General features: G+C 46.4%; 1 protein-coding gene across 2 annotated transcripts; it reads right to left on the reverse strand.

Annotated features, from left to right (window-relative positions):
- Positions 1-4,062: 4,062 nt before the first annotated feature.
- Positions 4,063-190,766, reverse strand: ZDHHC17 (zinc finger DHHC-type palmitoyltransferase 17). 2 transcript variants are annotated; one of them, XM_063927413.1, is made up of 17 exons: positions 190,546-190,765; positions 148,019-148,125; positions 133,817-133,939; positions 117,425-117,502; positions 80,328-80,472; positions 69,208-69,272; positions 68,298-68,460; positions 57,596-57,721; positions 48,145-48,287; positions 30,625-30,727; positions 17,717-17,839; positions 16,441-16,503; positions 15,217-15,310; positions 11,264-11,347; positions 10,475-10,632; positions 9,906-10,000; positions 4,063-9,171 (listed from the first exon to the last, which is right to left on the reverse strand). In XM_063927413.1, exons 1-17 carry the CDS (start codon positions 190,672-190,674, stop codon positions 9,033-9,035), a joined length of 1,938 nt encoding a protein of 645 aa, XP_063783483.1. In that variant the 5' UTR covers positions 190,675-190,765; the 3' UTR covers positions 4,063-9,032. The 2 variants fall into 2 exon arrangements, with proteins under 2 accessions (XP_063783483.1, XP_063783484.1); XM_063927414.1 differs by lacking the exon at positions 11,264-11,347 and having other exon boundaries at positions 190,546-190,766.
- Between the last annotated feature and the right edge of the window lie 97,592 nt (positions 190,767-288,358).

The following is a 288,358-nucleotide window of genomic DNA, read 5'->3' on the forward strand; positions in this document are numbered from 1 at the left end:
ACCATCTTTCCCAACAGGCGAATGCATTGATGAACCTACACCCGGGCTGGTTTCAGGACATCCCGGACCAAAGCTTGTAACACCAACGCCTTTTCCTGCGGAAGAAACACTCTCTGCACTTCTGTGTCTAGGATCATTCCCAGAAAGGACAACCTCTGGGTTGGTTCCAAATGTGACTTTGGAAGATTCAGAATCCAACCGTGAATTTTGAGGCGGCGGGTTGTGAGAACAATGGACTGCAGCAGCTTCTCCTTGGACGATGCCTTTATCAGCAGATCGTGGAATGATGTTCACCCCTTGTTTGCTGCGGAGAACAATCATCTCTGCCATCACCTTGGTAAACACCCTCGTTGCTGTTGAGAGGCCAAATGGCAGGGCCTGGAAATGGAAATGACAGTCATGTAATGCGAAACGGAGATAAGCCTGATGCGGCAGCTAGATCAGAATGTGGAAGTACGCATCCTTGATATCCAGGAATACCAGGAAGTCCCCCTCTTCCAGACCTGATATCACCGCCCTGAGAGACTCCATCTTGCATTTAAACTCCTTTAGAAAGGGATTCAATGATTTTAGGTTCAGAATGGGCCTGACCGAACCAACTGGTTTCGGTACCACGAAAAAGGTTTGAATAGTAAACTGTGGTTTGCGAATGAGGAGGAACTGGCACAATGACTTGTGCCTCCACCAACTTCTGGACAGCTTCTTGTAGGGCAGTGCTGTCTGCCAGCAGAGCTGGCAAGCCTGATTTGAAAAAACGATAAGGGAGACTTTGAAATTCCAGCCTGTATCCCTGGGATACAATATCTATCACCCAAGGATCCAGGCCGGACGATACCCAGACGTGACTGAATTGTCTGAGTCTCGCTCCCACTAGCCCCACCTCCAGGCCGCGTGGTCCACCGTTACGCGGAGGACTTTGGCGTACCCGAAGCAGGCTTTTGTTCCTGGGAACCTGCAGCGGCAGGTTTCTTGGACTTAACTCGACCTCCCCTAAAGAAGGTATTGGACGGTCTGGCCTTTCTAGGCTTGTTAGGCCGAAAGGACTGTGTTGCTGATGAAGAGAAGGATTTCTTCGGAGCCGATGCAGCGGAGGGAAAAAACGGAGACTTACCCGCTGTAGCCGTGGATAACCACGCGTCTAAAGCTTCCCCAAAGAGAGCCTGACCTGTATATGGTAGGGACTCCACACTCTTTCTGGATTCCGCGTCGGCCGACCACTGGCGCAGCCACAGTGCCCGACGAGCTGAAACAGACATGGAAGAGATTCCCGCAGCCACGGAACCCACGTCTGTCATGGATTCTACCATAAAATCTGCTGAATCGGGAATGTTGCGTAAAAATAATTCAACATCACCCTTATCCATCATATCCAAATCCTCAAGGTAGCCAACCACTTTACTATAGCCTTTGCAATCCATGCAATAGCAATAGCGGGACGTAATATGGCCCCTGAAACAGTGTACATTGATTTAAGTGTGTTATCAATCTTTCGATCAGCCGGCTCCTTTAAGGCAGTAAATCCTGGAACAGGTAAAACCACCTCCTTTGAGAGTCTGGACACCGATGCATCAACAATCGGTGGGTTTTCACATTTTTTCCTATCCTCCTGAGGGAAAGGAAATGCCACCTGTACCCTTTTAGGGATCTGGAATTTTTTCTCCGTGTTTTCCCATGCTTTCTCAAATATAGCATTCAGTTCCTTTGACGCAGGGAAGGTTAGCGAGGCTTTTTATTTTCAGTGAAAAAAGCCTCCTCAACCTGCTCAGGTGTGGTATCATTAATATTCAACACATCCCTGATAGCCTCTATCATCAATTGCACCACCTTTGCAAGAGATGCAGACCCCCGCAACACATCCCCATCACCGTCTGTGGTGTCAGAATCGGTATCCGTGTCATCCTGTGTGACATGCACAAGCGCACGTTTGTGGGGGTATATAGCGGAGCGTCCAGAGGTACCCGAAACAGGCCATACTGCCATAGAGTTCTGTAATACCTGGGTTGCAGATACATTACTTGCAACCCTGTCAGAAATCTGAGAAATCCAAGATTTGATAGAGGAAAACCACTCAGGTTCCCTTGCTGGTATCTGTGCTAAACCAGTGCTATCCTGATTACATGGAATGGGATCATCCTGGGAGGACAAATCCTCCGCAGCATATGACAGTGTCCCTGGACATAGCTAAAGGAGACCACCAAACACTCCACACACCCACACCCACACACACAGGGGAGGGCAGACAGAGTTCCCACCGCCAAGAATGGCAAGAGAGACACAGAGATTGGAGCCAACCCACATACAGCGCTTTTTTACCAAAGGAAGACCCCCTTTTCAGCGCTGTGTACCTTAATAGGGTACACAGTCGTATTGCAGCCCACCCCCCTTTCTACAACCCCCTGGTACCATTTACAGATAGCTGGAGTTGCTGTGGAGGGACCCGATTTTCCTCGTCGGCGCTGTGCAGGCAGGAAAATGGCACAGAGCGCTGCTGGGTCCACTCTGAGAAGCTCCGCCCCCAAAATGGCGCCGTCTTCCCGCTCTTCATCAGATTATACTGGCCTGAGGATTTAGTGCTGGCCGAGATCCGGGGACCCCGACAGGCTGCTGGATCAGTGTAGGGTGTCGCGCTGGCTCAGGTCGCCCCTCATAGCGCCACGCGATGTATCGCTGAGCCATTTCCGGAGCGCAGTTAATACTGCGTTCCTACTCTGATGCCGCCATCTTCACACCAACCCCCCGCTTGCTAGGGGGGTCGGTGTCTCACTCGCCACCGATTCTTCAGCTCTGCAAGAGGGTGGCGGCATGTTGCTGTGCTGGGGCGAGTGGTCCCCTATGGCGGAGAACGATCAGACCCCTCTGGAGCTCAGTGTCCAGTCAGCGGAGACAGTGGCTCAGACTCCGCAGGGCGGACACTGCTCCCCCCCCCCTCAGTCCCTCACTGCAGGGAGGCTGTTGCCAGCAGCCTCCCTGTAAAATAAACTCTAAAAAAAACATTTACCAGGAAAGCTCAGGAGAGCTTCCCTAGCTTTGACCGGCTCCTCCGGGCACATTTTCTAAACTGAGTCTGGTAGGAGTGGCATAGAGGGAGGAGCCAGCCCACACTCTCAAACTCTTAAAATGCCAATGGCTCCTGGTGGACCCATCTATACCCCATGGTACTAATGTAGACTCCAGCATCCTCTAGGACGTAAGAGAAACATCTGAGATGTACGTAAACATCGGTTTTATGTACATCTCTGTATTAAGCCCACTAACTGTAATGTGTTCCCATTACATACTCAATTTTTAGCAATTTCAGAACTCACAGTGATTCTACGCCACCAGTCTTACTCCAACCGCATCAGACGGAGGTACATCAAGGGTAGGGAACGCAGCTGTATGAGACTGTCACAAAGATATAAATTTATTGTATATGCATTTTGGGATTACATTTACTTTCAACTCTGCACAAGGGGCCTTATTCAGATGTGGTTGGAGTGTGTCCTGTGCTGCAAAGAGCCGATTATCTGGACCTGTTCTGCACGAGCAAGTCCTGCGACACTGGACGCAGGTCACAGCAGACTATCAGTGATTGACAGTCTGCTCCATTTTTTAAAACAGAGGTGTGTCGCTGTTTAGATCTCTGTTGTAGGAGCTGCCCGATGGTGACCGAGTGATCCAATGCTGCGTCCTAGGATGCAGGGCGGATCACTACTGCAGCAGGAGTCTGCTTGTAATAGATGCCGCCTGCTGCATCCCCATACAGCGCTATCACTGCTGCTTCCAAGAAAGCTGGAGTGATAGCAACTCCAACATCATCTGAATTAGGACCAAGGACATGGAGGAGTTGGTACAGAAGGAATCTCATACAAAACAAGAGGTCTATGTTCCAAAGTAAAGATGTCTTGTCCAAGTTCCTAATTGTGGACCTACAGTATATATCCAGAACCGTTTATAAAAATAATTTTTGGGATATGTCCTGATTTTAGGAAAACCTTTTATAATCAAGCATGGTAATATCAACAAACGCCACCCATTATAAAGAAAACACAACAATCCCAAATTATTACAAAAACACTAACAGAATTGTCAATATTTATTTGATTAATAACTTACAAAAAATGATTAAATTAACTTATGTAAGGAGAGCTAAATTATGAAATGTACAATTTCTGTTGCTCACAATGTAGTACGTCAAGACAGACAGTAGTAAAATAATACTTGGCACAGTTAAATAAATACAAAATGAAATATACATACAATTCAATAGCTTAAAAAATGTTGTATTGCAGAATTCTTGCAGTTGGCTCGCAAATATGAAATAAAACCAAAAAGCATGTAGGGAACAAAGGACACAGTTCTTCAACTAGGTTAGATTAACTATACAAAACTTCATAACTTCTAGATATGATTTTCCAGATACCATTGCCCCTTTTCCAATCATGCTTTTTTTGTACTAAGTACTGCTTGTAGATAGGCAGCCAATCAGTGTAACTGTAGATTATCAGTGCATATAATTATACAGCATCAACTGTATAATTTATTTAAAAAAATAAAAAAAAGTGTGTATTAACAAAAGACTAAAATAGCATTTATGTGCAAATAGATTGACATATTAAAAAAAATACATCTATTCAGTTAGAGAAAAACAAAATACAAATAAACAAAAATATAGTGCAGACAGGTGTGAAAAAAAGGACACTGCCGAGTTTCTAGACACACACGTAAATCTAAAAGTTATATTTCCATATCAGCCAAATTCCTTCACTGTAATCTGAATATCTGTTCATACAAATGTCACTGAAGAAGAAATTCCAAGAAAAAAGTTGTCCCAACCAAAATAACCCCTGAAAGATAACGGAGTACAGGTAGTCTAGCTGTGCAATGTGAATGTAGGACTATTTGAATTGCTCCCTCTCTTCACCTCCGTTTCACCAGAGCCTGCAGGGTTCTCAAAATATAGCAGTCCCTATAGAGCTCATGAGGTAACAACAGTCCCGATATGGACTGCTGCCTGGATCTCTTCAGAGGTAAAGGGAACACTTCATGAGCGGAGCTCTCCCTTATTGGACATTGGTTTTAATCTATTGCCCATCCATAGGATAAGGTATTATTTATTATAACTAATGGTTTAACAAACCTTTATATACATAATGACTGACAGGTCAAATATTGTTGTTGTTTTTTTTTATACAACGGATACATTTTCATTAATTTTAAGACCTAACGTACAGTTAATGGAAATAAAAATTGTGGAAAGGTTCATTTTTAGTGATGACCAGCTGGAATAAAACAGGTCAAATAAAAAACAGGGCTATCTAACAAGTACAGGTGCAAATTATATTAATAATCTCATCACAGCAACATAGACTTCAGAAATAACAGCAGCCCAGCATGGTTGCTGTTATACTCCTCATCTGAAAATAACTATAGGTGTGTTGGAAATTTGTTTTCTTTTCTTCCCAGCAATATATTCAAGTGAATGGCAAGGCATTTGAGGAGCACATGTGAAGCAACTGAATAATGCTTCAGATATTAACAAAACAGATAAGGGGGAGACAGAAAGACATAAAATGCAATGATACATTGTATACAGTATCTTTAAAAGAATACATTTCTCCAACAGCTATCATTCAAGTACTACACATAGAATGAGAAAGTGTGCAGAAATGGAACTTGCAAATGATGTGTCTGTTGTGTTAACATGCATTATAACAAACTGAAATACTGGCAAACACCTGCTTGGTCTATAAAAAGAAGGCAAGGATCAGAAATACAAATAAAATGCTTTAGGTGTCTATTCATGAAGCAGTGAAAACAGTGAAGTTGCCCATGGCAACCAATCAGCATCTCCCTTACATTTTATAGAATGTACTCGATAAAGGCTTTCTTCAAAGCTGATTGGTTGCTGTGGGCAACTTCACCACTGGTCCGTTTCTCCATTCTTTTCACTGCTTCATGAATAGACCCCTTAGTGTTTGTAATGTAATTATTTGACAAAGATCTGCCAGTTGTGAGTTTACAGATGGGAGAACATTAAAAGCTCATCATTTACCACTAAGTTTTTGGTTTAATAAAATGAAATAAAAAAAGAGCAGCATTATACTAGCACATAGTAAAGTGAAACGGACGTCAAAAGAAGGTAACTATATACAGATACAACATTCTTTACACTCAAATCTGCCTCTTGTGCATAGCTGCAACTGACAATGTTTCTGCTTCCCACTGCTTCAGCTTTCTAGTTATAGGATACCGAGGAAATAAATTATTATACAAGGAAACTGCATGCTAGTCAGTGTCATGGGAATATGCTGGACACACCCGTGCTTTTATTGGCCAGAATATCCTAATCAAAATTACTTCTAAAACGTATACTGAGCCAAGCAGAACCATTTTTTTTTAAACTTAACAGTGTCTCTCATAGGAGGTAATATTTCCCTTTCATTTACTAATAAACGTATATAGTTGGGTTATTTACACATACATTAGTGTGGGATCACTGCTAGTTTGTACAGCACAGTATTTTTTCTCATTTGTTTCTCCCTATAATTGTACCGCATTCCGTAAAGCATTCTGCTCAATAGTTCTCATTTGAAGAGTCAATGAGAAGGAGAAATGAAGAGTCACATAAATAGGGAGTTATTTAGCAACATGTGCAAAAGGCAATGCTGCATTACGAAGCATAGATTGCTAAGTGATACAGCAAACTGCCTTATACACCATATGAAATGATAATGTCTAGATAAATGTCAATCTAGCGTGATAAAACATACTTCGTAATCTTGTAAAGAAACATAACAATCCCTGTATTGATAATATATAGATCTACTCCATTCAGACCTTATTATAAAAGGTGGTGCAAATTGGTTCACAATATTCCTAACTTCAATTTGCTGCGTAAATGCCACAGTGTTACTTACCTGAAAAATGCTATTTGATTACTAGCAAAAACAAAACAGATTATTTTGATGCCTCTGGGACCACACAAATTGTGTTTCCATTTAATTTTATAAGCACTTATTAGTGCTGCTTACATATATTCAAAGAGTAAGCAAATTCAGTGTTATTCCTGTTATGCAAGGAATAGATTTTTTGCACAATACATTTATAGATTAGGTTTAAAAACTTTTTTACAAAAATGTTTTTTGCAAAAAAAAAAAAAAAAAAGTGTAGTCTTAAAGTGAGTACTTTTTGCCTTTTTTATAACTAGATAGAAAAGGCATTATTTGGCAACCCAGCGTACTGAGAACATATGTGGCATTAATAGTGTTTTGTTCGTATGACCGAGTCTTGAGAAAAAAAACCAAGATGAAACTGAACAAAAGGATACAACTAGAAAGGACCTGTTCACTACAGATAAAGGGTATCCAGAAGCTCAATTTATGAGCATATGAAAATAACCATGGGAGTGTTGTTAGCTGGATATTGCAATCAAATGTACTCACCAAATAAAGAGAAAAAATATCAGCCTTTAACCCAAGGATGTTTAGTCCCACAACTGGAGAGCTGATTACAGCAATTTGTAAATGGTAGCCATTATATGCTTACACTTTTACTTTAATTTACCAAAAATGTAGTGTGAAATTGTGAAAGCAATTATATGGTATCACTGTCGGAACATAGTAACGTTATAGCACAAATTGTGATTTTCCTTGTTTAATGCCTACTCTAACTATAGGTACAGGACAATGGTTATCATATGCAAGGTTCTCGCAAATATTTTTCTTTTTATGTATTATTGTGCAATTCACAAAACTTATACTGAGGTGATTTTATAGACCGCAAACAATCTCCAGAGTTATGTATCAGAAAATTAAGAGAACTAGTTTGTGATTGACGTTTTTTTAAGACTCAACAGAGATTATTACACCACAGTTTGTTTTTTATCTTCCCACACTATAAAAGTGTGACTGCTCATGTGATGACGCCCTGTAAGAATTTTTAGCTAAACACTTATTTTTTTTTGTTTTTAGTTTGTTTTTCAGTGCACAACCACTATAACATGTTATCATTATAAAGTATCTTATAATATATTTATATATATGTGCCTTAGTTTACATCCCCCATACTAGCATAGAGAGACAGATTCTAATTGCACATGTGAAACAAAATGGAAGAAAATAGGCTACTGTATTTCTTTTCAATCTATATCTGTATCCAGTGCTGTCTTGCCAATATGAGACTGCTTTATTCAGGATGTGAGCCGCATAGCCAGTCATCAAAAATGCAGAGCAAGCTCTCAATGACTTGTTCTTCTGATTTACTATGGTGTTTCCTCATGATCCTACAGAACACTACTTGCCTGAAAATGCAGAGCACTGCTCGACTGCAGAAAGGCAAAACATTTCCACGATCCAGAAACAGATGGTAAGAACAGCTGACAGTAATAAAATGTAGGGATACGGATATTCAGTTTTTAGACATTATCTTCATGTGCCCGTCTCACCAAGTTAGCCCAACAGGCTAAATGGCCAATAGAAACTCAGATTCTGCAGCCCAACATCAAGACTCACATTTGCAATGATACTATAATAGAAGTACAACTGTGGGAGATCACATTACAGGAATAAAATGCCACAGTATCTTAGATCAAGCTAGCTCACATTGGGAGATTATGATGGTGTATTACACAGCCTTACTTCACACTGGGCGTATGCAGAAGGAAAAAAAGGAAAAATATGGATTTTGTTCAAGCAGAATAAGACAAGCATGTAGAGAGAACAATGTCATGCTTTTTTTTGTTTGAATGGTGCAAATAAATAATATAAAAAAAACAAAAACAACAAAAACACAGATTTCAAATTCACGGTTGTTCAAAATAATCCCAATACAAGGATCTGTTAAAATCCTCCTCCTTATCTTCTTCCTCTACATCAGTGCGGGCAGAAGGACCTGTCCATGGTCACTGTGGCTGATAAAATGCTGACAGAGAAGGTACTGTAATCAATAGCCCTACAAACAGCATGCTATAGTTCAAGGGGCAAGTTTTCGCAAGAGACAAACAGACATATTCAGGCACCACCCGTATAGGATCATGTCAGAATGGTGGTTGACTACACCAGCTGGTAGCCTGAGCCTGATGTTTGTTCATACTCTATTGTGTATTGCCGTGTCCAGTCCACAGTTACAGGGCGGAAGAGGCCACAGCATCGGAATTCAAAGAAGTCTATGATATTTCTGATACATCCATGGCTGCAACATTAAAAATTATAATAAAAAACAGTTAAAACAATATATATATGAGCGACCACTGAAGCATCTAAAATTTGTTTCTATTTAATGGGACAATATATAAACAAATAGAAATAGATAATGAGATGAACAACAAAGTATTAGCAACTGAATAATGTAAAAGATAAATCTACACATTAAGGCGGAGAAAACTAGCGTAGCACCTCATGAAATCCTCATGAAGTACAGTGCTAGTGTTCAGCGCATACTATGTACATGGAATATACTCAAAAAGTAAAATATGAGACACCTAGCCAATAAATCCAGCAAAACATCTCAATACTTTGCTCCAGTTAGTGACTGTATTGGGTATCTTTTGTAGTCCTGGTCAGCAGTAAGTATGTAGTGCCCAGAGCAATAACAATTGCCTGTCTAAATCAGACCTCAGCTTATATACAGGTTACAACTGAAGTGGCTGGGGACCGCCAACATTTCTGAGAATACATCACTCAGACTTATGTTTCCTTGGCCGACAAATTGGTTTATGTCTCAGATTTTTGCAGTTTAGCGTTGTACATAAACAGCAACAGATAAAAAAAAATATATATATGAACTGTTCATGTAACACTGTAGAGCACATATCATTTATGCTACTTGTCTCCAGTATGACAAAGTAGTAAAGAACACAATACTACCAAAACCAAATCATTTCCCCTCTTCCCAAGGATCTAATAAAAATATAAATATCTACTTACTTGAAAGGGCTTTCAATTGATGTGGTTGTAACTTTGAAATGCTTGTATCGCCTTGCATTCATCCGTTCATTTGTAGTAATTCCCAAACAAGATATCTGTAAAAGAATGTCATAATAATATGAACTGCGGTTATGCTAACACAAGCTAAAGAGATACAGCAAACAATAGAATGTCTGCAGTTGGCTATATTGCTAGATCTTACACATAGGGCTATATGCCCACACAGGGAGGTGCCTGGGCCCAATATACAGGGGACAAGGAGCAAACGTTAGTATGTTTATATCCAATCATGGTTATCTACATTTTCCTGTAAATGATATCAGACAGATCCAGGTAATAAGGTTGCTAACAAGAATGTATGTGCATCTTTACATAAAGGATTTGCAAGGCTTTTTTGTTTTTAAATCGCACAGCTCACTAAAATGTGCTCTTGCGCGACTAGTGGCCTAACATGGAAGTTAAAGATATATCTGTGAATGTCACAAGGTGACTTCATACTGGATCAAGTTTTATGTTCAATTTAAGTAACCACATATTTACAGTTAGGCACAACTGAACATCTACCTTACCTGGTACATCTGACACATCAGTAACACAGCCACCCACATTAAGTGAAACACACTATTGAGGAACATCCAGAACATCCATGGTGAACAGGTGGCAATTTGTGTCACATATGTCCAAAATCCATCCTTGTTGTATGTTGTGTCACAGTGAATTCCCCAATCTAAGAAAGCAAGTAACTAATGTTAGTCTACTAAAGCAATTCTACATAACTAAATCAGAAGCAAGCTTGTGGTCACCTAACATGTGTTTTTGTAGATGTTGCATCTCCTAATAATCCGCAATACACTAGCATAAATAAAAGTCCTAAACCAAGTATAACGGTTCTGTCTAATTGCAGTTAAAGACACTGCATTCTTAAATTTATTTGTTAATTAATGCTAATGAATTGCTCTGGGTTGTAATAATGATAATAATAATAATAATTGTATTTATATAGCACTCTTTCTCCAAAAGAACTCAAGGCACTAAACAGATAAAGTGAACATAATACAGTACAGAAACAATGAAGGTACTAGGTACTGCTAAAAGTATGCATTTGATTTAAACTAAATCAACTGAGTAATGCACAATAAATAACTTGCTAATGGAAACAAGTCAGAGATGGATAAAACTGCATCATGATGCCAAATAAGAGGACTAATTTCCTATATACATTTTGTCACTGAGGTCTGGTAAATAAATTGATCTGTACCATATACAGCTTCACTTAATTGGAGAGTACACATATGTATCAAATTCTAATCATCCCAGTGGAAAAATGTCAACCTGAGAGATAGCAAAGTCATACTCACAGGAAATACAGCCGTATATCATCCAACAAATCATGCAAAGCAGGAAAAAAAGGTAACCCATGAAATAACGATGGTTTCCTGCACCTATATAAATGTGGAAAGAATTAGCAGCCCAATATTTAGGTTTCATTAACTAGTGCATACAATGATATACCATGTATAAATAATCAGTGAGATAGAGGCATCAGCCTAGGCCAGACTGAGTCATCAAGCTGCCAGTGTAATCAGGAATGCAGTTCCAGAGCTCAGGAAGAACCTGCTGCCGAAACAGCTGTAACCACAGTTTGCTCACTCACAATTTTAAATCAGCATTTTTTTTTTTCCAATTTAAAATGATCTATTTAATGAGTTTGGTATATTAGATCGGCATTCAATATGTCAACATGGTCACAATGTCAATGATGTGGCTAACCCTAACGTCAACACTTTGATAATGTCAACATTTTTCAAAAAAGGTGTAGACATGTAGGATATCAGTATTATGACTACAAACAGTACATAATACTTTATTTATTCTGTTAAATTGAATCAGTAACACAATCTTTAAAGGTTATATAATTTTGAATAATGCAATAGAAGTAGAAGCTTTTAGGTGTCTATTCATGTAGCAGTGAAAATCCCTTTATCAGTGATTACTTGACTTTTCATTGCTTCCTCCCATTCACAGAAATCTTAGATATCTCCAACAGTGCCCCTGATTAGTGCAGAGGAGACATTGCTTCCCCATACAGTAGTATGGAGAGAGCAATTCAAAGCAGCACGGAAAGCTCAGCTGTCAGTTGCTAAAAAATAGAATCTGCCTTCTCAGAATGGCAAAAAGAGGCTTCTGTCTGGAGAACCGCTGTCTCCCTGCCTTGTCCCTATTCTCTCCACTCCCTTCTCTGTCACCAGCTAACCACTTGGTGTTCCAGGGGAAAAAAAAAAATTCTGCCCCTTACTTCCCTACCACCACAGTTCTGAACTCTATGTGCCGGGCTACCTCAGTCTGCTGCTGACTGCCCGCTGCTGCTTGATCTGCCTCCAAGCCCCCTATACATTAGTGAGGTGACCCGATATATGCTGGTTCACTGCTGTCTGCTCACCACCCACATGGCAGTTGCTCTGGGTGACCCCCTACTGCCGAAGCACTGATATGTTAAGGTGACCTGGCGCATGCGCAGAAAAGACCTCCTTTCCGCAGCAAAAGACAGGATCGCTGGATCTCTCTGTTTCGGAACACTTTGCCGTAAAGTGAAGTATACATAAATTGATAAAGATATATATATATATATATATATATATATATATATATAAATAAATAATCAAACTGATACAATGTATAGTGAATAGTACCAATACTCTTTTCACATTATTTATAAATAAAGCTCTTACCATTGTGTTCAACAATACATACTATAAGACAGGGATTCTGGATCAAAGAAGTTTATCAAATTAAGGCAAATGTAATTGGTTTATACATAACACAGAGGTTCCCAAACGCAGTTCTCAAGGCACCCCAACGGTCTTGATTTTAAATGTATCCATGCTTGGCCACAGGTGACTTAACACCTTAATAAATTTGATTTAACCATCTGTGCTTTGCCATGGATATACCTAAATCCTGGACTGTTGGGGTGCCTTGAGGACCGCATTTGGGAACCTCTGACATAACCCAAAACCTTTACTAGATACATTGATTTGCCTATCTGGCATCCCCCTCTGTTTTCCATTAAAGCCTTTGTATAAACTATATAAAGCTGTTTATTGTGTTGCCCTTAGAAATGTCAAAAGCAGAGCAGTCAGTCTCATGCCATACCCTAGGGTGACAAACATTCACCATGCTTAATTAACATTCATTTACACACAAGCTGCTCCCGATGGCTCGTTATTTGCTTATAGGCACAGTTATAGGCTGATCTCTACTTACAGCAACATATACAGTGAGCAGAAATCAGCCAAACAACTGCTGGCAATTGCATGTAATTGAATCGCCCCCTAAGTCTTTGATGGAAGAGACAGCAAAAGTTGTCTGAAGGTGGAAACAGTACAGGTGAGCGTGGTATAATCTGCAGACCAGGCATTCCCAAACACGGTCCTCAAGGCACTCTAACAGTGCAGATTTTAGTGATATCCAGGCTTCAGCACAGGTGACTTAATTAGTACAGGTTGAGTATCCCATATCCAAATATTCCGAAATACGGAATATTCCGAAATACGGACTTTTTTGAGTGAGATAGTGAAACCTTTGTTTTTTGATGGCTCAATGTACACAAACTTTGTTTAATACACAAAGTTATTAAAAAAATATTGTATTGAATGACCCTCAGGCTGTGTGTATAAGGTGTATATGAAACAAATGAATTGTGTGAATGTAGACACACTTTGTTTAATGCACAAAGTTATAACAAATATTGGCTAAAATTACCTTCAGGCTGTGTGTATAAGGTGTATATGTAACATAAATGCATTCTGTGCTTAGATTTAGGTCCCATCACCATGATATCTCATTATGTTAGGCAATTATTCCAAAATACGTAAAAATCCGATATCCAAAATACCTCTGGTCCCAAGCATTTTGGATAAGGGAGACTCAACCTGTACATCAGTTATTATGATGTTACCATCAGTGCTGCAGCCTGGATATCACTAAAACCTGCACTGTTGGTGTGCCTTGAGGACCGTGGATGGGAATGCCTGCTGTAGACATTCACAATGTTGATGTTCATTAGGTTGCTCATATGAATGTCGGCATGGTCCTAATGTCATGTTCATAATGTTGATATAATGTCAACATTGTTGACATTTCGACAATGTTTTAAGTGTACTTCCAGCCCTAACCCAAATGGTACCTGACTCCAGTCATAACTCTCACACTGATAGATACACCTGCCGATCAATTGATCGGCAGATATATCTATCTATGGACGGATCGGCCAGTGTGTTGAGCATACACACTGCCTGATCCATCAGGGTCTGATGTCATTAACTAGGTGGGTATGTACACAAGCCCGCCCAGTTCAGCTGTCAATCACCGCCGGCTGCCGCAGCAGGTGTACGGGAGGTCGGCCTACAGCGGTATCGGTAGATATATTGGCCATCAGCTGTGCTGCGGGGCCGGCGCGATATGCCTGTGAACGATGGGAGTTCACAGACATGTCGGCCATCGGACCCGCGATATATCGGCCGTACAAGAGAACGGACGATATATCGGCCAGTGTGTACCCACCTTAACTCTAAGGCTATGCAAATATTTACATTATGACAAAGTCAACATTTCTCATGTTAACATCATAACCATGTCAGCATCATAAATGTTGACATCTTGATTGTATGTGTGACTGCATACTGTCTATGTAATACAGCATACAATATTATACAGAGAACCTAAATTTATCTTATATATTAATGCAAGTGTGATTTTCCTTAATTGTTTAATAGATTGAAATAAAATGGAATTAAACATGGCAACAAAAAAAGCGACACCTAGGCAAAATGTACATATTATAATACTGGGTGAGCATGGACATTGTAATGGTTAGCATTACTGCCTCACAGCACTGAGCTCATGGGTTCTATTCCCACCACGGTCCTAACTGTGTGGAGTTTGTACTTGTATGGGTTTCCTCCGGGTATTCCGGTTTCCTCCAACAATCCAAAAATATACTGGTAGGTTAATTGGCTCCCCAAAAAACAAACAAAAAAAAACTAACCCAAGCATGAATGTGTGTGCATGTACATGTGGTAGGGAAAATAGATTGTAAGCTCCACTGGGGCAGGGACTGATGCGGAATGTGTGTGTGCTATATAAATAACTGGTAATAACTAAATAATGATTGCTTGTAACTAGAAATATTTTCTCTGAATTCAATCATCCCCATTCAAAACAAGTCATTATTTAATGCACAGTTCATTTAACAAGATTACAATGTGCAAAAATGCAGGACATAAATGGAAGTATACTTTCTTGTACTTACCCACACAATTGCCGACCCAAGGACAATGATGGTCAAACTTTGCAATACAACGATTGCAAATGCCACAGTGCTTAGATCGCACAGGTTTTCTTATCTATAAACCATTGAATGAAAAGTTATTTAATACATTTGTTTTACGCAGTCAGATGAATGTCTTTTACTATTTGTGATGCAGCAGTGCTGCAACAAATCATTTGGCCAGGACAGTGTCATTGCAGCTTATAAAGGGAACCCCTTGCAGTCATCTTGTATTAAGTATTTCAATGTCTCATTTATAAGCTGTAAAATAAACTGCACTGAGTTTTCAAAATAAGACAATGACGATAACAGGATGCATCCTATTAACATTACTCTCTTATTTTGAAAACTTTCAATTCAGTTACCATTATGGGGTATATTCAATTAAAGTCGGATCCATTCCGACATGCATTTGTCGGAATGGATCCGACAAGGGCTACTCAATGAACGCCCAAATCAGGATTTGGCCGTTCCTGACCATCTCAATCTGACTTTAAAAAAAGTCGTATAGAGATGAGGGACCTGAGGAGGAGGAGACGGGGAGAGTAGCGGGGAGACGGGGGAGAGCAGCGGCTACAGCAACGTAGCACTGTAGCAGGATAATGTGGCACCACCGCCAGAGCTCAATGCAACGTCCACCCAGCTCCAGCATGCGGGACCTTGCTTGCTGGAGCCGGGTGAACGCTGCCGTAAGCAGCTGCGGTGCCCCATCCTCCTGCTGCGCTGTAGCCGCTGCTCTCCCTGTCTCCACCTCACAGGTCCCTCATCTCAATCCAACTTTTTTTTTTAAGTCGGATTGAGATGGTCAGAAAGGGGGCCAAAACCTGTCGGATTTGGTGCCTTTTCTGACAGGAGCATGCGGATCGGTGGCTATTCCGCCGATCCATGTGCTTTCCGACAAGTCGGAATTCCCAACTTGACAGATAATTTTGGGGTGTATTGAATAGGTCAGAACCCCTTCGACCTATAAAAGTCGAAAACTGCTGTCTTTCCGACAGACGACAGCTTTAGACTGCAATTGAATATATCCCTATGATTCACAAAGGCGTTTATGGTCCAACAAGGTGCTTTAATCCAGGTAGAAATCTGGCCTACACTTTCCCCTTCCCAATTAAAGTTTAATCTTAAATGGAACGTTGTTTTTCTGTTATTGTTGATGTCATAACTCATGATATATAAACTGAATAACTGTGTATTAAGACTCACCAAACAGGTGCTGCAGAATATACTCAGATCAAGACTACCAGTTTCAGCAAGCTCTACAATTGTCTAGTAAGGACGAAGCATAGAAAAATTACTTATCTGTGATATGCCATATTTCAGTACACCACCATACACCACAAGCACACATACTGTACATATACACACACACTAAACTTCTTTGTTAAATCTATAACACACTACAGCTACAAAAGAAACCAGTTGAGGTTTTGAGCAGTAAAGATGCATTCTAGTGACAGTGATACAACACAAACAGCATTCTAGTTACCTAAATATAATTAAGAGAAAGTTTCAATGATTATTATACAATGCAGAAAACATTTGAGTAACAAAAAATAAAGAGCATTTTAACAACCACTATGCAATATATAAAGCAATTTAGTTATGGATACACAAGTAAATAAACCTTTCTAGAGGCCAGTGGTCATCCAAGGGGCCGGTGTGTTTACAGGTAATTACAGTGGGCATGCTAAGGACCAATTTGTGCATAGGCAATACAGGGGACATTCTAACTGCCCCTTGTGTATACGCAATACAGTGTGCATCCTTGCAGCAGATATCTAGGCACAATACAGTGGGCATCTTAGCAGCTAATATAAAATACAGTGGAAATAATAGTGAGAGATCTACAGATAAGTCCTAGCGTTTAGCCATGATCAGTGTGACTGCAGATGTGTGCGTGCACTGCGCACAAACCCGCGATCCAAAGGATCACATGGGTGCATATGATCAAATGAACATGTCGCATGCGGGCGCTGCATGCCGCAATGACGATGTGGCCACCTGTGCAACCCGTTTACGGGATGGATGAGCAGGGACACATCTGTACAATACAGTGAGCATTCTAGCGTTCAATAAAAAACAAAGTGGGCTTCCATTCGGCCAACATATATCCATCCAGTGCCTCAACCAAATGTCTGCGGCTTTAACCTTGTGAAACCATTGGTCTTTTTCAATAGTACATAAACACATGAATATTGCTCACACGTTTATTATCGATATGATATGAAGTTGTATGCTGTATTTAGCACATTGAACACAGCTGTTATAACAGCTCATTGCTCAGGGTTTGGAGAAAAATCTTATCTTTTTCTTTCTTTTCATTACTTGGAATGTACAAGGAAAGAAAAACAGTCAGGCGAAGGCTATGCATGTACAAGACAAATACAATAGACAAATAATGTATTTGATGTTCTAAATGTAACAAGATAAAACAGTTCAAAAAAATATTCTTCCCAGGGACTCTCAGGATTACGTTTACCTTTTTCTTTTGTTCCTCTGTGGCCTTTATAATGCCAGGATCGGATTTCCAAGATTTGCCAAAGTTGTAAAACAGGGCAACACTATTAACCAAGAATGGAAGGTGGATGAACAGAAAGTTCAGATGTACTGTGAGTTAAGGAAATGTAATAAAGTAGGAGAGGAAAATTAAGAGTTCACGGGTCAAAGCCATTTGGTCTGTTTATACATGGAAAGTCACATACTAAGAAAATCTGGACCGCTGCCTTCACTACAGTGTAAAAGGGTTCATGTTATACAGTCAATACTGAAATTGGCAATGAATAGATTCTTACAATGAAAAAAGATTGCTTAAGTTAAAAAAAATTGCATTTTCAACATTTGTTTTAGTATCATGTGACATAAGGAGTACACAAAGTAAGAGACCGCTAACTCGAGACAAGTCTCTAATCATGAGACCATCATATGAGTAAATAAACATTTCTTTACATTTCTGTGACTCAACATATTTTTTTTTTTTTTTAACTGTATCATACCTAAAGATTACATTTCACATTTTATATCTTCCTACATGTGACCTGATGAGGATGTGTGGAATCACTGCCCTCCAGTGTTGAGCACTCCTGACACCCTATCCATCTACACAGACAGAGGGGCCCAGGCAAAGTCTATCATATTAGTGTGACAACATAAAAGAAAACATATTTTTCATATAATGTTAGCACATATGGCATGCTTTATGGTAAGCATATTTCTGTTTTTATTTTCAGTACGTATGTATTCTTACGTACAGGTTTATCACTACTTGTACTGAACCTTTATTATTTAAAATAAAGTCTACAAGATGTCTTAAATACTGTTTCAGTATTTTATTGGGTAATAGCAGCTCCTGCGGAAATTAGTGTACGTCTAACTGTGCTTCAATAACAGAAGTAAAAGGTCTAAAGCTTGGTACGCAGTGGCAGATATATTGGCCATTCGAGCAAACAGATTATACTGCATCGGCTGTGCAGCACACTTGCTGCAGGAACGTCCAGTGACTGCAATCTCAACTAGGCAGGCATATTTAAATGTCAGGCACGACAGATCTGGTGGATGATTAGTGTGTATTCACCTATCAATGGTTAGATTGGTCGGCGGGTCTGGCGTTGGCCAGGTATGAACACATTTTAAGAGTAAGTCAGGGGCCAAGGGAGTACAGATGAGTGCAAACTATTTTTTCTTCAACAGCTGTTTATCTTATGATCGTGCACTCACCAACTGCACTGCAGTGGCACCAGCATAATTTAGGGATGTAACAATAAAGAACAAAGAATAAGTGATGAAACAGTTTGAGCAGATGTAGTTTATGGAGAATATATGTGGATCAACATGGAGCAAAACTATACCATTCTTACACTGGCAGCAAGGTACACAATTCTTCCACTCACTTTTAAATCAGATTTGGTAGCTACATACTGTACAGTAGGAGATTCTGGGCTAGATGCATCATCGCTTGGAATTTGTAAAATGGAGAGTGAAAAAGTACCAGCCAATCAGCTCCTAACTGTCATTTTTCAAACATAGCCTGTGACATGGCACTTAGGAGCTGATTGGCTGGCACTTTTTCACTCTTCATTTTATCACTTTCCAAGCGATGATGCATCTAGCCCTCCGCCTTTAAGTTGAGACTTACAAAGTGAGGTAGTGGCACCTTGGCTAGAGGAAGCATACTGGCCCACAGGCGGTGGTCACAGCCAATGTTGAACTGTACATACTTGTAAAAGTCCTGTTTAATACACCACTAGTTCAAAATAGGAGGCAGAGGCATTTGGCAAATTAAAGGCGTGTTAAGCTCCAAAATATTTGTGAGGAAAAGCACCGTATACATGAAGATCTGACATAGGGGACATACGATTTGGTGCGATGAAACATTGGGAGCGAAAAACTGGAGTTTTTTGTGATGTTTTTGGATGTTTCACCAATATTTTTTTACGGTGTATCCAATTACAAAAAAATACTTTTTAGTGCGAAAACACACAAGTTCAGTGAAACGTTATCGCTGCCGCAGCGACGAATGCCTGCGCTTATGGGGAATTTTGTTTCATGGGTAACTGGATACTGCCTTAAATGTTCAATAAAGACAGTTTGGAAAAGTGTTCTAGACCACAGGTTCTCAAACTCAGTCCTCAGGACCCCAAACAATTCGTGTTTTCCAGGAATCCTCGCGAAACAACAAGTAAAATAATTAGCTCCACCTGTGGATCTTTTAAAATGTGTCAGTGAGTAATGAATGCACCTGCTGAGTGACATGTAAAATGTGAACTGTTTGGGGTCCTGAGGACAGAGTTTGAGAACTACTGTTCTAGACAGAAACCCAAATTGCTGTAAGATAAACATCTTCCTTAGGAAAACTTGTGAACTTGACACTAGTTTAATGCTTCCCGATTTAAGGGAGTTGTGGGGAGAGTTTGACTCAAATATCTGTCAAATTGTGGGGAGAGTTTGACTCAAATATCTGTCAAATTGTGGGGTATGTTTATCCCAAAATATGATGGTTTTAGATTTCAGAGCAAAAGAGAAACTTGTCTTGCCGAGCAGTTACTCATTAGCCCAGTAACCCATTCCCCAGACATTGACAGGAAGTTCGTAACCCATTCCCCAGACATAAACAGGAACTTATTTCCAAACAAACTGCCTACCTGGTATATACGATAGGTTATTCTGTGCCCTTTTGTCTATTTGAGCATCTCTCCTTACTTGCTTTCTAAAAAACAGAATTGGGGAGGGTAATCTAGTGTCTAAAAGAAACAGAATTATTGGCGAGTATAATCTGCTATTTTCTTCTTCACTCCTCCATGGCAGTTACTATTATGGCATATAACCAAACAGAATACAGGGAGGGCTAACAATCAGTCAAGGCTTCAAAATATGTGCTTACACAAGTGCAATTTATTTAACTGCCCCTTGAAGAACCTGTGGCTCCTCAAAACATTTAAAGCATAGTGACTTCTGAATGTATGGAACTTCTGCTCTGCAGACATACTGAAATGATGCCTGAGCCTTCTTATGCCCATGAGATCACAACTGCCCTTGTCAAGTGTGCCTTAAGAATTGCAGATAGATGAAGACAATTCATTCACTGATCCATCTTGAAATGGTCTGTTTAGTTGGTCCACAAACTTTTCTCACCCTAGCTGGATTGACAAGCAGATGTTTTGTCATCCGAAATTCTTTTACCTTTAATAGATAAATTGATACCACTCTTAAGGCTGATATACACGGGAGAAATGTGTGCTGAGCGAATCAGGATTCGACCTATTCAATAGTGCTGCCGTTTTCCGACTTTGTCGAATTACCGGCCAATTCCAACAGGTTTTTGGCCCGTTTTTCAACAATGCTGATCAGACTTAAAAAAATAAAAATTAAAAATAAAATTCTGATCAGCATTGTCGAAAACAGCCAAAACCTCGGAATTGCCCGCTAATTGAATACTGACCTGTCGGATCTTTTCCGTCGGAGAGGATCGGATAGGCATTGAATACATTCTTGTCGACAATACTAATCCTTTCATAAATCTATCATGGAAGAAATGTAGAACCTGGATAGTCTTCAGTTTCATGGTGTCAAACTTAGATCTTGTGCAGGAAATAAAGGTTTTCCAGATTCTGTAATATGCCTGTAAAGAGACTTCCTTTCTTGCCTGTAGTAGGACCTGAATTACTTTGTCAAAAAATCTTTTTTGTTTTATAAATGTCTGCTCAACCTCCATACCATCCCATCGAGACTTGTCAGATTTGGAAGAAGTGGACCCTGAATCAACAGAGCCCATCTGGTTGGTAACACCTAAGGTGGTTCTATCGCCATTACCAGAGCGGGTGAAAACCATGCTCTTCTAGGCTACTATTGCTACCACTACTACCTGTTCTTTCCTGATTTTATTCAATGTGCGAGTTATCAGGAGAAACAGAGAGAACACAAAACCCAGATGAAAAGTCCACGTTAGAGAGAGCAAATACACACTGTACACTGGGAAGACAATTACAAGAAGAAAAGCGAGACAGAGATTCGTATACAGGATTGTTGCCATTAGATCTATTTCTGGGCAACCAGAACCTCTTCCCTATGATTTGGACTATCTCGGTATTCAACTCCCACTCTCCTGGGAGAATAGCCTTTCAGCTGAGAAAGTCTACCATAACATTTTCTCTGCCTGACACATGGAGAGCTGAAAAAGAATTTAGGTACTTTTTTGCCTATAGCATAATTGTCATTACTTTACCCATCAGAGTCTGGCTCTTTATACCACAGTGATCGCAAAAACACGCTACAGCGCGTATTTTACCCCAAAATTGATGGTGGGGACACAAAAATAAAAAAATGCTGGGTCACTCAGGATGCGCTGTGACCCGCAGCGCTGTCCTGTGCTGTCAGTCAGGTCTCCACAACAACAGAGGGAGGAACTTGGAAGAGGCGGAGACCATGAAGAGTGTGATCTCCCACCCTCCGCTCATCCTCTGCTCCGCATGCCCCCCCTCCCCCACAAATAACGGCTACAGGTGCCATCCCTCCGCAAGTAGCGTGGCCGTGACTCAACTGCTGCTCCCTGGCATCCAACTGGACACCCGCCCGGCTGACTCCGCTGCTGTATAGGTGGGGGCAGTTCCGTCCCTGTGCCCCCGGCTGGATGGTGCTGCCGCTCTCCCCACTGATTCCCCTCTTCTCCCTCCCCACCCAGGCAACCGGCCCCTCCGCGTTATCCGCTCCCCCTGCCCGCAATCCTCTGACTCCAGGCTGGCGGCAGTGTAGGCCTCATGCTTGACTCCGCTGCTGCTGCTGTTAGTATCCACGGAAAAGCCTGAAGTGCTCTTTTACAGGTAAGCGGTGGGGACCTGGTCCCTGGAGGGTGTCCCTACTCCCTGGTGCCTCTCCCTGTCCCTACTCCCCCACTGCCTCTCGCTACCTCCCTCTGTCCCCACACCCCGCTGCCTCTCTCATTCCCCACTCCCAGCTGCCTCTCTCTGTCCCAACTCTCCGCTACCATATAAATAGTGTATAACATGCTCTACCTCTATGTGTATAGAACACTAACTGGCGCAATGTGTATAGAACACTAACTGGCGCAATGTGTACAACGTGCTCTACCCAGTGCAATGTGTATAGGGTGTTCTAATTAGTGATGAGCGGATTCGGTTTTACTCGGTTCTCAAAACCGAATCTTATTGGCTATCCAAAACACGTGACATCAGTGAGCCAATAAGATTCGGTTTTGAGAACCGAGTAAAACCGAGTAAAACCGAATCCGCTCATCACTAGTTCTAATTGGCGCAATGTGTATAACATGCTCTACCTGGTGCAATGTGTATAACGTGCTCTACCTGGTGCAATGTGTATAACGTGCTCTACCTGTGTGGTGTAATGTGAATTGGTACTATAATGTGGCCATGCTCTTTCCCGATGAAGTCACGCCCCTAAATTTTTTGTGTGCGCCTTCGGCGCATACCGTCCTTGATTTAAAATATGGGAGGGGGAGCACCAATTTACTTTCTGCCAAAGGGCACCAAAATGTTTAGTACAGCTCTGGTGCAGTGTCCTGCATGCTACACGGTCCAGCAGCATTGTCACCCCCTCCCTCCCCCTTGCACCACTTTTGTAGTGTGCAAGTCAATTCTGTTTTTATATTTGAATAATTAATAAGATTAATATGAACCTTCATTCTGATGGGACCCAGAAAAGGACAGTTAGGACCCCAATTTTTAAACGTGAGGTGTCCGTGGGACCCACTTTTTTTGGGGGCTCAGCACGATCACTGTACAATCTTGGTGAGTAAGATAGGCTACTACTGCCACGTTGTCTGAAAACATTTCAGGTGAGATCCTTTCAGATGGCTATAAAATGAATTATTGCTTTCTATACTGCTCTCATCTCTTGCTGATTCAAGAACAATCTTGTGGGTTCTACCATACTCGCGCTACATACGGCAGATGTTTTATGCCGTGCACGCATCTATTCACAGTGAGGGGGAATGCTTGGGGGCAGCCAGGAATGTCCTTAAGTGCTGGGCACGCCACCAAAAATGATGACAAAGGAACTGCACACCACTCCGTGGCCAGCTAATCATTATACCATCCGTACTGCCACAAATATTTCCCTCTATAACAGTGGTTCCCAAACTTTCTTGAATCACGGCGCCCTGGACATCAGCACCTAGGATAAAAGTTATGTATTGATAAATTTAAAAAACAAAACCTGAATTCAATTAAGTAACCTGTTCCTACCAGTCATCCTTAGAGTCAGTTATGTGGTGGTGGTGGTGTACAGTTGTGCTTCTGATTGCCCACGTTTTATGATTGGCAGCCACTAGCACTGGTTTTGCCTATCACTTTCACCATAAATAATTTGATTTGGTCCTGGACCACCAACCCAAGGCACCCCTACAAGAGCCTCAAGGCAAACCAGGAACACCGTTTTGGAACCCCTACACCAGGCTTTTTCAACCAGTGTGCCGTGGCACACTAGTGTGCCGCGACCAGTTGCAAGTTGTGCCACAGAGCCAGAGCACCTTCAGAGTAAACTGTTGGCCCGGGCTCTTCTTAGAGGATCAGTCATGATCCGGCCATGACCTATGCCTTGGTGACGCGGCGGTGTGATATCATAAGTCACGGCCGCTGCGTCTCACCACTCAGCCAGCCCACCTGCCTGCATACACAACTTACAGTTCCCGCCTGCATCCACACCTGCCCGACCGCCCGCTGCTCAGTATTCGCAGCACTCCACTATGAACAACCCCCGCCACTGAGGGACAGAGAGGACAGCTGACCAGTAGGGGCTAATATTTGTTATGTTATTCTCCTGTGGGGAACAATAGGATTTATGGGGGGAACAATGTGAATAATGCATGTGGGAAGTAATAGGATTTATGTAGGGAGCAACATGATTTATGTGGGGAGCAATGTGATTGTTTTTTCTGTGTAGGCCAATGTATGTGGATTTGTTTTTTACTGTGAGGGCCAATGTGTGTTTTTTGTTTTTTTTTTCTGTGGGTGAACTGATGGTGTGCCTTGGCATTTTGAAAATATTGTTTGGTGTGCCGCGAGTAAAAAAAAAGGTTGAAAATCACTGCCCTACACCATAAAAACTAAAATCTACAATGTCTGAAGAACACAACAAAACCACAGCCTAAATAAGACAGGTTTACTCATTACATGTTGCTGACCTTTTACTCCTAAACTGCTGAGAATGAAATGGGAAAAAGAAAAGTGAAGGATGTATCAGCAACACTTGGATTAGAAGCTGTTGGGAACATATTTTACATGACATAAAACGTTACAAGTTATAACTCGCCCATATATTGTGGGAATTAATTTTCACAATGTCACACACTAATTCACCACTCTGGGAAAGGGACTGTAAGAAATCTAACATGATACAGCTTGGCAAAAAAAGGAAATGGAATATTTTACAGGATGCAATTAAACAAGTTATTACAGCTCTCAATAAATATGACTCATCTGTCCTCCTCCTGCAGTTCCAAGCATGCAGAATGCAAACTGACTGCCGTACACAGATAAAGTACATCACGTCAGTCTAACCAGAGGAGGTACCTGCAACAGCTACATGTGATATGATTCAGAGGACAATATAACACAAGTCTAGATAGACATCATTTGACTATGCAAACCATCAATGGTCTTTTAGCTAGATGAGAACTGTATGCAATATGATAACAATTCTGAGTCAGCAGGAAGAAAGACATGAAATAAGAGAACGGCCAGTGAAGGAAGCAGTAAGGTCGACTTCTGGAACTAATACTTATTGTAACAGACAGTTATGCAGACATGGGGGTGAATTCAATCAGCGCAAAAACATATTAGTGGTAAAAAGACGTGAAATTACTATGAATTGCGGTAAATTCGCAAAAGTGTCTTCATTTGTCCGCAAAAAAGTATTTGCGGTAATTTTACAATAAATTTAAATTCCCTATTTTAAGTTAAAAATGTCAGAGTTTGGTTCTGAACCCTTGGGACACCCCCTGAATGACTGACTAATACCCCTTTTACACTCGCAGAAAAATCCCGGGATATTGCACGTGAACGCGCATCATCCCGGGATTCTTCTCAGTGTAAATGGGTACAGGGACAATTTCCCGGGACGAGCATCCCGGGATTTCATCCCAGGTCAAAAGCAGGGTTGAACCCGGGACCGTCCCGGGAAGCTGGGTAGTGTGAAAGGGCCCGTCCCGGGATTCACTACCCGGGACTGTTAAAAGGCCTCCGATTGGAGCTTTCATGGGCTCAGAAAAGATGATGTCATCATTCAGAGCCCTGGGGAGCGTCCTTGATGCGTGTGAGGAAGGCAGCATGGCGACCTGGACAGACCAGGAGGTGAGAGTTGCTGAGCATTAGGGGAGAGGAGGAAATTATGAGGCAGATCACAGGCACAGTCAAAGATGCAGTCATTTATAAAAACATCTCCAAGATGCTGCAAGCCAGGGGAATCATCCGCACACAGCAGCAAGTGTTAAACAAAATGAAAACTCTTAAAAAGCATTTCCTTAAGGTGCATGACAACAACAGGAAAAAGAGCGGTGTTGGCCGTATCGACTGGCAGTACTATGACATGTGCGCCAATATCTTTGGAAACACAGCTATATGCAGTCCGGTGAGTCTGTCTTCCAGTTCACAGTACACTGCTACAGAAGGCACTCCAGAAGAGACACAGACAAGCAGTGACGTCTGTCCATCATCACCGTTGTTAATTGACGACACACCTGAGGACAGCGACACATCATCCCAGCCGTCCATAAACACATCCAGAAACGACGACAGCATAACTGCAACCATTGAAGACGTCGTGGATGCTCAGACCAGTGACAGTGGGACTGTACAAAGTGCCGTCACCCCAACTTTACAGAAAAACAGTAAGTACATGTTTAGAAATTAACACTCATAGCACAAATCCACAATTGTTAATCATCCGGTTATGTGCGTAGTATGAGTGGCCAGTGTGGCGGCAGCGTGGCGAGCGCTAATGAGCCCCTTGCAGGATCACTGCGCTCAACACGCTGCTGGCACGGTGGCACACTTTGCATTTTCTGCCCCCACGCAGGGGGGCTTTGCATTTTTAAAAAAAGTTCAATGTTGCAGAGTAGCTAGTGTATAGGTGGATTAATGCCACAAACACATGTTTGCTAACGCTGCTATTTTTATATACGCTCATTTTGTATTTCTTCTCTTCACAGTTTACACCGTACCGCCTAGAAGGAAGAAATTGAACAGAGCGGAGCAAGTGGCTAAAGCCATGTCAAATGTCCTTGTCGACCAACTCCGAGAGATGGACGCTACAATGTCCGCACAGGAGGATGCAAGGCTCAACAGGTTTCAAGAGGCAGAACGCCAAATGCATGATGCATTCCTTTCCCAAGTCATGACAATGCAGGAACGCATGAGTAGAGAGCAGTATGACCGCCACAGGGAATTGCACCAAATGAACATGGCGTTCTATGAGCGTATGACCAATACCTCAAGAGCACCAAACCAACACCACAACTCACAATACCCCCCTGAGCAGGGTTTTTCATCATTTAATCCTGGTCCATACTATGCCCCAAATACTGCACCATCTAGTGCGCCAAGCCCAGAGTTTACTGTATTGCGCAATTTGCCGTGAAACACAGTGAATTGCTTTTTTTGGTTGTTATTTGTTGTTAAATAACCACAGTGTGGTCATTGTTTATGCACAACTGTTTGTGCCTTCCTTCATTTTTTTCTATGTTCTGTTTTGTATAGTGTCTACATTAAAGCACTTTTTATTTATTTTTTACACAGTGATAATATACTGCAGGGACACTGTGGTTTATGGTGTTGTATCTACAAACCTACCAGTGTTTTTTTTTTTTTTATGCCAATAAAAACTTGTTTGCAAATCTAGGCATAACATTCCCATTTGTGCGTAAAGTAGACCATGTTTACAGTGTTTTCTACATTGTTTATGCATATATACACAGTTGCTGGCAATGTGTTTTTTTTGGAAAAACATAAATAATGAACCCAAAGATCAAAGGTGGAATACAAAATAAAAACATTTTCATTCACCAAACATGTTGTGCTGATTCTTAAACACTATTGTACCAGTGCTGCAAGGTTGGACGTAATAGTGTGGCGTATTTGTTCTGCAGCGGAGTTTGAGGCAGTCCCAAACAAAGCACCTTCCACATGTGGGTTTATAACCTCAGGGTCCTGCACAGTCCACTCAGGAAGGAATAGCTCATTTTGCAGTTCACAGATGTTGTGCAGTATACAGCACGCAGCTACTACATTAGGCATATTCATAAGGTCCACATCATTGCGCTTCATCAAACAACGCCATCTTCCTTTTAACCTGCCAAAGGCGTTCTCAACCACCATCCTTGCTGAACTCAGGGTGTGAGTATAGGTTTGTTGCTCTGGGGTTAACTGGACCTGTTGGGTGTAGCCTTTCATAATCCAGGGGCGTAAAGGGTATGCAGCATCCCCGATGATGTGGACAGGGATCTCCACCCCATTCACAATCTTTGCACACTCTTTGGGGTACAGCCAGCCTCCCTGCTTCTCCTCTACGATGTTGTACAGGTCAGAATTGGCAAGAACTCGGGAGTCATGAGATCGGCCTGGCCAGCCAATAAACACATCTAGGAAACTAAAGAACAGTAAAATTGAAAACAATTAGAATGTAAAACTCACACATGCAACTCATCCCACCACCCCAAAAATAAACACTTACCAATATTTGTGGTCCACAACAGCCTGTAATATGATGGAGTGCCAGCCCTTCCTATTAAAATAGTCAGCATGGTTGTCACGTGGGGCAATAATGGGGATGTGTGTCCCATCAATCGCTCCTCCACACTGCGGATAGCCTCGCTTCACAAATCCAATGATGGTATCCTGTAAGCGCTGTCCTTGTGGTAGAGATATGAAGCGCTTGTATAAGGTAGATACAATTGCTTTAGTCACCTGGTGGACTATGACACAGCAGGTGGAGATTGCAACACCGAACAAGCATGAGACTGAGCGGTACTCTCCTGGGGTAGCATACCACCACAATGCAATAGCTAATCTCCTGCGTGCCTCGATGGGTCTCCTAAGCCTGGTGGTCTGCATGTCAAGTGCTGGGGTAAGTAATTCCAGGATGTAGTTAAAGGTTGCACGAGACACACGGAAGTTAGCCATCCACTCCTCATCCTGGTAAGCTTCCACGGTCCTCATAAAGGCTTCTCCGTGCCGGCGATCTCTGGACCAAAATGAGCGGTTAGGGCCCATACTCACGCTCAGTATGATACTCATCCTGGATGATATGAAGGCTCTCCTCCTGCGCAAATATTGGCGGCGACTAGCAGCCCTATCCAGCATAAATTGCGCCCTCCTCCTCCTCATAAAATATATGTGCAGTATACTGCACAGTGTGATAAGCTGCATCATGCTGTCAGTGGCTGTATGAAACATCTGCAAAGCAGAAAGAATCATGAGCTCAGGCATACACACTGGTACTCCGTCGGCCATGACTGCAGCAATGGTGTGAGCAGGCACCACCCCTCCCTTTGTTGACTAGTGTGACCTCATCAATGTGAGCCAGAAAAGGCCATTTCTAATGACACACATGTGCATTTGCAGGGATATCCCGGGATCAGTGTAAATGGGGCTGTCCCGGGTCGATCCCAGGTCTTAGTGCAGTGTGAAAGGGGTCAGTCCCGGGAAGGCATCCCGGGACGCATCCCGGGAAGCATCCCGGGAGTGACCCGGGAGTGCGAGTGTAAAAGTGGTATAATTAGGAAGCGTTTAATTATTTTTAATTGGCCAATAGTGACATGTAATTTTTGGGGTGAATGAGTGCAAAATGATGGAAATTGGTGTAAAGGGAATATACAAGGGCAGGTATATTGGGGTGCTTTATGAGTGGGAGTAATCTGTTTCCATTTTTTTTTTTAATTCCCCTAAAATGACCCAAATATATACTTATACCCATTTTTATGTACCCCAAGTTTAATTTTAGCACTTATTTTGTTGGAAAAAAAATGCTTTCTAGGATTTTATTAATAAAAAAAAAATCCATATAACAGCAGAAATATGTTTATTATAACCAATAATAAACTTTTATACTGTTATCTGATGTTAGATTTGGGGCATACAGACTGATTTACCGTTTTTGTTTTTACTTTCGACACCAATTTTCGTTACAATCCTGTTCTCGCTAATTTGCATTTAAATAGGATGAATCGTGGGAGCACACACACTTGCAAAAAGTAAATTTTCGCTGCAAAAAAGTATCGAAACTGGCAAAAACGGCAATAGAGGTAAATTGCTGCAATTTAGCCGCTAATTGAATACACCAAATGGACGGGATGCACATGATAATATCCCAGCTCGTCTAAAAACTACTGCACTAAGGAAGACTACTCTAACCAAAACACTTTGCACAAAGTCACGTCAGCTATGTAAATGCTTTCCATCTTCCACAGCCATAAATACAAGTACAGAAACCTTATTTTTGCAATATCCCATGTTAGTTTTCTGGAGGATACAGAGATGCTATCATTATTGAAATGTTCTTAAGCTACAGTGAAGAGCACAATAAAAACATAAAATGCTACACAAAAACAATAAATGCTAAGCTGCTTCCGTTTTATAACAGTGCATAAGTTTGTTGGATTCACAATACGTACTTTGGTCTAGGTGGACATAACAGGCATTTATATGCCTGAGCAGGGCACATGGCTAAGGTATTGCTAAACGGGCAGAACTATATCCCTCTATAGTACAGCCATAAGAAAATATGTATTATACTTCAAGGCAACATCATGGATTTATTGAAAGATATAATCACTTAACATTAGGAGTAAATGCAAAGACATAAAAGGTGGCGGAGATGAAGGGTATAAAAAAAAGGTAACATAAGTGTAGCAGTGTAAAGGATATCATTCCAAAACCAGAAGAACCAGGTGACATACATCCAAAACTTGGTTGCCAGGTATATCCCAAGTGGAAGTGCACTATGCATTGAGTGATCAAAGAAGGATCTGTAAGAGAAACACAATCAAACACATGATAGCAAAAGAAGCGGGTCCTCACTTCACAATTACCAAGTTGCCAGACACAGAAAAGTGCAAGATACTGCTAGTGTCATTATGAGGTCATATAATCAAAGTAAAAGTAAATGACGAAGCAGCGATGTTACAAACAGCAACATACTTATGTCTAGAACCTTGTGGCACATAAATACAAATAGTAACACACTGAATTTTGTTTTTGAGGAGAAACACTAACAGTTGTTTTGGTTGGCAAACAGTTTGAAATTCAAACATTAATTACAGCAATAAAGTACTAATTATTGAAGCCCAACTATTAATGTTATTGTTTCTATTACACAAACAGGACTGTCCAGTATTAACATTTGCAAGTTATATTTTTTTTAAATACATTTGAAAGCATTTAATTTACATTCATTAGTGTACACACGACACTAATACAAACACTATCAACGCAATAAATTTGTCCCATGAACAATGGTAGCCAGATACGATAATACTTAGCACAGTGTATAATATGGTCTTCAGACTCTTGCACAAGACCTTAGGAACAAGCATTTGTTTACTGAAGCCATGATCAACTGGCAAGCCTAAAGTAATTAATTTAACAATTTACAAATTCATTATGTATCTGAGACCACAGACTCCACTAACCAGTTGTCATAATTGTCTGGATAACATTTTACCATTGGCACTAATTTAACAGTAAGGTATGCAATCGCTACCCTCAATAAACAAGCCCCAGCCACCTGGGTCACATCGCTCATTTTACAAAGCTGGATGATGGAGCGACCACTAGCAATAACCATCTCTATGCAGACCAGTAGGGGGTCCAATTGCAGCTATGGGAAACTGCATCTGACTAAATATAAAGCAATGCAGTAATAACCATGATAAAGATTATGTTCATTATAGCTTAACCCCTTCACTGCTGAGGCCATTTTCAGACGTTAGAGCTTGTCACACTCTAACATCATTATCACTGATTAGGTTGGGTTGCGGTTAATATCCCAGCGGTCAGGATACAGACACTGGAATCCCGTCACCCGGAGAAATGCCAGCAGTCGGAATACCGACACAAGTCCGGTATTCACCCTTGGGTGGTGGTCCACGCCACGACCCAAGGTGTAATATAATGTCGCCACCCGGCCCGATGTGTGGCGAGCACGACAAGCCCAAGAGGGAGCATGCTGCGCTCACTGCCGGGATCCCATACAGATTCAATTAGGTTATGCAGTACTTTTTTTCAGAAGACTGTATTATAGAAATCATTCTAGAATTAAAAAAAAATAAATGTTTAATCCAAATGAACAAAAGTGTATTTTATTGACATTTTAAGAAAGGGAACAAAAAAGCAAACCTGATTTTTTTCTTCTTTTGTTTTAAACATACCACAAAGAAATACTTTGTTATTGTTTTGACAAAAACCCCTTTCCTAAACCGTAAAAAGCAGGATGCTATGTCTAGGTTTGACAAACCAATCTTCACTTGAAATAAAAAAAATTCTTTCAAATTGTTACTGTCTCGATTTAAATGTTTACTGTGAGTTGGAAAAATAAGGTAGCCAAACAAGGCCTACCACTATTTGTATACTTTGTGGTCACCAAATAAGAACTTCTAAGGGGGCACATCATTTGAAAGGACAACATTTCCCAGCATGCGGGAAAAGGAGCACATTGTGCCCTTCTCTCCTCTACAGAAAACTATGGGGTTTTTTTTATACAGCACTGGGAGATATTGGGGTATATGCAATTGCTGTCGAATTCCGGCTGGAATTCGACCGTTTTTAAATTCGACAGTCACATACCCTCCCGCCGGGACCCAAATTCGACATATTCAATAAAAAACGGATTCGACAGTCCCGCTGTCGAAAAAACGGACCAATTGACGGATATGTGCGTCCTGGATTCGACTTTTTGGACGGCACAAAAATGATTAAAAAACCCAGAAAAAAATTGCGTGGGGTCCCCCCTCCTAAGCATAACCAGCCTCGGGCTCTTTGAGCCGGTCCTGGTTGTAAAAATACGGGGGGGGGGGGGGGGGGGGGAATTGACAGGGGATCCCCCGTATTTTCACAACCAGCACCGGGCTCTGCGTCCGGTCCTGGTGCCAAAAAGCGTAAGGGTCCCCCGTATTTTTAACACCAGCACCGGGCTCCACTAGTCAGAGAGATAATGCCACAGCCGGGGGACACTTTTATATCGGTCCCTGCGGCCGTGGCATTAAATCACTAACTAGTCACCCCTGGCCGGGGTTTCCTGGAGGAGTGGGGACCCCTTAAATCAAGGGGTCCCCCCCCCTCCAGCCACCCAAGGGCCAGGGGTGAAGCCCGAGGCTGTCCCCCCCATCCAAGGGCTGCGGATGGGGGGCTGATAGCCAAGTGACAAAATAAAGAGTATTGTTTTTTTTGTAGCAGAACTACAAGTCCCAGCAAGCCTCCCCCGCAAGCTGGTACTTGGAGAACCAAAAGTACCAGCATGCGGGGGGGAAACGGGCCCGCTGGTACCTGTAGTTCTACTACAAAAAAAATACCCAAATAAAAACAGTACACGCACACCGTGAAAGTAAAAATAAGATTTTACTTACCGATAAATCTATTTCTCGGAGTCCGTAGTGGATGCTGGGGTTCCTGAAAGGACCATGGGGAATAGCGGCTCCGCAGGAGACAGGGCACAAAAAGTAAAGCTTTTCCGATCAGGTGGTGTGCACTGGCTCCTCCCCCTATGACCCTCCTCCAGACTCCAGTTAGGTACTGTGCCCGGACGAGCGTACACAATAAGGGAGGATTTTGAATCCCGGGTAAGACTCATACCAGCCACACCAATCACACCGTACAACTTGTGATCTAAACCCAGTTAACAGTATGATAACAGCGGAGCCTCTGAAAGATGGCTTCCTTTAACAATAACCCGAATTAGTTAACAATAACTATGTACAACTTATGCAGATAATCCGCACTTGGGATGGGCGCCCAGCATCCACTACGGACTCCGAGAAATAGATTTATCGGTAAGTAAAATCTTATTTTCTCTATCGTCCTAGTGGATGCTGGGGTTCCTGAAAGGACCATGGGGATTATACCAAAGCTCCCAAACGGGCGGGAGAGTGCGGATGACTCTGCAGCACCGAATGAGAGAACTCCAGGTCCTCCTTAGCCAGAGTATCAAATTTGTAAAATTTTACAAACGTGTTCTCCCCTGACCACGTAGCTGCTCGGCAAAGTTGTAATGCCGAGACCCCTCGGGCAGCCGCCCAAGATGAGCCCACCTTCCTTGTGGAGTGGGCCTTTACAGATTTAGGCTGTGGCAAGCCTGCCACAGAATGTGCAAGTTGGATTGTGCTACAGATCCAACGAGCAATCGTCTGCTTAGACGCAGGAGCACCCATCTTGTTGGGTGCATACAATATAAACAACGAGTCAGATTTTCTGACTCCAGCTGTCCTTGCAATATATATTTTTAATGCTCTGACAACGTCCAGTAACTTGGAGTCCTCCAAGTCACTTGTAGCCGCAGGCACTACAATAGGCTGGTTCAGATGAAATGCTGACACCACCTTAGGGAGAAAATGCGGACGAGTCCGCAGTTCTGCCCTGTCCGAATGGAAAATCAGATATGGGCTTTTGTAAGATAAAGCTGCCAATTCTGACACTCTCCTGGCAGAAGCCAGGGCTAGAAGCATGGTCACTTTCCATGTGAGATATTTCAAATCCACCTTTTTTAGTGGTTCAAACCAATGAGATTTTAGGAAGTCCAAAACCACATTTAGATCCCACGGTGCCACTGGAGGCACCACAGGAGGCTGAATATGCAGCACTCCCTTAACAAAGGTCTGGACTTCAGGGACTGAAGCCAATTCTTTTTGAAAGAAAATCGACAGGGCCGAAATTTGAACCTTAATAGATCCCAATTTGAGACCCATTGACAATCCTGATTGCAGGAAATGTAGGAATCGACCCAGTTGAAATTCCTCCGTCGGAGCACTCCGATCTTCGCACCACGCAACATATTTTCGCCAAATTCGGTGATAATGTTGCACGGTTACTTCCTTCCTTGCTTTAATCAAAGTAGGAATGACTTCTTCCGGCATGCCTCTTTCCTTTAGGATCCGGCGTTCAACCGCCATGCCGTCAAACGCAGCCGCGGTAAGTCTTGAAACAGACAGGGACCCTGCTGAAGCAAGTCCCTCCTTAGAGGTAGAGGCCACGGATCTTCCGTGATCATCTCTTGAAGTTCCGGGTACCAAGTCCTCCTTGGCCAATCCGGAACCACTAGTATCGTTCTTACGCCTCTTTGCCGTATAATTCTCAATACTTTTGGTATGAGAGGCAGAGGAGGAAACACATACACCGACTGGTACACCCAAGGCGTTACCAGCGCGTCCACAGCTATTGCCTGCGGATCTCTTGACCTGGCGCAATACCTGTCCAGTTTTTTGTTGAGGCGAGACGCCATCATGTCCACCATTGGTCTTTCCCAACGGGTTACCAGCATGTGGAAGACTTCTGGATGAAGTCCCCACTCTCCCGGGTGAAGATCGTGTCTGCTGAGGAAGTCTGCTTCCCAGTTGTCCACTCCCGGGATGAACACTGCTGACAGTGCTATCACATGATTCTCTGCCCAGCGAAGAATCCTTGCAGCTTCTGCCATTGCCCTCCTGCTTCTTGTGCCGCCCTGTCTGTTCACATGGGCGACTGCCGTGATGTTGTCCGACTGGATCAATACCGGTTTTCCCTGAAGCAGAGGTTCTGCCTGGTTTAGAGCATTGTATATTGCTCTTAGTTCCAGAATGTTTATGTGAAGAGACGTTTCCAGGCTCGTCCATACTCCCTGGAAGTTTCTTCCTTGTGTGACTGCTCCCCAGCCTCTCAGGCTGGCGTCCGTGGTCACCAGGATCCAATCCTGTATTCCGAATCTGCGGCCCTCCAATAGATGAGCACTCTGCAACCACCACAGAAGAGACACCCTTGTCCTTGGAGACAGGGTTATCCGTAGGTGCATCTGAAGATGCGACCCTGACCATTTGTCCAACAGATCCCTTTGGAAAATTCTTGCGTGGAATCTGCCGAATGGAATCGCTTCGTAAGAAGCCACCATTTTTCCCAGGACTCTTGTGCATTGATGTACAGACACCTTTCCTGGTTTTAGGAGGTTCCTGACAAGCTCGGATAACTCCTTGGCTTTTTCCTCCGGGAGAAAAACCTTTTTCTGAACCGTGTCCAGAATCATCCCTAGGAACAGCAGACGAGTTGTCGGCATTAACTGGGATTTTGGAATATTCAGAATCCACCCGTGCTGTTTTAGCACTTCTTGAGACAGTGCTAATCCCATCTCTAGCTGTTCTCTGGACCTCGCCCTTATTAGGAGATCGTCCAAGTATGGGATAATTAATACGCCTTTTCTTCGAAGAAGAATCATCATCTCGGCCATTACCTTTGTAAAGATCCGAGGTGCCGTGGACAATCCGAACGGCAGCGTCTGAAACTGATAGTGACAGTTTTGTACAACGAACCTGAGGTACCCCTGGTGTGAGGGGTAAATTGGAACGTGGAGATACGCATCCTTGATGTCCAAGGATACCATAAAGTCCCCCTCTTCCAGGTTCGCTATCACTGCTCTGAGTGACTCCATTTTGAACTTGAACTTCTTTATGTACAGGTTCAAGGACTTCAGATTTAGAATAGGCCTTACCGAGCCATCCGGCTTCGGTACCACAAAAAGAGTGGAATAATACCCCTTCCCTTGTTGCAGAAGAGGTACCTTGACTATCACCTGCTGAGAGTACAGCTTGTGAATGGCTTCCAACACCGTCTCCCTTTCGGAGGGGGACGTTGGTAAAGCAGACCTCAGGAAACGGCGAGGTGGATCTGTCTCTAATTCCAACCTGTATCCCTGAGATATTATCTGCAGGATCCAGGGATCTACTTGCGAGTGAGCCCACTGCGCGCTGTAATTTTTGAGACGACCGCCCACCGTCCCCGAGTCCGCTTGAGAAGCCCCAGCGTCATGCTGAGGCTTTTGTAGAAGCCGGGGAGGGCTTCTGATCCTGGGAAGGAGCTGCGTGTTGCTGTCTCTTCCCTCGACCTTTGCCTCGTGGCAAATATGAATAGCCCTTTGCTCTCTTATTTTTAAAGGAACGAAAGGGCTGCGGTTGAAAAGTCGGTGCCTTTTTCTGTTGGGGAGTGACTTGAGGTAGAAAGGTGGATTTCCCGGCTGTAGCCGTGGCCACCAAATCTGATAGACCGACTCCAAATAACTCCTCCCCCTTATACGGCAAAACTTCCATATGCCGTTTTGAATCCGCATCGCCTGTCCACTGTCGCGTCCATAAAGCTCTTCTGGCCGAAATGGACATAGCACTTACCCGTGATGCCAGTGTGCATATATCCCTCTGTGCATCACGCATATAAAGAAATGCATCCTTTATTTGTTCTAACGACAGTAAAATATTGTCCCTGTCCAGGGTATCAATATTTTCAATCAGGGATTCTGACCAAACTACCCCCGCACTGCCCATCCAGGCAGTTGCTACAGCTGGTCGTAGTATAACACCTGCATGTGTGTATATACTTTTTTGGATATTTTCCATCCTCCTATCTGATGGATCTTTAAGTGCGGCCGTCTCAGGAGAGGGTAACGCCACTTGTTTAGATAAGCGTGTTAGCGCCTTGTCCACCCTAGGAGGTGTTTCCCAGCGCTCCCTAACCTCTGGCGGGAAAGGGTATAATGCCAATAATTTCTTTGAAATTATCAGCTTTTTATCAGGGGCAACCCACGCTTCATTACACACGTCATTTAGTTCTTCTGATTCAGGAAAAACTATAGGTAGTTTTTTCATACCCCACATAATACCCTGTTTAGTGGTACCTGTAGTATCAGCTAAATGTAACGCCTCCTTCATTGCCAAAATCATATAACGTGTGGCCCTACTGGAAAATACGGTTGATTCGTCACCGTCACCACTGGAGTCATCGCCTGTGTCTGGGTCTGTGTCGACCGACTGAGGCAAAGGGCGTTTCACAGCCCCTGACGGTGTTTGAGTCGCCTGGACAGGCACTAATTGATTGTCCGGCCGTCTCATGTCGTCAAACGACTGCTTTAGCGTGTTGACACTATCCCGTAGTTCCATAAATAAAGGCATCCATTCTGGTGTCGACCCCCTAGGAGGTGACATCCCCATATTTGGCAATTGCTCCGCCTCCACACCAATATCGTCCTCATACATGTCGACACACACGTACAGACACACAGCAGACACACAGGGAATGCTCCTAATGAAGACAGGACCCACTAGCCCTTTGGGGAGACAGAGGGAGAGTTTGCCAGCACACACCAAAAGCGCTATATATATATATCAGGGATAGCCTTATAATAAGTGCTCCCCTATAGCTGCTTTGTTATATAAAAATATCGCCATAAATTTGCCCCCCCTCTCTGTTTTACCCTGTTTCTGTAGTGCAGTGCAGGGGAGAGACCTGGGAGCCGTCCTGACCAGCGGAGCTGTGAGAGGAAATGGCGCCGTGTGCTGAGGAGATAGGCCCCGCCCCTTTTCCGGCGGGCTCGTCTCCCGCTATTTTGAGAAATCAGGCAGGGGTTAAATATCTCCATATAGCCTCTAGGGCTATATGTGAGGTATTTTTAGCCTTTATAGGTACTATTTTGCCTCCCAGGGCGCCCCCCTCCCAGCGCCCTGCACCCTCAGTGACTGCCGTGTGAAGTGTGCTGAGAGGAAAATGGCGCACAGCTGCAGTGCTGTGCGCTACCTTTAGAAGACTGCAGGAGTCTTCAGCCGCCGATTCTGGACCTCTTCTGTCTTCAGCATCTGCAAGGGGGCCGGCGGCGCGGCTCCGGTGACCATCCAGGCTGTACCTGTGATCGTCCCTCTGGAGCTTGATGTCCAGTAGCCAAGAAGCCAATCCATCCTGCACGCAGGTGAGTTGACTCCTTCTCCCCTCAGTCCCTCGCTGCAGTGATCCTGTTGCCAGCAGGAATCACTGTAACATAAAAAACCTAGCTAAACTTTCTCTAAGCAGCTCTTTAGGAGAGCCACCTAGATTGCACCCTTCTCGGCCGGGCACAAAAATCTAACTGGAGTCTGGAGGAGGGTCATAGGGGGAGGAGCCAGTGCACACCACCTGATCGGAAAAGCTTTACTTTTTGTGCCCTGTCTCCTGCGGAGCCGCTATTCCCCATGGTCCTTTCAGGAACCCCAGCATCCACTAGGACGATAGAGAAACTTTATTACATACATGCCGACACACACATACTTACCTATGTTGACACGAGGTTCGGTCCACTTCTTCAAGTAGAATCCACGGTGTACCTGAAAATAAAATTATACTCACTAAAATCCAGTGTAGATCGGTCCTCTTCTGAGCTTGTAATCCACGTACTTGGCAAAAAAACAAACCGCATTACCCGGACCACGCACTGAAAGGGGTCCCATGTGACCCCACGTGACTCCTGTCACAGAGGGTCCCTTCAGCCAATCAGGGAGCGCCACGTCGTGGCACTCTCCTGATTGGCTGTGCGCGTCTGAGCTGCTAACCTCACCGCTGACCGCAAAGTTCCCACCATTGAAGATAATGGAGCGGCTGTGCGATGCGCCGTCTGACAGCTCAGACGCGCACAGCCAATCAGGAGAGTGCCACGATGTGGCGCTCCCTGATTGGCTGAAGGGACCCTCTGTGACAGGAGTCACGTGGGGTCCCGGCATTCGGGAAAAGGGGTCCCATGTGTAAACATGGGACCCCTTTCAGTGCGTGGTCCGGGTAAATGCGGTTTGTTTTTTTGCCAAGTACGTGGATTACAAAAAAGAAGAGGACCAATCTACACTGGATTTTGGGGAGTATAATTTTATTTTCAGGTACACCGTGGATTCTACTTGGAGAAGTAGACCGAACCTCGTGTGAACATAGGTAATATGTGTGTGTCGGCATGTATGTAATAAAGTTTTACTTTCACGGTGTGCGTGTACTGTTTTTATTTGGGTATTTTTTTTGCAGTAGAACTACAGGTACCAGCGAGACAGTTTCCCTCCCGCATGCTGGTACTTGTGGTTCTCCAAGTACCAGCTTGTGGGGGAGGCTTGCTGGGACTTGTAGCTCTGCTACAAAAAACAACTCTCTTTCTTTGTGTCACTTGGCTATCAGCCTCCCATCAGCAGCCCATGGATGGGAGGGGGGGGGGGGGGGGGACAGCCTCGGCTTCACCCCTGGCCCTTGGGTGGCTGGAGGGGGGGACCCCTTGATTTAAGGGGTCCCCACTGATCCAGGGTACCCGGGCCAGGGGTGACTAGTTAGTGATTTAATGCCAGGGCCGCAGGGACCGGTATAAACGTGTCCCCCGGCTGTGGCATTATCTCTCTGACTAGTGGAGCCCGATGCTGGTGTTAAAAATACGGGGGACCCCTACGTTTTTTGTCCCCCGTATTTTTGGCACCAGGACCGGACGCAGAGCCCGGTGCTGGTTGTGAAAATACGGGGGATCCCCTGTCATTTCCCCCCCCCCCCCCGTATTTTTACAACCAGGACCGGCTCAAAGAGCCCGAGGCTGGTTATGCTTAGGAGCCCACGCATTTTTTTTTCTAAATTTTAACCCATTCCCACCCCTTCCCACTGAAAACCATGCTCTGATCTCTCCATATTATTTTAGTCAGTTAAAAAAATATATATATTCTTTTAAAAAATATATAAATAATACTTGTGTCTCCAAATAGACAAACCAAGTACATAATCCCTTCTAATATAAATAGATATGCTATTAGCAATAAAAAAAAAACATGTTTTACATTTTTTATATTAGATTCTGCCAGCAAAGTGAGGCGGAATAAAATTGACGAAATGACTGTCGAAAAGCACTGTTGTCGAATCGACATTCTTCAATTGAATATACTTTTGTCGAAAAGCCGCATTTTTACCATTGCAGACATGTCGAATTTGACAACTGTCGAATTTCAAAAAGTCGAATCTGAAATGTCAGTTTTTGTGTCGAAAAGTACTGTATTGCATAGTCGAAAAAAATTTGTGTGTCAAAAATGCCCCGTTTTTCGACATTTGCGGCAATTCGACCGCAACTGCATATACCCCATGGTCTGGTGATCACCAAACAGCAGCTGCTAAGTGGTCACATTATTTTAAAGAGGGGACTCCCCTCTTTCAAACAAGGTTGTCCACATTTCTCTGGGCTTCAGGTTTGGGGATATAGAGGGACTTAAAATCACACCACCCCTTCTCTCACAATCCCCCCCCCCCCCCCTCCCCACACACACTGTAAACGGACATTGGCGTGCATCACTGCTCCAATATGGCCTCACTGATTCCGGAGACTCTCCTCCAGTGATTAGTGACTCTGGCGAGAAGGTAAATTTACTTTGTTGTGCATTATGAGTGGGTCTCATTATCCACAGTTTTACGGTAAAGGCGGATGACAATGGTCTATGCAGCGAAGGGCTTAAAGGTCTGCTACTTGCATAGAAACCAGAGACTAAAATCTCTTAGACATTCCATGTCATTTACACTTTTAGCAACCACATTTTTAAAATGCTGGGCCAAACATCCAAACTATCATAAACATATGTAATCTGGAAGCAAAAGCTATCTACTTAAACAATGTACACAAATGACAGATGTATCTTCCACATGAAGCGCACTAATTATGCAGATACAGGAACTATGTACTAAATTAATGAGGTATTTGCTGCCCATGCAAGGAATCACTGACTACCTAAAGCAAACATGAAGTTAATAGTCACCTTAATTGAACTTGCTGTACTAAAGCCTCTTTGGCAGACACAGATGGCATTACATGAACATCCCAATGTGCCCCCCTCTTATGGACTGTTCAAGTAACAATTGCTGCTCTGAAATACCTGACTGCGCCATATAAGAATTTTTCAAAAATGAGCCTTAAGTATCACTTTATCAGTACTAAATATCACAGTAATTATCTAAGAAAAGGGGAATGATGTTTAATTAATTTGACGCGCCTTCCTTGATTTCATTGATGTTCAGACACCTGTGAGGGGTTAAGCACAACACTGCTAAGCGCATGGTGACTGACATCACACACTATCCAATGTAGTGTTTGCATACCATACCATAGAATTTGTCAAGGATTTCATATACCTTACCATCATCATAGTTGAAGGTACTGAGATGACTGTTCATGTGTGATAATGGGGGGTATTCAATAGATGTCAGATGGATCAGACATCTCAGTAAAGTCAGACTGACATTGTCGGAAACGGGGCTAAAACCTGTCTGATTTGGCAGTGTTTCCGACAAAACACGTGGATCTGCTGCTATTCCGTCGAGCCACGTGTTTTCCGACTTGTGGGAGGATTGAATAGGTCCGACCTAAAAAAGTAGGACACTGCAGTCTTTCCGACAAGACCGCAGTTCCATACTGCAATTGAAGACACCCCGTAAAGCTGCTTATAGCAGAATACAACATGATCAATGTTTACAGAGTATTCAGTGACTTCTTACTATTACCTCTACTTGAGGCGTTCTACAGAAGGTTAGCACTGGGCAGCTCTGCTGCTCGCTGTTCCAAGCCAGGCTAATTTATTATGAGGGAACTGGGAGAATAAGGCCAGATTTATTTTTATGAAGAGCTGGATAATAATAATAAACATAGCTTTTTATTATCTTTTAATTATAAAAGGCACCAAGAAGTGTCTGCAGTGGATGTAGAAGGGGTAACAAAAACAATAACAAATACATAGCGTAAGTACAGTACACAATGGGTATCCAAAGCGCAAGAGCAAAGCAAAGCTCAGTACAGCATCATTATATGGAAGGTGAGACAAGAGGATAACATTATATTAATGACAATTACAAGTAGGCAAATAATAATGAATGGGATGAAAGCAATAAGAAAACGGCATGGCAGACAGTAGAATTCGGCATAAGACATGAGAGACAGGGAAGACAGACCAGAAGAAAACAGGCACGCAGAAAAGATGAACAGATGCAGTTTGAGGTAAAGCATAAACAACCAATTCAGCATAAATCCTGACAGCAGTACACGAGTAAGACAGACGTTAGACATACGGTGCTTAGGTGATCTTCATGGTAGCTGATGAATGGGCAGAGGTGGGAATACAGACATTATGGCAGGCCAGGGCCTTGGTGGAGGACTAAAGTGCGAGCTACAGGAATATGGTGTCCAGATGATTGTATGAGACACAGCTGGTGATGTAGCCATTTTGGGCACACACAATACGTAGGACCATATTGTTAAGAGCCGGGTGGAAGCTGTGCAGTGCAAGTTGCAGTGGAGGAGGATGTGACTATGTACAGCAGGAATGTCAAACTACACATCCCTGCATGCCTTGCCATACATTTCGTATTAGGGACTGCTGCAACTGTTGCAGGGCATGCTGTGATGTGTAGTTCCACAACAACTGGAAGGGCGTGGGTTTGACACCCCTAATGTACAGGGTAGTCCAAGTTGTAGGAGGATGCGTTAAAAGGATGGCTGTGGCCTTGATGGTATAAGGCCCAAATAGAGTGGTGATCCAAATGGAAGTGTTGCGCAGTACAAAAAAAAGGAAGAGACCCGTGCTTACTCTACAATACTCCAGATACAACCAGTCTGGTCCAGATGTAGCTTTAAATCCAAGTTCCAACAAAATAATAGCGCTGGAAAGTATTGAACCTCAATCCTATTCTTTTATCAACTTAAGTCAGAGAATTTGATGTGTGTTTGTAAAAAGTTTAAAAAACGGTATGTCCTTTACTAATATATTGTTTTGCAATGTTTTTGAAATATATACTGTACAACCGCTTTCTAAAATGACCTCTATTTCGTCATAAAAAATAAAATAAAAAAATAGGATCATATACTAAGTATAACAAAGTCCCACTATAAGAGTAAGAAACATAGGGCCTGATTCAGACCTGATCGCTGACGTCCATTTTTGCACAGCGGGTGATCAGGGCGTAACCACGCATACACCGCAATGCGCACCTGCGTCGGACAACAACAAAGGGCATCGTCGGTCAGCGACGGAACGGTGCGAAAAATCAGATCGCACAGGCTTTCGCAAGGTGATTGACAGGAAGCTGGCGTTTGTGGGTGGTAACTGACCATTTACAGGGAGTGTCCGGAAAAACGCAGGCGTTCCCAAGCATTTTCAGGGAGGGTGTGTGACGTCCGCTCCGGACCTGATCAGCCTGTTCTCATCGCACTGGAGGAGTAAGTCCTGGGCTGTGCAGAGACTGCACAAAGTGGATTTTTGCAGCCCGGCGTACACATGGGATCACACACTTGCACGGCAAATTTACACTCCACTTGGAGGCAGCGATCGCAGGGCAGCAAAGTTAGCAGCCCAGTGACCAGGTCTGAATCACCCCTATAGTATACTACTATGTTTGTGTAATAATGAGCATGGAATTACTTCACATTCCTTTATTGTCATTATTATTCTTAATCTTTATAAATATGGCACCATAAAGCAGTGTACACACGGCGCGGTGCGCTGTTTGCCCGACACTGACTATTCGTCAGGGCCGGAGGCCGGCCCTACCGATATAGTCAATGTTGGGCTGCCTGCGCAGTCTATTTTTTCTTGTGATGCTGATCCCGTGGGACCGCGCATCGGCGTCGCAAGCTGTGTACATACGGTGCAATATGCACTAACTTTCCTTACAATTTTGACTATATAGTCAAAATCGTAAAGAAAGTTAAGTGCATATCGCACCGTGTGTACACACCTTAAGGGATCCACATTGCCCAATTAAAGAGAATATAAACAAATAAGCAAAATAGTGACTTCTAGTTGAAGACAAGAAAACAACGGGATTTGGTAACGTCAAAGGGAGTATGGAATAAAAGATAATTTAAATGAGAAGAAAAAGCACATGAGGGAAGAGGGCCCTGCTTGTGAGAGCTTACATACACAACAACAAAATATCTCAGCACTAAAACATTTTGAACAGAAAACGAGATTGACATGATGTGTACATATGCAGTACAAATACAACCAGTATGTGCAAATTCCCTCTTCACTACTTGATATGCACAGCGGCAATTTCTCATTTGATTATCTAAATAGTTATTTAATGGTTCTAATGAATTTTCTATTTTTAAGAAGAAATTCCCTTCTTCAGGTAACTCCCTATCTTCTGCTACCTACAAAAGGACCCCATTATCTCCCTGCACATCCACAGCACATTCTTAGCACAGGACTGAGTGCAGAATGCAAAGAAGCTAACACACAGGTCCTCATATTTAGACTTGCTACACATGCATTAATAGTTGAATAAATATGGATCCCAAAGCTTTTTCCAATCCTAAGTGCGGAGTGTGTGGCTTATCCAGGGAGGTCATCACTGGAAGTACTTGGCAAGTACAACAAATACCTTTTGTCCCTTGAGTGCTCTGCATCAGAGGAGTTCTCAGCTGTCCAGGTTCACGTTTAGCTGTAGGCTCTGCATTACCCCCACTGGGCACCGTACCCAATTGCCATAACTGCAAGCTGATTACATGGCGGCTACCACATGTCCCACTTTGGTGACATTTGTCTCTGCTGGAGTGTCTCCCCAACAATGATACATACGGGTTTGTAATGCTGCTTTGTCTCAAGGGGAGCTGGAAGGTCAAGTGGGGTGTCAGAAGATACACTGGAAAGTGCAAGTGGGGTGTGGGGTGTGTGGTGAACATTTAATTGGCATGTGGGGTGGTATGATGATATTTGGAGAAGACTGAACAGCAATGATGGGGTTGAATGGGGAAGATTTAAATACAGGGTTGAGTATCCCTTATCCAAAATCACACATTTTTGGTTCCCCTACTGAGATAGTGACACATATACATATACTGCATTACACAAAATGTAAAAAAAAAATCCCACTGTGAACACTAGAATACAGATTGCAAGCCCCAATGGGACAGGGATGTAAATATTCTCAGTAAAGCGCTGTTTAACATGTGTGCACTATACAAATAGCTAAGAAATAAAATGCATAAAAGTGCTAATTATGTTTAAATAGAACATAAGTATTTTACAATTATATAATATATAGTAAGATTTAGATCAGGGCTTGACAATTTTTTAATAAACTTTAGGAGCCAGAATAAAAATGTAGGAGCCAGACCACCGTTTCCCACCCCCCTTTCCCCAGACAAGCTAAACCCCACACAACTAAGGGGAACTGCCAAGCAAACCAGCCCTCCGTGGCCACACTGCTGTGCAGCTGCCCCCAGGCATACAGCAACTCCCTCCTTCTCCCTGCAAACACATTAATGGAGAAGCTAATCCCCCCAACCCCCATGGCCACACAACTAATACCGCATTCAAACCGCAAATGCCGGATCCTACCCGGTAAGACAAACGTGTACTTACCGGGTGGGATCCGGCATTTGCGCTCCGCTGCTGGCTTTCCGACCCGGCAATATACCGGGTCGGTTGCCATAGCAGCGGAGGGAGCAGCAGCAGCAGGGGAGGGGGTGGAGGCGGCGCCGGGAGATGAGCTCATCTCCTGCGCCGCCTCTCGCTATGCTGTGAATGGGAACCGTGTCGCATCGACACGGCTCCCATTCACACCGCACCTGACCCGGTAATCAACCCGGGTAAAACCCTTCTTTTTTACCGGGTTGAATTACCGGGTCAGGCGACCCGCTAAATCGTCAAAGGACCTTTCACATCGCACACTGACCCGGTTCGACACGGCAATATGCCGTGTCGATACCGGGTTATTTGTGCGATGTGAAAGGGGTATCACCCCTGCGCAGTCAACCACCCCACACTGTGGCCACAGCATTTCCCCCTCAAGAGCCGCAATACCAGACCACACATAGACCCCCTTACCGGAGAGCTATATGCAGTAGTTTGGAGACGGCAGTCGGCGCAGGCCGGGAGGGACACTCATGTCAAAGTCGAAAAATATCATGATGCATATCCCTTGTACTAACCCCTCATGCACATGCATGCTGCTCGTGCACCTGGTCCCCCGTGCGTACACATACCCGCAAGTTGCGTAGGAGACGCTCCAGCGTCTCGTGCGCATGAGATGTGTATTTACGGCGGAGTTTGTGAGCGTGTAGCGTGCGACTCGATCGTAGCATATTTAACCCAAATAGTGCATTTTGTAGTTAATATTCCCCTAGACCATGTCAGCGAGTATGATTAGTTTAAACAGTTCCTGGACAGAGAGATTCCTCTTTGCATGATAGGAAGGGTCAGATAAAGGTTGAACGGTGGTGTCTAGTATCCAGCCGTAGGGTATTTTAAGGGTAACATTCCGGTGTTAGTTAGGAGAAGATTGCATGTTCCTGCGTATAGTTATGTACAGAAGTAGATTATGAACATTAACTGTATTTGCTGTAAATTACACATGCGGCGGGAATCCTGAGGATACCTCCCACCAGAGCAGTTGGGGAAAGACACAGCCCACCTGTTCAAATCCACCTATGACCTTTGCTGTAATGTAGAGACATATCCCTATGTCCAATGAACAAAGGGATTACAGTGACCATTGTATTGTTTTGGATGAAGTGAATAAATAGAGCTTGCAGCAGGCTTGGTCACACAAGACTCTGAAGGCTTTCTACCTGAACAGCTGAGGACTGGATTCCAGGTCGCGCATGCGAAAGATTCCCCACGTATGTATATTCTCTGTAGCCATTATTCTCCATTATTCTGTTTAGATTTACTTGTTAGTTTGTAGTCTATGACTTGTATTGTTTTACCTTTTATTAGAATCAATCCACGGCGGTGTTAGAGCTGCTGTGGTTGTAACCAAAACAAACGGTGTTGTGTTTCCTCTTTCCTGCCTGGGCTTTTAAAGTAGTTTAACCTGTTTAAAGTGTACAAGCATTGTTAAGGTGTATGCACTGCGGATACTTTGTATCACCAGCGCTAATTAAGGTTTTTAAGCGTTACATCATTACAGTGTTTGACTACTAAGGTTTAGAGTATAAGTATATTCTTACTGTATTTTTTTAACAAGGTTTAAACGTTATCAACTGTGTGTGCGCCCGCTATGTGTATTCCGTACACTCAGCGCAGCGTGTGTACGCCAAGTGCGTACCACGTGCGGGACTCTGTACGCAAATAGCGTATAAAGTGCGTAGCACGTGCACGTGGTCTAGCGGCTCCACGGTAATAGTATATAGCTTTATGTTTTAAGGTAATAATTGACATTATCACTCGGCACATAGACTCCTGTGCATGAAATTGCAGGCGCAATACACGATTCTCCGCTGGGGCTGAGTGGGATTTGTCACGCCCTGCTTTAGATTACGAGCCCATTAGAAAATCACCTTGGAGCTCTGTGACAAGAACAAAGCCATTGAGCAGATTTGCAATCCTCTGATTTACAAATACGTGTTATCTACCGTGCATGACATTTTATTCCAAATTGCTCATGTTAGATTTATTTTAACTCAAAGCCCACTTACTTTGATAGAAACTGTACCATTGCCCAAACTCCACCATACATAAGACCTTTTATTAACCAGGAATCAATGTCAAGGTCCGCAATAAAACCAACCAGCCAGATAACCAGGAATGGCGTTCCTAGCATCACTTTCTGACGGAAATCCTGGAAAGTAAGCACAACTGTAATAAGCTCCAACTCCTTTAACAATTATGCAGTACTGTAACAAGTCTAAGCTGAGAATAACGTGAAGGCTTACAGTTATTATAATACTCACAAGGACTCTGCTCAGTATTACCAATATGGTATACTGACCCGATAGTGGAGTCTTTAGGATTCATTTTATAAAATAAGCCTTTAATTCATTGGATTTATTCAGAATGAACAGTATATAACAGCTAAACAGAGTAATCGTGTGCTAGAAAAAGCAGGCAACTCCAGTAATGCACTGGTACTCTGACTCCATGTGATTTGAGCAACCATGATGCATTTACTACTTTTATTACTTTATTTTGTTGCTCAAGAGAGTCTAAGGGGGGTATCCAATTAAACACGATAAAACACCGGATGCGGAAAAACCTTTTTTTATTTTTACAGGCTATTTAATTAGATCGCCTGTAAAAAAAAAAAACCTTCTCACAAAAATACACAGGTTCAGTAAAACACTCGGGGTCAACTCAAACATCCCCACTGGTGTTCAATTTGACCACACATTTAAATGCCCAAGAAGAAAGGCCAGTTAGGCTGAACAACCCAGATTACATGGGATGCAATTAGTGCAGGTGACGATGACACGCATACACACTGTGGCCATCAGCCATCCTTTTTTCTACCCAGAACAATAAAGGATCTAATTTGGTATACATCAATCTGGCCGATTGCTCACGCTAGGTACAATCCTATACAAAGACAATTTTAGGTCAATTCAATCTAATCATGCAAAAAATAAATAAATTAAAATTAAAATAAATAAATATTGAAACTGAACCTATCCCACTTTTTTATTTATATAAGACCATGACAATGTTGATTATATGGTCACAATATCCGCTTGGTTGAAATTAAGTCAGCAGTTAGAGCTTTCGGTTATTCAATGTAACTGGTCTAAAGTTTAGATTAACAGAATTTTTTTTTTTTTTCAAAAACGTTTAGAAATTGTCTTTTTTAGGAGTGAATTCTGTGAAGCACATGTATTTAAAACTTCTCCAAAATTATTTTATTTACGAAAAAAAAACAAAAAACTATTTTTAAGATATTTATAAAAATAACAAAAAGCAGTGGAAAATCCAAAACATTGCAACTTTTATTTTAACAGCCCACATTGGGGTGGGGAGGGTTAATTTACATTTCCCCAGCAGCTGCTATTGTCTGCAGCCGCTGGGTGGGGATCCTGCGGTGCTGACCAATCAGCAGTGATCCACAGCACGGCAACCACTGGGGGAGGGCGCAGGGAGGCAGAGGGACCTTCCGGCCCCTCTGAGAGCTGCAGATGTGGGAAGTTTCCCTTCCCCGCAGCTGCACACACTTTATCTGACTGGTCGCATCCTCTGCGATCAGATAAGGCACTTGCTGGTGTGGTCGCATTTGAGGCAACCATACCAGACAAGTTAAAAAATGCAATACAGTTTGATGGGCGCAAATTAATATCCCAAATAAATAAATAAATAAATAAATATATATATATATATATATATATATATATATATATATATATATACATACATATACATACACACACACACACACAGACATATAGATATATAAATATACAATAACACGATTCTTTTGCACTTGATAAGAATATAAATTATAAACGCAGCTCTCAAAATTGGGTGAGCTGGGTTATCACCATAGTAAAGAACAATATAGCGAACAAGAATGAGAGCGCAGCAATAATTCATATGAAAAAAAATAAGAATTTACTTACCGATAATTCTATTTCTCGTAGTCCGTAGTGGATGCTGGGGACTCCGTCAGGACCATGGGGTTTAGCGGCTCCGCAGGAGACAGGGCACAATAATAAAAGCTTTAGGATCAGGTGGTGTGCACTGGCTCCTCCCCCTATGACCCTCCTCCAAGCCTCAGTTAGGATACTGTGCCCGGACGAGCGTGCATAATAAGGAAGGATATTGAATCCCGGGTAAGACTCATACCAGCCACACCAATCACACCGTACAACCTGTGATCTGAACCCAGTTAACAGTATGATCACAACGAAGGAGCCTCTGAAAAGATGGCTCACAACAAGAATAACCCGATTTTTGTAACAATAACTATGTACAAGTATTGCAGACAATCCGCACTTGGGATGGGCGCCCAGCATCCACTACGGACTACGAGAAATAGAATTATCGGTAAGTAAATTCTTATTTTCTCTAACGTCCTAAGTGGATGCTGGGGACTCCGTCAGGACCATGGGGATTATACCAAAGCTCCCAAACGGGCGGGAGAGTGCGGATGACTCTGCAGCACCGAATGAGAGAACTCCAGGTCCTCCTCAGTCAGGGTGTGCCCCTGACCAAGTAGCAGCTCGGCAAAGTTGTAAAGCCGAGACACCTCGGGCAGCCGCCCAAGATGAGCCCACTTCCTTGTGGAATGGGCTTTTACTGATTTTGGCTGTGGCAAGCCTGCCACAGAATGTGCAAGCTGAATTGTACCACAAATCCAGCGAGCAATCGTCTGCTTAGAAGCAGGAACACCCATCTTGTTGGGTGCATACAGGCTAAACAGCGAGTCAGATTTTCTGACTCCAGTCGTCCTGGAAACATATATTTTCAGGGCCCTGACAACGTCAAGTAACTTGGAGTCCTCCAAGTCCCTAGTAGCCGCAGGTACCACAATAGGTTGGTTCATGTGAAAAACAGAAAACACCTTAAGGAGAAATTGAGGACGAGTCCTCAATTCTGCCCTGTCAGAATGAAAAATTAAGTAAGGGCTTTTATATGATAAAGCCGCCCATTCTGACACACGCCTGGCTGAAGCCAGGGCTAATAGAATCTTCACCTTCCATGTGAAATATTTTAATTCCACAGTGGTGAGTGGATCACCAATGTGACTTTAGGAAACTCAAAACAACATTGAGATCCCAAGGTGCCACTGGGGGCACAAAAGGAGGCTGTATATGCAGTACCCCTTTTACAAACGTCTGAACTTCAGGCACTGAAGCCAGTTCTTTCTGGAAGAAATTTGACAGGGTCGAAATTTGAACCTTAATGGACCCTAATTTTAGGCCCATAGACAGTCCTGTTTTCAGGAAATGTAGGAAACGACCCAGTTGGAATTCCTCTGTAGGGACCTTTCTTGGCCTCACACCACGCAACATATTTTCGCCAAATGCGGTGAAAATGTTTTGCGGTTACATCCTTCCTGGCTTCGACCAGGGTAGGGATGACTTCATCTGGAATGCCCTTTCAGGATCCGGCGTTCAACTGCCATGCCGTCAAACGCAGCCGCGGTAAGTCTTGGAACAGACAAGGCCCCTGCTGGAGCAGGTCCTTTCTTAAAGGTAGAGGCCACGGTTATTCCGTGAGCATCTCTTGAAGTTCCGGGTACCAAGTCCTTCTTGACCCATCCGGAACCACGAGTATCGTTCTTACTCATCTCCTTCTTATGATTCTCAGTACTTTTGGTATGAGATGCATAGGAGGGAACACATACCCTGACTGGTACACCCACAGTGTTACCAGAGCGTCCACCGCTATTGCCTGAGGGTCCCTTGACCTGGCGCAATATTTGTCTAGTTTTTTGTTCAGGCGGGACGCCATCATGTCCACCTTTGGTTTTTCCCAACGGTTTACAATCATGTGCAAGACTTCCCGCTGAAGTCCCCACTCTCCCGGGTGGAGGTTATGCCTGCTGAGGAAGTTTGCTTCCCAGTTTTCCACTCCCGGAATTAACACTGCTGAGAGTGTTATCACATGATTTTTCGCCCAGCGAAGAATCCTTGCAGTTTCTGCCATTTCCCTCCTGCTTCATGTGCCGCCCTGTCTGTTTACGTGGGCGACTGCCGTGATGTTGTCCCACTGGATCAATACCGGCTGACCTTGAAGCAGAGGTCTTGCTAAGCTTAGAGCCTTGTAAATTGCCCTTAGCTCCAGTATATTTATGTGGAGAGAAGTCTCCAGACTTGATCACACTCCCTGGAAATTTTTTCCTTGTGTGACTGCTCCCCAGCCACTCAGGCTGGCATCCGTGGTCACCAGGACCCAGTCCTGAATGTCGAATCTGCGGCCCTTTCATAGATGAGCACTCTGCAGCCACCGCAGAAGAAAACACCCTTGTCCTTGGAGACAGGGTTGTCCGCTGATGCATCTGAAGATGCGATCCGGACCATTTTCCCAGCAGATTCCACTGAAAGGTTCTTGCGTGAAATCTACCGAATGGGATCGCTTTGTAAGAAACCACCATTTTTCACAGGACCCTTGTGCAATGATGCACTGATACTTTTCCTGGTTTTAGGAGGTTCCTGACTAGCTCGGATAACTCCCTGGTCTTCTTCTCCGGGAGAAAACATCCTTTTCTGGACTGTGTCCAGAATCATTCCTAGGAACATTAGACGTGTCGTCGGAAAAAGCTGCGATTTTGGAATATTTAGAATCCACTCGTGCTGTCGTAGAACTACTTGAGATAGTGCTACTCCGACCGCCAACTGTTCTCTGGACCTTGCCCTTATCAGGAAAGCGTCCATATTTCTTTTAGGAAGAATCATCATTTCGGCCATTACCATGGTAAAGACCCGGGGTGCCGTGGGCAATCCAAACGGCAGCGTCTGAACTGATAGTGACAGTTCTGTACCACGAACCTGAGATACCCTTGGTGAGAAGGGCAAAATTTGGACATGTAGGTAAGCGTCCCTGATATCCAGTGACACCATATCGTCCTGGTTCGCTATCACTGCTCTGAGTGACTCCATCTTGATTTGAACCCTTGTATGTAATTGTTCAAATCTTTTAGATCTCACCGAGCCGTTTGGCTTCAGTACCACAATATAGTGTGGAATAATACCCCTTTCCTTGTTGTAGGAGGGGTACTTTGATTATCACCTGCTGGGAATACAGCCTGTGAATTTTTTTCCAATACTGCCTCCCTGTCGGAGGGAGACGTTGGTAAAGCAGACTTCAGGAACTTGTGAGGGGAAGACGTCTCGAATTTCCAATGTACACCTGGGATACTACGTGTAGGATCCAGGAGTCCACTTGCGAGTGAGCCCACTGCGTGCTGAAACTCTTGAGATGACCCCCCACCGCACCTGAGTCCGCTTGTATGGCCCCAGCGTCATGCTGCGGACTTGGCAGAAGGACTTCTGTTCCTGGGAATGGGCTGCCTGCTGCAGTCTTCTTCCCTTTCCTCTAACCCTGGGCAGATATGACTGGCCTTTTGCCCGCCTGCCTTTATGGGTACGAAAGGACTGAGACTGAAAAGACTGTGTCCTTTTCTGCTGAGATGTGACTTGGGGTAACAAAAGTGGATTTTCCAGCTGTTGCCATGGCCACCAGGTCCGATGGACCGCCCCTTTAAACGGCAATACTTCCATGTGCCGTCTGGACTCTGCATCACCTGACCACTGTCGTGTCTATAAACATCGTCTGGCAGATATGGACATCACATCTACTCTTGATGCCAGAATGCAAATATCCCTCTGCGCATCTCGCATATATAGAAATGCATCCTTAAAATGCTCTATAGTCAATAAAATATTGTTCCTGTCAAGGGTATCAATATTTTCAGTCAGGAAATATGACCAAGCCCCCCCAGCGCTGCACATCCAGGCTGAGGCGATTGCTGGTCGTAGTATAACACCAGTATGTGTGTATATACTTTTTAGGATATTTTTCAGCTTCCCATCAGCTGGCTCTTTGAGGGCGGCCGTATCTGGAGACGGTAACGCCACTTGTTTTTATAAGCGTGTGAGCGCCTTATCCACCCTAAGGTGTGTTTCCCAACTCGCCCTCACTTCTGGCGGGAAAAGGTATACCTCCAATAATTTTCTATCGGAGGAAACCCACGTATCATCACACACTTTAATTTATCTGATTCAGGAAAAACTACAAGTAGATTATTCCCACCCTACATAATACCCTTATTTGTGGTACTTGTAGTATCAGAAATATGTAACACCTCCTTCATTGCCCTTAACATGTAACGTGTGGCCCTAAACGAAAATACGTTTGTTTCTTCACCGTCGACACTGAAGTCAGTGTCCGTGTCTGTGTCGACCAACTGAGGTAAATGGGCGTTTTTACAAGCCCCTGACGGTGTCTGAGACGCCTGGACAGGTACTAATTTGTTTGCCGGCCGTCTCATGTCGTCAACCGACCTTGCATCGTGTTGACATTATCACGTAATTCCTAAATAAGCCATCCATTCCGGTGTCGACTCCCTAGAGAGTGACATCACCAATACAGGCAATTTGCTCCGCCTCCTCACCAACATCGTCCTCCTACATGTCGACACACACGTACCGACACACAGCACACACACAGGGAATGCTCTGATAGAGGACAGGACCCCACTAGCCCTTTGGGGAGACAGAGGGAGAGTTTGCCAGCACACACCAAAAACGCTATAATTATACAGGGACAACCCCTTATACAAGTGTTTTCCCTTATAGCATTTTCACATATGTAATCATATCGCCAAATAAGTGCCCCCCCTCTCTGTTTTAACCCTGTTTCTGTAGTGCAGTGCAGGGGAGAGCCTGGGAGCCTTCCTCACAGCAGAGCTGAGCAGGAAAATGGCGCCGTGTGCTGAGGAGAATAGGCCCCGCCCCCTGAAACGGCGGGCTCTTCTCCCGGAGTTTGTGAGATCTGGCAGGGGTTAAATACATCCATATAGCCTCAAGGGCTATATGTGATGTATTTTAGCCATAAAAAAGGTATAATACATTGCTGCCCAGGGCGCCCCCCCCAGCGCCCTGCACCCTCAGTGACCGCTGGTATGAAGTGTGCTGACAACAATGGCGCACAGCTGCAGTGCTGTGCGCTACCTTATGAAGACTGAAAGTCTTCTGCCGCCTGTTTCCGGACCTCTGGACCTCTTCAACTTCGGCATCTGCAAGGGGGGTCGGCGGCACGGCTCCGGGACGAACCCCAGGGTGAGACCTGTGTTCCGACTCCCTCTGGAGCTAATGGTGTCCAGTAGCCTAAGAAGCAAATCCATCCTGCACGCAGGTGAGTTTACTTCTCTCCCCTAAGTCCCTCGTAGCAGTGAGCCTGTTGCCAGCAGGACTCACTGAAAATAAAAAACCTAACTTAAACTTTTATTCTAAGCAGCTCAGGAGAGCCACCTAGATTGCACCCTTCTCGGCCGGGCACAAAGATCTAACTGAGGCTTGGAGGAGGGTCATAGGGGGAGGAGCCAGTGCACACCACCTGATCCTAAAGCTTTTATTATTGTGCCCTGTCTCCTGCGGAGCCGCTAAACCCCATGGTCCTGACGGAGTCCCCAGCATCCACTTAGGACGTTAGAGAAGAAAAAAAAAAAGATACATTTAATTTGCACCCCTATTCTCTGCTATGCACTTGAAAAGAAGTATGCGGTTTAAAACCATAGCACTTATACTGATTGCAGTCACACTCCTGAAACCACTAATTACTGACCTCTGACGATTAGTTGCAAGATCAGTTACATACCTGGGGGTCTATTCATGAAGCAGTGAAAAGTGAGCAAGTGGTGAAGTTGCCCATGGCAACCAATCCGCTGCTCCGTACAATTGTATAGTATGCAAATTATTAAGGTTACTTCAATGCCGACTGGTTGCCATGGGCAACTAATCAACTGCCTCACTTCTCCACACTTTTCACTGCTTCATGAATAGACCCCATGGTCTGTTTCAAACCTACCTATGCCTTCTGAAGAAACCGCTAACTCAGTGGTTCTCAACCTCGGTCCTTAAGTATCCCTAACAGCTCATATTTCCAGGTCACAGAGCAGTTGAACAGGTGTATTCATTACTCACTGACACATTTTAAAAGACCCACAGGTGGAGCAAATGATTTCACTTGCAATCCTGTGAGGAGACCTGGAAAACATGAACTGTTGGAGGTACTTGAAGGCCGCAGTTGAGAACCATTGTGCTAACTTACGGACAGCGGAGAAACGCATAAAGGATTTTTATTTATCACCGTACGGACCGGTCTGGTCCGCTTCTACCAGCGCTACTCTACACTGCAGGTTCAAAGTTTACCAGTCCTTTTCTGGCAAGCACTGCTGTTTCTTCCCGTCCACAGCAACGGACGGCTGCTTGTCACTACCTGGCTTCCCCACTCTGGCTGTTGGAAAAATATGACAGCCTGCTCCTACTTCACCTGTGTGCACAGTTCAATACACAGCAGGTGTACATATGAGATCACCGCGGCTCAGCAATACTGGAAGTCCGTGCCAAGGTACCCCTACCAGCGGTGAGCAATACTCTATTTATGAGGGGATGACACCAGCTTCTTATATATTGACTGCTGCAATATTGCATCACACAATTACCTAAACATCTGTGGGCTCTGGCTAGTGGACCTTTTTCTTAATATCAGGCTGGAATTCATATATTGGACTTTTTAAAAGGGACTGCATTGTGTTCTTTCTACAGGAGTACACTGAATAATCTAGTTTTATAATGTGTTAATAATGTGTTTTATTGTTTTGTGTTTATATGCGCTAATTTCATTTTATTGATTTCTTTTCATAGGAATCATTACTGCGCACTCATTTCTGTTCGCTATATTATACCAGGCAAGTGGCTAATGAATTTGGTCTAAGTTTAGGAGAATGGTTCCTCACTCATAAGGTATTTGTAGAGAGCATTGGGGGAATGCAGGGTACCATACATCGCTCAGTAGGCAGCCTACAAGAGCACCACAAAAAAAAAAAAAAAAGAGAGCCTATAATAATTCACTTGGATCTCCTAGCACAGTGGTTCCCAAACTTTTCTGAATAACGGCGCCCTAGGTGAGGGACAGGAATTGCTTCTATCTGTCCACATATTTTATGATTGACAGCCACGAGCACTGGTTTTGCCTATTACATTGACCACAAATAATTTGAGCTGGTCCTGGACCACCAATCCAATGCACCCCAGCAAGAGTCCCGAGGCACCCCAGGGTGCCACAGCACACAGTTTGAGAACCACTGTCCTAGCAGTTTAAGTGAAAGTTTTTATTAGCAGGAAAAGCTTTAGAAAATGCGCTTCATTTTCACCCCAAAAAGAACCAGTGCAATCATTACGTGTCAGTTTGCCGCCATCATTAAAAATAAACAAAAATGCAGCAATATCTAAATTTTGTTTTTGTAAAAACAGAGGTCTCTGGTTAATGACTACAACTTCACAAATGTCCAGCTAAGAAATTTACACATGCAGAATATATAATACCTAAATCTGTAATACGCACAAGTCGGGCGAAAAAAAAAAAAAGGAAAAAAGCTTAAAACAAAAACCCTTTTTACCAAAGTATAGACTTTGCACATTCTAAGCCTCCTCTTACCTTGTCTGCCTTTAGCTTTTTGAGGAATGAGGGATTGTCATAGCCTTTGGCTTGTCTAGCCTCCTGCAAGTGGTTGATCATCCAAACATTTTTCCTCTGTTTTGCCAAATCAAGCGGCGACTCTCCCTGCAGAATACCATATAATGTGTTTAAAAAACAAACAAACATAAAATTCATATTTTGCATGATTACCAACACACATACACTTAGGCCTTTGCATTAGTTACATTTTAAGCCATGATCACTACAAATTTAATTGCTTATCATATACTACACTCCTAAGACATGCCCATGTATAGAACTCAGAACCTTGGAGATAAAGACTTAAATAAAATAAAAATAAAAAAGTAAAGAAACAGAATACCAAAAATGTACAGAGGTGTTTGAGAGAAACATTACAAGCTGTAACAAAGAGGTAATTCCGTATAAGTTATTGACATATTAATTCGTATAAAAAAACAAACAAACAAAAAACGACTTTTGCCGGCTGCTGTGCGTGCCCAAATTATGCAACATTTAAACTTGCTCCGTCAGACGCCATCTAGTGGCCGCCGGCATGGAAAACACTGGAATTCCCCTCATATAGGTGAGGAGCAGCATTAGCCTTTTATTATATAGGATACAATATCTATATACATACATTTACACACACATGGCAGTACGGAAGGTGTAATGGTTAGCAGTACTGCCTCATAGCTCTGAGGTCATGGGTTTAATACCCCTAATTGCATGTGGAGTTTGTATATTCTCCCCGTGCTTGCATAGGTTTCCTCCGGCTTCCTACCAGAATCCAAAAATAATAATAAGATTTTACTTACCGATAAATCTATTTCTCATAGTCCGTAGTGGATGCTGGGACTCCGTAAGGACCATGGGGAATAGCGGCTCCGCAGGAGACTGGGCACATCTAAAGAAAGCTTTAGGACTAACTGGTGTGCACTGGCTCCTCCCCCTATGACCCTCCTCCAAGCCTCAGTTAGGATACTGTGCCCGGACGAGCGTACATAATAAGGAAGGATATTGAATCCCGGGTAAGACTCATACCAGCCACACCAATCACACCGTACAACTCGTGATCTGAACCCAGTTAACAGTATGATAACAACGAAGGAGCCTCTGAAAAGATGGCTCACAACAATAATAACCCGATTTTGTTAACAATAACTATATACAAGTATTGCAGACAATCCGCACTTGGGATGGGCGCCCAGCATCCACTACGGACTATGAGAAATAGATTTATCGGTAAGTAAAATCTTATTTTCTCTGACGTCCTAGTGGATGCTGGGACTCCGTAAGGACCATGGGGATTATACCAAAGCTCCCAAACGGGCGGGAGAGTGCGGATGACTCTGCAGCACCGAATGAGAGAACTCCAGGTCCTCCTCAGCCAGGGTATCAAATTTGTAGAATTTAGCAAACGTGTTTGCCCCTGACCAAGTAGCTGCTCGGCAAAGTTGTAAAGCCGAGACCCCTCGGGCAGCCGCCCAAGATGAGACCACTTTCCTTGTGGAATGGGCTTTTACCGATTTAGGCTGTGGCAGGCCTGCCACAGAATGTGCAAGTTGAATTGTGCTACAAATCCAACGAGCAATAGTCTGCTTAGAAGCAGGAGCACCCAGCTTGTTGGGTGCATACAGGATAAACAGCGAGTCAGACTTTCTGACTCCAGCCGTCCTGGAAACATATATTTTCAGGGCCCTGACAACGTCAAGTAACTTGGAGTCCTCCAAGTCCCTAGTAGCCGCAGGCACCACAATAGGTTGGTTCATGTGAAAAGCAGAAACCACCTTAGGGAGAAATTGAGGACGAGTCCTCAATTCCGCCCTGTCAGAATGAAAAATTAAGTAAGGGCTTTTATATGATAAAGCCGCCAATTCTGACACACGCCTGGCTGAAGCCAGGGCTAACAGCATCGTCACCTTCCATGTGAGATATTTTAAGTCCACAGTGGTGAGTGGTTCAAACCAATGTGACTTAAGGAACCTCAAAACAACATTGAGATCCCAAGGTGCCACTGGAGGCACAAAAGGAGGTTGTATATGCAGTACCCCTTTTACAAATGTCTGAACTTCAGGTACTGAAGCCAGTTCTTTCTGGAAGAAAATCGACAGGGCCGAAATTTGAACCTTAATGGACCCTAATTTTAGGCCCATAGACAGTCCTGTTTGCAGGAAATGGAGGAAACGACCCAGTTGAAATTCCTCTGTAGGGGCCTTCTTGGCCTCACACCACGCAACATATTTTCGCCAAATGCGGTGATAATGTTTTGCGGTTACATCCTTCCTGGCTTTGACCAGGGTAGGGATGACTTCATCTGGAATGCCTTTTTCCTTCAGGATCCGGCGTTCAACCGCCATGCCGTCAAACGCAGCCGCGGTAAGTCTTGGAACAGACAAGGCCCCTGCTGGAGCAGGTCCTTTCTTAAAGGTAGAGGCCACGGGTCTTCCGTGAGCATCTCTTGAAGTTCCGGGTACCAAGTCCTTCTTGGCCAATCCGGAACCACGAGTATCGTTCTTACTCCTCTCCTTCTTATGATTCTCAGTACTTTTGGTATGAGAGGCAGAGGAGGGAACACATACACTGACTGGTACACCCACGGTGTCACCAGAGCGTCCACCGCTATTGCCTGAGGGTCCCTTGACCTTGCGCAATATCTGTCCAGTTTCTTGTTAAGACGGGACGCCATCATGTCCACCTTTGGTTTTTCCCAACGGTTTACAATCAGTTGGAAGACTTCTGGGTGAAGTCCCCACTCCCCCGGGTGGAGGTCGTGTCTGCTGAGGAAGTCTACTTCCCAGTTGTCCACTCCCGGAATGAACACTGCTAACAGTGCTATCACATGATTTTCCGCCCAGCGGAGAATCCTTGCAGCTTCTGCCATTGCCCTCCTGCTTCTTGTGCCGCCCTGTCTGTTTACGTGGGCGACAGCCGTGATGTTGTCCGACTGGATCAATACCGGTTGACCCTGAAGCAGAGGCTTTGCTTGACTTAGGGCATTGTAAATGGCCCTTAGTTCCAGGATATTATGTGAAGTGATGTCTCCAGGCTTGACCATAAGCCCTGGATATTTCTTCCCTGTGTGACTGCTCCCCAGCCTTGCAGGCTGGCATCCGTGGTCACCAGGACCCAGTCCTGAATGCCGAATCTGCGGCCCTCTAGAAGATGAGCACTCTGCAACCACCACAGGAGGGACACCCTTGTCCTTGGTGACAGGGTTATCCGCTGATGCATCTGAAGATGCGACCCGGACCATTTGTCCAGTAGGTTCCACTGGAAAGTTCTTGTGTGGAATCTGCCGAATGGGATTGCTTCGTAGGAAGCCACCATTTTTACCCAGAACCCTTGTGCATTGATGCACTGAGACTTGGTTCGGTTTTCGGAGGTTCCTGACTAGCTCGGATAACTCCCTGGCTTTCTCCTCCGGGAGAAACACCGTCTTTCTGGACTGTGTCCAGGATCATCCCTAGGAACAGAAGACAAGTCGTCGGAACCAGCTGCGATTTTTGCATATTGAGAATCCACTCGTGCTGCCGCAACACTACCTGAGATAGTGCTACACCGACCTCCAACTGTTCTCTGGATCTTACCCTTATCAGGGAATCGTCCAAGTAAGGGATAACTAAAATTCCCTTCCTTCGAAGGAATATCATCATTTCGGTCATTACTTCAGTAAAGACCCGGGGTGCCGTGGACCATCCCTACGGCAGCGTCTGAACTGATAGTGACAGTTCTGTACCATAACCTGAGATACCCTTGGTGAGAAGGGCAAATTTTGACATGAAGGTAAGCCTCCTTGATGTCCCGAGACATCATGTAGTCCCCTTCTTCCAGGTTTGCAATCACTGCTCTGAGTGACTCAATTTTGAATTTGAACCTCTGTATGTAAGTGTTCAAAGATTTTAGATTTTAAAATCGGTCTCACCGAGCCGTCTGGCTTCGGTACCACAATAGTGTGGAATAATACCCCGTTCCCTGTTGCAGGAGGGGTACCTTAATTATCACCTGCTGGGAATACAGCTTGTGAATGGCTTCCAAAACTGCCTCCCTGTCCGCGGGAGACGTCGGTAAAACAGACTTTTGGAAACGGCGAGGGGAATACGTCTCGAATTCCAATTTGTACCCCTGAAATATTACCTGAAGGATCCAGGGGTCTACTTGCGAGTGAGCCCACTGCGCACTGAAATTCACTGAGAACGGGCCCCCACCGTGCCTGAACTTGTAAAGCCCTAGCGTCATACTGAGGGCTTGGCAGAGGCGGAAAAGGGTTTCTGTTCCTGGGAACTGGCTGATCTCTGCAGCCATTTTTCTCTCCCTCTGTCACGAGCAGAAAAGAGGAACCCTTTTGTCCGCTTGCCAACCAGGACTGCGCCTGATAATACGGCGTCTTATTTTGAGAGGCGACCTAGGGTACATCCCCTTTTTTAAGGCAATACTTCCAAATGCCGTTTGGAATCCCTGACCACTTTACTGGTAGAATACAACGCACTTATACTTGATGCCAGTCGGCAAATATTCCGCTGTGCATCATGCATATATAGAAATGCATCTTTTAATTGCTCTATAGGCAATAATATACTGTCCTTATCTAGGATATCAATATTTCCAGTCAGGGAATCCGACCACGCCAACCCAGCACTGCACATCCAGGCTGAGGCGATTGCTGGTCGCAGTATAACACCAGTATGTGTGTAAATACATTTTAGGATACCCTCCTGCTTTTTATCAGCAGGATCCTTAAGGGCGGCCATCTCAAGAGAGGGTAGAGCCCTTGTTCTTACAAGCGTGTGAGCGCCTTATCCCCTGTAGGGGGTGTTTCCCAACGCACCCTAACCTCTGGCGGGAAAAGGTATACTGCCAATAACTTTTTAGAATTATCAATTGTCATCGGGGGGAAACCCACGCATCATCACACACCTCATTTTATTTTTCAGATTCAGGAAAACTACAGGAAGTTTTTCCTCACCAAACATAATACCCCTTTTTTGGTGGTATTCATATTATCAGAAAAGTGTAAACATTTTCCATTGCATCAATCATGCAATGTGTGGCCCTATTGGAAATCACGGTCGTCTCTTCACCGTCGACACAGGAGTCAGTATCCGTGTCGGCGTCTGTATCTGAGGTAACGGGCGCTTTAAAGCCCCTGTATGAGACGTCTGGACATGCACAAGCTGAGTAGCCGGCTGTCTCATGTCAACCACTGTCTTTTATACAAAGCTGACACTGTCACGCAATTTCAACAGTACATCCACTCAGGTGTCGACCCCCTAGGGGGTGACAACACTATTACAGACACTCTACTCCGTCTCCACATCATTTTTCTCCTCATACATGTCGACACCAACGTACCGACACACAGCACACACACAGGGAATGCTCTGATAGAGGACAGGACCCACTAGCCCTTTGGGGAGACAGAGGGAGAGTTTGCCAGCACACACCAGAGCGCTATATATATACAGGGATAACCTTATATAAGTGTTTTTCCCTTTATAGCTGCTGTATTGTTTATACTGCGCCTAATTTGTGACCCCCTCTCTTTTTTAACCCCTTTCTGTAGTGTAGTGACTGCAGGGGAGAGCCAGGGAGCTTCCCTCCAACTGAGCTGTGAGGGAAAATGGCGCCAGTGTGCTGAGGAGATAGGCTCCGCCCCTTTCTCGGCGTCCTTATCATCCGTTTTTTTATATGTTTTGGCAGGGGTTAAATGCATCCATATAGCCCAGGAGTTATATGTGATGCATTTATTTTAGCCATATAAGGTTTTAATCGATTTATTGCGTCTCAGGGCGCTGCTCCCCCAGCGCCCTGCACCCTCAGTGACCGGAGTGTGAAGTGTGCTGAGAGCAATGGCGCACAGCTGCGGTGCTGTGCGCTACCTTATCTGAAGACAGGATCGTCTTCTGCCGCCGATTTCACCGGACCTCTTCGCTCTTCTGGCTCTGTAAGGGGGCCGGCGGCGCGGCTCCGGGACCCATCCAGGCTGAACCTGTGATCGTCCCTCTGGAGCTAATGTCCAGTAGCCTAAGAAACCCGATCCACTCTGCACGCAGGGGAGTCCGTTTCTTCTCCCCTTAGTCCCACGATGCAGTGAGCCTGTTGCCAGCAGGTCTCACTGAAAATAATAAACCTAAACTAAAACTTTCACAAAGAGCTCAGGAGAGCCCCTAGTGTGCACCCTTCTCGTCGGGCACAGAAATCTAACTGGGGCTTGGAGGAGGGTCATAGGGGGAGGAGCCAGTGCACACCAGTTAGTCCTAAAGCTTTCTTTAGATGTGCCCAGTCTCCTGCGGAGCCGCTATTCCCCATGGTCCTTACGGAGTCCCAGCATCCACTAGGACGTCAGAGAAAGGATTTTAAATCCCTACCAGTAAATCCTTTTCTCTTAGACCGTAAGGGATATTGGGGAATCTAGTACGATGGGGTACAGACGGGGTCCAAAGGAGCCAGTGCACTTTAAATTTCTTCAAATGGGTGCTGGCTTCTCCCCTCTATGCCCCCTCCCACAGGCAGTTATAGGTAAAAACGTGCCCGAAGGAGAAAAGACATATATGAGAGAAGGAATATGACAACAAAGGATGGTGAGATTTACCTGCACACCACTAACATAAAACAACCAGCAACGGCTGGTAACAACAGCAGCTAAACAGGTAGCTATATAACAAGAACCTGCAGAAAAGTCAACGAACTGAGGCAGGAGCCCAATATCTCTTATGGACTACGAGAAAAGGACTTACCAGTAGATATTAAAATCCTATTTTCTCCCCTCTGGGGCCCCGCCGACAAGACGTTCCTATCAGGGGCCATATATTCAGTCCTTTCGGTCGAAGGCCAGAGTTACCTCCAATGTGGCTAGAGGCACCAGATGTAAGTCTAGAAAACCTGCAATAACCAGTTCTCAGGAACAGTCCACCGGTTCTGCTTCCACAAAGGCCGCAGCATGACTGTGCCCACTCACCCTGAGGGAATCTCGAGGTGGGAGCTCGACTGCGTCACTTCAGCAGCGTCTGGGAGACTTCCTGCAGGATACCTGGGTCAGAGAGCTAATTTCTCAGGGCTACAAGCTGGAGTTCGACAGTGCACCCCCTTCCCCAACGATTTTTCAAATCAAGCTTACCAGCTTTGGATGATATGCAAGTTACGTTGCAACGGGCTATCCGTAAGTTGGTCCAGTCCCACGTCATTGTTCCAGTCCCACTACTGCAACGTGGCAAGGGGTTTTACTCAAACCTGTTTGTCGTGCCAAAAAACTGGACGGTTTGGTCAGGCCCATTTTGAATCTGAAATCCTTGAATCCTTATTTGAGGGTGTTCAAGTTCAAAATGGAAGTTCTGTGAGCAGTGGTTGCGGGCCTGGAAGAACAGGAATTTATTGTCTCCTTGGATATCAAGGATGCCTATCTCCATATTTCGATTTGGCCGCCACTTCAGGTGTACCTGCGGTTTGCCCTGTTCGGACGATCACTTCCAATTCCAGGCTCTGCCCTTCGGCTTGTCTACAGTCCTGAGGGTATTCACAAAGGTGATGGTGGAGATGATGCTTCAATAAGGGTCCAGCGGGTCAATGTGGTCCCTTATCTGGACGATCTTCTGATAAAAGGCAAGACCCAGGGAGCTTTTGTTGCTCCATATCAACCGCACCATCCATCTTCTGTCAGACCATGGGTGGATCCACACCTTACAGACGTCCCACCTGGAGCCAACCCAGAGACTCCTGTTCCTGCGGATGTTGCTGGATACTGTGGCCCAGAAGGTGTTTCTACCAGAGGACAAGGTGAAAACACTTCAGGTCCGCATGGTGCTCCAACTTTCTCAAGTGTCCATCCATCTTTGCATAAGATTGTTGGGAAAGATGGTCGCCTCATACGAGGCGCTCCAGTATGGGAGGTGCCATGCTAGAGCTGTAACTTTGGAGATCCAGGTGTCCAATTCAACCCAAAAAAGCCATTCCCACCGAAAAGGGGAGAATTTCCACACTATGTTTGGATTCCGCGTCCACAATCCACGGACGCAACCACATGGACCTACGCGCCGACACCGCCAAAGCAGAAGTCCAACCATTAATGTTACCCATCTCCTTGAGGGAATCACAGAGGACACGGGTAGTGTCCTGAATGTGCTTCAGGAAGGTTACCATCGTAACTAAATGCGTATCCCCTGAGAGGCCCCCCTGAATTTGAGTGGCCGAAGAATGAATAGCATGGGTCATCCAGCAACATGCAATGACTGGTCTTTGTGATATACCAGCTGCTGTGTATATAGACTTTAGGGTAGTCTCTGTCTTCTTATCCCCATGATCCTTCATGGTAAAGGAGCCCGGGGCAGGCAGCACTGCCTTTTTAGACAAGCGAGAGACTGAGACATCCACCCCAGGGGGCTCCTCCCAAAATTTTCTACCTTCAGGAGCAAATGGGAAAGTGCGCAAAAACTTTTTGTACACTTAGAATTTTTGTCTTGATTTTTCCAGGCCTGTTTGAACAAGTCATCTAACTCTGGAGAATCAGGGAAAGTGACATTAGGCTTGTTTTGTACAAAGAAAAATGACCGCTGTGATGCAGCGTCCTCTAGAGGGAGCATTAATACATCCCTTATAGCCAAAATGAGGGGTTCAATACCCTGAGCAGCATCGGGATCCCCACTAACGGGATCAAGGTCATCCCCATCATCCTGTTTATCATCTTTATCAGATAGTATAGCAGGTAAACCACGCTTCTGAGGCCCTGCATGAGAGGAGGGAGAAGGTTGGGCTGTGCATCTACCCTTGCAGCTAAATCTGCAACAGCTTGTTGTAGTAGCTGAGTTTTCTGCACATTAGCAGTGAGCTGGGAAGACATTTCCGACATCATAGTCTTAAGAGACCCTAACCAGTAGGGCTCTGGACCCTCTCCCCCAGCTCCTTCACTGATTTGTGGCGATTGACTGCATTGTTCACAGGAAAGAGAATCATCAGACTATGGAGAGAATCTAGTGTTTACCCATATTTCACAATAAGCACAATAACATAGACATAAACAGTTATAATGCAAGCCTGCCCTACTGTGAGAGGAGACACAGAGAGAGGGAGGACACCAGCACACCCTGAGCGGCACAGCCCCAGTGAGGCTGTCAGCTCCCTAAAACACAGTAAACATTAACAATTTTAGTCCTAAATAGGATCAGGATAGTGTACACAAGCGGCTCTCCCCCTTTGCTACACCCTGTACCAGATATCCAGCGTGGCGGAGGAGTCAGGAAGCGCTGTGTGTGCTGTATATGGCTGCAGTAAGCAGAGGAAGGTGCCAAAACGCCTCAGGTCCCGCTCTGCCCCCTCCAATGGCGTCGGAGTTACATACAATATATATATATATATATATATATATATATATATATATATATCTTATACTGGCAAAAGTCTCCTTTTTATCTTAAAACATCACACAAGTGCTAGTCAAGCCCTTTTGTGCCAGTTTTACACGGGGGATCTTAGCGGGACACCCCCTAGGAGGGTCCTGTGTGCCGCACTTTGAACCGGGGGACCCCCCTTGCGGGTCCCCCGGTTTGTACTCATCACCAATGTCACCTTCAGGCAGCATTAGGGGTGTGTGGTGTGCTGCGGCTGTGACAGCCAAGGCGCAGTGCCCCGCTGAACAACAACCCCTCAGGACAGTGGTCCTGCAGCGGGGAAGCGGCTCTGCAACTCGTAAGGCCAGTGACCACCCCCTAACTCCCACGGTGCAGGTATGCTGTTGCCCAGACAGTATACCGAAAATAATAAAAGTTTAAAAGAAAATGAAGAAAACTCTCTGGAGCTGCAGACATGTGCATCCTCTCCTGAGGGCACTTTATTCTAAACTGTCTGTAGGAGGGGGCATAGAGGGGAGGAGACAGCACACCCAGTTGAAGAAATTTAAAGTGCACTGGCTCCTTTGGACCACGTCTACACCCCATCGTACTAGATTCCCCAATATCCCTTATGGATGCTAAAGAAAGCAAAGTGGGTTGTGGTTAACATGCCAGCTGTTGGGATCCCGGCGTTCAGGATACTGACGCCGAAATCCCGACAGCAGACAATACGGACAGCCAGAACACCAGCGCAACTGGTCTATTCCCACACGTGAGTGTCCACAACACCCATAGAGTGGAAATAGATCTTGTGGCGAGTGCAGAGAGCCACTGAGCCCACAGCGTGGCAAGTGCAGCAAGCCCGCAAGGGGACTAAGCGCTCGCACCGCTATCGGCATTCTGACGGACAGGATGCCACTGTCAGGATATTGACAGACGGCATCCTGTCCGTCGGCAAATTGTATGTATTCCAGCAAAGCAACCAACAAACAAGTGCAACACCTTTGCAAAAACTTCCTCAACACCTTCACGAACAAAATTAGAATTCTGCTGTAGAAAGAACACCAGAAGTGTGTTCGGTGGTTACATAGTTCGGCTACTTTGAGGAGTCAGAAATCTAAATTGCATTTTGATAAACATTAAGCCAGTGGTTCTCAAACTCAGTCCTCAGGACCTTACACAGTTCATGTTTTTCAGATCCCCTAGCAGGTGCACAGGTGTATTCATTGCACACTGACACATTTTAGAAGATCCATAGGTGTAAGGAGACCTAGAAAACATGAACTGTCTGGGGTCCTGAGGACAGAGTTCAATCACCTTTGCAAAAAGCTGTATAAAGTTAAACAAAAACTAGAAAACATCATTCACATAACTTTATTTACCTTAATATTCTGAGCATCAACATTGGCACCAGCATCTAGGAGCAAGCTAATAACTGTAGTGTTTCCGGCCAGAACAGCCCAATGTAACGCAGTGTTCTTGTGGTATTTATCTCCAAGACTTACAGACACGTTAAAGGTAAGAAGTAACCTAGTTGGATCCACACTATAAAAGCACAGAACATTAAAACAAAAAAACAAAAAAAAACAAAAAACAATTATTTTTCTTATAAGTGAATCCACTGTTCCCAGAAAACTAAAAAAAATTAAAAAAAATATTAATTGGGATATCAGAGGACCCTAAATTATCAAACCATGCCTATTACCATAATGTTTAGAGGTTAGCAACGATCTGTTTAAATTACCTGAATAAGAACAATTTTCATGAGGCTTCGTCAAATAAGTACTATATCTGTCAAGCAGCCCTAAGATCAAAAAAGGCGAGGCACTCTTGTGCTACAATATGTGTAATAATTAAAATCTAAACATACAAAAAAAAAAAAAAAGGAATTTGCTACAGTACCAACATAATGCATCACGGCATTGCAGGTAGCCAATAACAGCAATTTTAAACTGCGTAAGATTCCCTCGAAGTCAGCAATTTTCAACTGGTGTGCAGTGGCGTACACTGGTGTGCTGCAACTAGTGGACAAGTGTGTCATGACACAGTCTGCCTATAAGCCCAGACACGCATGCTTGCTCAGGGAAGGTGGCAAAGGAAAGGCATTGGCTCTGCTCTGGACACCAACGGCCAGGCACAGGCACGCAACCACTCACACACAGATGAAGAAGTCAGAGCCTGACTGAGGAGATCAGACCAGGTGAATGTGGCACTGACCTGGGGTCACTGTGTGATCTAAGGGACACTACAATGTGATAATCACACTTACGTAGAAAACATTTAAGTACCTACCTATGTGTCCTATAAGCTGCCCACATTAATGGAGTCATTCCGTTCTGATCCATCATATCGACATCCTGGAACAGAAATGTTGATTATCAGCGTACAACACAAAAGAAATAAATGATGAGTAAATATGTCCTGCATATATGGTATGGTATAAACACTGTTTTTAGTAATGCCAAAAACACAGAATTTGACTCACTTGGCCTATCTAGTCTGGCACTGCTCCCTCCTCTTCTTTTTTTTTTTTTAAACCATATTTTTACCTTAAACCTTTTTTGATCCGTATTCCTTTGTAAGGCTATCCTTATGTCTATCCCATGCATGTTTAAACTGCTCTACTGTCTTATCCTCAGCCATCTCTGATGGGAGGATATTCCACTTGTCCACTTCTCTTCCTGTGAAGTAATTTTTCCTCAAATCCCCCCCCCCTCTCCTCCTCCAGTCTCAGTGCGTGTCCTTGTGTCGGGTGGTATTCATGTGACCGCCGGTCAGCTGACAGACAGTCACATGACTTCCTCCACCAGCCCGAAGGGTCACTGTCCCGATGGTCGGCATGCCGACCAACAGGGACTATTTCCACTCGTGGGTGTCCACGACACCCATAGAGTGGGAATAGAACCCGTGGCGAGCGCAGCGAGCCCGCAAGGGGCTTGCTGCACTCGCCCCTCCCCGCCGGGATCCCGGCGTCGGTATGCTGCCGGGATCCCGGCGTCGGTAAGCTGACCGGCGGTCAGGAGACCGCCGGTCAGCCGTACTACACCCCTTGTGTCCTATTGCTTCTCTTCATTTGGAGAATGTTTCCCTCGTGGACTTTGTTAAATCCCTTGATATATTTGAAAGTTTCTATCATGTCCCCCCTTTCCCTTTTCTGCTCCAAACTATATATATTGAGATTTTTTTAGCCTTTCTGGGTATGTTTTGTGATGTAGGCCATGCACCATTTTAGGTACCCTTCTTTGTACAGTCTCTAATGTATTAATATCCTTTTGAAGATATGGCCTCCAGAATTGAACACAGTATTCTAGATAACGTTGTACCAATGGCCTACACAGTGGCATTATTACTTCTTTCTTTCTGCTGCGGATTCCTCTCCCTATGCAACCAAGCATCTGACTAGCCTTTGTTAGTTAAAAGGAAAAACTATTTTTTTTTCCATTTACACAAAGCATAAACTGCCCAGTAATAATTGCAACAGAACATTTGCTTAGAAGACCAAGAAAAAATAAATTTAAACCTACAGTATTACAAATGTGACAAATTGGAGATGTGAAAACACCTTACAACAAGTTGATAAAGAAAGCAGGTGGAATTCTGTATAATTGCTATTTCTCATATATTAAAGTATGGCTTCATTTACCACCACACAAGATGAAGTGCACTCTACAAAAGAACAGGTAACTGGTGAATACATTGGTTGTATCTCTCACTGAAGGAATCAAAATGGATTTATTAAGGCATAGTTTCCACTCATCAACATATAGTACTTAAGTTTAAAAAATAAATTTAAAAAAATCTAAAGCTTTTCCTTGATTACAAATGAAAAAGGAAACGCCTGATTGCATACAAATTCACCCACCTTTACTAAGATACCTAAATAAACCTTGTGGAAATCAGATGTCTTCAGAGATCACATAATTAATTGATTGGAGTCTACCTGTATACAATTACATTGTTTAAAAAACGAGATTTATGGTAAGAACTTACCGTTGTTAAAATAAGAATTTACTCACCGGTAATTCTATTTCTCGTAGTCCGTAGTGGATGCTGGGAACTCCGTAAGGACCAAGGGGAATAGCGGGCTCCGAAGGAGGCTGGGCACTCTAGAAAGATTTATGACTACCTGGTGTGCACTGGCTCCTCCCACTATGACCCTCCTCCAAGCCTCAGTTAGGACACTGTGCCCGGACGAGCTGACATAATAAGGAAGGATTTTGAATCCCGGGTAAGACTCTTACCAGCCACACCAATCACACTGTATAACTCGTGATACAATACCCAGTTTAACAGTATGAAAACAACTGAGCCTCTCAACAGATGGCTCAACAATAACCCTTTAGTTAGCAATAACTATTTACAAGTATTGCAGACAATCTGCACTTGGGATGGGCGCCCAGCATCCACTACGGACTACGAGAAATAGAATTACCGGTGAGTAAATTCTTATTTTCTCTGACGTCCTAGTGGATGCTGGGAACTCCGTAAGGACCATGGGGATTATACTAAAGCTCCCAAACGGGCGGGAGAGTGCGGATGACTCTGCAGCACCGAATGAGAGAACTCCAGGTCCTCCTCAGCCAGGGTATCAAATTTGTAGAATTTTGCAAACGTGTTTGCCCCTGACCAAGTAGCTGCTCGGCAAAGTTGTAAAGCCGAGACCCCTCGGGCAGCCGCCCAAGATGAGCCCACCTTCCTTGTGGAATGGGCATTTACAGATTTTGGCTGTGGCAGGCCTGCCACAGAATGTGCAAGCTGAATTGTACTACAAATCCAGCGAGCAATAGTCTGCTTAGAAGCAGGAGCACCCAGCTTGTTGGGTGCATACAGGATAAACAGCGAATCAGATTTTCTGACTCCAGCCGTCCTGGAAACATATATTTTCAGGGCCCTGACAACGTCTAGCAACTTGGAGTCCTCCAAATCCCTAGTAGCCGCAGGCACCACAATAGGCTGGTTCAGGTGAAACGCTGACACCACCTTAGGGAGAAACTGGGGACGAGTCCTCAATTCTGCCCTATCCATATGGAAAATCAGATAAGGGCTTTTACATGATAAAGCCGCCAATTCTAACACTCGCCTGGCTGAAGCCAAGGCCAATAACATGGCCACTTTCCACGTGAGATATTTTAGATCCACGGTTTTTAGTGGCTCAAACCAATGTGATTTTAAGAAACTCAACACCACGTTGAGATCCCAAGGTGCCACAGGAGGCACAAACGGGGGCTGAATATGCAGCACTCCTTTCACAAATGTCTGAACTTCAGGTACTGAAGCTAGTTCTTTTTGAAAGAAAATCGACAGAGCCGAGATCTGTACTTTAATGGAGCCTAGTTTTAGGCCCATATTCACTCCTGCTTGCAGGAAATGCAGAAATCGACCTAGTTGAAATTCCTCTGTTGGGGCCTTTTTGGCCTCGCACCATGCAACATATTTCCGCCATATGCGGTGATAATGCTTTGCCGTAACATCTTTCCTGGCTTTAATAAGCGTAGGAATGACTTCTTCCGGAATACCCTTTTCCTTCAGGATCCGGCGTTCAACCGCCATGCCGTCAAACGCAGCCGCGGTAAGTCTTGGAACAGACAGGGCCCCTGCTGTAGCAGGTCCTGTCTGAGCGGCAGAGGCCACGGGTCCTCTGAGATCATCTCTTGAAGTTCCGGGTACCACGCTAGTCTTGGCCAATCCGGAACCACGAGAATTGTGTTTACTCCTCGCTTTCTTATTATTCTCAATACCTTTGGTATGAGAGGCAGAGTAGGGAACACATAAACCGACTGGTACACCCACGGTGTCACTAGAGCGTCCACAGCTATCGCCTGAGGGTCCCTTGACCTGGCGCAATATCTTTTTAACTTTTTGTTGAGGCGGGACGCCATCATGTCCACCTGTGGTTTTTCCCAACGGTTTACCAGCATCTGGAAGACTTCTGGATGAAGTCCCCACTCTCCCGGGTGGAGGTCGTGTCTGCTGAGGAAGTCTGCTTCCCAGTTGTCCACTCCCGGAATGAACACTGCTGACAGTGCTAGTACATGATTCTCCGCCCATCTGAGAATTCTTGTGGCTTCTGCCATTGCCATCCTGCTTCTTGTGCCTCCCTGTCGATTTACATGGGCGACTGCCGTGATGTTGTCTGACTGGATCAGCACCGGCTGGTGTAGGAGCAGGGATTTTGCTTGACTTAGGGCATTGTAAATGGCCCTTAGTTCCAGAATATTTATGTGAAGGGAAGTCTCCTGACTCGACCATAGTCCTTGGAAGTTTCTTCCCCGTGTGACTGCCCCCCAGCCTCGAAGGCTGGCATCCGTGGTCACCAGGACCCAGTCCTGTATGCCGAACCTGCGGCCCTCCAGAAGATGGGCACTCTGCAGCCACCACAGTAGAGACACCCTGGTTCTTGGAGACAGGGTTATTAAGCGATGCATCTGAAGATGCGATCCGGACCATTTGTCCAATAGATCCCACTGAAAGATTCTGGCATGGTGAGATAGTGCTACTCCCACCAACAACTGTTCCTTGGACGTCGCCTTTATTAGGAGATCGTCCAAGTACGGGATAATTAAAACTCCCTTTCTTCGAAGGAGTATCATCATTTCCGCCATAACCTTGGTAAATACCCTCGGTGCCGTGGACAGTCCAAACGGCAGCGTCTGGAATTGGTAATGGCAATCCTGTACCACAAATCTGAGGTACTCCTGGTGAGGATGGTAAATGGGGACATGCAAGTAAGCATCCTTGATGTCCAGGGATACCATGTAATCCCCATCGTCCAGGGTTGCAATAACCGCCCTGAGCGATTCCATCTTGAACTTGAATTTTTTTATGTATGTGTTCAAGGATTTCAAATTTAAAATGGGTCTCACCGAACCGTCCGGTTTCGGCACCACAAATAGTGTGGAATAGTAACCCCGGCCTTGTTGAAGTAGGGGTACCTTGATTATCACCTGCTGGGAATACAGCTTGTGAATTGCCGCTAGCACCGCCTCCCTGTCTGAGGGAGCAATCGGCAAGGCAGATTTTAGGAACCGGTGGGGTGGAGACGCCTCGAATTCCAGTTTGTACCCCTGAGATACTATTTGAAGGATCCAGGGATCCACCTGTGAGCGAGCCCACTGATCGCTGAAATTCTTGAGGCGGCCCCCCACCGTACCTGGCTCCGCCTGTGGAGCCCCACCGTCATGCGGCGGACTTGGAAGAAGAAGCGGGGGAGGACTTTTGCTCCTGGGAACCTGCTGTTTGTTGCAGCCTTTTTTCCCCTACCTCTGCCTCTGGACAGAAAATACCCGCCTTTTCCACGCTTGTTTTTCTGGGTCCGAAAGGACTGAACCTGATAAAACGGCGCCTTCTTAGGCTGTGAGGGGACATGGGGTAAAAATGCTGACTTCCCAGACGTTGCTGTGGAAACTAGGTCCGAGAGACCATCCCCAAATAATTCCTCACCCATATAAGGCAAAACTTCCATGTGCCTTTTAGAATCTGCATCTCCTGTCCACTGGCGAGTCCATAAGCCTCTCCTAGCAGAAATGGACAATGCACTTACTTTAGATGCCAGCCGGCAGATTTCCCTCTGTGCATCTCTCATATATAAGACTGAGTCTTTGATATGGTCTATGGTTAGCAGGATCGTGTCTCTGTCTAGTGTGTCAATATTTTTTGACAGTTTATCTGACCACGCGGCGGCAGCACTGCACATCCATGCTGACGCAATAGCTGGTCTAAGTATAATGCCTGAGTGTGTATATACAGACTTCAGGATCGCCTCCTGCTTTCTATCAGCAGGTTCCTTGAGGGCGGCCGTATCCGGAGACGGTAGTGCCACCTTTTTAGACAAACGTGTGAGCGCTTTATCCACCCTAGGAGGTGTTTCCCAACGTGACCTATCCTCTGGCGGGAAAGGGAACGCCATTAGTACCTTCTTAGGAATTACCAATTTTTTATCAGGGAAAGCCCACGCTTCTTCACACACTTCATTTAATTCATCTGATGGGGGAAAAACTACGGGTAGTTTTTTCTCCCCAAACATAATACCCCTTTTAGTGGTACCTGTAGTTATATCAGAAATGTGTAACACCTCTTTCATTGCCTCAATCATGCAGTGAATGGCCTTAGTGGGCATCAGGTTAGACTCATCGTCGTCGACACTGGTGTCAGTATCAGTGTCGACATCTGGGTCTGCGGTCTGAGGTAGCGGGCGTTTCAGAGCCCCGGATGACCTTTGAGACGCCTGGACAGGCACGAGCTGAGAAGTCGGCTGTCCCACATTTGGCATGTCGTCAAATTTCTTATGTAAGGAGTCTATACGTGCACTCATTTCTTTCCATAAGCCCATCCACTCAGGTGTCTGCCCCGCAGGGGGTGACATCCCTTCTAAAGGCATCTGCTCCGTCTCCACATCATTATCCTCATCAAACATGTCGACACAGCCGTACCGACACACCGCACACACACAGGGAATGCTACAACAGAGGACAGGACCCACAAAAGCCCTTTGGGGGGACAGAGTGAGAGTATGCCAGCACACACCAGAGCGCTATATAATGCAGGGACTAACTGAGTTATGTCCCCTATAGCTGCTTTTTCTATATAAATGTATACTGCGCCTAAATTTAGTGCCCCCCCTCTCTTTTTTACCCTTTTCTGTAGTGTAGACTGCAGGGGAGAGCCAGGGAGCTTCCTTCCAGCGGAGCCGAGAGGGAAAAATGGCGCCAGTGTGCTGCAGGAGATAGCTCCGCCCCTTTTCTGCAGACTATTCTCCCGCTTTTTCCTATATTCTGGCAGGGGTATTTTCCACATATATAGCCTCTGGGGCTATATATTGTGGTATTTTTGCCAGCCAAGGTGTTATTATTATTGCTTCTCAGGGCGCCCCCCAGCGCCCTGCACCCTCAGTGACCGGAGTGTGAAGTGTGTGTGAGGAGCAATGGCGCACAGCTGCAGTGCTGTGCGCTACCTTGGTGAAGACTGATGTCTTCTGCCGCCGATTTTCCGGACCTCTTCTTGCTTCTGGCTCTGTAAGGGGGACGGCGGCGCGGCTCCGGGACCGAACACCAAGGCTGGGCCTGCGGTCGATCACTCTGGAGCTAATGGTGTCCAGTAGCCTAAGAAGCCCAAGCTGGCTGCAAGCAGGCAGGTTCGCTTCTTCTCCCCTTAGTCCCTCGCTGCAGTGAGCCTGTTGCCAGCAGGTCTCACTGAAAATAAAAAACCTAATTTCTATACTTTCTTTCTAAAGGCTCAGGAGAGCCCCTAGTGTGCATCCAACCTCGGCCGGGCACAAAATCTAACTGAGGCTTGGAGGAGGGTCATAGTGGGAGGAGCCAGTGCACACCAGGTAGTCATAAATCTTTCTAGAGTGCCCAGCCTCCTTCGGAGCCCGCTATTCCCCTTGGTCCTTACGGAGTTCCCAGCATCCACTAGGACGTCAGAGAAATCTCTTTCTGCGAGGTACGCTGGGCTCCTCAAGGAATAACATCGGGGGTGTAGAGTAGGATCTTGATCCGAGGCACCAACAGGCTCGTATGCGGCCATGCAATCCGGGAGGACAGCGGAGAGTGTGTGACTAACCAGAAGAACACCGGAGCCTCCGCTGTAAGCACCCGGCAACCAGGGCGTGGGAGTATACAGCGCCTCTGGGGGAGTGATGGAACTGCAGCAGGGGATGTCTGACTGACATCCAGACACTGCTGCAGCCCTTGAAGTCTTCAGATTTTCTTTTCTTCTGAAATAGCTTTTTATTTAGGGCTGCAGGAGCAGCCCACCCTGTTGACAGCCTGCTTACTGCAAGGCACCAACTACAAAACTGAGCTCCTGTGCACGGAGGCGGGGTTATAGAGGAGGCAGTGCTGTTAATCTTGGGAACAGTCAAAAGCTTTGAGCCTGTTGGTGCCTCGGATCAAGATCCTACTCTACACCCCTGATGTTATTCCTTGTGGAGTCCAGTGTACCCCGCAGCAGAAAAAGTTTCAATTGTTCTATAAATACACTAGCCTTTGAGAGGCTGCACAGTTGGTTATTGCCTTTTTAAATAATAGCTTCATAATGAAGATCAAAAACATTATAAGCATACTTAAGAAAGGATATTAAAAAAAAAAAAAAAAAAGGAAGGATACGAGTAAAGATCAAATACCTAAAATTCATCAACTACTGTCAAGTCTATTATACTGTATCAAAACTGGAGAATTGCACAGACAATAATCCAAAACAGAGAAATCATGGAAAAAGTGCACTTCTATCAAGTTACATCGTTAAAGTCTTCAACGGTGGTGATGGAAGAAACTGTACATGGTACAATAACCTACGTACTTTACAAATCTACAAGACTGAAAAATGAAAACCATCTTTGAAGAAAACTCCGTTCACTAGTAAGCTTGTGAGAAACACATACAAAGAGAAAGAAAGTTCTATGATCTAATATCGACAAGAGTGAAGTTTCCAGCCTCAATGCTAAAAGCTATACTTAGTGCAAGCCACATAATGCACAATAATCTAAAGAACGCTATCAGTAATACCACTTTTACACCAAAAACCAAGGTCCAGCCCAGGTTTCAGGAAATGGTTCCAACCCGGGTCACACCCATTTACATTAAACCTGGGTTTGCCTTGCCTGTCACTCATAGACACTCCCTTTAGGCGGACCTCTGCATACACAGCCAGATTTTAAGCATAACCTGGGTTGAAAAACCCGTTCCCAGGTCACTCGACCTGGGATCATTTTCAAGAACCCTTTTATGCCAAGCGGTGACCTCGGTAGACCTGGCAATAACCTAGGCTATTGCGGCATTGTAAAATGGGTATAACCTGAAACAGAGATGAGTGAACTTCAAGTTACAGGGATACTTCACCGCTTTAATAATGGAAAACAAGAATGATAGAGAAAATAAAGAAAGAACAAATTTTGGAGGAAAACCTACTGCAGCCGTAAAAGGAATAAGTACGAGGGGTGATTGCTAAGTACCCGTGTTTGAAGACAGATGGCGCCACTGACGTCAAACCTGTATATCATTGTTTAGTGTCATCTGTCAAACGACTGTCAGAATTTCCGATAAATTCATTGTGTACTTTTGTTTTGGTAGCTGTTGGAAGTGAGCAAGTTTGAGTTTTTTCTAACTATGGAGAAAGTGCAGTACCAATCAGTGATTAGATTCTTGTTTTTGGATGGGAAGACGTGTGAGGAAATCAAAGAATAGTTAGAAGCCATTTATGAGGACCATTCACCTTCGCTGACAACCATCAGATATTGGTTCAATGAATTCAAGCGTGGTCGGACATCCGTCCTCGATGAAGAGCGTCCAGATCGCCCAATTGAGGTGACTCCGGATGAAATGGTCAACAAAAGCCATGATAATGTATTGGCAGACTGGCGAGTGAAGATTAGAGAGATTGTTAAGATAGTAGGCATCTCATTTGAACGTGTGCAGAAAATCCTACATGAACATTTGGGCATGACAAAGCTATCGGCAAGATGGGTGCCACGTTTGCTCACTGTGGACAACAAGTGGAATCGAATGACCACTTCAAAGCAGTATTTGGACCTGTTTAAGCGCAATCCGAAGGAGTTTCTGCGCCGTTTCGTGACTGTAGATGAAACATGGATCCATCACTACACGGCAGAAATGAAGGAACAGTCAAAACAATGGACTTCACACGGCGAATGTGCACCAAAGGCAGCGAAGATGGTTCCATCAGCCGGAAAGGTCATGCCCACCATTTTCTGGGATTTGAAAGACATAATCTTCATCGACTATTTGGAAAAAGGGAAGAACGATCACATGGCAGTATTATGCTCAATTATTGGGAAGATTCGTCGAAGCATTGAAGAGAAAACGGCCCCACTTGGCGAGGAAGAAAGCGCTGTTCCACCACGACAATGCTGCGGCACTCTCATCCCACGTTGCCACAGCGAAATTGGTGGAATTGGGCTACGAATTGAGGCCGCATCCACCGTATTCTCCAGATTTGGCCCCCTGCGACTTCTTCCTGTTTCCAAACATGAAAAAATGGCTCGGTGGTAAGAGATTTGCATCGAACGAGGAGGTCATCGCTGAAACTGAAGCCTATTTCGTAGAGTTCGACAAATCTTATTTTTTGGAGGGCTTGAAAAAGGTTAGAATATCGTTGGGCCAAGTGTATCGAGCTAAAAGGGGACTATGTTGAAAAATAAATCAAAATTTTCCCATTGAAATTTTTTTTTCTTGCCTAACACAGGTACTTATCAATCACCCCTCGTATATGCAGTCTGGTCAATGACCAAAGGCATGCAGGAAAAACCACTTTGGAGTGGATTAAATAAAAAAAAATTAAAAAAAGGAAATTGTTCCTTGCCAACAGTTTCCAACCAATGGAATGGAATGAATTGAAGCAATACTGCAGAAAAGGTAGAATGATCTAAATCTGCAGAAGCCAAACTTGTCCAACGAAAACTTACAGCTGCAACAAAAGTACTTCTACTATATATTAATACATAAGATTGTGAATATTTATAAAATCAGTAATTTCATGTTACTATTCGTAAATGATAAAAGAAAAGCAGATTTTTATTTTTTTACATCAGAAAATATTTTAATGTTGATCAATAGAAATAATTCCTGGAAAAATCCATTTTGATTCCATGATATAAGAAACTAACAAAACGCCAAAGCTGTATACACATTTTACAGCCAGTATATGTTAACTTTAGGAACAAACTTTGGGGCATACGTATTAAGAAAGGAGACGGCATAAGCAAGTGATAAACCAATGATAAGTGCAAGGTGATAAAACCACCAGCCAATCAGATCCTAACTGTTCATTTACATATTGGAGCTGATTGGCTGGTGCATTTATCACCTTGCACTCATCACTGGTTTATCACTTCCTTATGTCTTCTCCAGGTTAATACATCTGCCCCAAAAGGTGAAGGAAGCTGGAAAATAGGACTGTTTTACTGTTCAGACTAGCCAATTCCATCATATAAACACAAAACACTTTACCATGGCTAATGATTCCTCTCTATGGGCACACGTTTTGTAATGTTCAGGTTTCAAACAACTACTTAATATTTTTTACTGGACTGCTACCAAAAAGTGATTTGTTAAGCAGGATCCTAGCAATTTATTGTGATTTTAGACATGCAGATGCAGTAAAGAGGGTTTCAGTGAAGTTTTAAACATTCTGCATTATTGAAGTAAACAGAAAGGTTTATCATCAATGTTAATCAATATGGTATAACTGAGGAACAACATTAGCAATCAATTTAGGAAAAGCAAAAAAAAAACAACCCACTATTTATGTTTTATACCAATCATGGCAAAACATGTATTGCATCATCAAGAAAATTGTGAATTTACCAACTTCCACCACAAACTACATTAGAGGAATCATATATTACAGAAAAAAAAAAAAAAAAGTGTTTAGAATTTATCTTAAATCAATGGTACCTGTCCCTTTGCTATGAGATATGCCACAATCGATGTATGCCCAAACTGGGCTGCTAGGTGAATACAACTGCAGCCTTCTCCATCAATGAGTGAGGGGTCAGCGCCATATTTCATGAGCTGTACAACCATAGATAGATGCCCCTGTCTGAAGAGACATAAGATGTATTTTTATTGTATGACACAGACTTCTACATTGGTAAGAAAAGACAGTATAATGGCAAGAAATTATAAACTAAGAAAACAATCACCCCAGATGCAGTGTATTTTTTTTGTTAAGTAGTGTGTTAATATACAGCCGCGGATCCACATATATAGTCGTATTTGCAGGCATTTCCGACAAGGCCTATCCAACGTGTTGTTTTTTTTTTAAAGTCCTGATCAGACTTTTTGATTGGCATGATCGAAAACGGGCTAAACCTGTCGTAAATGCCCAGAAATTGAATAGTGCAGTGTCGGATCCTCTCCGTCAGAGAGGATCTGACACTAATTGAATAGACCACCATGGGAGAAATTCAAACACCCACGATAATCTTCCAGGCAGTAAAACTGGGACTTTACCACAAATTGATTTATTTTCTCATACGTCCTAGAGGATGCTGGGGTCCACTTCATTACCATGGGGTATAGATGGTTCCGCAGGAGCCATGGGCACTTTAAGACTTTTCCAGTGAACTGGCTCCTCCCTCTATGCCCCTCCTCCAGACCTCAGTTTAGAAAATGTGCCCAAGCAGCCTGGTCGCACATTAGTGGAGCTCTACTGAGTTTCACTAAAAGACTTTATGTTAGGTTTTTTTATTTTCAGGGAGACTGCTGGCAACAGTCTCCCTGCTTCGTGGGACTTAGGGGGAAGAAGTAGGAACCAACTTCCTAAAGAGTTTAATGGCTCTACTTCTTGCTGACAGGACAACATTAGCTCCTGAATGGTACTGAACACTAGCTGTGGCTATGCGCTCACTCCCACAGCACACCGTCACCCCCCTAACAGAGCCAGAAGTCAGAAGACGTGTGAGTATTATTACCGGAGTTCCAGAGGGACCTCCGGTCATCGTGACGGCTCAAGCGGGAACGCTGCGCGGACATGCTATCCATACACAGCACACAGCAGGGTACAGGGCGCGGGGGGGGAGGGGGGGCTGGGCAGCATGAAAACCTACTCTGACTGGCAAAAAGGTAGCATATTGGGCCGTGGCACAATCCTACACCCCCGCCAGTATAAATATTACCTCATGTTTTCTGAGGGGAAACGCGCCATTGTAGGTGGCGGGGCTTCCTCCTCAGTCAGCCAGCGCTGCTCAGCGCCATTTTCTCCAGGCAAGCTGCAGGGGAAGACACGCTGGCCCTGCTCCACTTCTGCATCAAGTATCAGGGTGTATATTAAGGTGGGCAGAGTGAAAAGTGGTGCTTAAATTGTCATATAAAAGCGCTAAAGGTCTCTGTAGATACACAGCGATTGTTTACATTGGCGCTTAGTTGTGAACTGGCAAGTCCCTTCTGTGTCCTTCTGACAGATTTTACTGTGGGTCTGTCCCCTATAAGCCCCGGAGTGTCTGTGGTGTGTTTGTGCACGTGTGTGACATGTCTGAGGCAGGGAGCTCTTCCCCTGAGTGAGCCATTTTAGGGACACAGAGTTGTAATGTGGGGCCGCTGCCAGCACACCATGAGCCTGAATGGGTGAAAGAATTACGTGATACTGTGAATCATATCAGTAAGAGATTGGATAAGTTTGAGTCTCATGCAGAAAGTTGGAGAAAATATGTCGAAGATGTGATTTTTCAGAGTTCTGCTTTATCATCCACAGGCTACCCCTCTGGGTCACATAAAAGGTCATTTGCACTAGTACAAACTGATACCGACACGGACTCTGACTCCTGTGTTGACACTAGTGACTCCAGGGGAATAGATCCAAAGTTAGCAAAAAACATACAATACATGATTATTGCCACAGGAAAAGGCTTACTTTTATAAAGAAAAGAAAATTAATGTAACTTTTCCTCCTTCTCATGAGCTGAACAGTCCCTTTGAGGGTGTCTGGGCAAATCCCGAAAAGAAATTCCAGATTCCCAAAAGAATTCAGGTAGCTTATCCTTTCCCTGCGGAGATCAGGAAAAGGTAGGAGTCACCCCCCGTTTTGGACAGTGCCCTGTCACGTTTAACAAAAAAGGTGATTCCCCCTGCGCCTGGGACGGCTTCACTTAAGGAGCCGGCAGACCACAAGTTGGAGACTACGTTGAAATCTATTTATGTGGCCAATGGGACACTACTCAGACCTAACATTGCCTGTGCGTGCGTGAGTAGTGCTATTGAAAAGTGGTCAGAAAACTTGTCATCAGACATTGACACAATAGATAGAGACGAGATTCTCCTACAGTTAGGTCATATCAAGGATAGTGATGAGCGGATTCGGTTTTACTCGGTTCTCAAAACGGCATCTTATTGGATATCCAAAAAACGTGACATCCGTGAGCCAATAAGATGCCGTTTTGAGAACCGAGTAAAACAGAATCCGCTCATCACTAATCAAGGATGCTGCTGCATACATGCTAGAAGCAATGAAAGATATCGGTCTCTTGGGATCAAGAGCCGCTACCATGGCGATCTCAGCACGAAGAGCGTTGTGGATTCGCCAATGGAATGCCGACGCAGATTCCAAAAGGAATATGGAGGCTCTCCCGTATAAGGGTGAGGCCTTGTTTGCAGATGGGCTAGATGCCTTAGTTTCTGCGACTACCGCAGGTAAGTCGACATTCTTGCCTAATGCTCCCGCGCCGGCAAAAAAGACACATCACTCTCAGATGCAGTCCTTTCGGCCCAATAAATATAAAAAGGGTAAAGGTTCCCCTTTCTTTGCGGGTAAAGGAAGGGGGAAAAGGAAAAAAGTCTGCAGTGTCTCCAGGATCGCAGGAGCAGAAATCAACCTCTGCTTCTGCCAAATCTTCAGCATGACGCTGGGACTCCTTTGCGGGAGTCTGCTCCGGTGGGGGCACGTCTAAAACTCTTCAGTCAGTTCTGGGTTCAATCTGGCCTGGACCCGTGGATCCTACAAATAGTGTCCCACGGGTACAAACTGGAGTTTCAAGACGTTCCCCCATGCCGATTTTTCAAATCGGCCTTACCAGTTTCGAACACAGACAGGGAGGTAGTTGCAGCAGCAATACAAAAATTGTGTCAGGATCAAGTCATTGTCCTGGTTCCCTTGTCACAGCCGGACGGCTCGGTCAGACCGATTCTAAACCTGAAAACACTGAATCTCTACCTGCAAAGGTTCAAGTTCAAGATGGAATCTCTGAGGGCAGTGATTTCCATTCTGGAGGAAGGGGACTTCATGGTGTCAGTGGACATAAAAGATGCCTACTTACATGTTCCCATGTATACTCCACATCAAGCTTATCTGAGATTTGCAGTACAGGATGGCCATTACCAATTTCAGACGTTGCCGTTCAGACTCTCCACGGCTCCGGGGGTGTTTACCAAGGTGATGGCGGAGATGATGGTCCTCCTTCGACAGCAAGGAGTCAATATTATTCCTTACCTGGACGACCTCCTGATAAAAGCGAGGTCCAGGGAAAGGTTGGTGCAGAACATTGCACCCTCCCTGACAGTTCAACGACACGGTTGGATCATAAATTTTCCAAAGTCACAGTTGGAACCGACGACAAGATTTTCTTTTCTGGGGATGATACTGGACACAGAAATGCATAGGGTATTTCTTCCAGTGGAAAAGGCTCTGGAGATCCAGAGAATGGTCAAACAAATTCTGAAACCTACAAGAGTGTCGGATTCATCAATGCATTCGATTGTTGGTAAAGATGGTAGCGGCCTACGAGGCCATACAGTTTGGACGATTCCATGCCAGTGTATTCCAGTGGGACCTGTTGGACAAGTGGTCTGGATCCCATCTGCACATGCATCAGAGGATAATCCAGTCATCGAAAGCCAGAATTTCGCTCCTGTGGTGGCTACACAGTTCTCACCTCTTAGAGGGACGCAGGTTTGGGATTCAGGACTGGGTCCTAATAACCACAGATGCAAGTCTCCGAGGCTGGGGAGCAGTCACTCAAGGGGAAAGCTTCCAAGGAAGATGGTCAAGTCAGGAAACTTGTCATCACATAAATGTTCTGGAGTTGAGAGCCATTTACAACGGCCTTCTACAAGCGGTGCATCTTCTTCAAGATCAGCCCATACAGATTCAGTCGGACAATGTAACAGCAGTAGCGTACATAAACAGTCAGGACGGAACGAAAAGCAGAGCGGCAATGGCAGAGGTGACAAAGATCCTCCTCTGGGCAGAAAGACATGCAACAGCCATGCGGCAATTTTCATTCCGGGAGTGGACAACTGGGAAGCAGACTTCCTCAGCAGACACGATCTCCATCCAGGGGAATGGGGCCTCCACCAAGAAGTCTTCGCAGAGGTGACAGGTTTTTGGGGAGTTCCTCAAGTAGACATGATGGCATCTCATCTCAACAAGAAGCTTCAGAGATATTGGCCCTCATTCAGAGTTGTTCGCTCGGTAATTTTCTTCGCATCGCAGCTATTTTCCGCTAATTGCGCATGCGCAATGTTCGCACTGCGACTGCGCCAAGTAAATTTGCTAAGAAGTTTGGTATTTTACTCACGGCATTACGAGGTATTTTCTTCGTTCTGGTGATCGGAGTGTGATTGACAGGAAGTGGGTGTTTCTGGGCGGAAACTGGCCGTTTTATGGGTGTGTGTGAAAAAACGCTGCCGTTTCTGGGAAAAACGCGGGAGTGGCTGGAGAAACGGGGGAGTGTCTGGGCGAACGCTGGGTGTGTTTGTGACGTCAAACCAGGAACGACAAGCACTGAACTGATCGCACTGGAAGAGTAAGTCTCGAGCTACTCAGAAACAGCACAGAAAAATCTTTTCGCAATATTGCGAATACTTCGTTCGCAATTCTGCTAAGCTAAGATACACTGCCAGAGGGCGGCGGCTTAGCGTGTGTAATGCTGCGAAAAGCGGCTAGCGAGCGAACAACTCGGAATGAGGGCCATTGTTCCAGGTCGAGAGACCCTCAAGCAATAGCAGTGGATGCACTAGTGACCCAGTGGATATTTCGGTCGGTGTATGTCTTCCCTCCACTTCCTCTGATACCAAAAGTTCCCAAGATCATAAGAAGGGTTCGAGCGATCCTCATTGTCCCAGACTGGCCAAGGAGGGCTTGGTATCCAGATCTTCAGTAGTTGCTCATAGAAGATCCTCGGCCTCTGCCTCTTCGCGAGGACCTGCTTCAGCAGGGGCCGTGCGTGTATCAAGACTTACCGTGGCTATATTTGACGGCATGGCTGTTGAGCGCCGGATCCTAGGCCGAAAGGGTATTCCCAAAGAAGTCATTCCTACTCTTATTCAGGCCAGGAAGGGAGTAACGTCTCGACATTACCACCGTATTTGGAGAAAATATGTGTCTTGGTGTGAAACCAAGAAGGCTCCAACGGAAGAGTTTCGGTTAGGACGTTTTCTCCATTTTCTACAAACAGGTGTGGATGCGGGCCAACGATTGGGTTCAATCAAGGTCCAGATTTCGGCCTTGTCCGTTTTCTTTCAGAAACAATTGGCCTCGCTTCCAGAAGTTCAGACGTTCATGAAAGGGGTTCTGCACATCCAACCTACATTTGTGCTTCCGGTGGCACCATGGGACATTAACGTGGTGTTGCAGTTCCTTCAATCGGATTGGTTTGAGCCTCTCCAGGAGATAGAGTTAAAGTTTCTCACTTGGAAAGTGGTCATGCTGTTGGCCTTGGCATCCGCAAAGGTGGGTGTCTGAGTTAGGGGCCTTGTCTCACAAGAGCCCTTACTTGATCTTCCATGAAGATAGGGCTGAGTTAAGAACTCGTCAGCAATTTCTGCTTAAGGTGGTTTCTTCTTTCCATATAAACCAACCTATTGTGGTGCCAGTGGCTACTGACACCTTCGATGCTTCAAAGTCTCTGGATGTGGTCAGAGCTTTGAGAATTTATGTCGCAAGAACAGCTCGGATACGTAAAACAGAGGCTTTGTTTGTCCTGTATGCTCCCAACAAGATTGGGTGTCCTGCTTCTAAGCAGACTATTGCGCGCTGGATCAGAGGTACGATTCAGCATGCTCATTCCACGGCATGATTGCCGTTACCTACTTCGGTAAAAGCCCATTCTACTAGAAAGGTGGGCTCATCCTGGGCGGCTGCCCGGGGGGTCTCGGCTTTACATCAGGGACAAACACGTTTGCTAAGTTTTACAAGTTTGGTCAATCGGTGCTGCAGGGTCATCCGCACTCTCCCACCCGTACTGGAGCTTTGGTATAACCCCATGGTACTGAAGTGGACCCCAGCATCCTCTACGACGTATGAGAAAACTGGATTTTAATACCTACCAGTAAATCCTTTTCTCCTAGTCCATAGAGGATGCTGGGCACCCAACCCAGTGCGTACTTCACCTGCAGTTGTTATTTCGTTGTAGTTACACAAGTGTTGTTAAAATTATTTTCAGCATGTTGCTGCAATAGTTCATGCCCGTTGGCATGTGTTATATTGAATGCCATTTTGAATGCCTTTTCTCGAAATGTCCATCTCCCTGGGCACAGTTCCTATACTGAGGTCTGGAGAAGGGGCATAGAGGGAGGAGCCAGTTCACACTCTGGAAAAGTCTTAAAGTGCCCATGGCTCCTGCAGAACTGTCTATACCCCATGGTACTGAAGTGGACCCCAGCATCCTCTACGGACTAGGAGAAAATAAGATTTTACTCACCGGTAAATCTATTTCTCGTAGTCCGTAGTGGATGCTGGGAACTCCGTAAGGACCATGGGGAATAGACGGGCTCCGCAGGAGACTGGGCACTCTAAAAGAAAGATTAGGTACTATCTGGTGTGCACTGGCTCCTCCCTCTATGCCCCTCCTCCAGACCTCAGTTAGGATACTGTGCCCGGAAGAGCTGACACAATAAGGAAGGATTTTGAATCCCGGGTAAGACTCATACCAGCCACACCAATCACACTGTATAACTCGTGATACTATACCCAGTTAACAGTATGAAATATAACTGAGCCTCTCAACAGATGGCTCAACAATAACCCTTTAGTTAGGCAATAACTATATACAAGTATTGCAGACAATCCGCACTTGGGATGGGCGCCCAGCATCCACTACGGACTACGAGAAATAGATTTACCGGTGAGTAAAATCTTATTTTCTCTGACGTCCTAGTGGATGCTGGGAACTCCGTAAGGACCATGGGGATTATACCAAAGCTCCCAAACGGGCGGGAGAGTGCGGATGACTCTGCAGCACCGAATGAGAGAACGCAAGGTCCTCCTCAGCCAGGGTATCAAATTTGTAGAATTTTGCAAACGTGTTTGCCCCTGACCAAGTTGCAGCTCGGCAAAGTTGTAAAGCCGAGACCCCTCGGGCAGCCGCCCAAGATGAGCCCACCTTCCTTGTGGAATGGGCTTTTACTGATTTAGGATGCGGCAATCCAGCCGCAGAATGCGCCAGCTGAATTGTGCTACAAATCCAGCGAGCAATAGTCTGCTTAGAAGCAGGGGCACCTATTTTGTTGGGTGCATACAGGATAAAAAACGAGTCAGTTTTCCTGACTCCAGCCGTCCTGGAAATAATAGGATTTTGGTACTTACCAGGTAAATCCTTTTTTTTGAATCCATAGGGGGCACTGGAGTACTCTTGGGATATGGACGGCATAGCAGAAACAAAGGCACTGAATATTTAAATTTAGAACTCTCCACCCCTCCATATCCCAGAGTACCTCAGTGTACTACCTCAGTGTTTTTTCTGTGCTCACAGCACTAACAAGGCTTGTGGGAAGTTCCCACACTTGGTGGAAGATTTTATTAATTTTTCATTTTTACTTTTTACACTTAGCACATCCCTTCCCAGTTTCTGGAAAAACATGGGTCCGGGATAGTGCCGCTGCACGGGCAGCGCATGGCGTGTCGGTCCTCACAAAGAGCACCCTCACAGCCAGCCCACTGCTCCTGCAACAGCTGGACGGAGCTTACACATAGAAGCCCCGTCGCAGCCATGATCGGAAAGCGTCGCAGACCTCCCTACAAAAGGTATGCTGGGAAACGGGGCGGTCAGCGCAGGCTGCCGCCCCGCTGTGTGGGGTCCGTTGGTAAACCCTAGTAGCCGCAGGCACTACAATAGGTTGGTTCAAGTGAAAAGCTGATACCACCTTAGGGAGAAACTGGGGACGAGTCCTCAATTCTGCCCTATCCATATGGAAAATCAGATAAGGGCTTTTACATGACAAAGCCGCCAATTCTGACACACGCCTGGCCGAAACCAAGGCCAATAACATGACCACTTTCCACGTGAGATATTTCAGATCCACAGTTTTAAGTGGCTCAAACCAATGTGATTTCAGGAAACTCAACACCACGTTGAGATCCCACGGTGCCACAGGAGGCACAAAAGGGGGCTGAATATGTAGCACTCCCTTTACAAATGTCTGAATGCCCTTTTGCTTTAGGATCCGGAATTCAACCGCCATGCCGTCCAACGCAGCCGCGGTAAGTCTTGGAACAGACAGGGCCCCTGCTGTAGCAGATCTTGTCTGAGCGGTAGAGGCCATGGGTCCTCTGATATTATTTCTGTAAGTTCTGGGTACCAAGCTCTTCTTGGCCCATCCGGAACCACGAGTATCGTTCTTACTCCTTGTTTTCTTATTATTCTCAGTACCTTTGGTATGAGAGGCAGAGGAGGGAATACATAAACCGACTGGTACACCCACGGTGTCACTAGAGCGTCCACAGCTATTGCCTGAGGATCCCTTGACCTGGCGCAATATCTAGTTTTTTGTTTAGGCGGGACGCCATCATGTCCACCTGTGGCCTTTCCCAACGGTTTACCAACAGTTGGAAGACTTCTGGATGAAGTCCCCACTCTCCCGGGTGTCGGTCGTGTCTGCTGAGGAAGTCTGCTTCCCAGTTGTCCACTCCCGGAATGAACACTGCTGACAGTGCTAAGACGTGATTTTCCGCCCATCGGAGAATCCTTGTGGCTTCTGCCATCGCCATCCTGCTTCTTGTGCCGCCCTGTCGGTTTACATGGGCGACTGCCGTGATGTTGTCTGATTGGATCAGTACCGGCTGGTTTTGAAGCAGAGGCCTTGCCAGACTTAGGGCATTGTAAATGGCCCTCAGTTCCAGAATATTAATGTGTAGGGACGACTCCTGACTTGACCAAAGTCCTTGGAAATTTCTTCCCTGTGTGACTGCCCCCCAGCCTCGAAGGCTGGCATCCGTGGTTACCAGGACCCAGTCCTGTATGCCGAATCTGCGGCCCTCTTGAAGATGAGCACTCTGCAGCCACCACAGTAGAGATACCCTGGTCCTTGGAGACAGGGTTATCAGCCGATGCATCTGAAGATGCGATCCTGACCACTTGTCCAAGAGGTCCCACTAAAAAGTTCTTGTATGGAACCTGCCGAATGGAATTTTGCTTCGTAAGAAGCTACCATTTTTCCCAGGACTCGTGTGCAGTGATGCACCGATACCTGTTTTGGTTTCAGGAGGTCTCTGACTAGAGATGACAGCTCCTTGGCTTTCTCCTGCGGGAGAAACACTTTTTTCTGTTCTGTGTCCAGAACCATCCCCAGGAACAGTAGGCGTGTGGTAGGAACCAGCTGTGACTTTGGAATGTATAGAATCCATCCGTGCTGTTGTAGCACTTCCCGAGATAGTGCTACTCCGACCAACAACTGCTCCTTGGACCTCGCCTTTATAAGGAGATCGTCCAAGTACGGGATAATTAAAACTCCCTTTTTTCGAAGGAGTATCATCATTTCTGCCATTACCTTGGTAAAGACCCTCGGTGCCGTGGACAGTCCAAACGGCAGTGTTTGGAATTGGTAATGGCAATCCTGTACCACAAATCTGAGGTACTCCTGGTGAGGATGGTAAATGGGGACATGTAGGTAAGCATCCTTGATGTCCAGGGATACCATGTAATCCCCCTCCTCCAGGCTTGCAATAACCGCCCTGAGCGATTCCATCTTGAACTTGAATTTTTTTATGTATGTGTTCAAGGATTTCAAATTTAAAGCTGGTCTCACCGAACCGTCCGGTTTCGGTACCACAAACAGTGTGGAATAGTAACCCCGTCCTTCTTGAAGTAGGGGCACCTTGACTATCACCTGCTGGGAATACAGCTGGTGAATTGCCTCTAGCACAGCCTCCCCTGCCTGAGGGAGTTGTCGGCAAGGCAGATTTGAGGTAACGGCGGGGGGGGAGACGCCTCGAATTCCAGCTTGTACCCCTGAGATACTACTTGAAGGATCCAGGGATCCACCTGTGAGCGAGCCCACTGATCGCTGAAATTTTTGAGGCGGCCCCCCACCGTACCTGGCTACGCCTGTGGAGCCCCCGCGTCATTCGGTGGACTCAGAGGAAGCGGGGGAAGAATTTTGATTCTGGGAACTGGCTGACTGGTGCAGCTTTTTCCCTCTTCCCTCGTCTCTGTGCAGAAAGGAAGCGCCTTTGACCCGCTTGCTTTTCTGAAGCCGAAAGGACTGTACCTGATAATACAGTGCTTTTCTTAGGCTGTGAGGAAACCTGAGGTAAAAAAATTTCTTCCCAGCTGTTGCTGTGGATACGAGGTCCCAGAGACCATCCCCAAACAATTCCTCACCCGTATAAGGCTCTATGTGCCTTTTAAAGTCAGCATCACCTGTCCAGTGTCGGGTCTCTAATACCCTCCTGACAGAATGGACATTGCATTAATTCTGAAAGCTAGCCGGCAAAATATCCCTCTGTGCATCCCTCATATATAAGACGACGTCTTATGTTCGCAAAATAGTATCCCTGTTTGACAGGGTTACAGACCACGCTGCAGCAGCACTATCTGCAGGTCTCAGTCTAGTACCTGAGTGTGTAAATACAGACTTCAGGCTAGCCTCCTGCTATTTATCAGCAGGTACCTTCAAAGTGGCCGTATCCTAAGACGGCAGTGCCACCTTTTTTGACAAACGTGTGAGCGCCTTATCCACCCTAGGGGATATCTCCCAGCGTAACTTATCCTCTGGCGGGAAAGGGTACGCCATCAGTAACTTTTTAGAAATTACCAGTTTCTTATCGGGGGAACCCACGCTTTTTCACACTTCATTCACTCATTTGATGGGGGAACAAAACACTGCCTGCTTTTTCTCCCCACACATAAAACCCTTTTTTAGTGGTACTTGGGTTAATGTCAGAAATGTGTAACACATTTTTTATTGCCGGGATCATGTAACGGATGTTCCTAGTGGATTGTGTATATGTCTCAACCTCGTCGACACTGGAGTCATACTCCGTGTCGACATCTGTGTCTGCCATCTGAGGGAGCGGGCGTTTTTGAGCCCCTGATGGCCTTTGAGACGCCTGGGCAGGCGCGGGCTGAGAAGCCGGCTGTCCCATAGCTGTTACGTCATCCAGCCTTTTATGTAAGGAGTTGACACTGTCGGTTAATACCTTCCACCTATCCATCCACTCTGGTGTCGGCCCACAGGGGGCGACATCCCATTTATCGGCATCTGCTCCGCCTCCACATAAGCCTCCTCATCAAACATGTCGACACAGCCGTACCGACATACCGCACACACACAGGGAATGCTCTGACTGAGGACAGGACCCCACACAGCCCTTTGAGGAGACAGAGAGAGAGTATGCCAGCACACACCAGAGCGCTATATAATGTAGGGATAAACACTATCACTGAGTGAATTTTCCCCAATAGCTGCTTGTATAAACAATATTGCGCCTAAATTTAGTGCCCCCCCTCTCTTTTTAACCCTTTGAGCCTGAAAACTACAGGGGAGAGCCTGGGGAGCTGTCTTCCAGCTACACTGTGAAGAGAAAATGGCGCCAGTGTGCCGAGGGAGATAGCTCCGCCCCTTTTTCGCGGATTTTTCTCCCGCTTTTTTATGGATTCTGGCAGGGGTAATTATCACATATATAGCCTCTGGGGCTATATATTGTGATTATTTTGCCAGCCAAGGTGTTTTTATTGCTGCTCAGGGCGCCCCCCCCCCAGCGCCCTGCACCCTCAGTGACCGGAGTGTGAAGTGTGTATGAGGAGCAATGGCGCACAGCTGCAGTGCTGTGCGCTACCTTGGTGAAGACTGAAGTCTTCTGCCGCCGATTTTCCGGACCATCTTCATGCTTCTGGCTCTGTAAGGGGGACGGCGGCGCAGCTCCGGGAACGAACACCAAGGACGGGTCCTGCGGTCGATCCCTCTGGAGCTAATGGTGTCCAGTAGCCTAAGAAGCCCAAGCTAGCTGCAAGCAGGTAGGTTCGCTTCTTCTCCCCTTAGTCCCTCGTTGCAGTGAGCCTGTTGCCAGCAGGTCTCACTGTAAAATAAAAAACCTAACATATACTTTCTTTCTAGGAGCTCAGGAGAGCCCCTAGTGTGCATCCAGCTCGGCCGGGCACAGAAATCTAACTGAGGTCTGGAGGAGGGGCATAGAGGGAGGAGCCAGTGCACACCAGATAGTACCTAATCTTTCTTTTAGAGTGCCCAGTCTCGTGCGGAGCCCGTCTATTCCCCATGGTCCTTACGGAGTTCCCAGCATCCACTAGGACGTCAGAGAAAAGGATTTACTGGTAGGTATTAAAATCCAGTTTTTCCGGGCAATCAAATTAGAGCCTGTTTTTACTGCCCAAACAAATTATCAATTTTTAGTGCAAAAACACATAGGATCCATGATAATTTCACAGACCTATGTGTATTCGCTGCCGTGATGTTGAAAACAGGGCACTTGTAGGGAATTTTTTATTGAGACCTCAGTAACATAGAAACATAGAATTTGACGGCAAATAAGAATCACTTGGCCCATCTAGTCTGCCCCTTTTTTTTTATCCTTTAGGCAATCTCAACCCTTTTTGAACCTTAATTCTTTGTAAGGATATTCATATGCCTATCCCATGCATGTTTAAATTGCTCTACAGTCTTAGCCTCTACCACCTCTGATGGGAGACTATTCCACTACCCTTTCTGCGAAGTAATTTTTCCTAAAATTTCCCCAGAACCTCCCCCCCTCCAGTCTCAGTGGCCCTCATTCTGAGTTGATCGCAGCAGCAAGAAAGTTAGCAGTTGGGCAAAACCATGTGCACTGCAGGGGAGGCAGATATAACATGTGCAGAGAGAGTTAGATTTGGGTGGGTTATTTTGTTTCTGTGCAGGGTAAATACTGGCTGCTTTATTTTTACACTGCAAATTAGATTGCAGATTGAACACACCCCACCCAAATCTAACTCTCTCTGCACATGTTATATCTGCCTCCCCTGCAGTGCACATGGTTTTGCCCAATTGCTAACTTTCTTGCTGCTGCGATCAACTCAGAATGAGGGCCAGTGTATGTCCTCGAGTTCTAATACTTCTCTTCCTTTTCCCTCCTGAACTTTGTTAAGACCATTGATATATTTGAAAGTTTCATGTCCCCCCTTTTCCTTCTCTCCTCCAAACTATACATGTTAAGATCTTTTAGCCATTCCGGGTAAGTTTTGTGATGTAGGCCATGCACCATTTTAGTTGCCCTTCTTTGTACACTCTCTAATGTATTTATATCCTTCTGGAGATATGGTCTACAGAACTGGACACAGTATTCCAGATGGGGCCGCACCAATGACCTATACAGTGGCATTATCACTTCTTTTTTCCTGCTACTGATTCCTCTCCCTATGCAACCAAGCATCTGACTTGCCTTTCTCATTGCTTTGTTGCACTGCTTTCCTGCCTTCAAGTCACTTGAAATAGTGACTCCTAAATCCCTTTCCTTCTCAGTAGTTTCCATTATAGTACCCTTGATACTATATTTAGCCTTTGGGTTTTTGAGACCCAAGTGCATGATTTTGCATTTTTTAGCATCAAACTGTAGTTGCCACGTTCTTGACCATTTCTCAAGCCTACCTGAGGTCATCAATCATTTGTTTTACCCCTCCCGCTGTGTCTACCCTGTTGCATATCTTTGTATCATCTGCAAAAAGGCATACCTTCCCTCCAATACCATCTGCAATGTCACCAACAAGGATATTAAAGAGAACTGGACCAAGTACAGATCCCTGGGGTACTCCACTGGTAACATTTCCCTCCATAGATTGCACTCCATTAACTACAACTGTCTGTTTCCCCGCAACCAGGTTCTTATCCTTTTAACCGTTTTATAATCCACCCCCACGCTTTCAAGTTTATTTAGCAGTCTGCGATGTGGGACAGTGTCAAATGCCTTAGTAAAGTCTAGATATGCTACATCTACAGCTCCCCCTTGATCTATTATTTTCATCACAGAGTCAAAAACGTCAATAAGATTTGTTTGGCATGATCTCCCACCAGTAAATCCATGCTGTTTTTGATACTGTAAATTGATTAATTCAAGATATTCCACAACTCTTTCATTTAATAGTTTTTCCATTACTTTCCCTACTACTGATGTAAGGCTTACTGGTCTGTAGTTACTTGCTTCTTCCTTGCTTCCACTTTTGTGCAGTGGAACTACATTTGCTCTTTTCCAGTCCTCTGGAATAGCACCTGTATTTAGTGACTGGTTAAATAATTCTGTTAAAGGTGTAACCAGCACATCTTTTAGCTCTTTGAGTATCCTTGGGTGTATCCCATCTGGTCCCATTGATTTGTCCACTTTTAATTTTGAAAGTTCTGTTAGGACCTTCTCCTCTGTTAATGTACTTTCATCTACCTTATTTTTAGGAATGTCCTTGCAACTTAACTGTGGCCCCATACCTTCTTCTGTAGTAAATACTGAGCAAAAATAATTTAGGTGATCTGCTATTGCCTTGTCTCCCTCCACCAAATGTTCACTCTCTGTCTTAAATCTTATTATTCCTCCATTTGATTTTCTCCTTTCACACATTATATATATATATATATATATATATATATATATATATATATATATATATATATATATATATATATATATATATAAAAAAGTTTTGCCCCCTTTATATACTGACTGGGCCATTTTCTCCTCAGCTTCTGCCTTTGCACGTCTAATCACTTTCTTAGCATCCTTCTGTCTGTCAAGATACACCTCTTTGTCGTTATTATTTTGAGTCTGTTTGTATTTCCTAAAAGCCATCTTTTTTGCTTTCACACTAGTTGATACTTCTTTTGTGAACCACACTGGCTTCCTTTTCCTAGTGCTTTTCCTAACCATTTTGATACAAAGGTCAGTTGCAACTTAGTATTGCACTTTTCAGTTTTTCCCACCTCTCCTGCACTCCTTCCAAGTTGCTCCAGTCCACCAAAGAATCACTTAAACATCTCCCCATTTTTGCAAAGTCAGCATTTCTAAAATCCAACACCTTTGTTTTTGTGTGACAGGAGATGGATCCTGTCTTTATACTAAACCATACTGCTTGATGATCACTGGATCCCAGGTGCTCACCCACATATATGTCGGATATCCTATCACCATTTGTAAGAATAAAATCTAATATTGAGTCTTTGCGAGTGGGCTTCCTCACCAATTGCTTGAGAGATGCTCCTTGTAAGGAATGTAGAAATTTGCCACTTGTAGCTGAACTTGCAAAAGACCCCTCCCAATTTACATCAGGTAAATTAAAGTCTCCCATGATTATGACTTCTCCCTTTAAAGCCATTTTAGTGATGTCCAACAAAAGGTTCCTGTCCAAATCCTGCCCGACAAAAAATACACAATAAGTGCCGGTGACGGGCAGACTTCTGGGCTAATTGGATAGCCACAGGGGATCAATTAGCCCGCGTACGTGACCACAGACAGATACATTTCCCCCTTTATCTTGTATCTCAATATGTTCTATTTAAAAACATATGTGGATAAATGAGTTGATACCCTGACAGCTCACTGAAATAATGCTTCATTCCTCATAAGGTGATAAAATTAAAATAAGATTTTACTTACCGATAAATCTATTTCTCGTAGTCCGTAGTGGATGCTGGGGACTCCGTCAGGACCATGGGGAATAGCGGCTCCGCAGGAGACAGGGCACAAAAGTAAGCTTTTAGGATCACATGGTGTGTACTGGCTCCTCCCCCCATGACCCTCCTCCAAGCCTCAGTTAGGTACTGTGCCCGGACGAGCGTACACAATAAGGAAGGATCTTGAATCCCGGGTAAGACTCATACCAGCCACACCAATCACACCGTACAACCTCTGATTTGAACCCAGTTAACAGTATGATAACAACGAAGGAGCCTCTGAAAAGATGGCCCACAACAATAACAACCCGATTTTTGTAACAATAATTATGTACAAGTAATGCAGACAATCCGCACTTGGGATGGGCGCCCAGCATCCACTACGGACTACGAGAAATAGATTTATCGGTAAGTAAAATCTTATTTTCTCTAACGTCCTAGTGGATGCTGGGGACTCCGTCAGGACCATGGGGATTATACCAAAGCTCCCAAACGGGCGGGAGAGTGCGGATGACTCTGCAGCACCGAATGAGAGAAACTCCAGGTCCTCCTCAGCCAGGGTATCAAATTTGTAGAATTTTACAAACGTGTTCCCCCCTGACCACGTAGCTGCTCGGCAAAGTTGTAAAGCAGAGACCCCTCGGGCAGCCGCCCAAGATGAGCCCACCTTCCTTGTGGAATGGGCATTTACAGATTTTGGCTGTGGCAGGCCTGCCACAGAATGTGCAAGCTGAATTGTACTACAAATCCAACGAGCAATAGTCTGCTTAGAAGCAGGAGCACCCAGATTTTTGGGTGCATACAATATAAACAGCAAGTCAGACTTTCTGACTCCAGCCGTCCTGGAATTATATATATATATATATTTATATTTTCAGGGCCCTGACAACGTCTAGCAACCTGGAGTCCTTCAAGTCCCTAGTAGCCGCAGGCACCACAATAGGTTGTTTCAGGTGAAACGCTGACACCACCTTAGGAAGAAACTGGGGACAAGTCCGCAGTTCTGCCCTGTCCGAATGGAAAATTAAATATGGGCTTTTATAAGACAAAGCCGCCAATTCTGACAATCGCCTGGCCGAGGCCAGGGCCAACAGCATGGTCACTTTCCATGTGAGATATTTCAAATCCACAGATTTGAGCGGTTCAAACCAATATGATTTGAGGAATCCCAACACTACGTTGAGATCCCACGGTGCCACTGGAGGCACAAAAGGGGCTGTATATGCAATACTCCCTTGACAAACTTCTGGACTTCAGGAACCGAAGCCAATTCTTTCTGGAAGAAAATCTACAGGGCCGAAACTTGAACCTTAATGGACCCCAATTTGAGGCTCATAGACACTCCTGTTTGCAGGAAGTGCAGAAATCGACCTAGTTGAAATTTCTTCGTGGGGCCTTCCTGGCCTCACCCACGCAACATATTTTCACCACATGTGGTGATAACGTTGTGCGGTCACCTCCTTCCTGGCTTTGACCAGGGTAGGTATGACCTCTTCCGAAATGCCTTTTCCCTTAGGATCCGGCGTTCAACCGCCATGCCGTCAAACGCAGCCGCGGTAAGTCTTGGGACAGACATGGTACTTGCTGAAGCAAGTCCCTTCTTAGCTCCCGAGGCCATTAGTCCTCTGTGAGCATCTCTTGAAGTTCCGGGTACCAAGTCCCTCTTGGCCAATCCGGAGCCACGAGTATAGTTCTTACTCCTCTACGTCTTATAATTCTCAATACCTTGGTTATGAGAAGCAGAGGAGGGAACACATACACCGACTGTTACACCCACGGTGTTACCAGGACGTCCACAGCTATCGCCTGAAGGTCTCGTGACCTGGCGCAATACCTGTCCCGTTTTTTGTTCGGGCGGGACGTCATCATGTCCACCTTTGGTCTTTCCCAACGGTTCACAATCATGCGGAAAACTTCCCGATGAAGTTCCCACTCTCCCGGGTGGAGGTCGTGCCTGCTGAGGAAGTCTGCTTCCCAGTCGTCCACTCCCGGAATGAACACTGCTGACAGTGCTATCACATGATTTTCCGCCTAGCGAAAAATCCTTGCAGTTTTGCCACTGCCCTCCTGCTTCTTGTGCCGCCCTTTCTGTTTACGTGGGCGACTGCCGTGATGTTATCCCACTGGATCAATACCGGCTGACCTTGAAGCAGAGGTCTTGCTAAGCTTAGAGCATTATAAATTTGCTCTTAGCTCCAGTATATTTATGTGGAGAGAATTCTCCAGACTTGATCACACTCCCTGGAAATTTTTTCCGTGTGTGACTGCTCCCCAGCCTCTCAAGCTGGCCTCCGTGGTCACCAGCATCCAATCCTGAATGCCGAATCTGCGGCCCTCTAGAAGATGAGCACTCTGTAATCACCACAGGAGAGACACCCTTGTCCTTGGATATAGGGTTATCCGCTGATGCATCTGAAGATGCCATCCGGACCATTTGTCCAGCAGATCCCACTGAAGAGTTCTTGCGTGAAATCTGCCGAATGGAATCGCTTCGTAATAAGCCACCATTTTTACCAGGACTCTTGTGCAATGATGCACTGACACTTTTCCTGGTTTTAGGAGGATCCCGATTAGCTCGGATAACTCCCTGGCTTTCTCCTCTGGGAGAAACACCTTTTTCTGGACTGTGTCCAGAATCATCCCTAGGACCAGCAGACGTGTCGTCGGAACAACTGCGGTTTTGGAATATTTAGAATCCACCCGTGCTGTCGTAGAACTACTTGAGATAGTGCTACTCCGACCTCCAACTGTTCTCTGGACCTTGTTCTTATCAGGAGGTCGTCCATTTTCTTTGAAGACGAATCCTCATTTCGGTCATTACCTTGGTAAGGACCCGGGGTGCCTTGGACAATCCAACGGCATCGTCTGAAACTGATAGTGACAGTTTTGTACCACGAACCTGAGGTACCCTTGGTGAGAAAGGCAAATTTTGGGACATGGAGGTAAGCATCCCTGATGTCCCGGGACACCATATAGTCCCCTTCTTCCCGGTTCGCTATCACTGCTCTGAGTGACTGCATCTGGATTTGAACCTTTGTAAGTGTTCAAATATTTCAGATTTAGAATAGGTCTCACCTAGCCTTCTGGCTTCAGTACCACCATATAGTGTGGAATAATACCCCTTTCCTTGTTGTACGAGGGGTAATTTTATTATCACCTGCTGGGAATACAGCTTGTGAATTGTTTTCAATACTGCCTCCCTGTCGGAGGGAGACATTGGTACAGCAGACTACAGGAACCTGCGAGGGGGAAACGTCTCGACATTCCAATCTGTACCCCTTGGATACTACTTGTAGGATCCAGAGGTCCTGTACGGTCCCAGCGTCATGCTGAGAACTTGGTAGAAGCGGTGGAGGGCTTCTGTTCCTGGGAATGGGCTGCCTGCTGCAGTCTTCTTCCCTTTCCTCTATCCCTGGGCAGATATGACTCTTATAGGGACGAAAGGACTGAGGCTGAAAAGACGGTGTCTTTTTCTGCAGAGATGTGACTTAGGGTAAAAAAACGGTGGATTTTCCAGCAGTTGCCGTGGCCACCAGGTCCCATAGACCGACCCCAAATAATTCCTCCCCTTTATACGGCAATACATCTTTGTGCCGTTTGGAATCTGCATCACCTGACCACTGTCGTGTCCATAAACATCTTCTTGCAGATATGGACATCGCATTTACTCTTGATGCCAGAGTGCAAATATCCCTCTGCACATCTCGCATATATAGAAATGCATCCTTTAAATGCTCTTATAGTCAATAAAATACTGTCCCTGTCAAGGGTATCAATATTTTTAGTCAGGGAATCCGACCAAGCCACCTCAGCTCTGCACATCCAGGCTGAGGCGATCGCTGGTCGCAGTATAACACCAGCATGTGTGTGTATACTTTTTAGGATATTTTCCAGCCTCCTATCAGCTGGCTCCTTGAGTACGGCCCTATCTGTAGATGGTACCGCCACTTGTTCTGATAAGCATGTGAGCGCCTTATCCACCCTAAGGGGCGTTTCTCAACGCGCCCTAACTTCTGGCGGGAAAGGGTATACCGCCAATAATTTTCTATCGGGGGAAACCCACGCATCTCACACACTTCATTTAATTTATCTGATTCAGGAAAAACTACAGGTAGTTTTTTCACATCCCACATAATACCCTTTTTTGTGGTACTTGTAGTATCAGAAATATGTAACACCTCCTTCATTGCCCTTAACGTGTGGCCCTAAAGGAAAATAAGTTTGTTTCTTCACCGTCGACACTGAAATCAGTGTCCGTGTCTGGGTCTGTGTCGACCGACTGAGGTAAATGGGCGTTTTACAGCCCCTGACGGTGTTTGAGACACCTGGACAGGTACTAATTTGTTCGCCGGCCGTCTCATGTCGTCAACCGGCTTGCAGCGTGTTGACATTATCACGTAATTCCATAATTAAGCCATCCATTCCGGTGTCGACTCCCTAGAGAGTGACATCACCATTACAGGCAATTTGCTCCGCCTCCTCACCAACATTTTCCTCATACATGTCGACACACACGTACCGACATACAGCACACACATAGGGAATGCTCTGATAGAGGACAGGACCCACTAGCCCTTTGGGGAGACAAAGGGAGAGTTTGCCAGCACACACCAAAACGCTATAATTATACAGGGACAACCTTTATATAAGTGTTCCTCCCTTATAGCATTTTAATATATATTCATATAGCCAAATCAGTGCCCCCCCTCTCTGTTTTAACCCTGTTTCTGTAGTGCAGTGCAGGGGAGAGCATGGGAGCCTTCCCACCAGCATTTCTGTGAGGGAAAATGGCGCTGTGTGCTGAGGAGAATAGGCCCCGCCCCCTTTTCGGCGGGCTTCTTCTCCGGAGTCTGTGATATCTGGCAGGGGTTAAATACATCCATATAGCCTCAAGGGCTATATGTGATGTATTTTTCGCCATACAGGTATTATACATTGCTGCCCAGGGCGCCCCCCCCCCGCGCCCTGCACCCTCCGTGACCGCTGTGTGAAGTGTGCTGACAACAATGGCGCACAGCTGCAGTGCTGTGCGCTACCTGATGAAGACTGAAAGTCTTCTGCCGCCTGGTTCCGGACCTCTTCAATCTTCAGCATCTGCAAGGGGGGTCGGCGGCGCGGCTCCGGGACGAACCCCAGGGCGAGACCTGTGTTCCGACTCCCTCTTGAGCTAATGGTGTCCAGTAGCCTAAGAAGCCAATCCATCCTGCACGCAGGTGAGTTCACTTCTCTCCCCTAAGTCCCTCGATGCAGTGAGCCTGTTGCCAGCAGGACTCACTGAAAATAAAGAACCTAAAAACTTTTTCTAAGCAACTCTTTAAGAGAGCCACCTAGATTGCACCCTGCTCGGACGGGCACAAAAACCTAACTGAGGCTTGGAGGAGGGTCATGGGGGGAGGAGCCAGTACACACCATGTGATCCTAAAAGCTTACTTTTGTGCCCTGTCTCCTGCGGAGCCGCTATTCCCCATGGTCCTGACGGAGTCCCCAGCATCCACTAGGACGTTAGAGAAAAGCTATTGTCTCATGTAAGCCTGCATGCCTTAAGTAGTTCACAGAATAAAGCAAAAAAACTATGAAAACAGAGGAATTATTGCTTGTTCCCCAAATATATTCTAAAATGCCCGAGACAGATTTGTTGGTAGCCATTAGATAAGAAAAGTAATTGGATCAATGTTTCAAATCGCAAGGATTAACCGTTTGAAATCGAAATTGCATTTCAAAAAATTGCTTTTTTGAAACAGAATCACACGTCTTCAAACTACTAGTCATTAAGCCTATTTAATTAGAGAAAAAGTAGTCTGACGATTGGTATCATCATTTGCGCCACTCCGAACATGGACCAGATTTATCTGAGGAGATCAGAAAGAAAATGACAGACAAGCACATTAAAGATAAAGGCTATAAGACCACATACTTAAAGAGGACTGTAGGCAAACTTTCTGGATGCGAATGCAAGAAGAAAATCGATCCCAAATTAAACAGAAGGATGGTGAGAATGGTTAAAAAAATAAAGCCAAGGAAAACTTAGAGAGAGAGATACAAGCTGAACTCCAAGGTCAAGGTATGTCACACTGTCTGATCGCACCATACACTGCTTTCTGAGTGAGTGTGCTCCATGGATGAAGACCAGGGAGGATTCCATTTTTTAAAATACAACATAAAAAGAAACAAACTGGGATTTTCTAAAATGCATAGTGACACAAAGCTTCTGGGAGAAAGTCCTTTGGAAAGAGGAGCAACAACTGGAGCTTTATGGGAAGCTACATTAGCGCTATATTTTCAGATAATAAAAAACAAAACAAACTGCAACAGAAAAGAACCCCATACCTACTGTGAAACATGGAGGAGGGTTGGTTATGTTTTAGGACAGCTTTGCTGCATCTGGCACAGGGTGACTTGAATTTGTGCAGGGCACAATGAAGTTCTCAAGACTATCAAGGAATTTTGGAGACCAAAGTACTGCCCAGTGTCAGAGAGCTCCATCTCAGTAACAGGTCCTCCAACAGAATAATCACTTTAAAACACACAGCTAAAGGCACCTAAGAATGGATAAGAACAGAACATTGGACTGCAAAAGGGCCTTCTATGAAAATTGATCTGAATCCTATGGATCATCTATCAAAAGGGCTGAAACATGCAGTCTGGAGAAATTACCCATCAAACATGAGATAGCTGAGAAGCTTGCTAAGGAAGAGTGGGCCAAACTACTTGTTGACAGGTGCAGAAGTATCACTGAGAGTTACAGAAATTGATTGATTGCAATTTTTCTGCAAAAATGAAGGTGATGGGTCCTATCATTTCTGTCCATGCCATTAACATTTGTTAAATTATTCAAAATATTCAGTTGAATCAATAACCTAATGCAGAGTCTGATTTTCTATTAAGTATGGAATTACCATTCCTTTGGTCACTTTCAAGATATTTCAGTGAAAAACCTGGTTTCTTATTTTTTTCATGGAAGGGTAAGAAGAAATTTGTCCATAGCAACCAATCAGATTCTACTTATTTATCAGCACCTTCTAGAAGAAAAAAAAAAAAAACTTGAATCTGACTGGTTGCTGTGGGCAACATCAACACTGTAAACTCACACTTTAGTAAACATACCCAAGTCTATTGCCTCAATAAGACCAAAAACATTTCAACTTCTAGCTGTAGAGGGCTCTGTGAAGAGTCGGAATATTAAAACTATGCCTGTTATTAAGCGAATCCCTCCCTAACGGGAATCAGTCAAACTTTATAATGCCTAAAAGAGCGCCAACTAAGCAGTCGAGCATACTACACATCACCACACACTTAAGAAATATAGTAGAGGGCGTGGCATGGCAACGGAACCCAACAGCTGTGCTGAACCTGAGCTCCTGCTTGGGTCCTATTTAATATGCTCCCTGGCCCTGCTTATAGCCCGTGGAAATCCTTTCTGACCTGCTGAGGCTCCCCTGCACCTGGTGGATAGGTTCGCGGAGCCGGCGGGTGCCTCCAGTGCCTGTGCGGGTTGCGGCCTGTCTGCTAGGTTGGAGCCGGAGACTCAATTTTGCTTCTAGCCTGAACCGGAAGTGAAGCTTCCTGTGACCGCGGGCTGCAGTGTCCTCTCCCCCTTCTACATATAAATCTCCCTACTGCAGCAGCCTCCCGCCCGGCTGACCCGAGCGGCGAGGTGCCCCGCTAGCCGCAGCGCCTTGTGAGGGTCTCAGATGACCGGCGGTGAGCGGCGCCGATCACGTGACGGTGTGCCCAGGATCCGGCGCCTGCTCTCCGCTGGGCTGGCTCTACAGCTGCCGGGTTGTTTACCGCTTCCACCAACGAATCGGCCCTGCTCTCTGAGGCTCCAGGTATCCGTGCTGCTGGAGCCGAATATTAAGGGCTGGCGGGCGCCATTTTACTAACTGGCAGGGTGCCCATACTGAGTGGTATTAGTTTGGGGGTGGCATTGCCCTGCACCTGCTTAGACATGAACCCTGATTACCCACACCAGTCACTGTCAGGGGGAGGAGCATTGCTCCAGGAAGTCTGCAGATGCCTTTAACCCTTTGCATTTACCTGGCTTGTAGATAGAGGGTGCTGCGGCCACTTATTAATCACGGTGCGGCCACGTCCGTTGCATTGGATTTGCTGCCAGCTGCTCCCTGCCTCCTGCTTTCTCGCACCCACGCTGAGGATGCTCCCTTCTGCTGGGAACCCCCACAAGTGCGAATGAAGCTTCTCTAACCTCATGTCAGTCCTTCTGTTTTGTGTAATGTTATAATAAGAATTTACTTACCGATAATTCTATTTCTCGGAGTCCGTAGTGGATGCTGGGGTTCCTGAAAGGACCATGGGGAATAGCGGCTCCGCAGGAGACAGGGCACAAAAAGTAAAGCTTTAGGATCAGGTGGTGTGCACTGGCTCCTCCCCCTATGACCCTCCTCCAAGCCTCAGTTAGGTACTGTGCCCGGACGAGCGTACACAATAAGGAAGGATTTATGAATCCCGGGTAAGACTCATACCAGCCACACCAATCACACTGTACAACCTGTGATCTGAACCCAGTTAACAGTATGATAACAGCGGAGCCTCTGAAAAGATGGCTCACAACAATAATAACCCGATTTTTGTAACTATGTACAAGTAATGCAGATAATCCGCACTTGGGATGGGCGCCCAGCATCCACTACGGACTCCGAGAAATAGAATTATCGGTAAGTAAATTCTTATTTTCTCTATCGTCCTAGTGGATGCTGGGGTTCCTGAAAGGACCATGGGGATAATACCAAAGCTCCCAAACGGGCGGGAGAGTGCGGATGACTCTGCAGCACCGAATGAGAGAACTCCAGGTCCTCCTTAGCCAGGGTATCAAATTTGTAGGATTTTACAAACGTGTTTGCCCCTGACTAAATAGCCGCTCGGCAAAGTTGTAAAGCCGAGACCCCTCGGGCAGCCGCCCAAGATGAGCCCACCTTCCTTGTGGAATGGGCATTTACATATTTTGGCTGTGGCAGGCCTGCCACAGAATGTGCAAGCTGAATTGTATTACACATCCAACTAGCAATAGTCTGCTTAGAAGCAAGAGCACCCAGTTTTTTGGGTGCATACAGGATAACAGCAAGTCAGTTTTCCTGACTCCAGCCGTCCTGGAAACATATTTTCAGGGCCCTGACAACATCTAGCAACTTGGAGTCCTCCAAGTCCCTAGTAGGTGCAAGGCACCACAATAAGCTGGTTCAGGTGAAACACTGACACCACCTTAGGGAGAGAACTGGGGACGAGTCCGCAGCTCTGCCCTGTCCGAATGGACAAACAGATATGGCTTTTTTGAGAAAAAAACCACCAATTTGACACTCGCCTGGTCCAGGCCAGGGCCAAGAGCATGGTCACTTTTCATGTGAGATGCTTCAAATCCACAGATTTGACTGGTTTTAAACCAATGTGTTTTGAGGAATCCCAGAACTACGTTGAGATCCCACAGTGCCACTGGAGGCACAAAAGGGGGTTGTATATGCAATACTCCCTTGACAAACTTCTGGACTTCAGGAACTGAAGCCAATTCTTTCTGGAAGAAAAATCGACAGGGCCGAAATTTGAACCTTAATGGACCCCAATTTGAGGCCCATAGACACTCCTGTTTGCAAGAAATGCAGGAATCGACCGAGTTGAAATTTCTTCGTGGGGCCTTCCTGGCCTCACACCACGCAACATATTTTCGCCACATGTGGTGATAATGTTGTGCGGTCACCTCCTTTCTGGCTTTGACCAGGGTAGGAATGACCTCTTCCTGAATGCCTTTTCCCTTAGGATCCGGCGTTCCACCGCCATGCCGTCAAACGCAGCTGCGGTAAGTCTTGGAACAGACATGGTACTTGTTGAAACAAGTCCCTTCTTAGCGGCAGAGACCAGAAGTCCTCTGTGAGCATCTCTTGAAGTTCCGGGTACCAAGTCCTTCTTGGCCAATCCGGAGCCATGAGTATAGTTCTTACTCCTCTACGTCTTATAATTCTCAGTACCTTAGGTATGAAAAGCAGAGGATGGAACACATACACCGACTGGTACACCCACGGTGTTACCAGAACGTCCACAGCTATTGCCTGAGGGTCTCTTAACCTGGCGCAATACCTGTCCCGTTTTTTGTTCAGACGGGACGCCATCATGTCCACCTTTGGTAATTCCCAACGGTTTACAATTATGTGGAAAACTTCCCCATGAAGTTCCCACTCTGCCGGGTGGAGGTCGTGCCTACTGAGGAAGTCTGCTTCCCAGTTTCCATTCCCGGAATGAAACACTGCTGACAGTGCTATCACATGATTTTCCGCCCAGCGAAAAGTCCTTGCAGTTTTTGCCACTGCCCTCCTGCTTCTTGTGCCGCCCTGTCTATTTACGTGGGCGACTGCCGTGATGTTTTATCCCACTGGATCAATACCGGCTGACCTTGAAGCAGAGGTCTTGCTAAGCTTAGAGCATTATAAATTTACCCTTAGCTATATTTATGTGGAGAAAAATCTCCAGACTTGATCACACTCCCTGGAAATTTTTTCCTTGTGTGACTGCTCCCCAGCCTCTCGGGCTGGCCTCCGTGGTCACCAACATCCAAAACTGAATGCCGAATCTGCGGCCCTCTAGAAGATGAGCACTCTGTAACCACCACAGGAGAGACACCCTTGTCCTTGGATATAGGGTTATCCGCTGATGCATCTGAAGATGCGATCCGGACCATTTGTCCAGCAGATCCCACTGAAAAGTTCTTGCATGAAATCTGCCGACTGGAATTGCTTCGAAGGAAGTCACCATTTTTTTTTACCATGGCCCTTGTGCAATGATGCACTGATTTTAGGAGGTTCCTGACTACCTCGGATAACTCCCTGGCTTTCTCTTCCGGGAGAAACACCTTTTTCTGGACTGTGTCCAGAATCATCCCTAAGCACAGGAGACTTGTTGTCGGGATCAGCTGCGATTTTGGAATATTTAGAATCCACCCCTGCTGTTGTAACAGTATCCGAGATAGTGCTACTCCGACCTCCAACTGTTTCCTGGACTTTGCCCTTATCAGGAGATCGTCCAAGTAAGGGATAATTAAGACGCCTTTTCTTCGAAGAAGAACCATCATTTCGGCCATTACCTTGGTAAAGACCCGGGGTGCCGTAGACAATCCAAACGGCAGCGTCAGAAACTGATAGTGACAGTTCTGTACCACGAACCTGAGGTACCCTTAGTGATAAGGGCAAATTTGGGACATGGAGGTAAGCATCCCTGATGTCTCGGGACACCAGATAGTCCCCTTCTTCCCGGTTCGTTATCACTGCTCTGAGTGACTCCATCTTGATTTGAACCTTTGTAAGTGTTCAAAATTTTTTTAGATTTAGAATAGGTCTCACCTAGCCTTCTGGCTTCAGTACCACAATATAGTGTGGAATAATACCCCTTTTCTTGTTGTAGGAGGGGTAATTTAATTATCACCTGCTGGGAATACAGCTCGTGAATTTTTTCCCATACTGCCTCCTTGTCGGAGGGAGACCTTGGTAAAGCAGACTTCAGGAGCCTGCGCAGGGGAAACGTCTCGACATTCCAAACTGTACCCCTGGAATACTACTTGTAGGATCCAGGGGTCCTGTACGGTCTCAGCGTCATGCTGAGAGCTTGTCAGAAGCGGTGGAACGCTTCTGTTCCTGGGAATGGGCTGCCTGCTGCAGTCTTCTTCCCTTTCCTCTATCCCTGGGCAGATATGACTCTTATAGGGACGAAAGGACTGAAGCTGAAAAGACGGTGTCTTTTTCTGCAGAGATGTGACTTAGGGTAAAAAACGGTGGATTTTCCAGCAGTTGCCCTGGCCACCAGGTCCGATGGACCGACCCCAAATAACTCCTCTTCCTTTATATGGCAATACACCTTTGTGCCGTTTGGAATCTGCATCACCTGACCACTGTCGTGTCCATAAACATCTTCTGGCAGATATGGACATCGCACTTACTCTTGATGCCAGAGTGCAAATATCCCTCTGTGCATCTCGCATATATAGAAATACATCCTTTAAATGCTCTATAGTCAATAAAATACTGTCCCTGTCAAGGGTATCAATATTTTTAGTCAGGGAATCCGACCAAGCCACCCCAGCTCTGCACATCCAGGCTGAGGCGATCGCTGGTCGCAGTATAACACCAGTATGTGTGTATATACTTTTTATGATATTTTTCCAGCCTCCTGTCAGCTGGCTCCTTGAGGACGGCCCTATCTATAGACGGTACCGCCACTTGTTCTGATAAGCGTGTGAGCGCCTTATCCACCCTAAGGGGTGTTTCCCAACGCGCCCTAACTTCTGGCGGGAAAGGGTATACCGCCCATATTTTCTATCGGGGGGAACCCACGCATCATCACACACTTCATTTAATTTATCTGATTCAGGAAAAACTACGGTAGTTTTTTCACATCCCACATAATACCCTCTTTTGTGGTACTTGTAGTATCAGAAATATGTAACACCTCCTTCATTGCCCTTAACGTGTGGCCCTAATAAGGAATACGTTTGTTTATTCACCGTCGACACTGGATTCAGTGTCCGTGTCTGTGTCTGTGTCGACCGACTAAAGTAAACGGGCGTTTTAAAACCCCCGACGGTGTTTCTGAGACGTCTGGACCGGTACTAATTGTTTGTCGGCCGTCTCATGTCGTCAACCGACCTTGCAGCGTGTTGACATTATCACGTAATTCCCTAAATAAGCCATCCATTCCGGTGTCGACTCCCTAGAGAGTGACATCACCATTACAGGCAATTGCTCCGCCTCCTCACCAACATCGTCCTCATACATGTCGACACACACGTACCGACACACAGCACACACACAGGGAATGCTCTGATAGAGGACAGGACCCACTAGCCCTTTGGAGAGACAGAGGGAGAGTTTGCCAGCACACACCAAAAACGCTATAATTATATAGGGACAACCTTATATAAGTGTTTTCCCTTATAGCATCTTTTATATATTTCTAACGCCAAATTAGTGCCCCCCCTCTCTGTTTTAACCCTGTTTCTGTAGTGCAGTGCAGGGGAGAGCCTGGGAGCCTTCCCTCCAGCCTTTCTGTGAGGGAAAATGGCGCTGTGTGCTGAGGAGATAGGCCCCGCCCCTTTTTCGGCGGCCTCGTCTCCCGCTCTTAACGGATTCTGGCAGGGGTTAAATATCTCCATATAGCCCCCGGAGGCTATATGTGAGATATTTTTAGCCAAAAAAGGTTTTCATTTGCCTCCCAGGGCGCCCCCCTCCCAGCGCCCTGCTCCCTCAGTGACTGCCGTGTGAAGTGTGCTGAGAGGAAAATGGCGCACAGCTGCAGTGCTGTGCGCTACCTTAAGAAGACTGAGGAGTCTTCTGCCGCCGATTCTGGACCTCTTCTCGTTTCAGCATCTGCAAGGGGGCCGGCGGCGAGGCTCCGGTGACCATCCAGGCTGTACCTGTGATCGTCCCTCTGGAGCTAATGTCCAGTAGCCAAGAAGCCAATCCATCCTGCACGCAGGTGAGTTCACTTCTTCTCCCCTAAGTCCCTCGTTGCAGTGATCCTGTTGCCAGCAGGACTCACTGTAAAATAAAAAACCTAAGCTAAACTTTTCTAAGCAGCTCTTTAGGAGAGCCACCTAGATTGCACCCTTCTCGGCCGGGCACAAAAATCTAACTGAGGCTTGGAGGAGGGTCATAGGGGGAGGAGCCAGTGCACACCACCTGATCCTAAAGCTTTACTTTTTGTGCCCTGTCTCCTGCGGAGCCGCTATTCCCCATGGTCCTTTCAGGAACCCCAGCATCCACTAGGACGATAGAGAAAACATGTTTATCTATAGTGGAGCTGTCCTTTCGTTTATACTTATACCACCGAAGTAGTTTACCATAATTCACGTCTTCTTTGCACTATGCCTCCTAAAAAAGTGAAAGTCGCTATAACTGCCTCTCAGGTTACCTTCTTTAAACCGTCACCTAAACCTGCTAAACCGCAAGAATCTAGAGCTCCCTCCTCCAGAGGAGAGGACTTTCTCCTGCTTCGGCTTCTGGTAGTAATGTGTCCTCACCGGGTCCAGCGCCTGTCAAGCATACCGCTATGGATGACAGCGATCCGCTTACGGTTGGCTCTATGAAGGCCCTGTTATCGTCCTTCAAAGATGAAGTAGCTGCGGAATTTAGAGCCTCCCTTCATGTGTGCCAGCAGGCTGTTGACGAGTTAGGTGGCCGGACTGATCACCTCGAGACAAAGATGGAGGAGGTAGTTGGTTCACATAACGCTCTTATTTCTTCTCACAATCAATTGGAAATGGAGGTCTCTCTTCTGATGAAAAAGGTGACGGAAATGAAGACAGATCAAGAAGGAATAACCAGAAATTGAGATACACTATTACGCTATTGCGCTGTTCCGGAATTTGGCCCAGACATTTACTTCTAGTGATCTCCTGATAGATCGTATACATCGCTTACCCAAAGCCAGGAATGCACCTGCGGGTGTCCCCAGGGATGTCCTGATGAGGAGCCACTTTTTCCATGTGAAGGAGACATTACTAAAGGCAGCCAGGCCATCCTCGGATACTGCAGAGGCGCTGGGCTCCCTTCAGCTGTTCGGTGACTTTTCTAGTGACACTTTGCTGAAACGACGTTCCTTTCAATCTCAGAAGAGCCAACATTCCCTACCGGTGGGGATTCCCCACTAAATTACTGATATCAAGGGACAGCTCCACGATTGTTCTCACTAATGTGCCAGACGGCATGAAAATGTTGGAGAGATGGAACTTAGTCGATCCTTCAGACCGCGGCTCTCCTGTTCGTGGTCTTCACCAGGACTGGTCCAAGGCTGGATCGGGCTGATCCCTGTGCCGCGGTCTATCCTAGTCTCTCTCAGCTCCTCCACCGTTAACCTGCATTTATTGCTTGCTTAGTTTATTGTTTACATGTGCAGAGAGAGGAATATATTTCCTTTGGAGTGACGTTCCTCCTCCTACTTTGACTTTAAACATTGTTATGACTGTTGTTTGATATGATTGGGCGTTCTAGCTTGGGGACCTTCCGGGCTTCCCTATGCCATTTGTTGGCCTGTTGTTGCTCTTCCGCAGTGGGCGACGGATTTTGTCGCTGCTGCGGATAGCACGGAGAGGCCCCAAGGAATGCCTTCTGTTTTTCATTTTGGGGAGACAGGGGTTCTAGCCGCTAACCCCCATGTTCATTTTCCAGGCGACCATGGTATGGTGCCTGTTTTGGCCCCTGGTAGGGTCAGTTCAGTTGTATTTTTCTCCCCTTTATGTTAGTCTGTATTTTTTTTTTTTTTACTTTTTTGTCTTCCTATTGCCAGTACTCGTATTCTGTTATAGTACCTAGTAGGTTTGTCCTCTATCGCACCTCCACCTTTTTTAACGATGCTCAATATAGTTTCCCTTAACGTTAAGGGCTTGAACTCTCCTCAGAAGAGGAAGTTTGCCCTTAACTACTTCTATAGACTCAAAGCACATGTCGCGGTCCAAGAGACCCACTTCAAAGGGGCAGCGCCTCCTCTGTTTCGGAACTCTAAATTCCCTCATTGCTACACGGCTAATGGCCCAGAGAAAAAATAAGATTTTACACTTACCGGTAAATCTATTTCTCGTAGTCCGTAGAGGATGCTGGGACTCCGTAAGGACCATGGGGAATAGACGGGCTCCGCAGGAGACATGGGCACTTTAAGAAAGACTTTAGACTCTGGGTGTGCACTGGCTCCTCCCTCTATGCCCCTCCTCCAGACCTGTTAGAGAAACTGTGCTTAGAGAAGATGGACAGTACAAGGAACGGATTTTTGTTAATCCAAGGGCAAGATTCATACCAGCCACACCAATCACACCGTATAACTTGTGATAAACTATCCAGTTAACAGTATGAACAAACAACATAGTCTCGGTCCAAACCGATGAACTATAACATAACCCTTATGTAAGCAATAACTATATACAAGTCTTGCAGATGAAGTCCGCACTTGGGACGGGCGCACAGCATCCTCTACGGACTACGATAAATAGATTTACCGGTAAGTGTAAAATCTTATTTTCTCTAACGTCCTAGAGGATGCTGGGACTCCGTAAGGACCATGGGGATTATACCAAAGCTCCCAAACGGGCGGGAGAGTGCGGATGACTCTGCAGCACCGATTGAGCAAACAGGAGGTCCTCCTCAGCTAGGGTATCAAACTTATAGAACCTTGCAAAGGTGTTTGATCCCGACCAAGTAGCTGCTCGGCACAACTGTAATGCCGAGACCCCCTCGGGCAGCCGCCCAAGAAGAGCCCACCTTCCTAGTGGAATGGGCCTTAACCGATTTTGTCAATGGCAATCCTGCCGAAAAATGTGCTTGCTGAATCGTGCTACAGATCTAGCGAGCAATAGTCTGCTTTGAAGCAGGTGCGCCAACCTTATTGGCTGCATACATGATAAACAGCGCCTCTGTCTTCCTGACCCTAGCTGTTCTGGCCACATAAATCTTCAAAGCCCTGACCACATCAAGTTACTTGGAATCCTCCAAGTCTCGCGTAGCCACAGGCACGACAATAGGTTGGTTCATATGAAAATATGAGACCACTTTAGGCAGGAATTGAGGACGAGTTCTCAATTCTGCCCTATCCACGTGAAAAAACAGATAGGGACTTTTATATATGACAAAGCCGCTAATTCCGAAACACGCCTTGCAGAAGCTAAGGCCAACAACATGACCACCTTCCAAGTGAGATATTTCAACTCCACTGTTTTGAGTGGTTCAAACCAAGGTGACTTGAGGAAACTTAATACCACGTTAAGATCCCAAGGCGCCACCGGAGGTATAAAAGGAGGCTGAATATGCAGCACTCCCTTCACAAATGTCTGTACTTCAGGAAGAGAAGCCAATTCTCTTTGAAAGAAAATGGACAAGGCCGAAATTTTAACCTTTATGGATCCTAATTTTAGGCCCAAATTCACTCCTGTTTGAAGGAAGTGAAGCAGACGGCCCAAATGGAATTCCTCCGTAGGAGCAGTCCTGGCCTCACACCAAGAAACATATTTTCGCCATATGCGGTGATAATGTTTCGATGTCACGTCCTTCCTAGCCTTAATCAGGGTAGGAATGACCTCCCTGGAATACCTTTTTCCGCTAGGATCCGGCGTTCAACCGCCATGCCGTCAAACGCAGCCGCGGTAAGTCTGGGAACAGACAGGGCCCCTGTTGCAGCAGGTCCTGCCTTAGAGGAAGAGGCCACGGATCTTCTGTGAGCAACTCTTGCAGATCCGGATACCAAGTCCTTCGTGGCCAATCTGGAACGATGAGGGTTGTTCTCACTCTTCTTTGCCTTATTATTCTCAACACCTTGGGTATGAGAGGCAAAGGAGGGAACACATAGACCGATCTGAAAACCCATGGTGTCACCAGAGCGTCTACAGCTACCGCCTGAGGGTCTCTTGACCTGGCGCAATATCGCTTTAGCTTTTTGTTGAGACGGGACGCCATCATGTCTATCTGAGGCAGTCCCCACCGACCCGCGATCTGTGCGAAGACTTCGTGATGAAGTCCCCACTCTCCCGGATGCAGGTCGTGTCTGCTGAGGAAGTCCGCTTCCCAGTTGTCCACCCCCGGGATGAACACTGCCGACAGTGCGCTTACATGATTCTCCGCCCAGCGAAGAATCCTGGTTGCTTCTGCCATGGCCACTCTGCTCCTTGTGCCGCCTTGGCGGTTTACATGAGCCACTGCTGTGACACTGTCCGACTGAATCAGAACCGGTTTGTCCCGAAGTAATGCCTCCGCTTGACGTAGGCCATTGTATATGGCCCTCAACTCCAGGACGTTGATGTGGAGACAAGTCTCTAGACTTGACCAGAGACCTTGGAAATTTCTTCCCAGTGTGACTGCTCCCCAACCTCGGAGGCTTGCGTCCGTGGCCACCAGGATCCAGTCCTGAATGCCGAACCTGCGGCCTTCCAGGAGGTGAGCACTGTGCACCCACCACAGGAGAGATATCCTGGCTCTGGGAGACAGGGTGATCCTTTGATGCATTTGTAAATGAGACCCGGACCATTTGACCAGTAGGTCCTATTGAAAAGTCCTCGCATGGAACCTGCCGAAGGGGATAGCCTCGTACGATGCCACCATCTTCCCCATGACACGTGTGCAGTGAAGCACTGAAACCTTTTTTGGCTTTAATAGGTTCCTGACCAGAGCTATGAGCTCCCGAGCCTTTTCTATCGGAAGAAAAACCTTTTTCTGTTCTGTGTCCAGAATCAGGCACAAAAAGGTCAGACGCGTTGTAGGAACCAGCTGGGACTTCAGAATATTGAGAATCCAGCCGTGCTGTTGCAACGTCCTCACAGACAGTGACACGCTGTCCAGTAACTTCTCTCGCGATCTCGCCTTTATGAGGAAATCGTCCAAGTATGGGATAATTGTGACACCATGCTTGCGCAGGAGCACCATCATTTCCGCCATTACCTTGGTGAAAATTCTCGGGGCCGTGGAAAGCCCAAACGGCAACGTCTGAAATTGGTAATGACAGTCCTGTACCGCAAATCTCAGGAACGCCTGGTGAGGAAGAAAAATCGGAACATGAAGGTAAGCATCCTTTATGTCCAGGGACTCCATCCAATCCCCCCCTCCAGGCTGGCGATGACCGCTCTGAGCGATTCCATCTTGAACTTGAACTTTTTCAAGTACAGGTTCAGGGATTTCAGATTCAAAATGGGTCTGACCGAACCGTCCGGTTTCGGAACCACAAACAGGGTTGAGTAATACCCCTTTCCTTGCTGGAGAAGAGGAACCTTGACTATCACCTGTTGCAGATACAATTTTTGAATTGCAGTTAACACTAACTCCCTTTCTGACGGAGAAGCTGGCAGAGCCGATTTGAAAAACCGGCGAGGAGGCATCTCTTCGAATTCCAGCCTGTATCCCTGAGAAATAATCTCTATTGCCCAGGGATCCCCACCTGTGAGTGAACCCAGACGTGGCTGAAAAATCGAAGACATGCCCCCACTTGAGCTGACCCCCCCAGGGAAGCCCCAGCGTCATGCGGTGGATCTTGCAGACGTAGGGGAGGACTTCTGCTCCTGGGAACTAGCTGTGTGCAGCTTTTTTCCCTTGCCTTTACCTCTGGCAAGAAAGGACGATCCCCGTACCTTTTTGCTTTTATTTGAACTAAAGTACTGCATTTGGTAATGAGGTGCCTTCTTAGTATGTTGTGGGGGAACATAAGGTAAAAAATTTGATTTACCAGCAGTAGCAGTAGAGACAAGGTCCGAGAGGCCTTCTCCAAACAACTCCTCCCCCTTGTAAGGCAACAACTCCTTATGCCGCTTTGAGTCGGCATCCCCTGTCCACTGTCGGGTCCACAAGAGTCGCCTAGCAGCCCTATCTTGGTGAAAAATCAAATATGGGGACCGCCAGCTCCAAAACACATCCTGAAGGAAAAAAAAAAAAAAAAACTACTAATTGAATAGCCACCTTCCACATGAGAATCAAGAGGCTCAAAAGTAGGTGAACAAGTAACGCCCCTGAAGAAAAGTTTTGACCTTGAGAATAGAGGACAACTTCCTTCCAAACACTATGATAGTATTTGAGAGACCAGTTGTCTTTCCCTGATCATTTGTGACTGAGAGGACTCCATGCAGCCACCAAAGTAGGGACTGATAAGTTGCTGGTGCCTGAAAAGTCCAAGGACACCATCCTCTCTGACAAGCGCATGCTCTGGAGTACGGACGCCTGTCTGCAAGTAAATATTGTCAACACCTGTATCTGCATGGCAAAGACCTGATAGGCCCTGGTGTTGAACAGAATACCCAGAAACACCAGACGAGTTCTGAGATAATTGATTATTCATTGAACCTTCAACTGGCAATATCTGAAGTTGCCTTTTTATGAGCCCTACACACTAGTCGATACCAGTGAAAGATATGAACGATCTCGTTCATTAATAAACAAGATGTCGTTCATATCTTTCAGTGTGGAGGCACCAGCGATGAACGATGCGTGGCCCCGCACTCGTTCATCGCTGGTGCCGGCTCGTTTAAACATGCAGGCCAATATGGACAATCGCGTCCATATTGGCATGCACTGCTATGGAGCCGGGTGACGGGCTATAAGCCAGAACATCCATAAGATGATTTACTCGTGGCTTGAGATTGTGTTGTACAGCTTTTTCCTTCAATCTGTTGACAAGCAGTGATGTTCATTTTTACGCTGCTTTACTGGCCCAAGCAGAAGCTAGCCCCGGCTGTAAAGAAGTCCCAGCAGTCAAGAAAACAGACTGTCCCATCACACTTGTGATCTGAAGCATAATTCAGGATTGAAGAATCTTGACTGGGATAGCTGCATCTTTTCCAAACCTAGCAATTAAAGTATCTAACCTGGGAGTAGTACCCTGTAAACCCAAGTCCTCCTGCGCAAATGATTATGTGGAAACAAATTTCTGTGGCACCTGATTCCTCTAATCAGGGATCTGCAATGTCTCTCCTAGGAAATCCTTTAATAGGGGAATGGAAGGTGAAACAACAGTCTGATTCTTTGAGTTTTCAGTAAAGAGACAGTTGGAACCACAGGTTCTTAATAACAAAGGTCTGCTGGATTAAAATAACTAAATCTTACACATCCGGTCCACTGCGAGATGCTTCTTCCCACTATTCAACATCCTCCAGATAAGACATTCTTTGAACTTCACTTTTCTCTATTGACAAGTCTAAATTAGACTCCACCTGAAAGGACATCTGCAGAGCCACCTAACATTTGCAGGGGCCGCTAGCTATTGTAGCTTTGCAAAGTCTTTCCACAGAAGTGCCCCACCCCCACCCCACAGAGAATTCACACTTGCCAATGCTGGAAGCTACAGCATGGCCCTTGCTAGCGATGTCTTCTGTTGCGCTGCATGCAGGGCCAATGGAGGATGTTGCAGACGATGTGAGGGAGCGAGCAAATGTTCAGCTTAAGCTTTTCCGCCTTCACTTGCTAGGTGGATACTGCAGAGCTCCATAAAAATAAAATAAAAAAAATAAAAAAAATGTCCTGCCTTTTACTCTCTCTACCTAATGTTTAATGTAGTTATAAATAAACAGACTTAAAATTAAACATTTGATAAAAGTATATAACTAAAAAGTATAAAAATATATTTAAAGATTAAGGCGGACATGCACTGGTCAATTAACAATAGCCATTGGAATGCACAACTAAATATTTCTATGCAGGCACTGGTGTACCATAAACATTATAATAATTCTATAATAACCATACCTTGTTGCCCAGTGAAGAGGAGTGGAGTTTAGGTCCCCTCCAAGTTGGTCCACAATAGCACCCTTAGATATGTAGAATCTAAAATGAATAAATAAATAAGGAAAAAAACAAACATGTTTAACAGATAACTATATACCCAAAATAAAAAATCAAGTTTTAAAATTCTGTTAAGATTTTATTTTAGATGGTTATTGTTTTGGAGCTTATCCTGCACATCATCTCTTAACCCTTGATATGGTAGCCGACAATCAGAGGCTGTCTGTCCTGATAGGTCTTATCAAGTACAGGTTGAGTCTCCTATATCCAAAATGCTTCGTATTTTGGATATTGGATGGTTCCATATTTTGAAATATTTGCATACCATAATGAGATATCTCGGGGATGGGACCCAAATCTAAATATGAAATTAAATATATGTTTTATATACACACTAGCCGAATACCCGTACTTCGCTACGGAATTTAAAGAATAATGGCAATCTTTGTCAGGCCGCACCTCTGGGCTTCCCTGGATTGATGCTGGTGCTGAGGAGAATAATCTGCCTCCTTCTCTGCACAGACCCGCCTCTGATGCTGCCCTGCTCAGTGATGTAAATGCTGGGACTTCAGGCCAAGCTCTGGCCACTATATGTTAAATATGTTAGGTATGCAGGCTGACTATTTCAAAGTACCTTAGGTCTCCTTGCTTAGCTTCGACACTAAAGTATGCCCCTCTGCCCCCACCCGTGGGTGCCTCTGCGTAAATTGCTCCAGGTATTCCAGAGTTATGCCGAAAACTATGGATTTTTACATATCACCCCCTTCCCACCCACACCTCTAGGGGTGCTAAGGGTGTCTTACCCCCACAGTATTTTTTTCCAGATTGTAAGTCATATGTGTACCAAGTTTGGTGTAAATTGCTCAAGGCATTCCAGAGTTATGCCAAAAAACTATGGATTTTTATATGTCGCCCAACAGCATTTTTTTCCAGATTGTGTACCAAGTTTGGTGTAAATTGCTCCAGCCATTCCAGAGTTATGATGGTGTATATATTATAATATATATATTATATACACACACACATATCTGTGACTGTATGTATATAAACCAAGGTATATGCGAGGGCATCAGCTGATTTCTCCATTCATCGTAGTGCCGGTCCAAGTGTACTACTACTATATATCTATATATATATCTATATATATATATATATATATATATATATATATATATATATATCTATATATATATATATATATATATATATATATATATATTATATATCTATATCTATATTAAACTGTATATCAACAGATATCACATCAAAGTGTTTCAGCATGGTGTTGAAACGTCGGTGAACTGCATTATTCTTCCACTTTGTTGATGTGATATCTGTTGAAATACAGTATAAGTCATCCTTTTGAAAAAGCCAAAAGGTGTGCCACCTGGCTCTTTACTACAAGGATGGTATATGCTATCCCAGTAAAGGAACCCATCTATGTGTATACATGCAGAGGAAGGCACAGGAAGGCACCCTGGCAGATACTATAAGGAAACAGTGCCATAAGAATATATTGGTGTGTGTGATATAGATAGATAGATAGATAGATAGATAGATAGATAGATAGATAGATAGATAGATAGATAGATAGATAGATAGGTAGTTTCTGTTGTCATTATGATTTAAAAAGAGTAAACACAGTTGTTTGACAATAAATGGCTTCACCCAACCACTAACCATGAGTGAAAGAAAAGTTTGTGAGTTATCATTCATATTCTCTGACAAATGGCCAGAAAATCACAAGTTCTGCTAGGATATGTAAAACTTATGAGCACAACTGTATATTTATATTTTAGGATTTTGGTTACCTACCGGTAAATCCTTTTCTCGTAGTCCGTAGAGGATGCTGGGGTCCATATTAGTACCATGGGGTATAGACGGGTCCACCAGGAGCCATTGGCACTTTAAGAGTTTAATAGTGTGGGCTGGCTCCTCCCTCTATGCCCCTCCTACCAGACTCAGTCTAGAAGCTATGCCCGAGGAGACTACATACTTCGAGAGAAGAAATTACACAGATAGTGGCGAGATTCATACCAGCTCACACAACCATGAGAATCCAGCCAACATGCCAAACAACTCAGCAACAGCAAATAACGCAGAACTTACCTAGGAACCAGGTAACACTGAACCATAAAACCAATGCAGGAAAACAAAGTGCTGGGCGGGCACCTAGCATACTCTACGTCCTAGAGGATGCTGGGGTCCACATTAGTATCATGGGGATGTAACAAAGCTCCCAGAACGGGAGGGAGAGCCCGGAGGCTCCTGCAACACTGCTTGACCAAACTTGAGGTCATCAGAGGCCAGAGTATCGAACTTGTAAAACATGGCAAACGTGTTCGACCCAAAACAAGTAGCTGCTCGACAGAGTTGTACTGCCGAGACACCTTGGGCAGCCGCCCAGGAAGAGCCCACTTTACGAGTTGAGTGGGCCTTCACGGATTTTGGACACTGCAATCCTGCCGTGGAATAAGCATGCTGGATAGTGAACCTGATCCAGCGTGAAATCTACTGCTTAGAAGCAGGACATCCAATTTTCTCTGGATCATAGAGGACAAACAGGGAGTCACTTTTCCTGTGACGAGCCGTCCTCTTCACGTAAATCTTCAAAGTCCTCACTACATCCAAGGCCTTTGAAGTAATTGAGGAGTCAGTAGCCACTGCCACCACAATAGGTTGGTTGATGTGGAAAGCAGACACAACCTTAGGCAGAAACTGTGGGCGAGTCCTAAGTTCCACCCTATCTTCATGGAAGATCAGATAGGGACTTTTACAAGATAAAGCCCCCAATTCTGAGACGCACTGTGCAGAAGCCAAGGCCAACAAGGTGACCGCCTTCCACATGAGAAACTTGAGATCAGCCTCCAGTAGAGGCTCAAACCAAGCAGATTGCAGGAACTGCAACACCACATCCAGAACCCATGGAGCCGTAGGCGCCACAAAGGGAGGCTGGATGTGTAGAACCCCTTTCAAAAAGGTCTGAACTTCAGGAAGAGCAGCCAATTGTTTTTGGAAGAAGATGGACAAAGCCTAGATCTGGACCTTGATGGAACCCAGTCTCAGTCCCATATCCACCCCTGCTTGCAGGAAAAGGAGAAAACGTCCAAGTTGAAACTCCACCGTCGGAAACTTCTTGGCCTCACACCAAGAAACATATTTCTTCCAAATGCGATGGTAATGCTTAGACGTTATCCCCTTCCTGGTCTGTATCAGGTTAGGAATAACCTTACTTGGGATACCTCTCCAAGCTAAGATCTGGCGTTTAACCACCATGCCGTCAAACGTAGCCGCGGTAAGTCTTGATAAGCGAACGGCCCCTGCAGAAGCAGATCCTCCCGAAGAGCTAAAGGCCGTGGATCTTCCAGCATATCCGCGTACCAAGGCCTCCTTGGCCAGTCCGGAGCAATGAGGATTGCCAGGACCTTTGTTCTTCTCACGAGCTGAAGAACCTTTGGAATCAGAGGAAGTGGAGGGAACACATACACCGACTTGAACACCCACGCTGTTACCACTGCGTCCACCGCCACTGCCTGTGGGTCTCTTGACCTGGAACAGTACCTCCGTAGTTTCTTATTGAGGCGTGAGGCCATCATGTCTATGTGGGGAACCCCCCACCAACCGGTTACCTCCTCGAACACCTCCGGATGGAGGCCCCACTCCCCTGGATGGAGATCGTGTCTGCTGAGGAAGTCTGCTTCCCAGATGTCTACGCCCGGAATGAAGATTGCCGACATCGCCAAAGCGTGCCTTTCTGCCGATCTGAGGATTTTTGACACCTCTGCCATGGCAGCCCTGCTCTTCGTTCCGCCTTGTCTGTTTATGTAGGCCACTGTGGTCACATTGTCCGACTGCACCTGAACAGCCCGATGCTGTAGAAGGTGTGCTGCTTGTAGAAGGGCGTTGTACACGGCCCTGAGTTCCAAGTTGTTTATTGGGATAAGTGACTCTTGATTCGACCATCGTCCCTGAAAGTTTTCCCCCAGAGCGACTGCTCCCCAACCTCTTAGACTTGCATCTGTGGTTAAAAGGATCCAGTCTTGAATTCCAAACCTTCGCCCTTCCAGAAAGTGTGAAAGTTGCAGCCACCAGAGGAGTGAAATCCTGGCTTACGGAGACAGGCGTATCCTCTTGTGCATGTGTAGGTGAGAGCCCGACCACTGGTCCAAGAGGTCTAGTTAAAAAGGTCGAGCATGAAACCTGCCGTACTGCAGAGCCTCGTAGGCGGCAACCATCTTTGCCAGAAGGCGTATGCATTGATGACCTGGGTAGGCCTTAGTACATCCCGGACCATCCAACCGTGCTTCCTGAGCAGCTGTGTCATAAGCGCGATGGACCGCAACAAACTCTCTCTGGATGACGCCTTGATCAGGAGATCATCCAGATATGGAATTATGTTCACCCCCTGTTTGCAGAGGAGAACCATCATCTCCGCCATATCCTTGGTGCTGTTGAGAAGCCAAACGGCAGCGCCTGGAACTGATAGTGATCGTCCATCAGCGCAAACCTGAGATAAGCCTGATGCAGCGCCCAAATGGGAATGTGGAGGTAAGCATCCTTGAAGTTCAGGGACTCCCCCTCCAACAGCCCTGAAATGACAGTTCTCAGAGATTCCATCTTGAATTTGAACTCCTTGCGATAAGGGTTCAAAGATTTCAAATTTCGAATAGGCCGTACCGAACCATCCGGTTTCGGTACCACAAAAAGGTTTGAATAATAACCCTTGTTCCGCTGCTGAAGAGGGACCTGAACAATGACCTCTGACACCACCAAATTTCTGATGGCCTCCAGAATTGTCTTGTCCGCCAGCAGCGCTGGCAAGCCTGACTTAAAGAAACGGTGAGGTGAGGGATCTTGGAACTCCAGTCTGTACCCTCTGGACACTATATCCAGAACCCAGGGGTCCAGACCCGACGACACCCAGACGTGGCTGAACTGCCGGAGTCTCGCCCCCACCTGACCTTCCTCCAGGTCTAGCTGTCCACGGTCATTCGGAGGACTTAGGAGTATCAGAAGCGGGCTTCTGGGTCTGGGAACCTGCGGGAGCGGGTTTCTTTCCTTTGGCACGACCACCTCTGAAGAAGGTGTAAGAAGGTGTTCGAAGACTTTCTTTCTAGGCCTCGCGGCCCGAAAGGACTGTGACGTGTTAGATGAAAAGGGCTTCTTCGTAGCCGGTGCAGCTGAGGGGAGAAAAGGAGACTTACCCGAGGTAGCCGCGGCAATCCAAGCATCCAGCGCCTCCCCAAAGAGAGCCTGACCTTTGTACGGAAGGCCTTCCACACACTTCCTGGATTCCGCATCCGCAGACCAGTTGCGCAGCCAGAGACCTCTGCGAGCCGAGACTGACATGGAGGAGATTCCCGCAGCCATGAAACCCAGGTCCTTCGTGGAATCCACCAGGAACCCTGCAGAATCCTGAATATTACGTTAAAAAAAATCAACATCACCTTTGTCCAACATAGACTATTCCTCCTGCAGAGTGATTTACCACCTGGCAATAGCTTTAGCAATCCAAGCACAGGCTATAGTAGGCCACAATATAGCCCCCGAAGCCGTGTAAATGGATTTCAGCGTAGCATCCACCTTGCGATCTGCCGTGTCCTTTAATGCAGTAGAACCCGGGACCGGTAATACCACCTGCTTGGACAGCCTGGATACAGAGGCGTCGACTATCGGCGGGGACTTCCATCTCTTCCTATTCTTTTCCGGAGTTTCCCATGCCTTTTCAAAGATAGCATTCAATTCCTTGGATGCCGGGAAAGTGAGGGGGGCTTCTTAGTATCCGTAAAGAAGGCCGCCTCCACCTGTTCCGGAGCGGTGTCCGAAATGTGTAAAACATCCCTAACAGCCTCAATCATCAACTGCACCCCCCTAGCAAGTGATGCCGTTCCCCTCAACACATCCCCATCACCGTCTGCAGCGTCAGAGTCAGTGTCCGTGTCATCCTGCATAATTGCAAACGCACGTTTATGAGAATGTACCGCAGGGGACCCCGAGGAGGCAGAATCAGACCATACAACCATCGAGGACTGGAGGACCTGAGTGGCATGCTCAGTCCTAGCAACCCTATCAGAAATCTGAGAAATAGTCCCCCTCAGAGAGACTAACCACTCTAGCTGGGATCTGCGCTAAAACAGTGCAATCCTGATTACATGGAATGGAGTCTTTCTGGGAAGACAAATCCTCTGCAGCATATGAAACAGTGTCCCTAGACATGTTGATATACACACTGAAACACCCCACAAACACACAGGGTATTATGCAGACAGTCGCCAACAGCCTCCCTGTAAAATAAAAAATAAAATAAAAAAAACCTGAAAGGAAAGAAAATTACTTTTTACCAAGAGAACTCTGTAGAGCTCCCCTAGCTGTGACCGGATCCTCCGAGCACATTTTCTAAACTGAGTCTGGTAGGAGGGGCATAGAGGGAGGAGCAGCCCACACTATTAAACTCTTAAAGTGCCAATGGCTCCTGGTGGACCCGTCTATACCACATGGTACTTATATGGACCCCAGCATCCTCTAGGACGCTAGAGATGGAAAATAAATAAATAAATATATATATATATATATATATATATATATATATATAGATATATATAGATATATATAGATATATATAGATATATATAGATATATATAGATATATATAGATATATAAATAAAAGTAGTGGAGAAAATAAGCGCTTGGGAGTGCAATAACGAGTTTTAAAAGGGAAAACAAAATCAGGTGGGTATAATTAAAACCAAGAGCACTTATCTGGTTTTATAAGAATTTCCAACGATTGTTGATCATTTGAGATTCACATGTAAAGAAAAAACATAGCAAAGCAGTGTGTACTGTTTTCACAAATAAATGTCATTTAGCAGTAAAGGGCAATGAATTAGGGAACGTGCTTATTCCCAATTATATCAATTTGATAGCCCAGACATTTTTAAAGGTAAACAAAATAACAATTTAATATAAAAGACATACAAATGGCTACACTAAAAACGTACAAGATAAAAAGGTATATTGAGGCTTATCTGTCCATCTAAAAAGGACTCAGCAGCAGACTGTCCCGATACATATAAAATAGCCAGAATACATGCGTACATGAGTTTAAAAGTTCAATCGCTTATCTGTCCATTAGAGGAGTTACAGCAGCAGAGGAGTTACAGCAGCAGAGTAGTTCCAACGCGTTTCGTCCGTTCAAAAGCCTGGACTTCAAGGGGATATCAATCATATCCCCTTGAAGAAGTCCAGGCTTTTGAACGGACGAAACGCGTTGGGATACTCTGCTGCTGTAACTCCTCTAATGGACAGATAAGCGATTGAACTTTTAAACTCCTGTACGCATGTATTCTGGCTATTTTATATGTATCGGGACAGTCTGCTGCTGAGTCCTTTTTAGATGGACAGATAAGCCTCAATATACCTTTTTATCTTGTACGTTTTTAGTGTAGCCATTTGTATGTCTTTTATATTAAATTGTTATTTTGTTTACCTTTAAAAATGTCTGGGCTATCAAATTGATATAATTGGGAATAAGCACGTTCCCTAATTCATTGCCCTTTACTGCTAAATGACATTTATTTGTGAAAACAGTACACACTATGCTTTGCTATGTTTTTTCTTTACATGTGAATCTCAAATGATCAACAATCGTTGGAAATTCTTATAAAACCAGATAAGTGCTCTTGGTTTGAATTATACCCACCTGATTTTGTTTTCCCTTTTAAAACTCGTTATTGCACTCCCAAGCGCTTATTTTCTCCACTACTTATCTTTGTTTTTAAGTGTACACCTTACATTTATTCTGTATTATGAGCAGCTACTCTTAAAAGAGCTAAGGAGTGTTACTCACAACAATTTAACACTGCACATCTGTACTGAAGCGCCTAGGTTTCTGCTATTTTATATATATATATATATCAAACCAACAAACTAGAGTCTAAGTGCGCTAATGGATAGTACTGTATATCATAAATAAACAGATTTTCACTTTGGACTTTGAGATGACCACTACACTATTTGGCTGTTGACCCACTACTGAGCGGTCTCACCCTCATCAGGGACTGGTTTATAGAGTCAGTGATAGACTTTAAACCACATTGTTTTCGGGTCACCTATTTGTCCATTTGTTATCTGGACTCTGTGTGACTGGGGGCTTCATTATATTGAACTGCTTTCCCAGTCATTTTGGTCCTTTGCCTGCTTTTATATTCAGTGAGCTTTTTACACAATTTTGGGATTATCTGTAAAAAACATCTGGCACTCGATATTACCCCTGAGGAAGTCCCAGTTAGGGACGAAACGCGTTGGATTGTGTTCGAGTACTGTATTCCATCGGTATTCTATACTACTAAGGAAGATTTACCACCAATCTCAAGTTTCACTTGAATTTTCCATCTGACAGAAAATGTTTGTATACATTGTCTATACATTCTGTAAAGAGATGTTTATATGCTCACAGATGTTTTATGCTATTGTGGCTTTTATGTATTAAAAACTGAAAGTTGAATCTTTTAAATCTGTTTATTTATGATATACAGTACTATCCATTAGCACACTTAGACTCTAGTTTGTTGGTTTGATATCTTAGGGCCCCACCTAACAGGGGGTTCGTCTAAGCTGCAGCTCAGTTCCGCTCCACGTAGTGCCTAAGGGTACCCCTTGTTATTTATTTATTTATATATATATATATATATCTATATCTAGAGAGAGATCTATATATATATATATATATATATATATATATATATATATATGTGTGTGGATAGATATATTTACACACACATGCATATATTTGTGTGTGTGTGTATATATATATATATATATATAGATAAAGATATGGAGAGATATAGATATATATTATATAATAAGAATTTACTTACCGATCATTCTATTTCTCGGAGTCCGTAGTGGATGCTGGGGTTCCTGAAAGGACCATGGGGAAATAGCGGCTCCGCAGGAGACAGGGCACAAAAAGTAAAGCTTTTCCAGATCAGGTGGTGTGCACTGGCTCCTCCCCCTATGACCCTCCTCCAGACTCCAGTTAGATACTGTGCCCGGACGAGCGTACACAATAAGGGAGGATTTTGAATCCCGGGTAAGACTCATACCAGCCACACCAATCACACCGTACAACTTGTGATCTAAACCCAGTTAACAGTATGATAACAGAGGAGCCTCTGAAAGATGGCTCCCTAAACAATAACCCGAATTAGTTAACAATAACTATGTACAAGTATTGCAGATAATCCGCACTTGGGATGGGCGCCCAGCATCCACTACGGACTCCGAGAAATAGAATTATCGGTAAGTAAATTCTTATTTTCTCTATCGTCCTAGTGGATGCTGGGGTTCCTGAAAGGACCATGGGGATTATACCAAAGCTCCCAAACGGGCGGGAGAGTGCGGATGACTCTGCAGCACCGAATGAGAGAACTCCAGGTCCTCCTTTGCCAGGGTATCAAATTTGTAGAATTTTACAAACGTGTTCTCCCCTGACCACGTAGCTGCTCGGCAGAGTTGTAATGCCGAGACCCCTCGGGCAGCCGCCCAAGATGAGCCCACCTTCCTTGTGGAATGGGCCTTAACAGATTTAGGCTGTGGCAGGCCTGCCACAGAATGTGCAAGTTGAATTGTGTTACAAATCCAACGAGCAATCGACTGCTTAGAAGCAGGCGCACCCAACTTGTTGGGTGCATACAGTATAAACAGCGAGTCAGATTTTCTGACTCCAGCCGTCCTTGAAATGTATATTTTTAAAGCTCTGACAACGTCCAACAACTTGGAGTCCTCCAAGTCGCTTGTAGCCGCAGGCACTACAATAGGCTGGTTCAGGTGAAACGCTGATACCACCTTAGGGAGAAAATGCGGACGCGTCCGCAGCTCTGCCCTATCCGAATGGAAAATTAAATAAGGGCTTTTATAAGATAAAGCCGCCAGTTCAGATACTCTCCTGGCGGACGCCAGGGCCAGTAACATAGTCACTTTCCATGTGAGATATTTCAAATCCACATTTCTTAGTGGCTCAAACCAATGGGATTTGAGGAAATCTAAAACTACATTTAGATCCCACGGTGCCACCGGAGGCACCACAGGAGGCTGTATATGCAGTACTCCTTTGACAAAAGTCTGGACCTCAGGAACTGAGGCCAATTCTTTTTGGAAGAATATTGACAGGGCCGAAATTTGAACCTTAATAGATCCCAATTTGAGACCCATAGACAATCCTGATTGCAGGAAATGTAGGAAACGACCCAGTTGAAATTCCTCCGTCGGAGCACTCCGATCCTCGCACCACGCAACATATTTCCGCCAAATGCGGTGATAATGCTTCGCGGTGACTTCCTTTCTTGCCTTAATCAAGGTAGGAATGACTTCTTCTGGAATGCCTTTTCCTTTTAGGATCTGGCGTTCAACCGCCATGCCGTCAAACGCAGCCGCGGTAAGTCTTGGAATAGACACGGTCCCTGCTGAAGCAGGTCCTGTCTTAGAGGTAGAGGCCACGGATCGTCCGTGACCATCTCTTGAAGTTCCGGGTACCAAGACCTTCTTGGCCAATCCGGAGCCACTAGTATCGTTCTTACTCCGCTTTGCCGTATGATTCTCAATACCTTTGGTATGAGAGGCAGAGGAGGAAACACATACACCGACTGGTACACCCAAGGTGTTACCAGCGCGTCCACAGCTATTGCCTGCGGATCTCTTAACCTGGCGCAATACCTGTCCAGTTTTTTGTTGAGGCGAGACGCCATCATGTCCACCATTGGTCTTTCCCAACGGTTTATTAGCATGTGGAAAACTTCTGGATGAAGTCCCCACTCTCCCGGGTGAAGATCGTGTCTGCTGAGGAAGTCTGCTTCCCAGTTGTCCACTCCCGGGATGAACACTGCTGACAGTGCTATCACGTGATTCTCCGCCCAGCGAAGGATCCTGGCAGCTTCTGCCATTGCACTCCTGCTTCTTGTGCCGCCCTGTCTGTTTACATGGGCGACTGCCGTGATGTTGTCCGACTGGATCAACACCGGTCTTCCTTGAAGCAGAGGTTCCGCCTGGCTTAGAGCATTGTAGATTGCTCTTAGTTCCAGAATGTTTATGTGAAGAGACTTTTCCAGGCTCGACCACACTCCCTGGAAGTTTCTTCCTTGTGTGACTGCTCCCCAGCCTCTCAGGCTGGCGTCCGTGGTCACCAGGATCCAATCCTGTATGCCGAATCTGCGGCCCTCCAATAGATGAGCCCTCTGCAACCACCACAGAAGAGATACCCTTGTCCTTGGAGACAGGGTTATCCGCAGGTGCATCTGAAGATGCGTGCATTGATGTACAGACACCTTTCCTGGTTTTAGGAGATTCCTGACCAGGTCGGATAACTCCTTGGCTTTTTCCTCGGGAAGAAAAACCTTTTTCTGAACCGTGTCCAGAATCATCCCTAGGAACAGCAGACGAGTTGTCGGCATTAACTGGGATTTTGGAATATTCAGAATCCACCCGTGCTGTTTTAGCACTTCTTGAGACAGTGCTAATCCCATCTCTAGCTGTTCTCTGGACCTTGCCCTTATTAGGAGATCGTCCAAGTATGGGATAATTAATATGCCTTTTCTTCGAAGAAGAATCATCATCTCGGCCATTACCTTTGTAAAGACCCGAGGTGCCGTGGACAATCCGAACGGCAGCGTCTGAAACTGATAGTGACAGTTTTGTACAACGAACCTGAGGTACCCCTGGTGTGAGGGGTAAATTGGAACGTGGAGATACGCATCCTTGATGTCCAAGGATACCATAAAGTCCCCCTCTTCCAGGTTCGCTATCACTGCTCTGAGTGACTCCATCTTGAACTTGAACTTCTTTATGTACAGGTTCAAGGACTTCAGATTTAGAATAGGCCTTACCGAGCCATCCGGCTTCGGTACCACAAAAAGAGTGGAATAATACCCCTTCCCTTGTTGTAGAAGAGGTACCTTGACTATCACCTGCTGAGAGTACAGCTTGTGAATGGCTTCCAAAACCGTCTCCCTTTCGGAGGGGGACGTTGGTAAAGCAGACTTCAGGAAACGGCGAGGTGGATCTGTCTCTAATTCCAACCTGTACCCCTGAGATATTATCTGCAGGATCCAGGGATCTACCTGCGAGTGAGCCCACTGCGCGCTGTAATTTTTGAGACGACCACCCACCGTCCCCGAGTCCGCTTGAGAAGCCCCAGCGTCATGCTGAGGCTTTTGTAGAAGCCGGGGAAGGCTTCTGTTCCTGGGAAGGAGCTGCCTGTTGCTGTCTCTTCCCTCGACCTCTGCGTCGTGGCAGATATGAATAGCCCTTTGCTCTCTTATTTTTAAAGGAACGAAAGGGCTGCGGTTGAAAAGTCGGTGCCTTTTTCTGTTGGGGAGTGACTTGAGGTAGAAAGGTGGATTTCCCGGCTGTAGCCGTGGCCACCAAATCTGATAGACCGACTCCAAATAACTCCTCCCCTTTATACGGCAAAACTTCCATATGCCGTTTTGAATCCGCATCGCCTGTCCACTGTCGCGTCCATAAAGCTCTTCTGGCCGAAATGGACATAGCACTTACCCGTGATGCCAGTGTGCAGATATCCCTCTGTGCATCACGCATATAAAGAAATGCATCCTTTATTTGTTCTAACGACAGTAAAATATTGTCCCTGTCCAGGGTATCAATATTTTCAATCAGGGACTCTGACCAAACTACCCCAGCACTGCACATCCAGGCAGTCGCTATAGCTGGTCGTAGTATAACACCTGCATGTGTGTATATACTTTTTTGGATATTTTCCATCCTCCTATCTGATGGATCTTTAAGTGCGGCCGTCTCAGGAGAGGGTAACGCCACTTGTTTAGATAAGCGTGTTAGCGCCTTGTCCACCCTAGGAGGCGTTTCCCAGCGCTCCCTAACCTCTGGCGGGAAAGGGTATAATGCCAATAATTTCTTTGAAATTATCAGCTTTTTATCAGGGGCAACCCACGCTTCATTACACACGTCATTTAATTCTTCTGATTCAGGAAAAACTATAGGTAGTTTTTTCACACCCCACATAATACCCTGTTTAGTGGTACCTGTAGTATCAGCTAAATGTAACGCCTCCTTCATTGCCAAAATCATATAACGTGTGGCCCTACTGGAAAATACGGTTGATTCGTCACCGTCACCACTGGAGTCAGTGCCTGTGTCTGGGTCTGTGTCGACCGACTGAGGCAAAGGGCGTTTCACAGCCCCTGACGGTGTTTGAGTCGCCTGGACAGGCACTAATTGATTGTCCGGCCGTCTCATGTCGTCAAACGACTGCTTTAGCGTGTTGACACTATCCCGTAGTTCCATAAATAAAGGCATCCATTCTGGTGTCGACTCCCTAGGGGGTGACATCCTCATATTTGGCAATTTGCTCCGCCTCCACACCAATATCGTCCTCATACATGTCGACACACACGTACCGACACACAGCAGACACACAGGGAATGCTCCTAACGAAGACAGGACCCACTAGCCCTTTGGGGAGACAGAGGGAGAGTTTGCCAGCACACACCAAAAGCGCTATATATAACAGGGATAGCCTTATAATAAGTGCTCCCTTATAGCTGCTTTATATATATCAAAATATCGCCATAAATTTGCCCCCCCTCTCTGTTTTACCCTGTTTCTGTAGTGCAGTGCAGGGGAGAGACCTGGGAGCCGTCCTGACCAGCGGAGCTGTGAGAGGAAATGGCGCCGTGTGCTGAGGAGATAGGCCCCGCCCCTTTTCCGGCGGGCTCGTCTCCCGCTATTTAGTGAATCCAGGCAGGGGTTAAATATCTCCATATAGCCTCTGGGGGCTATATGTGAGGTATTTTTAGCCTTTATATAGGTTACATTTGCCTCCCAGGGCGCCCCCCCCCCCAGCGCCCTGCACCCTCAGTGACTGCGTGTGAAGTGTGCTGAGAGGAAAATGGCGCACAGCTGCAGTGCTGTGCGCTACCTTTAGAAGACTGCAGGAGTCTTCAGCCGCCGATTCTGGACCTCTTCTGACTTCAGCATCTGCAAGGGGGCCGGCGGCGCGGCTCCGGTGACCATCCAGGCTGTACCTGTGATCGTCCCTCTGGAGCTGATGTCCAGTAGCCAAGAAGCCAATCCATCCTGCACGCAGGTGAGTTCACTTCTTCTCCCCTCAGTCCCTCGTTGCAGTGATCCTGGTGCCAGCAGGACTCACTGTAAAATAAAAAACCTAAGCTAAACTTTTTCTAAGCAGCTCTTTAGGAGAGCCACCTAGATTGCACCCTTCTCGGCCGGGCACAAAAATCTAACTGGAGTCTGGAGGAGGGTCATAGGGGGAGGAGCCAGTGCACACCACCTGATCTGGAAAAGCTTTACTTTTTGTGCCCTGTCTCCTGCGGAGCCGCTATTTCCCCATGGTCCTTTCAGGAACCCCAGCATCCACTAGGACGATAGAGAAATATATATATATATATATATATATATATACATATACATATATATACACATACATACATACACACACACACACACACACACACACACACACCCCTGCACTCACCTAATTACTCCCCAAACTGTAATCTTAAAAATTCAGGCAATGCTGGTTCCATAATACAGCAATAAATTGTAAAGCTGGCCAACTGTGTCGAACTCTTCCCTTCTGGCCAATCCTTACACTGACTCACAAAAATATGAGAACTCCTTTGCCGCCAGTTAGAGACAGAACCTGCCCTAAGCATATCAATAAATGAGCACTAGAGGAATTAGCGGACAAGAATTGTCTTACATTTGGGAAAATGGGGACAAGAATAAAAAAAAGGGATCATAGAATGTTATTATAAACTTCAATCCACACCCTTCAGCTATCACACCATTTAAAGAAAGAAAGTCATACACCTAGTTATACTCCAAATTCTATTTTATTCAAATTCAATAATGCAATCATTTTTGTAAACTAGCTAACTCAGTGAAAGTCTCCCCTTCTGGACAGTCCCTACACTGACTCACAAAAACAGGAAAGCCCCTCTGCTAATAACATACACACATTAATTAATTATTATACATATATATATATATATATATATATATATATATATATATATATATATATATATATATATATATATATATATACACACATACATACATACACACACACATATACACATATATATATATATATATACACACACACACACACACACACATACACACACACTATTCATCATGCTGTAGTTTTCAGTAATTCTTGGCTATTTAATAGCTCACATTAAGGATATTCTATATTTGGATTCTAACATTCCAGAAACATTAAAATATGTGACATTTTTCGCACACAGGCTTCTTCATTTCATTATAGTAATCAAATTGCATTTAATACTCTAATTCTCCTCTATGAAAAATAGTAATGTTTATGGACCTAAACATACTATTATTAACTGCATCAAATTCTTTTACATTATTTTACAATGAAGGTAAGATTACAAGTTTATTCCCCTTTGATAGATAAGTTTTCACTACATAGGGGTATATTCAATAAGTGTCGGATCCATCCCAACATGCATTTGTCGGAATGGATCAGACAAGGGCTATTCAATGGACGGACTGTCTGATTTGGCCGTACCTGGGGTCCTGTCCTGCCGCTGCTGTCAGCGGATGCCGGGTGCACTGCCAGCTGCGGCAGAGAGAGCAGACGGCTGCGGCCAGCGGGGGTAGGTGATGGCTGCATGCAGCAATGTCTGCACGGGGGAGGGGGGGGGGGGGTAGCTGGACGGCGGCGGGGGAGCTGCCAGCGTCTCCTCCTGCCAGTGGGTGTTTCGAGCCGGAGCGAGCGACATGGATGCAGCTCCTCTTTCACCTGCAGACTGGCGATCCCAGCCAGGGAGGGCCCCGTGTCACAGCAGCAGGTCAGTGTCCTGGCTGGGAAAGCGAGGTAAGAGACAGGCGGCAGGGGGGAGCTGCCAGCGTCTGTAGCGGTGATGTCTGCGGCGGCGGGGGGGGGGGGCTGCTGGGAGAGAGGTGCCTGGACGGGGGGACGTCCAGGCAAGGTTCCTCTCATCCCCGTAGCCCGCCGCACCACTCCCCGTCTCCTCACCTCAATCCGACACGTTTTCAAGTCGGATTGAGTTTGTCAGAAAGGGAGCCAAAACCTGTCGGATTTGGCCCCTTTTCCGACAGAAGCACGTGGATCGGCGGCTATTCCACCGATCCACGTGTTTTCTCACAAGTCGGGAATTCCAGACTTATCGGACTCTCCAACAAGACGGCAGCTTCCGACAGTTATTGAATACACCCCATTGTGGTGTTTCTGAGCACTGTAGACAGTACATAATATGGCCCATTTCCTTTAGGTGACGAGGACGCCACCTCCATAAAACGATACTAACTTTACAAGATCTATCCTATTGTTGATGGCAGCCCAGTGAAGCAGAGTTACATTCTCTTTGTCAGGTTGTCGCACATCGTAGCCTGCTTCAACCAGCTCTCTGCAACGTTCGTAGATTCCATACCTGGAGAGAAAGGACAATCTGTTAAATGCAGATAGAATACTGTTTTATCTATAGTTATGCACATCACTGATAAGACAAGTCACAGATCAGACATTGACATAATTAATAATGTAGGAAAGAGGCATATGTAGATCTGTGTTGATGGTATCAGAACATTTACCACCTTCAGAATACTGGCATTTTAATTTTTTTACACAACACTGCAACATTTTTTGAGGCACTAACCTCAAAATGTTCTCCTATGTACAGCAGGCTAGGTTAGCTCTCTGTGCAGGTTAAACAAGGTAGACTTAACTTGAATAAGCCACTAGCATCAATGTTATGTCATAATATTGACATTAAACAATACAAAACATTTTTTAACCAATGCCTTTATACCTATTAGGCAGAGTTGTTTATTTTAATTTTCTTTGGATGGGTTATTCCACACCAAAACACAGGGTTTTAAACTGACCATTTGAAAACCAATTAGGTGACCTTCAGCCAGTACCAACCCATCCAGCAGCACCATCCATCTACAGCAACAGTACCAAAAATGGTAATGATCTGTAGTAAGCCTTCTTAGAATAAGTGAAAAACATAAAATTATCTCAAAAGGCTTAAATATTTTAGTATTAACATACTGTACCATTGTACATAATATTCATCAAAAGGGATTGTTAAAAGGAGATAAAAGTAAAGGGGGGTACTCACGGGAGAGATGTGTGCTGAGCGATCTTAACACAGACCGCTCAGCACACATCTCTCACCCCGCTCAGCACAGCGCGATATGCTGAGCGAGGGGGAAAGCCGACGGGGGGCCGCTCACTTCACACAACGGTGAAGTGAGCGACCCGCTAGATTGAGCCTGCATGCGGGGCCGCGCATCGCTATCGCTGGAGGGCATACACACGGCAGATCCATGCTTAAAATCTAAGCAATCTAGCAAGATTGCTTAGATTTTAAGCACGGATCTCTCCGTGTGTACCCCCCTTAACAGTCCCACATAGTTCTCATTTTCATTATTTTAACTAACAGTCCAAAATGAAACCCACAGTAGAAGATGATCCCAAAATAAAATTTGGGGGACTTAACAGTATGAACAATTTTAGAATTTTTTCCTATCTTTTTAAAATAGTTTGAGAAAATGCAAATTTTGATATATAGATCGATAGACTTTTTTTTATTGAAACCTACTGCTATGTTATACAACATTAAAGACCACAAAAAAAGTTTTATTTAAAATGACACATTGCCCAACTCTCTAGCTCAATTGGGTGAGCTGGAAATCCAATTTTAAAAAATGTTAATAGCATATTTTTCATTGAAAAATTGCAGCTTTAATGGCATATTTCTTCAAAACCAGTGTACATGGCAGCCTAAGATTTTGGGGTTTTCTTTACAACCATGGTGGCATTCATTATACCAAATTCAATTGAAATTAGAGAATGTAAGTCAGGTTTTGTTTTTTGTTTAAACCATTTTGGGGGGGGGGGAGGGGGCGGTTGTTTCTAACTTATTTTTTTAGCATGAATTTCTTTGGGAAACAAACAATTGAATCCAACTTATTATATTGATGCTGTGAAACATTGCTATTTTTGTTAGAAACTTTGGTCAACCATGTTTTAATGCTTTCTAACATTAACAATCCAAAGATATTAGGCTTTGATGGGATTTAATTTACATAATAAAACCAATATTTTTACTGTTCATCACTCCTATTACATTTGAAAATGCCCCAACACCAGAGTCCTCCTTTCTCTGTGTTGTTTGACTAGACATCTGAATTTATGTAGAGATTTAACATATTAAAACATACAAAGTACACTAAGATATAGATTAAACTAAAAATAAGAACAAGTTAATGTTACGCATTAGTCCTACTTTTTAGTTTTAATTAAATACATGTGAAGAGTAATACAAAACGGAAAGTGCAAAAGAAAAAAGACTAGTGTTACACTTCGTTAACTCTTTTTCAATGGGATCCATAGGGTTAACCTTGGGGTATGATCTGGTGGAGACCAGGACTGACACAGAATAATACAGCTTTGTGAGCCTCCCAGGATGCACTGGGCTCCTCTCCCCTCATACCCCACCCCCCTGCTCGGGCACTTCAGTTTTAGTTAACAAGCACAAAGCAAGAGCTGGAGAAAGGAAAGAAGAAAGTATGGTACACACAGAAAATCACACTCTCCGAGAAAAGAACGGCACTGGTTACTGTAAAGGCAACCCATTGAAGCGCGGTGCGTCAGAGTGGGCGCTCTGTGGATCCCATGGACCTCGCAGAAAGATTTAACAACTGTAAGTTCTTACCATAAATCTTGTTTTCTGCTGCGGGGTACACTGGGCTCCACAGGGAATAACATCAGGGATGTCCTAAAATAGTTCCTTATGGGAGGGGACGCACTGTAGCGCGCACAAGAGAATGGCGTCCAAAGGAAGAATCCTGGAAGGCGGAAGTATCGAAGTCATAGAACCTTATGAAGGTGTTCACCGGGGACCACGTAGCCATCTTGCACAATTGTTCAAGGGTCGCACCACGGCAGGCCGGCCAAGAAGGTCCAACAGACCGAGTAGAATGGGCTTTGATGGTAGCAGGAACTGGAAGACCAGCCTGTACATAAGCATGTGCAATCACCATTCTAATCCATCTGGCCAAGGTCTGCTTATTAGCAGGCCAGCCACGTTTGTGAAAACCAAACAGCACGAAGAGAGCTTCAGACTTCCGAATGGAAGCTGTTCTCTTAACATAGATACGGAGAGCCCGTACCACATCCAAAGACCGCTCTCCAGAAGACAACTCCAGAGAATTAAAGGCAGGAACCACAATCTCCTGGTTAAGGTGGAAGGAAGACACCACCTTAGGTAGTTAACCAGGTCATGTTCTAAGAACTGCCCGATCACGGGTAAAGATCAGATAGGGAGACTTACATGATAAGGCACCCAAGTCTGAAACACGTCTAGCAGTAGCAATGGCTAGCAGAAACAAGACCTTAAGGGAAAGCCACTTAAGATCAGCAGACGCAAGAGGTTCAAATGGAGATTCTTGCAAAGCCTCCAAGACCACCGGCAAATCCCAAGGGGCCACAGGCAGGACGAAGGCCTAAGTCCAGGCCTTGCTGTAGAAAAGCCAAAAGTTTGGCTGTACTAAACTTGTAAGTGTCATGATTGTTATTTGCGCACCAAGCAAAGTAAGAATTCCAGACCCTATGGTAAATCCGAGCAGAAGTCGGCTTACGGGCCTTCAACATAGTTTGAATGACCGCCTCAGAAAAAACTTTGGTCCTCAGTACGGAAGCTTCAAGAGCCACACCGTCAAAGCCAGTCGGGCCGATTCCTGGTAGACACAAGGGCCCTGAACGAGGAGGTCTGGTCGTTGTGGAAGTAGAAGGGGAAACCCTAGCGAGAGGCCCTGGAGTTCTGAGAACCAATGCCGTCTGGGCCAAGCTGGAGCAATCAGAAGTAGCATGCCTCCTTCTTGTTTGAACTTCCTTATCACTCTGGGCAGTAGAGACACTGGAGGGAACACATATGGAAACCGAAAGTTCCTCGGGATTGCCAGTGTGCCCACGAACGCTGCTCGAGGATCCCTTGTTCTTGCTCCGAAGACCGGAACCTTCTGGTTGTGTCGAGACGCCATCAGGTCTACATCTGGAGTGCCTCACTTGTCCACGAGGAGTTGAAATATTTCCAGATGGAGGCTCCACTCCTGACGACTGAGAAAGTCTGCTTCCCCGTTGAGGACCCCCGGAATGAACACCGCCGATATGGCAGGCAGATGGCGTTCCGACCATTAAAGAATCCTTGATACTTCCCTCATTGCCATGCGACTTCGAGTGCCGCCTTGATGATTCATGGTGACGTTGTACGACTATACCTGAACAGGTCTGTTCTGAATTAGATGCTGGGCCAGGTTCAGCGCATTTAACACCGCCCGCAGTTCCAGAATGTTTATTGGGAGGCGAGATTCCTCCTTGGTCTACCGACCCTGAAGGGAGTGTTGCTCCAACACCGCGCCCCAGTCTCTCAGACTGGCATCCGTCGTCAGAAGGACCCAGTTGGAGATCCAGAAGGGACGACCCCCGCTCAAATGTCGGTCCTGCAGCCACCAGTTCAGTGACAGGTGGACCTCCGGAGACAAGGAAATCATGTCAGACCTGATCCGGTGAGGCAGGTCGTCCCAGTTTCTGCAGAGGGCGGAAATGGAATTGAGCGTACTCCACCATGTCGATAGCAGACACCATGAGACCTAGCACTTGCATCGCCGAATGTATCGACACTTGCGGAAAAGATAGGAAGTATCGAAGATGTCCTGAAGCTTCAGGACCTCCTCCTGAGACAGGAACAACCGCTGGTTGTGGGGGTCCAACAATGCTTCCAGGTGCACCATGCTCTGCACAGTGACCAGGGAAGATTTCTTCCAGTTGATGAGCCACCCGTGGGCTTGCAGAAACTGGATGGCCAGATCCAGATGGCATAGCAGAACTTCTGGGGAATTCATCAGGATTAGCAAGTCGTCCAGATAAGGTAGGATCCTGACCCCTTGACGGCGGAGTACAGCCGTCATTACCGCCATGACCTTGGTGAAAACGCACGGAGCCGTGGTCAAACCAAAAGGTAACGCCCGAAACTGGTAATAGAGGTTGCCCACTGCAAACCTCAGGTACTGCTGATGCGACAGTGCAATGGGAATATGCAGGTAAGCATCCTGTATGTCCAGGGAGACCATATAATCCCCAGGTTCCATGGGCAGAACAACAGAGCGAAGAGTTTCCATACGAAACTTGGAAACCCTGACAAATTTGATCAAAGACTTGAGAATAGGCCGGGAGGACCCATTCGGTTTCGGGACTAGCAACAGCGGTGAATAGTACCCCTGGCCTCTCTGAACTAGAGGCACTTGTACTACCACTCCTGTGTCCAGAAGAGTTTTTGCCCTCACCTGATCCGAAAGGATGCCTGTCAGGCAAAATCAATGAGGGGGACGTTTCTTGAAGGATACGGCGTAACCTCGAGTGACGACTTCCCGTACCCAGGCATCGGAAGTGTTCTTCAACCATTCCTGGGTAAACCCTAGAAGTCGGCCCCCCACCCTAGGATCCCCCAGGGGGAGACCCGCCCCTTCATGCGGCATACTTGTCAGTTTTGGAAGCAGGCTGACGGGCAGCCCAGGCCCGTTTGGGTTTGGGCTTAGTATGTTTGGAAGTGCGACCTTGTTCTGGGTACGCCTGACCTTTTGCTTTTCCGGGAGGACGAAAGGAACGAGAGGAAGTACTCTTTGCCTTTGGCGCCGAAGGAGCTGTACTAGGCAGACATGCTGTTTTAGCAGAAGCTAAGTCAGCCACTATCTTGTTGAGGTCTTCTCCAAAAAGAATGTCTCCCTTAAAAGGGAGCACCTCCATTGTTTTCTTGGAGTCCAGATCTACGGACCAGGACCACAACCAAAGAATCTGGTGAGCCAGGATAGATGTAGTAGAAGCCTTGGCCGCCAGAATACCGGCATCAGAAGCCGCCTCCTTTACATAATGAGAAGCTGTGACAAATTAAGACAGGCATCGTCTAGCGTGATCAGAAGCATTGGAAGGCAACTCAGCTTCCAACTCCTGAGCCCACGCCTCAATGGCCTCTGCAATAGTGGGCCTGTGCGCAGCACCAGTGAGGGTGTAAATCGCCTTTAAAAAACCCTCCACAAGCTTATCCGTCGGTTCCTTCAGAAATGTGATGGTAGTCACAGGCAGAGCTGAAGATACTACCAGCCGCGCCACCTGCGAATCCACTGGCTGGAGAGTCTCACAATTTTTACTTAGCTCCGCAGCAAGAGGATAGCGAGCGAGCATCTTCTTGTGAGGTGTGAATTTCTTACCTGGAGTTTCCCAGAATTCCTGACGTATGTCCACTAAGTGGTCAGAGTGAGGTAAAACTTGCTTAACCACTTTCTTACGTTTGAACCTATCCGGTTTCTTAGGAATGGCATCAGGCTCCGTGTCATCAGTGATCTGAAGAATCATCCTGATTGCCTCCAACAAGTCAGGAACATCTACCTGCGAACCAGCCTCCCCATCAGAACTATCAGGATCAGTATCTGAGGGGAGGGGTCAGTATAGACACCATCCTCATCAGATGAGGTGTCTGGAACAGTGGTAGACTGTGAGGAATTAATGGCCTGTTAAGATGTCCCCTTGGTCTTAGGCGGGCGAGAGTCAGATTTCTTTTTGGTCAGTGACTGGTTTAATTGCTGTAACTGATTGGAGATTTGATCTGCCCAGGGCGGATTAACTGCAGGGACCATAATCGGTTGTACCGGCATAGGGGGTCCCATAGGGGGTTACAAGCGTAGTTAATAACGAGGAAAATGTAGCCCTAGGTGGGTCATTTTGAACCCCCGTTGCCACTATTCCACTGGGGGGTAGGGAACCCCCAGAACCAGAACGCTCTGCTGCCAAGTTTTCCTCAAACATGCTTGCAGCGTCACCTCCACACACTGTGGGATCAGCTCCAGCTCTGTTGCCCCCTGTAACTGACATAGCTAAAAGCACAACCTCAGGCAATATCAGTACAATATCAGCAGCAATATACCTGACAAGCACCCCCTGTGCAGCTTACTCTGCAAACAGGGAATTTAAGAGGTATATGGTGACTAAAAATCACAAAGAAAACTACACAATGAGTATATCTTGTGAGATACCTATATCAGATAATAAACCTGACACACTGAGCCCCCTTAGGTCATAGAATATAGGGATAGCAATCTGAGTCAGAGACACGAAAAGGAGGTCACACAGCAGCTACATACACACACATATAGTCAATGTACAAAGCAGAAATTATGACATGCAATAAAACTGCACTGGACCAGCAATGCAAAGTAATACTCAGTATAGCTATATAATTGGTAGATATATCAATGCACAGTAAAGCCTGGCTGTATATCACAGGGTACTTGTACAATATAACCCTGACCAAATGCACTGTTTCTTAACTAACACTGTCAGCAGACATGTAGAATACTTAAGTGTCTTGTAAAATGCACAGAGCTGACATGCAGGCAGCTTTAGAAAGGAGGGTTTGCCCAAACAGTCCCAGGAACAGTATTGAAGCATCCTGGTCGGGATCAGTACTAAATGCCGCCGGCCGGAATCCCGGCGGTCGAAATACCGACGCCGGAATCCCGACCACACAATCCCGACAGGGGTGGCGAGCGGAACGCAACCCCTTAAGGGCACGGTGCCTCGATACGCTCGGCACACTATTATGTTCTCCCTCTATGGGTGTCGTGGACACCCACGGAGGGAGAATATGTCGGGATTGTGGCGGTTGGGATTGTGGCGGTCGGGATTCCGGCGTCGGTATTTCGACCGCCGGGATTCCGGCCGGCGGCATCTTGACCGCATCCCTCCTGGTCTTCCATAACACCTCAGCAGTGCCACAGGCTGACCCAATCCATGCCACACTGCATTGAGGCAGTAATTTATGCAAAGGGGCCCAAACCAAGTACTGAGTACATATGCATGATTATACTTTACAAAGGGCCGACATATCTGTATTTAAAATCCTTTTTTTTTTTCTTTTTTGTAATATTCTAATTTTCTGAGATTTTGGATTTTCTTAAGCTGTAAACAACAATCATCAAAATGGTAACAAAGGCTTGAAATATCTCACTTTGCATGTAATGAGTCCATATAATATATTAAGTTTCACCTTTTAAGCTGAATTACTGAAATTAAAGAACTTTTGGCAGCAAACACTCACTGGAGATTGGCTTCACTAAAATGGAATTCATTTAATACATGAAGCAAAAGAAAATAAGAATTTACTCACCGGTAATTCTATTTCTCGTAGTCCGTAGTGGATGCTGGGACTCCGTAAGGACCATGGGGAATAGCAGCTCCGCAGGAGACTGGGCACAACTAAAAGAAAGCTTTAGACTACTGGTGTGCACTGGCTCCTCCCACTATGACCCTCCTCCAGACTTCAGTTAGGATACTGTGCCCGGAAGAGCTGACACAATAAGGAAGGATTTTGAATCCCGGGTAAGACTCATACCAGCCACACCGTATAAATCGTGATACAATACCCAGTTAACAGTATGAGAACAACTGAGCCTCTCAACAGATGGCTCAACAATAACCCTTTAGTTAAACAATAACTATATACAAGTATTGCAGACAATCCGCACTTGGGATGGGCGCCCAGCATCCACTACGGACTACGAGAAATAGAATTACCGGTGAGTAAATTCTTATTTTCTCTGACGTCCTAAGTGGATGCTGGGACTCCGTAAGGACCATGGGGATTATACCAAAGCTCCCAAACGGGCGGGACAGTGCGGATGACTCTGCAGCACCGAATGGGCAAACTCTAGGTCCTCCTCAGCCAGGGTGTCAAACTTGTAGAATTTAGCAAATGTGTTTGACCCCGACCAAGTAGCTGCTCGGCAAAGTTGTAGAGCCGAGACCCCTCGGGCAGCCGCCCAAGAAGAGCCCACCTTCCTCGTGGAATGGGCTTTCACTGATTTAGGATGCGGCAGTCCAGTCCAGCGAGCAATAGTCTGCTTTGAAGCAGGTGCACCCAACTTGTTGGGCGCATACAGGATAAATAGCGAGTCAGTCTTTCTGACTCCAGCTGTCCTGGAAACATAAATTTTCAGGGCCCTGACTACGTCCAACAACTTGGAAGCCTCCAAGTCTTTAGTAGCCGCAGGCACCACGATAGGCTGGTTCAGGTGAAAGGCTGATACCACCTTTGAGAGAAATTGGGGACGAGTCCTCAATTCTGCCCTATCCATATGGAAAATCAGATAAGGGCTTTTACATGACAAAGCCGCCAATTCTGATACCCCGCCTGGCCGAAGCCAAGGCCAACAACATGACCACTTTCCACGTGAGATATTTCAATTCCACGGTTTTAAGTGGCTCAAACCAATGTGACTTTAGGAAATCCAACACCACGTTGAGATCCCAAGGTGCCACTGGAGGCACAAAAGGGGGCTGAATATGCAGCACTCCCTTAACAAAAGTTTGAACTTCAGGTAGTGAAGCCAGTTCTCTCTGGAAGAAAATCGATAGAGCCGAAATCTGGACCTTAATGGAACCCAATTTTAGGCCCATAGTCACCCCTGACCGTAGGAAGTGCAGGAAATGGCCCAGCTGAAATTCTTCCGTTGGGGCCTTCCTGGCCTCACACCACGCAACATATTTTCGCCATATGCGGTGATAATGGTTTGCGGTTACTTCTTTCCTAGCTTTAATCAGCGTAGGAATGACTTCATCCGGAATGCCCTTTTCCTTCAGGATCCGGTGTTCAACCGCCATGCCGTCAAACGCAGCCGCGGTAAGTCTTGGAACAGACAGGGCCCCTGCTGCAGCAGGTCCTGTCTGAGCGGCAGAGGCCATGGGTCTTCTGACATAATTTCTGGAAGTTCCGGGTACCAAGCTCTTCTTGGCCAATCCGGAACAATGAGTATAGTTCTTACTCCTCTTCCTCTTATTATCCTCAGTACCTTTGGTATGAGAGGAAGAGGAGGGAACACATAAACCGACCGGTACACCCACGGTGTCACTAGAGCGTCCACAGCTATCGCCTGAGGGTCTCTCGACCTGGCGCAATATTTTTCTAGCTTTTTGTTTAGGCGGGACACCATCATGTCCACCTGTGGCCTTTCCCAACGGTTTACAATTAGTTGGAAGACTTCTGGATAAAGTCCCCACTCTCCCGGGTGGAGGTCGTGCCTGCTGAGGAAGTCTGCTTCCCAGTTGTCCACTCCCGGAATGAACACTGCTGACAGTGCTAACACGTGATTTTCCGCCCAACGGAGAATCCTTGTGGCTTCTGCCATCGCCGTCCTGCTTCTCGTGCCGCCCTGTCGGTTTATATGGGCGACCGCCGTGATGTTGTCTGACTGGATCAGTACCGGCTGGTTTTGAAGCAGGGGTCTTGCCTGACTTAGGGCATTGTAAATGGCCCTTAGTTCCAGAATATTTATGTGCAGGGAAGTCTCCTGACTTGACCATAGTCCTTGGAAGTTTCTTCCCTGTGTGACTGCCCCCCAGCCTCGAAGGCTGGCATCCGTGGTCACCAGGACCCAGTCCTGTATGCCGAATCTGCAGCCCTCTTGAAGATGAGCACTCTGCAGCCACCACAGCAGAGAAACCCTGGTCCTTGGAGACAGGGTTATCAGCCGATGCATCTGAAGATGCGATCCGGACCACTTGTCCAACAGGTCCCACTGAAAAGTTCTTGCATGGAACCTGCCGAATGGAATTGCTTCGTAGGAAGCTACCATCTTTCCCAGGATCCGCGTGCAGTGATGCACCGACACCTGTTTTGGTTTTAGGAGGCCTCTGACTAGAGATGGCAGCTCCTTGGCCTTCTCCTCCGGGAGAAACACTTTTTTCTGTTCTGTGTCCAGAACTATCCCCAGGAACAGTAGACGTGTCGTAGGGACCAGCTGTGACTTTGGAATGTTTAGAATCCAGCCGTGCTGTTGTAGCACCTCCCGAGATAGTGCTACCCCGACCAACAACTGCTCCCTGGACCTCGCCTTTATCAGGAGATCGTCCAAGTACGGGATAATTAAAACTCCCTTCTTTCGAAGGAGTATCATCATTTCGGCCATTACCTTGGTAAAGACCCTCGGAGCCGTGGATACACCGAACGGCAACGTCTGGAATTGGTAAGGACAATCCTGTACCACAAATCTGAGGTACTCCTGGTGAGGATGGTAAATGGGGACATGCAGGTAAGCATCCTTGATGTCCAGTGATACCATGTAATCCCCCTCGTCCAGGCTTGCAATAACCGCCCTGAGCGATTCCATCTTGAACTTGATTTTTTTTATATACGTGTTCAAGGATTTCAAATTTAAAATGGGTCTCACCGAACCGTCCGGTTTCGGTACCACAAACATTGTGGAATAGTAACCCCGTCCTTGTTGAAGTAGGGGCACCTTTACTATCACCTGCTGGGAATACAGCTTGTGAATTGCCTCTAACACTGCCTCCCTGGCTGAGGGAGTTGTTGGCAAGGCAGATTTGAGGAAACGGCGGGGGGGAGACGTCTCGAATTCCAGCTTGTAGCCCTGAGATACTACTTGAAAGATCCAGGGATCCACCCGTGAGCGAGCCCACTGATCGCTGAAATTTTTGAGACGGGCCCCCACCGTACCTGGCTCCGCCTGTGGAGCCCCAGCGTCATGCTGTGGACTTAGAGGAAGCGGGGGAGGACTTTTGCTCCTGGGAACTGGCTGTATGCTGCAGCTTTTTCCCTCTACCTCTGCCTCTGGGCAGAAAGGACGCGCCTTTAACCCGCTTGCCCTTATTGGGCCGAAAGGACTGTACCTGATAATACGGTGCTTTCTTTGGCTGTGAGGGAACATGGGGTAAAAATGTAGACTTCCCAGCTGTTGCTGTGGAAACGAGGTCCGAGAGACCATCCCCGAACAACTCCTCACCCTTATAAGGCAAAACTTCCATGTGCCTTTTAGAATCTGCATCTCCTGTCCACTGCCGAGTCCATAACCCTCTCCTGGCAGAAATGGACATTGCACTTATTTTAGATGCCAGCCGGCAAATATCCCTCTGTGCATCCCTCATGTATAAGAGTGCGTCTTTAATATGCTCTACGGTTAGCAATATAGTGTCCCTGTCTAGGGTATCAATATTTTCTGACAGGGAATCTGACCACGCAGCTGCAGCACTGCACATCCATGCTGAAGCAATAGCTGGTCTCAGTATAACACCTGTGTGTGTATATACAGACTTCAGGATAGCCTCCTGCTTTCGATCAGCAGATTCCTTCAGGGCGGCCGTATCCGGAGACGGTAGTGCCACCTTCTTTGACAAGCGTGTGAGCGCTTTATCCACCCTAGGGGATGTTTCCCAACGTGACCTATCCTCTGGCGGGAAAGGGTACGCCATTAGTAACCTCTTAGAAATTACCAGTTTCTTATCGGGGGAAGCCCACGCTTCTTCACACACTTCATTTAATTCCTCAGATGGAGGAAAAACAACTGGTAGTTTTTTCTCTCCAAACATAATACCCTTTTTTGTGGTACCCGGGGTAACATCAGAAATATGCAACACATTTTTCATTGCCTCAATCATATAACGTGTGGCCCTATTGGAAGATACATTAGTCTCATCGTCGTCAACACTGGAGTCAGTATCCGTGTCGACATCTGTGTCTGCCATCTGAGGTAGCGGGCGTTTTAGAGCCCCTGATGGCTTTTGAGACGCCTGGGCAGGCACAGGCTGAGAAGCCGGCTGTCCCATATTTGGTATGTCGTCAAACCTTTTATGCAAGGAGTTGACACTGTCGCGTAATTCCTTCCACAGAACCATCCACTCAGGTGTCGACCCCGCAGGGGGTGACATCACATTTATCGGCATTTGCTTCGCCTCCACATAAGCCTCCTCATCAAACATGTCGACACAGCCGTACCGACACACCGCATACACACAGGGAATGCTCTGACAGAGGACAGGACCCCACAAAGCCCTTTGGGGAGACAGAGAGAGAGTATGCCAGCACACACCAGAGCGCTATATAACACAGGGATCCCACTATAAATGAGTGTTTTTTCCCTTATAGCTGCTTATATTATATATATACTGCGCCTAAATTTAGTGCCCCCCCTCTCTTTTTTACCCTTATGTAGCGTGACACTCCAGGGGAGAGCCAGGGAGCGTCCTTCCAGCGGAGCTGTGAGGGAAAAATGGCGCCAGTGTGCTGAGGGAGGTAGCCCCGCCCCTTTTCCGGCGGACTTCTCCCGCTTTTTCTGGAATTCTGGCAGGGGTATTTTTACACCTATATAGCCTTCCTGACTATATATGGTGTAGATTTGCCAGCCAAGGTGTATTATATTGCCCTCAGGGCGCCCCCCCCCAGCGCCCTGCACCCATCAGTGACCGGAGTGTGAGGTGTGCATGAGGAGCAATGGCGCACAGCTGCAGTGCTGTGCGCTACCTTGTTGAAGACAGAAGTCTTCTGCCGCCGATTTCCGGTACACTTCTTGCTTCTGGCTCTGTAAGGGGGCCGGCGGCGCGGCTCCGGGACCGAACATCGAGGTCGGGTCCTGTGGTCGATCCCTCTGGAGCTAATGGTGTCCAGTAGCCTAAGAAGCCCAAGCTACCACCAGTTAGGTAGGTTCGCTTCTTCTAACCTTAGTCCCTCGCTGCAGTGAGTCTATTGCCAGCAGATCTCACTGTAAAATAAAAAACCTAAAATATACTTTCTTTCTAGGAGCTCAGGAGAGCCCCTAGTGTGCATCCAGCTCAGCCGGGCACAAGATTCTAACTGAAGTCTGGAGGAGGGTCATAGTGGGAGGAGCCAGTGCACACCAGTAGTCTAAAGCTTTCTTTTAGTTGTGCCCAGTCTCCTGCGGAGCCGCTATTCCCCATGGTCCTTACTGAGTCCCAGCATCCACTTAGGACGTCAGAGAAACCATTAATATGGTGTGGTGTGCCGTGCCGTGGCTGTGACTTAATACGCCGGGCTGCGACTAGCTGCAGCCCAATGTACTTCTTATGGCGGTGCATGCATATGCACGTTACAGTATAGACGCACACCAGCCAGCACAGCTACATCTGTAGTAAATGAATAAAATCATCAATATTGCAAATGCTCAAAATAACGTAATCTCATTTGTACATGAGAATAAACAAAGTACCTAAATAATTACAGCTTGTTGGTTCATAAATTGTGAATCCAAGATATGTCCTCCTGATGAACAAACCACAGCTAAATAATTCCAGTATCACTTGTAGCTCAGGTATATGGAGAATTAGGAATCTTTCTTATCTATCTACACACACAGTTGTGGGCCACCTAAACTATCGTACTGTACTTCAAATGCAATCAAAAACAATGGATAATTATACAGAGTTCTATGACACAATTATCCATTTGACCACAGCAATCTGCTCTAAAGTGTTTCATCATGGAACCAGCTTCCTCACAGCATACACACACACACACACACACAATGCACCCTACAAAAAATCAATAGTAATAAAAGTAAATACCTTTTTTTCCCCATGTGAATTCTGTCTACATTGGAATCAAGTGTGTAATCACAAAAATAAACCGGTTAGAAATACTTACTGTGTGGCTTTGACTATATCCCATGTGCTATAGTCATCCATGTGGCTTTTACGTCCCATGGCTTCAGTGCTGTACCCATGATTAAAATGACCCTGTGTCTTGATTTCCTATGAGAGACATTCAATATCATCACACATAGCATATGTACACTGTAATTTGATGCAAATTATTCTGGCACAATAAATAAAATAGACAGGAAATAACATGAATTGCTTTACTTATGATGAGCTTGTACTTCAGTACACAAAGGACTTGTTTATTATGTCAGCTAGTACTCTTGTATGGGGAGATGCCGTTGGTAACGTTGGAACCACTTAACCATCATTTAGTGTTCCATTTATTGCATTTGACAATGAAAATTTTCACACTGCGTTAGCAGGACGTGGGCTCCAATGAGAGTCTATCCTGGAAAACAGCTGAAAGCAGAGTGAATCCACAGTTAAACCTATGCGGGCTGCTTTTTCGTATGGAAATTGAGGGACAGTGGCCGATATTAAGAGATATTGGATGCAGTCGCTCCTTCTTAATTGCTGGGGATACTTAGATTTTGCGGCAATTGGCCTAAAACTGCTGGGTTGGTTTCTTATGTGGGGGGGGGGGGGGGGAATTGACCACTATTAACTTTAATAAATAGGTCCTTCAGATACTTAAGTATGCTGTACCATGATGTTACTAAGTGGTGGATGTAAAAACAAAACAAAAAACCACACTGCAAACATCTTTACATTGTCTGGAAACTCAATAGTGAGAGGTAGTACTAAATGCAATTTCTTGCTATTTCCTATATGCTGCCATGTCATACACCAGCAGCTCACAAGGAACAGGCACCCGTGAGCCACTGCAACTTGTACTATATTCTGACAGGAGGTGGTGTCTGCATAAAATGAGCTCTCTCCTAACACTAAACAAAATTTCTGTCCTGTGTGACCCAAAGCCTGAGCTCACTTTTACTGTATCTGTGCTGCAGTGATCATGCCATGTCTGACAGACCCAAACACTGCATGTTCCATGAAAACGGGAAGCCTGGCAGCATATAGTGACTGGCGAGATCCCGGCCGTCAGTCACATGACTACATCCTGGCAACATAGCATCCTATAGCTGCAGGATGCACAACTCTTAAGTCACTGTATAGACCAATGTAATAATACCAGCAGCGGCTGTCCCACATGATAGAGTGCAGGTGGGATGCTGCAGGTCACATTGCTGCCTTTGTGGGTACAAATACAAATTACGTCTGGTCTGAGAAGCAACTGTAATGACATCATTACAGCTGATAAATAACAGCATTTATCTTGGAGCAGATAACAGCATGGTTATCCTGGGTTCCATTTATCACTAGTGTAAAAATGTATTCACTCCCCTAAATAATAATTACAAACGCTCAGCTGTCACCTGATTCACAATCCATTTGCCAATTCCAAAAATCAAAATTCTTATATAAAACCCAGTTTAATTACTATTCCCAATCATTCATAAAGTACCCATCAATTGATCACATCATTTTAGATATTATGTATTGCTACAGCTACTCTATCGATACAATACATAACATTTTGCAAGATGTGTTACTACCAAGGGCCATATGGATATTTATAAAATCCTTCGGGGGCCATACAAAAGTTCTCAACTTAAAAATTAACCTGCCCCCCAGTAGGTCTGCCCGGCGCGCACGCACCTAAAAATGGGTGTGGCTAATTAAAATGGGACGTGATACACATATGTGCCAGATACACAATTGCCCCCACAGTGCCAAATCCACAAATGCCCCTATAGTGCCAGGTATACAAATGCCCCCACAATGCCAGGTATACAAATGCCCCACCAAGTGCCAGATACACATTGCCCCCACAGTGCCAGATCCACAAATGCTCCCACAGTGCCAGATCCACAAATGCCCCCACAGTGCCCCCCCACCCCACTGTGCTGCTCCATCCGGTGGCGTGTCTCGGGTGTCAGGGGGTCAGGGCAGGGAGGAGAGCGCGGCTATGTTGGGCGGCGGCGGCGTGTGGGACCTCAAACCAGCCGCCGGTTCGTGAGCCAATCAGAGCCCGCGGGCCGGCTCCCGATTTGCTGCCGGTCCTCGAGCTATGATTGGCTCACGATCCGGCGACTGGTTTGAGATCTTACCTGCCGCTGCTGCCGGACAGGTAGCTGCGCTCTCCGCCCTGCCCTGACAGCTGAGACATGCCGCTGCCGGACTGAGCGTCGGTGTGTCTCACTGACACAAGCGGGTGGGCCGGAACAAATGGCTTTGCGGGCCTTATACCGCCCGCGGGCCGGAGGTTCCCCACCCCTGTGTTACAAGTTAGTCCATCAGCTGGAAGAAGCAATTCTCCCACTCATGATCATTTAGCTGTGCATAGAATTGGTAAAAAATTAAATAAATAAAAAATTATAATCTAAGATACACCTGTGTGTTTACAGTCAAAAATATCGGACCAACAGTACGATTCCCAGATACAGCACATCACAACCCGATTTTTGGGTCATGAAGTGGTTGACAGTAACCCCCCATCCACCCGCCCCATCCTACAATCCCCTAATAACAGTGGTTACTTAGGGGTCTATGTACTAAGCCTTGGAGAGTGATAAAGTAGACAGAGATAAAGTACCAGCCAACCACCTATTGTCAGTTTTCAAACACAGCCTGTAACAAGGCAGCTAGGAGCCGATTGGCTGGTACTTTATCTCCACCCACTTTCTCTCTCTCCAAGGCTTAGTACACAGACCCCTCATTCATTAAAACGATGGATGCAATTTTAGAACCAGCGATTGTCGTCATGCAATTCTGCTCCCAAAATCACCAGACTCAGAAATACTTCTATCCAAACCCTTTATCACCCTATAATAAATTATAACATATTAATCACTTGGCATTTAATTGTGCACCAGAAAATTACACAGAGCTCAAACATTACCCCAAGCCTGGATAAATCCTAGGAGACGGATATTCACAGGACATAAAAGTTATCTAACGGCACACTTGTTTTATAGGGGGGGGGAAAAAAAATTCCTTTATGTATTATTATCTTTTATTGATATTGCGTCACCAAATGACCGTACAATCATACATGGAAAATTACAAGGATACACACACAAAATACACTTTTAAGATTCAAACAATACAAGGGGAATAAAAAACAAACAAACAGTTATTTAGACAACCTAAGTTGAGCATACACAGTCAGCTAAAGGGCTGGATGTAATGACGCCAGAGATCGCCGGAGATGCAAGAGGGGGCATGGTTTTGCCTTCAATGCATGGTTTTGCCTTCTAAGTCACTGCCCCTTTACAAAAAAAAAAAAAATATATTAGAGATATATATATATATATATATATATATATATATATATATATATATATATATATATATATATATATATATATATATATCTATCTATCTGAGATTAGCTGGCATCTCACACCTCCAGTGATCTCGGGCGTCATTACATCCGGTCCAAAATGTCTGTGGGGGCCAATTCAATTTATGCGCGCCCACCACTTGAAGACGTCCGACGGCAGCAATTAAAATGTTCTGCCGTTCAGGTGCACAGCGGCCAGGGAGAACACCGTTTTCCTCATAGCCTCCTGAGGTGCAAGAAAAAAAAAATAAGAATTTACTCACCGGTAATTCTATTTCTCGTAGTCCGTAGTGGATGCTGGGAACACCGTAAGGACCATGGGGAATAGCGGGCTCCGAAGGAGGCTGGGCACTCTAGAAAGATTTATGACTACCTGGTGTGCACTGGCTCCTCCCACTATGACCCTCCTCCAAGCCTCAGTTAGGACACTGTGCCCGGACGAGCAGACATAATAAGGAAGGATTTAGAATCCCGGGTAAGACTCTTACCAGCCACACCAATCACACCGTACAACTCGTGATACTATATCCAGTTTGACAGTATGAAAACAACTGAGCCTCTCAACAGATGGCTCAACAATAACCCTTTAGTTAACAATAACTATTTACAAGTATTGCAGACAATCCGCACTTGGGATGGGCGCCCAGCATCCACTACGGACTACGAGAAATAGAATTACCGGTGAGTAAATTCTTATTTTCTCTAACGTCCTAGTGGATGCTGGGAACTCCGTAAGGACCATGGGGATTATACCAAAGCTCCCAAACGGGAGGGAGAGTGCGGATGACTCTGTAGCACCGAATGAGAGAACTCCAGGTCCTCCTCAGCCAGGGTATCAAATTTGTAGAATTTTGCAAACGTGTTTGCCCCTGACCAAGTAGCTGCTCGGCAAAGTTGTAAAGCCGAGACCCCTCGGGCAGCCGCCCAAGATGAGCCCACCTTCCTTGTGGAATGGGCATTTACAGATTTTGGCTGTGGTATGCCTGCCACAGAATGTGCAAGCTGAATTGTACTACAAATCCAGCGAGCAATAGACTGCTTAGAAGCAGGAGCACCCAGCTTGTTGGGTGCATACAGGATAAACAGCGAGTCAGATTTTCTGACTCCAGCCGTCCTGGAAACATATATTTTCAGGGCCCTGACAACGTCTAGCAACTTGGAGTCCTCCAATTCACTAGTAGCCGCCAGCACCACAATTGGCTGGTTCAGGTGAAACGCTGACACCACCTTAGGGAGAAATTGGGGACGAGTCCTCAACTCTGCCCTATCCATATGGAAAATCAGATAAGGGCTTTTATATGATAAAGCCGCCAATTCTGACACTCGCCTGGCTGAAGCCAAGGCTAATAACGTGGCCACTTTCCACGTGAGATATTTCAGATCAACGGTTTTTAGTGGCTCAAACCAATGTGATTTTAAGAAACTCAACATCACGTTGAGATCCCAAGGTGCCACTGGAGGCACAAACGGGGGCTGAATATGCAGCACTCCTTTTACAAAAGTCTGAACTTCAGGTACTGAAGCTAGTTCTTTTTGAAAGAAAATCGACAGAGCCGAGATCTGTACTTTAATGGAGCCTAGTTTTAGGCCCATATCCACTCCTGCTTGCAGGAAATGCAGAAATCGACCTAGTTGAAATTCCTCTGTTGGGGCCTTGTTGGCCTCGCACCATGCAACATATTTTCGCCATATGCGGTGATAATGCGTTGCCGTAACATCTTTCCTGGCCTTAATAAGCGTAGGAATGACTTCTTCCGGAATACCCTTTTCCTTTAGGATCCGGTGTTCAACCGCCATGCCGTCAAACGCAGCCGCGGTAAGTCTTGGAACAGACAGGGCCCCTGCTGTATCAGGTCCTGTCTGAGCGGTAGAGGCCACGGGTCCTCTGAGAGCATCTCTTGAAGTTCCGGGTACCACGCTCGTCTTGGCCAATCCGGAACCACGAGAATTGTGTTTACTCCTCGCTTTCTTATTATTCTCAATACCTTTGGAATGAGAGGCAGAGGAGGGAACACATAAACCGACTGGTACACCCACGGTGTCACTAGAGCGTCCACAGCTATCGCCTGAGGGTCCCTTGACCTGGCGCAATATCTTTTTAACTTTCTGTTGAGACGGGACGCCATCATGTCCACCTGTGGTTTTTCCCAACGGTTTACCAGCATCTGGAAGACTTCTGGGTGAAGTCCCCACTCTCCCGGGTGGAGGTCGTGTCTGCTGAGGAAGTCTGCTTCCCAGTTGTCCACTCCCGGAATGAACACTGCTGACAGTGCTAGTACATGATTCTCCGCCCATCGGAGAATTTTTGTGGCTTCTGCCATCGCCATCCTGCTTCTTGTGCCACCCTGTCGATTTACATGGGCGACTGCCGTGATGTTGTCTGACTGGATCAGCACCGGCTGGTGTAGGAGCAGGGCTTTCGCTCGACTTAGGGCATTGTAGATGGCCCTTAGTTCCAGAATATTTATGTGAAGGGAAGTCTCCTGACTCGACCATAGTCCTTGGAAGTTTCTTCCCTGTATGACTGCCCCCCAGCCTCGAAGGCTGGCATCCGTGGTCACCAGGACCCAGTCCTGTATTCCGAACCTGCGGCCCTCTAGAAGTTGGGCACTCTGCAGCCACCACAGTAGAGACACCCTGGTTCTTGGAGATAGGGTTATTAAGCGATGCATCTGAAGATGCGATCCGGACCACTGGTCCAACAGGTCCCACTGAAAGATTCTGGCATGGAACCTGCCGAAGGGAATTGCTTCGTAAGAAGCTACCATCTTCTCCAGGACCCGTGTGCAGCGATGCACTGATACCTGTTTTGGTTTCAGGAGGTCTCTGACTAGAGATGACAACTCCCTGGCTTTCTCCTGCGGGAGAAACACTTTCTTCTGGACTGTATCCAGAATCATACCCAGGAACAGTAGCCGTGTCGTCGGAACCAGCTGTGACTTTGGGATATTCAGAATCCAGCCGTGCTGGTGCAGCAACCCCTGAGATAGTGCTACTCCCACCAACAACTGTTCCTTGGACCTCGCTTTTATTAGGAGATCGTCCAAGTACGGGATAATTAAAACTCCCTTTCTTCGAAGGAGTATCATCATTTCCGCCATAACCTTGGTAAATACCCTCGGTGCCGTGGACAGTCCAAACGGCAGCGTCTGGAATTGGTAATGGCAATCCTGTACCACAAATCTGAGGTACTCCTGGTGAGGATGGTAAATGGGGACATGCAAGTAAGCATCCTTGATGTCCAGGGATACCATGTAATCCCCCTCGTCCAGGCTTGCAATAACCGCCCTGAGCGATTCCATCTTGAACTTGAATTTCTTTATGTACGTGTTCAAGGATTTCAAATTTAGAATGGGTCTCACCGAACCGTCTGGTTTCGGTACCACAAATAGTGTGGAATAATAACCCCGGCCTTGTTGAAGTAGGGGTACCTTGATTATCACCTGCTGGGAATACAGCTTGTGAATTGCCGCTAGCACCGCCTCCCTGTCTGAGGGAGCAATCGGCAAGGCAGATTTTAGGAACCGGTGGGGTGGGGACGCCTCGAATTCCAGCTTGTACCCCTGAGATACTATTTGCAGGATCCAGGGATCCACCTGTGAGCGAACCCACTGATCGCTGAAATTTTTGAGGCGACCCCCCACCGGACCTGGCTCCGCCTGTGGAGCCCCACCGTCATGCGGCGGACTTGGAAGAAGCAGCGGGGGAGGACTTTTGCTCCTGGGAACCTGCTGTTTGTTGCAGCCTTTTTCCCCTACCTCTGCCTCTGGACAGAAAGGACCCGCCTTTTCCACGCCTGTTTTTCTGGGTCCGAAAGGACTGAACCTGATAAAACGGCGCCTTCTTAGGCTGTGAGGGGACATGGGGTAAAAATGCTGACTTCCCAGACGTTGTTGTGGAAACTAGGTCCGAGAGACCATCCCCAAATAATTCCTCACCCTTATATGGTAACACTTCCATGTGCTTTTTTGAATCTGCATCTCCTGTCCACTGGCGAGTCCATAAGCCTCTCCTAGCAGAAATGGACAATGCACTTACTTTAGATGCCAGTCGGCAGATTTCCCTTTGTGCATCTCTCATATATAAGACTGAGTCTTTTATATGGTCTATGGTTAACAGGATCGTGTCTCTGTCTAATGTGTCAATATTTTCTGACAGTCTATCTGACCACGCAGCGGCAGCACTGCACATCCAAGCTGACGCAATAGCTGGCCTAAGTATAATGCCTGTGTGTGTATATACAGACTTCAGGATCGCCTCCTGCTTTCTATCAGCAGGTTCCTTGAGGGCGGCCGTATCCGGAGACGGTAGTGCCACCTTTTCAGACAAACGTGTGAGCGCTTTATCCACCCTAGGAGGTGTTTCCCGACGTGACCTATCCTCTGGCGGGAAAGGTAACGCCATTAGTACCTTCTTAGGAATTACCAATTTTTTATCAGGGAAAGCCCACGCTTCTTCACACACTTCATTTAATTCATCTGATGGGGGAAAAACTACGGGTAGTTTTTTCTCCCCAAACATAATACCCTTTTTAGTGGTACCTGTATTTATATCAGAAATGTGTAACACCTCTTTCATTGCCTCAATCATGCAGTGAATGGCCTTATTGGGCATCAGGTTAGACTCATCGTCGTCGACACTGGTGTCAGTATCAGTGTCGACATCTGGGTCTGCTTGAGGTAGCGGGCGTTTTAGAGCCCCTGACGACCCATGCGACGCCTGGGCAGGCACGAGCTGAGAAGTCGGCTGTCCCACATTTGGCATGTCGTCGATTTTCTTATATAAGGAGTCTATACGTGCACTCATTACTTTCCATAAGCCCATCCACTCAGGTGTCTGCCCCGCAGGGGGTGACATCCCTTCTAAAGGCATCTGCTCCGCCTCCACATCATTATCCTCATCAAACATGTCGACACAGCCGTACCGACACACCGCACACACACAAGGAATGCTCCGAATGAGGACAGGACCCACAAAAGCCCTTTGGGGGGACAGAGTGAGAGTATGCCAGCACACACCAGAGCGCTATATAATGCAGGGACTAACTGAGTTATGTCCCCTATAGCTGCTTTTTATATTATATATATATATATATATATATATATTGCGCCTAAATTTAGTGCCCCCCCTCTCTGTTTTTACCCTGTTCTGTAGTGTAGACTGCAGGGGAGAGCCAGGGAGCTTCCTTCCAGCGGATCTGTGAAGGAGAAATGGCGCCAGTGTGTCTGAGGGAGATAGCTCCGCCCCTTTTCCGCGGCCTATTCTCCCACTTTTTCCTGTATTCTGGCAGGGGTATTTACTATATATATATATATAGCCTTTGTGGCTATATATTGTGGTATTTTTGCCAGCCAAGGTGTTTTTATTGCTGCTCAGGGCGCCCCCCCCCAAGCGCCCTGCACCCTCAGTGACCGGAGTGTGAAGTGTGCATGAGGAGCAATGGCGCACAGCTGCAGTGCTGTGCGCTACCTTGGTGAAGACTGATGTCTTCTGCCGCCGTTTTTCCGGACCTCTTCTTGCTTCTGGCTCTGTAAGGGGGACGGCGGCGCGGCTCCGGGACCGAACACCAAGGACTGGGCCTGCTGTCGATCCCTCTGGAGCTAATGGTGTCCAGTAGCCTAAGAAGCCCAATCCGGCTGCAAGCAGGCGAGTTCGCTTCTTCTCCCCTTAGTCCCTCGCTGCAGTGAGCCTGTTGCCAGCAGGTCTCACTGAAAATAAAAAACCTAAACTATACTTTCTTTCTAAGGGCTCAGGAGAGCCCCTAGTGTGCATCCAACCTCGGCCGGGCACGAAATCTAACGGAGGCTTGGAGGAGGGTCATAGTGGGAGGAGCCAGTGCACACCAGGTAGTCATAAATCTTTCTAGAGTGCCCAGCCTCCTTCGGAGCCCGCTATTCCCCATGGTCCTTACGGAGTTCCCAGCATCCACTAGGACGTTAGAGAAAATGTGTTGAAATTGGGCACTTTGGGCATCCAAACAGAAGTTTGTACACCCAAAACAGGTGGTTTAGATGGGTTTAGCCGTTTTATGCGCGATATGCATGCGCACACAAAACAATTGAATTGTGACAATTGTTTGGGCGTCTAAAGTCCCGTTTAGACGGGATTTTTAGACGCCCAACACAATTGAATCGGCTCCTGTAAGTCTAACCATCCTCAACTATCTGCATATATCTTTTATCAGCACTTGATTTTATTACACAATTAGTTTATTAGACCTTGCATACGCCGAGTCACCTCAATCTATGTCTTCCACTCCCCCCCATAAAACCCCATCTCCTCTCTTCTGACCCTCTGCTGCTCCACCATAGCGTAAATCTCGGTACACGCCTAAAGGTTTATCTAACTAATCTGTCTGGTGGGAACAAAAATCTGATAATGTATGGAAGCATATGACAAACCATTTGCTCCCAAATGCTGGAAAACTGACAAAAACTACTGTTTTAGTTAACAAATTTATCTTAACATATTTAACCAATTTGTTTGAACGACCACTGCTTATTTTCTAGCGTTTGGGAGCAAACAGTTGATTGTCAGTTGCTCCCATACATTAACAGATTTTTGTTCCCACCAGACAGATTAGACAGACCTCTTTAGGTGTGTACATTATGAGAAAGTCCAAAATGTCCTTACGTATCAGTGAATCGGAACTGCCACATTTTCTTGAATATGGTTGTCTTGTTAACCAATACTCAAAGGGGTCAATTCAATTCTGCACTGATTGAATAGTGCCGGGAATTAGTTCCCAGTGCTATTCAATACGATGCCCGATGAGAGGATTTCTTCTCGCACCCCTCCAGTGCTGACACGATGACCTTTCTTAGCCAGAAACAGCATCGTGCCTTGCACTTAATTTAGAGAATGTCGGATCTTACAACAAAACACCCCGTTTAGTCTGCGAGAACTGCTTCTCCGCCATAACAGTGTGCTGAATTGAATAGCACTGGGTGCTAATTCCCTGCGCTATTCAATCCACGCTGAATTGAGTTGACCCTCTTGCTCACCCAGAAAATGTTACATAAAGCTATAGTGAATAAGAGATGACCAGATAATATGAACACTTAATAGCGTAAAACATTTTTTTATTCATGCATCACAATAAGCAAAACAACAAAAAAAGAATCCCGTAACAGGTGGAGTGGACTCCTACCAGAAGACAGAAGTGACGAGTGAGGCTGGGCATGCATTGCCAGACCAACACAAGCTGAAAACATCTGTTAATTTAGCCACACACAGATATTTCACAGTATACAGCCACAGTATCTGCACTGCTTCACAGCAGAGGAAACATTTACCCATTCCTCTCATGTGACGGAATGGAAATGATCAAATCTATCGGACGTGCTAGACTTCAGCATGTCCGACAGATTGACAATTAGTGCTCGGTTGCGGCAATAAACTGTTCAGTTATGTGGGCGATCTGCCGATATCTGGTAAATGGGCGGGATAATTGTATTGGGTATGCCCAGAAGGTGCAATTTCTATATCTCTCTTCACATAGATATAGATAGGGAGAAATCTATCAAAAGCTGCATCTTGTATATGACTTCACACCTTCAATGTTGCACGTTTCCCACAATATAAGATGGATCAGTTTTACTTGCTACAGTGCTAAAATAAGAATTTACTTACCGATAATTCTATTTCTCGTAGTCCGTAGTGGATGCTGGGACTCCGTCAGGACCATGGGGAATAGCGGCTCCGCAGGAGACAGGGCACAAAAGTAAAAGCTTTAGGATCAGGTGGTGTGCACTGGCTCCTCCCCCCACGACCCTCCTCCAAGCCTCAGTTAGGATACTGTGCCCGGACGAGCGTACACAATAAGGAAGGATTTTGAATCCCGGGTAAGACTCATACCAGCCACACCAATCACACTGTACAACCTGTGATCTGAACCCAGTTAACAGCATGATAACAGCGAAGCCTCTGAAAAGATGGCTCACAACAATAATAACCCGATTTTTGTAACAATAACTATGTACAAGTATTGCAGACAATCCGCACTTGGGATGGGCGCCCAGCATCCACTACGGACTACGAGAAATAGAATTATCGGTAAGTAAATTCTTATTTTCTCTGACGTCCTAAGTGGATGCTGGGACTCCGTCAGGACCATGGGGATTATACCAAAGCTCCCAAACGGGCGGGAGAGTGCGGATGACTCTGCAGCACCGAATGAGAGAACTCCAGGTCCTCCTCAGCCAGGGTATCAAATTTGTAGAATTTTGCAAACGTGTTTGCTCCTGACCAAGTAGCAGCTCGGCAAAGTTGTAAAGCCGAGACCCCTCGGGCAGCCGCCCAAGATGAGCCCACCTTCCTTGTGAAATGGGCATTTACATATTTTGGCTGTGGCAGGCCTGCCACAGAATGTGCAAGCTGAATTGTACTACACATCCAACTAGCAATCGTCTGCTTAGAAGCAAGAGCACCCAGTTTGTTGGGTGCATACAGGATAACAGCAAGTCAGTTTTCCTGACTCCAGCCGTCCTGGAAACATATATTTTCAGGGCCCTGACAACATCTAGCAACTTGGAGTCCTCCAAGTCCCTAATAGCCGCAGGTACCACAATAAACTGGTTCAGGTGAAACGCTGACACCACCTTAGGGAGAAACTGGGGACGAGTCCGCAGCTCTGCCCTGTCCGAATGGACAATCAGATATGGGCTTTTGTGAGATAAAGCCACCAAATCTGACACTCGCCTGGCCGAGGCCAGGGCCAACCGCATGGTCACTTTTCATGTGAAATATTTCAAATCCACAGATTTGAGCGGTTTAAAATGTGATTTGAGGAATCCCAGAACTACGTTGAGATCCCACAGTGCCACTGGAGGCACAAAAGGGGGTTGTATATGCAGTACTCCCTTGACAAACTTCTGGACTTCAGGAAGTGAAGCCAATTCTTTCTGGAAGAAAATTGACAGGGCCGAAATTTGAACCTTAATGGACCCCAATTTGAGGCCCATAGACACTCCTGTTTGCAGGAAATGCAGGAATCGACCGAGTTGAATTTTCTTCGTGGGGCCTTCCTGGCCTCACACCACGCAACATATTTTCGCCACATGTGGTGATAATGTTGTGCGGTCACCTCCTTCCTGGCTTTGACCAGGGTAGGAATGACCTCTTCCGGATTGCCTTTTTTCCTTAGGCTCCGGCGTTCCACCGCCATGCCGTCAAACGCAGCCGCGGTAAGTCTTGGAACAGACATGGAACTTGCTGAAGCAAGTCCCTTCTTAGCGGCAGAGGCCATGAGTCCTCTGTGAGCATTTCTTGAAGTTCCGGGTACCAAGTCCTTCTTGGGCAATCCGGAGCCACGAGTATAGTTCTTACTCCTCTACGTCTTATAATTCTCAGTACCTTGGGTATGAGAAGCAGAGGAGGGAACACATACACCGACTGGTACACCCACTGTGTTACCAGAACGTCCACAGCTATTGCCTGAGGGTCTCTTGACCTGGCGCAATACCTGTCCAGTTTTTTGTTCAGGCGGGACGCCATCATGTCCACCTTTGGTCTTTCCCAACGGTTCACAATCATGTGGAAGACTTCCCGATGAAGTCCCCACTCTCCCGGGTGGAGGTCGTGCCTGCTGAGGAAGTCTGCTTCCCAGTTGTCCACTCCCGGAATGAACACTGCTGACAGTGCTATCCCATGATTTTCCGCCCAGCGAAGAATCTTTGCAGTTTCTGCCATTTCCCTGCTGCTTCTTGTGCCGCCCTGTCTGTTTACGTGGGCGACTGCCGTGATGTTGTCCCACTGGATCAATACCGGCTGACCTTGAAGCAGAGGTCTTGCTAAGCTTTTTATGTGGAGAGAAGTCTCCAGACTTGATCACACTCCCTGGAAATTTTTTCCCTGTGTGACTGCTCCCCAGCCTCTCCGGCTGGCATCCGTGGTCACCAGGACCCAGTCCTGAATGCCGAATCTGCGGCCCTTTAGTAGATGAGCACTCTGCAGCCACCGCAGAAGAAACACCCTTGTCCTTGGAGACAGGGTTATCCGCTGATGCATCTGAAGATGCGATCCGGACCATTTTTCCAGCAGATCCCACTGAAAAGTCTTGCGTGAAATCTGCCGAATGGAATCGCTTCGTAAGAAGCCACCATTTTTCCCAGGACCCTTGTGCAATGATGCACTGACACTTTTCCTGGTTTTAGGAGGTTCCTGACTAGCTCGGATAACTCCCTTGCTTTCTTCTTCGGGAGAAACACCCTTTTCTGGACTGTGTCCAGAATCATCCCTAGGAACAGCAAATTGTCGTCGGAAACAGCTGCGGTTTTGGAATATTTAGAATCCACCCATGCTGTCGTAGAACTACTTGAGATAGTGCTACTCCGACCTCCAACTGTTCTCTGGACCTTGCCCTTATCAGGATATCGTCCATTTTCTTTGAAGAAGAATCATCATTTCGGCCATTACCTTGGTAAAGACCCGGGGTGCCGTGGACAATCCAACCGGCATCGTCTGAAACTGATAGTGACAGTTCTGTACCACGAACCTGAGGTACCCTTGGTGAGAAGGGCAAATTGGGACATGGAGGAAGCATCCCTGATGTCCCGGGACACCATATAGTCCCCTTCTTCCTGGTTCGCTATCACTGCTCTGAGTGACTCCATCTTGATTTGAACCTTTGTATGTAAATGTTCAAATATTTCAGATTTAGAATAGGTCTCACCGAGCCGTCTGGCTTCAGTACCACAATATAGTGTGGAATAACACCCCTTTCCTTGTTGTAGGAGGAGTACTTTGATTATCACCTGCTGGGAATACAGCTTGTGAATTGTTTCCAATATTGCCTCCCTGTCGGAGGGAGACGTTGGTAAAGCAGACTTCAGGAACCTGCGAGGGGGAGACGTCACGAATTTCCAATCTGTACCCCTGGGATACTACTTGTAGGATCCAGGGGTCCTGTACGGCCCCAGCGTCATGCTGAGGACTTGGCAGAAGCGGTGGAGGGCTTCTGTTCTTGGGAATGGGCTGCCTACTGCAGTCTTCTTCCCTTTCCTCTATCCCTGGGCAGATATGACTGGCCTTTTGCCCGCTTGCCCTTATGGGGACGAAAGGACTGAGGCTGAAAAGACGGTGTCTTTTTCTGCTTAGATGTGACTTAGGGTAAAAAAGGTGGATTTTCCAGCTGTTGCCGTGGCTACCAGGTCCGATGGACCGACCCCAAATAACTCCTCCCCTTTATACGGCAATACTTCCATGTGCCGTTTGGAATCTGCATCACCTGACCACTGTCGTGTCCATAAACATCTTCTGGCAGATATGGACATCGCACTTACTCTTGATGCCAGAGTGCAAATATCTCTCTGTGCTCTATAGTCAATAAAATACTGTCCCTGTCAAGGGTATCAATATTTTCAGTCAGGGAATCCGACCAAGCCACCCCAGCGCTGCACATCCAGGCTGAGGCGATAGCTGGTCGCAGTATAACACCAGTATGTGTGTATATACTTTTTAGGATATTTTCCAGCCTCCTATCAGCTGGCTCCTTGAGGGCGGCCGTATCTGGAGACGGTAACGCCACTTGTTTTGATAAGCGTGTGAGCGCCTTATCCACCCTAAGGGGTGTTTCCCAACGCGCCCTAACTTCTGGCGGGAAAGGGTATACCGCCAATAATTTTCTATCGGGGGAAACCCACGCATCATCACACACTTCATTTAATTTATCTGATTCAGGAAAAACTACATGTAGTTTTTTCACACCCACATAATACCCTTTTTTGTGGTACTTGTAGTATCAGAAATATGTAACACCTCCTTCATTGCCCTTAACATGTAACGTGTGGCCCTAAAGGAAAATACATTTGTTTCTTCACCGTCGACACTGGAGTCAGTGTCCGTGTCTGTGTCTATGTCGACCGACTGAGGTAAATGGGCGTTTTAAAGCCCCTGACAGTGTTTGAGACGCCTGGACGGGTACTAATTTGTTTGCCTGCCGTCTCATGTCGTTAACCGACCTTGAAGCGTGTTGACATTATCACGTAATTCCTTAAATAAGCCATCCATTCCGGTGTCGACTCCCTAGAGAGCGACATCACCATTACAGGCAATTGCTCCGCCTCCTCACCAACATCGTCCTCATACATGTCGACACACACGTACCGACACACAGCACACACACAGGGAATGCTCTGATAGAGGACAGGACCCCACTAGCCCTTTGGGGAGACAGAGGGAGAGTTTGCCAGCACACACCAAAACGCTATAATTATACCGGGACAACCTTTATATAAGTGTTTTCCCTTATAGCATCTTAATATATAATCATATCGCCAAATAAGTGCCCCCCCCTCTCTGTTTTAACCCTGTTTCTGTAGTGCAGTGCAGGGGAGAGCCTGGGAGCCTTCCCACCAGCAGTTCTGTGAGGGAAAATGGCGCTGTGTGCTGAGGAGATAGGCCCCGCCCCCTATTCCGGCGGGCTCTTCTCCCGGTTTTTCTGAGACCTGGCAGGGGTGAAATACATCCATATAGCCTCAGGGACTGTATGTGATGTATTCTTTTTAGCCAGAAAAGGTATTAACATTGCTGCCCAGGGCGCCCCCCCCAGCGCCCTGCACCCTCAGTGACCGTTGGTGTGAAGTGTGCTGAGAGCAATGGCGCACAGCTGCAGTGCTGTGCGCTACCTCATGAAGACTGAAAAGCCTTCAGCCGCCGGTTTCTGGACCTCTTCTTACTTCGGCATCTGCAAGGGGGTCGGCGGCGCGGCTCCGGTGACCCATCCAGGCTGTACCTGTGATCGTCCCTCTGGAGCTAGTGTCCAGTAGCCTAAGAAGCAAATCCATCCTGCACGCAGGTGAGTTCACTTCTTCTCCCCTAAGTCCCTCGTTGCAGTGAGCCTGTTGCCAGCAGGACTCACTGAAAATAAGAAAACTATCAAAACTTTTACTCTAAACAGCTCTTTATGAAAGCCACCTAGATTGCACTAGAGATGAGCGGGTTCGGTTTCTCTGAATCCGAACCCGCACGAACTTAATGTTTTTTTCACGGGTCCGAGCAGACTCGGATCCTCCCGCCTTGCTCGGTTAACCCGAGCGCGCCCGAACGTCATCATGACGCTGTCGGATTCTCGCGAGACTCGGATTCTATATAAGGAGCCGCGCGTCGCCGCCATTTTCACACGTGCATTGAGATTGATAGGGAGAGGACGTGGCTGGCGTCCTCTCCATTTAGATTAGGGTTGAGAGAGAGAGAGAGAGAGAGATTGACCTGAGGCTGTGATACTGTAGAAGAGAGTGCAGAGTTTAGTGACTGACGACCACAGTGACCACCAGACAGTGCAGTTGTTTGTTTTATTTAATATATCCGTTCTCTGCCTGAAAAAAACGATACACACAGTGACTCAGTCACATACCATATCTGTGTGCACTGCTCAGCCCAGTGTGCTGCATCAATGTATATATATATATCTGACTGTGCTCAGCTCACACAGCTTATAATTGTGGGGGAGACTGGGGAGCACTGCAGTGCCAGTTATAGGTTATAGCAGGAGCCAGGAGTACATAATATTATATTAAAATTAAACAGTGCACACTTTTGCTGCAGGAGTGCCACTGCCAGTGTGACTAGTGACCAGTGACCTGACCACCAGTATATATAATATTAGTAGTATACTATCTCTTTATCAACCAGTCTATATTAGCAGCAGACAGTACAGTGCGGTAGTTCACGGCTGTGGCTACCTCTGTGTCGGCACTCGGCAGCCCGTCCATAATTGTATATACCACCTAACCGTGGTTTTTTTTTTCTTTCTTTATACATACATACTAGTTACGAGTATACTATCTCTTTATCAACCAGTCTATATATTAGCAGCAGACACAGTACAGTGCGGTAGTTCACGGCTGTGGCTACCTCTGTGTCGGCACTCGGCAGCCCGTCCATAATTGTATATACCACCTAACCGTGGTTTTTTTTTCTTTCTTTATACATACATACTAGTTACGAGTATACTATCTCTTTATCAACCAGTCTATATATTAGCAGCAGACACAGTACAGTGCGGTAGTTCACGGCTGTGGCTACCTCTGTGTCGGCACACGGCAGCCCGTCCATAATTGTATATACCACCTAACCGTGTTTTTTTTTTTCTTTCTTTATACATACATACTAGTTACGAGTATACTATCTCTTTATCAACCAGTCTATATATTAGCAGCAGACACAGTACAGTGCGGTAGTTCACGGCTGTGGCTACCTCTGTGTCGGCACTCGGCAGCCCGTCCATAATTGTATATACCACCTAACCGTGGTTTTTTTTTCTTTCTTTATACATACATACTAGTTACGAGTATACTATCTCTTTATCAACCAGTCTATATATTAGCAGCAGACACAGTACAGTGCGGTAGTTCACGGCTGTGGCTACCTCTGTGTCGGCACTCGGCAGCCCGTCCATAATTGTATACTAGTATCCAATCCATCCATCTCCATTGTTTACCTGAGGTGCCTTTTAGTTGTGCCTATTAAAATATGGAGAACAAAAATGTTGAGGTTCCAAAATTAGGGAAAGATCAAGATCCACTTCCACCTCGTGCTGAAGCTGCTGCCACTAGTCATGGCCGAGACGATGAAATGCCAGCAACGTCGTCTGCCAAGGCCGATGCCCAATGTCATAGTACAGAGCATGTCAAATCCAAAACACCAAATATCAGTAAAAAAAGGACTCCAAAACCTAAAATAAAATTGTCGTCGGAGAAGCGTAAACTTGCCAATATGCCATTTACCACACGGAGTGGCAAGGAACGGCTGAGGCCCTGGCCTATGTTCATGGCTAGTGGTTCAGCTTCACATGAGGATGGAAGCACTCAGCCTCTCGCTAGAAAAATGAAAAGACTAAAGCTGGCAAAAGCAGTAGCACCGCAAAGAACTGTGCGTTCTTCGAAATCCCAAATCCACAAGGAGAGTCCGACTCCAATTGTGTCGGTTGCGATGCCTGACCTTCCCAACACTGGACGTGTAGAGCATGCGCCTTCCACCATTTGCACGCCCCCTGCAAGTGATGGAAGGAGCACCCGCAGTCCAGTTCCTGATAGTCAGATTGAAGATGTCAGTGTTGAAGTACACCAGGATGAGGAGGATATGGGTGTTGCTGGCGCTGGGGAGGAAATTGACCAGGAGGATTCTGATGGTGAGGTGGTTTGTTTAAGTCAGGCACCCGGGGAGACACCTGTTGTCCGTGGTAGGAATATGGCCGTTGACATGCCTGGTGAAAATACCAAAAAAATCAGCTCTTCGGTGTGGAAGTATTTCACCAGAAATGCGGACAACAGGTGTCAAGCCGTGTGTTCCCTTTGTCAAGCTGTAATAAGTAGGGGTAAGGACGTTAACCACCTCGGAACATCCTCCCTTATACGTCACCTGCAGCGCATTCATAATAAGTCAGTGACAAGTTCAAAAACTTTGGGTGACAGCGGAAGCAGTCCACTGACCAGTAAATCCCTTCCTCTTGTAACCAAGCTCACGCAAACCACCCCACCAACTCCCTCAGTGTCAATTTCCTCCTTCCCCAGGAATGCCAATAGTCCTGCAGGCAATGTCACTGGCAATTCTGACGAGTCCTCTCCTGCCTGGGATTCCTCCGATGCATCCTTGCGTGTAACGCCTACTGCTGCTGGCGCTGCTGTTGTTGCTGCTGGGAGTCGATGGTCATCCCAGAGGGGAAGTCGTAAGCCCACTTGTACTACTTCCAGTAAGCAATTGACTGTTCAACAGTCCTTTGCGAGGAAGATGAAATATCACAGCAGTCATCCTGCTGCAAAGCGGATAACTGAGGCCTTGACAACTATGTTGGTGTTAGACGTGCGTCCGGTATCCGCCGTTAGTTCACAGGGAACTAGACAATTTATTGAGGCAGTGTGCCCCCGTTACCAAATACCATCTAGGTTCCACTTCTCTAGGCAGGCGATACCGAGAATGTACACGGACGTCAGAAAAAGACTCATCAGTGTCCTAAAAAATGCAGTTGTACCCAATGTCCACTTAACCACGGACATGTGGACAAGTGGAGCAGGGCAGGGTCAGGACTATATGACTGTGACAGCCCACTGGGTAGATGTATGGACTCCCGCCGCAAGAACAGCAGCGGCGGCACCAGTAGCAGCATCTCGCAAACGCCAACTCTTTCCTAGGCAGGCTACGCTTTGTATCACCGCTTTCCAGAATACGCACACAGCTGAAAACCTCTTACGGCAACTGAGGAAGATCATCGCGGAATGGCTTACCCCAATTGGACTCTCCTGTGGATTTGTGGCATCGGACAACGCCAGCAATATTGTGTGTGCATTAAATATGGGCAAATTCCAGCACGTCCCATGTTTTGCACATACCTTGAATTTGGTGGTGCAGAATTTTTTAAAAAACGACAGGGGCGTGCAACAGATGCTGTCGGTGGCCAGAAGAATTGCGGGACACTTTCGGCGTACAGGCACCACGTACAGAAGACTGGAGCACCACCAAAAACTACTGAACCTGCCCTGCCATCATCTGAAGCAAGAAGTGGTAACGAGGTGGAATTCAACCCTCTATATGCTTCAGAGGTTGGAGGAGCAGCAAAAGGCCATTCAAGCCTATACAATTGAGCACGATATAGTAGGTGGAATGCACCTGTCTCAAGCGCAGTGGAGAATGATTTCAACGTTGTGCAAGGTTCTGATGCCCTTTGAACTTGCCACACGTGAAGTCAGTTCAGACACTGCCAGCCTGAGTCAGGTCATTCCCCTCATCATCAGGCTTTTGCAGAAGAAGCTGGAGACATTGAAGGAGGAGCTAACACGGAGCGATTCCGCTAGGCATGTGGGACTTGTGGATGGAGCCCTTAATTCGCTTAACAAGGATTCACGGGTGGTCAATCTGTTGAAATCAGAGCACTACATTTTGGCCACCGTGCTCGATCCTAGATTTAAAGCCTACCTTGGATCTCTCTTTCCGGCAGACACAAGTCTGCTGGGGTTGAAAGACCTGCTGGTGACAAAATTGTCAAGTCAAGCGGAACGCGACCTGTCAACATCTCCTCCTTCACATTCTCCCGCAACTGGGGGTGCGAGGAAAAGGCTCAGAATTCCGAGCCCACCCGCTGGCGGTGATGCAGGGCAGTCTGGAGCGACTGCTGATGCTGACATCTGGTCCGGACTGAAGGACCTGACAACGATTACGGACATGTCGTCTACTGTCACTGCATATGATTCTCTCAACATTGATAGAATGGTGGAGGATTATATGAGTGACCGCATCCAAGTAGGCACGTCACACAGTCCGTACTTATACTGGCAGGAAAAAGAGGCAATTTGGAGGCCCTTGCACAAACTGGCTTTATTCTACCTAAGTTGCCCTCCCACAAGTGTGTACTCCGAAAGAGTGTTTAGTGCCGCCGCTCACCTTGTCAGCAATCGGCGTACGAGGTTACATCCAGAAAATGTGGAGAAGATGATGTTCATTAAAATGAATTATAATCAATTCCTCCGCGGAGACATTGACCAGCAGCAATTGCCTCCACAAAGTACACAGGGAGCTGAGATGGTGGATTCCAGTGGGGACGAATTGATAATCTGTGAGGAGGGGGATGTACACGGTGATATATCGGAGGGTGATGATGAGGTGGACATCTTGCCTCTGTAGAGCCAGTTTGTGCAAGGAGAGATTAATTGCTTCTTTTTTGGGGGGGGTCCAAACCAACCCGTCATATCAGTCACAGTCGTGTGGCAGACCCTGTCACTGAAATGATGGGTTGGTTAAAGTGTGCATGTCCTGTTTTGTTTATACAACATAAGGGTGGGTGGGAGGGCCCAAGGACAATTCCATCTTGCACCTCTTTTTTCTTTTCTTTTTCTTTGCATCATGTGCTGATTGGGGAGGGTTTTTTGGAAGGGACATCCTGCGTGACACTGCAGTGCCACTCCTAGATGGGCCCGGTGTTTGTGTCGGCCACTAGGGTCGCTTATCTTACTCACACAGCTACCTCATTGCGCCTCTTTTTTTCTTTGCGTCATGTGCTGTTTGGGGAGGGTTTTTTGGAAGGGACATCCTGCGTGACACTGCAGTGCCACTCCTAGATGGGCCCGGTGTTTGTGTCGGCCACTAGGGTCGCTTATCTTACTCACACAGCGACCTCGGTGCAAATTTTAGGACTAAAAATAATATTGTGAGGTGTGAGGTATTCAGAATAGACTGAAAATGAGTGGAAATTATGGTTTTTGAGGTTAATAATACTTTGGGATCAAAATGACCGCCAAATTATATGATTTAAGCTGTTTTTTAGGTTTTTTGGAAAAAAACACCCGAATCCAAAACACACCCGAATCCGACAAAAAAAATTCGGTGAGGTTTTGCCAAAACGCGGTCGAACCCAAAACACGGCCGCGGAACCGAACCCAAAACCAAAACCCGAAAAATTTCCGGCGCTCATCTCTAGATTGCACCCTTCTCGGCCGGGCACAAAAACCTAACTGAGGCTTGGAGGAGGGTCGTGGGGGGAGGAGCCAGTGCACACCACCTGATCCTAAAGCTTTTACTTTTGTGCCCTGTCTCCTGCGGAGCCGCTATTCCCCATGGTCCTGACGGAGTCCCAGCATCCACTAGGACGTCAGAGAAAAATATTTCTGGTTTTAAGATAAATAGATGAAAAACAAACGTATATTAATAGAGGTACAGATGAATGTTCAGACACAAATGTGACTGAAACAGAAAACAAAGCATGGGACTCACACCACATTGGCATTATCCTTAGACAACCCCTGAGAATGTAAGTCAATGTGATTACATGGATATCCAAGGCAAGCAATTAATTCATTTATAACTCATTCATATAAACATAGCACTATGTGAAATGCTTTGGTGGAAATGCATCAATAGTCGCAATGCCCAGCTGCAGTAATTCTAGTAAATTACAGAAAATCTATTGTCTGCAAAACTCTAATGCCCAAGCATACCAAAAAATAAATCCCATACATATAAACACTTGTAAAACCAAAAAACCACAAATACCTTCATTAATTTTACTTCAAAAGTCTGAGGGTCATTATAAGAAATGCTTTCCCTATGATAAAACCCCTCCATTGCCTCCCACTGCCTTCTTGTAACCAGACTCTTCTCATGGGTTGAGTATGCGTGAGCGGTCATGTAACTGCCTCCACTTCACTTTCCCTCTATGCTCTACAATTAATCTCCAGTCACAGGGCTTGAGATTAACCAGACTCCTTCATGAATGCCAAATGTATATTAATATACACAGTCGAGTCATATTACTATGCCCACCTCCTACATTTGAGGTCAGCAGCGCGTAGTCCTTTGAAGTTCGCCACCTGTCATGCGCTGGCTTGGGGTGTATATAAAGGTGTATATAAGGTGTGCGATAGACTGTCTGCACACATATCACTCGTGACTGTCATGGGTAAAAAAGGAGATTTATTCGTTGCAAAAAGGGATGATAATCGGCTTTTGGGCCAAGGTAGTTCTGAAATAGCGCAGTTTGTGAACTGTTCGTGTGCTGCTGTGGTGAAGGTGTATCATGACTGGACAAATGGAACCATTGCGAATAACCAACATGAAAACGGCGAAGCACCATGTGCCATGAATGCGAGAGGTGAAAGTTGGCTACGAAGGTGCAGGAGGGCTAACAGACGCGCTACAGTGGAGTAGCTCACCATCAAAATTAACCTGGGGGATACCATATAAAATCATGAAGTATTTTCACTGTAAGCAAAAAAATAAGATTTTAAACCTACCGGTAAATCTTTTTCTCGTAGTCCGTAGAGGATGCTGGGGACTCCGTAAGGACCATGGGGATAGACGGGCTCCGCAGGAGACATGGGCACTTTAAGAAAGACTTTAGGATTTGGGTGTGCACTGGCTCCTCCCTCTATGCCCCTCCTCCAGACCTCAGTTAGAGAAACTGTGCCCAGAGGAGACGGACAGTACAAGGAAAGGATTTTTGTTAAACCAAGGGCAAGATTCATACCAGCCCACACCAATCACACCGTATAACTTGTGATAAACTAACCAGTTAACAGTATAAAATTCAACATAGCTTCAGTCGGAAACTGAAAGCAAACATAACATAACCTTATGTAAGCAAAACTATATACAAGTGTTGCAGAAGTAGTCCGCACTTGGGACGGGCGCCCAGCATCCTCTACGGACTACGAGAAAAAGATTTACTGGTAGGTTTAAAATCTTATTTTCTCTTACGTCCTAGAGGATGCTGGGGACTCCGTAAGGACCATGGGGATTATACCAAAGCTCCCAAACGGGCGGGAGAGTGCCTTTGACTCTGCAGCACCGATTGAGCAAACAGGAGGACCTCCTCAGCCAGGGTATCAAATTTGTAGAATTTCGCCCAAGAAGAGCCCACTTTCCTAGTGGAATGGTTTAGGCAACTGATTTAGGTAACGGCACTCTAGCCGTCATATGCGCCTGCTGAATCGTGGTACAGATCGAGCGAGCAATAGTCTGCTTTGAAGCAGGAGCGCCAACCTTGTTGGCTGCATACAGGATAAACAGCGCTTCAGTTTTTCTGACTTTGGCCGTCCTGGCCACGTACATTTTCAAAGCCCTGTCTACATCCAGATACTCGGAATCCTCCAAGTCTCGTGTAGCCACCGGCACCACAATAGGTTGGTTCATATGAAAGGATGACACCACCTTAGGCAAGAATTGAGGACAGGTCCGCAATTCCGCCCTATCCATATGGAAACTAGATAGGGGCTTTTGTGAGACAAAGCCGCCAATTCTGACACTCGCCTAGCCGAAGCTAAGGCCAACAACATGACCACCTTCCAAGTGAGATATTTTAACTCTACTGTCTGAAGTGGTTCAAACCAGTGCGACTTAAGGAAACTCAACACCACGTTAAGGTCCCAAGGCGCCACCGGAGGTACAAAAGGAGGCTGAATATGAAGCACTCCCGTTACAAAAGTTTGTATTTCTGGAAGTGAAGCCAATTCTTTTTGAAAGAAAATGGATAATGCCGAAATCTGAACCTTAATGGAGCCTAATTTTAGGCCCAAATTCACTCCAGTTTGTAGAAAGTGAAGGAAACGGCCCAGATGGAATTCTTCCGTAGGAGCATTCCTGGCCTCACACCAAGCAACATATTTACACCATATACGGTGATAATGTTTCGCTGTCACATCCTTCCTAGCCTTTATCAGAGTAGGAATGACCTCATCCGGAATGCCCTTTTCCGCTAGGATCCGGCGTTCAACCGCCATGCCATCAAACGCAGCCGCGGTAAGTCTTGGAACAGACAAGGCCCCTGTTGCAACAGGTCCTGTCTTAGAGGAAGAGGCCATGGATCTTCTGTGAGCAATTCCTGCAATTCTGGGTACCAGGCCCTTCGTGGCCAATCTGGAACAATGAGAATTGTCCGAACTCCTCCTTTTCTTATTATTCTCAACACCTTTGGGATGAGAGGAAGAGGAGTAAAAACATACACTGAGTGGAACACCCACGGTGTCACTAGTGCGTCCACCGCTACCGCCTGAGGGTCTCTTGACCTGGCGCAATACCTTTGCAGTTTTTTGGTTAGGCGGGATGCCATCATGTCTATCTGGGTCAGGCCCCACTGGCTTGCAATCTGTGTGAAGACTTCCTGATGAAGTCCCCACTCTCCCGGATGCAGGTCGTGCCTGCTGAGGAAGTCGGCTTCCCAGTTGTCCACTCCCGGAATGAACACTGCTGATATGGCGCTTACATGGTTTTCCGCCCAGCGTAGAATCTTTGTTGCTTCCGCCATTGCCACTCTGCTCTTTGTGCCGCCCTGGCGGTTTACATAAGCTACTGCGGTGATGTTGTCTGACTGGATCAGAACTGGTAAGTTGCGAAGCAAAGTCTCCGCTTGACGAAGGGCGTTGAATATGGCCCTTAGCTCCAGGACGTTGCTGTGAAGACAAGTCTCCTGACTTGACCAAAGACCCTGGAAGTTCCTTCCTTGTGTGACTGCACCCCAACCTCGGAGGCTCGCGTCCGTGGTCACCAGGACCCAATCCTGAATGCCGAATCTGCGGCCCTCTAGAAGGTGAGCACTCTGCAGCCACCACAGGAGAGACACCCTGGCCCTGGGGGACAGGGTGATCAACCGATGCATGTGTAGATGCGACCCGGACCATTTGTCCAGTAGGTCCCATTGGAAGGTCCGTGCATGGAACCTGCCGAATGGAATGGCCTCGTAAGATGCCACCATCTTTCCCAGGACTCGCGTGCAGTGATGCACTGACACCTGTTTTGGTTTCAATAGGTTCCTGACCAAAGTCACGAGTTCTTGAGCCTTTTCTATCGGCAAATACACCCTTTTCTGGTCCGTATCCAGAATCATGCCCAAGAAGGGTAGACGAGTCGTAGGAACCACCTGCGACTTCGGGATATTGAGAATCCAGCCGTGTTGCTGTAACACCTTCAGTGAAAGTGACACGCTGTTCAGTAATTGTGCTCTTGATCTCGCTTTTATGAGGAGATCGTCCAAGTACGGGATAATTGTGACACCTTGCTTGCGCAGGAGCACCATCATTTCCGCCATTACCTTGGTGAAAATACTCGGGGCCGTGGAAAGCCCAAACGGCAACGTCTGAAATTGGTAATGACAATCCTGTACCGCAAATCTCAGGTACGCCTGATGAGGTGGATATATGGGAACATGAAGGTATGCATCCTTTATGTACAGAGATACCATAAAATCTCCCCCTTCCTGGCTGGCGATGACCGCCCTGAGCGATTCCATCTTGAATTTGAACCTTTTCAAGTATAGGTTCAGGGATTTTAAATTTAAAATGGGTCTGACCGAACCGTCCGGTTTCGGGACCACAAACAGGGTTGAGTAATATCCCCTGCCCTGTTGAAGCAGGGGAACCTTGACCACCACCTGTTGAAGATACAATTTGTCGATTGCATTTAACACTATCTCCCGTTTTTGAGGAGACGTTGGCAGAGCAGATTTGAAAAACCGGCGAGGAGGCACCTCTTCGAATTCCAGTTTGTAACCTAGGGAAACAATTTCTATTGCCCAGGGATCCACCTGTGAGTGGGCCCAGATGTGGCTGAAAAGTCGAAGACGTGCCCCCACTGGGGCGGACTCCCTTAGTGGAGCCCCAGCGTCATGCGGTGGATTTTGCAGAGGCCGGGGAGGACTTCTGTTCCTGGGAACTAGCTGTGTTGTGCAGCTTTTTCCCTCTGCCCTTACCTCTGGCAAGAAAGGACGATACACGGCCTTTCTTGTTTCTATTTGATCGAAAGGACTGCATTTGATAATGTGTGCTTTTTTAGGTTGTGAGGGAATATAAGGTAAAAAATTAGATTTGCCTGCCGTAGCAGTGGAGACCAGGTCCGAGAGACCTTCCCCAAACAATTCCTCACCCTTGTAAGGTAAAACCTCCATATGCCTTTTGGAGTCGGCATCACCTGTCCATTGTCGGGTCCACAGGACTCTTCTAGCCGAGATCGACATAGCGTTGATTCTCGAACCCAATAGACCAATGTCTCTTTGACCATCTCTCATATGTAAGACAGGATCTTTTATATGTCCTAGGGTCAATAGGATGGTATCCTTATCCAGGGTATCAATTTCCGCTGATAAGGTATCTGTCCATGATGCTACAGCACTACACACACATGCCGACGCAATAGCCGGTCTGAGTAAGGTACCTGAATGTGTATAAATGGACTTCAGGGTAACCTCCTGCTTGCGATCAGCAGGATCCCTGAGGGTAGCCGTATCTTGGGAAGGCAGTGCTACCTTTTTGGATAAGCATGTCAAAGCTGTGTCCCCCCTAGGGGATGATTCCCACCGTATCCTGTCCGTTGGCGGGAAAGGATACGCCATAAGAATCCTTTTGGGAATCTGCAGTTTCTTGTCTGGAGATTCACAAGCTTTTTCACATAACTCGTTCAGCTCATGTGAGGGGGGAAAATTTAACTCAGTTTTCTTTCCCTTATACATGTGTACCCGCGTGTCCGGGACAGGGGGTTCCTCTGTGATATGCAAAACATCTTTGATTGCAATAATCATATATCGAATACATTTAGCCACCTTTGGCTGTAATTTTGCATCATCATATTCGACACTGGAGTCAGAATCCGTGTCGGTATCAGTGTCAACTATTTGGGATAGTGGGCGCTTTTGGGACCCCGAAGGTCCCTGCAACATAGGTACAGGCATGGGTTGACTCCCCGACTGTTCCCTAGCTTCAGCTTTATCCAATCTTTTGTGCAATAAATTTACATTGGCTCTTAAAACATTCCACATATCCATCCAGTCAGGTGTCGGCGCCGCATTAATTTGCTCCTCCTCCTCCTCCCTCGAAAAGCCTTCTACCTCAGACATGTCGACACACGTGTACCGACAAACCACACACTCAGGGAACCCTCTTATCTGAGGACAGTTCCCCCACAAGGCCCTTAGGAGAGACAGAGAGAGAGTATGCCAGCACACACCCAGCGCTATAATAACCCAGGACAAAAACACAATATTTATGTTTACCCAGATAGCGCTTTAATACTCAATTCGCCAATTATGTGCCCCCCCCCCCTCTACTTTAAAACCCTCTTGTCACCGTGATCTAAGCAGGGGAGAGTCCGGGGAGCTTCCTCTCAGCGGTGCTGTGGAGAAAAAATGGTGCTGGTGAGTGCTGAGGGAGAAGCCCCGCCCCCTTGGCGGCGGGCTTCTGTCCCGCTCTAAAATACAAAACTTTGGCGGGGGCTCGTAGGTATATACAGGTTTATTTGCTGCCCAGGGCACACCCCCCCCCCCCCTTCTTCTTCGCCTCTGTCTTCTAACTTCTCATACTCAGGTGGCTTCTACCTTCAGGCTCTGTGAGGACGGTGGCGCGGCTCCGGGACGGATGGCGAGGAGGAGACCTGCGTACCGATCCCTCTGGAGCTAATAGTGTCCAGTAGCCTAAGAAGCAGAGCCTTTCAACTCCCAGAAGTAGGTCTGCTTCTCTCCCCTCAGTCCCACGATGCAGGGAGTCTGTTGCCAACAGGCTCCCTGAAAATAAAAAACCTAACAAAATACTTTGTCAGAAACTCAGGAGAGCCTCTGAAAAGCACCCAGTCTCCTCTGGGCACAGTAATCAACTGAGGTCTGGAGGAGGGGCATAGAGGGAGGAGCCAGTGCACACCCAAATCCTAAAGTCTTTCTTAAAGTGCCCATGTCTCCTGCGGAGCCCGTCTATCCCCATGGTCCTTACGGAGTGCCCAGCATCCTCTAGGACGTAAGAGAAAAATGCATTGTACACCTCCGGCGGGAAATCAGACATCGCCGAGGTATGGGAAGCCAGGCAGACATTTTTTAAAGGGGCGATCACTTACAAGGCAATGCATCCCGCACCTCTAGGGATCTCGGGCGTCATTACATCCTGCCCTTTGTTTTCAATGTTATACAGTTTGTTCAGAAAGTGGAATTTGCACTTGCTCTAATTAAGCGCCATCATTAGTACTCCCCTATCCCCTGTACCACTACCAAGATGCCAGTATATGGGCGGTATTCAATTGTTTAAAAAGTCAGTTGGGTGTCTGTTTTTTCCTATCTAATAGACAGGAAAAAACAGACACCCAACCGACTTTTTAAACATTTTAATTCCCCCCTATGTGTTAATGTGATCGTTGATATTTGTGTAATAAGTGTTTCTTTTAAAGCTGGAGTCTAAGCCAGTACATTTCAACCGACTCTACCCAAAACTGTCTTACTCCGATTCCACAGCCATGTCTCAGCGTACCATTATCCATGCCATTCTTATCCCCATACCATAGCCACAGCCTCCCATTCTCTTGTGCTCTTTAGAATGCCAGTCAGCTGGTAACAAATGGCCTTCTTTCATGAGGGTTTCATTTCTTACTCTCCCTCAACATCCTGTCATTACCAAAACTCAGCTCTCCCAGTCTGATACAGCTTTTCCCTGCTGCTCTCTCACCCACATCCCTCATCCTAGTGAGTGAAACAGGTAGTAATTCTTGGAGTACTGCCCCCCCCCCCTTCCCCCCCCCACACACACACACCCCCCCCTTGCACCTTCAGTCATTTAAAGTCCACTATTTCCTAGTCATGTACTCATGACTACTTAGTTATGGAATTTCTCATACGGTATTTGAGAATAGTATTAATTAGGGAAGGTGAAAAATAGGAGGGGTAGCCCGGCTGAAGACAAAGGTCTACCTAACCTAAAGAACTGTATTTGTGCTGAATTTACAGTTCAAAATGAAAAGGTGTCTCCTACAACATACTTGCCAGAACGTCAGAATTTTAGAAATGTTCCCCTGCAAAGTAGGCCAACCTACCAGATCCTGTCCAAGATTCGCTGTGAGTGGGGGGTGGGGCCATGGTCATGTGATACTAGGACCTCCATTCTACCTTACTTTTTTGGAGCCACAAATACATATTTACTATGGAAATTTAAATTCACTAAATGAAAATAGATAAGCCAAAGGGTAAAAAGGCTACACACCCAAGAGTACTATTATTGCTTGAAGTGCATTAACTGGTTGCTGCCTGCAGGTGCAATTCCAAATAATAAGAGATGACATTAGTAGTTCCACAAGAGAAACAGGGTGGTATAGGCTTACTATAAACTAGAGATGAGCTGGTTCGGTTTTACTCGGACCTCAAAACGGCATTTTATTGGCTCACGGATGTCACGTGTTTTGGATAGCCAATTACAAAAATCCGACTAAAACCGAACTGGCGTTAATTCTGGCGTTAAAACCGAACCTGCTCATCTCTACTACAAACCAAAGGGTTTCACATCCAAGGAGGCAGTTAATGGACTTATGTTAAAAGAACTATTCACTGTTTAGTGTCAAAAAAATTAGAAGATCCAAAGCACCATAGACTGTTTACTGGATTACCATTTATTGGTTTCCATGCTCATTTCACTGCGACCTACAACCATATGGAGCAAACTTAAAGCCAAAAAATGTGTCCGGTCAGGTGGGATAATGAAGTAAGTGGTTGGGGGCAGACTGAATAAGCTTATATTACAAATACTGACATAATACCAGCGATGTGAAAGATTACTTTGTGTAGATGAGGTGCTATTTTGTTCTCCCTGCTTCAACTCTGTGTCAGCTTAGGAGAGAATGTATCAAATCTTCTAAAGAGTGGACAAGTGAAGATATTGCCCCTAGTAACCAATCACTTCTAGCTAGCATTTATCAAGTACAATATAAAAAAATAATTTGAACAGTGAGTCATCAAGTACAGTATATAGTGGAACATTGTACAGAAAACCTGTGAGAACACTGAAGAATACAGTGGCCTCGCTGATCTATTTTGTATTCCCAAATGAAGCACTAAAAAGATGCTTAACAATAGGGTTAGAAGAACGTGTCTGCACAGAAGTATCACTGTCACTCTAATGCTATGTCACACTGACCGGGAGGGATTGAATGAGGTGTGGATTGGATTGCGAGTTAAAATGGGCATACACTATACATTTGGCAGATCATCTGCCAGATCTGGCTGGTTGGAATGAAAATCTGGTTATGGATGAGAGCAAATGACAAGCGACCATTTGCTCCCAAACACTGGAAAATGGAGAAAAGCTGTAGTTCATACAAATTGGTTAAATACTAAATTTAACCATTTTGTGACAGCTTTTGTCTATTTTCTAGTGTTTGGGACCAAATGATTGTCATTTGCTTTAATACATTACCAGATTTTCATTCCAACCAGCCAGATATGGCAGATTATATTGTATAGTATATGCCCAGCTTTAGATGCGGAGTGAGAACTGGTGCCTGCTGATCACCGGCTGTCAATCACGGACACAAACAGATTGACAGCTGGGTGGACTGAGAAAAATGCCAGATGGTGCACCTGTGACAAAGTCCATAGGGAGAACACTGCTGTTGTGCAGGTCTTGTCTTTTGACTGTTTTCAAATTATTTAGGTATGTCTTCTTAACCAATAACATAACGACATGCCCAGTTCCTGCTACAAGGTCACAATTCTCAACCAGTTCTACTGTGTTTTATTTTCATAAAAAAGTGACCCGAGATAAGGAAGTAATTGGATAGAAGCAAGACCCAGGGACGTGCAGTCAGGGGAGGCATTGCCTCCCCTGTCATTCATGATTAAAATAATACAAAGAAAATATTTATGACACATATTCTGTGTCATAAGTATCTGTTTTAGCCTCTATATCATTTTAATCATTTTTAGCTTTGTAAAAAAGTTTTAATAGTGTTTTGGAGGCACCGTTTTAGGTGCCTTCTGCTGACAATAGTAAAGGAGCGGAAGCAGGGGGCGGGGCCAAACATCAGGCAGTAAAAACCCATTCAAAAAATCATTGAAATCGGCACTAGTATAAGTGCCTCTTTGACAGGGGTGTGCTTTCAGCCCATATGAAAGCACGGCCCTGTCATTAAGAAAGATTTGATTGGGTAGTGGCGGCTTTGGGGAGAGACACCAAGGCAGGTGTCCACCCTGTCATCTTCGGGGGGTGTTTTTTCCATATTTATATTACATATGTAAGAGCAGTCCCCGCCTACCCACCCTCCAGTCCATTCTGCAGCCCGTACCGTTCACCGTGGTAGAGGAGGGCGCCGCCGTCCAGAGAAGTGGCTGCAGAGAAATTTCACTGCGTGCGGCCAGAGAGCCCCCAGTCCAGAGTTAGCCCGCACCAGCCTGCGGACCTACTGAGAGGTGAGCGGGGATGGGGAGGAGGCAGACTGTGCCTGTGCCGCTGGGAGGAATCCCCTGATTCCCCCGTGATGGGAGGGGGGGGCTGCCTATGCCGCTGAGACGGAGTCATCTTTTGCGAATGCGGAAGGGGGGGGGGGGGGGGTCTGCCTGTGTAGTGCGAGGCATCCCCTGTGACTTGTGGGGGTAGTAGGCCGTCTGTGCTGCTGGGATGCCCCCTATGATGGGATGGGGGGGGGGTTATTTGAGGGGCCTGGCTGTACCCTGTCACCCTGACCATGTCACCCACTAACTCCATGACCCACTATCTCCCTGTCACCCTAACCATGTCACCCAATGTCTCCCTGTCACCCACTACCTCCATCACCCTCTGTCTCCCTGTCCCAGTCACCCACTATCTCCGGGGGAATTGGGGGGGGGGGGGGGGGACACCAGCAAGAAAATTGCCTGGGGCATCAAAATAGTTGGAGCCGACTCTGTCCAGTCCTGTACCTTGCGCCCACCTCCATCTCACTTTCATTGCCCGTCTCTGGCCTACTCTGCCAGACTCCGTGGAAGCCCTGTACAACAAAATTGCATTCATGACTTCCTTCCACTCCCTCCCCCAGTCCCAAAGACTAGTTTTTAATTTATTTTATTTTATAAAAAAATAAGATTTTACACTTACCGGTAAATCTATTTCTCGTAGTCCGTAGAGGATGCTGGGACTCCGTAAGGACCATGGGGAATAGACTGGCTCCGCAGGAGACATGGGCAATTTAAAAAATACTTTAGACTCTGGGTGTGCATTGGCTCCTCCCTCTATGCCCCTCCTCCAGACATCAGTTAGAGAAACTGTGCCCAGAGGAGATGGACAGTACGAGGAAAGGATTTTTGTTAATCCAAGGGCAAGATTCATACCAGCCACACCAATCACAACGTATAACTTGTGATAAACTAACCAGTTAACAGTATGAACAAACATAGTCTCGGTCCAAACCGATGAACTATAATATAACCCTTATGTAAGCAATAACTATATACAAGTCTTGCAGAATAAGTCCGCACTTGGGACGGGCGCCCAGCATCCTCTACGGACTACGAGAAATAGATTTACCGGTAAGTGTAAAATCTTATTTTCTCTAACGTCCTAGAGGATGCTGGGACTCTGTAAGGACCATGGGGATTATATCAAAGCTCCCAAACGGGCGGGAGAGTGCGGATGAGCACCGATTGAGCACACAGGAGGTCCTCCTCAGCCAGGGTATCAAACTTATAGAACTTTGCAAAAGTGTTTGACCCCAACCAAGTAGCAGCTCGGCACAGCTGTAGTGCCGAGACCCCTCGGGCAGCCGCCCAAGAGCAGCCCACCTTCCTAGTGGAATGGGCCTTAACCGATTTCGGCAACGGCAATCCTGCCGTAGAATGCGCCTGCTGAATCGTGTTACAGATCCAGCGAGCAATAGTCTGCTTTAAAGCAGGGCCGCCAACCTTGTTGGCTGCATACAGGACAAACAGTGCTTCTGTTTTTCTGATCCTAGCCGTTCTGGCCACGTAAATTTTCTAAGCCCTCACCACATCAAGGGACTCGGAATCCTCCAAGTCACGTGTAGCCACAGGCACGACAATAGGTTGGTTCATATGAAAGGATGAGACCACCTTAGGTAGGAATTGAGGACGGGTCCGCAACTCCGCTCTAACCATATGGAAAACCAGATAGGGGCTTTTATGTGATAAAGCCGCCAATTCCGAAACTCGCCTAGCCGAAGCCAAGGCTAACAACATGACCACCTTCCAAGTGAGATATTTCAACTCCACAGTTTTAAGTGGTTCAAACCAATGTGACTTAAGGAAACTTAACACCACGTTAAGGTCACAAGGCGCCACCGGAAGTACAAAAGGAGGCTGAATATGCAGTACTTCCTTCACAAAAGTCTGTACTTCAGGTAAAGAGGCCAATTCCTTTTGAAAGAAAATGGATAAGGCCGAAATCTGAACTTTAATGGAGCCTAATTTTAGGCCCAAATTCACTCCAGTTTGTAGGAAGTGAAGAAAACGGCCTAGATGGAATTCTTCCGTAGGAGCATTCCTGGCCTCACACCAAGAAACATATTTTCGCCATATTCGGTGATAATGTTTAGACGTCACGTCCTTCCTAGCCTTTATTAGCGTAGGAATGACCTCATCCGGAATACCTTTTTCCGCTAGGATCCGGCGTTCAACCGCCATGCCGTCAAACGCAGCAGCGGTAAGTCTTGGAACAGACAGGGACCTTGTTGTAACAGGTCCTGCCTTAGAGGAAGAGGCCACGGATCTTCTGTGAGCATTTCTTGCAGATCCGGATACCAGGTCCTTCGTGGCCAATCTGGAACAATGAGAATTGTTCTCACTCCTCTTCTTATTATCCTCAACACCTTGGGTATGAGAGGAAGAGGAGGAAACACATATACCGACTGGAACACCCACGGTGTAACTAGGGCATCCACAGCTACCGCCTGAGGTCTCTTGACCTGGCGCAATACCTTTGTAGCTTTTTGTTGAGATGGGATGCCATCATGTCTATTTGGGGTAGTCCCCACCGACTTGCAATGTGCGCGAAGACTTCCTGATGAAGTCCCCACTCTCCCGGATGCAGATCGTGTCTGCTGAGGAAGTCTGCTTCCCAGTTGTCCACTCCCGGAATGAACACTGCTGACAGAGCGCTTACATGATTCTCCGCCCAGCGAAGAATTCTGGTGGCTTCCGCCATTGCCACTCTGCTCCTTGTGCCGCCTTGGCGGTTTACATGAGCTACTGCAGTGATGTTGTCTGACTGGATCAGAACTGGTCGATTGCGAAGTAAGATCTCCGCTTGACGTAGGGCGTTGTATATGGCCCTTAGCTCCAGGATGTTGATGTGAAGACAAGTCTCTTGACTTGACCAAAGTCCTTGGAAATTTCTTCCCTGTGTGACTGCTCCCCAACCTCGGAGGCTCGCGTCCGTGGTCACCAGGATCCAGTCCTGAATGCCGAACCTGCGGCCTTCCAGGAGGTGAGCACTGTGCAGCCACCACAGGAGATATATCCTGGCTCTGGGAGACAGGGTGATCCTTTGATGCATTTGTAAATGAGACCCGGACCATTTGTCCAGTAGGTCCCATTGAAAAGTCCTCGCATGGAACCTGCCGAAGGGGATGGCCTCGTACGAGGCCACCATCTTCCCCAGGACACGGGTGCAGTGAAGCACTGAAACCTTTTTTGGCTTTAATGGGTTCCTGACCAGAGCTATGAGCTCCTGAGCCTTTTCCATCGGAAGAAAAACCTTTTTCTGTTCTGTGTCCAGAATCAGGCCCAAAAAGGTCAGACGCGTTGTAGGAACCAGCTGGGACTTTGGAATATTGAGAATCCAACCGTGCTGTTGCAACGTCCTCACAGACAGTGACACGCTGTCCAGTAACTTCTCTCGAGATCTCGCCTTTATGAGGAGATCATCCAATTATGGGATAATTGTGACACCCTGCTTGCGCAGGAGCACCATCATTTCCGCCATTACCTTGGTGAAAATTCTCGGGGCCGTGGAAAGCCCAAACGGCAACGTCTGAAATTGGTAATGACAGTCCTGTACCGCAAATCTCAGGAACGCCTGGTGAGGAAGAAAAATCGGAACATGAAGGTAAGCATCCTTTATGTCCAGGGAAACCATCCAATCCCCCCCCTCCAGGCTGGCGATGACCGCTCTGAGCGATTCCATCTTGAACTTTTTCAAGTACAGGTTCAGGGATGTCAGATTCAAAATGGGTCTGACCGAACCGTCCGGTTTCGGAACCACAAACAGGGTTGAGTAATACCCCTTTCCTTGCTGGAGAAGAGGAACCTTGACTATCACCTATTGCAGGTACAATTTTTGAATTGCAGTTAACACTAACTCCCTTTCTGACGGAGAAGCTGGCAGAGCAGATTTGAAAAACCGGCGAGGAGGCATCTCTTCGAATTCCAGCCTGTATCCCTGAGAAACAATCTCTATTGCCCAGGGATCCACCTGTGAGTGAACCCAGACGCGGCTGAAAAATCGAAGACGTGCCCCCACTTGATCTGGCCCCCCCAGGGAAGCTAAGAAATTGTTAAATCTGCACAGAATACGGTATTAGTAACGTGATCAAACTCCCAGAGCGAAACGTACGTAACTTCCGGTCCCGGTGTCCGAACTTCCGGTCGCTCGGACCGCGGACATCGGCTCCACAGCTCCAAGTTCAGCACACCCTCTCCATGGCTGGAAACCTCTACCCACAACTGCGGGACACTTCAGGCCTCACACTGCCCACCAATGCATGCAGGCATTAAGGTTTGAGCCGCACACCCAGTGAGGCATTTTTTTCAACTTCCACCAGGGGGGACTCCCATCTAGGCACAGCCTAACTATTCCTCCACCTTGTCCAAAAAATTCAGGGGCACAGTGGGAGATAGCACTCATCCTTCATGTAGATAAATCAACAGCATAAGCTGTGAATATTTGAGGTGCCTAGTTCAAGGGTGTCTGTTCTCCCCTTTTTTTCCCTTTTTTCTTTATATTTAATTTATGATACTCCGTGAAACAAACACTATTTACTTATCTGGAAAAACGGCTTCCCCCTATGTAATCTGAATGTCTAGTATGAATATGTTATGATATCTAGCCATAGGAACATTCAGCATATGTATAACATTGTTGGTTTTTTGCCTAAAAATGATATATGAATAGGAGTTTCAGATTGGGGAAACAAACTTTTATTAGAATACTGTATGTTTCTCATTGCACGGAATTGCACATATCCAGTTCAGGGGATCAATCCCTGTTAGACTATCATATTTATATGATTTGTCTTATTTTCTTATTCAGCATCACAACCATTAGAACATGATGGTGACAGTGATTTGCATATCCAACAAACATGGCCTTCCCCTATGGAATCTAAATCTCTAGGAGTTATTATTGTTTGATATCCAGTCACAGGAACATTCAGTATATGCTTTAAGAATAGTTTTTGCTCTTTGCATAAATGTGATATAACAATAGGTGTTTCAGATTGGGGCAACAAACACCTATTAGAATATGGTGTGGTTTTTCATTGCACAGAATCATTTATATTTCATTCAGGGGATTAATCCCTGTCAGATTATCATATCCATAAGATTTGCCTGGAGTAACTGCACACTGGAATTGATTGCACATGCTGGAGATTTACTCACCTACGGTCAAACCGCACTGAGTATGCCCAACCTCGTCTGATCTTGGAAGCCATACACTGCAGGGCCTGGTCAGTACCCGGTTGGGAGACCACCAGGGAATACTAGCTACCGGAGGTATTTTACTCTCACATCATTTGAGTCTTTCCAGCTCTCTGTGCAGTCCCAGGCATTGAATTTTCACCGATATTTAATTCTGATATTCTGACATGTGATAGCTGAACCCAATGGAGCTGGTTTACTCCCACAAAGATTTTTTCAATTTAAAATTAAAGTAATTTTTGGATTATCAAGGGAGTCAACATATTTACGCCCATCTAATTTTTATCGCCCAAAATTTGTAGCAATTATCCATCTATATTTGCCTTCTCCCATTTATTAAGTATATCTCAATAAAAGTTAAGTATTAATATACTCATATTTTCATAATTCATCATTTTCTTATAATTTTTCTAAGTGTGCCCTGGAAAAGGCATATAGCTGCTTTTGTCTTTTGCTCTTTCTTAAGACCACATTTTCCCCCCAGGAAAGCCCCAGCGTCATGCGGTGGATTTTGCAGACGTAGGGGGGGGACTTCTGCTCCTGGGAACTAGCTGTGTGCCGCTTTTTTCCCTTGCCTTTACCTCTGGCAAGAAAGGACGATCCCTGTACCTTTTTGCTTTTATTTGAACGAAAGGACTGCATTTGGTAATGAGGTGCCTTCTTATAAGGCAACGACTCCATATGCCGCTTTGAGTCGGCATCCCCCGTCCACTGTCGGGTCCACAAGAGTCGCCTAGCAGAAATAGACATAGCATTTATTCTGGAGCTTAGTAAACAAATGTCTCTGAGCATCCCTCATATATAACGCAGCATCCTTGATATGCTCTAGGGTCATTAGAATGGTATCCTTATCTAGGGTCTCAATCTCCGTAGACAAGGAATCTGTCCATGCTGCGACCGCACTACAAACCCAGGCCGATGCCATAGCCGGCCTAACAATAGTACCAGAATGTGTGTAAATGTACTTCATGGTAACTTCCTGCTTACGATCCGCAGGATCCTTGAGGGTAGCAGTATCCTGGGAAGGCAGTGCCACCTTCTTGGATAAGCGTGCCAACGCCTTGTCTACTTTAGGCGAAGATTCCCATCGTATCCTGTCCTTTTGTGGGAAGGGATACGCCATAAGAATCCTTTTGGGAACTTGTAGTCTCCTGTCTGGAGATTCTCAAGCCTTTTCGCACAATTCGCTTAGCTCAAATGAGGACGGAAAAGTGATCTCAGGCTTTTTCTCTTTATACATGTGTACCCTCGTGTCAGGGACAATGGGTTCCTCAGTAATATGCAAAACCTCTTTAATAGCAATGATCATGTAACGAATACCTTAAGCCACTTTTGGCTGTAATTTTGCATCCTCATAGTCGACACTGGAATCTGAATCCGTGTCGGTATCTGTGTCAGTGATCTGGGATAATGTGCGTTTCTGAGACCCAGAAGGTCCCGGTGCCACTGGGACAGGCATGGTCTGACTACCTGACTGATCCCTAGGCTCAGTCTTGTCTAATCTCTTATGCAATAAATTTACATTAGCATTCAAGACATTCCACATATCCATCCAGTCCGGTGTCGGCGTTGCCGACGGCGACCTGACAATCATGCACTCCCCCCCTCCTCCTTAGGCGAGCCTTCATCGTCAAACATGTCGACACACGCCACACACACAGGGAAACTCTTTTCTGAAGACAGGTTCCCCTTTAGGCCCTTTGGAGAGACAGAGAGAAAGTATGCCAGCACACACCCCAGCGCTATATGACCCCGGAGAAAAACACAGAATGTTTATCCAGTAGCGCTGCTGTAATGTATAATCGCCAATTATGTGCCCCCCCCCCCCCCCCTCTACTTTAAAACCCTCTTTCACCGTGCGTCAAGTAGGGGAGAGTCCGGGGAGCTTCCTCTCAGCGGTGCTGTGGAGAGAAAATGGCGCTGGTGAGTGCTGAGGGAGAAGCCCCGCCCCCTCAGCGGCGGGCTTCTGTCCCGCTCAAACTTAATAAAATATGGCAGGGGCTCTTTTATATACATGTACAGTGCCCACCTGTACATGTATATAGTCATTTGCCATAGGAGTGGTATTCTATTGCTGCCCAGGGCGCCCCCCCTGCGCCCTGCACCCTTACAGTGACCGGAGTGTGTGAGGTATATGGGAGCAATGACGCACAGCTGCAGTGCTGTGCGTTACCTCAGTGAAGCACCCGAGGGCTTCTGCCGCCTCAGTAGTCTTCTTTCTTCCGGCTCTGTGAGGAGAACGGCGGCGCGGCTCTGGGATGAACGCCCAGGACAAACCTGTGTTCCACTCCCTCTGGAGCTAATGGTGTCCAGTAGCCGAGAAGCAGAGCCTATCATTTAAGTAGGTCTGCTCCTCTCTCCTCAGTAACTCGATGCAGGGAGTCTGTTGCCAGCAGAGCTCCCTGAAAATAAGAAAAAAACCTAACAAAATGCTTTCTTAGCAGGAAACTCAGGAGAGCTCCCTGCAGTGCACCCATCTTCCTTTGGGCACAGTCTAAAACTAAAACTGAGGTCTGGAGGAGGGGCATAGAGGGAGGAGCCAGTGCACACCCAGAGTCTAAAGTCTTTCTTAAAGTGCCCATGTCTCCTTCGGAGCCCGTCTATTCCCCATGGTCCTTACGGAGTCCCAGCATCCTCTAGGACGTTAGAGAAATGTACAATATATTAGCCACCTGCTCAATCCACGTTTAATGAGCAGGCAGGCTGCAGGCACTGGCGGCGGTGGCATCAGACTGGTACTGTATGCAAATTAGTGACGGGGGCCAGGGCATTTGATGGTGGGTGATTTTGTAATCCATTGGTGGGGGTGGTGTAACGGGCAGGGGTAACAGGCATCAGGGTGGCATCAGACTGGTACTGTATGCAAATTAGTGGCAGAGGGCCAGGGCATTTGATGGTGGGTGATTTTGTAATCCATTGGTGGGGTGGTGTCCATTAGTGGCAGGGGTAACGGGCATCAGGGAAGGTGACAGTAGTAGACATCGGCTCAGGGGCAGTAGTGAGCATTGGCTCAGCGGCGGTAGGGATCATCGGCGGGACTCGCCGGACATTATGGCTGTAGTGTCTCACCAGCCACTGAACTCACTGCGTGCCACTGGCAAAACCGTACCATGGCTCACTAGACAACGGTACATTAGTAAAACCTTCTAGAAGACAGGAAATTCTGCCACATAAACATTAAATATTTCTTAACATTGTCAAAATATAGTGACCATGCACTTATGATTTGTAATGTTGTGTAATGCGTATTGCGACAATTCCCAACTACAATCCCCAAGACTAACTTTAACCCTAGCTCTTCAAACTAACAAAATATACACAAGATTAAAACAAAAACAGACAACTATAGTGCGGACAGTCTGAAAGTATGTATTTTGTCACAATACTCAGAATATGGCAGCAATTTTAAAAGTAGAAGACCTTGAGAATGGATACTATATATGTTGATTTTCAACATACGGTTTAAAATTCTACATATGGTTGTAAAGAATAACACAGGTAGATACAAATAATTTGAGTACTTAAGAGTATAGAGTGGGTACAGAATTCGTCACCCATGCAATGCTACAGTGCCAATCTGCATCGTATCTACTCTGAATGATAATGCTTCAAAGAATGAGGGCAAATGTTTCCAAAGACACAATCCAGAAACTTCTGCCACTTTATCACTTGGAGACTATGGGCCTAATTCAGACAGAGTTGATCGCAGCAGCAAATCTGTTAGAAGTTGGGCAAAACCATGTGCACTGCAGGTGGGGCAGATATAACATGTGCAGAGAGAGTTAGATTTAGGTGGGGTGTGTTCAATCTGAAATCTAAATTGCAGTGTAAAAATAAAGCAGACAGTATTTACCCTGCACAGAAACAAAATAACCCACCCAAATCTAAGTCTCTCTGCACATTACATCTGCCCCACCTGCAGTGCACATGGTTTAGCCCAACGGGTAACAAATTTGCTGCTGCGATCAACTCTGAATTACCCCCTATAAGTACACCTGCTCCTAGGTTACACACTAATGGCAAATGTGCCCCTGGTAATGACAAGCACAAACTTAACTATTAATAATTTGAAATACGTTACCAAATAAGATGCTATGTATGGTCAGCATTATAGGCCTAATTCAGAGTTGTACGCTAATGCAAGTTTCTACGCTATACCACTGCTAATGTTAGCAAGTGAAGTTGCCGCCCAAAAATGAAAATAGATGCCCCCCCAGAGTGAATGCAACTCAGTTGCATTTTATGTACACATCCTATAAAGAAGAACATGAAACACTGACTGGTCAAGTAGGTTTATGGCTACAGACTAGAGGTGGCAGTAAGTTACGCAGGCGCTCACAGCTGACATAACTAACATACATGTCCCGTAAATGGCCATAGCACACCTGAATTTTTACAACCACTCCCCGCTAACACCATGTTAACACCCCCAAACGGTCACGTCCTGTCAATCACTTTGCAACTGAATCCTCCTTGCGAACACAACCGCAAAGCTATAACTGCGCATGCATAATCCCTCAGTTGCGAAAACATCAGGCTAGCGTACAGCTCTGAATTAGGCCCTGTGTTTTGCTGTGAGCAGTTCACCTTTCTTCACAGAGGTGGCCTCTTGCTAAGCAGCAGATGGATAAGGGTACAATGACTGACAGATGGGGCATCAGCAATAAGGAGATGCTGGGACAGTGAGAGTGATATTGGGACATCAGCTGCAGCCACCCCCTAAGCTGCTCCTCTCTTTAACTCTCTGGGGGAGGTGTATCAAAGCTTGGAGAGAGATAAAGTACCAGCCAACCAGCTCCTGTCATTTCTCAAACTACAGCCTGTAACATGGCATTAGGGGCAGATTTGCTGGTACTTTATTTCCCTCCAAACATTGATAAATCTCCCCCTCTGTCACCCACATGGCTCCTGGCCCACCAGATGCACTCCGCCATGTCCGGGCTATACCAGCCTCTCTTTCTCCGGGTCTGCCAGCATAATGCAGCCAAGGCAATCCCCGGGAGAGCGAGGCCTTTCCCCCAAGTGTCAGTACAGCAGCCGCTGGCTGTGAGACCAGGGCCGGCCTCCCATCACGAAGCCTGGACCAGGGAGGGGCTCCGGGCAGGGGAGCAGTGTAATGGGCACTATGGCAGAGGAGGGCACGGTGCGGGAAGGGAAGACACACGCTCGGTGTCCCCGGGTCACACAGGCCGCGATGTTGCACCTGCACCTCCTCGAGCATCCTCAGCACCAGCCTGCACCCCACCCCTCCACCAGGGCAGGGCCTGGCCCGCCGCCCGCACACCCTGCCAGGGCTCTCCGCAGCAGGGTAACTCACCTCTGGGTGCAGGATAGGGACGCAGCCAGCGTCTTTCTCATATTCCTCCATAGTGTCCGCCATCTTGGTGTTAGATTCCCCGCTGCATGCTGGGTAATGAGAAGCCGGTGGGGAGGGGACGCCCAGCATCTAAGCATCACACACACATACAGTACATTCGATGGTACATAACTATTCAGTATACTGCCATCGATGATTTTACCATCAGTGTTTTCGTACATGCATAGAAAGCCAGTGTGGGAGAGCTGAGAGCAGGTGGCAGCGTAGGAGCAGCAACCCTATTCCAACACTGTGGGTGGGGTGGGGGGGAACATCGGGCCAACGGTTACCATTGATGATGGGAACCCATCTGGTTCACCACCATCAATGGTATAAAAAAAAAATTATATCCAACATCGACCAAAAACCATCGATGGGTTAGAGGCATCGATGGTCAATGGACAGCCCTACAATTACCCCTCAGAGATAATCTGTGAGGCAGGCAGTGCTGTGGTGCATGTTGCTCATCCTACATCAGGCCTGGCGACTCTCCAGCAACCCAGCAAGCCCTGCCACAGTTTTAGCAGTCCCATATAGTAAAACTGTGGCAGGGCATGCTGGGACTTGTAGTTTCACAACAGCTGGAGAGCCACAGGTTGACAAGGCCTATCCTACATGATAATAAATGGTATGTCACAGAGATTATTTCCTCAGGTAAAGTGCCACGGTACAGTGGCAAACGCAGGATTTGCATGGGGGGGTTTCCAGAACTGGGTGGAGCCAAGCAAGGGGGTGGGGACTGAGGTGACCCAGTATGTGCTGGGTCCGTAAAACTAGTGTGTGTGTGTGTGTGTGTGTGTGTGTGTATATATATATATATATATATATATACACACATATCTACACATATATAACGTATAGCACATATATATATATATATATATATATATATATATTCCATAGACAAAAAACCTTACGGTTTCACATGTCCCATTAAGGCTTCTTACACATGATCTGGCATTTCAGAAACCTGTTGTAACTCTTCCACTCAAACTCCAAAAAGCAATGAAATTCTGATCATTAAGGCTGACGCCTTAATGGACGTGTTCCTTGCACAATACAGATATGGTATGCCATCACAGCCTGTGGGTAAGTGCAGATTCAGCACTCTCACAGAGTGAGATTGCTGTCACTCACACAATCGTGGAGCTGCTCATTCACAGATTTGTGTGCTCATTGGAATACACACATGCAGTCTATGCAACTGAAGGTCTGAGCAGTTTTGTGGTGCTCCCATCCCACACAGTGCCCACAACCATCCTATTCGGTCACCACAACAATCCCACCTTGTTACAACATCCTTCTAACTCCATACATCCATCTCATTTAGTATACACATTTCGTTCCCTCAAACATCTTGGTTAATTGCTAAAACTGTAATACCCCATCTACGGTCTATGCATCTACACCTACTTCCCCTATACACCCCCATGCTGCTCAGTCTTCCCCAATCCCTACTGCTGTGTTCTCCTATGTGTGCTGGTCTAAACTAACTTATCTGCACCATCTGTCTTTCCCCATCTGTGCCTTGTCTGTACCACCGTTTCCTTCTCTCTGTGCTGCTCAGTGTTTCCCTCTTCAACGTCACTCTGTCTCCTCCCATACCTGCTATACTGTCTTCTCTCCCATCTGCACCAGTTTTCTACCCATCCGTGCAAGTGTTTTCAACCCATCTGCATTGTTGACCCCCATCCGCACCACTCTGCCTCCTTTCCCATACATGCTGCAAAATCTCCCCCCTATCCACACCACTCTTACCCCATTCATGTAGCGGACATCGCTGACATCCTGAAGGTAAGTATCAGGGTCACTGTTAGTGTTATGGCCCGGGGAAGGGGAAGTATTAGCACTAGCCACCCCTCCTCCGAGGATTAGGCCTAGCTGTCAAGCCCCAAGGGTAGGTAAAATACTTACCCCCTCCGATATTGGGACTTCCTTCCCATCATCCATGCCACTGTTTCTTTCCATCTGTACTGCTCTCACCCCTTTACATCTGTGCTGCTCTGTCCCACTCATCCATACGGCACTGTCCACCCATCCACACCGCTCTGTCTTCCCACCATCTGTGCCACTGTCTTTTCCCCCATCTGCACCATTCTTTCTCCCATCTGTGCCAATCTTTCCCCATCTGTTGCACTCTGTCTTACCTCCTCCCGTCTGCACCACTGTTTTCTGTGTTTCTTTGTCCCCCAATCAGTGCTGCTTAGTCTTCCCCCTATCCACACATTTCTGTCCCCTCATCCATACTGCTCTGTCTCCTCCCCCCATTCACGCCACTCTTACCTCATCCAAGAAGCTTTGTCTTCCACTCAGAGCCTCAGTTGCATAGACTGCATGTGTGTATTCCAATGAGCACACAAATCTGTGAATGAGCAGCTCCACGATTGTGTGAGTGACAGCAATCTCACTCTGTGAGAGTGCTGAATCTGCACTTACCCACAGGCTGTGATGGCATACCATATCTGTATTGTGCAAGGAACACGTCCATTAAGGCGTCAGCCTTAATGAACGGAATTTCATTGCTTTTTGGAGTTTGAGTGGAAGAGTTACAACAGGTTTCTGAAATGCCAGATCATGTGTAAGAAGCCTTAATGGGACATGTGAAACCGTAAGGTTTTTTGTCTATGGAATTTCATAGCTTTTTTTTAATTATTTTTTTTTTAATTCAGAAATGTAAAATTTCACTGTAAGAACATTTGATTTTTTTTTAAATGTTTAACGATAACACACCCCTGTCAACAAGCATTACCCCTGGCCACAAGCATTACAAACTCCTGGCAACGAGTATGACACTCGTCCCAGAGCATGAACCCCCTGGCAACGAGCGAGACACCCAGCCCATGAAACCCCTAGCAATGACCATGCTGTGCAGGAACATAAAGTAAAAATGAAGACTTACCCGCGGTATCCGTAGATACCAAGTCAGTGAGGCCGTCACCAAACAAGACCCTACCGTTAAACGGTAGAGACTCCATCGCCTTCTTAGAGTCAGCGTCAGCATTCCATTGATGAATCCACAATGCTGATGTGACCCAAAGTCAAAAGCACGCTATCCCTGTCCAGGGTATCTACCTCAGATGCCGAAGCAACGGATGGCCTGAGTAGCGACCCTGTAGTGACATAGATGGATTTTAGTGTATTTTCCTGCTTACGATCCGCAGGATATTTTAGGGCTGCCGTGTCAGGAGACGGAAGCGCCACCTTTTTAGAAAGACGCGATAAAGCTTTATCTACCGTGGGGATTGACTCCCACCTTTCACTGTCCCCAGAGGGGAACGGATATGCCACTGGAATTCTTTTGGGAACATGTATCTTTTTGTCAGGATTTTCCCAAGCCTTTTCAAAAAGCGCGTTCAGTTCATGAGAGGGAGGAAACGTTACCTCAGGTTTCTTTCCTTTAAACTTACAGACCCTAGTATCAGGAACAGCAGGGTCCTCTGATATATGCAACACTTCTTTTATCGCCACAATCATAATACTCTTAGCCAGTTTTGGATTTAATCTGGCATCACTATAGTCGACACTGGAATCAGAGTCCGTGTCGGTATCTGTATCATGTATTTGGGTAAAAGCACGTTTCTGTGACCCCGAAGCTGTCTGTGCTTGTGACAAAGCATCCTCCATGGACTTCCTCCATGTCTGGTTCTTAGACTCAGATTTATCAAATCTCTTAGTCAGCCGAATCACATTTGCGTTTAAAACACTCAACATATTTACCCAGTCATCCGTCGGCGGTGCCGACACAGCCACTCTCACAGTATTGTCTGTCCCCACTCCAGCCTCCTCCTGGGAAGAGCACTCAGCCTCAGACATGTCGACACACACACGTGCCGACACCCACAACCACACTGGGGCTATAGGAGACAGACCCACAACAAAGCCTGTAAGAGAAACACAGAGGGAGTTCTGCCAGCTCACAACCCAGCGCCTATCCCGGTACTCAAGCAAGTAAAAAGACTGCCCAGACCTGTTAGAGCTTTCTATAGTGTTCACTCTAGGTGTATTTCACAGGGCGCTGCGTCCCGCCCCTTTTTTAGACACCTGAATGCCGCCCTGCCCGTTTGTGTGGGCCCTCCTGCCCTGCACTTGCCTGGCCGCCGGACCCGCCGACGGACACATTAACACACTCTCTCCCTGCATGAGAGACAGAGACCTCCGCGGCCCGTCCCGCCCCCTCCCGCCCGCCTCGTCCCGCCCATCCTTAGCTATCAGCCGCCACAGCTCCCCTCCTCTTCGATCAGACTATAGGTCTGCTCATGATCTGTAGAGACAGGAGGGCTGGGTTTGCCTCTCCCGCCGAGGCAAACCCAGCCCTCCCTCCTCTGTGTACATCATGGATCAGTGTGGTGACCATTTCCAACCAGCTACGCGGTGTGTGAGGGGGGGACCAGCGCGATCAACTCCCGCAGCATCAGCCCCCAGTAAGTAAACTTGGCAAAAAAAAGCGGAGATCCAAAATGTTCCCTAGCTGGTGCAATGTGTCTCAGTGCTCTCTACCTGGTGCAATGTGTCTCAGTGCTCTCTACCTGGTGCAATGTTTCTCAGTGCTCTCTACCTGGTGCAATGTTTCTCACTGCTCTCTACCTGGTGCAATGTTTCTCAGTACTCTCTACCTGGTGCAGTGTTTCTCAGTGCTCTCTACCTGGTGCAATGTTTCTCAGTGCTCTCTACCTGGTGCAATGTTTCTCAGTGCTCTCTACCTGGTGCAAAGTGTAGAATGTGCTCTGCCTGGCGCAATATGTATAACGTGCTTTACCTGTCGCAGTGTGTATAGGAGGTTCTACCTGGTGCAGTGTGTATTAGCTGCACTACTGTGTGGTGTAATGTGAATTGCCACTATTATGTGGCCATGCCCCTTCCCCATGAAAAACAACGCCCCTAAATTTTTGCTACTGTCCATTCTTTATCATGTGGGAATGGGAGGACCAAGCATTATAGTATGTACCTAATTTTGCCCTTCTAACTGAAAAATGTGCCCTCCCGGATAAAAAAATTTGCCCTACCCGTGATCAGCACCCTGCCCTAAAAAAATCCTACAGTGAACACTATTCTATATATATATATATATATATATATATATATAAATTAGCACCAAATCACTTGTGCCCCCTCCCCCGTTTTGCACCCTGTCACTTGTACAGCAGTGTGGAGGTCAGGGCCAGCATCTCTGCAGCTTCTGTGAAGAGAAAATGGCGCTGGTCAGAGCTCTGTGGGCTAAGCCCCGCCCACTACATGGCGCGCTTCAGTCCCGCTTAAATTAATATTTATACTGGAGGGGGTCCCTTAACTAGTGCCTAGGCACTGTTTTCACTTATGCCAGTGCTGATTGAGGTGTTCATGCTGCCCAGGGCACCCCCCCTGCGCCCTGCAGTGCCGTGTTATGTGTGGGAGCATGGCGCGCCGTCTTCTGCCGTCACTGAAGTCTTCTGATCTTCTCATACTCACCCGGCTTCTGTCTTCTGGCTCTGTGAGGGGGGTGACGGCGCGGCTCTGGGAACAAGCAGCTAGGTGCACCAAGTGATCGAACCCTCTGGAGCTAATGGTGTTCAGTAGCCTAAGAAGCAGAGCCCTTGAACTCAGAGAAGTAGGTCTGCTTCTCTCCCCTCAGTCCCACGATGCAGGGATACTGTTGCCAGCAGGTCTCCCTGAAAATAATAAACCTAACATAAAGGTAGTCATTCCGAGTTGATCGCTCATTATTTTTTTTCTGCAACGGAGCGATTAGTCGCTAATGCGCATGCGCAATGTCCGCAGTGCGACTGCGCCAAGTAAATTTGCTATTAAGTTAGGTATTTTACTCACGGCATTACAAGGTTTTTTCTTCGTTCTGGTGATCGTAGTGTGATTGACAGGAAGTGGGTGTTTCTGGGCGGAAACTGGACGTTTTATGGGTGTGTGTGAAAAAACGCTGCTTTTTCTGGGAAAAACGCGGGAGTGTCTGAAGAAACGGGGGAGTGTCTGGGTGAACGCTGGGTGTGTTTGTGACGTCAAACCAGGAACGAAACTGACTGAACTGATCGCAGTGGCAGAGTAAGTCTCGAGCTACTCAGAAACTGCTAAGAAGTGTCTATTCGCAAATCTGCTAATCTTTCGTTCGCAAATCTACTATGCTAAGATTCACTCCCAGTAGGCGGCGGCTTAGCGTGTGCAAAGCTGCTAAAAGCAGCTTGCGAGCGAACAACTCGGAATGAGGGCCATAAAGTCTTTTCTGAGAAACTCTGGAGAGCTCCTCAGTGTGCATCCAGTGTCACTGGGCACAGAATCTAACTGGAGTCTGGAGGAGGGGCATAGAGGGAGGAGCCAGTTCACACATATTCAAAGTCTTATAGTGTGCCCATGTCTCCTGCGGATCCCGTCTATACCCCATGGTTCTTGAAGCATCCTCTAGGATGTGCCCTCCCGGATAAAAAAATTTGCCCTACCCGTGATCAGCACCCTGCCCTAAAAAAATCCTACAGTGAACACTATTCTATATATATATATATATATATATATATATAAATTAGCACCAAATCACTTGTGCCCCCTCCCCCGTTTTGCACCCTGTCACTTGTACAGCAGTGTGGAGGTCAGGGCCAGCATCTCTGCAGCTTCTGTGAAGAGAAAATGGCGCTGGTCAGAGCTCTGTGGGCTAAGCCCCGCCCACTACATGGCGCGCTTCAGTCCCGCTTAAATTAATATTTATACTGGAGGGGGTCCCTTAACTAGTGCCTAGGCACTGTTTTCACTTATGCCAGTGCTGATTGAGGTGTTCATGCTGCCCAGGGCACCCCCCCCTGCGCCCTGCAGTGCCGTGTTATGTGTGGGAGCATGGCGCGCCGTCTTCTGCCGTCACTGAAGTCTTCTGATCTTCTCATACTCACCCGGCTTCTGTCTTCTGGCTCTGTGAGGGGGGTGACGGCGCGGCTCCGGGAACAAGCAGCTAGGTGCACCAAGTGATCGAACCCTCTGGAGCTAATGGTGTTCAGTAGCCTAAGAAGCAGAGCCCTTGAACTCAGAGAAGTAGGTCTGCTTCTCTCCCCTCAGTCCCACGATGCAGGGATACTGTTGCCAGCAGGTCTCCCTGAAAATAATAAACCTAACATAAAGGTAGTCATTCCGAGTTGATCGCTCATTATTTTTTTTCTGCAACGGAGCGATTAGTCGCTAATGCGCATGCGCAATGTCCGCAGTGCGACTGCGCCAAGTAAATTTGCTATTAAGTTAGGTATTTTACTCACGGCATTACAAGGTTTTTTCTTCGTTCTGGTGATCGTAGTGTGATTGACAGGAAGTGGGTGTTTCTGGGCGGAAACTGGACGTTTTATGGGTGTGTGCGAAAAAACGCTGCTTTTTCTGGGAAAAACGCGGGAGTGTCTGAAGAAACGGGGGAGTGTCTGGGTGAACGCTGGGTGTGTTTGTGACGTCAAACCAGGAACGAAACTGACTGAACTGATCGCAGTGGCAGAGTAAGTCTCGAGCTACTCAGAAACTGCTAAGAAGTGTCTATTCGCAAATCTGCTAATCTTTCGTTCGCAAATCTACTATGCTAAGATTCACTCCCAGTAGGCGGCGGCTTAGCGTGTGCAAAGCTGCTAAAAGCAGCTTGCGAGCGAACAACTCGGAATGAGGGCCATAAAGTCTTTTCTGAGAAACTCTGGAGAGCTCCTCAGTGTGCATCCAGTGTCACTGGGCACAGAATCTAACTGGAGTCTGGAGGAGGGGCATAGAGGGAGGAGCCAGTTCACACCCATTCAAAGTCTTATAGTGTGCCCATGTCTCCTGCGGATCCCGTCTATACCCCATGGTTCTTGAAGCATCCTCTAGGACGTATGAGAAACATGAAACACTCATGTCGACCTTTTGACCAAGAACATGTCGACCTAGTGACTGTCGACCTATAGTAGTCGACCTAGACACTGTCGATCTAATGATCCACACCTAGTAAAAATTAGTGATGAGAGGGTTCGGTTTCTCGGAAACCGAACCCCCCCCCGAACTTCACCCTTTTTACACGGGTCCGAGCCATACTCGGATTCTCCCATATGGCTCGGTTAACCCGAGCGCGCCCGAACGTCATCATCCCGCTGTCGGATTTTCGCGAGATATGGATTCTATATAAGCAGCCGCGCGTCGCCGCCATTTTCACTCGTGCATTGGAAATGTTAGGGAGAGGACGTGGCTGGCGTCCTCTCCGTTATTGTTGAACTTGATTGTGCATTATTGCTTAATTGTGGGAAGGGCTGGGGAGCAGCTGTATAATATAGGATGAGTACAGTGCAGAGTTTTGCTGATCAGTGACCACCAGTAATCCGTTCTCTGCCTGAAAAAAACGCTCTCTATCTGTGCTCAGTGTGCTGCATATATCTGTGCTCACACTGCCTAATTGTGGGGACTGGGGACCAGCTGTATTATATAGCAGGAGTACAGTGCAGAGTTTTGCTGACAGTGACCACCAGTATATGTTGTCTGCCTGAAAAACACTCCATATCTGTGCTCAGTGTGCTGCTTTATTGTGGGGACTGGGGACCACCAGTATAATATTATATAGGAGGAGTACAGTGCAGAGTTTTGCTGAACAGTGACCACCAGTATATAATATATAGCATTACGGTACAGTAGGCCACTGCTGTACCTACCTCTGTGTCGTCATTAAGTATACTATCCATCTAGATTCTATACCTGGGGAGCATTTCAGTTGTGCAGTTTGCTGACACAGTGACCACCAGTATACTATATATAGCAGTACGGTACGGAAGGCCACTGCTGTACCTACCTCTGTGTCGTCATTAAGTATACTATCCATCTACATTCTATACCTGTGGTGCATTTTAGTTTTGCAGTTTGCTGACACAGTGACCACCAGTATACTATATATAGTAGTACGGTACGGAAGGCCACTGCTGTACCTACCTCTGTGTCGTCATTAAGTATACTATCCATCTACATTCTATACCTGTGGTGCATTTTAGTTCTGCAGTTTGCTGACACAGTGACCACCAGTATACTATATATAGCAGTACGGTACGGAAGGCCACTGCTGTACCTACCTCTGTGTCGTCATTAAGTATACTATCCATCTACATTCTATACCTGTGGTGCATTTTAGTTTTGCAGGTTGCTGACACAGTGACCACCAGTATACTATATATAGCAGTACGGTACGGAAGGCCACTGCTGTACCTACCTCTGTGTCGTCATTAAGTATACTATCCATCTACATTCTATACCTGTGGTACATTTTAGTTTTGCAGTTTGCTGACACAGTGACCACCAGTATACTATATATAGCAGTACGGTACGGAAGGCCACTGCTGTACCTACCTCTGTGTCGTCATTAAGTATACTATCCATCTACATTCTATACCTGTGGTGCATTTTAGTTTTGCAGTTTGCTGACACAGTGACCACCACTATACTATATATAGCAGTACGGTACGGAAGGCCACTGCGGTACCTACCTCTGTGTAGTCATTAAGTATACTATCCATCTACATTCTATACCTGTGGTGCATTTTAGTTTTGCAGTTTGCTGACACAGTGACCACCAGTATACTATATATAGCAGTACGGTACGGAAGGCCACTGCTGTACCTACCTCTGTGTCGTCATTAAGTATACCATCCATCTACATTCTATACCTGTGGTGCATTTTAGTTTTGCAGTTTGCTGACACAGTGACCACCAGTATACTATATATAGCAGTACGGTACGGAAGGCCACTGCTGTACCTACCTCTGTGTCGTCATAAAGTATACTATCCATCTACATTCTATACCTGTGGTGCATTTTAGTTTTGCAGTTTGCTGACACAGTGACCACCAGTATACTATATATAGCAGTACGGTACGGAAGGCCACTGCTGTACCTACCTCTGTGTCGTCATTAAGTATACTATCCATCTACATTCTATACCTGTGGTGCATTTTAGTTTTGCAGTTTGCTGACACAGTGACCACCAGTATACTATATATAGCAGTACGGTACGGAAGGCCACTGCTGTACCTACCTCTGTGTCGTCATTAAGTATACTATCCATCTACATTCTATACCTGTGGTGCATTTTAGTTTTGCAGTTTGCTGACACAGTGACCACCAGTATACTATATATAGCAGTACGGTACGGAAGGCCACTGCTGTACCTACCTCTGTGTCGTCATTAAGTATACTATCCATCTACATTCTATACCTGTGGTGCATTTTAGTTTTGCAGTTTGCTGACACAGTGACCACCAGTATACTATATATAGCAGTACGGTACGGAAGGCCACTGCTGTACCTACCTCTGTGTCGTCATTAAGTATACTATCCATCTACATTCTATACCTGTGGTGCATTTTAGTTTTGCAGTTTGCTGACACAGTGACCACCAGTATATATAGCAGTACGGTACGGAAGGCCACTGCTCTACCTACCTCTGTGTCGTCAAGTTTACTATCCATCCATACCTGTGGTGCATTTCAGTTGTGCGCAGTATATATAGTAGTAGGCCATTGCTATTGATACTGGCATATAATTCCACACATTAAAAAATGGAGAACAAAAACGTGGAGGTTAAAATAGGGAAAGATCAAGATCCACTTCCACCTCGTGCTGAAGCTGCTGCCACTAGTCATGGCCGAGACGATGAAATGCCATCAACGTCGTCTGCCAAGGCCGATGCCCAATGTCATAGTAGAGAGCATGTAAAATCCAAAAAACAAAAGTTCAGTAAAATGACCCAAAAATCAAAATTGAAAGCATCTGATGAGAAGCGTAAACTTGCCAATATGCCATTTACGACACGGAGTGGCAAGGAACGGCTGAGGCCCTGGCCTATGTTCATGGCTAGTGGTTCAGATTCACATGAGGATGGAAGCACTCATCCTCTCGCTAGAAAAATGAAAAGACTTAAGCTGGCAAAAGCACAGCAAAGAACTGTGCGTTCTTCTAAATCACAAATCCCCAAGGAGAGTCCAATTGTGTCGGTTACGATGCCTGACCTTCCCAACACTGGACGGGAAGAGCTCGCGCCTTCCACCATTTGCCCGCTCCCTGCAAGTGCTGGAAGGAGCACCCGCAGTCCAGTTCCTGATAGTCAAATTGAAGATGTCACTGTTGAAGTACACCAGGATGAGGATATGGGTGTTCCTGGCGCTGGGGAGGAAATTGACAAGGAGGATTCTGATGGTGAGGTGGTTTGTTTAAGTCAGGCACCCGGGGAGACACCTGTTGTCCGTGGGACGAATATGGCCATTGACATGCCTGGTCAAAATACAAAAAAAATCAGCTCTTCATGTGGAATTATTTCAACACAAATGCGGACAACAGGTGTCAAGCCGTGTGTTGCCTTTGTCAAGCTGTAATAAGTAGGGGTAAGGACGTTAACCACCTCGGAACATCCTCCATTATACGTCACCTGCAGCGCATTCATCATAAGTCAGTGACAAGTTCAAAAACTTTGGGTGACAGCGGAAGCAGTCCACTGACCACTAAATCCCTTCCTCTTGTAACCAAGCTCCTGCAAACCACACCACCAACTCCCTCAGTGTCAATTTCCTCCTTACCCAGGAAAGCCAGTAGTCCTGCAGGCCATGTCACTGGCAAGTCTGACGAGTCCTCTCCTGCCTGGGATTCCTCCGATGCATCCTTGAGTGTAACGTCTACTGCTGCTGGCGCTGCTGTTGTAGCTGCTGGGAGTCGATCGTCATCCCAGAGGGGAAGTCGGAAGACCACTTGTACTACTTCCAGTAAGCAATTGACTGTCCAACAGTCCTTTGCGAGGAAGATGAAATATCACAGCAGTCATCCTGCTGCAAAGCAGATAACTCAGGCCTTGGCAGCCTGGGCGGTGAGAAACGTGGTTCCAGTATCCACCGTTAATTCAGAGGCAACTAGAGACTTGATTGAGGTACTGTGTCCCCGGTACCAAATACCATCTAGGTTCCATTTCTCTAGGCAGGCGATACCGAAAATGTACACAGACCTCAGAAAAAGAGTCACCAGTGTCCTAAAAAATGCAGTTGTACCCAATGTCCACTTAACCATGGACATGTGGACAAGTGGAGCAGGGCAGACTCAGGACTATATGACTGTGACAGCCCACTGGGTAGATGTATTGCCTCCCGCAGCAAGAACAGCAGCGGTGGCACCAGTAGCAGGATCTCGCAAACGCCAACTCGTTCGTAGGCAGGCTACGCTTTGTATCACCGCTTTCCAGAAGAGGCACACAGCTGACAACCTCTTACGGAAACTGAGGAAGATCATCGCAGAATGGCTTACCCCAATTGGACTCTCCTGGGGATTTGTGACATCGGACAACACCAGCAATATTGTGCGTGCATTACATCTGGGCAAATTCCAGCACGTCCCATGTTTTGCACATACATTGAATTTGGTGGTGCAGAATTATTTAAAAACGACAGGGGCGTGCAAGAGATGCTGTCGGTGGCCAGAAGAATTGCGGGCCACTTTCGGCATTAAGCCACCGCGTACAGAAGACTGGAGCACCACCAAACATTCCTGAACCTGCCCTGCCATCATCTGAAGCAAGAGGTGGTAACGAGGTGGAATTCAACCCTCTATATGCTTCAGAGGATGGAGGAGCAGCAAAAGGCCATTCAAGCCTATACACCTGGCCACGATATAGGCAAAGGAGGGGGAATGCACCTGACTCAAGCGCAGTGGAGAATGATTTCAACGTTGTGCAAGGTTCTGCAACCCTTTGAACTTGCCACACGTGAAGTCAGTTCAGACACTGCCAGCCTGAGTCAGGTCATTCCCCTCATCAGGGTTTTGCAGAAGAAGCTGGAGACATTGAAGGAGGAGCTAAAACAGAGCGATTCAGCTAGGCGTGTGGGACTTGTGGATGGAGCCCTTAATTCGCTTAACCAGGATTCACGGGTGGTCAATCTGTTGAAATCAGAGCACTACATTTTGGCCACCGTGCTCGATCCTAGATTTAAAACCTACGTTGTATCTCTCTTTCCGGCAGACACAAGTCTGCAGAGGTTCAAAGACCTGCTGGTGAGAAAATTGTCAAGTCAAGCGGAACGTGACCCGTCAACATCTCCTCCTTCACATTCTCCCGCAACTGGGGGTGCGAGGAAAAGGCTAAGAATACAGAGCCCACCCGCTGGCGGTGATGCAAGGCAGTCTGGAGCGAGTGCTGACATCTGGTCCGGACTGAAGGACCTGCCAACGATTACTGACATGTCGTCTACTGTCACTTCATATGATTCTCTCACCATTGAAAGAATGGTGGAGGATTATATGAGTGACCGCATCCAAGTAGGCACGTCAGACAGTCCGTACGTATACTGGCAGGAAAAAGAGGCAATTTGGAGGCCCTTGCACAAACTGGCTTTATTCTACCTAAGTTGCCCTCCCTCCAGTGTGTACTCCGAAAGAGTGTTTAGTGCAGCCGCTCACCTTGTCAGCAATCGGCGTACGAGGTTACTTCCAGAAAATTTGGAGAAGATGATGTTCATCAAAATGAATTATAATCAATTCCTCCGTGGAGACATTCACCAGCAGCAATTGCCTCCACAAAGTACACAGGGACCTGAGATGGTGGATTCCAGTGGGTACGAATTAATAATCTGTGAGGAGGGGGATGTACACAGTGAAAGGGGTGAGGAATCGGAGGATGATCATGAGGTGGACATCTTGCCTCTGTAAAGCCAGTTTTTGCAAGGAGAGATTGATTGCTTCTTTTTTTGGTGGGGGCCCAAACCAACCAGTAATTTCAGTCACAGTCGTGTGGCAGACCCTGTCGCTGAAATTATGGGTTCGTTAAACTCTGCATGTCCTGTTTATACAACATAAGGGTGGGTGGGAGGGCCCAAGGACAATTCCATCTTGCACCTCTTTTTTCTTTAATTTTTCTTTGCATCATGTGCTGTTTGGGGACAAATTTTTTTGAAGTTCCATCCTGCCTGACACTGCAGTGCCACTCCTAGATAGGCCAGGTGTTTGTGTCGGCCACTTGTGTCACTTAGCTTAGTCACACAGCGACCTTGGTGCGCCTCTTTTTTTCTTTGCATCATGTGCTGTTTGGGGACAATTTTTTTTGAAGTGCCATCCTGCCTGACACTGCAGTGCCACTCCTAGATGGGCCAGGTGTTTGTGTCGGCCACTTGTGTCGCTTAGCTTAGTCACACAGCGACCTTGGTGCGCCTCTTTTTTTCTTTGCATCATGTGCTGTTTGGGGACAATTTTTTTGAAGTGCCATCCTGCCTGACACTGCAGTGTCACTCCTAGATGGGCCAGGTGTTTGTGTCGGCCACTTGTGTCGCTTAGCTTAGTCACACAGCGACCTTGGTGCGCCTCTTTTTTTCTTTGCATCATGTGCTGTTTGGGGACTATTTTTTTGAAGTGCCATCCTGCCTGACACTGCAGTGCCACTCCTAGATGGGCCAGGTGTTTGTGTCGGCCACTTGTGTCGCTTAGCTTAGCCATCCAGCGACGTCGGTGCAAATTTTAGGACTAAAAATAATATTGTGAGGTGTGAGGTGTTCAGAATAGACTGGAAATGAGTGGAAATTATGGTTATTGGGGTTAATAATATTATGGGATCAAAATGACTCCCAAATTCTATGATTTAAGCTGTTGTTTAGGTTTTTTTGTAAAAAACACCCAAATCCAAAACACACCCGAATCCGTCAAAAAAATTTCGGTGAGGTTTTGCCAAAACGCGTCCGAATCCAAAACACGGCTGCGGAACCGAATCCAAAACCAAAACACAAAACTCGAAAAATGTCCGGTGCACATCACTAGTAAAAATACACTGACACTTATCACCCTGTCTCTGTGTCAGCTTCTTCATGGGTGTCTGTAGTTGCAAACTGCAGCTGCTGTGTGGAGCTGGCAGTGCCTGGTTGCCTGCTCCTGCTGCTATCCTGTCATGCTGCAGATTCAGTCACGCCTGTTCCAGCCAGGAACAGTGTTCCTCCTGCTCCTCGCGGACCATGCCCGCCACTGCAGGGATAGAACAGGGGGGGACGGGCGCAGCATGGTGCTGGTGTCATGATGTCATTCATACACAGGTGCCTAACAGGTGACCGGAGGAAGAGGGGTGCTACCGGAAGGGGGTGCACATATTACCTATGTTTTCCTGCCTACCTGTGCCACAGTGCCGTGTCAGTCAGATGGCACAATCCATTTGTAATCCTTTACTAGGTGCTGAATCTATGCTTTCTGCCCTTCAGAATCTTGGGGCACAGCACGGGTGTACACTTTGCACCTCCTATCACACACACTCACACTGACAGTCACACACACACACACACACACACACACACACACACTGTCACACAGCACACACACACTGACAGTCACACACATACTGATACACACCACACACACACACTGACAGTCACACACACACACACTGACAGTCTCATACACACACACTGACACAGGGCCGTAACTACGTGTGTGCCAAGTGGGCTTGGCACACAGCGCAGTTGCCCTGAGGGCGCACGGCCAGCGGCATGTAATGAGTCAAATTGACTCATTACATGCCTCTGAAGTCTGCGCCCTGCGCCGCCGCCGCGCTGTGGAGGAGAGCTACAGCGCCGGGCAGGTGAGAAGGAGGAGGAGGGAGGGGGACTGGAGCCGCAGCAGCGCTATTTCATTGGTAGTAAGCGCCGCTGCAGCATCCCCCTCTCCTTCCGTATTGGCTGCCCGGCGCTGCTGTGGATGCTGGGATGCGGTTCCTCCATCCCAGCATCCACAGCAGCGCCGGGCAGCCAATACGGAAGGAGAGGGGGATGCTGCAGCGGCGCTTATTACCAATGAAATAGCGCTGCTGCGGCTCCAGTCCCCCTCCCTCCTCCTCCTTCTCACCTGCCTGCACCGAGGGAGCTGCACGAGGAGCCTGTCAGCGGGAGATGGTAAGTATATCTCTCTCTCTCTCTCTCTCTCTCTCAGGGGGACACCGTCTGCCATAATGTGTAAAAAGGGGGCCTGGCTGCCGCAATGTGTAAAAAGGGGGACTGGCTGCCGCAATGTGTAAAAAGGGGGCCTGGCTGCCGCAATGTGTAAAAAGGGGGACTGGCTGCCGCAATGTGTAAAAATGGGGACTGGCTGCCGCAATGTGTAAAAAGGGACTGGCTGCCGCAATGTGTAAAAAGGGGGACTGGCTGCCGCAATGTGTAAAAAGGGGGCCTGGCTGCCGCAATGTGTAAAAAGGGGGACTGGCTGCCGCAATGTGTAAAAATGGGGACTGGCTGCCGCAATGTGTAAAAAGGGGGACTGGCTGCCGCAATGTGTAAAAATGGGACTGGCTGCCGCAATGTGTAAAAAGGGGGACTGGCTGCCGCAATGTGTAAAAAGGGGGACTGGCTGCCGTAATGTGTAAAAAGGGGGACTGGCTGCCGCAATGTGTATAAAGGGGGACACCGTCTGCCGTAATGTGTAAAAACGGGGACGCTGTCTGCTGTAATGTGTAAAAAGGGGACGCTGTCTGCCGTAATGTTAAAAAAGGGGACACTGTCTGCTGTAATGTGTAAAAAAGGGGACGCTGTCTGCCGCAATGAGTAAAAAGGGGGACTGGCTGCCGCAATGTGTTAAAAGGGAGACTGTCTGCTGTAATGTGTAAAAAGGGGGACGCTGTCTGCTGTAATGTATAAAAGGGGCTCTACCTGGTGTAGTGGCGCTACTGTGCAGCGTAATTTGAATAATGTAGACTACTGTGCACCGTAGTATGAATTGCTATTATTTTGTGGCCACGCCCCTTCCCCATGAAGCCACGCCCCTATATATTTTACATGGGGGGCGCCAATGTCGTTTCTTGCACACAGCGCTAAAATGCCTAGTTACGGCACTGCACTGACAAATACACCCCACCTTACCTACTCCTTCCTGCATATGTTGGCAGGCTGCTGTTACACCTGCAGCAGCCAGACATAGGGCAGCAGCAGGCCAGGCAGGGCTGCACATTGATTGCCGGGCCCAGTCAAAATTGGAGGCGTGGCCTAATCGCGGGTCCCCGTGGCCACGGCCCCCCCTTTTAAAAATCCCCTCCAGCTCCAATTCAACAAGAAGATCAATCAAGCCGGACTGGGAGAGGAAATCAGCTGGAGCTTATACCAGGAGGGAGTACAGGGACTGACTACAGCTCCTGATGTGGCTGAGCAGTGGAGGCATGAAGGAGCTGGGGGGGGGGGTGATACCGGGAGGCAGGAGAGAGAGAGCTGGAGGGTGTGATGCTGGGAGGGGGTGTGACGAAGCCGGGAGGGGGTAGATGGAGACAGCTGCCGGCTCTTCTCCTAGCAGTAGCTAGCACTTTCTCCTCTTGCCGGTGTAAGTTCCGGGGCTCCTTCTCCTTGTGCAGCTTGTCCTGGAACCTGTCCATGGAGGAGGTGGCGAGTAGTGTAGTGACATCCTCTAGTCAAGCCTGCGGGAGCAGGAGTCATAGTACAAGACAAAGCAGTTTTGATTTTCCCGCTCCCAGCTGCCATTGCTCTGAATAAATTAGTGACGTCATAGCATCCTCTGGCACCGCTCGAACCGGACAATTAAACTCTTTCATATGAGCGGTGCAGGGCTAATCACTGTGAAAATGTGCCCCCACCAACCCCAAAATACCCCACACCCCACTGTATAATCCTAGTATTTTCAATTCCCCACCGGTTTACCATCAAAAACTGGATGCAGGGGACAAATGTCGGCCATGTTTGTACACCCGTTTGAAGCTGCTCTGAGTACACCCCCTGCAGACAGCACTGCGCAGGCGCAACAAATTGAAATGCCCTATCTTTATAATGGGGCATATTTCTGTTAATTAAAAAAAAACTATAAATTTCTGAAAAACCTTAACCCCAAAAGGCACTATACTGGGACAAGATCTATCTAATAAAACAAACCCCAAGTCTTAATTCGTCCTCTATCCTGAGTTATGCCTTCCCAAAAATCTTTCCATTCACTATATGGGAAAACGGTGTCAAAAAGCCAACCAGGAAGTCACAGAAAAAAACTGACAGTTGGAACTTTAGGTTACTCCCAATTCCTCATTTTTTATTATTTTGCAGCACCGGGTGACGATTCTACGCGTCCATGCAAAATTTCAGCTCAGTACGTCCAGTCACTTTTGAAGTGTAGCCCCTCAAACACAATGCCCCCATCTCAGAAGTTCCCTATGGGAGAATTCCGTTTGTTCGATTCAGCCTTAATATAAGGGCACGACCGTGCCCTTATAATATATACATATACACATAGCATATTAAACATGCATACATATATATATATATATATATATATACAGTACACGTATATATACGCATGTATTGTTACGCACACCAGTGCTAACAGGAGTATACCGGTGTATGAACAGAGAGGGAAGCGAAGCAAACGAACTCACAGACAGTATAACATAACATACACAGGAGGTGATGGAATAACTAATAAACACAAAGTGAACGGAGAAGCCCAAAGGCTCAGGAATTGGGTGTCTCCCTAGTGTCAGGAATGCTCAGATGGAATAGAGCGGACAATGAAGCGATGTGTAGTGATTTAACATGTGGAGCACCTGAAATGATGTTGCTAAGAGCAACAGAAAAAACCCCAAAGGGTTACCAACGGGTGTGGGAATAAACTCCTTGGTCAGAGATAGAAATATAGACACAAGGAGAGTATCCACAATCCTAACCCCCACTTGCAGGGCACAGGTTCAGTTTACTGCCACTAAACTGACACCTGGACGCCCTGCACAGTGAGGGAGGATTAAGCAAGCAGGTCTGAGAGTGCAGCCGCAAACCTGCTGGGTTCACAGAATAGCAAAAGAACCCCAGCAGGTCAAACAACTGACTCCAGTCTTACTGCTAGGTCCGGATTGGCAGAATGAAGTACCGAATCCCAAGGCCTATTCGCAGTAAGCAACAAGTAAATACAAAGTCACACAGTACTAGCTAACTCTCTGGAACTGACTAACAAACAAAGATTCAGCAGCATTTGCCTAGCCTGAGAGGATGGTTTATATAGCAGGTGCTGTCCACGCCCCACTCAGACCTCACAGACTGTGAGCACAAAACCAGCGCCGGATTCCCTGCCGTGCACAGAGCCTGTAACCACTACACAGTAAAAACCCGGACCGGAGTATCAGCTGCGCTCAGGTTACTTCGCTAACACTTGCCTCCCGGTTGCCATGGCGACGTGGCAGCACAGAGCAGGAGATCCTAACAGTACCCCCCCCTCTGACGAGGGGTCAAAGAACCCCTACCACCGGGTTTATCGGGGAACTGCGAGAAGAAAGAGCGTATCAGTCTGGGGACATGAAGATCACAACTGCGCACCCATGACCGCTCCTCTGGGCCATACCCCTTCCAGTGCACCAAAAATGACAGACGACCCCGAACCATCTTGGAGTCAAGAACCCTTTCAACCACAAACTCCCTCTGACCCCGTATCAGAAGAGGAGAAGGTCTTCCACTGGAAGAAGGATTACTAACCACCAGTTTTAAAAGGGAACAATGAAATGTTTTATTGATACCCAATGAACGGGGCAGATCTAACTGAAATGCCACCGGATTGATAACCCTGGTGATCTTATAAGGGCCGATGAACCGGGGGCCAAACTTATGAGATGGCTGTCTCAACTTCAAATTCTTGGTGGACAACCAGACGAAGTCTCCTAATTTGAAGCTGCAGGGTCTTCTCCGCTTATCAAAAACCCTTTTGGTCACTAATGACACAGACACAAGGGCTTTCTTCACTTTCCTCCAAATACCCCTAAGGACCGAAACAACAGAGGAACCACCAGACGTGGAATCCAGGGGGTCAAAAGAATTGGCTTTAGGATGATGCCCATACACACAAAGGAAGGGAGAGATCCCTGTAGCAGAGTGAGCCGCGTTGTTATAGGCAAACTCCGCCATGGACAGATGAGCAACCCAGTCAGTATGACACTTGGAGACATAACACCTGAGGAACTGCTCCAAGGACTGGTTCACCCTCTCAGTCTGCCCATTAGACTGTGGATGGTAGCCTGACGACAAGCTCACAGAAATCTGGAGATCAGAACAAAATGCCCTCCAGAATTTGGCCACAAACTGGGATCCACGGTCAGAGACCACATCAAGTGGCAACCCGTGGAGGCGCACAACATGCTGCATAAATAACTCAGACAGGCGTCTGGCCGATGGCAACCCAACCAGTGGAACGAAATGCGCCATCTTCGAAAACCTGTCAACGACAACCCAAATGGCTGTCATCCCCGAGGATTTGGGCAAGTCCACCACAAAATCCATGGAAATGTGGGTCCATGGCTTAGACGGAATAGAGAGTGGATGTAATGGGCCGACAGGAACCCCTCTAGGAGTTTTATTTCGGGCACAAACGTCACATGCCCGAACCCACTGATCCACATCCCTAGCCACGGAGGGCCACCACACCGCCCTAGACAGCAACTCCCGAGTTCTGGCAATACCCGGATGCCCTGCCGACCTCTTGGCATGGAATTCCAGGAACACTCGCTGTCTTAACCTAGGAGGCACAAACAAGAGACCTACCGGAAGGTCTGGAGGAGCCTGCTCCTGTGCTCTAAGGACTAATGACAAGAGGTCCTGGGTAATGCCCACTTTAATACATGATGGGGACACAATGGGCAATGGCTCCTCGGTGGTCTCTTGAACTGGAGCAAAACTCCGCGAGAGCGCATCAGCCTTGATGTTTTTTGACCCAGGGCGATATGTTATCAAAAAATTAAAGCGAGCAAAAATCAAAGCCCATCGTGCCTGCCTTGCATTGAGCCGCTTCGCTGACTCTAAATATGCCAGATTCTTATGGTCGGTGAGAATTGAGACCACAAACTTAGCCCCCTCAAGCCAGTGTCTCCACTCCCCGAGTGCATCCTTTATAGCCAACAATTCCCGGTTACCCACATCATAATTCATCTCGGCAGACGAAAATTTACGGGAAAAGTAAGCACAGGGATGAAGGCGATTATCATATACCCCCATCTGAGAGAGCACTACCCCAATACCTATCTCAGAGGCATCCACTTCTACCACAAAAGGACGCTCTGGATCTGGGTGTCGCAGCACCTTGGCCGAGACAAATTCCCTTTTGAGACGGGCAAAGGCCGCTTTGGCCTCACAAGACCAGTGAGCAACATCCGCCCCTTTCTTAGTGAGTGCCACCAAGGGGGCCACTATAGACGAAAATCCAGCGATAAACCGTCTATAAAAATTCGCAAAGCCCAGAAAACGCTGAAGCGCCTTCAAACTACTGGGCTGCACCCAATCCAGGACTGCCTGTACCTTAGAACCATCCATTTGGAAACCTTCTGAGGAGATAATATACCCTAGAAATGCGATTTGCTGGACTTCAAACTCACACTTCTCCAGCTTCGCCCCAAGCTGGTGGTCTCTGAGTTTCTGGAGGACTAAGCGTACATGCTTCCGATGTTCCTCCAGGGAATGAGAGAAGATTAGGATGTCATCTAGATAAACAACTAAGAATCTATCCAAATATTCCCTGAGCACATCGTTCATGAATTCCTGGAAGACTGCCGGGGCATTAGAGAGCCCAAAAGGCATCACCAAATATTCATAATGCCCTGAGTGGGTATTAAAGGCAGTCTTCCATTCATCCCCCTCTCTTATTCGGATTAGATTGTAAGCACCGCGTAGGTCAATCTTAGAAAAAATGGTGGCAGTACGAAGCTGGTCAAACAAAACCGAAATGAGAGGCAGTGGGTACGAGTTTTTAATCGTGATACGGTTCAATTCCCTGAAGTCAATGCAGGGTCGCAACGAACCGTCCTTTTTACCCACGAAAAAGAACCCCGACCCAACTGGGGACTGTGAGGGTCTGATAAATCCCTTAGCCAAGTTCTCCTGAATGTACTCTGCCATAGCCTGAGTCTCAGGACGTGACAGGGAGTACAACCTGCTCTTGGGAAGCTTAGCATCCGGCAACAAATCAATGGCACAGTCATAGGGGCGAAGGGGAGGTAGTACCTCCGCAACTTTTTTGGAGAACACATCCGCAAAATCTGCATAACATCCTGGCAATCCTGGCAAACTTAGCTGCGAGAGCCTGACTGGAAGGCTCAAGCAACTCCTGAAACAATAACTACCCCAACTAAGAATCTCCCCAGAGACCCAGTCAAATTGAGGGTTATGGGCCCTTAACCAGGGTAACCCCAAAACCAATGTGGAAAAAGAACAGACAGTCACATAAAAGACAATTTTTCAGAGTGTGTGGCTCCAATAAACAAAGGAATTTGGCTGGTGCAGGAGGTAATTTTACCCTGGGACAATGGTTCCCCGTTTAACCCACAGATCTCAATCTCTGATGCCAAAGGTACTGAGGGAACAGAGTGTTCCAGGGCGAATTGACGGTCCATGAAAACCCCATCGGCCCCACTGTCAACAAAGGCCTCAGTCTTGACAGTTTGATCGAAGATCTCCAAAGTCACCGGAATGAGAAAAGTCTTTTTAGGAAATTCTGACTTCTGGCCTGACAGGATATTTCCCATCACCCTCAGGCCCTGAAGTTTTCCGGTTTTTCTGGGCATGATACTACAACATGACCTTTATTCCCACAGTACAAACACAAACCCTGCTGTCTCCTCCGCGTCTTCTCATGCGAGGAGAGGCGGGTAGCCCCAATCTGCATAGGCTCCTCGGAATATTCCTCAGAGTCTGAGGTTCCCTTGGGAAAAAAGGAAACTGCGGTCTCCCTTTCAAGCCTACGCTCTCTCAGCCGTCTATCCACCCGGATGGATAACTGCATGAGCTGTTCTAAGCTATCAGACGAGGGATATTGTACCAGTTGGTCCTTTATCTGGTCAGAAAGGCCCCTTCGGTACTGGTTTCTCAGGGCTGGGTCATTCCACTGGGTATCATGAGCCAACCTCCGAAACTCCGTACTATAAACCTCAGCTGGCCGTCGCCCTTGCTTAAGAACCGTAATCTGAGCCTCGGCTGAAGCCATCTTGTCAGGGTCATCATACAAAATGCCCAGTGCCGTAAAAAAAGTATCAACACTTTTAAGCGACAGACAGTCAGGCTCAAACCCATATGCCCAGACCTGTGGGTCTCCTTGTAGCAAGGAAATCACCATGCCCACCCGCTGAATCTCCGACCCAGAAGACTGGGGCCTAAGCCTGAAATATAGCTTACAGCTCTCCTTGAAACAAAAGAACTGCGAGCGATCTCCAGAAAAACGATCCGGGAGATTTACTTTCGGCTCCTTAACCCCTGAACTTGCAGCTGCTGCTGCGGGAGCTCCGCTAGCGGCCTGCGGCGTGTTCATTTTAATGGACATCTCATTAAATTGTCGAGTCAGGACCTGCTCCTGATCGAACACCTGTTGCAAAGTATTTTGAGGGGTATGCTCCATATTCCCACAAAATTTCAACAGGAGTAAGGCTGCTGAATATGTTACGCACACCAGTGCTAACAGGAGTATACCGGTGTATGAACAGAGAGGGAAGCGAAGCAAACGAACTCACAGACAGTATAACATAACATACACAGGAGGTGATGGAATAACCAATAAACACAAAGTGAACGGAGAAGCCGAAAGGCTCAGGAATTGGGTGTCTCCCTAGTGTCAGGAATGCTCAGATGGAATAGAGCGGACAATGAAGCGATGTGTAGTGATTTAACATGTGGAGCACCTGAAATGATGTTGCTAAGAGCAACAGAAAAAAACCCAAAGGGTTACCAACGGGTGTGGGAATAAACTCCTTAGTCAGAGATAGAAATATAGACACAAGGAGAGTATCCACAATCCTAACCCCCACTTGCAGGGCACAGGTTCAGCTTACTGCCACTAAACTGACACCTGGACGCCCTGCACAGTGAGGGAGGATTAAGCAAGCAGGTCTGAGAGTACAGCCGCAAACCTGCTGGGTTCACAGAATAGCAAAAGAACCCCAGCAGGTCAAACAACTGACTCCAGTCTTACTGCTAGGTCCGGATTGGCAGAATGAAGTACCGAATCCCAAGGCCTATTCGCAGTAAGCAACAAGTAAATACAAAGTCACACAGTACTAGCTAACTCTCTGGAACTGACTAACAAACAAAGATTCAGCAGCATTTGCCTAGCCTGAGAGGATGGTTTATATAGCAGGTGCTGTCCACGCCCCACTCAGACCTCACAGACTGTGAGCACAAAACCAGCGCCGGATTCCCTGCCGTGCACAGAGCCTGTAACCACTACACAGTTAAAACCCGGACCGGAGTATCAGCTGCGCTCAGGTTACTTCGCTAACACTTGCCTCCCGGTTGCCATGGCGACGTGGCAGCACAGAGCAGGAGATCCTAACATGTATATATATATATATATATATATCATATGTGCGTGTGTGTTTATATGTATGTATATACATGTGTATATATGTATGCATATGGATATATATGTACTATAATTAAAATAAAGTAAACTTTTATTAAGCACTTACAAGTGCCACCAGGAAGACAGCAGGCTGCAGAGGACGCTAGACAACCATTAATAAAACTCATGCAGCAAAAAAAAAATATATATATATATATATATATATTTTTTTTTTTGGGTGGAGGGGGTTTCTGGGCGCTTGGAACTCCCCCCCCCCTGGGTGCGCCACTGACGGTACGCCGTGTTACACTGCACATGATGTCATTCTGCTCACCTGTTTTTCTTTCCAAGCTATACCATTCTGTACCATGTATATATTATCCTTATCCTTTACCTGTGGAATTAATTTGGTATGCTAAACCTCCTTGTTTTCCATATTTTAAAGTTAAATACACTTAAGTTACATTATTAAGAGCTGAGGGTATATTTACTAATGTATGATTTGGGGTTTTTGGTGATTTTGTATTCAATTTGCATTCGATTTTGCATATAGAGATTTACTAAACGCACAATCGAATATAAAACCAAATCCCGCTCAAAATGGAATATTGGCAAAACATTGGTAATAAAACTTAGACGAATATAGAATCCTCTGATTTACTAACATTCGAATTGAAAATGTAACCCAAAATTGAATTACAAATATCCAAATGAATAGACTAACAGCAGACAGACGATTTTAGCTTCTAGACATTTTATTCCCTAAACCTTCATTATGATGCCTATAAAAATAGAGATGACGGACGCTATGCCGATGTTTTTGAAATTGAGCGATTATTGGTAAAATGTGCATGCATGCACTTTGCACTGACTGCACATGCGCCAAAGTCTAATAGTGGTGGACACTGACGGTGGAGTAGTTGCAAAAACGCAGGTATGTGTCGGACATTTTTGTGGTATGTCACTGGGTGTGCTTGCGCTTGCGAATCCGTAGTGAAGTAGCGTACCTCCTGTGTCTCTGCAGTAGCGGATCTTGCCATGGGCAAGCAGGATTTTTGCCCGGGGCGCCGCTGTCCCGAGGGCGCCGCCATGGCAAGATCCGCTGTGCCTGGTGAGTTGTTTCTATGTTCCTTTCCGTGTGGTGTACGATGACGTCATCGCGCACTGCACGCATCGTGGGAGCGGCCATAGACGCTAGAGGTCATAGTGTCTATGCGGTGCTATGGGAGAAACGTCATGACGTCTCTCCCATAAATCCGAGGAGCGGCGCCGGCGGCCGGAGACGGTGGGCAGCAGCGGTCGGGAAGCAGGAGCAGGGATGGTGAGTATTTATTTATTTATTTATTGTAAGCAGCACAGATACAGGAGGCACAGTATTGGGGGCACAGCTACAGGGGGCACAGTACTGGAGGTACAGCTACAAAGGGCACAGCTACAGGGGGCATAACTGACCATGCCCCTTCCCCCTGAAGTCACGCTCCTATTTTTGCCGCGTGCACTAACCCTGTTTTCCATGTCGGGGGGAAGGCGCCAAAGGAAACTTTCGCCCTGGCTCCACAAGGTCTAGAACCAGCCCTGTGTCTCTGTTAGGCTGGGGCCACACATAGCGGCCAAGCAGGTCCCGCTGAACAAAATCTCTAGTAAAATTCGAACATCGTATTGAATTTTGAAATAGATTTCAAAATCGAATCCTAGTAAATGAGTAAAAATGAATGTCAATTAGATTCTATTTCAGTCGATTTAAATCAAATTTAAAACTGAATACAAAATCGAACATTAGTAAATATACCCCCTGGAGTCATTAGAAACTGTAATTAAAACAAATATGTTTTGGGATCAACATGTTACTGCACATTTCTCATAATCTTAAAGGAAATAGACAAAATAGTAAAAAGATGTTGCTACATCTACTGATTACAGCAATATAAAACCTCTGTGCAGCATTGGGTTATAAGATGGCACTACGGGGTAAATTTAGTATTATTCGTGTTGCAGACGATTTCAGCCAAGATGAATCTTGGCTGACATCGGCCGTTTGAGATTGCAACTTTTTGAGAAAAAAATGGTAATTTACTAAACTACTATGTTTTTTCAGTTAGAGTTCACCGATGTCCTTTGTATTGTCGGGCAGTGTTTTATGGGAGAGATTAGTAAAACGCTGCCGGACATAACACAATGAAGCCCGGACGGATCAGTGAGATCCATGCAGGGCTTCATTGTGTACAGTATTTAAATGGTTAAATAGTTAAAATTGAAAAAAATAATTGTGTGGACACGCTTAGGGAAGCTCCTGAAGAGTTTTCTGCATATATTTTCTGTTTGTTATTTTCAGACAGGGCTGGTTGGCACCAGCCTGTCTACTTCGTGGGACTTAGGGGGGGAAGGACGGCCCAACCTCCTATAGGGTTAATGGTCCCATTCCTCGCTGACAGGACACTGAGCTCCTGAGGGAACCATTCGCAAGTCCCACCATGGCGAGCGTACATTCCCGCAGCATGCCGCCACCCCTAACAGAGCCAGAAGTTAGAGGAGTGGTGAGTACTATGCCGGCATCCTGGTTAGCTGGTCGCCAGCTATTATGGTGGCACAAGGGTAGGAGCGCAGCTCTGAGTGCAGGCTGCGTCTCCAGGCTCAGATCAGCATTGCTGCACAGCTATGAGAGGCGAGCTGAGCCGTTTTTAAACAACTACCCACACTGGCACAGCGCTTACAGGGGCTCTGACCCACTGTTAAGCACCAAAATCACCTCAGCCAGTATAAAAAAAATGGGAAGACAGCGCGCCATTGAGCTTCACTATGAGCGGATCAGCAGCTCACCAGCGCCATTTTCCTTCTGCAACTTACACAGACAGATTGGAAGGGAAGCGCAGCTCCTCCACGAGGACTCCAGATTACCTCAGCAGTATCAAGGGGTCATAGCAAGGGGGGGAGCAATATTAGAAAACTAAGCCCTATTAAGGGTACTTAGTTTGCGACCCAGATAAGCTTGGCATTAGCTATAAGGGCGCGGTGTGGCTGGCTCCATCATACTCTGTGTCTCCCTAGAGCTCTCTGTGTGTCAAAGGAGTGTGTCTCATGCACGGCAGAGTGTTTTTCTTCCCCAGGGGGATCACTACAGTGTACTCAGGATAGTACACATTCTCAGGCTAGTGGGTCCGAACCAGTATGGTTGGATTCATTAAAAGGGATGATTTCAAATATTTCACGTAAATTGTCCCAAAATGAGAAAGAGAGGCAATACTTAAGACAGTCTGTGGATAGCCTGATGAATAGAGATTTAGTGTCCATACCAGCGTCTCAGACCCCTACCATTTGTCCACAAAAGCATACACTGGCCTATATCCTGCAAGCTGACACTGATGATGATGTATCGGATGCAGAGGAGGGTGAGTTGGACTCGGGAGGGGGGGGGGATGCAGTTCTGTCACAAGGAATACAGGCCCTGATAGAAGCTATTAGAGATGTCCTGCACATTCCTTACAAAGTGACAGAGGAAATGAGGAATCTTATTTTAATGTAAAAAAGAAATCCTCTGCTACTTTCCCTGCATCTAAGGAATTAAATTCCCTATTTGAAGAAACTTGGGTTAATCCTCCCAAGAAGTTTCAGATCCCTAAAAGGTTACTGGCACCCTTCCCTTTTCCTCAGGATGATAGAAAAAAAATGGGAAACCCACCGATTGTTGATGCACCGGTATCTCGGTTGTCATGTAAAATAATCTTACCTGTCCCTGGGGCAGCCTCCTTGAAGGACACGGCTGACCGCAAGATTGAGACCACTCTCAAATCTCTGTACACAGCTGCGGGGGTGGCCCAAAGACCCACTATAGCTTGTGCATGGATCACTAGGGCCATTGCAAAATGGTCAGGTAACCTAATTGAGGGGTTAGATTTCTTACCCAGAGGGGAGATAGTTTTACTCCTACAGAATATACAGGACTCTGAAAATTTTATGGTGGAGGCCATAAAAAAGATAGGCTTGCTCCAGGCATGCACCACGGCTATGGCAGTGTCAGCACGCAAGGGCCTATGTCGATGTCAGTGGACTGCGGATGCGGATTCCAGAAAAGGTGTGGAAAGCCTACCATTCACAGGTTAGGCCCTGTTTGGAGATGAACTGGATACGTGGATATTCAAGGCTACAGCGGGTAAGTCTACATACCTTCATTCCGCAGCCCCCCCAGCTAGGAAGACCTACTCTGCTCCAACTCTGCAGTCCTTTCAGACAGCAAAATTTAAAAATAAAACCAAAGGTTCTTCTACAGCCTTCAAAGGCAATAGAGGTAAACCCAGAAAACAAGCAACTGCAGGTTCACAGGAACAGAACTCAGGTTCTGTTTCTGCAAAGCCTTCAGCATGACAGTGGACCGCACTGCATGGAAGACAGGCAGGTGGGTGCCCGATTAAGAGATTTCAGTCACATATGGGCGACATCATGCCAGGATCCCTGGGTCAAAGAGCTCATCGCCCAGGGGTACTGTTACGCACACCAGTGCTAACAGGAGTATACCGGTGTATGAACAGAGAGGGAAGCGAAGCAAACGAACTCACAGACAGTATAACATAACATACACAGGAGGTGATGGAATAACTAATAAACACAAAGTGAACGGAGAAGCCCAATGGCTCAGGAATTGGGTGTCTCCCTAGTGTCAGGAATACTCAGATGGAATAGAGCGGACAATGAAGCGATGTGTAGTGATTTAACATGTGGAGCACCTGAAATGATGTTGCTAAGAGCAACAGAAAAAATCCCAAAGGGTTACCAATGGGTGTGGGAATAAACTCCTTGGTCAGAGATAGAAATATAGACACAAGGAGAGTATCCACAATCCTAACCCCCACTTGCAGGGCACAGGTTCAGCTTACTGCCACTAAACTGACACCTGGAGGGCGCACAGTGAGGGAGGATTAAGCAAGCAGGTCTGAGAGTGCAGCCGCAAACCTGCTGGGTTCACAGAATAGCAAAAGAACCCCAGCAGGTCAAACAACTGACTCCAGTCTTACTGCTAGGTCCGGATTGGCAGAATGAAGTACCGAATCCCAAGGCCTATTCGCAGTAAGCAACAAGTAAATACAAAGTCACACAGTACTAGCTAACTCTCTGGAACTGACTAACAAACAAAGATTCAGCAGCATTTGCCTAGCCTGAGAGGATGGTTTATATAGCAGGTGCTGTCCACGCCCCACTCAGACCTCACAGACTGTGAGCACAAAACCAGCGCCGGATTCCCTGCCGTGCACAGAGCCTGTAACCACTACACAGTAAAAACCCGGACCGGAGTATCAGCTGCGCTCAGGTTACTTCGCTAACACTTGCCTCCCGGTTGCCATGGCGACGTGGCAGCACAGAGCAGGAGATCCTAACAGTACCCCCCCCTCTGACGAGGGGTCAAAGAACCCCTACCACCGGGTTTATCGGGGAACTGGGAGAAGAAAGAGCGTATCAGTCTGGGGGCATGAAGATCACAACTGCGCACCCACGACCGCTCCTCCGGGCCATACCCCTTCCCGTGCACCAAAAATGACAGCCGACCCCGAACCATCTTGGAGTCAAGAACCCTTTCAACCACAAACTCCCTCTGACCCCGTATCAGAAGAGGAGAAGGTCTTCCACTGGAAGAAGGATTACTAACCGCCAGTTTTAAAAGGGAACAATGAAATGTTTTATTGATACCCAATGAACGGGGCAGATCTAACTGAAATGCCACCGGATTGATAACCCTGGTGATCTTATAAGGGCCGATGAACCGGGGGCCAAACTTATGAGATGGCTGTCTCAACTTCAAATTCTTGGTGGACAACCAGGCGAAGTCTCCTAATTTGAAGCTGCAGGGTCTTCTCCGCTTATCAAAAACCCTTTTGGTCACTAATGACACAGACACAAGGGCTTTCTTCACTTTCCTCCAAATACCCCTAAGGACCGAAACAACAGAGGAACCACCAGACGTGGAATCCAGGGGGTCAAAAGAATTGGCCTTAGGATGATGCCCATACACACAAAGGAAGGGAGAGATCCCTGTAGCAGAGTGAGCCGCGTTGTTATAGGCAAACTCCGCCATGGACAGATGAGCAACCCAGTCAGTATGACACTTGGAGACATAACACCTGAGGAACTGCTCCAAGGACTGGTTCACCCTCTCAGTCTGCCCATTAGACTGTGGATGGTAGCCTGACGACAAGCTCACAGAAATCTGGAGATCAGAACAAAATGCCCTCCAGAATTTGGCCACAAACTGGGATCCACGGTCAGAGACCACATCAAGTGGCAACCCGTGGAGGCGCACAACATGCTGCATAAATAACTCAGACAGGCGTCTGGCCGATGGCAACCCAACCAGTGGAACGAAATGCGCCATCTTCGAAAACCTGTCAACGACAACCCAAATGGCTGTCATCCCCGAGGATTTGGGCAAGTCCACCACAAAATCCATGGAAATGTGGGTCCATGGCTTAGACGGAATAGAGAGTGGATGTAATGGGCCGACAGGAACCCCTCTAGGAGTTTTATTTTGGGCACAAACGTCACATGCCCGAACCCACTGATCCACATCCCTAGCCACGGAGGGCTACCACACCGCCCTAGACAGCAACTCCCGAGTTCTGGCAATACCCGGATGCCCTGCCGACCTCTTGGCATGGAATTCCAGGAACACTCGCTGTCTTAACCTAGGAGGCACAAACAAGAGACCTACCGGAAGGTCTGGAGGAGCCTGCTCCCGTGCTCTAAGGACTAATGACAAGAGGTCCTGGGTAATGCCCACTTTAATACATGATGGGGACACAATGGGCAATGGCTCCTCGATGGTCTCTTGAACTGGAGCAAAACTCCGCGAGAGCGCATCAGCCTTGATGTTTTTTGACCCAGGGCGATATGTTATCAAAAAATTAAAGCGAGCAAAAAACAAAGCCCATCGTGCCTGCCTGGCATTGAGCCGCTTCGCTGACTCTAAATATGCCAGATTCTTATGGTCGGTGAGAATTGAGACCACAAACTTAGCCCCCTCAAGCCAGTGTCTCCACTCCCCGAGTGCATCCTTTATAGCCAACAATTCCCGGTTACCCACATCATAATTCATCTCGGCAGACGAAAATTTACGGGAAAAGTAAGCACAGGGATGAAGGCGATTATCAGATACCCCCATCTGAGAGAGCACTGCCCCAATACCTATCTCAGAGGCATCCACTTCTACCACAAAAGGACGCTCTGGATCTGGGTGTCGCAGCACCTTGGCCGAGACAAATGCCCTTTTGAGACGGGCAAAGGCCGCTTTGGCCTCACAAGACCAGTGAGCAACATCCGCCCCTTTCTTAGTGAGTGCCACCAAGGGGGCCACTATAGACGAAAATCCAGCGATAAGCCGTCTATAAAAATTCGCAAAGCCCAGAAAACGCTGAAGCGCCTTCAAACTAGTGGGCTGCACCCAATCCAGGACTGCCTGTACCTTAGAACCCTACATTTGGAAACCTTCTGAGGAGATAATATACCCTAGAAATGCGATTTGCTGGACTTCAAATTCGCACTTCTCCAGCTTCGCCCCAAGCTGGTGGTCTCTGAGTTTCTGGAGGACTAAGCGTACATGCTTCCGATGTTCCTCCAGGGAATGAGAGAAGATTAGGATGTCATCTAGATAAACAACTAAGAATCTATCCAAATATTCCCTGAGCACATCGTTCATTAATTCCTGGAAGACTGCCGGGGCATTAGAGAGCCCAAAAGGCATCACCAAATATTCATAATGCCCTAATTGGGTATTAAAGGCAGTCTTCCATTCATCCCCCTCTCTTATTCGGATTAGATTGTAAGCACCGCGTAGGTCAATCTTAGAAAAAATGGTGGCAGTACGAAGCTGGTCAAACAAAACCGAAATGAGAGGCAGTGGGTACGAGTTTTTAATCGTGATACGGTTCAATTCCCTGAAGTCGATGCAGGGTCGCAACGAACCGTCCTTTTTACCCACGAAAAAGAACCCCGACCCAACTGGGGACTGTGAGGGTCTGATAAAGCCCTTAGCCAAATTCTCCTGAATGTACTCTGCCATAGCCTGAGTCTCAGGACGTGACAGGGAGTACAACCTGCTCTTGGGAAGCTTAGCATCCGGCAACAAATCAATGGCACAGTCATAGGGGCGATGGGGAGGTAGTACCTCCGCAACTTTTTTGGAGAACACATCCGCAAAATCTGCATAACATCCTGGCAATCCTGGCAAACTTAGCTGCGAGAGCCTGACTGGAAGGCTCAAGCAACTCCTGAAACAATAACTACCCCAACTAAGAATCTCCCCAGAGACCCAGTCAAATTGAGGGTTATGGGCCCTTAACCAGGGTAACCCCAAAACCAATGGGGCAAAAGAACAGACAGTCACATAAAGACAATTTTTCAGAGTGTGTGGCTCCAATAAACAAAGGAATTTGGCTGGTGCAGGAGGTAATTTTACCCTGGGACAATGGTTCCCCGTTTAACCCACAGATCTCAATCTCTGATGCCAAAGGTACTGAGGGAACAGAGTGTTCCAGGGCGAATTGACGGTCCATGAAAACCCCATCGGCCCCACTGTCAACAAAGGCCTCAGTCTTGACAGTTTGACCGAGGATCTCCAAAGTCACCGGAATGAGAAAAGTCTTTTTAGGAAATTCTGACTTCTGGCCTGATAGGATATTTCCCATCACCCTCAGGCCCTGAAGTTTTCCGTTTTTTCTGGGCATGATACTACAACATGACCTTTATTCCCACAGTACAAACACAAACCCTGCTGTCTCCTCCGCGTCTTCTCACGCGAGGAGAGGCGGGTAGCCCCAATCTGCATAGGCTCCTCGGAATATTCCTCAGAGTCTGAGGTTCCCTTGGGAAAAAAGGAAACTGCGGTCTCCCTTTCAAGCCTACGCTCTCTCAGCCGTCTATCCACCCGGATGGATAACTGCATGAGCTGATCTAAGCTATCAGGCGAGGGATATTGTACCAGTTGGTCCTTTATCTGGTCAGAAAGGCCCCTTCGGTACTGGTTTCTCAGGGCTGGGTCATTCCACTGGGTATCATGAGCCAACCTCCGAAACTCCGTACTATAAACCTCAGCTGGCCGTCGCCCTTGCTTAAGAACCGTAATCTGAGCCTCGGCTGAAGCCATCTTGTCAGGGTCATCATACAAAATGCCCAGTGCCGTAAAAAAAGCATCAACACTTTTAAGCGACGGACAGTCAGGCTGTAACCCATATGCCCAGACCTGTGGGTCTCCTTGTAGCAAGGAAATCACCATGCCCACCCGCTGAATCTCCGACCCAGAAGACTGGGGCCTAAGCCTGAAATATAGCTTACAGCTCTCCTTGAAACAAAAGAACTGCGAGCGATCTCCAGAAAAACGATCCGGGAGATTTACTTTCGGCTCCTTAACCCCTGAACTTGCCGCTGCTGCTGCGGGAGCTCCGCTAGCGGCCTGCGGCGTGTTCATTTTAATGGACATCTCATTAAATTGTCGAGTCAGGACCTGCACCTGATCGACCACCTGTTGCAAAGTATTTTGAGGGGTTTGCTCCATATTCCCACAAAATTTCAACAGGAGTAAGGCTGCTGAATATGTTACGCACACCAGTGCTAACAGGAGTATACCGGTGTATGAACAGAGAGGGAAGCGAAGCAAACGAACTCACAGACAGTATAACATAACATACACAGGAGGTGATGGAATAACCAATAAACACAAAGTGAACGGAGAAGCCCAAAGGCTCAGGAATTGGGTGTCTCCCTAGTGTCAGGAATGCTCAGATGGAATAGAGCGGACAATGAAGCGATGTGTAGTGATTTACCATGTGGAGCACATGAAATTATGTTGCTAAGAGCAACAGAAAAAACCCCAAAGGGTTACCAACGGGTGTGGGAATAAACTCCTTGGTCAGAGATAGAAATATAGACACAAGGAGAGTATTCACAATCCTAACCCCCACTTGCAGGGCACAGGTTCAGCTTACTGCCACTAAACTGACACCTGGACGCCCTGCACAGTGAGGGAGGATTAAGCAAGCAGGTCTGAGAGTACAGCCGCAAACCTGCTGGGTTCACAGAATAGCAAAAGAACCCCAGCAGGTCAAACAACTGACTCCAGTCTTACTGCTAGGTCCGGATTGGCAGAATGAAGTACCGAATCCCAAGGCCTATTCGCAGTAAGCAACAAGTAAATACAAAGTCACACAGTACTAGCTAACTCTCTGGAACTGACTAACAAACAAAGATTCAGCTGCATTTGCCTAGCCTGAGAGGATGGTTTATATAGCAGGTGCTGTCCACGCCCCACTCAGACCTCACAGAATGTGAGCACAAAACCAGCGCCGGATTCCCTGCCGTGCACAGAGCCTGTAACCACTACACAGTAAAAACCCGGACCGGAGTATCAGCTGCGCTCAGGTTACTTCGCTAACACTTGCCTCCCGGTTGCCATGGCGACGTGGCAGCACAGAGCAGGAGATCCTAACATGTATATATATATATATATATATATATATATATATATCATATGTGTGTGTGTGTTTATATGTATGCAGGGGCGTATCTACCCATTGGCCAGGATGGCACTCGCCAGGGGCGCCAGCCAAGCAGAGGGCGCCGCCCGGCATTGCCACCCTTGGCCAATGGGTTGAATACCTTAAGCCAGGGGTGTCACAACTGAGGGCCTGAGCTGACGGGAGGCAGCCTCAGTTGTAGGGGCTGAGATGTACCGGAACCTGGGAGGTTGTATCAGACCCCTGGACATGTAAGTAACATGAATAATAACTGCCCGAAGGCGTGACCACGACAACTTTTATAAAAGTCAATGATGTTTATTATGACAACTCCGCAACACAGCAGCAGTAAAAGAAAACGTAAAAGTCAGCAAAGAATAAATACAGTTCCTGGGTACTACAGGATGGCAGGAGCCACAGGGCACTGGTAGTGTGAGATAGTTCTTATGATCTTCTAGATGGAAAGTCCTTACCAGGCCCGACTGTAGCAATGGAGATAACCCAGGATTGTGCCAGCTGGTGTTCCAGGAAAAGCTGGGTTGCTGAAGATAAAACAGCTGCTGTGGATACTGGCTGGAACCAGACTGTTGTTAGCACGGAGTGGATACTGGCTGGAACCAGTTAAATAATAAATGAACTTGGGAGCGATGAAATATGAACTGAAATGTAGAACTTGAGAGCGGAGAAATAATAATACCGGTGGAGAGTGGTAAAGTGTAGAAAGGACACCGGCCCTTTAAGGGAAGCTGTACTCTGCTGGAAGCTGAGCTGGAAGCAGGTAATGTTGTAGCTGGAAACAGATGAATCCACAATGGATTGGAGAGTCAGGCTACACCGCAGGTGGAATGCTGGTGCGGGTCTCTATGGTGGAAGTCTTGAGACAGGAGCTGGAACCTGGAAGACAATCACAGGAGAGAAACAAACAGGAACCTGGTTTGACAACCAAAGCACTGACGCCTTCCTTGCTCAGGCACAGTGTATTTATACCTGCAGCAAGGAAGGGATTGGCTAGGCAATTATGCAGATTATCAAAACTGAGAACAGATTGGTGGAAATGATCAGCTGACAGAATCCAAGATGGCTGCGCCCATGCAGACACTTGGAGGGAAGTTTGGTTTGTAATCCATGTGGTAATGAAAACAGTAATGGCGGCGCCGGCCACCGGAGACAGGAGGCGCCAGGCTGACAGATGCACATCCAACCACGCGGACACAGCGGAGGCCGTGGCTGACGTAATCGCCACTCAGACACTCTGCATACAGAAGTTCAGGGACGGCGGCGGAGGCCGCGGGAGACGCCATGCCAGGTGTAATATGGCGTTTACTGTGACAGCGTCCCAGAGTGACAGGAGAGGATACAGGAATGTACACATCAGGATAACAGATGGGATCCGGTCCTGGAGCGCTGAGCCAGCCTTAGGAGGCATCTGATGGGTAAGAAATGGCGTCCAGATACCCGGATCGTGACAAGGGGTCTTCAACCCGTGGCCCGCTGAGCTGATCTCCGTGGCCCTCCACCCGGCCGCCTAGCACGGGTTTAAATTGTTACTTCTTTTTTTTTGTAAAGATCCTCTGGAGCCCTCTGGAGTGCGCTGGAACTCAGCGCCGTGTTGCATGACTTCCTGCGCTGCGGCAGCTGCACTGGCTGCTGGGAAGTAGGGGGAGTAGCTGCCAGTACAGCTGCTGCAGCGCAGAGAGTCACGTGACGCGGCGCTGAGCTCTGGGTAGTGTGCTCCTCTCAGGCTGAGCCTGATCGTGTGTGGTGAGAGGCTCCTCTGATTTCTGCGGTGAGGTAGTATGTTTATATATGCCAGTAGAAGTCACCTTGCCCTACATGAGTGTGGGACCCAGCGTGGCGGGCGGGTGCATGTGCTGTCTATAGGGGGGGAGGGGGGGTGATTATAAGTCTGCCTGTGCTGTCTGTATATAAGTGTGTGTTTGTGTGAGGGGGGGAATAATCATGGTGTCTATGCTGCATGTGTGTTTGTTATTCATGATGCCTGTGCTGACTGTACATGTGGGGGGTGGGGAATTAATTATAGTGCCTGTGCTGTCTGTATATGTTTGTGTGGGTGTGTGTGGGAATTTATCATGGTGCCTGTGCTGTCTCTCAATGTGGGGGAGGGGTATTAATCATGATGCCTGTGCTACCTGTCTATGTTGGGGTGGGGTGTGGGGGGGTCAGCATGGTGCCTGTGCTGTCTGTATGTGTGTGTGTGTGTGTGTGTGTGTGTGTGTGTGTGTGTGTGTGTGTGTGTATATGTGTATGTGTGTGTGTGGGGATTAATCATAATGCCTGTGCTGTCTGTACATGTGGGGGGGGGATTAATTATGGTGCCTGTGCTGTCTTTATATGTTTGTGTTTGTGTGCGGGGGGGATTTATCGTGGTGCCTATGCTGTCTCTCAATGTGGGGGAGGGGGATTAATCCTGACACCTGTGCTGTCTATGTTGGGGGGGGGGTGGACATGGTGCCTGTGCTGTCTGTATATGTGGGGGATGGGTGATTATGGTGCCTGTGCAGTCTATGTAGGGGGAGGGGAATGATCATGGTGTCTGTGCTGTCTGTATATGCAGGGGGGATGATTGTCGTGTCTGTGCTGTCTATTGGGGGAATATGTGCATCTGGCACTGCACTACTAGGGCACATGTGTATCTGGTACTATTGAGGGCTTATGTGTATCTGGCACTGCACTACTGGGGGCATATGTGAATCTGGCACTATTGGAGACATATGTGTATCTGGCACTATTGGGGGCATATGTGTATCTGGCACTGCACTATTGGGGGCATATGTGCATCTGGCACCATTGGAGGCATATGTGTATCTGGCACTATTAGGGGCATATGTGCATCTGGCACTGCACTATTGGGGGCATATCTTAATCTGGCACTATTGGAGGCATATGTGTATCTGGCACTATTGGGGTCATATGTGTATCTGGCACTGCACTATTGGGGGCGTATGTGTATATGGAACTGCACTATTGGTGACATATGTGTATCTGGCCCCCCCAATATGTGTACCATGCCCCCATTTTTATTGGCCACACCCATTTTTTTGGCGCACGCACACACAGTAACATTATTACATTTTTTCTACTTGCACCACTGTAAATATGGATATATAATATGTGGAAGGCCTCCTGAGCCTGGGATAACTGCTGGGAAGGGAGCGGGGAACACGTGGAGACCTGGAGCACAGGCAGCAAAATGCGTTTAGTGGCCCTCGGATTTAACTTAATTTTTGTAATGTGGCCCACACTGTCTTAAAGGTTGAAGACCCCTGCCTTAAGTCATAGTGTCTGGCAATACCTGGTGTGCCGAGCTGCCTGTGCATTGCCTGGGATGGAGTGTGGAGGCTCGCTCAGCAGGCAGGAGCTGGCACCGGTGTCTGGCACCACAATGCACAAGGAAGAAACTGAAATTAAACAAAAATTCACAGCAACCCTTGCTGTCGGGAGCTGCAGTTTATTTTCATTTTCATCTCGTAGTATGGTACAGTGCTGGACACGTGAATTAGGTAGTGCGCTCACTGCACTATTTTTCACTGCACTACTGTTTGATTATACCACCTGACCTAGGTGGCATTGTCTCCTCGGCCAGGCCATGCACTGCTGATGTCTCCACAGTGTGATAAGGATTACTGTGAAGGCATGATGTGTAAAGGGAACTGCTACTGTGTGGGCATGATGTGTATAAAGGGTACTACTGTGTAGCGTAATTTGATTAGGGGGTACTATTGTATAGTCATGCTCCTTTCCCACAAGATCATGACCCTTTTTTGCACATGCACCTTCCCTATTTCAAATATGGGGGGGCACCAGTCCCATACTTTGCCAGGGGCGCCTGGACCCCAAGATACACCCCTGTATGTATGTATATACATGTGTATATATGTATGCACATGGATATATATGTACTATAATTAAAATAAAGTAAACTTTTATTAAGCACTTACAAGTGCCACCAGGAAGACAGCAGGCTGCAGAGGATGCTAGACAACCATTAATAATACTCAGCAGCAAAAAAAAAAAAAAAAAAAATTTTTTTTTTTTTTTTGGGTGGAGGGGGTTTCTGCGTGCTCGGAACTCCCCCCCCCCTGGGTGCGCCACTGACGGTACGCCGTGTTACACTGCACATGATGTCATTCTGCTCACCTGTTTTTCTTTCCAAGCTATACCATTCTGTACCATGTATATATTATCCTTATCCTTTACCTGTGGAATTAATTTGGTATGGTAACCCTCCTTGTTTTCCGTATTTTAAAGTTAAATACACTTAAGTTACATTATTAAGAGCTGATGGTATATTTACTAATGTACGATTTGGGGGTTTTGGTGATTTTGTATTCAATTTGCATTCGATTTTGCATATAGAGATTTACTAAACGCACAATCGAATATAAAACCAAATCCCGCTCAAAATGGAATATTGGCAAAACATTGGTAATAAAAATTTAGACGAATATAGAATCCTCTGATTTACTAACATTCGAATTGAAAATGTAACCCAAAATTGAATTACAAATATCCAAATGAATAGACTAACAGCAGACAGACGATTTTAGCTTCTAGACATTTTATTCCCTAAACCTTCATTATGATGCCTATAAAAATAGAGATGACGGACGCTATGCCGATGTTTTTGAAATTGAGCGATTATTGGTAAAATGTGCATGCATGCACTTTGCACTGACTGCACATGCGCCAAAGTCTAATAGTGGTGGACACTGACGGTGGAGTAGTTGCAAAAACGCAGGTATGTGTCGGACATTTTTGTGGTATGTCACTGGGTGTGCTTGCGCTTGCGAATCCGTAGTGAAGTAGCGTACCTCCTGTGTCTCTGCAGTAGCGGATCTTGCCATGGGCAAGCAGGATTTTTGCCCGGGGCGCCGCTGTCCCGAGGGCGCCGCCATGGCAAGATCCGCTGTGCCTGGTGAGTTGTTTCTATGGAGGTCATTCCGAGTTGTTCGCTCGCAAGGCGATTTTAGCAGAGTTGCTCACGCTAAGCCGCCGCCTACTGGGAGTGAATCTTAGCATCTTAAAATTGCGAACGAAGTAATCGCAATATTGCGATTACACACCTCGTAGCAGTTTCTGAGTAGCTTCAGACTTACTCGGCATCTGCGATCAGTTCAGTGCTTGTCGTTCCTGGTTCGAGTCACAAACACACCCAGCGTTCGCCCAGACACTCCTCCGTTTCTCCGGCCACTCCTGCGTTTTTTCCGGAAACGGTAGCGTTTTTTCCCACACGCCCATAAAACGGCCTGTTTCCGCCCAGTAACACCCATTTCCTGTCAATCACATTACAATCGCCAGAACGATGAAAAAGCCGTGAGTAAAATTACTAAGTGCATAGCAAATTTACTTGGCGCAGTCGCAGTGCGGACATTGCGCATGCGCATTAAGCGGAAAAGCGCTGCGATGCGAAGATTTTTACCGAGCGAACAACTCAGAATGAGGGCCTATGTTCCTTTCCGTGTGGTGTACGATGACGTCATCGCGCACTGCACGCATCGTGGGAGCGGCCATAGACGCTAGAGGTCATAGTGTCTATGCGGTGCTATGGGAGAAACGTCATGACGTCTCTCCCATAAATCCGAGGAGCGGCGCCGGCGGCCGGAGACGGTGGGCAGCAGCGGTCGGGAAGCAGGAGCAGGGATGGTGAGTATTTATTTATTTATTTATTGTAAGCAGCACAGATACAGGGGGCACAGTATTGGGGGCACAGCTACAGGGGGCACAGTACTGGAGGCACAGCTACAAAGGGCACAGCTACAGGGGGCATAACTGACCATGCCCCCTCCCCCTGAAGTCACGCCCCTATTTTTGCCGCGTGCACTAACCCTGTTTTCCATGTCGGGGGGAAGGCGCCAAAGGAAACTTTCGCCCTGGCTCCACAAGGTCTAGAACCAGCCCTGTGTCTCTGTTAGGCTGGGGCCACACATAGCGGCCAAGCAGGTCCCGCTGAACAAAATCTCTAGTAAAATTCGAACATCGTATTGAATTTTGAAATAGATTTCAAAATCGAATCCTAGTAAATGAGTAAAAATGAATGTCAATTAGATTCTATTTCAGTCGATTTAAATCAAATTTAAAACTGAATACAAAATCGAACATTAGTAAATATACCCCCTGGAGTCATTAGAAACTGTAATTAAAACAAATATGTTTTGGGATCAACATGTTACTGCACATTTCTCATAATCTTAAAGGAAATAGACAAAATAGTAAAAAGATGTTGCTACATCTACTGATTACAGCAATATAAAACCTCTGTGCAGCATTGGGTTATAAGATGGCACTACGGGGTAAATGTAGTATTATTCGTGTTGCAGACGATTTCAGCCAAGATGAATCTTGGCTGACATCGGCCGTTTGAGATTGCAACTTTTTGAGAAAAAAATGGTAATTTACTAAACTACTATGTTTTTTCAGTTAGAGTTCACCGATGTCCTTTGTATTGTCGGGCAGTGTTTTATGGGAGAGATTAGTAAAACGCTGCCGGACATAACACAATGAAGCTCGGACGGATCAGTGAGATCCATGCAGGGCTTCATTGTGTACAGTATTTAAATGGTTAAATAGTTAAAATTGAAAAAAAAAATTGTGTGGACACGCTTAGGGAAGCTCCTGAAGAGTTTTCTGCATATATTTTCTGTTTGTTATTTTCAGACAGGGCTGGTTGGCACCAGCCTGTCTACTTCGTGGGACTTAGGGGGGGAAGGACGGCCCAACCTCCTATAGGGTTAATGGTCCCATTCCTCGCTGACAGGACACTGAGCTCCTGAGGGAACCATTCGCAAGCCCCACCATGGCGAGCGTACATTCCCGCAGCATGCCGCCACCCCTAACAGAGCCAGAAGTTAGAGGAGTGGTGAGTACTATGCCGGAATCCTGGTTAGCTGGTCGCCAGCTATTATGGTGGCACAAGGGTAGGAGCGCAGCTCTGAGTGCAGGCTGCGTCTCCAGGCTCAGATCAGCATTGCTGCACAGCTATGAGAGGCGAGCTGAGCCGTTTTTAAACAACTACCCACACTGGCACAGCGCTTACAGGGGCTCTGGCCCACTGTTAAGCACCAAATTCACCTCAGCCAGTATAAAAAAAATGGGAAGACAGCGCGCCATTGAGCTTCACTATGAGCGGATCAGCAGCTCACCAGCGCCATTTTCCTTCTGCAACTTACACAGACAGATTGGAAGGGAAGCGCAGCTCCTCCACGAGGACTCCAGATTACCTCAGCAGTATCAAGGAGTCATAGCAAGGGGGGGAGCAATATTAGAAAACTAAGCCCTATTAAGGGTACTTAGTTTGCGACCCAGATAAGCTTGGCATTAGCTATAAGGGCGCGGTGTGGCTGGCTCCATCAGACTCTGTGTCTCCCTAGAGCTCTCTGTGTGTCAAAGGAGTGTGTCTCATGCACGGCAGAGTGTTTTTCTTCCCCAGGGGGATCACTACAGTGTACTCAGGATAGTACACATTCTCAGGCTAGTGGGTCCGAACCAGTATGGTTGGATTCATTAAAAGGGATTATTTCAAATATTTCACGTAAATTGTCCCAAAATGAGAAAGAGAGGCAATACTTAAGACAGTCTGTGGATAGCCTGATGAACAGAGATTTAGTGTCCATACCAGCGTCTCAGACCCCTACCATTTGTCCACAAAAGCATACACTGGCCTATATCCTGCAAGCTGACACTGATGATGATGTATCGGATGCAGAGGAGGGTGAGTTGGACTCGGGAGGGGGGGGGGGGGGATGCAGTTCTGTCACAAGGAATACAGGCCCTGATAGAAGCTATTAGAGGTGTCCTGCACATTCCTTACAAAGTGACAGAGGAAATGAGGAATCTTATTTTAATGTAAAAAAGAAATCCTCTGCTACTTTCCCTGCATCTAAGGAATTAAATTCCCTATTTGAAGAAACTTGGGTTAATCCTCCCAAGAAGTTTCAGATCCCTAAAAGGTTACTGGCACCCTTCCCTTTTCCTCAGGATGATAGAAAAAAATTGGGAAACCCACCGATTGTTGATGCACCGGTATCTCGGTTGTCATGTAAAATAATCTTATGGTAGCCATACACCAGGACGATATCTTTCCAACCAGCCAACTTTTTGGCTGGTTGGAAAGATAATCTGGCAGTGTGTGGGAGCAAACGATTATCAGCCGTTTGCTCTCACACACTTAGAAACGGCCAGAAACGGTCTGTCCAACTAGTTGGGAAAATCAAACCTGTTTGATTTTCCCAACTAATCGTTCAGGTGTAGGGAGAACTGTCCCCACAACTGAACGATAAGTAGGCGGACACTGCCTGCTAGTGTCCGCCTACTTCTGTCTCTGGACTGCAGAGGACCCTCTCTGCTCCATACCTCTCCGGCCACCTTACCCGCCTCAGCCACAGTGACCCGCCACTGCCCAGCCGCCAGCCCCACCGCACCGTCCGTCCGTGTCTGCACTGGCCGCCAGACTCAATCCTCCTCCGGCCGCCAGCCTGTCCCACCGCCGTCACCGCCGCCTCTGTCTCACAGCCGTCACCGCCGCCTCGTCCATCGCGTTCCGCTGCCAAGCTCCATCCCTCCAGCCTCCCTCAACGCACCGTCCGCCAGCCTCTATCCCTCCAGCCTCCCGCACAGTTCATTTTCCCCCCTCCGGTCACCAGCCTCTGTCCTGCTTCGGGATCTCCTCACCGCCGCCTCGTCCATCCCGCCGCTGCGTTCAGTTGCTGGGACCGGCTCCAGCTACAGCGCTGCCAGCCTCCAGCCTCCATCGGCCGCAGAGAGGGCACAGCCTCCATCCTCCTGTGATATGCACACACACACACACGCACACACACACATACACTGATACACACACATATATACACTGACACACACGTATATACTGTCACATACATATACACTGTGATATACACACATATACTGACACACACATATATGACACACATGTACACTGTGATACAAACATACACTGTGATAGACACATATATACACATGGTGATAGACACACACTGTGACATGCACACACACTGGCATGCACGCACAGACACACTGACATGCACGCACACACACTGTGACACGCACACACACTGTGACACGCACGCACACACACTGACATGCACGCACACACTGACATGCACGTGCACACACATACTGTGACACGCACGCACACACACTGTGACATGCACGCACACTGTGACAAGCACACACACACTGTGACACACACGCACACACTGACACGCACGTGCACACCCCTACTGTGACACGCACGCACACACACTGTGACACGCACACACACTGTGACATGCACACACACACACTGTGACACGCACGTACACATACACACTGTGACTCGCACGCACACACACATGCACACTGTGATGCAAACACACACTGTGACACGCACATGTATACACACTGTGACATGCACATGTATACACACTGTGACACGCACATGAATACACACTGTGACACGCACATGTATACACACTGTGACACGCATACACACTGACACACATATATATACACACACTGACACATATATGTACACTGATATACACACACATATATATATATATATATATACACTGACACATGTACACTGATACACACATATATACAGTGTGATAGACACACATATATACACTGTGATAGACACACATATATACACTGTGATAGACACGTACTGTATAGACACTGTGACACACTCATACACTGTGAGATACACACACATACTGACATATACATATATACACACTGTCACACACACACACACACACACACACACACTGAGACACACCTATATACACGGACACACTCACGTATACTGTCACACACATATATAACTGATACACACATATGTAAACTGTGATACACACACATATACACTTTGATACACATGTATGTACACTGTGACACACTCATATACACTGGTATACACACATACTGTCACACCCACATACACTGACACACACACACACACACATATTCAATGGTGGGAACTGTCCGGTCAGCGGTGAGGTCACCCACGGTCAGCGGCTGACCGCGGGTAACCCCACCGCTGACCGGAAAGTTCCCACCATTGAAACTAATGGAGGGAGCTGTGCGATGCGCTTCTGTCACTTCAGACGCGCACAGAGCCAATCAGGTGAGTGCCACGGAGTGGCGCTTCCTGATTGGCTGAAGAGACACTTCTGTGACAGCTGTCACGGGGGTGTCTTTGCATTCGTGGGAAGGGGTCCCATGTGTAAACATGGGACCCCTTTCAGTCCGTTTGGTCCGGGTGTTCGGTTTGTTGTTTTGCCAAGTACGTGGATTATAATCTGGACCCTGGATCAGGTGAGTATAATTATCTTTTATTTTCAGGTACCCGTGGATTCTACTTGGAGAAGAGGACCGACTGCTTCGTGTCAACATAGGTAAGTATGTTTGTGTCGACATGTGTGAAATAAAGTTTTACTGTCACGGTGTGTGTCTCCTGTTTTTATTTGGGTATTTTTTTTCCATTAGAACTACAGGTACCAGCGAGCCCTTTTTCTCCCGCATGCTGGTACTTGTGGTTCTCCAAGTACCAGCTTGCGGGGGAGGCTTGCTGGGACTTGTAGTACTACTGGAAAAAAACAATATTCTTAAAATTTTCTCAAGGCTATCAGCCCCCCATCCGCAGCCTTTGGATGGGGGGGACAGCCTCGGGCTTCACCCCTGGCCCTTGGGTGGCTGGGGGGGGGACCCCTTGATTGAAGGGGTCCCCACTCCCCCAGGGTACCCCGGCCAGGGGTGAGTAGTTGGATATTTAATGCCACGGCCGCAGGGCACTGTATAAAAGTGACCCCCGGCTGTGGCATTATCTGTCCAGCTAGTGGAGCCCGATGCTGGTGTAAAAAATACGGGGGACCCCTACTCTTTTTGTCCCCCGTATTTTTTGCACCAGCACCAGGCGCAGAGCCCGGTGCTGGTTTTAAAAATACGGGGGATCCCCTGTCCATTTTTTCCCCGGATTTTTAGAACCAGGACCGGCTCGAAGAGCCCGAGGCTGGTTATGCTTTGGAGGGGGGACCCCACGCAATTTTTTTTCGGGTTTTTCCCATTCCATTTAAAAAAATAAAAATAATAATAATAATTATCTTTTTAAAAATATATAAATAATACTTGTGCCTCCAAAAAAGACAAACCAAGTACCTAATCCCTTCTAATCTAAATAGATATGCTATTACCAAAAAACGACGGTTACATTAAACCGAAACGTTAAGCTGTCAGAACAGGGTCACGTATGTTCTTGATTTTTGAAAAGTCCTAGAGTGCCGCCTATCGATTGTGATATGTTTGCTTTTTGAAGCTCAGGAGGGCACCAGGCAAGCTCTACATTTTACTACATTGGGAGTGCCGAATATCTACATCTGGTATATATATATATATATATATATATATATATATTTGCCTTGGCAGCCCAACCATGCTGGTATCCATAGTTCAGTATAAAAATAAGTAAATCTAATAAATGTATGGTGGTGAAAGAAAAGCCCAGTTTCACTGAAAAAAAGTCACTTCTGCATGTTTTGAAATGAAAAAACAAAACAAAACTGAAGAACTGTAGGCAGGCACTGTCCGCCTACTTCGGTGACATCACAAGTTGGACAGAAGTTGGAAGGTTGGTTGGTCTGATGAAAAGTTGGTTAGATGTGTGGAGCACTGGTAAAAAGTTGGTGAGATGTGTGGGGCACTGTTTTAGTTGAACAGACAAGTTGGATGGTTGGAAGATTGGAGTGTTGGAGAAAAGTTGGTCTGATGTATGGCTAGCTTTACCTGTCCCTGGGGCAGCCTCCTTGAAGGACACGGCTGACCGCAAGATTGAGACCACTCTCAAATCTCTGTACACAGCTGCGGGGGTGGCCCAAAGACCCACTATAGCTTGTGCATGGATCACTAGGGCCATTGCAAAATGGTCAGGTAACCTAATTGAGGGGTTAGATTTCTTACCCAGAGGGGAGATAGTTTTACTCCTACAGAATATACAGGACTCTGAAAATTTTATGGTGGAGGCCATAAAAAAGATAGGCTTGCTCCAGGCATGCACCACGGCTATGGCAGTGTCAGCACGCAAGGGCCTATGTCGATGTCAGTGGACTGCGGATGCGGATTCCAGAAAAGGTGTGGAAAGCCTACCATTCACAGGTGAGGCCCTGTTTGGAGATGAACTGGATACGTGGATATTCAAGGCTACAGCGGGTAAGTCTACATACCTTCATTCCGCAGTCCCCCCAGCTAGGAAGACCTAGTCTGCTCCAACTCTGCAGTCCTTTCAGACAGCAAAATTTAAAAATAAAACCAAAGGTTCTTCTACAGCCTTCAAAGGCAATAGAGGTAAACCCAGAAAACAAGCAACTGCAGGTTCACAGGAACAGAACTCAGGTTCTGTTTCTGCAAAGCCTTCAGCATGACAGTGGACCGCACTGCATGGAAGACAGTCAGGTGGGTGCCCGATTAAGAGATTTCAGTCACATATGGGCGACATCATGCCAGGATCCCTGGGTCAAAGAGCTCATCGCCCAGGGGTACTGTTACGCATACCAGTGCTAACAGGAGTATACCGGTGTATGAACAGAGAGGGAAGCGAAGCAAACGAACTCACAGACAGTATATCATAACATACACAGGAGGTGATGGAATAACTAATAAACACAAAGTGAAAGGAGAAGCCCAAAGGCTCAGGAATTGGGTGTCTCCCTAGTGTCAGGAATGCTCAGATGGAATAGAGCGGACAATGAAGCGATGTGTAGTGATTTAACATGTGGAGCACCTGAAATGATGTTGCTAAGAGCAACAGAAAAAACCCCAAAGGGTTACCAACGGGTGTGGGAATAAACTCCTTGGTCAGAGATAGAAATATAGACACAAGGAGAGTATCCACAATCCTAACCCCCACTTGCAGGGCACCGGTTCAGCTTACTGCCACTAAACTGACACCTGGACGCCCTGCACAGTGAGGGAGGATTAAGCAAGCAGGTCTGAGAGTACAGCCGCAAACCTGCTGGGTTCACAGAATAGCAAAAGAACCCCAGCAGGTCAAACAACTGACTCCAGTCTTACTGCTAGGTCCGGATTGGCAGAATGAAGTACCGAATCCCAAGGCCTATTCGCAGTAAGCAACAAGTAAATACAAAGTCACACAGTACTAGCTAACTCTCTGGAACTGACTAACAAACAAAGATTCAACAGCATTTGCCTAGCCTGAGAGGATGGTTTATATAGCAGGTGCTGTCCACGCCCCACTCAGACCTCACAGACTGTGAGCACAAAACCAGCGCCGGATTCCCTGCCGTGCACAGAGCCTGTAACCACTACTCAGTAAAAACCCGGACCGGAGTATCAGCTGCGCTCAGGTTACTTCGCTAACACTTGCCTCCCGGTTGCCATGGCGACCTGGCAGCACAGAGCAGGAGATCCTAACAGGTACAGACTGGAGTTTCAGGAACTCTCACCTCACAGATTCTTCAAATCAGGCTTACCAGCTTCTCAGTAGACAAGTATAATTTTGCAGGATGCAATTCAAAAACTGGTACAGACTCAGGTCATTGTTCCAGTTCCACCTCGGCTACAGATCAAAGGTTATTATTCCAACCTGTTTGTGGTACCGAAACCGGACAGTTCGGTAAGACCCATGTTAAACATCAAGTCACTGAACCCGTATTTACGGGTGTTCAAATTCAAGATGGAGTCTCTAAGAGCGTTGATCTCAGGTCTGGAGGAAGGGGAATTCTTGGTGTCTCTGGATATCAAGGATGCGTAACCTTCATATCCCAATCTGGCCGCCTCATTAGGCTCATCTAAGGTTTGCATTACAGGACTGTCACTACCACTTCCAGGCCCTTCCATTTGGCCTCTCCACGGCACCGAGGGTGTTCACCAAGGTAATGGCAGAGATTATGTTTCTGTCAGGGCCGACTGTTTTTGTGAATCCGTTAGCCCTGGACCAACCAAAGGTTTAGGTGCTGGAGTATGGTGAAAACAGGGAGGACGAAGAAAGTTCAATTTCATATATTTATTAAGGACAACAATTCCAATAATGAGTTAAATGACAATCATTAATCACTGTATGTAAACTGACGTACTGCAATGAATGGCATAATGATAAGCAGGAACAGTATTATAGATGCATTGAAGAAATGTTCATACAACTGAGTTTAAGCAGGCTTGACAATGAATAAAGAATTGTCCAAATGAAGCAATGATTGGTGCCAAACTGTAAGGAGTGTTAACTGGATATTGTAGGCATAAATGAAAAACTGTAGAGACTTGTACTGAAGCTTAAAGGTTAAACTGGAAGTCTGTGATGAATTGTCTTTGAATGAAGCAACAATGAAGATACAATAATACTTGCAGGGTGAAGGTAACATTTGAAGCACTGTGTAGCTGCAGCAGACCACAATGGTGAAGAATGAGTTAAACTGGATGATGAGAGAACGAGAACCAGGATTCAGCAGAAAGTTCCACAGACTGTGTGATTGATGCAGGCAGTCACTGAATAGGAAAACCTCTCACAGGACTCCGTGAATCCATTTGTTTGCCACTTGGAGAGCGATTAACTGACAGCACAGCAGGGAGCTGACGGATCTCTTAAGGTGAAGGCTGCAGGCAGACCCCTGGGAGCGGAGACGATATCAGGACCACTGGAATCACACAGAATATCACAGAGAGAGCACAGAGCTAGGGCACAGAGTAGATACAACAAAGCACTGGCTCAGAGTAACATAATCCCAGCCTACTTAAAGGCAGCACAAGCATGGGATTGGCTAACACTTACCCCCAGGTGTTTCACAAGTGCTCACAGGTGCTCATTTGGTCTACTGCAGACACACAGTGGTACCTTTGGCCATTCAGTCCCCGTACTCCCGGCTCCCTGATCCTGCATCACCTCTGCCGTTGACCACGCCACGTCCCCACACAGCTGCACAGCACCACAAGCAACCGCGTTGGCAACGGACGGACCCCAGAACCCACAGTGGTGAGTGATGGGTTCGTGTCAGTACCCCTCCCCTTTAAGGGTGGACTCCGGACACCTTTGAGCTTTGTCAGGATTCTTGAAGTAGAGTTTTTGTACCAGTCTTGGAGCATGAACATCTTTGGCAAAAACCCAGGACCTCTCCTCTGGACCATAACCCTTCCAATCACCAAAAAACTGCAAACGTCCATATCGACGACATGAGTCCATATTCTCCTTAACCTCAAATTCCTCATCCTGCAAAGAGTGAACTTTAGGAGGTTTGGACAGGGCAGTATGAAACTTATTAAGAATCAAAGGTTTCGGCACTTCCGGTGGGCGGGCCGAACGGATCGGCTGCTTTTAGAGAGCTCTCCGTGCACCTCGCCAGCAAAGCCAGTACCATCGGCTGAATCTGACCTGGGGGCCCCAATTGCAAGAACACGGGGCGCGGAGATAACAGGGAGCAAAGAGGTGCTCTCCCCGGCTCGCTTCCCCTCCTCATTTGAGCCCACCGAAAGAGGCACACGTGAAGTGCCAGACACAGCAGCGGCGGCCATCTTGGGACTCGCGATCACCCGAGTCCAGCCAGCCTGAAGCTCAGCACAACCAACAATCCCGGAGGGACGGACAAGGGACACCCCAGCTCACCACCCCTCGCGACACTCACCGCTTGAATCCCGAGCTCCCGCACTGCATCGCGGACCTCGGCGGAGAGCCGTGCTCTCCACTCTGGGCATAGCGGCGGCCATCTTGAAACTTAGGAGCGCCCAAGCCCGGCTTGCCCGACACCCAACACAGCCGACGGGTACCCCGGGGAGACGGAGGGGAGAAGTCCCCAAACACCACCCCTCGCGGCAGTAACCATTTGAGCTCCGGCTTACCACACTGCGCCGCGGACCTCGGCCGAGGCCCGCGACCCCCCCCTCCTGGAAATACCCAGGAGCCCCTCAGCAACTCACCAGCATCATTCTGGGAAAAGATTAAAGCTGCAGTCACAACAGGACCTAACAAGCGACACTTTCTCTCACCTTCATCTTCATACAAGCCCACAACACCTTGGCTGCCTGAGACCTACTGTGCCACACACCCGGCAGCTTCTGGCAAACGACAGGTGAGCGGTGCAGCTACACACCCCCTCAACCCGACACAACAAGACAGTGATCTGCCACTATACGCCGTGGGCCACACGGGTACCGCGCTGGTCGCTGCCCGTACCCACGACAGCGGCAGGTGAGCCCTACGTTTTGAACCCAAACAAATCTGATAAAACCAACCCGCAAATAGGGCCTCGCTGACCCCTTCCAGGTAGCCTGAGACTTCCCTGACTGCCATATACAGTCCTATACCAGCAGCAAAGTCTGAGTCACGTGCACACGGCATCACGACTTTTAAACCACACCTCACTTTACCTGAAGACAAACCTATCATCATGGAAAAATATGTAGCCAAAACGCTTCGGGCAAATAAAAATTCTCAAAATAAAAACAAGCCGACACCTAAAGAACAAAGCCCACTTCAACAGCGGTCACCCCCCTCACCGGGCGACAGAGAAGTGGACGATTCATCATCGACCGACCTCAGGGCCAGCCCGTCCGCAGTACAGAGGGCCAGGGAGATAACGGAGATCATTTCACCCTTGTTTGACGCGAAACTGGCACCCCTATTGGAGGCCATCAACTCAGCTGCGGCCCAAATATCACAACATACGCAACGATTAACAGAGGCCGAAGACCGCATCTCCACATTGGAGGACGACCAACACGAGACCCAATCTCAATTAAAAGCTCATGACAGCACATTAGCAGCCATGAACGATAAAATCGAAGATTTGGAAAATCGCAATCGTCGAAACAATCTACGACTCGTTGGGCTTCCGGAGACGGTCAGACAAAAAGATTTGATGGACTTAGTCACCCGCTGGTTACCCTCAACTTTAGGATTGCCTCCCTCGCCAACTTCATATCTAGTAGAACGAGTTCACCGCATAGGCCCCGAAAGACAACCTTCCCAATCTGCTCAATCACGCCCCAGACCGGTAATTTTCAAACTGCTAAACTACCTGGACAAGGTGAAAATTATGGAGCTATACCGCAAGAACCCCGGTCTCTGCTACGAGGGCTCCAAGATCCTCCTCTTCCAAGATTTCTCCTTCCAAGTCTCCTCACAACGGAGGGAATTCTCCCCAGTATGCAAGGAACTATTCTCTCGGAACATTAGATTCGCACTCTCATACCCCGCAAAATTAAGAATCTTCCACGCAGGAAAACCAAATTATTTTGATTCTCCTGAAACAGCACGAAACTTCCTCAAGTCATTTGACACCCATGGATCAAACTCCTGTATGGACGATGCGGACTGAATGCCTAAGAATAGCAAGTATACCTTGGTCATAAATAATCCTCAATGCTTTTCTAATGGCTAATTCACTACTAAATTTAGACAATAGATTAGCCTGGTTACAGTTAATCCTGTTGTTTTCACACATGATGTCGGGACAGGGGAGGGGGAAATACGGTTACCCACCCTCTCTGTCTATCCCCACCTTTTTCCCTTTGTCTAACCTTTTCACAGTTTCAGTTAAACACAAATGGTTCCTAGAACCATCATCTTGGGTTCAGATATTCAAAAAACGTTTTGACCGATGGTTTATACTGTATTTGTTGTCACAGTTTATATGTATGACAGTACATCTTGATTGCCTAAATGCTTCCCTGCACGCTGCCATATCACAATCCTTTGGGCCTACCCCCGCTCGCTGGGACGGGGGGCCTAACCTTTGCTTGTGGCTTCTCTCTCCAGGTTCCATCAGACTGGGTATTGGATAATGATAGACCCACGACCAGCTGAAACATCCATAGATGACACAAAGTCATCGCTCAGACTAGTCTCATGGAATGTGGAGGGCTTGAACACACCGATTAAGAGAAAGAAAATTCTAAACCACCTTAAAAAATTTCACCCAGATGTGGTGTTCCTACAGGAAACACACTGGCGTATTTCAGATCCAAATACATTGAGAGATGCTTGGGTGGGGGATTTTAGAAGCGCCTCATATAGCACAAAGACACGAGGGGTCTTAATACTTTTTCGTAAATCATTACACTATAAAATAAGGGAAGAGTGGATAGACCCAGAAGGGCGGTTCTTGCTATTGAAGATGGACATCGAAGGGGAAAGATTCACCTTAGCATGCATCTATGCCCCCACGGGACCAAACGCACCTTTCTTTTCAAGCATATTTGTTAACCTACAGGGCTGGATTGAGGGCTCATTGATCCTGGGAGGTGATCTCAATGTAATCCTAGACCCTCAGTTAGACATATCAGGAACTCCTAAACAACCAAGTTCCAATAGGTCAATACCACCCACACTCTCTTTGATGCTAGACTCCTTACAACTTCTCGACCCCTGGAGATTCAAACACCCAGATGACAGGGAATACTCCTTCTTCTCCCACCCACACAAAACATTCTCTAGATTGGACTATTGGCTGGTGTCGGCCTCTCTAATTCACAGAGTAGAAGATTCCACCATAGCCAATATCCTACTATCTGATCACGCTCCTATCTCACTAACAATCACATTGGCCACACCACGCAAAATCTCTTATAATTGGCGCTTCCCAGAATACCTAGCCACCTCAGAAGACTTTAAGCTTTATCTATCTCAGTCCTTTTTAAACTATGCACAAGACAATGTAACGCACACAAACGATATGAACCTTTTTTGGCAGGCCTCCAAGCCTGTTCTCAGAGGTCAAATAATATCTTATGTAGCCACAAAGAAAAAACACCTTAAGGAAAGGATGTCCACAGCATCCCAACAGGTGACCACCACATATTCAAAGCTGCTGGCCGACCCCACTGAAAACAATAGACTACAATACAAGGACGCTAAGTTAGTTCACGACACTTTATGCACAGAGCAGGCCAAGCTATTCCTTTCTTTTCAAACTAACAAATATTTTCGCTGGAGCAATAGGCCAGGAAAATTATTGGCTAACATGGTAAGAACCCGAGACACTCCCAAACATATCACCTCGATTCGAGACAGTAACACCAAACCTTCACTGACACAAGAAACAATTAGTAACACTTTCCTGAAATTCTTTGAGAATCTTTACACAGCACCCCCCGACCAACCTGAGATGGGAGAGAACTTCTTACTGCAAGCTGACCTGCCTACTCTTAGCGATACTAGTAATATAAATCTCACCGCCCCCATCACAGAAGAAGAACTAGAACAAACCATAAAATCCCTCCCCAATGGGAAATCTCCAGGACCAGACGGTCTGTCAGCAGCCTACTATAAAACACTACTTCCGCACATCAAAAAACACTTAAAGGCCCTCTATAACTCAATTCTGACTGGAGGCCCAGCTCCGCTGGACTTCAATACAGCCAGAATCATTGTTTTACCCAAACCAAACAAAGATCATACTCTGGTCTCATCCTACAGACCCATTTCACTACTGAACCAAGACTTCAAAATTTTCACAAAAATCCTTGCCTCCCGCCTCCAATTAATACTGCCCACACTTCTACACCCTGCACAGACAGGCTTTTTACGTAACAAGCACTCTGTGATCAATGTTCGATCTTTATTAGCGGCCATGATTAAATCCCACGAATCACGGGAGACGAGGAATATAATTCTAAGCTGTGACGCAGACAAGGCCTTCGACAGGGTATCTTGGGCACATATCAATAGGATGCTTAAACACCAGAACTTTAACCCAGCCTTTACACATGTTCTCCAAACACTATACCAAAGTCCCCAAGCATTCTTAACAGTCAACGCCCATAACTCCAAACGTTTTACATTACAACGCGGGACCAGACAAGGCTGTCCTTTATCCCCTCTCTTATTTAACCTAGCAATGGACCCCCTCCTCAGACACTTCTTAAAGGAAAAAAAATGGAGAGGTATTAAACTAGCCAATCAGGAACTTAAATTTTCAGCATTTGCAGATGACATATTACTCTATATTAGCAATCCTCACGAGGCCATACCACATTTGCTTAATATACTTAATTCCTTTGAAATAGTATCAGGATTTAAAATTAATTACTCAAAGACCGAAGCACTAGCCTTCTTTCCTGCAGCTAAATTAGGGTGGGGTGACACCTTTCCATTTCAATGGGCAAAGAACAACCGTCTCACATATCTGGGCATCATAATCCCAGATCACCCTTCCAAATTATACTCTCTTAACGTTCTCCCACTCCTCGCCAGAACTTACGCAGACTTCACCAGATGGGCTCACCTTCCGCTGACATACACCGGCAGAGGTCACTTGTATAAGATGATCAGCTTCCCACGCCTCTTATACGTGTTACAAATGCTTCCAATGATCCCAAATAAAGGCACATTCACACAACTAGATAAAGCGCTGACTAAATTTATCTGGGCGGGTAAACGCCCACGCTTTTCTCTATTCAAATTGCGACAACCAAGATCACTCGGGGGTTTAAATCTACCATGTCTTCGAGCATACGCATTAGCAGCAAATTACAGGATTGCCCTAGACTGGATTAGTGGACAAAACAAATACACCAATGCACAATTAGAACAATCCTTCAGTCCCACCTGGAATCTGGCGTCCCTACTACACACCCCTACGAACGATATGCCTACCCATATAAAAGACAATGCGCTCATCTCTGCGACTTGTGCTGCATGGCAAAAGATCCGCTCCCAATTAAAACTCTCAAACCAGATGTCACTCTTCACACCCCTCTGGGGCAACCCTAACTTTAAGCCACATGACACCTCTCCGATATTCCGTAATTGGCACGAAGGGGGACTGAAATATGTACATCACTTCTTAGACCTCCAAAATCTAATACTACTTACACACTCACAGATCATAGAACGTTTCCCAAATTTATCCATACCACTATTCCCCTTCCTTCAAGCAAGCAGCTTTGCAAGAAAAGTATTATCCAGTCTATCCTCCCAAGATGTCTCCAACACCCTAGATAGATCGGCTCGACTTAATCCAAAAGATCATTTCTCAATAGCATTCATACACACACACTCTCGACCATTACTAAATAAAGACTCTGGCACAGTGGGTTTACTGAAATGGACGAGGGACTTCCCGGACCTAACACTAAGAACTATGTTAGACGCCAACAGTTACCTGGATAAGACACTGGGCTCAGTCACATACACAGAGATGCACCAAAAAATATTACACAGAGCATACGTCACCCCCAGATTAAGGTTTCTTATAGGAGCTGCCCCTTCGTCACGCTGCTACAAATGCACCACCTTAGAGGCGGACATAGTCCATTGTCTCTGGTCATGCCCCAAAGTACAGGCCCTATGGCAGGCACTCCAATCATATATATCCGCAGAGCTAAAAATACAATTTACCATAAATAAAACCTGGGCGTTCTGGGGCATATACCCACCTTCTTCACACAACACGCTAACCAAAGGTAATCGCACCCTATTAATTAAATTGGCCGCTGCAACAAAGAAAACAATACTCTCTCAATGGATCACCACAGACCCAATCCCCATCACATTGCTGCATCCCAGAATCTCCCATCTCTTCCACTTGGATTGGACCAACACCTCATTACAGAAAGACAAACTAACAGAAAAATATTTCCAAACTTGGTTACCGTATGTTATAACCCTATCTCCACTGGTAAGGGCCGCTTTACGACAATGTTTTCAAGACACCAGATGGTACCTACTTGAGACGCTTAACTCTACTGCTCCTTTCTAACTCTGATCTTCATTTGTACACATATCTTCACACAATTTCCATAGAATTTGATATGACTTTGTAATATCACGCTCAGCTTTACATAATTGATTGCTCTAACTTCGTATCTAAGGATGTTAAAATATGGCAGAGCACCATATTTTATATGTACTGTCAAGATATTTTGTTTTGTACTGAATACATTTGTGACCTGTTACTTGTTACCATATTCTGTAACCATCTGTCAATAAAAAATTTTTGAAAAAAAAAAAAAAAGAATCAAAGGTTTCAACAACAATGTATGAAAGGCGTTAGGAATTTTAAAAGAAGGTGGCAACTTGACTTTATATGCCACGGGATTGAGTACCTTTTCTATAGGAAATAGACCAATAAACTTGGGAGCAAACTTCTTAGAAGGAACTTTAAACTTAAGATTGCGAGTAGAAATCCAAACTTGGTCTCCTACCTTGTAGTTTGGTACAGCTTTACGTTTTCTATCTGCAAAAGATCTATAACGAGCAGAAGATTTAATCAACGACTTGTGCACACAACTCCAGATTTTAGACAAACGTTGAAGCACTTGATCTGCTGCTGGAATCTCTTGAGCTGGCAACGGATGGAACTCTGGCACACGAGGATGATAACCAAAGTTAGTATAAAACTGCGTAGATTCTGAAGATGAATGAAAGAGATTATTATGAGTGAATTCTGTCAATGGATGGTAGTCAATCCAATCATCCTGTGAGGAAGATATGTATAACCGGAGAAAGGTTTCAAGATCTTGATTTACTCTCTCAGTTTGTCCATCTGTCTGGGGATGATATGCCGAAGAAAAAATCAACTTAATGTTTAAAGATGAACAAAGTGACCTCCAAAACTCGGCTACAAACTGTGTTCCCTGATCAGAGATGACCTCTTGAGGAAGGCCATGCAACTTGAAGATCTCAGCAATGAATAATCTGGCTAGTGAAGGAGCTGATGGTAATCCAGTTAACGGAATGAAATGCGCCATTTTCGAAAATCGATCCACTATCAGCCAGATGGTATTTCGTCCTTTAGATGGAGGTAAATTGGTCACAAAATCCATTGAGATATGAGTCCACGGTTGTTTGGGTATAGATAATGGATGTAGCAAACCTGGGGGAGAACCCATTGGACTCTTATGTTGGGCACATTTAGGACATGCTGCTATAAACTCTTGAACATCGGCTTTAAGACGTGGCCACCAGTAAGACTGTTGAATAAATTTGAGAGTCTTTAGAACTCCGGGATGACCCATGAAGGATGAAGAGTGAGCCCAAGTAAGTAGTCATTTTCAAAGATTTGTGGCGGCAAAGGTTTTGCCTGGCGGAGGAACCGGGACCGGAGAAGTTCGGGTGGTTAAAAAGGACGTAGGACTCACAATGGCTTGATTCGTGGTAGCATCATTTGATTCTGAAGTATTGAAGGACCGAGAAAGGGCATCTGCATTTTTGTTTTGAGACCCTGGACAATAGGTGATCTTAAAATTAAATCGGGTGAAGAAAAGAGCCCATCGAGCTTGACGTGGATTCAAACACTGAGCAAACTGCAGATAAATAAGATTCTTATGATCAGTATATACTGTGATGGGGGTGTAGTGCTCCCTCTGTTATGAACCACAGGTAGTGGTTCATTCCTATTTTATGTTTATAGTTGTCTTGCAGGCCAGGATTTCCCGTTGCTCTGGTTTAAGAAGACTCTTGTTTGCTGCCGGTGGCGAGTCTGTGTAATTGCAGCTTGTTCCCATGTGTTCAGCTTCACCTGTCTGTTAATTGCACCTCTCAGTTGTGCAGCAGGGCAGCTGCACGACATAATTAATTAGGACTCTCTGTTATATTCTGGCTCAGTGCAATACACAGACGCTGGTGATAGTTCTTGAGTTCTGAGCTAGTTCCTGCCAGTTCCTGAGCTCCTGTCTAGCAGTGTCTGTCTAGCTGCTTCCAGTGTAGGTTACAGTGTCGGTTCCAGTGTCTGATCCAGTGTCTGATCCCGTGTCCTGCCGTGAAGCGTTCGTGTCCAGAAGTCCTGTGGCTTAGTCTGTGCCTGATCGAGTATCTGGCTTCTTGGTGTCCACCGGTCTGTCGTTCGGGATTCTGCCTGTCCTCCGGTTCTGAGAGCCTGTGTCGGCTACATTGGGGGTTCCTGTCCGTTTGCCAGTATTTGTACCGGTTCCGTGAGTAGCGGCTTTGCCGCGTCTGTCGGCCTAGGCCGCTGTATTCTTTGGTTTTATTTGTTACTGGTATTTTGCAGAGGGTTCTGCATATGCTGTCACCGCCGGTACACAACAGTATTGTGTCGGCGTGTGGACAGCATTTCCTTTGTTGTTCTTTTCCTTTGGCGGCGTGCCGCACATATACTTAGTTTTAGGGTTGTTAGTAGCCCCTAGCCTTCTGTTTGCTTTAGTTAGAGGTCCCCTTGTTATTATCCTGTCTCGGTTTACGCCTTGTCTCACTCTAAGACCTGGGGGCATCGGAGTTGGGCAGACCTAATCCGCCCTTCAAACGTGGCTGCCGTGGGCCCAAGAAACCATAGTCACGCAGGCGTGAACTGACCACACAGGTGAAACAATGGAGGTAGGCTGCTAGGGGCTATTACCAAACCACACCTTATTTCAGCGTCACGTTCTGGTGCTCTGGACTCACTACGCAACATCTCCCTTGTTCTGAGCACCAGGAACCCAACATTATCACCAGCCATACAACAAAAAAGAAACAAAGCTAAATAGTAGGTTTTTTTTCTTTTTTGGTCCAGAGTCCTGTCTAGAATTCAGTGTGCAGAATCCAGTCTGGTGTTTAGAATCCAGTCCAGTCTAGAATTCAGTGTGCAGAATCCAGTCCGGTGTTTAGAATCCAGTCCTGTCTAGAATTCAGTGTGCAGAATCCAGTCCGGTGTGCAGAATCCAGTCTTGTCTTGTCTAGTTTAAAAAAAAAAAAAAAAAAAAAAGTCCAGTCCTGTCTTGTCTAGTCTAGTTTAGTCTTGTCTTGTCTAGTTTAAAATCCTCCTATGCCAACTATGCAAGCCCTGCAGGCGTCTCTCTCAGCCCTGAACTCTGCTTTCAGTGCTTTGAAACCTGAGCGACTGGAAGTTTTGCAGCAATCCTTAAAGCAACTGCAAAACCTTCTGACTAAAATTTTGCTTATCTTGCCAGAAGTCATTGAGAGTTCATCTACCTCTAAAGAGACTCTTGCTCACAACATGGTGACAAGAGAAGCCTCAGGTTCAGTTGGAGAGAAAAAGTTTAAAAGTTTTCTGCGGCCCAGGCTCTCAGAAGAGGAGCGTCTGCGTCGCAGAAACTTAGATTTATGCCTATATTGTGGGGGTTTAGGCCACTATCTGCAGACCTGTGAGTTGCGCAAGCCAAAGTGTGGTGACAAGTCCTGCCCTCTGGCCAAGTTGAGTCAGGATACAAGACCTACTCCTGTCTTTACTGTGGCAGAGGTACTTGTCACACAACCCACACTAAAAAGCACTCTGTCCTATAATTGGGGTCCTTGGGCTAGGGAGCCCCATTATAGATTCAGGAACCAAAGGAGAATGTTTCTCTCCTCTCTTGATTTTCCTGTGGAAGCAGAGTTGCAAACCCCTGGAGTGGTGCCCGATGCCCAGGGTCCTGGAGTGGTGCCCGATGCATAGGGTCCTGGAGTGGTGCCCGATGCCCAGGGTCCTGGAGTGGTGCCCGATGCCCAGGGTCCTGGAGTGGTGCCCGATGCCCAGGGTCCTGGAGCGATACCCGATGCCCAGAGTCCTGGAGCGGTACCCGATGCCCAGAGTCCTGGAGCGGTACCCGATGCCCAGAGTTCTGGAGCGGTACCCGATGCCCAGAGTCCTGGAGCGGTACCCGATGCCCAGAGTCCTGGAGCGGTACCCGATGCTCTGGGTCATAGAGGGACATCGAATATTATAGCTCAGGTGTCAATACCAGAAGGGGTCTCAGAAGCTGTTACCCCAGGTAGGGACTTGAAAAGCACAACTCCAGAGAAGGTGTCTAAAACCATAGTTCTAGAAAGGAACTCGAGAAGCAAAACCCCAGAAGGGATCTTTGAAGTAATATCCCCAAGTGGGGTCTCGAGAGACACAGCCCCAGAGAAGGGTCTAGAAGTCGCTTCCCCAGGAAAGGACTCAAGAGGCATAGCGTTAGTGGAGGTTCTGAAGGTTATAGCTTCAGCAAAAGTCCCGGAAGTTATAGTCCCGGGAGAAGTTTTGATAATTATCGACTCAGAGAGGGAGGCTGACGGCCCGGTCCCAGAGAGGGAGGCTCACGGCCCGCTCCCAGAGAGGGAGGCTGATTGCCCGGTCCCAGAGAGGGAGGCTGACGGCCCGGTCCCAGAGAGGGAGGCTGACGGCACGGTCCCAGAGAGGGAGGCTGACGGCCCGGTCCCAGAGAGGGAGGCTGACGGCCCGGTCCCAGCGGGGTTCCTGAAGGCCACTGCCCCAGCGGGGTTCCCGAAGGCCACTGCCCCAGCGGGGTTCCCGAAGGCTACTGCCCTAGCGGGGTTCCCGAAGGCCACTACCCCAGCGGGGTTCCCGAAGGCCACTGCCCCAGCTGAGTTCCCGAGGGCCACTGCCCCGGGTGGGGTTCAGAAAGTCACTGCCCCGGGTGGGGTTCAGAAAGTCACTGCCCCGGGTGGGGTTCAGAAAGTCACTACCCCGGGTGGGGTTCCGAGGGCCACTGCCCCAGGTGGGGTTCAGAAAGTCACTGCCCCAGGTGGGGTTCAGAAAGTTTCAGCCTCGAGTAAGGTCAGTAGTGACCAGGTCCTAGCAAAGCACTCTAGTCAGTCAGATGGGAAGGAAGCAGATCCTGACTCTGTTGATATCTCAACATCTATAATCTTTGATGGGGACTTAGTCCAATTTCTGGCGCTTTACAAACACTATTACATCATTATGTTGTCTAGACCATTTCTGGGCATCACTTCAGAGAACCTTGTGCTCTATCTGATATATTCCTTTAGAGGGGAGCCTTTTGAGTGGGCATCCAATTTAATGAAAACTGAAGATCCCATTCTTCAGGATCCCCCAGCATTCAGTTATGCAGTTGTTAAGAGATATGGTTCCAAAGAAATTGGTTCAGGTTCCTCTAGGTCACCCGTCTTATCTGCTGAGAGTTCACCGTATACTGTAAACTCGGCACAAGAGTCTCAGGCCGTTGTTTTGACTGCAGGATGTGCTTTTCTGTCTTCTTCTAATAATTGTACTTTGCCTGAAAGTTCAGCTCCCAAGGTTAATAAACCAATCTCTGATTTGAACCCAGCCTTGCTGGGAGGTACCATCAGTTCAGACAATGTTTGGGGAATTACCTTGGTCAGACCTCAAGAACTTTGTAAAAATAAGAAGAAGAAGAAAAAGAAATAATTATTGACTCTTGCCTTGTTATTAAAAAAAAAAAAAAAAAAAGATTTTTTTTCCCCTTGTCTTGTGTCCAGTGGCCACCGTCAAGGGGGGGGGGGGGGGGGGGGGGGGGGGGCACTGTTACAAGCTGTTGCCACAGCTTGTTTCTGTTTTCTTGCCTGTTAGACCAGTGTATCAGGGTTTTTTTTTGTATCCCTTGTTTTTGAAAGTCTGAATTTTGGGGTCCGTTGACCCCTCCTCAAGGGGTGGGTACTGTTATGAGCCATGGCTGTGTTATGAATCACAGGTAGTGGTTCATTCCTATTTTATGTTTATAGTTGTCTTGCAGGCCAGGTTTTCCTGTTGCTCTGGTTTAAGAATATTCTTGTTTGCTGCCAGTGGTGAGTCTGTGTAATTGCAGCTTGTTCCCATTTGTTCAGCCTCACCTGTCTGTTGATTGCACCTCTCAGTTGTGCAGCAGGGCAGCTGCACGACATAATTAATTAAGACTCTCTGTTATATGCTGGCTCAGTGCAATTCACAGACGCTGGTGATATTTCCAAGGTTCCAGAGTTCTTGAGTTCTGAGCTAGTCTCTGCCAGTTCCTGAGCTCCTGTCTAGCAGTGTCTGTCTAGCTGCTTCCTGAGTGTCGGTTCCTGAGTGTCAGTTCCTGTGTCGATTCCTGTGTCGATCTCTGTGTTGGTTCCTGTGTCCTGCCGTGAAGTGTTCCTGTCCAGAAGTCCTGTGGCTTTGTCTGTGCCTAGTCGAGTTTCTGGCTTCTTGGTGTCCACCGGTCTGTCGTTTGGGATTCTGCCTGTCCTCCGGTTCTGAGAGTCTGTGTCGGCTACTTTGGGGGTTTCAGTCCATTTGCCAGTATTTGTACCGGTTCCGTGAGTAGCGGCTTTGCCGCATCCGACGGCCTAGGCCGCAGTATTCTTTTGTTATAATTTGTTACTGGTGTTTTGCAGAGGGTTCTGCTTATGCTGTCACCGCCGGTACACAACAGTATTGTGTCGGCGAGTGGACAGCATTTCCTTGGTTGTTCTTTTCCTTTGGCGGCGTGCCGCACATATATTTAGTTTTAGGGTTGTTAGTAGCCCCTAGCCTTGTTTGTTTTAGCTAGAGGTCCCCTTGTTATTACCCTGTCTCAGTTCACGCCTTGTCTCTCTTTAAGACCTGAGGGGGCATCGGAGTTGGGCAGACCTAATCCGCCCTTCAAACGCGGCTGCCATGGGCCCAAGAAACCATAGTCGTTTAGGCGTGAATTGATAACACGGATAAGACAACGGAGGTAGGGTGCTAGGGGCTATTTCCACACCACACCTTATTTCAGTGTCACGTTCTGGTGCTCAGGACTCACTACGCAACATCTCCCTTGTTCTGAGCACCAGGAACCTAACAGGCTGTGGCTCATTCCTGTTTTGCATTTTGGTTATGTATTTTATGTTATACTTCTGTTTCTGTTCCCCGTGGGTGTCATGGGGTGTTCGGAGCCCACCCTTAAGGAGAGGGTACTGTTATGAACCACAGGTAGTGGTTCATTCCTATTTTATGTTTATAGTTGTCTTGCAGGCCAGGATTTCCCGTTGCTCTGGTTTAAGAAGACTCTTGTTTGCTGCCGGTGGTGAGTCTGTGTAATTGCAGCTTGTTCCCATGTGTTCAGCCTCACCTGTCTGTTAATTGCACCTCTCAGTTGTGCAGCAGGGCAGCTGCACGACATAATTAATTAGGACTCTCTGTTATATTCTGGCTCAGTGCAATACACAGACGCTGGTGATAGTTCTTGAGTTCTGAGCTAGTTCCTGCCAGTTCCTGAGCTCCTGTCTAGCAGTGTCTGTCTAGCTGCTTCCAGTGTCGGTTACAGTGTCGGTTCCATTGTCGGTTCCAGTGTCTGATCCAGTGTCTGATCCCGTGTCCTGCCGTGAAGCGTTCGTGTCCAGAAGTCCTGTGGCTTAGTCTGTGCCTGATCGAGTATCTGGCTTCTTGGTGTCCACCGGTCTGTCGTTCGGGATTCTGCCTGTCCTCCGGTTCTGAGAGCCTGTGTCGGCTACATTGGGGGTTCCTGTCCGTTTGCCAGTATTTGTACCGGTTCCGTGAGTAGCGGCTTTGCCGCGTCTGTCGGCCTAGGCCGCTGTATTCTTTGGTTTTATTTGTTACTGGTATTTTGCAGAGGGTTCTGCATATGCTGTCACCGCCGGTACACAACAGTATTGTGTCGGCGCGTGGACAGCATTTCCTGTGTTGTTCTTTTCCTTTGGCGGCGTGCCGCACATATACTTAGTTTTAGGGTTGTTAGTAGCCCCTAGCCTTCTGTTTGCTTTAGTTAGAGGTCCCCTTGTTATTATCCTGTCTCGGTTCACGCCTTGTCTCACTCTAAGACCTGGGGGCATCGGAGTTGGGCAGACCTAATCCGCCCTTCAAACGCGGCTGCCGTGGGCCCAAGAAACCATAGTCACGCAGGCGTGAACTAACCACACGGGTGAAACAATGGAGGTAGGCTGCTAGGGGCTATTTCCAAACCACACCTTATTTCAGCGTCACGTTCTGGTGCTCTGGACTCACTACACAACATCTCCCTTGTTCTGAGCACTAGGAACCTAACACCCTCTAGAAGGTATCTAGAAGGTAACGCCAGTTTGATGGCAAGTAATTCCTGCTCCACAATAGCATAATTACATTCAGCCGTTAGAAACTTACGGGAGAAATATCCGCAGGGATGGACTTTTTTATCTTCAAATATTTGTGACAACACAGCTCCCATCGCTTCTGTAGATGCGTCTACCTCCATTAGAAAGGGACGGTTCAGATCCAGCTGTCGAAGAATGGGAGCTGACACAAAAGCTTGCTTCAAATCAGAGAAGGCTTTGATTGCCTCAGAAGAACAGTTCGTAGGATTTGCTCACTTGCGAGTCAGGGTTGTGATGGGAGCGGCCAACGTAGAGTAATTCTTAATGAATTTCCTATAAAAATTAGCAAAGCCAAGGAATCGCTGAATCCCCTTGAAAGTTGTAAGAGTGAACCAGTCACGGATAGCTTGTACCTTTACAAGATCCATACATAGATCTGATCCGGAAATTATATATCCAAGGAATGGTATAGAATATACTTCAAATGTACACTTCTCCAACTTACAATATAGTAAATTTTTCCTCAGGCGGGTCAGTACCTCTTTAACTTGGAGACGGTGAGACTTTAGATCCTTGGAGAATATTAGGATATCATCCAAGTACACTACTAAACACTTGTAGAGAAGATCTCAAAAAAATTCATTCACATAGCTCTGGAAAACTGCAGGAGCATTACAAAGACCAAAAGGCATTACAAGATATTCGTAATGCCCATCCCGGGTATTAAAGGCAGTCTTCCATTCATCTCCTGCACGGATACAAATTAAATTGTAGGCTCCACAAAGATCTATTTTTGTAAAAACTGTAGCACCCTTTACCCGGTCAAATAATTCTGGAATTAATGGCAGTGGGTACCTGTTCTTCACAGTGATCTCATTAAGTCCACAATAAACTATGCATGGTCGTAAGCCACCGTCTTTCTTCTTAACGAAGAAGAATCCGACTCCTGCAGGTGAAGAAGATAGTCTAATAAATCCTTTGGATAAATTCTCTTGTATATAATCAGACATAGCTTGAGTCTCTGGAATGGACAGCGGATAAATTCACCCCCTAGGAGGTGTTTTGCCCAGCACCAAATCGATTGGGCAGTCCCATTCGCGATGAGGGGGTAAGGAGTCAGCCACTTGTTTACTGAAGACATCCACAAAAGATTGATAGACTGAAGGTAACTCGGGAAGACCGACTGACCGGAGGGGTTTAACTGCAGCTAAACAGTTTTTGGTATCAGATTCACCCCACAAAAGAATTTCCATGGTTTGCCAGTTGAATGGTGGATTATGTTTCTGCAGCCAAGGTAATCCAAGTATCACATCATGAGAGGCTTTGGGAATCACAAGGAAGGAAATATATTCGGAATGGAGCACACCAACTTTCATCTTGAGACATACGGTCCGATGAGTAATTATGCCGTCTTGAATTCGACTTCCATCTACTGCAGTAACAGAAACTGTCCTTCCAGAGGCATGGTTTGAACTTTAGATCGTATGACAAAGGCTGAGGTGATGAAGTTCTCGGCTGCACCAGAATCTAGGAGAGCAGAAACTTTAACTGTAGAACTTGGAACTTCTAAACGAACAGGAAAAGTTGGCTTCTTCCCGGAACGTGATTCCAAAATAACTCCTAGCTTAACCTCTCTTGAATAAGCTAGGAGCGGGAGTTTCCCGGACGGAGTTTGCAAGACTTAATGAAATGTTCGGAGGACCCGCAGTGCATGCAGAGGTTACCCTGCCACGACAAATTTGTTCCTCCTCCGTGAGGCGAGAGCGCAAAGTCTGCATAGGCTCTTCTGTCATCACAGGAGACTGAGATGAAGAAGAATCTTCTCGAGGTCTGGGACGATAGCGCGGACTAGATTGCTCGGCCTTGGATTTCTCTAAACATCTCTCTCTGTAGCGTAGATCAAGTTTATCAAGCACCTGAGCCGGGAGCTAATGAACACCTTCTTCACCAGAGAGAGGATGTGGTAACAATTACATACTGAAAATTACTAACATGGCCATGTTTTATTAATAATTGCTTTGCATGGGAAACTTAGATTAAAAACTGTTCAATTGTCTGCATAGAAAAGTTTGACTAAAAACTGCCTAGCCATCTGCATGATTACTAACACCTGGTGAAGAAAATGTGTTAATGCCTGTTAAGTGATTTGTTGTCCAAATATCGGACAGTTCCCAGCTGGATACAACATTTCTAATGATAAACACTGCAGTGAGTGGCTGATATAAGATACTTTGTAGCAATAAGCCTGCTAAAATTTATAAACATCTGGAATTTGCCTATAAGCAAATACAAAGTAACTTATTAGAATAGAGCTATAGGATCACTAAAAAGAATCTCTGTGTATATAATGATGTGGATGTATGTGTATATAATGTGACTTTGTTGAATTAACAATTGTTATTAGCTAAAGTTTACAAAGAGATTATATCTTTTAAAGGATAATAATAAAATTATTTTAATTATCATCTGTCAGCGCTATCTGTGTTCAGTTCTATATTCTTCTATTTTAAAGGGTAGAGTTGTCCCTTTGATAACAGAGAGCTGCAGACAGATTAAATATTAAATATTGAGCTTGTTTTGAATTGGCGCTAGGAGGTACCTAGGTACCGCGTTGTTTTAGGTCTCTTATCAGCATAGGGGGATCAGAGAAAAAGTAAGACAATTATGAGTGACTTTTTTCTTTTATTATTTAAAATTAAATGTAAATGGTATAGGTTTATATATATATAATGCAGTAAGGCGGTACTCACGACGTCTGATAAGTAATGACACGGACCCCAATTTGCAGATCAACGTTTTAATCTTATTAGAAGATTTTCATCAGGATAAACAACCATTACACATTTTTCCCTTAAATAGAAAACACCACGTGAATCGCGTCCAATGCCCGTCGCAGACGCAGCATTAGTGACGTCATAAATAACACATGTTCACCCATCACGACAAATTGAAAACTGCTGAGGTCCAACTAGATCATAAGAAGTCACCATCACATATTGAGTATACAGAAACACAGTAGCCTGTCATCTAATTATAACATCCCAAATCCTGATTTAGGCTGACAGCAAAAGGCTAACATTTTAGAAAATAGTATAAATGCTGTTTCCTTACATATATGAAGCGATCGTGAGACTTGAAAATACATGATATACTTTCACATTGTAAAAAGGAATTCCAAGGAAGCTAAAAAGCAAAAAGATATCAAAAGTATGCTTTAGATACATATAGGTTTAAAAAAAAAAATTGTAGATGCTCATCAAGCACTATGTAGCATCATTTACACATAATCCCAGACCACACAATATAAACTGTATTAACCCATACAAAGCGGGCAAAGTACTGCAAGGTCTCGCAAGATTAGTCCATTCCCAAGATCAGTGATTTTCAACCTTTTTTTACTCGCGGCACACCAAACAATATTTTAAAATTGTCAAGGCGCACCATCAGTTCCCCAGAGAAAAAATACTAAAAACACACATTGGCCCTCACAGTAAAAACAACAACACACATACATTGGACTACACAGAAAAAAACAATCACATTGCTCCCCACATAAGTCATGTTGCTCCCTACATAAATCCTATTGCTCCCTACATAAATCCTATTGCTCCCCACATAAATCAATCACATTGCTCCCCACATAAATCCTATTGCTACCAACATTAATTATTCACATTATTCCCCCCATAAATCCTTATTCTCCCCACATAAATCCTATTTTTCCCCACAGGAGAAATAAAATAACAAATATTAGCCCCTACCGGTCAGCTGTCCTCCTCCCTGTCCCTCAGTGGTGGGGGTTGTTCATAGTGGAGTGCTGCGAATACTGAGCAGCGGGCGATCGGGCAGGTGTGGATGTGGATGGGCAAGGAAAGCTGTGTATGCAGGCAGGAACTGGAAGATATGTATGCAGGCAGGTGGGCTGGCTGGGTTGTGAGACGCGGCGTCCGTGACCTATGATATCACACCGTAAGATTACAGTGGGTTTTGTTATCCATTGCTGTGAAGGTGGTAGTGCCATCTGTGAAGACTAGCCATTTCATACTTAATTGGAGCATTGGAGCTAGCACTCCCATATACCATGTAGTTGACTGGGTCCCCCCAGTAATAAGTTAAACAGTATAGCAGGGGAGACAGCAGCATAATGTGTTTGGAGAGTTAAGTATTTTCTTCTGCATTAACTCTATATATATATATATATATATATAGTGTGTGTGTGCGTGCGTGCGTGCGTGCGTGCGTGTGTGTGAAAATGAGTATTCTGTGTTCTTTTCCCCTTCTTCAATACTGAAAATAGGAGGGGCATAACTAAGTGGAAGGAGCTATGAGTAGATGGGAGCAGTCACATCCTTAAACGGCCCCCCGCCCCTCCTAAAAGTAAATGCTCTCTTGGCAGGGCCGTCTTTTCGTATGGGCTCAATGGGCTCTTGCCCAAGGGCCCCAGGAGTATAAGGGCCCTAGGCTGATAGCTGAGGGTCCCCTCTTTCCAGAGGTACCAGATTTTTGAAAATCGGCCATCGGGAACCGGAGATATCTGACTTGAAAGCAGAGGTCCCCAACCAAGCCTTATAATTGCTCTTCCCAGCCTGATATCTTGGGTTTTGTCTGACTTAGAGTATTTCTGAGGTTATAAGCCGAAAGCTGTGACTCTCCGCTTTCAGTGGACACTGGCAGCTTGTCTCTACTATGCCCAGAACTAGAGATATCAGCCTTCCAGCAGCTGGCCCCTGCTCCAGCTACACATGCCTAATATGCAGTTTTAGATTTTTGTTGGTGAATTGCTTTGGCTCCTGAACTCTGATCCCCAAGTCCCCAGAACCTTCTGAAAGGTGGGACTCTCTAGTTTGTTATCCCATTCAAAGCTAAGAAATATATTTTCAGGAACTTGAGATATCTGCAGTCCAGCAAGCTTCCCTCCCACCGGAAAATGATAAATATTAAGCCAACTCCACTATCCACCCCTCCCCTAAGTATTAAACACCCCCTACCACCCTGGAAGTCATGTACCAGGGCTTCTTCATTCAGCCCAATGTCCCCTTCTACAGTTTAGCCCCATCTGTGCAGTAAAGGAGTAAATAGCAGAAATTACTGTTACATGCTGAGCAGAAGATAGAACACCCCCCACTGCCCGTGGGACATCAAAGCTGCGCTGATAGCACCTCCCACCCCTACCGCTGGAGGATGGGTAGGGGGCCCAGTGCATTGCTGTGCCCAGGGGCCTACACTGCTGTTAAGACGGCCCTGTCTCTTGGTACTGCTTCTAGTGACTTCCTGATTCTGACTTCGGATATTCTTCTGACCGGATTCTTCTTGTCCCCTGGTATTGCATTGCCAGCCTGGTTCTGATCCATATCTGTAAATGGAAAAAACATTGATCTGCACTGAGCATTCACTGACTAGATGAGAAAATATGAGAAAGAAATAGTGGTGATACTGCTGTTGGCGTGTTCTTCTCACACAGAGAGGAAACAATTCCTACTCTACAACACCAGGTATGTAGAGTAGGAATTGTTTCCTCTCTGTGTGAGAACAACACGCCAACAGCAGTATCACCACTATTTCTTTCTCATATTTTCTCATCTAGTCAGTGAATGCTCAGTGCAGATCAATGTTTTTTCCATTTACAATTATGGTATTTGTCGAATGATTCAGGTGCTAGAGTCTGGTGACCTCTAAACAGCTATATATCCACTTAATTTAAGTGATCATAGTTGGATATTTATATATTAATGCTTTGACCACTCCTCGGTCCTATCAATACAATTATCTGTACTGGTCAGGGGAAATGGTGGTATGACAATCCTGTGTCTACAAACCTTTCCAATCATTCTTTAAATAAAGAGACCAGAACATTTTAACATTTTTTCCCAATTCTTTATTTCTTCATGGATCGTTTAGATGGGTAAAATGTGTTTATATTATTACCAATAAAAGTTATGTTTTAACATTCTCTGATATACATTATAGGAACTTTTTTCCTGTATAGAGTGCGCCCACACAAGAGCCTTCTTTTTCTCCCTTGTTAGTCTGTGTACTTTCTGGCTCTGGGCGCACCACCAATGAGGACAGCATATAGGAGAAAATCATAGATATTTTCTCGCTCCCGCTACTAAGGGTATTTAATTGTCCGATTTTGTTTTTTTTCAGTTTATTACATTTTTGTGACCTGTGCCCAATCGCCCTATGTTTCTGTCTGATCCATATCTGTCGACTACGTTCCATTACACCTCACGGCAACCAGTCTCACTGTCTTCCTTCATAGCCCCCAACCCGTACATAGGAACCCAGGTAGAGCACTGCAACCTGTGTATCAGGTGCAACAAGGCCCAAATCCCCATGCGGGGATCCCTGGTGAAGGCCTTGATACGTTAGACTTCGCACCTCTTTCTATTAAAGTGGCTAGGGAACAAATTCATTAAATCAGTGTTTCTACAGGTCATATTTGTTATTTTTTACTGAGGGTAGCTTTCTGGCCAACTAATCAATAATAGGTTTCTCATTAACAAGGGTTTTCCTTTTGCAATGCTAACTTAAGCATACCTCCCAACTGTCCTGATTTTCGCGGGACAGTAACATTTTTCTGGCCAGTGTCCCACTGTGCCATCGGTGGGCCGCAGAGTCCCGCAGTGGACACAGGAGACAGAGGGACTAGGACCATGCCAGTAGCTCACAGAGCGCAGGGCATGCCCATCACTGAAAATGGGAGGAGTGGCTTACGAGTGCAGCACTCCCGTGAAGGCATGCTCCTTTTACAGAGGCCATGCCCCCTTTTCAGAAGTCCCGAGTCTCAAAACATGAATGTTGGGGAGGGTATGCCTTATGGGCCAATTTATAATTGCTTGCAATTTTGGCCTGATAAATATAATTTTGTTTTGCTGCATATTGCGACAATAAGAATGACACATGCGCTAATGTATTAACAAACGTATGCAGAAACATGATTATATGCAGGAACACAAAAGTAAAAAGTAAAGTGATCGCTAATGCAAACCCAGCAGAGATACTGTGCATGCGCGGACGTCCGGACACACACGTGCAGGCGGCCATTACAGAAGGATCCCTCTGCAGGAAAAAGTGTGAAATTGTAGACTACAAGCTACAGTGGCTAACATCAGTCAAAGATGGTGTCAGCTTTTATGAGTTATGCTCCAGGAAAACTAAACTTTTCAGAGCTTGATGAATTTGAAATATCGCAGTTCCCATATACTCTTATGGGGATCGTTGTGTTAATTCAAAACAAAGGGCCATTAATACATCTGGGGAATATATAACAATGCTGAAATCCTGGAAAAAGTACAGTTTTCTGCAAAATTGAATAAATAAATAGGCCAATTAATTATGTGACAACTGCTTCAGAGATTATTTAGGTGTATTTTATCAAAAAGGGAAGAATACCTATGCATTTGATTATTGACTGTTTTAAATTGTAATTAATAAATGCACTAGCTATGAAATATAAGTGTTATGTTATGTTATCTGCTCTCTTCCTATTTGTCATACTTTGTAATCACCTCCTTTTTAGATCCACTCTTACTTGTGCTATTTTCATTAATGCCAACCCCAGTCCTGTTGTATCTCTTATTAACCCATACAATGCACCACATTCATACAAACAGAGAATAAATGTGAATAAACTTTACAAAATAAGTACAATACTCTTTGCTTTGTGTTACACATCTGATAGTTACCCATTGTTGTGTTAGTTGGTCAGGGCAGGTCTCTTTCTGTCCATGTGCTGTTCAGTGTCCTTATTTCTGTTTGCTTTGAATTCAAAACGTAATGTTTCAAGAAAGTTTAAGTGATTATTGCATTACAGCAAATTGCAGCTTAAACACTAGAGGGAACCCTTGTACTATTTTTAATAAACTTAAATGCCATAGCTTTTCTGTTTTAATTATTGCTCAATCATTTCTTCTGTTCTGCTTATTGCCATTTTTCACCACTCTGTCTATGGGATCGGTATGCGAGACACGCGGACGGGGTGCCTGCTGTCACAATACCGGGGCCAACATCATTATGTTCAAGATCCCGACAGAGGTGAGGTAAGAACTTAAACCAACCCCCACCTCCCTAACCCGAATCCTCCCTTACCGCAGCCTAACACTAACCTGCCCCCCAGTGCCTAACCCTAGCCCTCCCCGTTAGAGCCTTAGGGGTATATGCAATTGCCGGCGAATCGCGGCAATTTTTCGCCTGTTTTTTTATTCGACACAATTTGACCGTTGAATTCCGGCAAGTGGGTGCTGGAATTCAACATATTCAATAAAAAACGGATTCGACAGTCCCGCTGTCGAAAAACGGCCGATTTGACGGATTTTGATCCGATTTTTAAAAAACGGGGAAAAATGGTAAAAAACCCGAAAAAAATTGCGTGGGGTCCCCCCTCCAAAGCATAACCAGCCTCGGGCTCTTCGAGCCGGTCCTTGTTCTAAAACTCAGGGGGGAAAACGGACAGGGGATCCCCCGTATTTTTAAAACCAGCACCGGGCTCTGCGCCTGGTGCTGGTGCAAAAAATACGGGGGACAAAAAGAGTAGGGGTCCCCCGTATTTTTTACACCAGCATCGGGCTCCACTAGCTGGACAGATAATGCCACAGCCGGGGGTCACTTTTATACAGCGCCCTGCGGCCGTGGCATTAAATATCCAGGGGTACCCTGGGGGAGTGGGGACCCCTTCAATCAAGGGGTCCCCCCCCCCAGCCACCCAAGGGCCAGGGGTGAAGCCCGAGGCTGTCCCCCCATCCAAGGGCTGCGGATGGGGGGCTGATAGCCTTGAGAAAATTGAAAGAATATTGTTTTTTCCAGTAGTACTACAAGTCCCAGCAAGCGGGACTTGGAGAACCACAAGTACCAGCATGCGGGAGAAAAACGGGCCTGCTGGTACCTGTAGTTCTACTGGGAAAAAATACCCAAATAAAAACAGGAGACACACACCGTGAGAGTAAAACTTTATTCACACATGTCGACACACACACATACTTACCTATGTTCACACGCCGACCTCTGTCCACTTGTCCAAGTAGAATCCACGTGTACCTGTGAATAAAATTATACTCACCTCAATCCAGTGTCCGGATCTTTTAAAATAATCCTCGTACTTGGCAAAACAACAAAACGAACACCCGGACCAAACGGACTGAAAGGGGTCCCATATTGTTTACACATGGGACCCCTTTCCCCCGAATGCAGAGACCCCCCCCCGTGACTGCTGTCACAGAAAGGTCTCTTAAGCCAATCAGGAAGCGCTGCTTCGTGGCACTCTCCTGATTGGCTGTATACGCGTCTGCTGGCAGACAGCGCATCGCACAGCTCCCTCCATTAGTTTCAATGGTGGGAACTTTGCGGTCAGCGGTGTGGTTACCCGCGGTCAGCCGCTGACCGCGGGTGACCTCACCGCTGACCACAAAGTTCCCACCATTGAATATAATGGAGAGGCTTTGCGATGCGCTGTCTGACAGCTCAGACGCGCATAGCCAATCAGCAGAGTGCCAGGACGTTGCGCTCGCTGATTGGCTTGAGACCTTTCTGTGACAGCAGTCACGGGGGGGGTCTCTGCATTCGGGGAAAGGGGTCCCATGTGTAAACATGGGACCCCTTTCAGTCCGTTTGGACCGGGTGTTCGTTTTGTTGTTTTGCCAAGTACGAGGATTATTTTAAAAGATCCGGACACTGGATTGAGGTGAGTTGGGATTCCAGTGTCGGGATGTTGACCTGTTTGGGATTCCGGCTGTTGGGATTCCAGTGTCGGGATGTTGACCTGTTTGGGATTCCGGCTTAAGTGTTCTGACGGGTGTCGGGGAATCTGGCATTGGTATTCCGACTCCTGAGATCCTGCCAGCTTGCATCTTGAACGTATACCCTGTCTATACATCTTAGAAATTAAAGTCTGTTTGTTTGTTTGATGGAGATAAACCCCAAAACCACTGAACCGATTGTGATGCAGATTTCACGATTGTGTAGGCTTTTTTCCCAGGCAGGTTTTAGGCTAAGGATCATCGCAATCAGTCATTAGGGGGCTGTGGGTGGGGACCAGATATATAAAGCTGTGTTATAATGACAGAAATCCTGGTAACATGATTGGACACACCAGCTTTTGCTCGCTGACGCTGGGCTTTGCTGAGACGCTGGGCTGAGACGCTGGAAGACACGTGAGACCCGGAACCGGAAGTGACGTGAGCCGGTTGCCAGGCGCTGGGGGACGAGCAGGACGTGCTCGTGCAGGCCGGAGGAGCACCAGAGCAAAGAGCCAATCGGGCTCTCGCTCTGAACCCAGGGGCCAAGCGGGGGCAGGCGGCAGGGGCCAAGCGGTGCAGGCAGCAAGAGATTGTGCTGCTGCTGCTGCTCCATGTATTGTGTTTGTGAGCCAGGGACAAACAGGAGCAGGGGAGTGTGCTGCTCCGTGTGTGTGTGTGTGTGTGTGTGTGTGTGTGTGTGAGTGTGTGAGAGTGTGAGCCGAGGTCTGAGCAGTGAGAGTGCTGCTCCGGGGACTGAGTGAGTGTGTGATCTGGGAACTGAGTGTGAGTGTGAGCTTGGGACCGAGTGTGAGTGTGAGCTGGGGACTGAGCAGGACAAGCTGCAGGTGAGGTTGTGATTGTGTTACAGGTTAGAGTGCAACTACTGCAGTCCTATTTGTGTGTGAGTGCTTGAAAGTGAATAAGAAAACCCGTGCACAGTGCTGCTACTAGGAAGACGATCACAAAGTGGAAGAATTTCGCTGAGGGCAGGCCAGACGCGGGCCGCACACGCAAGTATCACACCTCTTAAACACTAAATTCCGTTTTGTTTTTTTTTGTTTTTTTATTATTCTTTTGACTGTTTTCCATTGATACACTCATACGTTTGTAAATTCACATTGCATTACCAAGTACTTTACTGTGTTGGAAATTGTCTCTTTTCACAGCTAGGCTTTAGTATTGTGTTGTGTAGCATATTCCGAACTAAGTTGTATTGTAATACATAGTCGGTATTGTCTGTATTATATTGTATTGTTTTTATAAAGGTACAGGGAGTTAGAGTTTCTTTTTAAACATAATGGGGGAGTCCGTGGTTGGGAATCTCACTCAGTGCATGTCGTGTATGATGTATGCGCAACTGGAGCAACCGGCCCAGTGTGAATACATCTGCGCGAGGTGTACTCGAACGGTTGCCCTGGAAGCCCAGGTAACTGATCTAGAGCAAACCGTTACGAGACTGAGGAGTATTCACAATCTCGAACTGAGCTTAGATAGAACGCTGGAGGAGTTGCAGGGGGGGCCACCGGTAGAGGAGGACGAGGACAATCAGGTAGCAAGCTGGGTCCCGGTTAGAAGGTAGAAGAAGAGGGGGAGGGGGAGACAGGACATCTCCGACCTGCCAAACCCCAATAAATTCGCCTGACTGGATGAAGATTCTGGGGATTGCAGTGAGGAAATGACGGCACTGGAGGATACCGCTCCCTCTAGCAACCAGAGGAGCAGTCCCTCCAGGACAAAGGGAAAAAAAGAAAGTGGGGTACCTAGTCAAATTGTGGTGGTAGGGGATTCTATTATCAGGAAAACAGATAAGGCAATCTGCTACCGGGACCGCGATCGCCGTACAGTCTGTTGTCTCCCGGGTGCTCGGGTACGGCACATTGCGGACCGGGTAGAAAGATTGTTGGGAGGGGCCAGGAATGACCTGGTGGTCTTGGTGCACGTCGGCACCAATGACAAAGTTAGTGGAAGGTGGGATGTCCTTAAGAGAGATTATAGGGACCTAGGACAAAAATTAAAGGCAAGGACATCTAAGGTAATATTCTCTGAAATATTACCTGTGCCACGCGCTAGTCCAGGAAGGCAGAGGGAGATTATGGAGGTAAATGTGTGGCTTAGAGACTGGTGTAGGAAGGAAGGGTTTGTGTTCTTAGAACACTGGGCGGACTTCTTAGTCAGGCGCCATCTTTTTGGACACGATGGATTGCACCTGAATGAGGAGGGGGCAGCAGTGCTGGGGGGAAGGATGGGTAGAAAGTTGGAGGAGATTTTAAACTAGGTTCTTGGGGGGAGTGATTAGAAAGAATTAGTGGGACAACTAGAGGGCAAAGAATAGTGGGATGGATAAAGTATAATGGGGGTGGAGAGGGGGGAAGGAGTGAAAGAGTCAGCAATGGTAATTTAAGGGATACCATGGTTCCTAAGGAAATGTCATGTACAACAGAACTTGCGGATCAGTGAATTAATAAACTTAAGTGTATGATTGCAAATGCAAGAAGCCTAACAAATAAAATGGGGGAATTAGAGGCAATTGCACATAATGACCATTATGACATAATAGGCATTACTGAGACATGGTTGAACGATTTTCACAACTGGACGGCAAACATTGAGGGATACACTCTGTTCAGGAGAGATAGGATTAATAAAAAGGGAGGGGGTGTTTGTCTCTATGTTAAACCATTCTTAAAACCATATTTAAAGGAGGTCAGTTACGAGGGGACTGGAGATAACGTAGAGTCATTATGGGTTGAGATTTCGAGTGGGGGTAAAGATACAAAAAAAACTTTTAATAGGGACATGCTATAAACCTTCATATATTAGTGTGGATGATGAATTACTACTCTTGCAGCAAATCGAAAAAGCTGCAGGTATGGGGGACATCGTTATTGTTGGGGACTTCAATTACCCGGACATAAACTGGAACACCGAAACAGTAAATACAGCTAGGGGTAACAGGTTTTTAAACATGCTAAAAGATCATTACTTGTCACAGGTAACTGAGGAGTCAACTAGGCAAGGGGTTTTACTGGACCTAGTACTAACAAATAATGAGGAAATAATAACAAATACTAAAGTAGGGGAGACTCTAGGAAATAGCGATCACAATATGATCACATTCGATATCAGCATTCAAAAACAACAATATAAGGGTTTAACCAAGATTTTTAACTTTAGGAAAGCAAATTTCACATTGCTGAAACAAGCAATGAAGGAGATTCACTGGGAAATTGTATTTCATGGTAAGAATACTGCTGAAATGTGGGACATTTTTACAACTGCGCTCAATAAGTACACTAATTTATATATTCCCAAAGTCAACAAAAACAGAAGTAGGAAATCCAAACCGATGTGGCTTAATAAAAAAGGACAAGGAACAAATGGATAAAAAGAGGCGTGCTTTCAAAGCATTTAAGTCTGACGGAAAGGTGGAATCATTCCAGTTCTACAAGGAATGTAACTATAAATGCAAAAAAGCGATTAGAGCAGCTAAAATAGAAAACGAAAAACAAATTGCAAAGGAGAGTAAAACAAACCCGAAAAAGTTATTTAAGTATATAATAGGTAAAAGGTTAAAAAGGGAGAATATTGGGCCCTTAAAGGGTAAGCTGGATGTCTTGATTAATGATGATAGGGAAAAAATAGGATTTTAATACCTACCGGTAAATCCTTTTCTCCTAGTCCGTAGAGGATGCTGGGGTACAATTCAGTACCATGGGGTATAGACGGTTCCGCAGGAGCCATGGGCACTTTAAGACTTTTCAAGGGTGTGAACTGGCTCCTCCCTCTATGCCCCTCCTCCAGACCTCAGTATAGGAACTGTGCCCAGGGAGACGGACATTTCGAAGAAAGGATTTACTTTTAATTTAACGGTGAGATTCATACCAGCTCACACCTCAACCATGCCGCACAACATGGCATTCAACATAACACACGTCAACAGGCATGAACCATTTGCAGCAACATGCTGAAAATAATTGTAACACAACACTTGTGTAACTACAACAAAATAACTTCTGCAGGTAAAGTACGCACTGGGTCGGGTGCCCAGCATCCTCTACGGACTAGGAGAAAAGGATTTACCGCTAGGTATTAAAATCCTATTTTCTCATACGTCCTAGAGGATGCTGGGGTCCACTTCAGTACCATGGGGTTATACCAAAGCTCCAGGATGGGCGGGAGAGTGCGGATGACCCTGCAGCACCGATTGACCAAACTTGAGGTCCTCATCGGCCAAGGTGTCAAACTTGTAGAACTTTGCAAAAGTGTTTGACCCTGACCAAGTAGCTGCTCGGCAAAGTTGTAATGCCGAGACCCCCCGGGCAGCCGCCCAGGATGAGCCCACCTGTCTAGTAGAATGGGCATTTACCGACTTCGGTATCGGCAAACCTGCCGTGGAATGAGCGTGCTGAATCGTCCCTATGATCCAGCACGCAATAGTCGACCGAAACACCGGTCGATACGGACCGAAACACCCACTAGGTCACCAGTGCATCCACTGCTATTATTTGAGGGTCTCTCGACCTGGAACAATATCTCTGAAGCTTCTTGTTGAGACGAGATGCCATCATGTCTACTTGAGGAACTCCCCAAAGACTTGTCACCTCTGTGAAGACTTCTTGGTGGAGGCCCCATTCTCCTGGATGGAGATCGTGTTTGCTGAGAAAGTCTGCTTCCCAGTTGTTCACTCCCGGAATGAAAATTGCTGACAGAGCCCTTGCATGCCTTTCTGCCCAGAAGATGATCTTTGTCACCTCTGCCATTGCCGCTCTGCTTTTTGTTCCGCCTTGACGGTTTATGTACGCGACTGCTGTTACATTGTCCGACTGGATCTGCACGGGTTGATCTTGAAGAAGATGCACCGCTTGTAGAAGGCCGTTGTAAATGGCTCTCAATTCCAGAACGTTTATGTGAAGGCAGGTTTCCTGACTTGACCATTTTCCTTGAAAGCTTTCCCCCTGTGGGACTGCTCCCCAGCCTCGGAGACTTGCATCCGTGGTTACTAGGACCCAGTCCTGAATCCTGAACCGGCGTCCCTCTAGTAGGTGAGAACTGTGTAGCCACCACAGGAGCGAAATCCTGGCTTTGGAGGACAGGATTATCTTCCGGTGCATGTGTAGGTGGGATCTGGACCACTTGTCCAACAGGTCCCACTGGAATATTATGGCATGGAATTGGCCAAACTGTATGGCCTCGTAGGCCGCCGCCATTTTCCCCAACAACCGAATGCATTGACTCTTGTTGGTTTCAAAATCTGTTTGACCATTCTCTGGATTTCCAGAGCCTTTTCTACTGGCAGAAATACTCTCTGTACTTCTGTGTCCAGTATCATCCCCAGAAAAAGACAATCTTGTCGTCGGTTCCAATTGTGACTTCAGAAAATTCATGATCCAACCATGTTGTTGGAGTACTGACAGGGTGAGTGCAATGTTCTGCACCAACCGTTCCCTTGATCTCGCTTTTATCTGGAGATTGTCCAGGTAAGGAATTATATTGACTCCTTGTTGTCGAAGGAGGACCATCATCTCTGCCATCACCTTGGTGAATACCCTCGGTGCCGTGCAAAGCCCAAACGGCAACATCTGGAACTGGTAATGGCAATCCTGTACTGCGAATCTCAGATAAGCATGTTGAGGAGGATAAATGGGAACATGTAAGTAAGCATCTTTTATGTCTACTGACACCATGAATTCCCCTTCCTCCAGACTGGAAATCACTGCCCTCAGAGATTCCATCTTGAACTTGAACCTTTTGAGGTAGAGATTCAGATTTTTCAGGTTTAAAATTGGTCTGAGCGAGCCACCCGGCTTCGGAACTACGAAAAGGCTTGAATAAAAACCTTCTCCTTGCTGTAAGAAGGGTACCAGGACAATGACTTGATCCTGACATAAATTTTGAATTGCAGCTCTTACGACTTCTCTGTCTGGAAGAGAAGCTGGCAAGGTCGATTTGAAAAATCGGCATGGGGGGACGTCTTGAAACTCCAGTTTGTATCCATGGGACACTATTTGTAAGACCCATGGGTCCAGGCCAGATTGAAGCCAGATCTAACTGAACAGTTTCAGACGTGTTCCCACCCGAGCGGACTCCCGCAAGGGAGCCCCAGCGTCATGCTGCAGATTTGGCAGAAGCAGGGGTTGATTTCTGCTCCTGCGATCCTGGAGACACTGCGGATTTCTTTCCTCTTCCCCTTCCTCTACCTGCAAAGAAAGTGGAACCTTTGGCCTTTTTGTATTTGTTGAGCCGAAAGGACTGCATGTGAGAGTGCTGTGTCTTTTTTGCCGGTGCAGGAGCATAAGGCAAGAATGTCGACTTACCTGTGGTAGCCGCAGAGACTAACGTATCCAGCCCATCTCCAAACAAGGCCTCACCCTTATACGGGAGAGCCTCCATATTTCTTTTGGAATCTGCATCAGCATTCCACTGGCGAATCCACAACGCCCTCCGAGCTGATACTGCCATGGTAGCGGCTTTTGAACCCAAGAGTCCAATATCTTTCATGGCTTCTAGCATGTATGCAGCAGTGTCTTTGATATGACCTAACATTAGGAGTATCTCGTCTCTATCTATCGAGTCAATTTCAGATGACAAGTTATCTGACCATTTTTCGATAGCCCTACTCACCCACGGGCAAGCAATGGTGGGCCTGAGCAACGTACCATTGGCCACATAAATAGATTTTAACGTAGTCTCCAACTTGCGGTCTGCCGGCTCCTTCAGTGAAGCCGTCCCAGGTGCAGGGAGAATCACCTTTTTAGTTAACCTTGACAGGGCACTGTCTAATACGGGGGGTGACTCCCATCTTTTCCTGTCCTCTGCCGGGAAAGGAAAAGCAACCTGAATCCTTTTGGGAATCTGAAATTTATTTTCAGGGTTTACCCAAACTCCCTCAAATAGAGTATTAAGCTAATGAGAAGGAGGGAAAGTTACATTCATTTTCCTTTCTTTATAAAAATAAGCCTTCTCCTGAGGTACAGGAGGGGCTTCCGTAACTTACAAAACTTCCTTTACAGCAACAATCATATATTGAATGCTTTTGCCAATTTAGGATCTATCCCCCTGGAATCACTATCGTCGACACAGGAATCAGAGTCCGTGTCGGTATCAGTATGTACTATTTGTATAAATGGTCTCTTATGTGACCCAGAGAGGTCGCCTGCGGATGAAAAGGTAGAACTCTGAAAAATCACATCTTCCACTGATTTTCTCCAGCTCTCTGCATGAGACTCAGACTTATCTATTCTCTTACTGATATGATTCACACTATCACGTAATTCTTTCACCCATTCAGGCTCGTGGTGTGCCGGCAGTGCCACCACATTACAACTCTGTGTCCCTAAAATGGTTCCTTCAGGGGAAGAGCTCCCTGCCTCAGACCATGCTTGCCGACACTCTCGCATTCTGCGGGAGGCTCCCGTATTACCCCTCCTTCTCCCGGTCCCCCGCAAAGTTCTCCCAGTCCCCCGGAATCCCCCAGCTCCATCTGAAAAAAGTCCAGACCGCACAAAAATGTGGGCGGAGCTTAGCAGAAGTATGCAAAATAGGCACCGCGGGCCCGTGGGTAGTAGCCTCACTGCCTCAGTCCTCAGAGCCACTCAGCACAGCATGCACGCAACCAGCCACTATGGAAAGTTTACAGCACAGCTCTCCAGTGGCCGTGCCCGTGGCAGCAGCAGCGGATCCCTCCCCTTCCCCCCCTCATGTTGGGAGCTGCAGACTGACCTTAAGGGGAGTTGGGGGGTTGATGGGGAGCTGGCACGGAAAGCAGCTTTGGTCTGCTGGGGAGTTTGAAGGTCCGGGGTGACTGGGAGCTCAGAGGAGAGGCTGGAGAAGGAGAAGGAGTGGTCGTTCCCAAGGTCAGTGTACAGTACATGGTTCTAACTCAGCAGCTTCATAGGCTGGGATTGTGTATAGGCTGCTACTGTCCTGTGTGCTGTGGTGTGTTGGTTGGCTGGCACTGATCTGTGTTGGGGGGTAGGGGGGGGGGCAGACTGGCACTGACCCCTATGTGTCTGTATAAGGTGGCACTGTCCCTTTTGTGTGTGTGAATTGGCACTGATGTGTGTGTGTGTGTATGTAGGCTGGTACTCCTCCCCTGTGTGTGTGTAGGCTGGCACTGACCTGTGTGTGTGTAGGCTGGAACTCCCCGTGTGTGTGTGTGTGTGTGTGTGTGTGTGTGTGTGTGTGTGTGTGTGTGTGTGTGGGCTGGCACTCCCCTGTGTGTGTGTATGTGCATAGGCGTGCACTCCATGTGTGTGTGTGTGTAGGCTGGCACTCCATGCGTGTGTGTATGTGTGTGTAGGCTGACACTCCCCCATGTGTGTGTGTGTAGGCCTGGACTGACCTGTGTGTGTGTAGGCTGGCACTCCCCCATGTGTGTGTAGGCTGGCACTCCCGTGTGTGTGTGTGTGTGTGTGTGTGTGTGTGTGTGTAGGCTGGAACTCTCCCCCCCCCCCCCCCCGCCGCGTGTGTGTGTGTGTGTGTGTGTAGGCTGGCACTCCCCTGTGTGTGTGTGCGAAGGCTTGCACTCCATGTGTGTGTGTGTGTGTGTAGGCTGGCACTCCATGCGTGTGTGTATGTGTGTGTAGGCTGACACTCCCCCATGTGTGTGTGTGTGTGTGTAGGCTGACGTGTGTGTGTAGGCTGGCACTCCCCCGTGTGTGTGTGTGTGTGTGTGTGTGTAGGCTGGTACTCCTCCCCTGTGTGTGTGTAGGCTGGCACTCCTCCCCTGTGTGTGTGTGTGTAGGCTGGCACTCCCCCATGTGTGTGTGTAGGCTGGCACTGACCTGTGTGTGTGTAGGCTGGCACTCCCCTCTGTGTGTGTAGGCTGGAACTCCCCCCGTGTGTGTGTAGGCTGGCACTCCCGTGTGTGTGTGTGTGTGTGTGTGTGTGTGTGTGTGTAGGCTGGCACTCCATGTGTGTGTGTGTATGTGTGTGTAGGCTGACACTCCCCCATGTGTGTGTGTGTAGGTAGGCTGGCACTGACCTGTGTGTGTGTAGGCTGGCACTCCCCCCCCCGTGTGTGTGTGTGTGTGTGTAAGCTGGCACTCCCCTGTGTGTGTGTGTGTGTGTGTGTGTGTGTGTGTGTGTGTGTAGGCTGGTACTCCTCCCCTGTGTGTATGTGTGTAGGCTGGCACTCCCCCATGTGTGTGTAGGCTGGCCCTGACCTGTGTGTGTGTGTGTGTGTGTGTGTGTGTGTGTGTGTGTGTGTGTGTAGGCTGGCACTTCCGTGTGTGTGTGTGTGTGTGTGTGTGTGTAGGCTGGAACTCCCCACCCCGTGTGTGTAGGCTGGCACTGCCCCGTGTGTGTGTGTGTGTGTAGGCTGGCACTGACCTGTGTGTGTGTAGGATGGCACTCGTGTGTGTGTGTGTGTGTGTGTGTGTGTGTGTGTGTGTAGGCTGGCACTCCCCCATGTGTGTGTGTGTGTGTGTGTGTGTGTGTGTGTGTGTGTGTGTGTGTGTGTGTGTGTGTAGGCTGGCACTCCCCCATGTGTATGTGTGTGTGTGTGTGTGTGTGTGTGTGTGTGTGTGTAGGCTGACACTCCCCCATGTGTGTGTGTGTGTGTGTGTGTGTGTGTGTGTGTGTGTGTGTGTGTGTGTAGGCTGGCACTGACGTGTGTGTGTGTGTGTGTGTGTGTGTGTGTGTGTAGGCTGGCACTCCATATGTGTGTGTGTAGGCTGACACTCCCCTATGTGTGTGTGTGTGTGTGTGTGTGTGTGTGTAGGCTGGCCCTGACCTGTGTGTGTGTGTAGGCTGGCACTCCCGTGTGTGTGTGTGTGTGTAGGCTGGAACTCCCCCATGTGTGTGTGTGTGTGTGTGTGTGTGTGTGTGTGTGTGTGTGTGTGTGTAGGCTGGCACTCCCCAGTGTGTGTGTGTGTGTGTGTGTGTGTGTGTGTGTGTGTGTGTGTGTGTGTGTGTAGGCTGGCACTCCCGTGTATGTGTGTGTGTGTGTGTGTGTGTGTGTGTAGGCTGCCACTGACCTGTGTGTGTGTGTGTAGGCTGGCACTGACCTGTGTGTGTGTGTGTGTGTGTGTGTGTGTGTGTAGCCTGGCACTCCCCCACGTGTGTGTGTAGGCTGGCACTGACCTATGTGTGTAAGCTGCCACTCTCCCATATGTGTGTGTGTGTAGGCTGGCACTCCCCCATGTGTGTGTGTGTAGGCTGGCACTGACCTATGTGTGTAGGCTGGCACTCTCCTGTGTGTGTGTATAGCCTGGCACTCCCCCACGTGTGTGTGTAGGCTGGCACTGACCTATGTGTGTAAGCTGCCACTCTCCCATGTGTGTGTGTGTAGGCTGGCACTCCCCCATGTGTGTGTGTGTGTGTGTAGGCTGGCACTCCCCCATGTGTGTGTGTAGGCTGGCACTGACCTGTGTGTGTAGGCTGGCACTCCCCCATGTGTGTGTGTGTGTGTGTGTGTGTGTGTGTGTGTGTGTGTGTGTGTGTGTGTGTGTATGCTGGCACTGACCTGTGTGTGTAGGCTGGCACTTCCCCATGTGTGTGTGTAGGCTGGCACTGACCTGTGTGTGTAGGCTGGCACTCCCCCGTGTGTGTGTGTGTGTGTGTGTGTGTGTGTGTGTGTGTGTGTGTGTGTGTGTGTGTAGGCTGGCACTCCCCCATGTGTGTGTGTGTGTAGGCTGGCACTGACCTGTGTGTGTAGGCTGGCACTCCCCCGTGTGTGTGTGTGTGTGTGTGTGTGTGTGTGTGTGTGTGTGTGTGTATGCTGGCACTGACCTATGTGTGTAGGCTGGCACTTCCCCATGTGTGTGTGTGTGTGTGTGTGTGTGTGTGTGTGTGTGTGTGTGTGTGTGTGTGTGTGTAGGCTGGCACTGACCTGTGTGTGTAGGCTGGCACTCCCCCATGTGTGTGTGTGTGTGTGTGTAGGCTGGCACTCCCCCATGTGTGTGTGTGTGTGTGTGTGTGTGTGTGTGTGTGTGTGTGTAGGCTGGCACTCCCCCATGTGTGTGTGTGTGTGTGTGTGTGTGTGTGTGTGTGTGTGTGTGTGTGTGTGTAGGCTGGCACTCCCCCATGTGTATGTGTGTGTGTGTGTGTGTGTGTGTGTGTGTGTGTGTGTGTAGGCTGACACTCCCCCATGTGTGTGTGTGTGTGTGTGTGTGTGTGTGTGTGTGTGTGTGTGTGTGTGTAGGCTGGCACTGACGTGTGTGTGTGTGTGTGTGTGTGTGTGTGTGTGTAGGCTGGCACTCCATATGTGTGTGTGTAGGCTGACACTCCCCTATGTGTGTGTGTGTGTGTGTGTGTGTGTGTGTAGGCTGGCCCTGACCTGTGTGTGTGTGTAGGCTGGCACTCCCGTGTGTGTGTGTGTGTGTAGGCTGGAACTCCCCCATGTGTGTGTGTGTGTGTGTGTGTGTGTGTGTGTGTGTGTGTGTGTGTGTAGGCTGGCACTCCCCAGTGTGTGTGTGTGTGTGTGTGTGTGTGTGTGTGTGTGTGTGTGTGTGTGTGTGTAGGCTGGCACTCCCGTGTATGTGTGTGTGTGTGTGTGTGTGTGTGTGTAGGCTGCCACTGACCTGTGTGTGTGTGTGTAGGCTGGCACTGACCTGTGTGTGTGTGTGTGTGTGTGTGTGTGTGTGTAGCCTGGCACTCCCCCACGTGTGTGTGTAGGCTGGCACTGACCTATGTGTGTAAGCTGCCACTCTCCCATATGTGTGTGTGTGTAGGCTGGCACTCCCCCATGTGTGTGTGTGTAGGCTGGCACTGACCTATGTGTGTAGGCTGGCACTCTCCTGTGTGTGTGTATAGCCTGGCACTCCCCCACGTGTGTGTGTAGGCTGGCACTGACCTATGTGTGTAAGCTGCCACTCTCCCATGTGTGTGTGTGTAGGCTGGCACTCCCCCATGTGTGTGTGTGTGTGTGTAGGCTGGCACTCCCCCATGTGTGTGTGTAGGCTGGCACTGACCTGTGTGTGTAGGCTGGCACTCCCCCATGTGTGTGTGTGTGTGTGTGTGTGTGTGTGTGTGTGTGTGTGTGTGTGTATGCTGGCACTGACCTGTGTGTGTAGGCTGGCACTTCCCCATGTGTGTGTGTAGGCTGGCACTGACCTGTGTGTGTAGGCTGGCACTCCCCCGTGTGTGTGTGTGTGTGTGTGTGTGTGTGTGTGTGTGTGTGTGTGTGTGTGTAGGCTGGCACTCCCCCATGTGTGTGTGTGTGTAGGCTGGCACTGACCTGTGTGTGTAGGCTGGCACTCCCCCGTGTGTGTGTGTGTGTGTGTGTGTGTGTGTGTGTGTGTGTGTGTGTATGCTGGCACTGACCTATGTGTGTAGGCTGGCACTTCCCCATGTGTGTGTGTGTGTGTGTGTGTGTGTGTGTGTGTGTGTGTGTGTGTGTGTGTGTGTGTAGGCTGGCACTGACCTGTGTGTGTAGGCTGGCACTCCCCCATGTGTGTGTGTGTGTGTGTGTAGGCTGGCACTCGTGTGTGTGTGTGTGTGTGTGTGTGTGTGTGTGTGTGTGTGTGTGGTGGCACTGACTCCTGTGTGCTCGAACAGTGGAAGTTATAAAAACGCAAGAGGGCTCATGTTGAGAGGAGTCAATCAGTGTTAATGATCACATAAATTGGCGATATTTGGCGACTGCCCATACACAATCCCCCTCTGGCAGTAATTTAGATATAAATGTATCATCTGGAAATAGAATTTTACAACAGAAAAAAACCACTTGGCCCATCTAGTCTGCACTGATACTGCTCCCCTCCATGGGGTAAATTTACTAAGATGGGAGTTCTATTTAAGATGGGATGTTGCCCATAGCAACCAATCAGATTCCAGATATTATCTTCTAGAAGATGCTAGATAAATGAGAAGTAGAATCTGATTGGTTGCTATGGGCAACATCCCATCTTAAATAGAACTCCCATCTTAGTAAATTTACCCCCATGTATTACTTTCTAAACATAGCACAAAGACATGCAGGCAATGTATGAATGGTCAGTAGCACTGACCTGTTCCGACACCTGTAGCTATCGAATTCTACAGCTGCAGGTGTCGATGCCCAAACACCACAACAGGGACAGAGCTGTCCCTGGCTGTGGCAGCTGCCGGCTCCGGGCTGCATAGAAGATCTCGTGAGAGTAGCGAGATCCCGCGCATGTGCACTGGAGCCGGCCGGATAGGGAGACACAGCACATCAGCACTGAGCTGATGCGCTGTGTGCTAAGCCGGGGATCGCCGGAGGGGAAAATTGAATTCCCCCGCTTCGGCAGACAAGATATTCATACATCTTGTCAATGTAGCTTCCTGCTTCGCCTCGCTAATGAGGCGAAGCAGGAAGTACTATAGCACATTGCCCCTTTAGTTTCCACCTGCCACTGCATAATATCACCCTGAGCTGCAATTGACATGACCATAGGTGGAGCTAGACAGATCCTTTAGGCGGAGCATGACATGCCAGCTCAGCAGCGCGCTGTGCGACCTCTCATACCATTTAGAATCTCCCTGAAATTAATTTCCAAAAGTAGGCAAGTATACCTCAGACATGTCACACACATGCACAACCACACCACAGACACTCTGGGACTTATAGGGGACAGACCCACAGTAAAATCTGTCAGAAGGACACAGATAGGATTTGCCAGTTCACAACCCAGTGCCAGTAATAAATTGTCTGTGAAACACAAAATGCCCACTGACATGCAGCGCTTTTTTATAATGGTAATCACACAATATATAGCACCAAATTTCACTGTGCCCCCCCTGTTTTGCACCCTGATACTTGGTTCAGCAGTGGAGGAGGACCAGCATTCTTCTCTGCAGCCTGGAATGAGAGAAAATGGCGCTGAGCAGTGTGCTGGCTGACTGAGGAGGAAGCCCAGCCCCCGTAATGGCGCATTTCTCCTCAGCATTTATGAGGTAATTTTTTATACTGGCAGGGGTAGGACTGTGCCTCAGCATCTTATGTCCCTTTATTTGCCAGTTTTACTAGGTTTCATGCTGCGCAGGCCCCCCCACGCCCTGCCCCATGCAGTGCCTGTTTATGTGTGGGTAGCATGGCGCGAAGTGTTCCCGCCCGCTGCGCGGTACCTTTTAGCCATCACGATGTCTTTCTTCTTACACTCACCTGTCTTCTGACTTCTCGCTCTGTAAGGGGGGTGACGGCGGGCTGTGGGAGTGAGCACATAGCCGCAGCTAGCGTTCAGTTCCCTTCAGGAGCTAATGGTATCCTGTCAGCCAGAAGCAGAGCCATGAAACTATACAGGAAGTTGGTTGCTACTTCTGCCCCCTAAGTCCCACGAAGCAGGGAGACTGTTGCCAGCAGTTCTCCCTGAAAATAAAAACCTAACATAAGTATTTTCAGAGAAACTCAGTAGTAGAGCTCCCCTGGAGTGCATCCAGTCTGCCTGGGCACATTTTCTAAACTGAGGTCTGGAGGAGGGGCATAGAGTGAGGAGCCAGTTCACACCCATTGAAAAGTCTTAAGAGTGCCCATGGCTCCTGTGGAACCGTCTATACCCCATGGTCATGATGTGGACCCCAGCATCCTCTAGGACGTATGAGAAATATATATATATATATACACACACATATTATATATATATATATATATATATATATAAAAATATACACACACATACACATATACACACATACAGTACACATACATATATACACAGGATCTATGCTGAAAATAGCTCAAATTATTATGCAGAACTATGGGGGTAATTCAGAGTTGATCGCAGCAGTAAGTTTGTTAGCAATTGGGCAAAACCATGTGCACTGCAGGGGGGGCAGATATAACATTTGCAGAGAGAGTTAGATTTGGGTGGGTTATTTTGTTTCTGTGCAGGGTAAATACTGGCTGCTTTATTTTTACACTGCAATTTAGATTTCAGTTTGAATACACCGCACCCAAATCTAACTCTCTCTGCACATGTTATATCTGCCCCTCCTGCAGTCCACATGGTTTTGCCCAACTGCTAACAAATTTGCTGCTGCGATCAACTCAGAATTAGGCCCTATGTCTGGTCACAAAGGAGTTCAAAAATGGCAACCCTTGAAAAGTCTTAAAGTGCCCATGGCTCCTGCGGAACCGTCTATACCCCATGGTACCGAAGTGGACCCCAGAATCCTCTAGGACGTATAAGAAAGCAGATTTATTTAATAAATTATTTTCATCAGTATTCGCAAAAGAAGACAGGTTGACAAGAATAGAGCATAACATAAATAATAATAATGACCCATTGCTTGGTACTTGCTTAAACGAGGGAGTAATCCGGGAGAGACTGAGTAAAATTAAGATATATAAATCTCCTGGGCCGGATGGACTCCACCCCAGGGTTCTTATGGAACTCAACGTAGAGATATCGAAACCTCTATATTTGATCTTCAGCGAGTCAGTTAGATCAGGAATGATACCAAAGGACTGGCGTATAGCAGAGGTAGTCCCAATATTTAAAAAGGGTATTAAAACGCTCCCCGGGAACTATAGACCGGTTAGCTTGACATCTATAGTGGGGAAAATACTAGAAGGTATATTAAGGGATAGCATTCTAGAGTACTTGGATACCTCCAAGGTTATTACTAGGAATCAACATGGATTTGTGAAGAACAGGTCATGTCAAACTAACTTAATAAGCTTCTACGAGAAAGTGAGCAATAATATTGATCAGGGTCAAGCAGTGGATGTGATCTTTTTAGACTTCTCTAAGGCTTTTGACAAAGTTCCACACAGGAGACTACTCCTCAAACTAAGAGAGCTTGGGGTGGGAAATACTATCTGTACTTGTGTGAGTAATTGGCTGTTTAATAGGGAACAGCGAGTGGGGGTTAATGGGATGTACTCTGAATGGGCTTCAGTACTCAGTGGAATACCACAGGGCTCAGTACTCGGACCATTGCTGTTTAATATATTCATTAATGACCTAGGTGAGGGACTGGAAAGCACAGTGTCAATTTTTTGCAGATGACACTAAATTATGTAGAATAATTAATTCACACAAGGATGTTGAGTCTCTACAGAATGACTTAACTAGACTGAGGCCTGGGCAGACAAATGGGGAATGAGGTTCAATATAGACAAATGTAAAGTTATGCACCTTGGGACTAAGAACAATCAGGCAGCTTATAAACTAAATGGGGAAAATGTAGGGATAACGGTAGTTGAAAAGGATCTGGGTGTGCTCATCGATAATAAACTTGGTAGCAGTTTGCAATGTCAAAATGCAGCAGCAAAGGCTAATAAGGTGTTATCATGCATAAAACGGCGTATGGAGACAAGGGATGAGAGTGTAATCCTGCCACTGTATAAATCATTGGTGCGGCCACACCTGGAATATTGTGTACAGTTTTGGACACCATACTATAAAAAATATATCTTGGAACTCGAAAGGGTTCAGAGGAGAGCCACCAAACTGGTTAAGGGGTTAGAGGCATTGGACTATGAGGAAAGACTTAAAAGGCTTGATATGTTCACACTGGAAAAGAGGCGACTGAGAGGGGACATCATTAATATTTATAAATACATTAAGGGACAATACAAGGATCTATCAAACAATTTGTTTACCAAACAAACACTACATAGGACACGAGGACACCCACTGAGGTTAGAGGAGAAAAAAGTCCATACCCAACGGAGAAAAGGATTCTTCACAGTAAGAGCAGTAAGGATTTGGAATTCTCTTCCAGAGAAGGTAGTAATGGTGGACACAATCAATAAGTTTAAATATGGATTAGATAAATTCCTAGCTGAAAAAAATATCCAGGGATACAGCATTTAATTAATATTTAAAACAAATAAAATAAAATAAAAAATAAAATAATGTAATGTACAATAGGTTGAACTCGATGGACATTTGTTTTTTTTCAACCTCAACAACTATGTAACTATGTAACTAAGATCACATGACCGTGCATTTCTGTCTAAAGATCGCACATCTGAACTACTTCCATCAGAGCCACAACTGTATCACGCCACAACTGTCATTAGCACCATTGACAGAAACACTACTCACAAAAAAGAAGAAAAAATTTCCAAAAATGTCAAAATTACTACACAACTCACAGGACCTGACATCAATCTTCACCAATGATGATCTGTTCAAATAATATGAACAGGACAATTTTTTCTTCCTATTCTGTATCTATTTCACCCTACATCATCTAGCGTATCATCTAAAACTATTTTGTAACAACAGAGACCATTTTATAAGATAGATATACCACTCTTGGTATATGGGTGGTTGCGTTCTGAAATACACGCACTTCGGGTGGATGAACACACTCGGCCTTCGGCATCATATATGGTTGAGCTTGAATAAGAATCTATCCATGGGCATAACTATAGTGGATGCAAAGCGTACCATTGCTATGAGGCCCAGAGGCTTAGGGGGGCCTGGACACAGGTTATAAAGTTGCATACCAATTTTCCAGATTTGCCTACTAAGCAATTGGGTCTGGTCCATTGCCCAGCCTGAATTGTGTGACATTACATTTTTAGTGAGAGGCGTGTGTTGTGGATGTTATAATGCTAAGAGGCACTATAATGTGGCACAATATGAACTTGAGGGCATTGTAATGTGTCATAGAGGGAAATTCAATTATCCGAGATCATTGATCACAGGTAATTGTTTCACCGGGGGCTATTAAATTAGCCCCTATAAGACGTTGCAAAGCTGCGGCTTATCAGGCAGGTCGAAACCAAATCCCTGAAAACATCCCAAAACAGGGCTGTTCCTAGTGAAAACACACAGATTTCATTGAACCTTATTTAAATATGTATTTTGTAATAATATCGGAGAAACATTAGGAAAAACTTCCCTTTTTAACTCCCCATGTTTCTTTGCACTTAACTGAATTCCCGCCATAATCTGATCTGCTCATTGTAATGTGGAGGGCACTATAATGTTACATAATAAGAACTGGAGCACTTTAATGTGGCACAATATCAAGTGGAGGCACTATAGTGTGGCATAATATGAACTAGGGCATTGTAACATGGCATAATTTGACCTGGAGGGCAGTCTAATGTGGCACAATATGAACAGGGGGCACTTTAATGTGGCATAATATGAACGGGGGACAAGTAAGTCATAATGTAAACTGGGGATACTGTGTTGCATAATGTGTACTGGATGCCCTACAATGTGACATCATGTAAACTAGTGAACTATGATGGTTTGTAAAATAAACTAAGGCACTTCTATGGGGCATAATATTAACTAGGGCACTATTATGGGGCATCAAATTAGTAACTGCTGTGGAGAAGTGTGTCTTAAGAAGTATTGGGACAGGGGTCCCTTCAATATAGTCTATTGAGCCCATAAAGTTCTGGTTATGCCCTTATATCTATATACTGTATATCTATTTGAGTAAGTGTGAAGAGGAGCCAGCTAGCTGCAGTTTCCAAGTACAGTCGGTCCTGTTTGATGAGCTCAAACAAGTGAGTGTGCTGCCTGGATTGGGAAGGTGAGCAGTGAGGCGGGGGAAGGGGGGTGTTTCAGTATGCTGGTGCTGCCTGGGGGGGACCAGCATGCTGTTGCAGCATGGGGGGGGTGGGGTTGGGGGGTTGGTGATAAAGTGAGGAGGGATCAGTGTGCTGGTGCTGCCTGTGCAGGGGAGGGGGGGATGAACAGTGAGGGGGGGGATCAGTGTGCTGGTGCTGCCTCGGGGTGGAGGGTGTGTGATCAGTGAGGGGGAATCAGCTCAGGCTCCTCAGTTTTGTTAACAAGCCCAAAGCATGAGCTGGAGATAAATAGAAGGAAAGGTAGTACACACAGAAAACACACTCTCACCATCGGGAAAAAGGAAATAGTAACAGAGAACTTGAGAGGCAAATGTATAAAAAGTGTAGAACCTTAGAAACGTGTGGATAGTGGACCACTTGGTTGCCTTGCATAGTGTTTCCAGCAGACTCGTCATGACAGGCTGCCCATGAAGGTCCCACAGAGTGAGCAGAGTGAACAGAAACCGTATCTGGGATTAGTAGACGAGCTTGCATATAAGCTTGTGAGATAGTCATGCAAAGCCATCTAGCCAGGGTCTGTTTGTTAGCTGGCCAGCTTTGCTTATGAAATCCATATAAGGACTCTGTCTTCCCGAAAGAAATAGTACGTTCCACGTAATTGCAAAGAGCACGGACCACATTCAAGGAAGCCTCTCCTATAGAGAGGCCTGGTAAGTTGAAGGCCAGCACAACAATCTGTTCGTTGAGATGGAAGCGGGATACTACCTTGGGGAGGTATCACTGCTTGGTTCTTAGGACTGTGGTCTGAGGACCGCAGAGTATAGTGGTTCAAATGGTGACTGTTGCAAGGCATGAAGAACCAATGTTAAATCCTATGGAGCCACTGGAGGAACGAAGGGAGGCTGAATTCGGAGTACCCCCTGGAGGAAGGTACGCACGCCTGGCAACTGAGCAATTCGTTTCGGGAAGCAGACCAACAAGGCCAAAAATTGCACTTTAAAAGAAGCTAATCACGCTTGAAGAAAGGCCAGGATCCTGAATATTCGAAACACTAGAGGATATTTTCGCTGAGCACACCATTGGAAGTAGGAATGCCATATGCAGTAACAGAGAATCCCTTGGACCTTAAGATGGATGACTCAAGAGCCACGCTGTCAAAGACAGTCAAGCTAGGTCCGGGTGCAGGCAAGGAACTTGAGACAGGAGGCCTGGATGCAGAGGAAGCTGAAATGGCACGCCTATGGATAGATTGCGTAGATCTGCGTCAAGGGCGCCTCGGCCAGGCTGGAGCTATCAGGATCATGTTGCCGCCTTCCTGCTTGAATTTGCGAAGCATCCTGCAGAGGAGAGACACCGAAGGGAAGAGGTATGCTAGACGAAATTGCAATTTATCCATCAATGCGTCCACGAAGGCTGTGTCTGGATCCCTTGTCCTTGACCCATGCACGGGTACCTTGTAGTTGTGTCTGGAGGCCATGAGGTCCACTTCTGGAAGGCCCCATTTGTCCACCAGAAGCCAAAACACTTCTAGATGTACAGAAGTAGCCACTATCATCATGTCTACATCTGTGCTAAACGCACACTTCCATGAATGTGAATGTGGCGCGTGCGCATCTAAGATGAGCATGCAGTCATGCCTAACAAGGCACAATAACTGCAAGATTAGACCACTCCTCGGAGTGGACATCTTGGCAACTGAGGAAGTCTACTTCCCAGTTGAGGACTCCCGGGATGAAGACTGCTGAGATGGCCGGGAGATGGCATTCTGCCTAGGTGAGAATCTGTGTCACTTCGGCCATTGCCGAGAGACTGCGAGTGCCTCCCTGGTGATTTATATAGGACACTGCAGTGGCGTTTTTTGACTGGACTTGTACAGGAAGTCCGTGAAGAATGCTTTGAGCCAGGGTGAGAGCTCTGTATACAGCTCGAAGTTCTATGACATTGATAGGAAGGCCCCTTTCGGCAGGGGTCCAATGTCCTTGAAAAGAGTGACTTTCGTTTACATCTCTCCATCTGTGGAGACGGACGTCCATGGTGATCAGCACCCAGTTCAGAATCCAGAATGGACGGCCTTTGTCCAGATTGGAGGTCTGTAACCACCACGAGAGGGATTTTCGAACTTCCACTGTGAGAATCATCTTTTGGTATTTTAGCTGACCGGGGTGTCCTGTCCATCTGCTTAGGATCAGGTGTGGTAGAGGCTTGGAGTGGAACTGAGCATACTCCACCATGTAGACGGTGGATACCACTGAACACAGGACCTGCATTGTGGAGTGAATAGACACCCTGCAATTCCTACTCGCGTTAGATATCACCCGTACCGCCAGAGGAATTATAAATTTTAGGTATATTCATGCGCTAGCGAACCTGATAGACAATATCACCGAGATGAATGATGACACCTTCAGGTATACTGGGAGGGAATTGCAAGCTTACAAAACGGAACTGATCCAGCACAGGATGGTTCTCAATTACATCACAGCGGTGACAGGCGGGTATTGTGCCACCCTAGCAACTCAGTATGGCGTGAAGTGCTGTACGTATATTACAAACAGCACTGATGACCCACCCGAGGTCATAGATCAAAAGATGGACGATATCTTGCAGTTGAAGTGGGAATTCCGAAGGAGACACAACCTTACCCTTACTGCTGTGAGTAATGAACTGACCGGCTGGGTTTCATGCTTGAACCCACGCAATTGGTTCTCAGGTTTAGGAGAATGGGCTCAAAATGTTATTGTGAATGTAGGAAAATTTCTCCTTTGTATCCTAGGAGTTGTCATAATGATTGGTTTGATATTTAGATGTGTTTGGATTTTAATGCAGTGCAAGCGCAGTACCAAAGTGATGAGTTTGAGGAGCGAGGGCATTGTTACACAAACTGATTTAATTTATGACCCATCAATTGAGACAATGTTGTGATAAGACGTGATTCCACGGTCCGTTTCTTTCACCTGTTTCTCCTTTGTTTTTCTCCCAAGCAAAAAGACATCCATTCGGAAGAAGACTAAAGACTTTGATGGAGAAGACTACAGACCTTTGATGGACATTTCTACAGACTTTGAGAGACACTTTAGAGACTTTAAAGATTTTTTATGGACACTTGAAAGACTTTGATTATCACCCACAGCAAGGATACACCTATCCGGACAAGACTTCAACAGACACCCAAGGACAATTGCACACATTATTATGTGAATGTATTTGTGACACATGTCTTATCTTCATCTCTACAACCTTCAGGTAGTGACACACATAGTCGACAGGTGACATAGGTACATATATTAGCATTCACATGTTTTTCCCCCTCCATGTATCATCAACTAATGTGCACCCCATTTGTTGGAACAAGAAGCCGAAAAGAGCTAGGTAGTGTTTTTTGGGCCACTTACAGACCCTTAATACGGGATAAGAAGGATTTAATGTATACTTCGCAATACCTCGAAGCTTATCTAGAACATGTACGGCACGATGATACATGCCCCCCAGACATGAAGTTCATACATACATGCTTTTGCTATCCCACTAGGCCATACATTTCCCGCCTACTCCTCTCCTCCTACCTCCCAATTATTTATAGGTATTTCATTGTATTGTATATTTTTCTGCTTAATTGTTTAGATTGTGGCAGTTATTGTTGACTGCCAAAGGGTCGACTGTCAAAGTCGAAAAATATTGTAATACATATCCCTTGTACTAACCCCTCATGCACATGCACGCTGCTCGTGCACCCGGTCCCCCGTGCGTACACATATCCGCAAGTTGCATAAGAGACGCTCCGGCGACTCATGCGCATGATATGTGTATTTACGGCGGAGTTTGTGAGCGTGTAACGTGCGACTCGAACATAGCATATTTAACCCAAATAGTGCATTTTGTAGATATAGTTCCCTTAGATCATGTCAGCGAGTAATGTTAGTTTAAACAGTTCCTGGACAGAGAGATTCGTCTTTGCATGATAGGAAGGGTCAGATAAAGGTTGGTGGGTGATGTCTAGTATCCAGCTGTAGGGTATTTTAAGAGTAACATTCCGGTGTTAGCTAGGAAAAGATTGCTTGCTCCTGCGTATAGTTATGTACAGAAGTAGATTATGAACATTAACTGTATTTGCTGTAAATTACACATGCGGCGGGAATCCAGAGGATACCTCCCACCAGAGCAGTTGGGAAAGGACATCGCCTACCTGTTCAAATCCACCTATGACCTTTGCTGTAATGTAGGGACACATCCCTGTGTCCAATGAACAATGAGATTACAGTGACCATTGTATTGTGAATGTATGTTGTGTATAAAAAGACCACTGTTGCCTGGCCAGGACACAAGACTCTTAAGGCTTTCTACCTGATAGCTGAGGACAGGTCCAGGACGCGCTTGCGAACGATTCCCCACGTATGTATATTCTCTGTAGCCATTATTCTCTATTATTCTGTTTAGATTTCCTTGTTAGCCTGTGTCAAAGTCAGAAAAATATCTCTATGCCCACTACCATATTTGCACCTCACACAGGTCCGTGCTGCGCATGCGTACGCTCTCCCGTACGTGCGCATACTCACAGTCGCGGGCACCCGCAGGCGCATGGTATGCGTATTTACGGTAGAGTTTATGTGGTTGTAGCGTGCGACTCAATCGTAACATATTTTCAGTAATAATGTATTTTGTAGATCATGGTCCCTTTGATAGATTCTGAAAGTTTGGTTAATATAGAATGTTTATGAACAGAGGAATTCCTCTTTGTTTGATACGAAGGGTCAGACAGGAGTAATACAGTGGTGTTTAGTATCCATCGGAAGAACATTTAATTAGAAATATTCCGGTGTTGGTTTGAAGCAGATCAATCGCTCGTGCGAATAGTTATGGACATAAGAAGTTTATGAACATTTACTTTATTTGCACTTTATTACCCATGCGGCGGGAAACCCAGTTTCCCTCCCACCTGAGCAGTTGGAAATAGTCACAGCCCACCTGTATGAATCAACCTATGACCTTTTGTTTTAGTGCGAAGCCGAATTCCTGTGTCCAATGAACAATGAGATTGTAGGGACCATTGAATTGTATTGTGTGTGGGGCATAAATAGGCAGGCCGACCGTATCCAGTTCTCTCTCTTCAACGGTTCTCATTGCTGATAATCGGGAGCTGGATATCGAGGCGCATGCGATCGTTCCCCTTGTGCGTAAGTTTTCTCCGTAACCATATTGTCTTACTGTGAGCCATCTCTCTCTCTCT

The sequence above is a fragment of the Pseudophryne corroboree genome, chromosome 6 (assembly GCF_028390025.1).
Source record: "Pseudophryne corroboree isolate aPseCor3 chromosome 6, aPseCor3.hap2, whole genome shotgun sequence".
Classification (NCBI taxonomy): domain Eukaryota; kingdom Metazoa; phylum Chordata; class Amphibia; order Anura; family Myobatrachidae; genus Pseudophryne; species Pseudophryne corroboree.

Bases quoted from the DNA above. Each gene is read 5' to 3' on its own strand.
- ZDHHC17 (XM_063927413.1), bottom strand. From the start codon at position 190,674: ATGCTGGGCGTCCCCTCCCCACCGGCTTCTCATTACCCAGCATGCAGC. The intron at 148,126-190,545 runs GTGAGTTACCCT...TGTCTCTCATAG, and splicing joins TCCCTATCCTGCACCCAGAG to GAAATCAAGACACAGGGTCA. The intron at 133,940-148,018 runs GTAAGTATTTCT...CTTTCTCTCCAG, and splicing joins GATATAGTCAAAGCCACACA to GTATGGAATCTACGAACGTT.